A 288,358-nucleotide genomic window follows, 5' to 3' on the forward strand; every position below is an offset into this window, starting at 1 on the left:
TGATAGATAGTCTTAAGTTTTTATGACGATCAAGAAACAGATATTTCGATCTGTTGCAAAAGGAAAGTTCAAATGGATATACAATGGCTGCTATATAAGTTTCTAGTTTGGCTAACACTAAGTGTTGACAATATTGTCCAAAAACCGGAAGATTGATGTTGTGCATGAACTTATAATACAAGATCGTTATGTGACATCTCATGAGATAGAGGCATCCTTGGGCATTTCTTCCATAAGCGTACTCCCGATACTGCATGAACACCTTGTCGTTAAAAAGCTTTGTTCTCGTCGGATCCCACACGCACAATTTGACAATCGCTGAAAAAAAGCTCGTATCGATTAGTGCGAAGAAATGTTAAACAAGTAAAAACGAGCTTGGATACCCACCACCATGGATAAATTAGGACGGTTAATTTATCCATGGCGGTGGGCAACCAAAGTTCGGCCCTTTTATAACAACTCCACTGCCATATTCATAATAATATGCAAATGGGGGCTGGTATGGATCACATTTCATGCAGGTCCCGAGAACTCTTATACAAAACACAGTTTCAGCGAAGTCGGGCAACAAATCCGGTTTTCATGAGTTTAAGACCCTAAATTGAAAGATTGGTCTATATGGCAGCTATATCTAAATAAAGTCTGATCTGGACCATATTCTGGTCGCATAACGGGAGGTTTAATACAAGCCACTGTGTCAAATTCCAGCGAAATCTGGTAATAACTGCAGCCTTTATGGGCTAGAGATCCTTAATCGGCAGATCGGTCTATATGGCAGCTATATCTGAATAAAGATCGAGCTGAACCTATTTGGGTCGGATCGGGAGACTTTTATTGCGTCTTATATGGGCTAAAGATTCCAAATCGGCAGACCGGTATATATGGCAGCTGTATCTAAATAAAGTCCGATCTGAACCACATTTAGGTGTGACCACGGAAGGCTTAAACCAACCCACTGCTTTAAGTTTCAGTGAAATCTGGTTATAAAAGCAGCTTTTATGGGCTTAAGACCCTTAATTGGTATATCTGAATATAGACCGATCTGAACCCCATTTGAGTCGGACATAGGGAGGCTTTAACCAATTCACTATTTGAAATTTCAGCGAAATCAGATAATAATTGCGGCTTTTATGGGCTTAAGACCCTAAATCAGCAGATCGGTCTTTATGACAGTTATATCAAAATATGGTCCGATCTGATCCATATTTGAGTCGAATGTCGGGAGACTTAAAACAACCCACTGATTTAAATTTAAGCGAAATCGGATAATAAATGCGCCCGTTATGGAGATAAGACCCTAAATCGGCATATCGGTCAACAAGAAAGCTATATATAAATATGGTCCAATATGGGCCATATTTGGTTTGAATATTGAGGCTTCCTTTTTCAAATTTTAGCGAAATCCGAGAAAAAATGCGGCTTTTTCGGGCTTAAGACCCTAAATCGCCTGATCGGTCTATATGACAGCTATATCTATATATAGTCCGATTTTGCCTATTCAAGAACTTAAGCTGCGTATAAAAGGAATAATAGTTCGTGCAAAATTTCAACTCAATATATCAATTTTTAAAGACTGTAGAGTTATAACAACTGACGGACACACGAACAGACGGACAGACAATCAGAAATATATATACTTTGTAGGGTCGGAAATGTATATTTCGATGATTCACAGACGAAAAAAAACTTAATGAATATCCCCCTATCCTATGGTGGTGAGTATAAAAATATGATCGCGGTGCTTTAAAATACGTCTATAAGGTGGTCACAGACGGCGAATCATGGATATATACGTATGAGCCCGAAACAGATCAGCAATTGACCGTGTGAATCTTCAAAGTCGAGACAAATCCTACGAAACTGGTTTGTGGAAGAAGCACTTCGAAGTAAAAGGTTGCCCGTTTCTTCGCCAATACTGTTCATGTGGCGACTGTTCCTCATCAGCAACATAGCACGGGCAATTCTGAGAGTATTTCGAAAAACGAACAAAAAAAGGCGAATGATTATAGACAATACGGGCTTTCACACATCACTCAAAACAGTGCCTTTTTGACTGACCAAAACGTCGAATTGATGAGTCATCCACCGTACAGCCCTGACTTGGCACCGAATGACTTCTTTCTTTTCCCGCATATTAAGTTTAAAATAAGCTTTCAATGTTTTTTGGCGGCAAAAGAGGTTGTTGAAGCGTTCAATAACCATGTTTTGGAGGTGTCTCAATCGGAGTGGCAATAAATTCGTTCTTGTGGATAAAAAAAAAAATCATTTTTACGATACGGCCCGAAATTGATATAGCAGCCCTCGTACCCCAATTCTTCGATGGTGGGTGTAAGAAATATTTGCACACAAAAAAACAGGACTTGATGTTAGGACTTCGTCAACACACATCAACTAAACACCATTGTCATAACCCCAAACACAATCTTACTTAAAACGAAAATCTCTACTTAAAACGAAATCATATGCCAGTGTTAACTTAGCAGATATGGCTTCGTTGTAAATTTTGATATGACTTTCAATTTTCATGCCTTGTAACTCACATATTGGGTTGCCCAAAAAGTAATTGCGGATTTTTTAAAAGAAAGTAAATGCATTTTTAATAAAACTTAGAATGAACTTTAATGAAATATACCTTTTTTACACTTTTTTTTCTAAAGCAAGCTAAAAGTAACAGCTGATAACTGACAGAAGAAAGAATGCAATTACAGAGTCACAAGCTGTGAAAAAATTTGTCAACGCCGACTATATGAAAAATCCGCAATTACTTTTTGGGCAACCCAATGTGCAGATTTCAAGTCCTAAGCCGTCGAAGAGTGCAATTTTCATTAGGTTTGGCTGTATTTTTTTGTATGTATAAAAGCTTTCAAAGTATGGCTAACTAGATTTTGTTTTCAAAAATTATATAAATTATTACAAATTTTTAATTTTTTCTTTTCTATCCGACAGTTTACCTCTTAATATATTTAAAGCCCCTAATAATGGAGTAGGGTACAGTACAGAATACTATGCAGTTTCTGGCAGAATTTTGTCGCATAATAAATTACCAAATGCTGCATGACTTAGAAACCAAGAACTCAACGAACGCTGCGGCATGTTTTGCTATTTGTTGTCCCCTAGTCTTAACAGCCAAATTATAAACACGCACTCGGGCGAGCAGTTGCACTTGCGCACTCGCACACTCCCATTACAGCGGCCAAAATCACAAATGATTTGGCTAACGCACATTGGGATCCAATCTTGTTGGCCATGGCCGTTGTTGTTTGCCACCACTGCCAGTTCCATTATCAGTGGACACTTGGGCAGTGTCGTGAAGAGCGTCGTCCACCGCAACTTCTAACGGTCTCTATGTCATAGCCGCAGCACCAGCAACAACGAAAAACAAGATTAAAACTGTAAAATATTTTTTAAATATTGTTGCGTTGTTCTTCTTTTACCGTCCGTCCGTTTTTACCGTCTTAAACAAGTCCAGAACAAAGTCAATGGCTTTTGTTTTGGTGTTTAAAAAGTATTTTGAAGAAAAATAGAAAACAAATCTAAGCTACTTTCAAATTATGAGCAACAAATAATACTGAGTTTTCCGCAATAAAGGCCAGAATATTGACATTGCAGAACTAATCTTTTTTCATATAGCTATCGGCTATTAAAATTATTGTAATTTCTGTCAAACCGAAACAAGCCACGCCTTTACAAATCGTTCGAATCTATTAAAAATCACGAATTATTCACTTGAGAGGACCTCGTTGTGAACTGATTATGGTAAGTTTAAATGGCAGTCTGCCATCAGACCTACGTGAATGAAGAACCTTTTTAGTTGCTACAGTTGAACCATCCAGATTGCTTTTAAAAGCCCAACAACTTGCGAATATTCACATCCGTGAAATCAGAAAAGTTTACAAAGAAATTAGAATTTAAAGTTGAACTCCTTCTGACTGCCAATGAGAAACAAACGCATTAGATGTTCCATAGTTTCTTCGTCCTCGACATCCTCCCAACCCCCCAGGTTATCGCCGTAGCCCGGCATCCAGAACAGGTGAATTTGGAACTCCTCAGCCATATCGTTGAGAGATCAGCAACAGTTAAGGGCGTTTTTTGAATTCAGAAATATGTTCCCTGAGATTTAATGGCTGACTAGCTGTCTGAGAAGATAGTTATGCTAATGGTGATTATACCATTATATCTCTCATTTCATCACTTTTTTAATTTCAAAGATCTCCGTTTGATACACACTACAGTGATAGAGTAATCTTCTCGATACAACCAGTCTTAATTCTTCAGAGTACACCCCAAATTCCACTTGGCCGTCTAGCCTCGAACCATCCGTATAGATCCGTCAATGTAGCTTCTATTGCCAGGGATATCGTAGTTCAAAGAAGCGGTTCAGGCAGTATGCAATCACACTGCCAGGAAAATCGGAAACTATTTCAAGGATAACACAGTGTAAATAGCCCCCCACATCACCAAAGATAAAGTTTCCGTAGCCTCACATCAATGGTCACAGCAATTTGTCTACCCACAATGTCCGGAGGCATTAGGTGTACCTTTAAATTCAGTGTATCGAATAGTCCTCAGTGCGGCTGTGATGCACAAACAAGCCACCCTTTAGATCCGGTTGAGTATTGAAAAGTAGGTGGACTTTTGAAGAGCCGTCCACCAGACCACAACACCATATAGAATTGTAGGTGTGACAACTGCAGTACATGACACACGGTTCAAATCCCCATCTTGGAGGTGTATAGGGCAAGAGTTGCCTTTCTTGCCCTCTACAAAATGTTGGATTTTAAGTTCAATTTTCTGTCCAGCAAAACACCCAGGTATTTTGCGTTTTCAGTAAATGGAACATACTCTCCTCCCAAGGAGACCGGTTCCGCTGTGGGAAATCTGTATTGTATTTCCTGCTGAAAAGAATAAATTCCGTCTTAGACGGATTTTTGCCTACACCACTTTTTTTCTATTTCTTTCAGAGACAATAATATAGAGACAGTACACCTCACTGACGTTACCTTTGCTAACCCCTCTTTGAAGATCTACAGATCCCAAACCAGCCATAATGCATCTTTTAGTTGGTTAGGTTAGGTTGAAAAGAGGGTGCAGATATTAATCCGTCCCATGCCAATATAGACATACACCTAAGCCAGTATTCGGTTTGTTGTGCGCTCTAAAAACTTTAAAGTAAACTCTAAAAATAAAATTTCAAGTTAGGAATTCCGTGCTACTTACAAAATCCTTAATTATTTTCAATACCACACCCCCAATTTGTGGGTTCATGTCTGATATTGTGTCTTCACCTAAGTACTGGTATCTGTTGGACGCGAAAGCAATTTTACTGTCGGTAAAGATGTTCACACTTGACATCCTCGTCACGCATTCCGTGATCGCCCGGATCTCCGCCTGCAGGACCATATTACGGTCAGACAGTCTAAAACAGATCTCAGTCCCTGGGTTCTCAATGTAAACCCCTAGGCCCACGCTGTCCTCTAGCTTTGATCCATCTGCGTAACATGATCTTCCAGATGGCAATACTAGGGTTCCGTCAATCAAAGACTGTGCCGATGGCGGCAGTGCCTCACACTCGACTTCAAGGTTCATCTCAGGTATCCGATCGAAAACCTCTTCCCTTCCTTCCAGGTTTCCTATCGTCGCCTCGATTATACCGCGATGGTCTGAGCTGCTCCCAACCTCAATCCATTCTCCCATCGCCTTAAGTCTCATAGCCGCAGTGGCTGCCTCACACTTAATTTGTATGTCAATGGGTCGGATATCTAGAATAGTCTCCAGTGCCCTGGTGGGCGTGGTTCTCATCGCTCCGCCTGTGCCAAGGCAACATGTTCTCTGAGCCTATGGTATGGTCCTTATGTTGCACTTTTTCTCCATAGCAGTGCACCAAACTACTTAGGCATACGTAAGTTTTGGTCTAATCACGCTCATGTAGAGCCAGTGGATTCAGGCCTCATCTCGAGCCTACGGCCCATCTACAATACATAGTGCCCAACATCTGTGAGCCTTCTCAGTACGCTCCTGAATGTGACACTTCCAATTCAGTTTCCTGTCCAAGATTACACCTAAGTATTTGACCCTGTCAGATATCGAAATCGTCTTATTGAGGAAACGTGGTGCGTTAAATTGGCCTTCGTCTTCCTCGTGAACAGGCATATTTCTTCTCTGGCTTAACATTGAGACCTCTGGGTCTAGCCCAGTTATATGCCATATGCAAGACCCTTTCGGCCATTCTGCATAGCTCATTCGGATCTTTACCCCTTAGAAGTATTATAACATCGTCTGCGTAGCAGATGGGTTCAAATCCCTCCTCAGTTAGCATCCGTTCAAATCCCTCCTCAGTTAGCATCCGATTAAATGCCCCCCTGTGGCATGCCCTGTGCCACATTCTCCTTTATATTTATGCCATGGGATAAATAGCATATGGTTTATCCAGTCTCTAAGGACCGGGTCTACCCTTTTACTGGTCTAAGGATTGGATCAGTGTGTCGGTCCGCACATTGTTAAAAGCCCCCTCGATGTCAATGCATACCGCCAGTGTGTACGTTTTGGCATCGAATGATTCTTCTATTTTATGCACAACCTCGTGCAGGGTAGTCTCCACGGACCTTCCCTTGACATAGGCATGCTGTTTGTATTTGAGCAGTTCGCTGGATGTCATACTCTTTATCATGGTGTCCACAAAACGTTCCATGGTTTTGAGTAGAAAGGATGTAAGGCTTATGGGTCTGTATGCCTTTGGTGTTGGATAACTTGCCTTGCCGGGCTTGGGTATAAACACCATCCTCACCTCCTGCCAGGCTTTCGCAGTATATGCAAGTCTTAGGCACGCTGTGAAAATATTGGCCAGATGAGGCGCCAGATACTCTGCCTCTTTCTGTAGTAACGCCGGAAATATTCCATCAGGTCCGGGTGAATTAAATGGATGGTCTCCATGAGTCACTTCGTATCCTGTGGAAAATAGGTTTCGAAGGTACTCACGGAGACACCGGAATCTTGGAATAATGACGTTGATCGAAGGAATTTATGGTGAAGAAATCCTTGAGGAGCTTCAAACCATTAGTTTGTAAGTTTTTAAAAACATTTTTAACTGTTGTGGTGGTGCCTAGAAACACTTTTAGCTCCCTCATGATAGAAAGCATTCTCAATGTCAAGAAATGTTGTCATTGTATATTCCCTGTCAGCAAGAAAGCCTTCCATGTAGCCGACTAGGTCGTGATGGGCTATTTTAATGGACTTGGCCTTACCATATGCATGCCGTTACCGAGACTGGCGATCTTCAGTGATTTTTGCTCTAAGATATGCATCTATTACCTTCTCTAGAGTCTTCAGCATAAAGGATAATAGTTTAGTACGACGAAAATTTTTCGCCTTCGTGTGGTAGGGTTTTCCTGCTTTCGGAATGAAAATGACCTTTGCGACCCTCCATCCCACAGGAATATACAACTTGCTGCTACAAACAAAGTATATCTTTCAAAGCCAAGAGGGCAGTCTATCGGACATAGCTTGTAATTCGATCGGTGATACATCAAAAGGGCCTGGCGATTGTAAGTTGTAAAAACTTTTGATTGCCCAAAAAATTTTTATCGCTCGATTTGCACTTTAAGGCCGTATTTGCCAACATTTTTAACCGATCTGCACAAAATTTAGTACGGATTGTTTTGTTACTGATTTTAACATATATGCTTAGTTTCATAAAAATCGGTTCAGATTTTGATATAGCCCCCATATATATATATATATATCTTTCATTCGATATGGCCTTTTAAGGCTGTAGAAGCCACAATTTTGATCCGATCTTTACAAAAATTTGTATAAGATGTTCTATTTGACGTCCCAATATGTGTGCAGAATTTCATCAAAATCGGTCTAGATATCTACATACGTCCCATATATTTTTATACCCACCACCATAGGATGGGGGTATACTAATCTAGTCATTCCATTTGTAACACCTCGAAATTTTCGTCTAAGACCCCATAAAGTATATATTATTATCGTCTCGTCGTTTTAAATCGATCCAACCGTGTCTGTCCTATCAGTTCAGATTTAGATATAGCTCCCATATAAACCGATCTCCAAATTTGACTTCTTGAGCCCCTGGAAGCCGCAGTTTTTGTCCGATTTGGCTGAAATTATGCACATAGTGTTTTCTTATGACTTCCAACAACTGTGCTAAGTACTGTCCAAAATCGGTCTATAACCTGATATAGCTGCCATATAAACTGGCTTCTCGAGCATCCATGTTCGGTTCGGTTCCTAGAAGCTTTAAGTTTTGATGGTTTGACAGAAGTTTGGCATGTAGCATAAAATTATGCCCTACAACTTACCACTACTTACCTAAATCATTGGCGGTGGGTTCCCATGATTCGGCCCGGCCGAACTTAGCACGCTTTTATTTGTTTTAGCCTATATTCGCCTTTAAAACTGCGGGTTAAAAATGTTTACCACTGCTGTGTTAATATTGTCTTCTGAGTCCACCAGGATTAGATCCTCACAAGCTTCTTTCCATCTTGTAATGATGTGTTTCCTTATGGAACTAGGGACGGTTGAGTAAACATTGGAAACACTCATCCGCAGGAAACTGGACACGTGCGGTGTGGATGATTCTTCCTTAGACGCTTTACTAGCTGCTGCTGTCGAAGTACTTTTTGCGTTCCGTCCCTCCCCGCTGGCACTCACCTTAGGCCCGATCCAACCGGATGACTCTCCCACACAGGGCTGGTCGGGTCTCATTTCGACGCTAACTTTCTGTCCAGTTTTGATCATGGTAGGGGGATTTTTAGTCTCTTGCAATCCGCCAGACCTAAGAGATTTGGTCGATAGTTCTGACCAGTGTTCAGCAATAACTGTTGAGCCGTCTTCTGACTCCCCAACCCCACTGCTTTTATAGACCTCCAGCTTTAACTTGTTGAATCCGTAGGATACAACTCCTCCCGACTTGTTGAGGTCTGCGAGACAACCAGAGTTTAGTACGAATACTGCATGTACCCGATTACCATCAGCCTCCTCCAATCTTCTGGTCGGCGATTGAAAGATTGGTATTACAGTCCCTTAGTAGTTTTAAGAACCAACACACTATTAAGACATAAAAGCCGACTGGGGCCGGTGTGGTTCAATAATGCTTCCTAATAACGTTTACAAATGTCTACAATAAAATAATTTGTACTGTTAATGTGTTTCAACAAGGAAAATTACTATAAACAAGTAAAAGCGTGTTAAGAAAAGATTTGCTCTGCTATTAGAGCGATATCAAGATATGGTCCGGATTGGACCACAATTAAATTACATGTTGGAGACCTGTGTAAAATGTCAGCCAGATCGAATAAGAATTGAGCCCTTTGGGGGCTCAAGAAGTAAAATAGAGAGATCGATTTATATGGGAGCTGTATCACACTATAGACCGATTCAGACCATAATAAACACGTATGTTGATAGTCATGAGAGGATCCGTCGTACAAAATTTCAGGCAAATCGGATAACAATTGCGACCTCTAGAGGCTCAAGAAGTCAAGATCTCAGATCGGTTTATATAGCAGCAATATCAGGTTATGAACCGATTTCAACCTTATTTGGCACAGTTGTTGAAAGTCATAATAAAACATGTCATGCAAAATTTCAGCCAAATCGGATAGGAATTGGGCCCCCTAGAAGCTCAAGAAGTCAAGTCCCCAGATCGGTTAATATGACAGCTATATCAGGTTATGGACCGATTTGGACCATACTTTGCACAGTTATTGGATATCATAACAAAACACGTCGTGCAAATCGGATAATAATTACGCCTTTTAGAGGCTCAAGAAGTCAAGACACAAGATTGGTTTATATGACAGCTATATCAAAACAAGGACCGATATGGCCCATTTACAATACAAACTGACCTACACTAATAAGAAGCATTTGTGCAAAATTTCAAGCGGCTAGCTTTACTCCTTCGAAAGTTAGCGTGCTTTTGACAGACGGACGGACGGATAGACGGACGGACATGGCTAGATCGACATAAAATGTCACGACGATCAAGAATATAATGAAAAGTACTATAATATATTTAACCTCAAAGTTATGCTTTCAAATATAAAACAGATAAAAAAGGTTAAGTTTGGGCTTCCATCTATGTTGGTGGATAACTAACATTCAGCTCAGCCAAATTTGGCACAATTTTATTGAATTTTTTATAAATTATTATTTGTTTATTTTAATGACTATGTGAATGTTATTAACCCTTATATTTTTATACGACAAAAAACTAATGCCATTCATAAATGTGTATGGCCATGCAAATGTGTATGACCATGTCAATGGCCCAATTAGGCCTTGCCTCTATCTTATACTGGGTGAAACGCAAACCCAAACAACAACTCCAATTTCCTGTGCTAATGCCAACCAACCACTTGCGTTGTGTGAGCATTTACATCCCCAACAGACTTCATTGCTGTTGCAATTTGTTGTAAAATCATTTGAATTTTATATGCCTCAAATGGGTTTTACTGTTATTTGAACAATTTGAACTACTGTTTGACTACTTGTACTCGTGCATAATTTTAATGCACCAGAAATTTTACGGCCATAAACACCAAAACCGAAAAAAGTAAGTCAGCATATTGAGACTGGAACTGCGGGCAAAACCAGCAGCTACTCAGGCTCTGGCATTGCTGAGGTGCGATCGAGAGAAAATTAATTTTGAATGCAACATCATCCATCGGCGGCAATGGTAACAACATAGACCCCAGTCATATCAATGGTAGTTTGCTACGAAATCACTGCATATATTTCAACGGACAGACATGCAACCGATACACTTGTCTACGCAACTAAATCAGTGTTACACAAATTCGAATAAGTAAAGCAGTTCTCAAGCATTGCAACATCATGCTCATGTGCAACATTCGGTTAACCGTAACAAGATCTTGTAAAAGCACACCAAATTTGGCTCACAGAAAATGTTATGGCAACTCAGTTTTCATGGCATAAAAACCAACAGACTGCTCAATGGCCAGAGAGAAATTCTGCCCCGAAAACGATTTGCAAAATTTTGTATTATTAAATGAAAGTACGAGCATGTAACACTGTAGCGAAACAGTCGGGAGGACGGCGAAAATCCATGGGGTGATCCGGATCGTGAGAGCACGAGGCTATTACTGAAAGGAAGTAAGAAGGAGGTCAGTATAGCTATTGGTATCATGACGGGACACATAGGTCTGCGAGCTCACTTATGCAAAGTCGATGCGGCAAATGATAGGGCATGTGGGGAAGGTGATGAGACGTTGGAGCATTTTCTAGGGCGGCTTACAGACACCGGTACTTAGGTGGGGACACTATACCAGATATGGAATAACTTGGGGTAGTGGTATGGAAAACAATTAAGGTTTTTTTTAAGTAGCACGGAATTTTCTTTCTAGAGGTTACTCTATAGTTATTAGAGCGCACAACAAGCCGATTACTGGCTTAGGTGTATGTCCATAGTGGCATGGGGCGGAATAATATCTGCACCTTCTTTTCAACCTAACCTAATCTAACATTGTAATATATAAATTAAATTTTACGAGCATTCCAAACACTGCCTCGGATCTCAGCGATGGGTGTGCTGATTTAAGCGAAACTTTGTGTGCCACCTTATGGTACCCCAAAAACACGAAATTGCTATAAAATTTTTGGGTCAAATAACGAATTGGAACAATATGGGCATCAAACGAAAGGTATGTAAGAGTAGAGTACGAACTTGGTACACAAATTTTGCCCAAAGTGTTCTGGGGGTGCCCCATCCCCAAAAAACCCCCCAACAGGACTCTTTACTCTTTTAATATGGGTATCAAATCAAAGGTATTTAAAAGTAGAGTACAAATCTGACATACGAATTTATTCCTTGGTGTCTGAGGGGCATCCGCACAACCCAAAACCCACCGCACGGCACATATACCAATTGGGTCAATATGGATATCAAATGAAAGGTATTTAAAAGTACAGTAAGAATCTGATATAAAAATGTATTCCTTGGTATCTGAGGCGCTTCCCCACCCGCCAAAACCTCCCATCAGGGCTTATTTACCAATTGGGACAATATGGATATCAAATGAAAGGTGTTTGGAAGTTGAATACTCATCTGTTATAAGAATTTGGTCCAAGGTGTCTTCGGGGCCTCCCTAATCCCAAAACCCTTTAAACGGGCATGAATATCCAGCGTAACAAAATGGGAATCAAATGAAAGGTCTTTGGAAAGTATTCATATTTGTGATAGTCCGGAACCGGCCCACCCACTAAATACCCTTCAATAGGACGTGTATTTCGAGCGGGATAATATGAGAATTTAGAGAAAGGTCTATGCCAGCAGAGTTCGAATCTAATGTTGATATAAGGATTCAAGAATCTGAGTCACGTCCAGCCGTCCTGCCGTTCAGCAGGAAATGTATATCGCGACAATAAAGAATAAATTGTGTTTTGGATCTTAGCGTCGGGGAGAGTATGCATTTGGTATCCACTTTTCACTTTCAGGGCAATGGATTTGGCTACTCCATTTAACCACCAAAACCAAGAGAATGAAGTAGATCTAACATCCAAACTATAATGGGTGGACTCCCCCTTACCTTATTTTCAAAAACTCCAGATCTCGGATATGGGTGGGGCGATTAAAGCGAAATTTAGTTTATTTACAATAAGTCGAAAACAAAAATTTGGTATCCTAATTAAGGGTAGGATACCTACGGGGGCCGCGCCACCTCTAAAGCCTGCTAAATGGAAATACAAACCAATAATGACAATATGGGACTCAAATTAAAGGTATTTCAGACTAGAGAACGAATGTGATATATGACGGTCCACCCCACCGCCAAATATACCACCATTTCGGACTTATTTACCGACCATAGAAATATAAGGCGCAAATGAAAGGTATTTGGAAGTAGAGCACCAATATGATATCCACATTAGGACGAAATATCTAAAAGACCGTACCAGTACCCCCAAACAGGACTTTCCTGGCCGTGCCAGTATAGGGCTCAGATAAAATAGGAGAGTGAGTGAATGCGCAGCGGAGCGATAGCGGTAGACCGCTTCAAGTCTAAATTAGACCAAATAATTTTGTAGTGTTCACAAACCCCATTTTGTGACCAGCTGTTATTGTTTCGGGCCTGATCCTGAAGATTTAGCTTACATGTCTCCCTGGGATATCTCTATGGGCCAACGTCCACAACAGGTAAATTTTGGTGCCGTCGGGAGATCTGCGATAGTCGAGGGCGGTTTTTGAATTCAGAAATACGTTTTCCAGATATTTAATGGCTGCCTGAGTAGATAATTATGCCAATCGTCTTTATTACAATATATCTTCGCCATTCCACGATTTCTTTAATTGCAAGAATCTCCGCTTGATATACCTACTGAAGTGTACAGGAGCCTTCACGTGTGCGGTAACTAAAGCTCAACTGGTCGTCTAGTTTGGAACCATCAGTGTAGAAGTCTATCTAACTACTCTTACGAGAGATATTGCAGTTCCAACGATTCTATCGGGAATAGTGGTACAGTACTTAAAAAAACGGCTCAGGCAATGTTTAATCCACACTGCAGGGGACATCGGGTATTGTCACAAGGACGCTACAGTGTTGTAGCCGTCGCATTACCAAAGATAAAGCTCCCTTAGCCTCGCAGCAGTGGTCGCAGCAATTTGTGTTGCCACAATGACCAGAGGTATTGCGTGTTGCATTAAATTCAGTGCATCAAATGGTGTCCTTCTCAGTGAGGCTGTGATGCACAAACCAACCATCCTTTGGACCCGGTTGAGTATTTTATAGTAGATTAATTTTTAAGCGCCGTCCAACAGATCACAACGCCATACAGCTTCTTACAGGTATATAAGGTAAGAGCCGCCTATTTCGCCCATTTAAAACTACTTCATCTGAAGTTACACTTTCACTATAACCAAACCCATGCATTTTTGAGCATTTAATAAATGGATGATTCTCTACATCCAAGGTGACAGTAAAAACAACAACTTCCGTTGGATCAACTCCTAAAACACTTTTAAACGCCCACCTGGCCCTTGTACGTAGAGCTTCTTGTAGTATGTTTGTAAGAATGGCAAGAAACGTTTCTCTAACCGCCATCGTCATCGGCATACGGTAACAGGTTTACACCACGTTTTTTTTCCAGAGACAGTTATATCTTTTTAATAGCAAAATTTCAAAGAAATTGAGGCCACCGTAGCGCAGAGGTTAGCATGTCCGCCTACGATGCTGAATGTCTGGGTTTGAATCCTGGCGAGACCATCAGAAAAAAATTTTCAGCGGTGGTTTTCCCTTCCTAATGCTGGCAACATTTGTGAGGTACTATGCCATGTAAAACTACTCTCCAAATAGGTGTCGCACTACGGCACGCCGTTCGGACTCGGCTATAAAAAGGAGGCCCCTTATCATTGAATCGGACTGCACTTATGGATATGTGAGAAGTTTGCCTCTGTTCCTTAGTGGAATGTTCGTGGGCAAAATTTCCATTTTGGAAACGCCTCCTTGAAGAGTCCTTTACTTACCCATCGGTGTAGATCTTCGTACCCAAAGCCTACCGTAAGACATCTTTTAGTAAATAAGTTATTTATAATCTTTCTGGCGGTAGTATTGAAGCCTAGTTTACAGCTCTTTTATGATCGACATTTTGCATTCCGTTACTATAGTCCGATCTTGCGATACTCATCATTGCACAAAGGTCCATGGTAAAATATTTTTTTCATTTATATTGATATCTCGATGTTTCGAATGTAGTATTGAAGCCTAGTTTCCAGCACTTTTATGATTGACTTTTTCATTCCGTATCTATAGTCCGATCTTATGATGCCCATCCTTGCATCAGCGGTCCATGCTAAAATATTTTTCCCATTTAAATCCATATCTCGATGTCTCGACTGCCAATTACAGTAATTGCTTTCAATGTCCATGAAAAGACAGGGAATAAGAAATAACCCGTAACTACTTATTAAAATTTATATTTTTAGGCAAACAATTTATTAGCATCTGTTGAAGCCCTGTCTATGAAGTGGAAGAAATGAAGATAATAACGTCAAATTTTTAAAGAGAAAGAGTGGGGAGTTGTTTTTCGACACATTTACAGCTACTATTTGTCTGTCCGCCAAATAAATAAATGAAATGAAACCTTTCTAATTGTGTGTTTTTTACCCTTCACCATAGGATGGAGGTATACTAAATTCGCCATCCCGTTTGTAACACGTCTAAATATTGGTATAAGAGCACCTCAATGCCGTCATTCTGTCTGTCGGTCTGTCAGGCGAAAGCACGCTAACTTTCAAAGAAGTAAAGCTAGGCGCTTGAAATTTTTCAAAACTACTTCCTGTTAGAGTATGTCAGTTAGGACTGGATCCTATATAAACCTATCTCGGATCTTGATTCTTGAGCCTCTAGCGGGCGCAATTCTTATTCCCTTTGTTCGAAATTTTGTTCTATAACGTTTTCTATGACATTGAACAAGTTTGCACCAAGTATGTTTCCAATCGGTCCAAAACTTGATAGAGATCCCATATATATATATATATGATTTTCTATTATACTTCTTGAGCTTCTAGAGGTCGCAATTTCTATCCGATTGGACTTAGATTGCACTGTGGCTTCTTCTATTACCTCCAATTTTGGTTTGAGTCGGTCTAAAGCCTGATACAGCTCCCATATAAACCGATCCCTATTGCATTTCTTGTGCCCCTAGAGGTTGCAGTTCCTATCTGACCCATGACCTTCAACATATGTGCCAAATATGGTCTCAATCCATCCATAACCTGATATAGCTCCTTCAAAAAACCGATCTCCCGATTTACTTTTGAGCTCTTATAGTGCGCAATTCTTATCCAGTTTGGCTATAATTTTGCACAATAACTTCTCCTTCGATCTTCAACATTTGTGTCAACTATGGTCTGAATCGATCCATAACCTGATATAGCTCCAATACCATAGCAATTCTTATCCATTATCCGCATACGGGCAAAGAACTTGACAAATGCGATCCATGGTGGAGGGTATATAAGATTCCGCCCGGCCGAACTTGGCACGCTTTTTTTCGTTTTCTTTTAAGTTTTTCCATGCAGGGAAGAACTTAATCAGCATCATTTCAGAATTGTTAGAAAGTAAGCAACCAATCAACAGCACAAGTGGCAGAGATATTGAAACCTAAATTTTAAATGCTTTTTAATCGTAGGTCGTAGGTCTGGTAGGGAGATGCCGATTAATTATTTTAAGCTGAAGATCACTCCACTCCATCACCGTATTTGTTATTGGTGCATTCTTCATTGTTTGCAGGGAAACGCAGCCGTGGTTCATGTCGATAATAATCATGATGATGATGGATAAAAACTGATGAATATCGTGCCACTTGGGACAGGGCTCTTCCTAAGCACATGGATTCTTAACCTTGTGCTTCCTGTTTAGTTTAACAATAATTGGCCTCTTGATTTATGTCGACTTAAAAAAATTTGTCTTCTTTCGTTTTCTCATTTTTCATCTATCATTGAGTTTCTCTTTTTGTTTTCATACGGAGAAGTTTTGAAAATGGGTCACTTCAATTGTCGGCAATTACATGATTAGCTCTTTACTTACATGGCTGGTTAGAGAAAATCAGAAATCCCATTTGTTTGATTTCACTTGCAAGGGAAGTTAATTGAAGCTATAACGAGATCATTCATTTAATTTGAAATGTTTATATAATTTTTTTTTTTTTTTTTTGATTTTTCAGTCTATTATTAGCGAGATATATGTACAAACCTTGTTTATAGTAATTTTCAGCACAATGAGCATGTGCCAAATGGCAACAAAGTTGAAGAGTTGATAAAAATATTACATTTGAGTGTGGTGAACATTTTTCGCTCGGCCGACACTAGCAGCCTCAACACCACATAAGCTGGAACTTTGTTTCAACCTATCATCTTTATTACAGGAAACTTAGCTAAAAGCTACCGCGCGTAAACAGTGCAAAGCCTAGTATTTATGTAACAAATGGCCAACATTAGCGTTTGTTCCCTGGTTAGGGGCAGCTGGAAGCGGGCGTCGGATCTTCACGCAAGTGTCTCAAAACATCGAGGGATACATGAGAGATCTCACATAAAGCTTGCGGTTGGGCCGCTGGGTAATTAAGCCGCCCCTTGAAAGTTATTAGGATTACTCTTAGAAACAAAAGAATAAAAAAACCGACTCCTCTAAGTTGACGACTCATGCCATCGAAAAAAGGAAGATGATCTGCTCATCTGCACCTGGAATGTCCGGACTCTTTATAGAAAAGGTGCAGAACACCCAAAAAATAAGCTGTACAAAAATCAATATTAAAATAGTTATTTTACGCCCACATTAAGCATACTTTTTTATACCCGCCATCAAAAGATGGGGGTATATTCATTTTTTTTATTCCGTTTGCAACACATCGAGATATTCATTTCCATACCTATAAAGTATATATATTCTTGATCAGCGTAAAAATTTAAGACGATCTAGCCATGTCCGTCCGTCTGTCTGTTGAAATCACGCTACAGTCTTTAAAAATAGAGATATTGATCTGAAACTTAAGTTAAGGTTAAGTTCGAAGATAAGCTATATCGGACTATACATGGATATAGCTCCCATATAGATCGATTCACCTATTTAGGGTCCTAGGCCCATCAAAGCCACATTTATTATCCGATTTTGCTGAAATTTGGGACAGTGAGTTGGGTCCTTTGACATCCGTCTTCAATTTAGTGAGTTGTGTTAAGCTAGCTGATGTCCTTCTTCAATATGGCCCAGATCGGTCCAGATTTGCATATAGCTACCATATAGACCGATCTCTCGATTTAAGGTCTTGGGCGCATTTATAGTCCGATTTTGCCAAAATTTGGGACAGTGAGTTGTGTTAGGTCCTTCGACATCCTTCTTCAATTTAGTGAGTTGTGTTGAGCTATCTGATATCCTTCTTAATTTGGCCCAGATCGGTCCAGATTTGGATATAGCTGCCATATACACAGATCTCTCGATTAAAGATTTTGGACAAATAAGAGGCGCATTTATTTTCCGATGACACCGAAAGTTGGGACAGTGAGTTTAGTTAAGCTGCTCCAAATCTTTCTGCAATATGGCCAAGATCGGTCCAGATTTGAATATAGCTGCCATATAGACCGATCTCTCGATTTAAGGTCTTGGCCCCGTAAAAGGCGCATTTATGTCCGATTTTGCCAAAATTTGGGACAGTGAGTTATGTTAGGCTCTTCGACAATCTTCTTCAATTTGGCTCTGATCGATCCAGATTTGGATATAGCTGCCATATAGACCGATCCCTCGATTTAAGGTCTTGGGCCAATAAAAGGCGCATTTATTGGCCGATTGTGCTGAAATTTAGTTCAGTGAGTTGTGTTAGGCCCTTCGATATTCTTCTTCAATTTGGCTCAGATCGGTCCAGATTTGAATATAGCTGCCATATAGTCCGATCTCTCGATTTAAGGTCTTGGGCCAATAAAAGGCGCTTTATTGTCCGATGACGCCGAAATTTGGGACACTGAGTTGTGTTGGGGCCTTTGACATCCTTCTTCAATTTGGCCCAGATTTCGATGTAGCTGCCATAAAGACCGATCTCTCGATTTAAGATTTTGGCCCCGTGAAAGGCACATTTATAATCCGATTTCACTGAAATTTGACACAGAGACTTATGTTAGGCTTTTCGACATCCGTGTTGTATAGGGTTCAGATCGGTCTTTATTTGCATATGGCTACCAAAAAGACCAATATTTTGTTGTACACAATTGAACCCGTGTCGAATTCGGTCCAAATCGGACCATATTTCTATAAAACTGCTATGGGGGCATAAAGTATGCATTTTCACCGGATTATGACGAAAAGTGGTTATATACATATATACCCGAAGTGGTGGGTATCTAAAGTTCGGCCAGACCGAACTTAACGTCCTTTTACCTGTTCAAGTGTCAATGGGCTCATTTGGCAATATCAAGTGTGAACACGATCAAAACAAAGAAAACAGCGCACAAAATAAAAACTAACAAACTAAAAAACTCTAAAATCCAAAAATTTTAATTAGGCGATTTTGCGCTTGACCTTAGTATACTCGGCCATAATGTGCTTATGACACCGCTTAGGCTTGATTCAAGTGAACTTTTTTAATTTTTTTTCTTGAGTATATACCCACTGGTTGATGTATTGGAGAAGTACAAGGCAGATATTACCGCCGTACAGGATTTACGATGGATCGGGAGAGGCGTCGCCACAACACCAAATGGTGACGAACTATACTTAGGCTGCCATAATACGAGGCATGAATTTGGCTATGGATTTGGGTTTAGTCAAAAACTGAAACACCTTGTCTCTGGCTTTACTCCGGTGGATGAGTGGCTAGCCACAAAACGAATAAAGGCAAAAAGGGTTTTCAACATCAGTCTTATTGGTGGCCATGCCCCAACGGAAGACAAAGACGAGCAGACCAGACCTGTTAGCGCCTAGAGAGTGAATACGAACGCTGCCCCGCCCATTATATGAAAATCGTTCTGAAAGATTTTAATCCTAATATAGGAAAAAAATATCTTTGATGAAACAGCCTCCACGAGAAAGCTTCCACGAGACAGCCTCCACAAGATAGCCCCCTTTATAACGAAATAACGTCCTATATATAACGTCCACTAAGTTTCAACATAAAAACATTCACAAAGCCACATGGTTGTCACCAGATCAAGAACTAAGGAATCAAATTGACTACGCAATAAAAAATGGAAGGCATTCATCGAGCGTGTTTGATGTACGAACGATTCGAGGAGCGAACATATATTCCCGTCATTACCTTGTTTCAGCAATGGTTCGCACCCATTTGATCGTGGCGTGAAATATACGATCTGACACTGCACAGAAGCTTGACTTTAATAAGTTGCAAACACAACAGATGGCAACGGCATAATCCACTCGTCTGACCCAACTGCTTATTGAAAGCACTCCTTGTCTCTATGATATAACGGCGCAGTGGCAAACCATTGCCCAGTACATGGAAATTGCCGCGAAATCCCATGGTACGAACAAGAGTGTCGAAATGTTACTGAAGGCTACAATGTGGGTTAAAAAGCAATCAGTAGCAACGCGCCAGATGAAGGAGAGGTATCAGGAGAGAAAGAGAGAGGAGAAACGTCTATTCCGCAGAAAGACAAAGGAAATTAAAAAAAACGCGAGTGTGAACGAATTGAGATGTACAGAAGTCAGAACGAAATCCGGAAAATTTTCCCAAAAAATCATTAAATCGAAGGATTTGGTACAGCTAGAGAAAGAAGGAAATCTGTTTACTAATACTGATAGTCTGCTGAGGATATGGAAAGAACCACAACAACACCGCCTTAACCGAAACGAATGACACCAGTTTTGAGATTCTATTTAGGATTAAGCGAGCAGTTTAGAAACAAGACCTTGTTACGGTAGACTAAAATTACACTATACAAGACATTGATTCTACCCGTGTTGTTATAAGGTTCCCAGGGATGGTTGCTTGTGAAAGCAGACAAGGTAGTGCTTGGAGTGTTTGAGCGAAAAAATCTTCGTAAATTTTATGGACCAGTTTGCATTGGTGGAAAATACCACGAATTGTATGCTAATCTTACCGTTGTTAAACGTATCAAAATACAAAAGTGACCTTGGTTAGGGCATGTTGTCAGAATGAATGAAGAAGCACCAACGAAGAAGTCTTAGTATCGATACTATCGTTAATTTCCCATCACCTATATTGCAAACGAAAATGGGAAGTAAAATCAGGAGATCGATTTATATAGAAGCAATGCACCGACCAAATAAAACCAAGACTAATAAAGTCAGTTAGAAGTCATGAGAGAAATCATTGTACAACATGTAAGCCTAATCGGATGAAATTGAAATGTTGCACAAATAGTTTTTATTAGCGTAAGTCGGTTGCGATTGTAAATGGGACATGTCGGTCCATGTTTTGAAATAGCTGCCACATAAACCGATCTTGGATCTTGACTTCTAGAGCGCGCCATTGGAGTGCGCAATTCTTATCCGTAAATTTTGCACGAGGTGTTTCGTTAACTGTGCGTTTCCAATAACTGTGCTAAGTATGGTTGAAATCTGTCTATAACCTGATATAGCTGTTGTATAAATCTGGGTCTTGGGTCTTGAAATTTTGCATAACGTGTTTTATTATGACTACCAACAGTTGTGCTAGGTTAGGTTAGGTAAGAATGGCAGTCCTTTACAAACTCACTTCGACAATTTTAACGCCATTGTGATACCACAGTAGCGACAGACCAAATTACAACGAAAACGGGTAATAAATAAAGCTTTTATGGGCTTCAGTCCACTTATCGGCAAATCGGTCCATATGGCAGCTATATCTAAATATAGTCCGATCTGGACCATATTTAGGTCGGATGTTAGGAGGTTTTAATCTACTTACTGCTTCAAATTTTAGTGAAATCGGTTAAAAATTAAAGCTTTTATGGGCTTCAGACCCATTATCAGCAGATCGGTCTATATGACAGCACTATCTAAATATAGTGCCATCTGTACCATATTTGGGTCGAATATTGGGAGGCTTAAAACTGCGCACTGTTCATTTCAGCGATATTGGGTAATAAATAAAGTTTTTAGGGCTTTCAGACTCTTTATCGGGAGATCGGTCTATATGACAGCTATATCTAAATATAGTCCGATCTAAACTATATTTAGGTCAGACGTCGGGAGGCTTAAAATAAACGACTGTTGCATTTCAGCGAAATCAAGTAATAAATAAAGCTTTTATGGGCTTCAGACCATTTATCGGGAGATCGGTCTATATGACAGCTATATTTAAATATAGTACGATCTGAACCATATTTGGGTCAGTTGTCGGGAAGCCTTAAACTACGCACTGTTTCAAAGTTCAGCGAAATTGGATGAAAAATAAATTTTTTATGGGCATTAGACCCTTTATCAGAAAATCGGTCTATGTAGCACCTATATCTAAATATGGTCCGATTTGGCCCGTTCAGGAACTTAACCAGCGTGCATCAAAAAGACGTATTTTTGAAGGCTCTAGAGTGATTACAACAGACGGACGGACAGACACACGGATATCGTTAAATCGTCTTTGAATTTTACGACGATCCGAAATATATATACTTTGTAGGGTCGGAAATTGATATTTCGATGTGTTGCAAACGGAATGACTAAATGAATATATACCCTATCCTACGGTGGTGGGTATAAAAATTCTTCATCGTTGAATGAAATTAGCAAAAGAAATTGTTTTTATTGGAGACATTTCCAACGACTGTGTGAAAAATTTAATACAGCGCATCAACGAAATATTTGATATATGTATATCGATATCAACAGCCATATTTGTGATAAAACGGGTACAGAAATACTCCCATTGTAATGGGTATTGAGAGTTTTCATTTTGAAATTATATATGTTTAGCACCAAATTTCCTCAGCATTTCTTTAGTTGTATAACGAAAATCTTTTACCTAAACTATATTTAGGCCTCCTACTTGCCACGAATTGATACGCAATGGAAGTATATTGAAATATTGTCTGCACATTCCCATTGTAAGTGCAATTTATAATTTGCTTGAAATTTCGATAAGGACAGACATAAACTATAACCTTTTAAATGTTGTTTTTGAAAGCTCAAGTCACGAAACTAGTTTTTGTTTTAAAAGCAAATATACTTGCAACAAATCCCAACGACCACCACATTATATAAGAAACAGTCATGGTGTAGAAAAAATGTCAATTGCAGACCAGACCGCAACACCAAAAACTTTGGAGAATATTGAATTGAAATGGAAAACAATGAAACAGTTACCTACTTTAACGACTCCAGAACGGTTTGAATTGCAATTTTGTGCAAAACGTGAAAATAAAGCCGCTTAGAAAATTTCAACTTAGAATGAGATTTCATAAAAGTCTGCCGCAAATTATTAATACCTCTATTTGTTCCATTACGTTGTTACTTTTACTCTTCATTCTTGATCATAGGCTTTGCGCATGTGCCAAAACTTTTCGTTGGGGTAAGTCGATGTTCATTAGACTCCAATTTTTAAAAGATTCTTTTTAAAAAGCCTTAAAAAGATTCTTAAATTAGAATAACTTTTGAAATGCTAATCTCTTTAGACCGAAAAACAAGTAAAAGCATGCTAAGTTCGCCCAGGACGAATTTTATATACCCCCCGCCATGGATCGCATTTGTCAAGTTCTTTAAATGACTTTTTCAATACATATATGAGCTACATCAAGTTGGTGACCCATATGGACCTTACCAGTCATGGCTTTTAGATGTCATAAAAAATACCACCGAGTAAAAAATGTGCCCTCTAGCGGCTCAGAGTGTTAAATTGAGAGATCGGTATATATGGCAGCTATAATAGGTTACCAACCGATTTAGACCATACTTGGCACAGTGGTTGGAAGTCATACCAAAACGATATATACAAAATTGCAACCAAATGGATAAGAATTGGGCCTTCTAGAAGCTCAAGAAGTCAAATCGGGAAATCGGTTTATATGGCGGCTATATCACCCACCACCAAAGAATGGGTGTATATTGATTTTGTCATTCCGTTTGCAAAACATCGAAATATCCATTTCCGACCCTATAAAGTATATATTGGGTTGCCCAAAAAGTAATTGCGGATTTTTATATACTTTTTTACACTTTTTTTCTAAAGCAAGCTAAAAGTAACAGCTGGTAACTGACAGAAGAAAGAATGCAATTACAGAGTCACAAGCTGTGAAAAAATTTGTCAACGCCGACTATATGAAAAATCCGCAATTACTTTTTGGGTAACCCAATATATTCTTGATCAGCGTAAAAGTAAAAGTCAGTCTGTTCAAATCACGCTACAGTCTTTAAAAATAGAGATATTGAGCTGAAACTTTGCACAGATTCTTTTTTTCCCATAAGTAGGTTAAGTTCGAAGATGGGCTATATCGGACTATATCTTGATATAGCCCCCATATAGACCGATCGGCCGATTTAGGGTCTTAGACCCACATTTATTATCCGATTTTGCTAAAATTTGGGAGAGTGAGTTTTGTTTAGACCTTCGACATCCTCCGTCAATTTGGCCCAGATCGGTCCAGATTTGGATATAGCTGCCATATAGACCGATCCTCCGAGTTAGGGTTTTAGGCCCATAAAAGCCACATTTATTTTCCGATTTGGCTGAAATTTGGGACAGTGAGTTGTGTTAGGCTCTTCGACATCCTTCTTTGATTTGGCCCAGATCGGTCCAGAGTTGGATATAGCTGTCATATAGACCGGTCCGGCGGTTAAACGTCTTGCGCCAATTAAATGCGTATTTATTGTCTGATTTTGCCAAAATTTGGAAAAGTGAGTTGTGTTAGGGGAGGCCACCGTAGCGCAGAGGTTAGCATGTCCGCCTAAGACGCTGCACGCCTGGGTTCGAATCCTTGCGAGACCATCAGAAAAAATATTCAGTGGTGATTTTTCCCTCCTAATGCTGGCAACATTTGTGAGGTACTATGCCATGCAAAACTTCTCTCCAAAGAGGTGTCGCACTGCGGCACGCCGTTCGGACTCGGCTATAAAAAGGAGGCCCCTTTTCATTGAGCTTTAACTTGAATCGGACTGCACTCATTGATATGTGAGAAGTTTGCCCCTGTTCCTTAGTGGAATGTTCATGAGCAAAATATGCAATTTTCAGTTGTGTTAGGTCCAGATTTGGATATAGCTGTCAAATAGACCGATCTCTCGATTTAAGGTTTTGGGCCCATAAAAGACTCATTTATTGTCCGATGTTGCCGAAATTTGGGACAGAGAGTGTGTTAGGCCCTTCGACATTATTCTTCAATTTTGCGTCAGATCGGACCAGATTTGGATATTGCTGCCACATAGACTGATCTCTCGATTTAAGGTTTTGGGAGCCATAAAGAGAGCATTTATTGTCCGATTTCGCGTGAGATATGTTCGACACTTTCTGCAACTTGGACCAAATCGGTCTAGATTTGGTTGTATTTGCCATATAGACCGATATCTCGATTTAAAGTCTTGGCCCAATAAAAGGCGCATTTATAGTCCGATTTCACTGAAATTTGACACAGTGACTTATGTTAGGCTTTTCGACATCCGTGTCGTATATGGTTCATACCGGTTTATTTTTTTTAGATATAGCTACTTAAAAGACCAATATTTTGTTGTACACATGTGAAGATTGACTCCCTTCAATTTTGCCTTGATATACCTGATTTCCAGATTTAAAGGCCTTGGGCCCATATAAGATACATTAATATCGACGAAATTGGGAAAAATGTTGTATATTGATCCTTGACCTCCTGGTAGATGATGTCCGCAAAAATTAAATCATCAACATTCCATTATGCAATAGGGGCAAACTTCCCACACATCAATCAGTGCTGTACGATTCAACTTCAAACTCAATGATAAGGCACCTCCTTTTTAAAAGCCGGGCCCGAACTGTGTGCCACAAGCGCGGAATGTGTTTGGACATGGCAGTATATATTTTAGACCGATAATATATATATATATATAATGGTGGGTATCCACAGTTCGACCTGGCCAAACTTAATTAGTTTTTCTTTGTATTTTTCCCATAAATGGGTAAAGCAAGGCATAATAAACCACTCCACTCCACTCATTTGAGGGAATGCTTGATTGGAGCAGGTTTTAATGAATTGTTGCACTGCTCCATATTATGGCAATATTGCCTTTGGCTAGAATTGTTGCTAATTCAAAAGCTCAAAAGTGAAGGGGTTCAAATATTTTTTGTATTATTGAAAATAAGTAAAAGCGGGTAAAGTTCGGCCGGACCGAATGTTATATACCCTCCTCCATGGATAACATGGGTCAAGTTCAGGAATGAACTTTTTCAAATAAACGAGAGATGTATATATCAAGTTATGGACCGATATGGGCCGTGCTTGCCGCAGCGGTAAGAATTCATAAAAAATACCATCTTCAAGATTTCAGGAAAATCGGATAATAATTGCTCCTACTAGAGGTTCAAGAAGTCAAATCGCGACCTTGGTTGCTATATCAGGTTATGGACCGATTTAGACTATAATTGGCACGGTTGTTGGAAATCTTATCAATGATTAGGTTGAGTGGATAGCATATAATAGGTGAGTTCACTTGGGGGCCAGTTTGACCCATTCTGATACCACAGAAGGATAGAGAAGAAAAAGAAAATGTGGGACCTCTGATCATATCCAGAGATTATACACGTTTAAAAGAAGCAGCGGTATTCCCTTGCCCGTCCGCTTATGACCCTGTCAAGCAATCTTTTATCCCGGCCCAACAACCATCTGCTGGGATCTATCTCGCCACCGACCCCGCTTTGGCCATCTCATCTACTGTGTTCGGTAGCTCGACAAATGGCAAGTAGGCAAGACCGGTGAATGGTTCGCCGGCGCCAGCGAACCCCTCCTTGCGCATACATCCGCCCCTTCATTTCCTGGAATCCTTTCGTCTCCAAGAACCCATATCAGCGACACATGATGGATCTGGAGCCTATGCCGGGACTCCCTCTTGGGAATACTAATCCTGAATACCCAAATACTAATCGGTACCGAATGGTACCAGAATGGTACTGTAGCAGCAAGCTTAAGAGCAACTTTGGCGTCGCAGTTCCGAATATAGACCTCAATGGGCTGCATTTCCAGCATCGCCTTGAGACCTACCTGCAGTGCGAATCTCAGTGCCCTTGTGACTCCAACGCAGACCAGTCTCTGGACCTTCTCGAACTCCCATACCAGTACCCCATAGGTCAGTACTGGTCTCACAATGATCGTATAAACCCAAAAAAAAATCATTTTGACGGGTTACCTCCCACTTCCAACCGAATATCCTCATGCAGGAATAAAAAAGGCAGAGTCCCTTAAGGCTCCTTTCCTCCGTATTTCTCTTCCAAAACTGCTTCAAATCAAGGACTATGCCAAACTGCTTCTTCGTTTCCTTCGACAGCAGCAGGGAGTCTGAAATTCGGTATTATGTATCCGATTTCCTTGGGTTAGTTCTCAACCCATTTCTGGTAGCCCATCGCGACAATCTCCTCAATGTCACCATTGTATGATCTCGCTAATCATCGGAAGAAACCTGCCTTGGGTTAGTAACCCGGTGTCGGTCTCCGACAATATCCAAAAAGATTTCATTCATCACGACTTTCAATATTCAAGGAAGACGCCATAGTGTACTCCTTCTGTCGGAGAGACGTCTCGACCTTTCGTGTCACTTCGTGAAAGGCCGTCTCCAACGACCTGCCTTTGAAGCATGCGTATTGTGCCCCACTGAAGTTCACTGGCGTCAGTCCCTCTCTCACTTCAAGGTCTACCAGTCTTTCCAAAACGATGACAGACTAGTGGCCTATAATCCGCTATGGTTTATTTTTTCTGGCTAGGAGAAGAAGATAAACCTTACCTACATCCTACTACGGCAGGCTGACTTCAAGGGACTCCTGCAGCAGTGCCGGGATAATACCTTCAGGTCCACCCGATATAAATGGCGGCAAAGTGCGGACTGCCCATACTATCTTTTTAAAGTCAATGATGTCCGAAAATGCGTCTCCATTAGAAGTTCCACCGTCTCCAGATCACTCTTGGCCAAGGAACTGTTCATCGTCTTCCTCGTCTTCTCCTTTATGCCAAGGGCCTTACGATATTCTTCCCAGCCCTCTGCCGTGTTCTCTCTTGGGCGTTTTGAAAAGCCTCTTGCTCTCTCTCTAAATACCATCAGTTTTGGTGGCAACCATTACCGTCTAAATTTACGAGGCGGTACTCGTTCGGGACGTTCAAAAATGTCTCCAGTTCTCTTGAGTTATCCAGTGACCCCCAGTTTGGTCCATATCGGGCTTCTGTATGGTCTCCTCTTGCCCATCTCATGCTTGACCTGAAAAAATATTCTATAGTGATCCGAAAAAGGGCACTGGGAGGAGACTTTCCAATGCAACCTGTGCCTTGATCCGGTTGTAGAAAGTAGGGGCATAGCATAGTAGCATATAACCAAGCCCCCTGATAAAATGTAATCAAAAAGGGTCTCACGCCAGGGACTGTAGTGTGCATTGGCGTCGCCCCCTGGCACAAGGTCAGGACCCTTGTCATCGCACTCGCTGCCCAGGACCAGACGATGTCGCGGGGTTGTCTTCATGCTATGATACACTGATAAAAAAGTTCGGGCCAAACTTGAAAATTTTTCCTTATTCGTAAGATTTTAGCAATGAAAACGAGCCAAAGAACCAAAACTTAAAATAGAGATGTTATTTTTAAATTTAATTACCATTTTACTAAAGGAAATTATCATCCGTTTCAAATTTTGATCGCTGATTAATTCTTGTCTTTCTTCACAGATATCTGTCCAATAATAATTTTTTCTTTACAAATTCTTGTTTTAAAGTTAGCATGTTCGCACAAAACAATTACACATTTAAAGATGCTCATATTTCTAAGACTATTTGGAGTCTTAAGCTACGGTCCACTCTTGTTTGTTATCCTAATATCAATTTCCTAACGATATTTCCAGCGATATTTTGACCACCATTATAGATTTTCGTCTCTAACAACAAGACGCAAAATAAAGGATTTATAAAACTACCATTTAAAATAAAAATCATTTATGTGAAGGAAAATATTTTTCACCAAAATCGATATTTTTCACTCGAATCTTTAGTGTCATATCTCCCCCTACATTAGTGTCATATCTCCCCATAGCGCTCTTCAGCTCATCCGTAGCTGCATCTGAGTGGTGTAGGCTAATCTGCACTGATTTCAGGCAACCCATGCTCCCTGGGTAGCGTTGTTTTCAATGAAGACCAGAACCATTCTACCTGGTTTAAGCCGAACTTGATTATAGCAAAACCTCACAAGCAAAATGTCAGTCGGGTGGTAAAGGCGCCCCCTGGAAACCGCCGTGGAGCATAGGCAAGTTTGTCCGCCTATGACGCCAAACGCCTGGGTTCAAATCCCGGCGCAAAATCATGGTTATCTCTTCCCTAATGCTGTACATTTGCCACGTTAAAACTTCTTTATCTTCTTTATCTACCGCTATGCGGCACGCCGTTCAAACTCGGCATAAAAAAAGGAGACACTTTTTTAAGCCGCACTCATTGATATGAGAGAAGTATTCCCTTTTCCTTAATGGAATTTTCAAGGGAATTTTAATAGTAGTAGAGGCTAAGGCAGTCAAATCTGAAGATCAGTTTATATGGCAGCTATATCAGGTCATGTACTGATTTGAACCATACCTGCCACAGTTCTTGGAAGTTATAACAAAACGCCACTTGCAAAATTTCAGCCAAATCGGTTTAGAATAACGTCACCTAAAGGCTCAAGAAGCCAAGCCGGTCTGGTCCATTTACAATCCCAACCGACCTACACTAGTAAAAAGTATTTGTGCAAAATTTCAAGCGCCTAGCTTTACTCCTTTGAAAGTAAGATTTCTTTCTACAGACGGACGATCTAAATCGATTTAGAACGATCAAGAATATGTATACTTAGTTGGATCTCAGATCATTTCATCGATGAGTTACAAACGGAATGACGAACTAAGTATATCCCCATCAAGTGCTGGACTAAAAAATAAAATTATTTGGAAATAAAATAATCAAAGCATGGGTGCTACAATAATACGAATAGAATACAAAAATGTCAAAAACTGTGAAAATTCCGTGGCAAGAGTATATAACAATTGACCTCGCCGAAAACAAAATTTGTATTATTTTTAATTTTTTTTACACCCACATAAGCAGGAGAAACGTCTATTCCGCAGAAAGAAAAAGGAAATGGAAAGACGTGAGTGTGAGCGAATTGAGATGTACAGGAGTCAGAATGAAGTCCGGAAATTCTACCAAAGAATTAAACATCAAACCGATGGCTTTGGTGCAGGCACATCCTCCTGCAGAGACAAAGAAGGAAATCTGGTAACTGACACAGATAACATGCTGAGGATATGGAAAGAACATTTAACCCAACTCATAGTGTCCGACGTTGGTGGCGAAGAGGATACCGCAGAACCAATCCCTGATGATGGTATGGAATGTTTACCTCCTAGTCAGAATGAGGTCCACGTAGCAGAACAAGGCAGCAGGAGCCGACGGGTTACCCGCTGAACTATTTAAGACCTGAGGCTACACACTGATAAGGCGTATGCATCAGCTAATCTGCGCAATCTGGCTAGAAGAACGCATACCCGATTATTGGAACCTCAGCATACAATGCCCCGTACGCAAGATAGGAGACAAGACGGAATGTGCCAACTACAGAGGAATAAGTCTCCTCCCCATCGCATACAAGATACTCTCGAGCGTACTGTGTGAAAGATTAAAACCTAAAGTCAATGAGATAATTGGGCCCTATCAATGCGGCTTTAGACCTGGTAAATCCACCCTGGACCAGATATTCACACTGCGCCAAATCCTGGAAAAGACCCGAGAAGGACAAATCAACACCTACCATGGCTTTGTTGACTACAAAGCCGCCTTCAAAGGTATTTCAAGCCATGTCTGAGTTTGGTATCCCTGCAAAATTAATAAGACCACTTGGTATAGAAGTTTTTATGTGGCATGATGTCTCACAGCCTTAGTGAGGGGATAAACACTGCTGAAAATTTTTCTGATCTTCACGCCAGGATTTGAAATCAGGCGACCGGCATTAAAGATGGACATGCTAACGATTGCACCACGGTGGCCTCCAAAACGAACGCACATGTAACACTGTGGAACAGTGAAACGGTCTGTGAGACGAAAAAAATTCTATGGGGGGTCTGGATCATAAGAAGACGAGGCTATTACTGAAAGGAAAAAAGAAGATTAGTAAGCTTTCGGAATCATAACGGGACACATAGGACTACGAGCTCACTTATGCAGATTAGGCACGGTAAGTGATAGCATATGTAGGGCATGTGGGGAAGATGATGAGATGAAGAATGATAACATTGCTCGGCTATTGCGGTTAACAGACACGTGGTTTGGAATACAATCAGGTATTTAGTTAGAAGCACGGAATTTCGGACTTTTTCTCTAGATGTTACTTTTTAGTATTTAGAGCGCACAACAAGTCGATTACTGGCTTAGGTATATGCCCATATTGGCAAGGAGCATATTAATATCCGCACCCTCTTTTCAAACTAACATTAGCTAGTATGCTACCATTCAATGGTGGAGGGTATAACAATTTAACTAAGTTTGTAAAGGGGAAAATATTTGCAATACATCATCAGTTCCCACCACGCATCTCATTATTTACAAATAATAAATTCTACTTTAATGAAGACCCTGTATTATATATCCAATACCCACATTTATAAGTCAAAGGTCAATTATAACTTCAACGCTGAAGAACACGTATCAGCCTTAAAAACAGCAATAAATCAATGTAAACGCCAACAAAACGAATCAATCGGTGGAGAACAAAAAAAAAAACATTATCAGTTGAAGAAGAATGGAATTCAGCACATGTAGCACCAAAGTACTTTCTAACATTGGCCAACCTAGCCACAACATCAACATCCGCAGCCGCGACAGCCATTTCAACCTTTTCCTTATGGCCTGTATAATTTAAACGGCGGGTCAACTAAAAAATGCCAATGTTCTCACAGCTTCTATTGTTGTCGTTGTGCTGTGGTGTGGCTCGTTGCACTCGGTCTATTCGCCAATGTCCAATGAATTAACCGCAAACAATGGAAAGCTCCGGCGAGAGATCCAAAAATATTTGGCACACTCATCAATCTTATTTTTCACCTATTTTCGGTTTTATTTTAAACCTTTTCTCTGATGATTTAAAAGTCTTGCCCAGTCACACATGAGTATGAGAATTTCTCTATGGCGACTGTTTTGGGATAATAATGAAGAGATGTTGAGGAAACCACCAACGCCATCAGTAACGCAGCGGCAGATGGCTGTTGGATTTTGGCGTGATGATTTGTATAAATGGGGTTTGAAAATAAATTATTAAACGAGGATGTCTCAATGCCCAGTTGAATTAAGCAAATTTTCGTTTGAATTTTAATTAGGTTTATTAATTAAAATTTAACAGTTTTGAATATAAAATATAGCCAGAAATGAGTTAATAACCATATAAAAGTTACGAAGCAAACTTATTCATAACCACACGTAATGGTATCGTCTTCGATTATATCAATCCACATGACGGAGGCACTTAAATTTTCATTAGCTCCAGAATGTGAAAGAAAATTATTGTCTTAGAATTTTATGAGTTAGATTAGGTTAGGTTGGGTTGAAAAGAACATACACCTAAGCCAGTAATCGACCTCTAAAAACAAAATTTTAAGTTAGGAATTCCGTGCTACTTACAAAATCCTTAATTGTTTTCAATACCACTCCTCTAAGTTGGTTCATGTCTGGCATTGTGTTTCCACCTAAGTGCCGGTATCTGTTAGACGCAAAAGCCGGGCAATGACAAAGGAAATGCTCCAACGTCTCATTATCTTCCCCGCATGCCTTACACATGCTATCACATGCCGCACCGATTTTACATAAGTGAGCTCGAAGTCCTATGTCTCCCGTTATCATACCAATAGTTATACTGACCTCCTTCTTGTTTCCTTTCAGTAATAGTCTCGTCTTCTCACGATCTGGATCCGCCCATAGGATTTTCGCCGTCCTACCGACCGTTTCGCTGTACCACAATGTTGCATGCGCATTCGTCGCCCACTCCCTTAACTCAGACTGCGTCGTCCCGAAAGGCTTCGGGTAAACCAAGTTTGGCCTTCAACGCCAAAACGTCTGCCCTTTCATTCCCGATGAGGTATAATGCATGGTGTGGGTGTATTTTCGATCTTGCACTGGCCTTACATCACTATGTTTCAAGGTGTTGTGCTAACAGAGACAGTAGTGGGTCACAAGCGTCGTCTTTGTCGCCTTTGGCGTTCAAGTCGTCGGACTTTGTGAATAATTCAACTTCTACCGTGCGGCCATATATGCAACATCGACACCCCAGACCCAATATTGCCGGACGGGAAGTGTATCATTCTTGCAATGGTTTCCGAGACAAGATCGACGAAATAGTCAGAAGAACATAATATTGAAGCGATCCAAGAAATAAACCAAGGCCTGCAGCCTAAACAGTTGTCACGATTATCATGTGGTACGTATGGATCGCTCAAGGAATGGAGGTGGGGGATTGACCTTCGTGATACACCATTCTGCGCAATATAAACCCATCTCGCCTGCGACTGGCGCTAGTGACCCCTACATAGATTGCATGGGGATAGCAGTCAGGTCCAGTAGTGCCGACGTGTACATACCGCTTACACAGGCTTACACGCCCGACATAAGTGGGCAATTATCTGGCCATAATCGTGTGGTTCTAGGAAAATTTAATGCGATCGGCCTTTCATGGCATTCTCCCCTAGGTAACGAGCTTTGGTAGGGCGGATGGAAGGGTCCACGCCTTGCACGATGAATGAGGATTACGAGGGGGTGCAACAGCTCGCCAGACATTTCCATTGTATCCCCTGATTTCCCGATCAGTAGATTTCATAACCTCTGAGCGCCGTACGTTTATCAATCAGAAGAGGGTTAATTGGGTCGGTTTCAGAAAGTACACCAATTGCCGCTTTAGTGAGTAAGAGTGGGATAGTAAGAGCAAATTCCGAGACATACAAAGAGCATCGATTTATACCAGCCGGCCCAATTTTGAGTTGCAAGCAGTAATACTCACAAAAAAATGTTAAAAAGTGTTTTACGAACAAGCGGAATATGTGGCTCGAACACTTGAATCAATGTATTGTAACTTTGGTACCAGTTTAGACAAGCTGTGTTCCGTCACTCTTGAACCATAGAAGAAGGGATGACAGGACCTCAGCCACTATTGGAGACGTAACTGTAACTAACCAGAATAGATGTGCCAGGTTGTTCAACAGCAAATTTATTGAGCTTCCCGAGAGCGACAAGGATAGGACGAGAGCAATTTGTAGTAGAGAGTGACAAGGATAGAACGAGAGCAATTTGTAGTATTCGTGATCACCGAGGCGATGGACAGTCATAACAATTTACCGTGATCGAAGTTACGAATGCCTTCTTGGCGCCAAGCCATCCAAAGCATTGGGCCCCGACCGAATCTTCATACTGAAGCTGAAAATCTTGATCTACCTAGAGTCAAGCACCTTACACCAGTCCTCAAACTGTCTTTGAACTCTCTTAAAGTATCCGATGTCCGGAATATGGGCAGAGTGATCCCGCTATTAAAGCCTGGAAAGGTCCCGAGTAAGAGAAAGTACCCAGACCGACTTTCATACTCTCACCAGTAGCCAAGAATTGGGAATTCAAAAGAATTTCCATTCACCGAGCATCAACATGGGTTTAGAAGACTGCACAGCACAACAAATGCTTTGCATGTCATCACCGCACATAATTGCCATGGCTTCAATCAGGCCACGCCATGTGTAGGGCAGTTCTCGTGGCCTCAAACTATTGAAAGCATTCGACGCATTTAGCCTTGCCAAAGCCTGAAACGCTGGGTAACGAATTATCCGTTTGGTCGCCAGTAGTTTAATGGATAAGAAGTCGAAAACCAGTAGAGCGAAACTGAGAGTTCCGCAAGACGGGGTGATATCTCCTCTACTATCTCACACCCTCCAGATGGTCATGGCATCGGGCACCAGTGTCATCTCCGATTGAACGTCTACCTAATCGATCTCGCCGACTACTTCGCTGCAAGAAATTTGAAGATATCTGCCACCAAATCTTCAACCACATTATTCACTATATATACATTGGAGCCAAATTACGAGCAGGATGTGAGGGTCAATGGAGCATGGATTTCGACCATCAAATGTCCCAAAAATACTTGGTGTCGAATTTGACGCGAGTAGTAGCAGTGTCTTGGATAGTGTAATCTTCGTCTGTCGAGAAGTTGCCTTGTTTCTAAACTGCAAGGTTTGGTTAATCCAACGTAGCATGTGTTTTACAGTATTACTTTTCGCTTTACTTTAATACGGGTGCCATTCGTTTCGGTTACGCGGAGCCTAGGCAAATAAAGTTGCTGACCATCTCAAAGTTGTGGTTCCCAAATTTTCTCCATTTTCTTTCTCTGCTCGGTTGTACAAAGCGTTTTGGGAGTTGATACCATCCATTTCGTTTTATTTCCATTTACTGCCAGACCCATTTTCACTGATTCCCTTTCAATTCTTTCAAAGGCTACCGATACTACTCCCGGTGATCCAAGCATGATATCTATGTCAACGGCATAGCCGAGTAGCATGTGTTCTCTAGTGATTAGTGTGCCATATCTATTCACATCTGCATTTCGTATAATCTTTTTCAGCAGAATCTTAAAGAGATCACACGATAGGTTGTCTCCTTGTCTGAAACCTCGTTTGGTATAGAAGGGTTCGAAGAGTATCCTTCCTATTCTTACGGAGAAACGTGTTGATTTGTCCTTCTCGGATCTTTTCCAGGATTTGGCGCAGTGTTAATATCTGGTCTAGGGTGGATTTACCAGGTCTAAAGCCGCTTTGATAGGGCCCAATTATTTCACTGACCTTAGGTTTCAATCTTTCACCCAGTACACTCGATAGTAACTTGTATGCAATGTTGAGGACATAGGGCCCAATTATTTCACTGACTTTAGGTTTCAATCTTTCACCCAGTACACTCGATAGTAACTTGTATGCAATGTTGAGGACACTTATCCCCCTGTACAGGATTCACTGAATAAGGTTAAGCCAAGCGATCAGCCGATATACTTTTTTTTTAATATTTGGCAGTACTTGGCATTGAGGATGTCAACTTGTTCTCTTTTTACATTCATTCTTTGTTTACGTTTTCTCCTATATGATGACATTTTCAATCGTCAGATTTGACATCCTTAATGATGTTTATGGGGCCTATCCACTTTGTGTTTTGCATGTGACCTAACCTTCTATTAGTGAATCCTGCCCCCTGTAGTTGGCACATTCCGTCTTGTCTCCCCTCTTGTGTACGGGACATAGTATGCTGAAGTTACAATAATCGGGTAAGCGTTATCCCAGCCAGATCGTGCAGGATCCGGACATAAGTAGTTCAGCGGGCAATCGGTCGGCTCCTGCTGCCTTGTTGATCTTCAGTCGGGACGCAGCTACTTGGACCTCATTCTGACTAGGCTGTAAACATTCTATACCATAATCAGGCTGCCAACGTCAGACACTAGCAGCAGGGTAAAATGTTCTTTCCATATCCTAAGCACACTATATGGAGGATAAGCCATACCAAAGCCATAGGTTTGATGTTTGAACTACATTCTGACTCCTGTATATCTCAATTCGCTCACACTCAAGTCTTTCCATTTCTTCTTTCTTTCTTCGGAATAAAGCAAGAGTGTCGGGATGCTACTGAAGCCAATAATGCAGCATACAGAGCAACCCTCCAATCAGTAGCAACGCGACAGAGGAGGGAAAGGTATCGGGAGACAAAAAGAGAGAAGAAAGTGTCAGATCGTACTTTTCTCATCATACTCTAACGGGTGCGAACCTCTGTCTCAACAAGGTGGTGATTCTAATCTATATTTGCTCAACGGATCGATCATACATCTAACACACTGGATGAATGTTTTCCATCTATTACAACGTGATGAATGTTTTTTCTCTTGTTTTGATCAAGTGACAGCCATGTGGCTTTGTAAATTTTTTTAAGTTGAAATCTGGTGCTGCTGCCTTCCTTGTTTTTGCTATATATTCTCTCAACCCATTATTATTAGCCTCAACCCATTATCAGATGTTATCTATTCTCTCAATCTATTCTATCTATTCTCTCAACCCATTATTATTAGCCTCAACCCATTATCAGATGTTATCTCGTGGAGGCTCCAATTACGTCTTTCTTCGCTATCTTCGCATTAAAATCTTTCAGAACGATTTTAATATCATGTGCGGGACAATGGTCGTATTCCCTTTCTTAACGCTTGTGTAAAATATCCTTGGTCTGTTCGTCCTTGTCTTCCGTTGGTATATAGGTGCAACTAAGGCTGATGTTGAAGAATTTGGCCTTTATGCGGATTGTGGCTAGTCTCTCAACCACCAAAATAAACTTGGAGACAAGGTGTTTCATTCTCCGACAAACCATAAATCCACGTCCAAGTTCATGCCTCGTCTCCTAGCAGCTATAGTATACTTCGTCACCGTTTGATGTTGTTGTGACGCCATTCTAGGTCCATTGCACTTCCCATAAGGTGGTAATATCTGCCTTAAACACCTCGTATACATCCGCCAGTGCGTATACTGCAATGCAATTTGCCCATTGATGTTCCATTAAGGAACAGGGGCAAACTTCTCACAGATGCATGAATGCTGTCCGATTCAAGTTTAATCTCAATGATAAAGGGATTCCTTTTTATAGCTTAGTCCGAAAGCCGTTCCGCAGTGTGACACCTCCCTGTGGAGAAGTTTTTCGTTTGCGTGGGGTTTCAACGTTAGGGCAGTCCGGTTTTATACCCTCCACCATAGGATGGGGGGTATACTAATTTCGTCATTCTGTTTGTAACTACTCGAAATATTCGTCTGAGACCCCATAAAGTATATATATTCTTGATCGTCGCGACATTTTATGTCGATCTAGCCATATCCGTCCGTCTATCCGTCCGTTCGTCCGTCCGTCCGTCCGTCTGTCTGTCGAAAGCACTCTAACTTCCGAAGGAGTAAAGCTAGCCGCTTGAAATTTTGCACAAATACTTTTTATTAGTGTAGGTCGGTTGGTATTGTAAATGGGCCATACCGGTCCATGTTTTGATATAGCTGCCATATAAACCGATCTTGGGTCTTGACTTCTTGAGCCTCTAGAGGGCGCAATTCTCATCCGATTTGACTGAAATTTTGCACGTAGTGTTTTAGTATCACTTCTAACAACCGTGTTAAGTATGGTTTAAATCGGTCCATAACCTGGTATAGCTGCCATATAAACCAATCTTGGGTCTTGACTTCTTGAGCCTCTAGAGAGCGCAATTCCTACCCGATTGGAATGAAATTTTGCACGACGAGTTTTGTTATAATATCCAACAACTGTGTTAAGTATGATTCAATTCGGTTCATAACCTGATATAGCTGCCATATAAACCGATCTGGGATCTTGACTTCTTGAGCCTCTAGAGGTCGCAATTATTGTCCGATTTGCCTGAAATTTTGTCCTCTCATGACCATCAACATACGTGTTTATTATGGTCTGAATCGGTCTATAGCCCGATACAGCTCCCATATAAATCGATCTCTCTATTTTACTTCTTAAGCCCCCAAAGGTCGCAATTCATATTCGAATTGGCTGACATTTTACACAGGTCTCCAACATATAATTTAATTGTGGTCTAAACCGGATCATATCTTAATATCGCTCTACGGGCAGGGCAAATCTTTTATTATATAATTGTTTGCCTAAGAAGAGATGTCGGTAAAATAACTCGACAAATGCGCTCCATGGTGGAGGGTATATAAGATTCAGCCCGGCCGAACTTAGTACGCTTTTACTTGTTTTTAATATGAGCCCGTGCCACCTTACCCCTCACTGAGACTTTTCTCTCGAAATCGTTTACTGCCTGCGGCCGTATTTGCAGCTACTCCGTATAAAAACGAAGTTTTTCGCTTTCCACATCCTTTGGACGAGCCCGGTTGCTTTCAGGTAAGCTTCCTGTGATAGCTATGAACACCACACAAGTCGGAGCTCAAAGTTCCAGCCCGTATGATGCTTACCGTTATCCCGTGTCGGGCGAGTCGTCCACCTCATATGCTACTGCAATTTGCGATAGCGTCAGAGTGCCGCTCATCGGAATGCGACCTCTGGATGCAGCCAACCATAGTGTTCCTGGATCTGGATAATCCACAAAACAATCAGGCGAAAGATGAAACACAAAACTCTGGTACAAAAATAGCTTGTGGCCTTAGATTAATATGACTATCAAGTATATACATACTTGTATATAATTTCGATTTCCTCTTTCTCTGGTAGTGAGAATAAATATGTATTGCTGTACTATGTGTGTACTTACAGTCTCATTAAACTTTTGTGGCATGGATGCAAAAAAGTTTTGTCCAGGGCGGCTACTTTTATCATGTACAATGAATTTATTTCAAATATCCTAACCTTTTTTGTGTTTACCCTTTTCAAACACAATTTTCCCTGTAACATCATGTAAGTTTCCACCTAAATAAAGTCGTTTTCACTAAAAATGGTACATGATAAATAACCGCACCTTATCATCATCGTCATCGGTCTAAAACAACACAAAGAATTACCCATTGTCTTGCAAAGCTACACAAACGCGCAAACTTGAGCATCTTAACACAGCAACACAAACACAAACGAATTGAACCCAGTAACCAAGTGACCACCTTATTCGACTAACAACTGAAATATTTTAGTCCACAGACCTATATATAGAAGAAGCAGCAGCAGCAACAGCAGTGGCACGGCGTGGCACCCTCCGCGTTATGAACAATATTGCGTAGGCCATAACACAGCAAAGTACCTACTTTCATTGACCATTTGAGCCTGATTGTTTGCGGCTATTGTTGTTGGCTAGCCAACTACTTTGTGTGTCTCCGATGGGTACGTATGAGGGGTTATTTCTATTTTTGCATATGCAACACATGTTTTCTAACCATAGCCACTATGTGGCACATCCATGTGTGGCGTGTTCTCCAACTCTACTGGCACTATTCCAGTCGCCGAATAGCCAGAATATGAAGTGAACAACCATATTCTGCAACAATGGGGATTACATGAAAAGGATTCGAATAAAAGTTATCGGTGACATCTTTGGCCATAAGTCTTGACCCTCATGATTGTGAGGCCGAAATAGGAGAAACCCCCAAAGAAACACATGTTCTTTTGCCATGTTGTCTGGGGAGTTTTCTTTCTCTCCTCCAGCCTCGCCATCATTAATTCCTGGATATTGTATTCTGGATGATTTATAATTAAAACAGGAAACATTTATTATATTCTCATTTCTCAACAGTTGAATGGGAGAATGCATTTTCATTTGTGACATTCCAAAACACTACACAACCAAAATTGATACATGAGAAATTGATAAATATTTGTCGAAAGAACCAGACATTCCATATCATTGTCAAATTTGTAGTCATCATTGGAAAGCAGTGAAAAAATGATTTTGCGGGTTGTGTGTTGCAAGATTTTCGATGACTGTGTAGTGTATGTGCAATAAATTATTGGCAACTACTTAGTTTTAAATGTGCTGGGTTACAGTTCATAATGCACAAACAAAAGACTTAAGACTGTAAGTGAGTCCAGATTTATGTACATATTACTATATGCCGACTTGGATGTCATTGCTGGCAGGTGCTTGTGCTTCCTTCAATCCTCATCGATTACTATTTTCTACGCTGCGTAAACCGGATATCTGAGTATTGTTTGCGATTTTCTATTACATGATGTTGAAACATTAAAAATCAAACACCACACGAGACAAACTTCCACTTGTCATTGAGGGGAATGAATGAGGGCGATGCCCCCCTCATAATGGCTATGAGTGACAAAAGATACGAGACAAATGTTAAATCAAATCAATACCACCTTGTCAAGGACGTAGAAGCAAATGTAAAAACACATCCATCATACAAATGGTCGCAGAAAACGAACGATGGCTAATGAACGAAATAAAACCAATAATGACCAAAGCATCCGCCAAACTCATGCTGTTTGTTCCACTTTTTCCATTCGCGTTTAATTCACAAATTGTTAATGATAGCATGGCTATGAGAATGCGGTTACGCACAAAAGAAGTCCAGGCGGTTGGAATAACTAGCGATCACTTGACAATATTGTGATAATTGCTCATAACTTAAACCGGATACTTAAACAGCAAAACCACTTGATATGAATGCAAGTGAGGATGGCATACGCAAGACAAGCTAAATTTCGATGTTTTTCATCCAGAAATTCTAGATTTTGTTATGATCAATCGTTCTAAAAAAGACATGATCGGGTAATTAATTTTAAGAGTTTCATAAATTTTATCAAATTATGTTGTGACATCAATCGCTTCTTCAACACTGAAAACGAACCTACTTTTTAACATGAGTGAAGTTGCCATACATCCTTCAGTTTGTAGTACAAATATGTTATCATGATTTTTCCTGCAAAAAGTCACCACCGTTTCTCGCGCAACACCTTCATTGGTCTACTAGATCATTTAAAGAAAAAATTGAAGTAGCCAGACGAATTAACATGAAGAGCGTGCCGGGCCGAATCTTATATACCCTCCACCATGGTACGCATTTGTCGAGTTCTATCCCAAAGAATATTGAATAAGTACTGTTATTCTATTGGAGCTATATCAAGTTATAGTCCGATTCGGACCATAAAGGAATGGTGAACATTGTAGAAGTCATTGTGTAATATTTCAGTTCATACGGATAAGAATTGCGCCTTGTAGGGGCTCAAGAAGCAAAATCAAGAGATCGGTTTATATGGGAGCTGTATCAAGCTATTGATCGATTCAGACCATATTAGGCACGTATATTGAAGGTCAAGGGAGAAGCCGTTGTACAAAATTTCTTCCAAATCGGACGAGAATTGTGCCTTCTAGAAGCTCAAGAAGTCAAGATCCACGATCGGTTTATATGGCAGCTATATCAAAACATGAACCGATTTAGACCATACTTGGCGCAGTTTTTGGATATCATAACAGAATACTTCGTGTAAAATTTCATTCAAATCGGATAAGAATTGCGCCCTCTAGAGGCTCAAGAAGTCAAGACCCAAGATCGGTTTATATGGCAGCTATATCAGGTTATAGACCGATTTGAACCATACTTGGTTGCAGTTGGGTATCATAGCAAAACACTTCGTGCAAAATTTCATTCAATCGGATAAGAATGGCGCAGTCCAGAGGCTCAAGAAGTCAAGACACAAATCGGTTTATATGGCAGCTATATCAAAACATAGACCGATATGGTCCATTTACAATACCAACTGACCTACACTAATAAGAAGTATTTGTGCAAAATTTCAAGCGGCTAGCTTTACTCCTTCGAAAATTAGCGTGCTTTCGACAGACAGACGGACGGACATGGCTAGATCGATATAAAATGTTATATATATATATATATATATATATATATATATATATATTTATATATATATATATATATATATATATATATATATATATATATATATATATATATATATATATATATATATATATATATATATATATATATATATATATATATATATATATATATATATATATATATACTTTATGGGGTCTCAGACGAATATTTCGAGTAGTTACAAACAGAATGAGGAAATTAGTATACCCCCATCCTATGGTGAAGGGTATAAAAAATTGAAGTAGCCAGACAAATTAAAATAAACAAGTAAAAGCGTGCTAAGTTCGGCCGGGCCGAATCTTATATACCCTCCACCATGGATCGCATTTTTCGAGTTCTTTTCCCGGCATCTCTTCTTAGGCAAAAAAGGATATAAGAAAAGAGTTGCTCTGCTATTAAAACGATGTCAAGATATGGTCCGGTTCGGACCACAATTAAATTATATGTTGGAGACCTGTGTAAATTTTCAGCCAATTCGTATAAGAATTGCGCCCATTGGGGCTCACGAAGTAAAATAGAGAGAACGATTTATATGGGATCTGTATCGGGCTATAGACCGATTCAGACCATAATAAACACGTTTGTTGATGGTCATGAGAGGACCCGTCGTACAAAATTTCAGGCATATCGGATAATAATTGCGACTTCTAGGGGTCAAGAAGTCAAGATCCCAGATCGGTTTATATGGCAGCTATATCAGGTTATGAACCGATTTGAACCTTATTTGACACAGTTGTTGAAAGTAAAAATAAAATACGTCATGCAAAATTTCAGCCAAATCGGATAGGAATTGCGCTCTCTAGAAGCTCAAGAAGTCAAATCCCCAGATCTGTTTATATGACAGCTATATCAGGTTATGGACCGATTTCAACCATACTTGGCACAGTTGTTGGATATCATAACGAAATACTTGGTGCCAAAAATTCATTCCAATCGGATAAGAATTGCGCACTCTAGAGGCTCAAGAAGTCAAGACCCAAGATCGGTTTATATGGCAGCTATATCAGGTTATGGACCGATTTAAACCATACTTGGCACAGTTGTTGGGTATCATAACAAAACACGTCGTGCGAAATTCCATTTCAATCGGATAAGAATTGCGCCCTCTAGAGGCTCAAGAAGTCAAGACCCAAGATCGGTTTATATGGCAGCCATATCAAAACATGGACCGATATGGGCCATTTACAATACCAACCGACCTACACTAATAAGAAGTATTTGTGCAAAATTTCAAGCGGCTAGCTTTACTCCTTCGGAAGTTAGCGTGCTTTCGACAGACAGACGGACGGACGGACAGACGGACGGACATGGCTAGATCGACATAAAATGTCACGACGATCAAGAATATATATACTTTATGGGGTCTCAGACGAATATTTCGAGTAGTTACAAACAGAATGACGAAATTAGTATACCCCCCATCTTATGGTGGAGGGTATAAAAATGAGTTTTTATACCCTCCACCATAAGATGGGGGGTATACTAATTTCGTCATTCTGTTTGTAACTACTCGAAATATTCGTCTGAGACCCCATAAAGTATATATATTCTTGATCGTCGTGACATTTTATGTCGATCTAGCCATGTCCGTCCGTCTGTCCGTCCGTATGTCTGTCGAAAGCACGCTAACTTCCGAAGGAGTAAAGCTAGGCGCTTGAAATTTTGCACAAATACTTCTTATTAGTGTAGGTCGGTTGGTATTGTAAATGGGCCATATCGGTCCATGTTTTGATATAGCTGCCATATAAACCGATCTTGGGTCTTGACTTCTTGAGCCTCTAGAGTGCGCAATTCTTATCCGATTGGGATGAAATTTTGCACGACGTGTTTTGTTATGACATTCAACAACTGTGATAAGTATGGTTCAAATCGGTTCATAACCTGATATAGCTGCCATATAAACCGATCTTGGGTCTTGACTTCTTGAGCCTCTAGAGTGCGCAATTCTTATCCGATTGGAATGAAATTTTGCACGACGTGTTTTGTTATAACATCCAACAACTGTGCTAAGTATGGTTCAAATCGGTCCATAACCTGATACAGCTGCCATATAAACCGATCTTGGGTCTTGACTTCTTGAGTCTCTAGAGTGCGCAATTCTTATCCGATTGGAATGAAATTTTGCACGACGTGTTTTGTTACGACATCCAACAACTGTGCCAAGTATGGTTCAAATCGGTCCATAACCTGATATAGCTGTCATATAAACCGATCTTGGGTCTTGACTTCTTGAGCCTCTAGAGGGCGCAATTCTTATCCAATTTGGATGAATTTTGGCACGTAGTATTTTGTTATGATATCCAACAACTGTGCCAAATATGGTTCAAATCGGTTGATAACCTGATATAGCTGTCATATAAACCGATCTGGGATCTTGACTTCTTGAGCCTCTAGAAATTTTGTACGACGGATTCTCTCATGACCATCAACATACGTATTTATTATGGTCTGAATCGGTCTATAGCCCGATGCAGCTCCCATATAAATCGATCTCTCTATTTTACTTCTTGAGCCCCCAAAGGGCGCAATTCTTATTCGAATTGGCTGACATTCTACACAGGTCTCCAACATATAATTTAATTGTGGTCCAAACCGGACCATATCTTGATATCGCTCTAATAGCAGAGCAAATCTTTTCTTATATCCTTTTTTTGCCTAAGAAGAGATGCCGGGAAAAGAACTCGACATATGCGATCCATGGTGGAGGGTATATAAGATTCGGCCCGGCCGAACTTAGCACGCTTTTACTTGTTTATGTTAAGCACATATTATGTGAAGAATTCTTGGGTGATTCTGAATAGCAAGCTGAACTGAATTTAATAGATAATTTTTAGTGAGAAATGCTTTCACAGCTCCCTTTATACCCTCTAAACCATAGATTAATATATTGATCTGCAACAATCAAAAATATATTTGTTCTTGTTCGTCTTGGTATCTGAGAAGATCTAGCCATGTCCGTCCTTCCATCCTTCCGTCTGTTCGTCTTCTTCGAATCACGATAGAGCTGAACAAGTGAGGCTGGTCTCTTTTTGCACACATCCTTCTTATTGATACGGCTCTCTCATTTACCCCCGTAAGAGGTCACAGTCTGTTTGGTGGAATGGAGAGCTGTGGAAACTGAGGCAGACTACAAGGAGGTCGTATAGCAAGGCCAATCGTACCAGGCCATTGATTGCGACCTCTATAAGGAGTCCCTGAACCGGAACAAGGTAAGGTTAGATCGGCAAAAAGTCCTTATGGGTCGGCTTCTGTGAGTTGATGGAGGGGATGAACGACTGCTCTAAGTTTCGGAGAATGTTGTCTAAGAGCCCGAAGATCCTCGGCATTGTGTTGAGAGAAGACGGTACTTGGACGGAGTCTAGTTCCGAAACTCTCGAATTTCTGGCCATTACGCACTATTTAGGGTACTTGAATGAGGCTAGTGGACCGGTGACTTGCAACGTCACGGATGTCCCTCAGATAAAAAGCAATGCTGAGGCGCTGATGCCAAGCGATTAATTGGTTTAAGCCCTACAAGTCAACCGGACCGCACGGGATATCGCCTGTCATGCTGTGAAAAGCGGGACCGCACAGTGGCTGCGACCATATTGGCAAAAATTCAAAAAATTAAAGTCTATTGTGTGGTACCAAATTTGTATACATTAACTTTTAAGAGGTTAAACATATTAAAAGTATACAAATAACTAATTCATTCGAATGGCTCTCTTGAAGAATATCACTACGAGAAAGAAGACGTAAATACTTCGTCTCAAACGTGATTTAACTGCAAAAGTGAAGTGAACACATCATAATAAAAAAAATAAATAAATCAAACTCATATTGAAAAAATTTATAATGAATGTTGAATAGAAAGTTATTAACATCAGTTTTATTTAGATCAACGTCTCATCATCTTCCACACATGGCCTACACATGCTATCACTTTCCGCACCGATTTTGCATAAGTGAGCTCGTAGTCCTATGTGTCCCGTAATAACACTAAAAGCTATGCTGGCCTCCTTCTTACTTCCTTTCAGTGATAACCTCGCGCTCTAACGATCCGGATCAACCCGTAGGATTTTCGCCGTCCTACCGACTGTTTCCATATTCCACAGTGTTACATGCGGGTTTGTCGCCCACGCCCTTAAATCGGACTGCATTGACGCTAAAGGCTTTGGGTTAACCAAGTTTATCGACGGCAGTCCTCTGGCTTTCATTCCCCCTTACTCCATTATGGGCCAATATCCAATCGATGCGACTTTACTGTTCGTAATGATGTCCACGGAGGCCACCGTAGCGCAGAGGTTAGCATGTCTGCCTATGACGCTGAACGCCTGGGTTTAAGTCCTGGCGAGACCATCAGAAAAAATTTTCAGTGGTGGTTTCCCCTCCTAATACTGGCAACATTTGTGAGGTACTATGCCATGTAAAACTTCTCTCCAAAGAGGTGTCGCACTGCGGCTCGCCGTTCGGACTCGGCTTTAAAAAGGAGGGCCCTTATCATTCGGCTTAAAAACTTGAATCGGACTGCACTCATTGATATGTAAGAAGTTCGTCCCTGTTCCTTAGTGGAATGTTCATGGGAAAAATTTGCATTGAATGATGTCCACGCTCGACGTCCTCGCATTAGTACCACACTACCTCACACATTCCGTGATCGCCCGGATCTCCGCCTGCAGGATCGTTTTATGGTCATGCATTCTTAAACAGATCTCGGTCCCAGGCCCACTCCGTCGCTTAGCTTTGATCCATCCGTGTAACATGATCTTCCAGACGGCAATGCTAGGGTTCCGTCAGTCTAAGACTCTGCCGCTGGCAGCAGTGCCTCGCACTCGACCTCAAGCGTCGTCTCAGGTATCCGATCGGAAACTCTTCCCTTCCTTCCAGGTTTCCTATAGTCTCCTCGATTATATCGCGATGGTATGAGCTGCTCTCATCCTCAATCCATTCTCCCATCGCCTTTAGTCCCATAGGCACAGTGGCTGCCTCACATTTAATCTGTATGTATGTCAATGGGTCGGATATCTAGAATAGTCTTCAGTGCCCTAGTGGGCGTGGTCCCATCGCTCCGGTTATGCCAACACAACATATTCTCTGAACCTGTTGCATGGTTCTAACGTTGCACTTTTTCTCCATAACAGTCCACCAAACTACTGAGGAGTAAGTAAGTATTGGTCTAACCAGTGGACTATCCTCGGATTCAGGCCCCATTTCGAGCCTACGGCCCGTACCCAACAACATCTGTGGGCTTTCTCAGTATGGAAAGGAGGGGTAAGATTATAGGTAAGCACCTCTTTTCTTCACTGACCTCTCTACAGTCTTTCGACCCCCGAGTGATTTTGAATTCTGCAGGGGTCTGGAATGGCTGATGTGGAGGCCCTTTCCTCGGTGACACTTTTTTGTTCACTAGAACCACTTTCTAGTTTCTACTCCTATTTTTCTAATGACTTTCGTTTCTCTTTTCTTTCCTATTTGTTTGCTTTCTAGGAAGAACAAAATGGACCTAAGGTTGTCGTTGTTGTAGCCACATGTGCATATAGAGGTGGCAATCCTCGTCAAGCTCTTATAGTCTAGCAAGCTCGTTCCGGTCTATATGACCGATCGCCGCGGGAAATTGATGGTCATTGGTATTTTAAAGGCATCTGTGGTTGCAAATTTATCCATTACCTGATGCAAGTTTAGGAATCTATTAAAATTTTATGTAGGGAGATATTTATTTCACCAAAGAAAATGTTTTCTTGAGTGATTGGAAGGCTAGTTCTGGTAAAGTTGAAGTGGTTGTGACAGTTTGCAATCAGACTCACTGAGATATTTTCGTTCAGTGTGATACCACTGAAACAGGAGAAGAAAGAAGCACCCTACTTCCTTCCGTTAAACTATCAAGACCGCTTTAAAAAGCCCAACATCTTGCAAATGTTCACATCCGCTAATTCATACAAGTCCTCAAGGTAGTGGAAACCCAAAGTAATCCTCGTTCTGATTGCCAGTGCGGGTAATAAACCAGATGTTCTATGTCCTTCAAGCTTCTGCAGAAAAAGTTACATGCAACCTTCAGTTCATCAGCATGTTTTTCTATCAGAAAAACACCTGTTCTGACGGACACAAGGACTACTAACTCTGTTCTAACCAAGAACAGCAAAACGTCAGCCCTCTTCAAGTCTAGATTGGACCACATAATTTTGTAGTGTTCACAACCCCCTCCCATAAAAGATCCATTCACTACCCGAATTCAATGAAATTTGGCACATTGTGTTGTAGTAGCCAACCCAACCAATTCCTGTCAAATGTGGTCCAGATCGATCTTCCTATATAGTGTAATGAGCCTATAAAAGAAGCACTTTTCACCCTTTTTGTTGAATATCGAACAGATCGGACCATATTTGGTTATAGCTGCCATATAGACCAATCTCCCGATATAGAGTATTGAGCCTTTATCTAAAAATGGTCCGTTTTGGACGATATTCATCAAACAGGTGTAGAGGTCTATCAAAACGCACTGTTTTAAATTTCATCCAAATCGGATGAAAAATGCTCCTTTTATGGGCTCAATACTCTATATCGGGAGATCAGTCTATATGACAGCAATATCCAAATATGGGCCGATCTGGACCACATTTCACAAGAATGGGTAGGGGTATACCTGAACTCTCTGTCCCAAATTTCATCGAATTCAATACCCTATATCGGGAGATCGGGTGGTCTGTCTATAGGGCAGCTATATTCAAATATAGTCCGATCTGAACCACACTTCACAGAAATGTGTAAGGGTCTACCAGAACTCATTTTGCCAAAATTCTCGAAATCGGATGAAAAATTACCAATTTATTGCCTCACGACCTTAAATTTGGTGATCGGTCTATAAAGCGGCTATATATAACTAAAATTCGATTTTATGAGATCAGAAGGTCAGCTTTATATACAAAATGGAAAATTTTTCTATACCCAAGATATCTGCAAAATTATAAATACCCAAATAAATTCCCAAAAAAGGTATTTATTGTGTATTTACCCAAAAAATACCCAAGGGTTGGGTATTTACACGGTAGAAACCCATCTCTAGGTATTGCATCAGAGATAACACAATGCCCAAAGCTATCGCATGATCAAAGAGAAAGCCGCCTAAGCCTCACAGCAGTAGTCGCAGCTATATGTCTAGCCATAATGCCAACGTTTCTCATGCAGGTTTAGAGGGCAAGAGTTGTTTTTCGAGCCCTTTCCAAAATGTTTGATTTAAAGTTCAATTTCATTGCCGTTAAACGCAGAAACTCGATTTTTTTCTACGTAACAGATGTGGGTCATGATCCAGTTTGATGAACAGGCTGCACTTCTATATGCTTTATGTCAGGTGCCCTATGATAGAGCATATGTAGAGCATCTGGATTGGATTAATAGGATATCTTAGAATTTGTATTTGCAAACAGGAGTTAACCCTATGTTGGGTCCCTGGTCAAGATCCCACCGAAAACGCGAAGGCTAATGTGCATGCAAGAGTAGGAACGAACCTTTTTCTAACATTTTCAGGCTTTAGCAGGAAGTGCAAGTGCAATTTTAATGCTGCTATAATAATTTTTCGACTATTTTATTTGACTTCATTCTAATTCTATGCCTGGTCGCTTTGCTTTGCTTCATTAGCAAATGCCAAACAAATTCGCAATTAACATAAACAACTCATGTTGAGAATCAGATAAATTTTAAACATTGCAATGTCTGTTTGTTATGTTTAACAACAAATAAATTTTAATTCATTCCCAAAGAACGAAGAATGCCTTAATGCACACACACACACACACGCACACTCTCACAGGTATCTATTTGCGCGCATGCGCTCAGCACTTTTATTGCCATCTTTTAATGAAGATAACGCAGGAAATTTATACGCATCTCTATCGCAAAATCGCGGGGCCCATATATGCGGTATAAGGTGTTGTTGTTGATACAGCCTGCCGCAAGCTGGAGATTGCAAGGGTCTAGCACTATTACACAATTGGAAGGCAGTTTTTTCTTTTTGTGAGGCAATGGCGACGGTGTGAATTGCTAATGGCCTAGCATGGTATTCGTAGCCCGGCATGATATTCACCTTGCAATTGCCTACAGATTTGCTCGCTCACTGACTTCTAATGCCATATGTGAGTGTCGGAATAATTGTGAATCAGTTGTTGTTCTTCCACTTCCATTGTAGCAGTGCAGTTGTCATCTTCTGATTTCGTTATTCGTTGAAAAACGAAACTGTGCGCGAAAATCTGCACTGCAACAGCCAACAACAACGGTTTATCTTCGAAATCTAACGCTGAAGCTGTGAAGTCATACACCTTTTTTGGTGGTGTCTGAATGACGCGTCGTTACGGAAATCACATCCATAGGTATCAATTGGACGAAGAGGTGACCAGATGATGGTATTTTTATACTCTACACCACTACTGTGGTAAAATGCAAATTTTGCCCATGAACATTCCACTAAGGAACGGGGGCAAACTTCTCACATATCAACGGGCATGTTTTTTGGTCTAGAGACGAAGCCTATTGAATAAAAAAAAATCGGTTCAGATTTAGACATAGCTCCCATATATATGTTCGTCCGATTTGCAGTTATATTGCATCAAATGGTCATGTGTTAATCGATTCTCTCGAAATATGGCAGTAAGGATTTTCTCTTGACTTTCGACATTATAGATGAATTTCATAGAAATCGTTCCAGATTTAAATAAAGCTGTCATATATATATATATATATATATATATATATATATATATATATCGCACGATATTAACTTCTAGAGTCACATCAAGTATTTATTGACCCATCTTGCCAACATTTTGCACTACGATTTTCTCGATGACTGCCACAGTATCTGGGAAGTTTGCTCGAAATCGGTTCAGATTTAGGTATAGCTCCCATATATATGTTAGTCCGATTTTGAGAAATATTACAATATAGCGCTCATTTGTCAACCGATTCTCTCGAAATATGGCAGAAAGGATTTCCTTATGACTTTCTACATTACTGGTGAATTTAATAAAAATCGGCCCAGATTTAGATATAACTGTCATAAATGTATATCGCCCGATTTTCACTTCTAGAGCCACTCCAAGCTCATTTTTTGACCAATCTTGTCAAAATTTTTCACAACGTTTTCGTCGTCCGGTACCACATTATCTGATAAGTTTGATAGAAACCGGTTTTGAATTAGATATAGCTCCTGTATATAATTTTGGGTAATTTGCAATAATGTTGTCATTTGTGAACCGTAGTTATTACAGTTTGAACGTAGTTGCTCGAAATGTGATACGAATTGTTTAATAACCCATCTGAAAACATCCATCGAAGTTAAAATTGGTTCAGAATTAGACATAGCTCCCACTTTGTATCTATAGGGTAGGTGTAGGCTATTATAAAGTCGGCACAGCCCGTCTTTTGCTTTTCCTTACTGGTTTTTTTAATTCCATTGTTTGAGTATGCGTTATATCACGCAAATTTAGTTAGACAACCAGAAAGATCAGCCCTTGGGGACTTTCCAATTTCTAACATTACATTGAAGCTCTAATATCCCTGAAAATAAACCTACCTTTCGAGTAGGTTACCCGATCTCAATGGCTACCGTGACGCAGAATAAGCATATCCGCCTAAGTATGACACTCAACGCTTAGCTTTGAATCCATGCGAAAAGATCAAAAACAAGGAACCATCTATATATAGGCGAGTCAGAACGGCGAGCAGAGGTATTAAACTTTTAATAATAAAACAAGTAAGAGCGGCTTAGTTCGGCCGGGCCGAATTTTATATACCCTCCGCCATGGATCGCGGAACGGCGTCGAGTTCTATGCGCGATATCTCTTTTCAGGCAAATAAAAATATTGAATAAGAACTGTTATGCTATTGGAGCTACATGAAGTTATAATGCGATTCGAACCTTAAATGAATGTCGAACATTGTAGAAGTCATTGTGTAATATTTCAGTCCATTCGGATTTGAATTTCGCCTTGTAGGGGCGATAGGGGGAGATAGTTATATGTGAGCTGTATCAAGCTATTAATCAATTCAGACCGTATTAGACACGTATGTTGAAAGTCATGAGAGAAGACGTTGTACAAAATTTCTGCCAAGTTGGATGAGAATTGCGCCCTCTAGAGGCTCAAGAAGTCAAGATCCCAGAGCGGTTTATATGACAGCTATATCAGGTTATGTACCGATTTTCGCCATACTTAGCACAATTATTGGAAGTCATAACAAAATACCTCACGCAAAATTTCAGCCAAATCGGATGAGAACATCCAACATCGGTTTATGTGGCAGCTAGATCAAATCATGAACCGATTTGAATCATACTTAGCACAGTTGTTGGAATGATACCAAAACACTACTTGCAAAATTTCGGTCAAATCGGACGAGAATTGCGCCCTCTAGAGGCTCAAGAATTCAAAACCCAAGATCGGTTTATATGGCAGCTATATTAAAACACGAACCGATTTGAACCATACTTAGCAAAGTTGTTGGATGTGATACCAAGACACCACGTGCAAAATTTAAGTCAAATCGGATAAGAATTGCGCCTTCTAGAGGCTGAAGAAGTCAAGACCCAAGATCGGTTTATATGGCAGCTATATCAAAACATTGGCCGATTTGGCCCATTTGCAATCCCAACCGACCTACACTAATAAAAAGTGTTTTGTACAAAATTTCAAGCGGCAAGCTTTACTCCTTCGAAAGTTAGCGTGCTTTCGACAGACAGACGGACCGACGGACATGGCTAGATCGACTTAAAACGACATGACAATCAAGAATATATATACTTTATGGGGTCTCAGACGCATATTTCGAGGTTTTACAAACAGAATGACGATAATTAGTATACCCCCATCCTATGGTGGATGGTATAGAAATGTTCAGTTAATGCCAGCGACATTTAAAAAATGCAATGCCGTGTAAAACTCATAACAGTTTTGTGAAAACTTCACCCCAAAAGTCGTTGCAGTTCAAAATTCACCTGCTCTGTGTCACATCCACCGATTCCAGTTCACCTGGAATGTGTAAGGTACTTCCTAGTCACGCTAACAATTTTTATGCCTTACAATTTTTTAGGATATCTTTATGGACCGTTACCAGAAAGGATGAATTTTGAACTGTTCAACCACCTCGTTTGAATGATCAGTGACAATCTAGGAATTCAGAAATACGTTTCCCAGAGATTAAATGGCTATCTGGCTGTTTGAGAAAATTTTATGCTTATCATTCTTATGTCCTGATGGAATATTTTGGGTGATACATAAGGAGACGGATTACCTGGAGCTCCATGTGGCCGCTATATTTACAGCGAGCGCGCGAGTCTGGCATTTACACCCGGCAAGACAAGTTATGTGGCACTGAAAGCTTACTGATCTATAAGCCTTCGTCGTTTGTATTGTATTTAAAACCTTTGTTCACCATGGTAAAGAGTAGGACATCCATCGAATTGCAAAGATACAAGAAATATACTTATGTTTAGGGAAGGTCGAAGTTGGCGTACACGTTGGCTGTATGCATTGATATCGAGGTGGCTTTAACAATGTATCCAGTAACAGGTGGACCGGATGCTTAGAGACTGGATAAACCATATGCTAAGGCACAAATTATGGATCTCTTGATACAAAGATAAGGGAGAAAGTGGCACAAGTCGCACCACAATCTTACTATTCTATATATCCGACCCATAGACATACAAATTAAGTATGAGGCAATCATTGCGGCTATGAGACTTAGGCGATGGGAGAATGGATAGCGGATAGAAGCTGGCCATACCATAGCTGTATAAGGAAGGTGGCGATAGGAAACCTAGATTGAGTGAAAGAGGTTTCGGATCATATATTTGAGACGACACTTAAGGTCATGTGCGAGCCACTCCTACCAGCGACACGACCATGGATTGACGGAAGTCTGTATTGCGTTATGGAAGTTCTTGCTGCTTGGATGGATCAAAGCTGGAGAACCGAGTAGGCCTTTAGGTCTGCATTGAGGACCCAGGGACTGAGACCATATTTTCGACGGTTGTTATAGCCGGGTTAATGAAAAAATACATGATTTGGCCATGAAAGCCAAAGGGCTGCGTTGAAATCGTTAAAAAACTGTGTAGCAGTGAAACTGTCGGTAGAACGACGAAAATCCTATGGGGTGACCTGGATCGATAGAAGACGAGGCTAATCTGAAAGGAAGTAAGAAGGAGATCAGTATAGCTTTCGGTATCATAACGGGATGCATAGGACTACAAGCGCATTTATATATTGGGTTGCCCAAAAAGTAATTGCGGATTTTTTAAAAGAAAGTAAATGCATTTTTAATAAAACTTAGAATGAACTTTAATCAAATATACTTTTTTACACTTTTTCCCAAAGCAAGTTAAAAGTAACAGAAAACTGACAGAAGAAAAATGCAATTACAGAGTCACAAGCTATGAAAAAATTTGTTAACGCCGACTATATGAAAAATCCGCAATTACTTTTTGGGCAACCCAATAGAATAGGTGCGATTAGTGATGGCATATGTAGCGTTTGTGAGGAATACGTTGCACAGTGGGATAGAATCGAAAAAAGAAAAAGTTAAAAACTTCTGAGAATGGGTAAAGATTACACTTTGACATTTTGATGGGCTACACCTGAGGCGTAAACGAGATCATACGCAAATTGAAAGGCCCAAGCTGGTCCAGGCGGGCCTCTAAAGTTGATCACCTCGGCATTATGAAAATTTGTTCGGATCTGCCAAGCCTTCATTCATGATCTGATTTCCGAAATTTTTTTTGGCAACCATTCAAAATTTCCCGTTCTATTTTTCTATTCTATATTTTCAACAGGCTTTTTTGTGAACTTTTCCCACTGTGCGTTGGAACTTTTCCTGTGTCATTGGTCCACCTATCGCAGCTGACAGACACATAGGTGGGGACAAAATACCAGACAAGAGCCAACTTAGGGGCGTGAAATGAAGATCAATTAGGGATTTTGTGTGTAGCACAGAATTCCTAATTTAGATGACTTCGAGGTTACTTTTTAGTATTTAGAGCACACAACTTTGTCCTTTTGACATGGATGGATTAATATCCGCACACTAAGTTCAACTTAATGTATGACATTGTATCTTAGCCATTCTACCACTTATTTTAATTGCAAGGATTTCCGCTTGGTAAACCCTACATGGACTGCTAACCTTCTCCATATGACCAGTTCTTATTCTTCAGAATACACCCCAAAGGCCACCTGGGGTGTATTGTAGCTCCAATCGGTTCCATCAGAAATAGTGGTACACTACCGCTTTGTCAAAAATCGGCTCAGGCAATGAGTAATCCACTCTGCCTGAAACATCGGGCATTGTGTCAAGGATAACACAGTGTCCATGATCAAAGAGAAAGCTGCTATAGCCTCACAGCAGGGGTCGCAGTAATTTGTCTAGCCACAATGTCCACTTGCATCAGGTGTAGCATTGAATTCAGTGCATTTGTTGGTGTCTTCTTCAGTGCTGTTGTGATGCACAAACAAGACATCCTTTGGATCCAGATGACCATTGAACAGATGTTAGGCCTTTGTAGCGCAGTCCACTAGACCACAATAAAAAAAATTCAAGCTGTTGTACCTTCTGCAGCTCAAAGCCCAGCCAAAACAACTGATAATCTGGCATCCTTGGATTATTGATGAGATTCAATGATGTTGTGCAGCAAAGCCCCGTACCATGCTCTACTCTCCGTAAACTTAAAGTACTAAAATGTAGTGAAATCCTAATTGAATTAATATAAAGGCACGTAGAAGTTCTCAGAACCCTAGTTCTTCCATTGACATATTCCAGCTGAGATGGTTTCAGTTCCTTTTAGTACTTTTTCGTTCACAATCCAAGGGTTTTACTAACCTTCAGCCGTTTTGTGTGGAGGTTAATGATCTGATTGTTATTCATAACTGAACTGCATTGGCGATTAAAAAACTTTAGTTTCTAAAAGCCCGGAAGCTCAATTCTATTAACATAAAAATCAATTCTGTTGGAAATAAGAGTGAAGACAAGTAAAAGCGTGTTAAGTTCGGCCGGGCCGAATATTGGGAACCCACCACCATTGATTCTGCTTAAATATGGGAGCTATATCAAGCTATAGACCGATTTGGACATTACTTGATACAGTTGTTGGAAGTCATATTAGAACACTATGTGCATAATTTCAGCCAAAACGGAAAAAAATTCCAGCTTATAAAGGCTGAAGAAGCCAAATCGGGAGATCGGTTTATATGGGGGCTATTTCAGGTTCTTGAGCGATTTGAACCGTGCTTAGAATAATTGTTGGAAGTCGTAACAAAACACTATGATCAAAATTTTAAAAATTGTGGCTTCCAAGGGCTCAAGAAATCAAAGCGGGAGATCGGTTTATATGGAAGCTATATCCAAATCTGAACCGATATAGCCCATTTGCAATCCCCAATAACCTACATCAATATCATGTATTTGTGCAAAATTTCAAGCGGTTGCGATTACGACAGACGGACGGACGGACATGGTTAGTTCGAATCAGAATTTCGAGGCAATCACGAATATATATACTTTATGTTGTCCTAGATCAATATTTCGAGGTGTTACAAACGGAATGACTAGATTTGTATACCCCCATCCTATGGTGGTGGGTATAAAAATGAATAACAGCAGTTACTAAACATTTTCCATAAGCGGGTACACTGTCTTCGGATGAAATTTTACTTCCGATCTTTGTTTGGGATGTTTTTCTTCGGTTTTTTTTTTCTCTAACATCTGGTCACCTTATTATATTTGTCATTACCTCATTTATGTACTTCCAAAGTTACACAGATAAAGTAACAAACTTCATGCATATGGAGACTAACATGGTACTCACAAGGCTCTGGAGATTGTTTTTGCCGATTGTTATTTGGGCATAAATTTGTGATTCGCAGCGTGACATTCGAAGTCTTTCTGTCGATGTCGTTTTGCTGTCCCTCCATGCAAAAAAAAAAACAAAATCACTGTCGGTATTGTAATGAAAAACTTTTGATTTTGATCGTAAAAGCAAAAGTATCATGAAATAAAAATAAAGATGTTATTTTTATTAGGTGTATGAGTGTGTTTTCCAAAAGACCGTGGCAACACCTTCTTCAAAGATCCCAATCCATTAGCTTGTCTGTCTGACAGACAGACAGACAGCCAGACAGACGGTCAGACACCAAGCAAGTCATTGCATTCTAGCTGCAAGTTAAAGACATTTTGATGTGTTTTACTCAGACCAAAAGAAAAGTGCAAAAAATAAAAATCCAATAAAACTTTAATGAGTTTGATTGTCATGCAACAACAATTGGTGGCGTTGGAGGAGTTTATCTTTAATGCTTATGAATATGGCAAAGACAGACGACGAACCATCAACAAAAAGGTGTTGCCATTATGGGGCATGAAAGCCTTGACGATGATCGCCAAGGTGGCGGTTATGATAATGCTTTTGTGATATTTTTTCTTAATTCCCTTCTCTTCACCTGGAAGTATAACAACGATTTTTGTTCTTCATTTGTATTCATTTCATGGTTAGCACTCTGTGTCCGTGACCATTGTAGAGATATTTGAATTGCAATCAGACGACAAGTTCATTGATCTCTAAAAAAGGAATTAATTAATCCAGAACTGTAGTATGAGCCATAAAAGCTTTGCATAAACAAACCACAAATATTTCATTATTATGCTTATAACCAAATTATAAGTACACAATTTAAAGCTATGATTGCAAAAGCCATAATGACGATAAGATATTCGGCTAATATATATATATATACTAGCTGACCCAGGCCCGCTCCGCTGCGCCTTCTTTCACTTTATATGGAACAAAGTTTTCCTTGCAATATTTATTTTCGACAATTACACTTGGCCCTGAAAAAATATCAGCATCGTGCTCTTCTCTCAAATACCATTTATTTAAACCCCATATTGTCAATGGCTTAAGAGGAGTTTGCAGGATGAGGCGTCCCCCAAACACATGGCCCCAAAATAGGTTATCAAATTCGTTTTCTAATCTTAAAAACCTTTCATTTGAGCCACATATTGGCATGGTCGAAAAATTTTTTTCCTTTTTTTCCAAATTTACATGGTCCTAAATTTGGATATCAAATACGTATTCTACTCCCAAATACCTTTATTTGAGCCCCATATTGCGATGGTCACTAACAAAATTGCTGTTTGTGGGGTATTTTGGGAAAGGGGTAGACCCCAGAAAATTGGTTCCGAAAGTGGGTATCAATTCTTGCTCTACCCCCCAATACCTTTCATTTAATCTCCACATTGACATGGTCGGTAAACATGGCCGATTTAGGGGTGCTTTGGGGATTGGGGTGGTCCTCCAAACACTAAGCCCTGAAAATATATCAGCAACGTGCTCTATTCTCATATATCCATATATCATTTATTTGAACCCCATATTTTGGGAAAGGGGTTGACCCCCAGAAAATTGGTCCCGAAAGTGAATATCAATTCTTGCTCTACCCCCCAACAGCTTTCATTAAAGCTCCACATTGACATGGTCGGTATATATGGCCGATTTAGGGGTGTTTTGGGGATTAGGGTGGTCGCCCAAACACTAAGCCTGGAAAATATATCAGCAACGTGCTCTATTCTCATATATCTATAAATCATTTATTTGAACCCCATATTGCCATTGGCCTCAAAATTGGATATCAAATTCGTATTCAAATCTCATTTAAACTACTTATTGCAAAAGTCAGCAAATATGTCCGGTTGTGGTTATTGGCCCTAAAAACTCTAAATATTTAGTTCCACTCTCTTTACGACCCAAATTGTCTTGGTGAGCAAATACATCCTATTTGGGGGTTGTTATGGTGGTGGGACGTCCCCTAGACAGTCGGTCCCTAATGTTGAAATCAGATAAGTGGTCTACTCCCAAATATCTTTTATTTGAGTCCCATATTTCCATAGTCGGCAAAAATGACCGGCTTGGGGGTGTTTTGGGGGATGGGCGGCCACTCAGTGAGTTGGCCTTGAAAATATATATCAGATTCGTGTTCAACTTTAAAACCCTCTTATTTGAGCCTCATATTGCAAAAATTAGCAAATACTTACTATTTGGGTGGTGTTGTGGGGGTGAGGTGGCCCCATAGACACTTTTCCCAAATATTGATATCAGATTCGTGCTTTACTCCCAATGACCTTTCATTTGAGCCCCATATGGCTATGGTCGTAAATTTGTGACCTTTGGGGGATGTTTTTGGTGAGACGCGTCCCCCCAAACACTTGGTCCCGTATTTGGATATCAGATTCGAATTCTACACTCAAATACCTTTTATTTAAGCTCCATATTGCCATGGTCAGTAAATAAGTCCTGATTGGGGGGTGTTTTGGGGAAGGGGTCCACCCCCCAGAAACGTGGTCCCACATTTGGATATCAGATTCGTATTCTCTTCGGAAATACCTTTCATTTGAGTGCCATATTGCTTTAGGGGTGTTTTTGGGGTTGGGTGGTGTTGTGGGGTTGGGGTAGCCCCATAGACACTTTTCCCGAATATTGATATCAGATTTGTGCTTTACTGCAAAAGACCTTTCATTTGAGCCCCATGTGGCTATGGTCGTAAATGTGTCCCCTTCGGGGGGTTTTCGGGGAGAGGCGGCCACCCAAACACTTGGTCCCATATTTGGATATCAGATTCTAATTCTACAATCAAATACCTTTTATTTAAACCCCATATTCCCATGGTCAGTAAATAAGTCCTGTTTGGGGGGTGTTTTGGGGAAGGGGTGGACCCCCAGAAACGTGGTCCCACATTTGGATAACAGATTCGTATTCTACTCGCAAATACCTTTCATATGAGTCCCATATTGCCATGGTCGGTAAATATGTCCGATTTAGGGGTGTTTTGGGGGTTGGGGTGGTCCCCCTAGCACTTGGTTCGACAAATGGTTATCGGATACGTTTTCTTATCTTAAATGCCTTTCATTTGAGTCCCATATTGTCGTGATTGGTCTAAATATATGTTTGGTAGGTTTTAGGGTGGGGCAGTTCCCTAGGTACCCCATCCGAAATTTGGATACCAAATTTTTATTTTTAGGGTACTATATGAGAGCACACAAAATTTCTCTTAAATCGCACCACCCATCTCCGAGATCTGGCGTTTCTGAAAATTAGGGTAATGGGTGAGGGTCCGCCCCCTTCAGATATCAAAAAATGTAGTACCCTATTTTCACCACGGGATCATTATGCACCATCTGTGAAAATTTCAAGAAAATCGGTTTAGCCGTTTCTGAGTCTATAAGGAACACACAAACATACAAACATACAAACAAACACAAATTGATTTTTATACCCTCCACCATAGCATGGGGGGTATACTAATTTCGTCATTCTGTTTGTAACTGCTCGAAATATTCGTCTGAGACCCCATAAAGTACAATATATATATTCTTGATCGTCGCGAAATTTTATGTCGATCTAGTCATGTCCGTCCATTTGTCCGTCCGTCTGTCTGTCGAAAACACGCTAACTTCCGAAGGAGTTAAGCTAGCCGCTTGAAATTTTGCACAAATACTTCTTATTAGTGTAGGTCGGTTGGTATTGTAAATGGGCCATATCGGTCCATGTTTTGATTTAGCTGCCATATAAACCGATCTTGGGTCTTGACTTCTTGAGCCTCTAGAGTGCGCAATTCTTATCCGATTGGAATGAAATTTAGCACGACGTGTTTTTTTATGATATCCAACAACTGTGCCAAGTATGGTTTAAATCGGTTCATAACCTGATATAGCTGTCATATAAACCGATCTTGCGTCTTGACTTCTTGAGTCTCTAGAGGGCGCAATTCATATCCGATTTGAGTGAATTTTGGCACGAAGTATTTTGTTACGACTTCCAACATCTGTGCTAAGTATGGTTCAAATCGGTTCATAACCTGATATAGCTGCCATATAAACCGATCTGGGATCTTGACTCCTTGAGCCTCTAGAGGTCGCAATTATTATCCGATTTGCCTGAAATTTTGTACGACGGATACCCTCATGACCATCAATATACGTGTTTATTATGGTCTGAATCGGTCTATAGCCCGATACAGCTCCCATATAAATCGATCTCTCTATTTTACTTCTTGAGCCAAAGGGCGCAAATCTTATTCGAATTGGCTGACATTTTTCACAGGTCTCCAACATATAATTTAATTGTGGTCCAAACCGGACCATATCTTGATATCGCTCTAATAGCAGAGCAAATCTTTTCTTTTATCCTTTTTTGATTAAGAAGAGATGCCGGGAAAAGAACTTGATAAATGCGATCCATGGTGGAGGGTATAAAAAATTCGGCCTGGCCGAACTTAGCACGCTTTTACTTGTTATATATAAGATTTCGATTCTCTAAAATGTTCAACAAATTTTTTGTGGCAAATGTTTTTCAAGCGATAGTAGTTTAAGACAGGAGACCATATGTATAATTATTTTATCATTCCGTTTACAACACATTTAAATATATACTTCCGACCCTATAAAGTATATATATGTTCTTCATCAGCGTAAAAATCTAGGACAATCTAGCCATGTCCGTCCGTCTGTCTGTTGAAATCACGCTACAGTCTTTGAAAATAGAGATATTGAGCTGAAACTTTGCACAGATTCTTTTTTTTGTCAATAAGCAGGTTAAGTTTGAAGATGGCAATATCGGACTTTATCTTGACATAGCCCCCATATAGACCGATCCGCCGATTTAAGGTCTTAGGCCAATAAAAGGGACATTTATAATCCGATTTTGCTGAAATTTGGGACAATGAGTTGTGTTAGGCCCTTCGACATCCTTCATCAAATTGGCACAGATCGGTCCAGATTTGGATATAGCTGCCATATAGACCGATCCTCCGATTTAGGGTCTTAGGCCCATAAAAGCCACATTTATTATCCGATTTTGACCAGTGAGTTGTGTTAGGCCCTTCACGATCCTTCGTCAATTTGGTTCAGAGTTGGATATAGCTGCCATTTGGACCCATCTCTCGCTTTAAGGTTTTGGGCCCATAAAAGGCGCATTTATAATCCGATTTCACTGAAATTTGACACAGTAACTTATATTAGCCTTTCGACATCAGTGTCGTATATGGTTCAGATTGGTTTATTTTTAGATAAAGCTACTAAAAAGACCAATATTTTGTTATACACAATTAAACAATGACTTATACTTATTAGTATTTGGTCCAAATCGGAACATATTTCGATATAACTGCTATACGACATAAGGTATGCATTTGTCACCGGATTTTGATGAAAAGTGGTTTACATATGTACGGTGGGTATCCAAAGTTCGGCCCGGCCGAACTTAATGCCTTTTTACTTGTTTTCAAATACAATTTCCCTAATTCCTTGCAACAATGTTTTGTTCAATTCCACATAATTCTGATTCCAATTCGGTCCCATAGGCTGTCTGACAGACAGAACAACTCGCATGAGCTATTTTATAGACAATCCTCAAGACACTCTCCCCCCTCTGGGGCACGCTGCTAGTTTTCCAAATAACCTCTAGTTAATAATACGATTTATTTTATTGTTTCTATTTAAAGATGGAAATGTAATCGTGACTCATGTTTTAAAGCAGCTCAACGCCACCGTCGTCACCTTCAGCATCACCATCTCAGTTTTTTGCCATTCATTGCCTTGGCCATCAGCAGTCATGGCTGTAGCCATACATAGATCGGCCTATTGCATAAATTGTGGAAATATTGTATAATCTTAACAAATTTTCACATGTACCACAGCCCGGGGCAGCGTCTTCAGCAACGGTATTAACAGAATTCTTCAATTGCGGCGGTGGTGGCGGCGGTTGCTGTTGCTATTGCTGAACAAATGATAAACAAATCATTGCATTTGCACGTCTGAGCCCAGAAAAAAGTTAAATGCCAAAAATGACCTGCAGAGTTCTGAGGAAAGTTTTGGCTGGAAGTGTGTTTGGTGTTTTTTTTTTTATTCTGGCCAATGAGTAAAAGTCTTCCTCTTCAAATCTGGCATTTTATGGCAAAGCTTTGATGGAGTCTGTTTAGCGCATGGGAAATGGTGATGGCTGTGTGCTCGTGGAGGAGTTTTCATGGTTTCCACCTATGAAGCCTACCTACTTCTTGTCTGTATATAATTTACATAATAATTGAAAAGGGAGCTGAGAAGGGGTTTGGGTAATGCTCACACCGAGCAAACCTCCACCTCAAGTCCATACAGCTTTTATGACTGCCAGATTTTGAGAATTAAAGAAAGCAAGTTTCACACAATTTGCAAATGCTGCAAGAAACGAAATGAAATTTTATTAATGTTATTTTTATGGTTTATCAAATTTTATGCGATTTTTAATAGTTTCTTTGTAATGCGCTCTTTTTCAACCCAAATAGAACTATCCCAGCTGCATTGTGCGAAGGGGCACATTAGAGTGGAGATTTTGCTGCTTACCTCAGATTCAGGCGAGGCACCATTGCTGCAACAGCCGCACACTCACAACAACAACATCTCACACTTACTGCCACAGTCTGTCTATTGGCAGAATATTCGCATCCACCATGATGATGACCCATTAGAGAGGTGCCAGCCATTGTTTAATTCGAAAGGATTCATGTTTAAGATTCCACTCAGCGATTTGTACAAATGTGGATTTACACAGCTTGTAAACAAATTGTCGGTAAGTATGTCATGTGACAAACAAACCCAAAAAAAAAAACAAATCCACGCCGAATGGAAAATCATCAGCTTACCAACAAGCCAATCAAATCATCAACTCAAACAGAAATTTGAACAAATGTTTGTCTCTTAAGTCTTTTGATTTCTTTGAAATTGGGAAACACAGTAGTCATAGGAGAAAGGCCTCATGAATTACCAGCTACTTTGTCAACTTGGCGCAAAAAGGAGACATTATAATTATGTGGACAATTTTATTGTAGTTGAGGAAATAATTTCAGTAGTCAAATTACTTTCATGAGCATTAGCAACGGGGATATGAAAGAGCAATGCAAGGAAGAACGGGCGCACTAAATGTGGCAATCGAATGTGAAAAATGCCACCTTTAAGTTTTCATTTGTAACCTATTTAAATAAAATGTTAAAGGAGAAAACAAGTGGTCTTGTCATAGACAGAAATTCGGTATACATTTCGAGATGGAACACTTGAAGTTGGTCTCAATTAAACTGAAAACAAAATTCAGAGACAAAATATTTTTCGTAGACTTAAGACGCCTAGTAGTCCAGAATCAAATATCATGACTGAAATTTGAGTTGTAATAAGCTTCTAAACATCCGTAACGAAATACAGTTCATAATAGACACTAGATGGCTTTGGTCTCCACCCGATTTATTATACCCACCACCGAAGGATGGGGGTATATTCATTTTGTCATTCCGTTTGCAACACATCGAAATATCCATTTCCGAGTCAATAAAGTATATATATTCTTGATCGGCGTAAAAATCTAAGACGATTTAGCCATGTCTGTCCGTTTGTCTGTTGAAATCACGCTACAGTCTTTAAAAATGGAGATATTGAGCCGAAACTTTGCACAGATTCTTTTTTTTTTTTGTCCATAAGCAGCTCAAGTTCGAAGATGGATTATATCTTGATATAGCCCCCATATAGACCCATCCGCCGATTTAAGGTCTTAGGCCCATAAAAGCCACATTTATTATCCGATTTTGCTAAAATTTGGGACAGAGAGATGTGTAAGGCCTTTCTACATCCCTCTTTATCGGAGGGATATAGCTACCATATAGACCGATCTCTCGATTTAAATTGTTGGTCCCATCAAAGGCGCATTTATTGTCCGATTTTGACAAAATTTGTGACAGTGAGTTGTGTTAGGTCCTTCGACATCTTTCTTCAATTTGGCGCAGATCGGTTCAGATTTGGATATAGGTGCCATACAGACCGATCTCTCGGTTGAAGGTCTTATGTCGACAAAAGACGCATCTATTGTACGATTTCGCCAAAATTTGGGACAGTCAGTTGTGTTAAGCCCCTCGACATATTTCTGCAATTTGGCCAAGATCGGTTTAGATTTGGATATAGCTGCCATATAGACCGATCTCTCGATTTAAGGTTTTGGGGCCATAAAAGGGGCATTTATTGTCCGATTTTGCCAAAAGTTGGAACAGTGAGGTGTGCAAGGCTTTTCGATCGGTCTATATTTGGATATAACTTTACATTACTTTAATTGGCTATGACAGAAACTTTGTTCCATTAGCCGATCGTAGGATAGCCTTCCAGGCGCCTCGATCTTCTGCGCTCATTCTAAAATCTCTGACACCAAGTTTCTAGGTGTCTCCCACCACTTGATCTTTCCATCGGGCTTTTGGTCTTCCCGGTTTGCGTATACCACCGTGTTTGCCTTCAAAAGACTGGAGCTTCTTCATCCATTCTGACAACATGATCTAGCCAACGCAGCCGTTGTATTTTGATGCGTGTTACTATGCTATCGTCGTCATACAGCTCATACAGCTCGTGGTTCATACGTCGCCTATATTCTCCTTTAACGCAAACTGGTCCATATATTTTACGAAGAATCTATCTCTCAAATATTCCAAGTACTGCCTCATCTGTTTTCACAAGTATCCATGCTTCAGAACCATATAACAGCACAGGTAGTATCAGTGTCTTGTAAAGTGTAGTCTTCGTCTGTCGAGAGGTGGCCTTGTTTCTAAACTGCTTACTTAATCCAAAGTAGCATCTGTTTGCCAGTATCATTCTTCGCTTAATCTCAAAACTGGTGTCATTCGTTTCGGTTACGGCTGTGCCGAGGTAGATAAAGTTACTGACTGTCTCAAAGTTGTGGTTCCCAAATTTCCCCCTTTTTTTATCTGCTCGGTTATGCAAGGCTTTTTGGGAGTTGTCTTATCTCCATTTACTGCCAGACCCTTTTTCACTGACTCTCTTTCGATTCTTTCAAAGGCTGCAGTTACTACTTCAGTTGACCGACCTATGATATCGATGTCGTCGGCATAGGCGAGTAGCATGTGTTCTCTTGTGATTAGTGTGCCATATCTATTCACATCTGCATCTCGTATAATCTTCTCCAAAAGGATATTAAAGAGATCACACGATAGTCTCCTGGTCTGAAACCTCGTTTGGTATTAAATGGTTCGGAGAGATTTTTTCCTATTCTTACTGAGGAACGCATATCGGCCAGTGTCATTCTGCAGAGTCTTCTCAATTTTGCAGGGATACCAAACTCAGACATGGCTTGAAATACCTTTGAACGTAAAGGAGTATCGTAGGCGGCTTTGTAGTCAACAAAGAGATGGCAGGTGTTGATTTGTCCTTCTCGGGTCTTATCCAGGATTTGGCGCAGTGTGAATATCTGGTCTAGGGTGGATTTACCTGGTCTAAAGCTGCATTGATAGGGCCCAATTATTTCATTGACTTTAGGTTTTAATCTTTCACACAGTACGCTGGAGAGTATCTTGTATGCGATGGGGAGGAGACTTATTCCTCTGTAGTTGACACATTCCGTCTTGTCTCCTTTCTTGTGTACGGGACATAGTATGCTGAGGTTCCAATCATCGGGTATGCGTTCTTCTAGCCAGATTGCTCAGATAAGCTGATGCATACTCCTTATCAGCGTGTCGCCTCCGGTCTTAAATAGATCAGCGGGTAACCCGTCGGCTAATGCTGCCTTGTTGTTCTTTAGTCGGGCCACTGCTACTTGGACCTCATTCTGACTAGGAGGTAAACATTCTATACCATCATCAGGGATTGGTTCTGTGGTATCCTCTTCGCTGCCAATGTCGGACACTAGCAGTTGGCTAAGCTGTTCTTTCGATATCTTCAGCATGTTGTCTGTCTCAGTTACCAGATTTCCTTCTTTGTCTCTGCAGTAGGATGTGTCTGCACCAAAGCTACCTAAAAGTCCAATATGGGGTCATAAATTGTGCATTTTCACCGGATTATGACGAAAAGTGGTTTACATATAATGCCTTTTTACTTACCTTTGAAATTAAGAAATGCATTATTTTTCCCAAATTGCATGAAATTTTGAAGAGGTTAGAATGACCGGGAACATCAAACAATTTGTTCGCGGTGCACAGTGTCATGGTCGTGGCCAAAAATGGCAAAAGTCAAGATATTTGGAATGAAAATTTTTGGATGCAATTTACACCTGTTCTCATAATTTTAATATTTCTAATAACGGTCGGTATGAAAGTGGGTCAGTTGGTTAGTTTGGGATATGAATAATGTGACAATATGTCTTTTTTTTAATATAAATATTGATCATATGAAGTTTATAGTTACCTAAAATTTTGCAAGGAGTGTTTTGTTATGACTTACAATAACCGTGCCAAGAATGTATTGTCCTATAGGACTGAAATAACTGTTTAGGGTTTGGGGGGTATACATTGAAAACCCATCTTTACGGACAGTTAACTTGCAACCAGGGCAATAACAACCAGCGTCATACCATTGCGGTATAATCAAGGCAAAGATATTAAACCTGGAAAGAACGATAGAGGTTTCGAATCCGAGACGAGACATGAGGTCGAGTGAGAGGCACTGCTATCAGCAGCATAGTCTTGGATTGACGGATCTGAGTTACAGCCATCTGGAAATGCATGCTACACAGATGGGATCAAAGATAAAGGACAGAGTGAGTTTGGGGGTATACATTGGAAACCCATCTTTACGGATAGTTAACTGGCAATCAGGGCTATAACAACCAGGATGGTAAGGTCACTCACTGTCTTGGAGTGTAAGAAGGAGATTAACGGCTTCTCTGACGACGGCACGATTCACATCGTTTGAATGCTTGGCTATAGCGGAGTTCTGCCGTCAATAAACTTTTTAACCCAAAACTTTTCGGTTCGACGCTGTCAAAATTAAGGGCGTGGGAACGCTTATGTTACCCTGTGAAACAGTGAAACCGTCTGTAGAGCGAAGAAATGTCTATGGGTAAATCTGGATCGTGAGAAGACAAGTATCGAGTCAATCCGTCTGTCTGTCTGTCGAAAGCACGCTTTCGTAGGATTAAAGCTATGTGCTTGAAATTTTATACAAATACATCCTATAAGTATTGTAATGGGTAATATCGGTAAAAATGGGTCATATCGGTTTTGAGCCTCTAGAGAGCGTAGTTCTTATCCGATTTGGCTGAAATTTTTCACTATGACGTTCAACAGATGGTCCGAATCGCTCCAAAACCTGATATAGGTTCTATATAAACCGATATACCGATTGCACTGCCTGAACTCCTTAAGGGCTCAGTTCTAGTCTAGTTTCGGTAAAATTTTGCACAAATATGATTTGCTATAGGGCCCAATTGTTACCGATTTGGCTGAATTTTTGATGACAATAAATTGTACTTTGGTCTGCCTGAATCGCTTCTTAACCTGATATAGCTCCAATATCATAAAAAATATTTATCAACTATCCTTTGTTTACCCATAAAGAAATAGCAGGCAAAGAAATTGACAAATGCGATCCATGGTGAGGATATATAAGATTTGGCCAGGCCGAATTAAATTTGTATTTAGAGCGTACAACAATCCGATTGCTGGCTCAGGTGTATGACCATAGTGACATGGGGCGGATTAATATCCCCATCTTATGTTACCTTGGTGGTGGTCTACAAAGATTCGACCCTACCAATTTTTTACTTATGGCACATCATCTTACTAGAATGGCATAAAGAATTGGCCAAATTCCTAACATTAACGGCTTTAATAGAAATTGACCCATTTATTTAGTTATCCTATTTATTAGGCTCCATTTAAATTTTATTTATTCTCAGAACGATGTTATTTTCTATCAAAATCTTGTTCTTGAACAACCTCATCGAAACCAAACGTTTGCCATCAAATGCTTGTACAAAAAGCCTGATTTCGCACATCAGCTAAAGCTTAAAAGGTCAAGGAGAGATGTCCTTCCAGAGGATTTTCAAGAAGATGAGTAAGTATTTGGACGGCTACAATGAAATAAAACAGCACTTTTTAGACAGAGCTAAAGAAACTTCTTTAAAAAAAAAAAACAATATAAGCAATTCTGAACGAAGTCCTCCGACTCTCTTGCTGACCATTTATCAAAAAGTTGTTATCGTTAACCTTTTCATTGTATAGCGATTTAGATGTCATTGACACTTTGCAAGAAAATGCCCCAGAACCCCAAATTTCCATGGAGGTGCGACAAAATGGACAACTTATAGACGAAATGGTAACTGTGATACCTGGAACTCCCTTAATTATGGAAATCAAACTTAATCAGCAGGCTACCAATATTTATGGAATGCATACAAAATACCTAGAAGTTTCAGATGGCAATGCCACCTCGGAGACAATATTATTTAGAGGGTATTGTCAATCAAAAACTGTTGGTCAGGTCTTGTATTTAAATTTCCTTTTGTACTTTCAGATGCACAGTGGACCCCTATCTCTTTGAAAATTTCATTGTGAATCCTAACAACACTTTGCAAGCCAAATTTCGTGCTTTTAAATTCCCCAATACAGCGTTTGTAAAATTTCGTGCCAATATTCAGATATGCCTAAAGAAGTGTCAAAGTCCACATTGTCTAAGTGGTCAAGGACGATCCAGAAGAGATTTAATTGATGAAAAATCCCATTTGTATGAAGCCTCTTTGGGTTTATTTATGAAAGTTGATGGCTGGGACATAAGAAAAATTGGTAAATCAATTGAGTGATAAAAAATGAAATAAATTTGTTGTAATAAATTTTAACCCTTTTTCAGATGAAATAAGAAAAATTGAAAAACATGTTCAATTGCTAATAAACAATGAATAAGTGAACGATATAAGAAAAAAAGTTGTTATTTTATGTTTTCTTTCTCAGGTGGGGTTTGCAGATTTTTTTCTGAATTTTTAAAACATGGTCTTCATTATTTTTTAGGTTCGCCCCTGCAAAGGCGCTCAGTTCGAATTCGGAAAACTCTATGAATAGAGATAAGTCGGGATTCACAAAAAACATAGACAAAATCTGTTTTTATTAACAAACCAGTAAGGAAGGGTAAAAGTCGGGTGCCGACTTTATAATACCCTGCACGTACCCTATAAGTGCAATGTGGGGCTATATCCAATTCTAAACCTATTTTGATGGACCTTGGCGGATGTTATCAGATGGGTTATTAAACAATCCGGATCACATTTCGAGCATATGTTCAAACTTTAATAACTACGGTTGACAAATGACAACATTATTGCAAATTAGCCAAATTCCAACGAACATACATATGGGAGCTATATCTAAATCTAAACCGATTTTGAGGAAACTTCTCAGATATTATGGTAGTCATCGAGGAAAGCGTTGTGCAAAATTTTGGCAAGATTGATCAATAAATGCGATTGCAGTGGTTCTTGGTGTGAAAATCGGGCGATTTACATATATGACAGCTATATCTAAATCTAAGTCGATTTCTATGAAATTCACCATAAATATCAAAAAAAAATTTCTTTCTGACAAATTTCAAGAGAATCGGTAAACAAATGAACACTTTATTGCAATATTCTCAAAATCGGACGAACATATATATGGGAGCTATATCTAAATCTGAATCGATTTCAAGCAAACTTCTCATATATTGTGTTAGTCGTCGAGCAAGTCCTTGTACAAAGATTTGAGAAGATTGGTTAATAAATGCGCTGACAATGGTTTTAGGAGTGAAAATCGGGCGATGTATATTCATGAGAGCTATATCTAAATCTGAACCGATTTCTATGAAATTCACCAGTAATGTCGAGAGTCATAAGAAAATCCGTCCCGCCAAATTTCAAGAGAATGGGTTAACAAATGAGCACTTTATTGCAATATTTCTCAAAATCGGACGAACATATATATGGGAGCTGTATCTAAATCTAAGCAAACTTCTCATATATTGTGGTAGTCGTCGAGGATGGCCTTGACAAAATTTTGGGAAGATTGGTCAATAAATGCGCTTGCAATGGCTCTAGGAATGAAAATCGGGCTATACATCTTATATATAAAAATCAATTTGTGTTTGTTTGTTTGTTTATATGTGTGTGTGTTCCTTATAAACTCAGAAACGGCTGAACCGATTTTCTTGAAATTTTCACAGATGGTGCATAATGACCCCGTGGTGAAAATAGGGTACTACATTTTTTGATATCTAAAGGGGGGCGGACCCTCCCCCTTACCTTAATTTTCAGAAACGCCAGATCTCGGAGATGGGTGGTGCGATTTAAGCGAAATTTTGTGTACCCTAAAAATAAAAATTTGGTATACAAATTTCGGATGGGGTACCTAGGGGGGCTGCGCCGCCATAAAACCTACCAAACATATATTTAGACCAATCACGACAATATGGGACTCAAATGAAAGGTATTTAGGATAAGAAAACGTATCTGTATCCAATTGTCGGACCAAGTGTTAGGGGGACCACCCCAACCCCCAAAACACCCCTAAGTCGGACATATTTACCGACCAAGGCAATACGGGACTTAAATGAAGGGTGTTTGCGAGTAGATTTCGAATATCATATCCAAATGTGGGACCAAATTTCTGGGGGTCCACTACTTCCCCAAAACACCTCCCAAAGAAGACTTATTTGCTGACCTTGGGAATTTGGAGCTTCAATAAAAGGTATTTGAATGTAGAATTCGAATCTGATATCCAAATATGGGACCAAGTGTTTGGGGCCGTCTCTCACCAAAAACATCCCCCAAAGGGGACAAATTTACGACCATAGCAATATGGGGCTCAAATGAAAGGTCTTCGGGAGTAAAGCACGAATTTGATATCAATATTCGGGAAAAGTGTCTATTGGGCCACCCCACCCCCACAACACCACCCAAATAGTAAGTATTTGCTGACAATTGCAATATGAGGCTCAAATAAAAATGCTTTTAAAGTGGAACACGAATCCGATATATATTTTCAAGGCCAACTCACTAAGTGGCCGCCCATCCCACAATACACCTCCCAAGCTGGTCATGTTTGCCGACTATGGAAATATGGGGCTCAAATTAAAGATATGTGCGAGTAGACCACGTATCTGATATCAACATTAGGGGCCAACTGTCTAGCGGACGTCCCACCACCATAACAACCCTCAAGTAGGACGAATTTGCTCACCAAGACAATTTGGGTCTTCAAGACAGTGTAACCAAATATTCGTAGTTTTTAGGGCCAATACCTCAAACCGGCCATGTTTGCTGACTTTTGCAATAAGGAGTTTAAATGAGATTAGAAAACGAATTTGATATCCAATATTGACGGTAATGGCAATATGGGGTTCAAATAAATGATACATAGATATATAAGAATAGAGCACGTTGCTGATATATTTTCCGGGCTTAGTGTTTGGGGTACCACCCCAATCCCCAAAACACCCCTAAATCGGGCATATTTACCGACCATGTCAATGTGGAGCTTAAATGAAAGGTATTGGGGGGTAGAGCAAGAATTGATACCCATTTTCAGAACCAATTTTCTAGGGGTCTACCCCTTTCCCAAAATACCCCACAAACAGCAATTTTTTAGTGACCATCGCAATATGGGGCTCAAATAAAGGTATTTGGGAGTAGAATACGTATTTGATATCCAAATTTAGGACCATGTATTTAGGGCATCACCCCATTCACAAAACACCTCCAAAGGAAAAAAATTTTTCGACCATGCCAATATGTGGCTCAAATGAAAGGTTTTTAAGATTAGAAAACGAATTTGATGACCTATTTTGGGGCCATGTGTTTGGGGGATGGCTCATCCTGTAAACTCCTCTTAAGCCTATGGCAATATGGGGTTTAAATAATTGGTATTTGAGAGAAGAGCACGATGCTGATATTTTTTCAGGGCCAAGTATCTGGGGGACCACCTCTCCTCCGAAAACAACACTAAATCAGAAATCATGAGTAGACGGGCTGAAATGAAGTATTTTAAGAATGGAGTACACCTTATATCCAAACTTAAATTCGTAGACCAATAAAGACCATATGGGATTCAGATAAAAGCACTTACATTGTTAAACTGTTTGCATGGTATTTCACTAAAAAATCTTTAATTGTCGGAAATAAATATTCCAAGGAAACTTTTGTTCTATATAAAGTAAAAGAAGGGGCAGCGGAGCGGTCCCGGCCCAGCTAGTGAGAACATAAAGTGGAACTCCTTCTGACTGCTAGTGCGGGACACACACAGAAGGAGTTCCATAGTCTCTTCTTCTTCGAAGTCCTCACAGCTTCTACAAAAATCGTTGCTGGCAACCTTTAGTCTGTCAGCATGTTTTCCGATTAGACAGTGACATGTCATGACGGACACAATGACTGAGACGTCTGTTCTAACCACTGACACCAAAACAGTAGACCTCTTCAAGTCTAGATTAGGCCACATAAGTTTAGAATGCTCACAGCCCCCTCTTTGTGACCATCTTTCATTCGTTGTCCTTTGGGCCTGGTCCTGAAAACTTAGCTTACTTGTCAGCTTAACACCGCTGTCTGAGAAGATATTTTTGCCATCGTCGTAATGACATTATATCTTAGCCATTCCACCACTTCCTCAATTGCAAGGATCTCCGCTTGATACACAATGCAGTGGTCAGGTAACCATTTCGATATGACCAGTTCTAGATCTTTAGAGTACACCTCAAAGCCCACATAGTCGTTTAGTTTGGAACCATCCGTATAGAAGTCTATGTAACTTCTGTTACCAGGGATATCGTAGTTCCAATCGGTTCTATCAGGAATAGTGGTACAGTACTTTTTATCAAATGGCATAGTACCTCAAAAATTTCGTGCAGCGCCAAGGCTGATACGCGTTCCTCGTTAAGAATAGGAAGGAATCTTTCCGGACCATTTAATACCAAACGAGGTTTCAGACATGGAGATCTCTTCAGCCTATGGTGTGATCTCTTTAATATCCTGCTGGAGAATGAGATGCAGATTTGAATAGATATGGCACACTACTCACAAGAGAACACATGCTACTCGCCTATGCCGATGACAGCAATATCATAGGTCGGTCAGTGAAAATGGGTGTGGTAGTAAATGGAGATAAGACGAAATGGATGGTTTCAACTCTCAAAACGCCTTGCATAACCGAGAAGATAATGAAAATGAAGAAGATTGGGAACCACAACATTGAGATAGTCAGCAACTTTATCTACCTCGGCACCGCCGTAACCGAAACGAATAACACTAGTTTTGAAATAAAGCGAAGAATAATACTGACAAACAGAAGCTACTTTGGACTAAGTAAGCAGATTTCACTATAGAAGACACTGATACTACCAGTTTTGTTATGTGGTTCTGAGGCATGGATACTTGTAAGAGCAGACGAGGTAGTGCTTGGAGTGTTCGAGAGAAAGATTCTTCGTGAAATATATGGACCAGTTTACGTTAATGGAGAATATAGGCGACGTATGAACCACGACCTGTGTGAGGACGATAGCATAGTTACACGCCTCAAAATACAACAGCTGCGTTGGCTAGGTCATGTTGTCAGAATGAATGAAGAAGCTCCAGCAATGAAGTCTTTTGAAGACAAATACGGTGCTTCACGCAAACCGGGAATACCATAAGCCCGATGGAATGATCAAGTGGTGGGAGACACCTTGAAACTTGGTGTCAGAGATTATGAAATGAGCGCAGAAGATCGAGGCGCTTGGAACGCTATTCTACGTTCGGCTAGTGGAACAAATGTTCTGTCATAGCCAATTAAAGTCGGCTTATGACGCTGAACGCCTGGTGAGACCATCGAATCCAGATGAGACCATCAGAAAAAAATGTCAGTGGTGGTTTTCCCCCTCCTAATGCTGGCAACATTTGTGGGGTACTATGCCATGTAAATCCTCTCTCCAAAAAGGTGTCGCACTGCGGCACGCCGTTCGGACTTGGCTATTAAAAGGAGGCCCTTTATCATTGAGCTTAAAACTTGAATCGGACTGCACTCATTGATATGTGAGAAGTTTGCGCCTGTTCCTTAATGGAATGTTCATGGGCAAAATTTGCAAGTAAGTATGACTAATCATGAAACAATCTAGGCCATTTAGAAAGCTAGTCGACTTACACTTATAGGCTTTAGACCATATTTTGGATCCTTAACAAATGGGGCTACATTGAAGGCAGGAGCCTTAACAGAGAGTCAAACGGAAGGACGGATGACTTATATACACATGGATAAACATATGAACTTACTGAATTAACTAGTAAAAGTGTTCTAAGTTCGGCCAGGTGGTTTCTTCGGAACCCACCACCATAGATTCTGCTAAAAATGTATACAAAATAAATGTAGTTGAAGGGTAATATTATTCTACATACCAAACTTCTGTCAAACCAGTAAAAATTAAAGCTTCTAGGAACTGAACAAGGATGATGCAGAGTCCAGTTTACATGGGAGCTATATCCGGTTATAGACCGATTTGGACCGTATTTGGCATAGTTGTTGGAAGTCGTAATGCATTCAAAATTTCAGACAAATGTGACTAAAATTGCGGCTTGTTAGGACTCAAGAATTCAAATCGGAAGATCGGTTTTTATGGAAGGTATATCAGGTTATAAACCGATTTGGATCGTGCTTGGCACAGTTGTCGAAAGTCATAACAAACCACTACATGCTCAATTTCAGCCTAATCGAACAAAAATTGAAGCTTGTAAGGGGTCAAGAAGTCAAATCGGGAGATCGGTTTATATGGGAGCTATATCTAAATCTGAACCGATATGGCCCATTTACAATCACCAATGACCTACATAAATATTAAGTATCTGTGTAATATTTCAAGCGGCTAGCTTTACGCGTTCGACCGCTATAGTGATTTCGACAGATGGACGGACGGACATGACTAGATCGGCTCAAAGTGTAGAGACGATCAAGAATATATATACTTTACGGGGTATTAGACGAATATTTCGAGGTGTTATAAACGGAATGACAAGATTAGTATACCACTATCCTATGGTGGTGAACATAAAAATTGGTGGCACAAAAATGCACTTCATAGCAATAACAATGACATGCGCCATTATATTTATTCTTTCAATTCTTTCAATATTTGTATAGATTCCAGAAGTCGGGATTTTCCCATATTTTCACCCAATAGTCGGGAGTCGGGACAACTTCAAAAAGTCGGAATAATCCCTGCCAATTCCGACCATCTGGCAAGCCTAGTTTCAATCCATCTTAAATTTAGTATTCACGCCTCTTTCCATTTATATTTCTCGCCGATTGGATATTGAATTTTGGATAAATCGTTCTATTATCTATCGATAGGGCAACATTTTGACCAACACTTCAAATTTGTTGATGTGCGATCTAGCGATGCAAAATAGTAAATGTTCCCACATACATCTCATTTATGTGAAGCGAGGGTCTTTTCTGCTTTCAATGAGATCTGTCCGATTCAAGTATTTAGCTGAACGAAAAGTGGCCTCTTTTGTATTCTCCAGAAATGAATTCAGTGGTTGGAAATCAATCATAAATTTCTAAAGTTTGTATGTTCAAACTAATCCGCTTTGTTTCTTTGAAAATTCAATTCTCAACAATCTCATGCAGTAGCAAAGAGCTTCCTGAGAATTTTCTTAAATAAATTTAAACAACATGCACCCAACTGTGGTGATGGCTATGCTGCTTACGCTTAACTAGTGCAATTTGAAGAATACAAGGAATTAAAATCCTATCACCACATATAACACACAAAAATTGTTATTCATATTTTTCCCAGCCACTGTCAGCAGGGCAAACAACTTCTTTTAAAGTTGACTTCAACCAGTAACCCCCATTCAAAAAGAAAAAGGCAGAAGAGGCAGTCATTCAGCGACTGTTATAAATCCGATGTGCTTTATGACGGGAACGGCTCCTTCGGTTGTTGGAACATTTACGCGAAATATTTTCATATAAAGAAAACATGAACATTTTTTACGACAACCATTTTCATGTTAAAGACATTTTTATTCAATGTCCAACAAGCTCCAACTACGATGGAGCTTGTTGTATATGTATTAGCATATAGAAATTTTTACAATAGATGTACATTTTGCCAAAAGCTAAATCAGTACAATTCTGTCAAGCTAAATAATGTGATGTCAAACCCGTAAATGAAACATGCTCAACTGGTATGTCGAAACTTCCTAAATGTCACATGTTTTTATATTCTATAAATTATTGGTTTTTTGTGCAAGTGGAACTGTATCTCACTTATCCAAAGGACTATCACCATGGAATTATCTAAGTTCGTCATTAAGTTTATAGCAACTCAAAAAACCGCTGGTGTAAGGCACTACTTATATACTTAAGTAATGATAGCATGTGTAGGGCATGCGGGGAAGATGATGAGACGTTGGAGCACTTCCTTTGCCATTGCCCGACTTTTGCGTCTAACAGATACCGACACTTAGGTGGAGACACAATACCAGACATGAACCAACTTATAGGAGTGTTATTGTAAACAATTAAGTATTTTGTAAGTAGCACGGAACTTAAAATTTTCTTTTTAGAGGTTACTTTATAGTGTTTAGGGCGCATAACAAGCCGATTATTGGTTTAGGTGTATGTCCATAGTGGCATGGGGCGGATTAACATCCAACATAACCTAACCTTACCTATTGAATGCCATCATACGACATGCGCCAACGTAGTGCATCGATATGCCTATTATGTTGAACGCCTAGGTTCAAATCCTACCGAGAATACCAGAAAATTTTTCAGCGGTGGTTATCCCCTCCTACATTTGTGGTGTTCTGTAGCATTTGGTATGGCAGTCATATAAATACTTCTCCACAAAAGGTGTCCCCCTGAGGTAAGCAGTTCGGACTCGGCTATAAAAGGAGGCCCTTATCATTGAGCTTAAAAGAAGTGTAATTGATAAGAAAGTAGTATTTTATACAACTCGGCTAGTCTGTTATATAGAAGTTAAAATATTGCGCTTTGTTTGTTTGTTCCGAATAGACTCAAAAAACGGCTGAAACGATTTTCATGAAATTTTCACAGATGATAGAGTGATACCGCTATGGCGGTGGACCCTCCCTGAACCACACCGGGCCAGATAGTATATGTACATAAATTCTCCCACAAACATTCCAATAAGAAAAGGGAATACATGGACATGGTTAATGCCGTGTCCAAACGGCGATCTGTGTAATATGATCGAAAAACAAGTAAGAGCGTGCTAAGTTCTGCCGGGCCGAATCTTATATACCCTCCACCATGGATCGCATTTGTCAAGTTCTTTGAATGACTTTTTCTATATCCAGTTATTGAACGATATGGAACGTACTTGTCATGTCGTAAAGTCATATAAAAATATCACCTCCAAAATTTCAGGCAAATCGAGTAATAATTGCGCCTTTAAGAGGCTCAGAAAGTCAAATTGCGCCGCCTAGGACTCTATAAGTCAAATCAGGTGATCGATTTATATGGCGGCTGTATCAGGTAATAGACTGATTTCGACGATACTTAGCACAAATGCTGGAAGTCATACTAAAACAACATGTGCAACATTTCAGTCAAATGCGATATCAATCGCTCCCTCTAGAGGCTCAACAAGTTTAATCGGGAGATCGGTTTATATGGCAGCTATATTAAGGTATTGGCTGATATAGGCCATACTTGACACAGTTGTTGGAAGTTATACCCAAACGATACGTGCAAAATTTCAGCCAAATCGGATAAGAATTGCACCTTCTAGAAGCTCAAGAATTCAAGACTCAAGATCGGATTATTTGTCACCTATATCCGGTTATGGACTAATTTAAACCATACTTGTAAACTTGGCACAGTTGTTGAGTGTCGAACCAAAACGATAAGTGCAAAATTTAAGCAAAATCGCTTAAGAATTACGCCCTCTAGAAGCTCAAGAAATCAAGACCCATGATCGGTTTATATAGCAGCTATATCAAAACATGAACCGATTTGGCCCATTTACAATCCAAACCGTCTTACACAAATATGAAGTATTTGTGCAAATTTTCAAGCGCCTAGCTTGACTATATTGGACCGACGGACGGACAGAAGGAGGGACAGACGGACGGACATGGATAGATCGTGCTAAATCTGCCATTTAAGAACGGATAAAGATATTTCTTTGAAGTTTCAAATGGTTAGAGCAGAGGTGTATTCGTGGAGTGCCTTAAAGTTAGTCAGCCAGGCATTTCGAAAATCGAATTCTTCGGGATAGCAAATCTTTTTAATTTTATAGATAGAAGTGTTCTTAATAAATACTGCCCGAATATTTTCACAAAAATACCCAAAATACTGATTTCCGGTGGCCACCGTAGCGCAGAGGTTAGCATGTCCGCCTATGACGCTAATCGCCCGAGTTCGAATCCTGACGAGAACATCATAAAAATTGTCAGCGGTAGTTTTCCCCACCTAATGCTGGCGACATTTGTGAGGTATACCAGTTGGTATGGCAACCATGTAAAAACTTCTCCACAATGAGGTGTTGCACTGCGGCACGCCGTTCGGACTCGGCTATAAAAAGGAGGTCCCTTATCATTGAGCTCAAACTTGAATTGTACAGCATTCATTCATATGTTAAAAGTTTGCCCCTGTTCCTTAATGTAATGTTCATGGGCAAATTTGCATTTTATTCATTACAGGCAAAAAGGGTTTCCAAATCATCATGTTTTAGCACATTTGCTCTGGAGTAGAACTGGCAAACTATCGATATTCACAACATTCGATATTTCGGCCGGGCCGAATCTTTGGAACCCAACACCACCATGCAAATGCAAATTTTGCCCATGAACATTCCATAAAGGAACAGGGGCAAACTTCTCACACATCAATGAGTGCAGTCGATTCAAGTTTAAGCTCAATGATAGGGGACCTCCTTTTTATAGCCGAGTCCGAGCGGCGTGCCGCAGTGCGACACTTCTTTGGAGAGAAGTCTTATATGGCATAGTACCTCACAAATGTTGCCAGCTTTAGGAGGGGAAAACCACCGCTGACAATTTTTTTCTGATGGTCTCGCCAGGATTCGAACCCAGGCGTTCAGCGTCATAGGCGGACTTGGGAACTTTTGCGCTACGGTGGCCTCCAACATCACCATGAATTCTGCTAAAAATGTATACAAGCTAAAAATTTAGTTGAAGGGCATAATTTTATTCTACATACCAAATTCTGTCAAAACTGTTATTAAAACTTCTAGGAACCGAACAAGCATAATAGAAAGACCTGTTTATATGGGGGCTATATCTCAATCTGAACCGATATGGCCCATTTGCAATCTCTAACGACCTTCATCAATAGTAAGTATCTGTGCAAAATTTCAAGCGGCTAACAGTACGCGTTCGACAGTTATCGTGATGTCGACAGACGGACGGACGCACATGGCTAGATCGAATCAGATACGGAATGACTAAGTTAAATAGATACGGAATGACAAGGTTAGTATATCCCCATCCTATGGTGGTGGGTATAGAAATCAGGAGATCGGTTTATAAAGAAACAATATCAATGCATTGACCGATAAAAACCCAATTCAAAAAGGTCAGTTTGAAATCATGAGCGAAATCCTTGGACAAAATGTTAGCTCAATCGGGTAAAAATGGCGCCCTCTATAAGTTCAAGAAGATTAAATAAAGAAGCTACATCAGGTTATAGGCCAATTCTAACGATACTTGAAGTGCTCAACACGATTGAGATATATTCACGATCGGATCGCTAATTTTTTGTTCAGTTTGCATTAGTATACCTCTAACCTAGGTGGTTGGTATAAGTTGGGTTAGGTTTAGGTGGCAGTCTGCCATCAGACTCACTTAGACGTTTTCGTCCATTGTGATACAACCGAAACAAAAGAAGGAAGATGCGTTCTAGTTCCTACCGTTGAACCGTCCAGATGGCTTTAAAAATGCCAACAACTTGAGAATGTTCACATCCGCTAAATCAGATAGGTTCTTAAAGAAACCTAGTGCGAAACACACACACAGAAGGTATTCTATAGTCCCTTCTTCTTCTTCGATGTCCACACAGCTTCTGCAAAAGTCGTTGCAGGCAACCTTCAGTCTGTCAGCATTTTTTTTTTCTGATTAGACAGTGACCTGCGTTAGACCTTCAAGTGTAGATTAGGCCACATAGTTTCGGAATGTTCACAGCCCCTTCTTTGTGACCATCTATCATTCGTTGTCCTTCAGGCCTAGTCCTAAAAACTTAGTTTACATGTCGCTAGAGGCATACCCACAGATTTCAGTATCACCGGAATGTGTAGGATAGTTCCTAGTCTCGCAAGCTCGTCCGCCTAACAATTCCCTGGGATACCTCTGTGGCCCGGCACCCAGAACAGGTGAATTTTGAACTGTTCCACCATCTCGTTGGGAGATTTGCTACAGTCGAGGGCGGTTTTTGTGTTCAGATATACGTTCTCCAGGGATTTAATGGCTACCTGGCTGTGTGAGAAGATATTTGAGCCAATCGTCGTAATGACATTATATCTTAGCCATTTCACCACTTCCTTAACTACAAAGATCTCTGCTTGATACACACTGCGGTGGTCGGGTTACCATTTCGATATGACCAGTTCTGGATCTTTGGAGTACACCCCAAAGCCCATCTGGTCGCTTAGTTTGGAACCATCCGTATAGAAATCTATGTAACATCTGTTACCAGGGATACCGTAGTTCCAATCGGTTCTATCGGGAATAGTGGTACATGGTGGTTGGTATAGAAATTGTGGAATCATAAAGCTCCCTTTTAAAATAGATTCTCCAAATTACCTCCTTGAGCGCCTATAAGCCTTCAAGAAAATAAAGTACAATTTAATTGGCAACTCTCTTCCTTGAGAATGGTGGTGGTATCCAAGGTTGACTCGGCCGAATTTATTCACTATTTCATTTTGAATAAATGGTGACGTCTGAAGAAGTCGCTCTAATGACTGCACATTGAATAACGAAAGACTTAAGACGCAAACATGACATATACTCCAATAATAAGGACAGTAATAAAATTCCCATAAAAATTCGAACCTTGTTAAGAAGCTTGGCAACACTCTTTTCCATGCTCACTTACTTAAATTAATATTTGCAAATCTAGATAAAGCCCCCATAAAAATCGATTCTCCAAATAACCTCCTTGAGCGCCTATAAGCCTTCAAGAAAGTGAAGTACAATTCAATTGGCAACCCGATTCCTTGAAAATGGTGGTGGTATCCAAGGTTGGCTCGGCCGAATTTAACGAATTGAATTTCTCAATAAAATAGAGTTAAATTAAATTTATTCACAATATCATTTTTAATAAAAGGTGGCATCTAAAAAAGTCGCTCTAATGACTGCACATTGAATAACGAAAGACTTAAGACACAAACATGACAGCTACTTCGATAATAAGGACAGTAATTCCAGATAAATTCCCATAAAAATTCAAACCTTGTTAAGAAACTTGGCAATACTCTTTTGCATGCTCACTTATTTAAGTTAATATTTGCAAATCTTGCAATACTTGAGGTCCAATACTCACTTGCCGATAATTGACCATAGACTGCTCTTGGTGATAAACTCACCACAGTTTAAACTTGAAAGCCTAACATCAATGTAAACAATCGACCACTCACACATACGTACACAGAGACGCCAACAAATGTGAATCACTGTCGTCATCAGCTGTGCAATTTAAACAAGTTTTAAACCAAACACGGCTCTCAGTGTGGTGGATATAGATCTACGACATAACAAACGCATCGTCCGCAGCCTGTTGCCACAATATCTGGCCAATTTCAAAATTCAGTTGGCGTGTAACTGCTCAGCGATAAAGACGTGTGGCTAGGAGTCTCTCAAGCTCAAGCGGTACGGCAACAAATAACAAACGTAACCAACCAAACAATCGGCAACGAACAAACACAAACGTGTACACTCTGATATACAACAACAACTCTGGCTAAAACTAACAACGGAACGCAACAACTGGCCAAAAGTAAACCACAAACATATAACTAAACACACAAAACACTAAGTCATAAAACAAAAAAAAAAGAATTAAAAAAAATGTACGTTAATTATGGGTAACATCAGCAGTAGGGTGGAAAATAAAGAGAATTAATGAAGTGAGGACTGACGGCTAAACAACGAAAATAAAGAATAAATAAAATTTGGTTTGACAAAAAAGAAATTTAACAAAAAAAAAATAGAAATGAAACAAAATGGGAAGGCATTTCAAATCAGAATAAAATAATATAAATTACAATTAGTTTAACAAAAAAAAAAGTGGAATTCAATTATAAAAGTGAAGACAAAAAATTGAGGTGTGCTTGCAAAAAACAAGAGAAGAGTGTTCCTAAGCTCTCAACAAAAAATTAAATTCAAAGCCAAAGCTACAAAAAGTGTTTTTTTTAGTTTCATTGCTCAATGTTTGTTTTTTTTTGATTCATTCTTGTTTTTTCTCTCTTAAATTTAGTTCAAATATGTGTAATTTAAACTTTTGGAAATTGCTCTTCAACATCTCCATAATTGGATTAACATTTTTCAATGGATTATCACATGCCAAAGGTAATTGTTTTTCATAATCATCTCTAGATTTATGTACGCCATTCCATTTCTTTGGACTGCTGTGATAGGTAATTTATCACTCAGCACATCTGGCAGGCGATAACTTTGTTCTTTCCATGTATGATGTTTTTTTTTTCATTTCGGCTATTGCTTCTCTCGCCCATTGTGCTTTGCTTTTCTTCTCAGCTCATGTGCTCGTTTCAATGAAATATGATGTCATTCGTACGTAACGCAACCTTGTTTTTGGCTTAAAGTTACTCTCCATTTAATTTTTCAGTTATTTATGTTGTTGTTGTTATCTGTTATCTGCGAGTTGGTACCCTATAGAAGGCAATTTAGCATAACTAGCAAATAAACCTACACAGGTGAAAAACCTAATGTTACGCATTGTGTTTTGGTATGGTTTAAAATTAAATTCAGCTTACTTTTGAGATACAAAACATTATGATTTATATGCATTGGCTGCAATGTTCCAAGAACATTGGGATAAATTTCGGCACATATTCTGCCATCTATCCTTTCAAGACCAAAAAAGGAAGTGGCAACTGCGCAGGATGTAGACATAATAGCCAAGCAGAACACGATGGCCCTGAATGACTCGCTTGTGTCAGCATGTCCTAGTGCCAGGCCAAGGGGCAAACAGCCAGTTGTATGGTCCTTATGTTGCACATTTTCTTAATAGCTGTCCACCAAACTACTCAGGCGAAGTAAGTATTGGTCTTATTATGACCCTGTAGAGCCTGTTGGCTATCCTCGGATTCAGGCCCCATTTCAAGCCTACGGCCCGTCTACATAGTGTCCAGTATCTGTGAGCTTTCTTAGTACGCTATTGAATGTGACACTTCCAATTAAGTTTCCCAATCCAAATCACTTCTAAGTATTTGACCTTGTCAGATATCGAAATTTTTTATTTCGTGAGGAAACGTGGTGCGTTAAATTGGCCCATCTTCGTCTTCCTCATGAACAGGCTTATTTCCGTCTTCTCTAGGTTTAACCCATTGAGATCTCTGGGTCTAACCCGGAGGATATAGACATAGAAATCAAGCGGATCACGAAGGCCCTGAATGACTCGCTTGTGTCAGAATGTCCTAGTGCAAAGCCAAGGGGCAAACAGCGACCGCCATGGTGGACGCCAGAGCTGGTTGGTCGAAGGAAGAACTGCAGAAAGTTCTTCAACAGAGCAAATGCCACAAGGGCACCACACGATAGGGACATCTATAAGGCTGAGCTAAGAAAATATAACAGCGAGCTGAGAAAGGCTCAGAACAAATCCTGGGTAGAATTCTGCAGCTCCATAGAGAATACATCTGAAACCTCTAGGCTAAGGAAGATTCTGTTCTCTAGATCTATAACGGTGAGGTAAATTCAGAATTCAGAGAATGTATGGACAATGTCTGGTAAAGAAACACCAGAACTACTCGTTGATACACATTTCCCGGGAAGTTTCCAACGGACAACGTGGCGCCAGAAGAGGTTTTCACTGGTATTCATTCGTCGGAGGCTATTAGGGAAATTGTGTCTGAGCCAAAAATCCCTTGGACGAAGATTCGACTCCTTTAAGTCGCCAGGCCCTGATGATGTATCGCCGGTTGAATTACAAGCTGTGTCTGATAGACTGGTTGCTTGGATAACATATTTCTCTCCGGACAACATATTTCTGAATTCAAAAACCCTTCGATTGTAGCCGATCTTTCAACGAGATGGCTGAACATTTCACAATTCATCTGGTTTGGTTGCTGGGCTATACAGATAACCCAGATAATTGTACAGGAGATGAATTTGCGGGACTAGTAACTAACGTACACATTCCAGTGGAACTGAAATATGTGCGTATGACTCTAGCGACATGTTAGCTAATTCTTCAGTGTTAGGCCCGAAGGGCAACGAATGGAAGACGGTCACAACGGAGGATTTGTGAACATTCCAAAATGATGCGGCCCAATCTATTCTTCAAGAGGTTTACCGCTCTGCTGTCGCTGGCTAAAACAGACATCTCAGTCATTGTGTCCGCTATGTCAGGTCAATGTCTGATCGGAAAACATGCATTTTTGAGCTTCTTTTAACTTTTTACCTTTAGAAAACAGCAGAAAATGCTTGCAGTTTTAGCAAAAAATTACTGCTGTCCCATTTTCAGCAGACTTTTGCTGTTGCTGCAAACATTTTTCTTTTGTGTAATCAAACGGTATTTTATCCTATTCCCAGGATTTATTTAGCGCGTCCATACTGGCATATTTGTATACCCTCCACATAATGATGGAGTTATACCAATCTAGTCGTTCCATTTGTAACACCTCGAAATATTGATCTGGCACCCTGTAAAGTGTATATACTCTTGATGGTCTCGACATTCTGAATCGACCTAGCCATGTTCGTCCAGCGGTCCGTCAGTCTGTGGAAATCACAATAGCGGTCGTACGGGTGAAGCCAGCTACTTCAAATTTTGCACACCTACTTTTTATGGATGGGTTTGCAAATGGGCGCAATTCTTACCTGGTTTAGGTGAAATTGCACATTGATTTCTGTTATGACCTCCAACGTCAGGGTCAAGTGTGGTCTGAATCGGTTCAAAACTTAATATGGCTCCCATATAAACCGATCTCCGGAATGTACTTTTGGGCTTCTAAAATGCCCAGTTCATATCCAATTTGGCTCAAATTTCTCCCAATGGCTTTTAATATATCCTTTATCATTAGTGTCAAGTATGGTCTTAATTGGTTCAAAACCTGATATAGCTCCCATATGAACCGGTCTACCGTATGAGCCCCTAGAAAGCACAATTCTTACACGATTTGCCTGAGATTTCGCATGACATCAGAGCCTAGTATAGTCTGAATCTGTCTATAACCCGATATAGCTCCCATATAAACTGATCTCCCGCATATACTTCTTGAGCCCCTAGAATACGCAATTCTTATCCGATTTGTTTGATATTTTGCACATTGCTTCTACTATGACCTTCAACATTAGTGCCAAGTATAGTCAGAATCGGTCCTATCTTCCTATAACATATATAATATAAATCGTGCAAAGAACTTGACAAATGCGATTCATGGTAAAGGGTATATTAGATTCGGCCCTTCAGTCCTTACCTTGCAAAATCAATAGAATGGCCTAGCACAAAAGGCTATCCGATTGGTATATGACGAATTGGACAGCCACTGTGTGAACGAAATTGAGTGCGTAACATGATTTTTTTTTTGCCATACTTGATTTACACTTGATTTATGTGTCGGTAGCTAGTCATGGTCTACGACCGAGATGCTTGAGTGCCAACGGCTCCAAACCAGATCGCAAAGTGTTTTCTTGATAATAAGTTGCATTTACTTTGATTCGGAAAATTGAAATTACTTAGGTTGGTTGTTCTTAATGTAAAATTTTTCTACTGCACACGGTTAAATAAGCACGAGTTTACGAATTCCTCAATAAGGATTTTTTTTGCCAGAGAACACAGTGAAATTTAAATACATTCGAGCAAGCGCAGCATTTTTTTTGTTCTTTCGAGTCTAACTTTTTTTTGCTTTGGTGTAAGATGATGTGCCTTTTGGAACTTGTATAGCTTTTAATGTGCTCGTTCTTCAATGTATGTTGCATCCCATCACGGGATATTTTCTTTTTCAAATCTTTAGCCATTTGATTGCCACTAAGGCGTAGATTTCGTTGAATTCGAATCTTCACTTGCCGACCCATTTCAGGTGTTATTGCAGTTTTTTTTTATGGACCACCACCATATGATAACAACATCATCATAACGATTTATAGCGCGATACACAAACATTTTGTTCACTTTGAGGTGTTTGAGTTCGCCAAGAAGAGCTAACACAGAAGAAGAGATAACACAGAAGCAAATGCTTTTGGTGGCTTCCTATGCTGAGCTGTCAATACAACATATATCATGTAGCTGCCATTTCAAATTTGAAATATATACCAGTGTGAACTTGGCATCACTCCATATCATCTTGGTTATCAGATGTCAATTAAGATCAATCTATTTGGGAGCTACATCCAAATCAGATTTGCCCTATATTCGGCACAGCGGCAAATTTGGTTGGTTTTTGTTTGTTTGTTGGTTTGTTTGTGTGTTCCTTATAGACTCAGAAACGACTGAGCCGATGTTCTTGCAATTTTCACTAATGGTGCATAATGTTCCCGTGGTAAAAATGGGATACTACATTTTTTGATATCAGAAGGGGGAGCGGACCCTCACCCTTAAACTAATTTTCACAAACGGAAAAGGATGGCGCGATTTCAGCGAAATTTTGTGTGCTTTGTTATAGTAATCTACAAACAAAAAATTTGTATTCAAATTTCGAATGGGGTACCAGATACATTTAGACCAATCACGACAATATAGGATTCAAATGAAAGGCATTTAAGATTAGAAAAAGTATCTGATATATAATTGTCGGACCAAGTGTTTAGGGGACCACACAAATCCCCAAACACCTCTAAATCGGACATATTTACCGACCGTGATAATATGGGACTCAAATGAAAGGCATTTGCGAGTAAAATACAAATCTTATATCCACATTTGGAACAAGTTTCTGGGGGTCCACCCCTTTCCCAAAACACCCCCCATACAGGAATTATTTACTGGCCATGGCAATATGGGGCTTAAATAAAATGTATTTGAGTATAGAATACGAATCTGATATCCAGATGTGGGGCCAAGTGTTTGGGGGACCGCCCATCACCGAGAACATACCCCAAAGGGGACATATTTACGACCATAGCAATATGGGACTCAAATGAAAGGTCTTGGAAGTAAAGCACGAATCTGATATCAATATTCGGGAAAAGTGACTATGGGGCCACCCCATCCCCACAACACCACCCAAATAGGAAGTATTTGCTGACCATTGCAATATGAGGCTCAAATAAGAGGTTTGTTAGAGAAGAACACGAATCTGAAATATATTTTCAAAGCCAAGTCACTGAGTGGCCGCCCCATCGCCCAAACCAGTCATGTTTGCCGACTATGGAAAAATGGATTTCAAATGGAGGGTGAGTGGGAGTAGACCATGGATCTGACATCAACATTCGGGACCAACTGTCCAGGGAACGTCCCATCACCATAACAACCCCCAAGCAGGACTTATTTGCTCACCAAGACAATTTGGGTCTTCAAGACAGTGGAGCTCGATATTCAAAATTTTTTGGGCCCATACCCCAAACCGGACATATTTGCTAGCTTTTTCAATAACGGGTTTAAGTGAATGGTATTTGAGATTAGAAAACGAATTTGATATCCATCTATATGAGAATAGCACACGTTGCTGATATATTTTCAGGCCTTAATGTTTGGAGGACCACCCCACTCCCTAAAACACCCCTAAATAGGGCATATTTACCGACCATGTCAATGTGGGGCTGAAATGAAAGGAATTGGAGGGTAGAGTAAGAATTGATACCCGCTTTCGGGACCAATTTTCTGAGGGTCTACCCCTTTCCCAAAATACCCCACAAACAGTAATTTTTTACTGACCATCGCAATATGATGCTGAAATAACGGTACTTGGGAGTAGAATACGAATTTGATATCCAAATGTAAGGCCATGTGTTTTAGGCATCTCCCCTTCCCCAAAACATCCCCAAAGGGTAAACATTTTTCAACCATGCCAATATGTGGCTCAAATGAAACGTATTTGAGATTAGGAATCGAATTTGATAACCAATGTTGGGGCCATGTTTTTGGGGGACGCCTCATCCTGTAAACTCCCCTCAAAACCAATGGCAATATGAGGTTTAAAAAATGGTATTTGAGAGAAGAGCACGATGTGGATATTTTTTCGGGGTTAAGTGTCTGGGGGGCCACCTCACCCCCGAAAACACCCCTTAATCAGACTTCTGATATAAAGTAAAAGAAGGCGCAGCGGAGCGGGCCAGGATCAGCTTGTCGGTTATAAAATAATCATTTTGTTGACTTTGCAAATGAAATCGGGAGATAGGGGCATATTGAAATAAGCTTATCGAAATGGCCCAAATCTTCTACACTAATTCTAGCTATTCCCAGTTGCATCCACCAACGTCCACTCTTCTTCTTTTGTTTTTGTCAACGCTACTATAAAAACGCAGTACTGTGAGGTAGGCTAAAGCAAAAATTAAAAATTTAATTTTAAATATATTTCTTTAATGACTTATTCGGTTAAATATTTCATATGAATTAATATGTCGGCGCAATTCGCATGTAATTTTCCAATTAACAACTCCTTTAATGCATACCATTTATTCATTCTTAAATAGAATTCATAGTGTTGAAGCGGCAATTTTCCGTTGGTATTGTAAAGCACACAGCGCCTTAGACTTCAACAAATACTGAGTATTAATCTGAGCAACAGCTTTTGACTATATACCCAGGCGAATGCACGAACACCGAACTGATAGACTGACTGACCGACTGGCTGACTGCATAAAAGTCAGACATGCATGAAGAGCATTTAACTGTTTATGAAGTATTATGCAAATGTGCTTCAATGTTGAATGTTGTTGTAGTAGTTGTTGTAGATGGCCATTTGGTGTTGTTTTCATGCTGAAGCTGCTACAACAGCTTTTGGTAGCTGTTTAAGCCGTTTCCATTACCGTACTCTCTTCACTTTTAAACATGTTTTGTTCATTATAATTAGTTAAACAATTTTAATATTTTTTCGGGGTTTCAGCAATTCTTGACTTGCTTGATAGCCAGCAAAACTCTACGTACGTCAGTTAGTCAGTCGGTCGCCCAATGTAATTCTTGGAACACAAATTATGTTCTAGTGGAGTGCTAAGAAAAATGGCTGTATTTTACAATAAATTTGATGGAATTACTTACTAAAGAATTTTTACAATTAAAATGCATACCCTACACCACAACTTTGCGTGTGATAGCCAAAAGGGGTAGAGAAGGCCGCATTGTTCGGTATACAGATTGCATTTCTGATCTTGACAGTCTGATCAGACACATATTTTGGCTAGAGACAAAGCCATTTTATACATAAAGAAATCGGTTCAAATTAGGATACACGGTAGTTGATACGAAATGTTACCAATTCAAATGATCACATTTTTGATTCAAATGATTAAAATATGTGGATGTTATATAAATTTCAGAATCCGGTCAATTTATTAGTCGGAGGCCACTGTGGCGCAGAGGTTAGCACGTTACGCCTATTACTGCCTATGACGCCGAAAGCCTGGGTTCAACTCTCGGCGTGAGCATCAGAAATTTTTTCAGCGGTGTTTATTCCATTACTAATGCTGGCTACATTTGTAATGTATCCTGCCATGTTAAAACTTCTCTACCAAGTGGTGTCGATATGCGGCATGCCGTTCGGACTCGGTACAAAAAAGGAGGCCCCTTATCATTGAGCTTAAACTTTAATCGGACTGCACTCATTGATATAAGAGAAGTATCCCCTGTACCTTAATGGAATATTCATGGGAAATTTAGTATTTAGTAGTCACTTTGTTGGATATGACCCACTTTTTGCCTTGATTATTGTTCTGGGTGAAGCTACAAGTTGTTCGATGTTAGTCTGTTGGTATTTTGACCAATTCACGTACAATAGATTTCTTCAGCCCATCAATACTGGCATCTGAAAAGCCACAGTGTGTACGAAATGAAGTGCGGAACCTGATTTTTAAGCAATTCTTGGTTTACACGTACTTTATGTGACAGTGCCGAAGCTTGTTGGTACATCCATGACCACGACCAACACGTTTGCGTGCCCACGGCTACAAACCAGCTTTTACAATACTTTTTTCCCTATTATAAAACGCATTTACTTTGACGTCAGGCTTGATGAAATCGATTGGAGAACTGACATTGGCAATCACAGTTGCCCATAACTCTTCTTCCTGAGCAGTGCTTGTTCAGCGTATCGCATCACCGTCTCCCAGTTCTTTTTGTTTTCACGCATTCTCTGGCCTGTTGTACCAGACCAAACATCGGCAATCGTTGTTTCCAGTTCCCAGCGTCTTTCGACCCAGGGAGAATGCACATCTTCTGCAGCTCTATCTCTTCATAAATGCAATAGCTAGAAGAGCATTTGCGCATTCCATGCAGGTATTTCCTATCTCTCCACAACCGTACATCGGGTATAAGTGGTCATGTCCACCTGGCCCGTTCTCATTCTTTCGCCTTTTTGGCCATCTCTCGATAGTCTCCTCTTGTATGACCTATCCCATATGTATCATCCGCTTGAATCTCACCATGTCCTCTATGGGTGTTACACATCGCGGTGTAGAACCTAGTGCGCTACATGGATCCATTCAGGCCATCACAAGGTCTGCGGACTCCGCCACTGTTCGGTAGGATGATATGACCCTAACGACCGCCGTTCTCTGTACAAAGAGCAGATATTGCGGCATGCTGTCTGCAGTTCCTGGCCACCTATTTCGCCCCCACTGAGGAGAGTGCTATTGCATGTCTCCATTAAGAGTCTGCGCCGGCTCGGGAGAGGCCCACCTATGTTTGCCACCAGTCGACTGAGTTGTACTATTATCCTCGAGGCTTTTGTTGTTGCGTGCCGGATTTGCTCTGTATAGGAAAGCTTTGTATCAAATCTAATCGCTAGATATTTGACCGATTTCCACTTGCACTGAAATAGTTTTTCTCGCTAGGAAAAACAACACCGCCTACTGCATCGCAAGTTGCAAGCCATGCCATCCAGTGTTTTGCTTTTAAAATCACCTGTCGTAGTTTGCGCTCTGCACCTTGTATGACTCTTGCCTTGATGATTGCAGCAAAATCATCATTTCTGTCCCCGTTGCTTTGATCACTGCATCAGTGACCTCTTCGGCGGTGGAGAGGGAATCCAGGTCACGGATCTGCATTGTCACCTTTGGCTTTAGGTCCTGCAGGTCCTGCAAGACTAAAGCCTCCCTAAGTCTGCCCTCGCAGAACATCTTTTTATTCCCACCTCTGCCCATCACAAGGAGGATAACACCCGTTTTGTCTTCCGGACGGAGCGAATGGTGACTTCGGCTTTCTCCGGTTTCTCATTTCGCCTAAGGTGCCTAAGCACGTCTGCATAGCTGTGCCCTTCTTTTGACTTTATTATCACGGCCTCCTGTGGCTGCCTATGTTTCACGGTTTCCGAGCTCGCCGTTTTCGCCGCGGGGTCTTCTTTGGTGTCTTAGCCTCTTGGTCGGACTACTTTGTTTAAGCAGTTTTCGCTCCTGGTCCCATTTCTACAGCTTCGTCCTTCTTCTTTTTGCAGGGGTTATCATCGACTGAAATCTGTGCGCTCCTCTTATTCTGCACCGTTGAAGGCGTCGGCATGTTATTTGATGTCGTGGGAGTTTTTGCTATTCTTGGCCTGTTTAGCTGTTTTTCTGCGGTGTTTTCCTATGATCTCCAAAAGTTATTCTATCTCCGACACACTCCTCGCGAGGGTTGACGCAAGACCTTATGAGTACTTGCGATGCAGGCAGGATGGGCCCTGTATATCTTTTCAACATTACCAATTTAATGGTTACAAGACACAGAGCGTTCTCTGAGCCCTGCCCGGGGTTTAGCGGAAGGGAGGCAGCGATGACACTAGTCCGACAGCCACTTTGTGGGGGATGTCACTCTCTACTACTAGACTACAGCTATCTGTCGAGCACTTATTCGCCATTTCTTGAAGACGTTGTTGGTTGTAAATGCCCTTTTGTAGCATGTATCATCGTTCTTCGCCCCTAGTGGCCGGGAACTGCTTAATTTTTACAGCTATGCGCCACCTGCTGACCCCGGAAGTAGCCTGAGCTCAGCCCTAACTTTATCGCTTTGATATACACTACATGTGATACATGAATAAGCCACCATTTGGATTGGGCTGAGATTTGAACTGCTATGTTTTCAACAGCAATGTAAAACGTATTGCGCAGATAACCGGGTGAATATGCAAGCTGGCAACCCAATGGCTCCTGCTGGCTTATTGTATGGCAGAGTTAAAGGAAAAACCAAATTTGGCCCAAGATATCCAACTTCTTATCCAGCATACCCAACGTCACTCATGTAACGGATATTTCGCTTGAGCTTCTTTTCTATCCAATTCCACTGAATTTTGAAACAATAAGTTGGAGGCCACCGTAGCGCAAATGATAGCATGTCCGCTTATTTGCAAGTTGAATAAGGCTTATCTTTATTGGTGTCCAGGTTGTACCATATTTGACCGTAAGAGTCATTTACATATAATAATCGATGTTAACACGATAAACCTTTACAAAGACGCACAATAATATTTTTTGCGTGGGAGGCTGTGTTAATTACAAACGATTTCTAATCATATATTGCCATACCTTCTACGTGAATTTAATTCATTTGTGGGGTAGTCTCTCTATACACAAAATTGGATCAAGAATTTAGAATATTGAATGCGGTCACCACCAGGAATCTACCACCTCCCTGCATAACATAGACCAGCGATCTTGTTAATATTTCCTGTTCATTGTGCAACACCATGAATCATGGTTCGGCTGAAACCAGACATGTTCATTCATCTCCTTTTTCAGAAAATATGACCGAGCACAACGATTGCAAAAGAAAGAGCAAAAACTCGAACAACAAAAATCAATACAAATCCCAGTATACGAAAGCAACCCACATAATTTTTTTGCCGCCACGTTGATGTGGCGGTCGTTTCTAGCATCCATCGCCTCCTCGCAGTTGGTTTTGAGTCACTTCTTTGTTTCATAACACCATCAACCATTGGACAAGCGATTATAAATATTTGCTTTGGCTGGTTTATATTCAGAGTCTATGACAGCAGCGGCAGAAAACAGCTCTGAAAAGCAAACACCAGTAAAACGTAGAGCGAGCAAACTGAGCGATCCAAGCCAAAGTCATGCGAACGCGCTTATTAGGCAACGACATTTATCGTTCTGCAGGCAGAGAAACAGAACACCAGCGCATAAAGCAAACAGCCTGAAATAATAAGGCACAGTGAGACCAGGCAATCATAATAATGGCAAATTAATTACACTACCTTACAATAAACTTGGAGGATCATCCAAGTAAGAACCACATCTTATGTGTCCAGCACTACCATACATTACCCATGCGAATCAGGAATCATGACACCAAGTTTCGAGGTGTCTCCCACAACTTGATCTTTCCATCGGGCTTTTGGTCTTCCCGGTTTGCGTGTACCACCGTGTTTGCCTTCAAAAGACTTCTTTGCTGGAGCTTTTTCATCCATTCTGACAACATGACCTAGCCAACGCAGCCGTTGTATTTTGATGCGTGTAACTATACTATCGTCATCATACAGCTCATACAGCTCGTGGTTCATACGTCGCCTATATTCTCCGTTAACGCAAATTGGTCCATATATTTTACAAAGAATCTTTCTCTCAAATACTCCAAGCACTGCCTCATCTGCTTTCACAAGTACCCATGCTTCAGAACTATTCAGAACTATATATAACAGCACGGGTTGTATCAGTGTCTTTTAAAGTGTAGTCTTCGTCTGTCGAGAGGTGGTCTTGTTTTTAAACTGCTTACTTATTCCAAAGTAGCATCTGTTTGCTTGTATTATTCTTCGCTTTATCTCAAAACTGGTGTCATTCGTTTCGGTTACGGCGGTGACGAGGAAGATAAAGTTGCTGACTATCTCAAAGTTGTGGTTCCCAACTTTCTCCATGTTCTTTATCTGCTCGGTTGTGCAAGGCTTTTTGGGACTAGTAAAAAATATGCCGTGTGAGAACGGGTAGAGGTATCTCTTTTCGATTTGGAATCGTTAGAGCTTAGATGCTAGAAAGAACGTGCGCTAAAATTCAAGGCCCTGGGTTATCCGGGCGCCTTTTGGCAGGTCCCTAAAATTGGTCACCTCGGTATTTCGAAAATTTATTGGGGCTGCCAAATCTTTGTTTGTGTTCCGATTACCAGAATTTTTTTGCTGGATAGTGTTAAAAAATCCCAGCAAAAATTGGGCTTGAGGTCTTCAACATATTCACTGGTTTTGGGGATATTCGACTTTAGTTTATACTAGCTGAACCGGGCTCGCTCCGCTGCGCCTTCTTTTACTTTATTTGGAGCAAAATTTTCCTCTGAATATTTATTTTCGACAATTAAAGATCTTTTAGTGAAATACCATGCTACGAAAATAGTACATCGCTTGACTAACAGTTTAACAATATAAGCGCCTTTATCTGAATCCCATATGATCTTTATTGGTCTACGTATTTATGTTTGGATGTAAGGTGTACTTTATTCTTAAAATACTTTATTTCAGCCCAATGTTCTCATGATGTCTGATTTAGGGGTGTTTTCGGAAGTGAGGTGGTCCCCCAGACATTTAGCCCGAAAAAAATATCAGCATCGTGCTCTTTTGTCAAATACCAATTATTTAAACCCCATATTTAAGGGGGGGAAGTCCCCCAAACACATGGCCCCAAAATTGGTTATCAAATTCGAAATATTTTTACCCTTTGGGGGTGTTTTGGGGAAGGGTTGATGCCCTAAATACATGGTCCTATATTTGGATACCAAATTCGTATTCTACTTCCAAATACCTTTATTTGAGCAACATATTGCGATGGTCAGTAAATAATTGCTGCTCGTGGGGTATTTTAGGAAAGAGGTAGACCCCCAGAAATTTGGTCCCAAAAGTGGGTATCAATTCTTGCTCTACACCCCAATACCTTTCATTTAAGTCCCATGCTCGGTAAATATGCCCGATTTAGGTGTGTTTTGGGGAGTGGGGTGGTCCCCCAAACTCTAAGCCCGGAAAATATATCAGCAACCTGCTCTATTCGCGTATATCTATATATCATTTATTTGAACCCCATATTGCCATTGGATATCAAATTCGTTTTCAAATCTCATTTAAACTCCCTATTGCAAAAATCAGAAAATATGTCCGGTTTGGGTTATTGGCCCTAAAAACTATAAATATTTAATTCCACTCTTTTTAAGATCCAAATTGTCTTGGTGAGCAAATACGTCCTATTTGGGGGTTTTTATGGTGGTAGGACGTCCCTTAGATAGTTGGTCCCGAATGTTGATATCAGATTCATGGTCCACTCCCAAATATCTTTCATTTGAGCCCCATTTTTCCATAGTTGGCAAACATGACCGGTTTGGGGAGTGTTTTCGGGAATTGGGCGGCCATTCAGTGACTTGGCTTTGAAAATATATATCAGATTCGGGTTCTATTCTAAAAACCTCTTATTTGAGCCTCATATTGCCATTGTCATTAAATGCTTCCTAGTTGGGTGATGTTATGGGGTTGGAGTGACAACATAGACACTTTTCCCAAATATTGATATCAGATTCGTACTTTACTTCCAAAGACCTTTCATTTGAGCCCCATATTGCTATGGTCGTAAATTTGTCCGATTGTGGGGTGTTTTGGGGGTTGGGGTGGTCCCCCAAACACTTGGTCCGACAATTGGATATCAGATTCGTTTTCTAATCTTAAATACCTTTCATTTGTGTCCCATATTGTCGTGATTGGTGTATATATATTTGGTACGTTTTGGGTGTGGGGCGTCCCTCCTAGGTACCCCATCCGAAATTTGGATACAAAATTTTTATTTGTAAGGTACTATAAGAGAGCGCATAAAATTTCGCTTAAATCGCACCACCCATCTCCAAGATCTGGCGTTTCTGAATATTAGGGTAAGGGTGGGTACGCCCCCCTTCAGATATCAAAAAATGTAGTACCCTATTTTCACCACGGGATCAATTTGCACCATCTGTGAAAATTTCAAAAAACTCAGTTCATCCGTTTCTCAGTCTATAAGGAGCACACAAATTGATTTTTATATATAAGAAGAAGAAGATATTAATTTCTCAAAAAGACCCGTTCTCATCTGTTATATTTTTAACTGTTTTTTTTTCGATTTTCTCCCACTGTTCAACGTGTCTTCGGAAGTGGTTGTCACGTATATGGGTTTGCCAGTGTTTGTTGAGGAAATTTTGTCTGAGTTAAGAACTATTTGGACAACCAAAAGATTCGACTCCTTTAAATCGCCAGGGCCTAATAATGAACCATCGATCGTACTACAAGTAGTGCTCCCTGGCTTACGGAAAAATGATCGGCTTTCCTCAGCATGTCATATGTACTTGTTGAGTGAAGGAGGAAAACAAAACTACACTACAGTCAAAGATTTTCATCCTATAAGTCGATCGTCCTTAATGCTCAAGATTAAAGATAGGTTGATAGATACATACTGCTGGACAATGATTAATAATAATATCGCCTGACGCAGCGACAGTGCACCTGTAGCAAGGGCAAGTGCACTGAAGCAGCATTTTATGACGTAGTCGACTACATACACGCAAAAAAAATAAAACTTTTGCCACAATGAAATAAGTTTTATTGGGGAAGTACTATTTTAATAGTAACTTTGCGGCATTCTTCTCCACTTTAAAAAGCTAGTCGTTAAAGTGCCACATTTTGATGTAAAAGCCACATCGGTCAGGGTAAAATTTTTAGGAACTTCGATTGTGGTAAAGCATTGCTCTTTTGCGCCAAAATTCAAATTTTCTTTTAAGCCAAAAGGTTTAGTTTACAGAAAAATACACGACAAGACGATTCGTTTGGTTTGTGTATATCTTTTGTGTCCTTTGGCAGTTGGCAAAGATTTGTAAAATCACCGCTGTAAATTACAAATTGAAAATGTAGCCATTTCAAACTTTTCACATATCAATGAGTTCTGTCCGATTCAAGTTTATGCTCTATGATAAGCCTCTTTATAGCCGAATCCGACACCTCTTTGAGGAGAAGCTTTTACATGGCTTCTATGCATGGCATAGCAGCTCACAAATGTCACCAGCGTTAGGAGGAGAAAACAACGGCTGAAAATGTTTTACAGATGTTCTCACCAGAAGTGGGTAGCTTAAAACTGTATTCTCCGCCTATAAATGAACAGGACCAATTATGTATTTCTCTCTCGCAGTCAAGCCGAGATTGCAGCGGTCCAAAATTTTTTGGTGGCGAGAATAGATCATCATACACACTAAACAATCCGCCTACACACAAACTCTCATTATCTCAAGTCAATTTAGGAGACGACTTCTCACAAGGAATCATGGCAGAGGCCATATTAAGCCCCTTGAGGTGTTCCTCAAGTTATATTCACCTTCACCAACCTTCGACACGAATGCTTGCTCACTGCTCCACAGCATATTTATTATCCACACTGTCTCCTATACCTGCACCCCGAAGGGCCGCTGCTGTGGCATAGGAATTCACTGGATAATTTTTTAATTGGATCAATTAAAAATTTAATTAAAAAACTGTTATACTAAAATTTTTAAGAAAAGCGTGCTGTATAGGGCGCACCCTCGATTTCGACATGGACCACACAAGTAAAGTTCCTGGGACACGAATTTAAGGTTTACTTTTTGGATCCATGATCACTCCTTAGAAACAAATCATCACTCCAAAAATGCAACGGAAAATATTGTTTTCCGAATAATAAAGGAAAGAGTAGGGGGCGGGATAAGTTCTAGCTACACACATGCATTGACGAATTAACTGCCTAGACCACTAACATTTTTTCTTTTTGTCACTCGATTCGTTCGCCAATTCAAGGAAAACAGCTGTTTTCCTTTTGTAAAAACAGCTGTTTTCAATGAATTGGCATACGAATAGAGTGACATAAAGAAAAAAAGTTAGTGGTCTAGGCCGTTATGGTCTAATAAGAAAAGAAAATAAGTATTTAAAAGCGTGCTAAGTTCGGCCGGGCCGAATCTTATATACCCTCTACCATAAATAGCATTTGTCGAGTTCTTTTCCCGATATCTCTTTTTAGGAAAACAAATGATAAAAGAAAAGAATTGCTATAATATTTGAGCTATGTCAAGTGATGGTTCGGTCTGAACTGAACGTTGGAGACCATAGTAGAAGTCATTGTGTAATATTTCAGCTAATTCAAGTAAGAATTGTGCCCTTTAGTTTCTCAAGAAGTTATATAAAGTGATTGGTTTATATGGGAGCTATATCAGGCTATGGACCGATTTGGACGCTATTTGCAGGTCATGGAAGAAGCCATTCTAGAAAAATTTCGGCCAAATTGGGTAATAATTACGCCCTCTGGAAGTTTAAGAATTCAAGATCACAGATCGGTTTAAATGGCAGCTATATCAGGTTATGGACCGATTTGAAACATACAATAATTGGCACAGTCATTGAAAATCATAATAAAACACCTCGTGCAAAATTTCAGCCAAATCGGATAAGAATTGTGCCCTTTAGTGGCTCAAGAAATCATGACCCAGATCGGTTTATGACTAATTTCAACAAATATTCATGCACTAATTTCAACCATACTCAGCACAGTTGTTGGAAGTCGTACTAAAACACATCATGCTAAATTTCAGCCAAATCGGATAAGAACTGCGCCCTCTAGTGGCTCAAGAAGTCAAGACCCGAGATCGGTTTATATGGCAGCTTTACCAAAACATGGACCGATATAGCCCATTTACAATCCTAACCGACCTACACAAATAAGAAGTATTTGTGCAAAAATTTCAAGCGGCTAGCTTTACTCCTTCGAAAGTTAGCGTGCTTTCGGCAGACAGACGGGCGAACAGATGGACGGACGGACAGACGGACGGACATGGCTAAATCGACTTAAGATGTCACGACGAACAAGAATATATATACTTTATGGGGTCTAAGTCGAATATTTCGAGGAGTTACAAACAGAATGACGAAATTAGTATTCCCCCATCCTATGGTGGAGGGTATAAAAAATGCCATTACATTTTATTTTTCAAATTTTTCGAGATTTTATTAAAAAACATGATTGAATCAATTAAATTTTTTAATGAAAATTTCAAAAATTTTAATCACGATTGTTATTAAAAAGTTCAAATTTAATTAAAAATATGATTGAATATCATAATTTTTTAATTGGTTGAAAAAAACGTCCGGATTCCATTAAAAAATGATTGAATCGATTAAATTTTTTAATTGAAAATTGCCTAAATTTCATTCACGATCTTTATTGAAAAAGAAAATCCGGATTCAATTAAAAATATGATTAATTCAATTAATTTTTTAATTGAAAACATGTTTATATTCAATTAAATTTTATTTTTTTTTCGTGATACTTTTTTTTTTGTGTACTTACCCAAAAGCCATGGTAAGAGCCGCATACCAATAGAAGATCCTTATTATTAGCATTGCAATAACGAATGAGGTCCCTAACCAACATTGGAGGAGCCTGCTTATAATTATGCGGAGCACAAGAGCATAAAATAATCAGTACAGTACACCCACACGACAGGGAGCCCACGGGTTGGTCCATATTGCAAAACTGGTTCAAAACAAAACACGAGAGGATCTTCTTTGGTCTATACTTTACATACTCTTTTCTAAAAATGAGATCACAATTAGTGTCCTCTAGTCCTATGATTCTACTTCCGATAATCCATGGTTCTGAGTACTTAAAGTAACCTTGGAAAAAAATCTATGTCAAGAATTCTATGCTATCACTTGCCGCACTAATTTTGCATAAGTGAGGTCGTAGTTCTATGCGTCCCATTATGATATCGAAAGCTATAATAACATCCTTACTTCCTTTCAGTAACAGTCTCGTTTTCTTACAATTCGGATCTCCCCATAGGATTGTCGTCGTCCTACCGACATGATCGCTAACGCCCTTAACTCGGACTGCGTCGCCCCGAAAGTCTTCGATTTAACCAAGTTTATTGACGGCAGTCCTCTGGCCTTCACTGCCTAATTGTCTGCTCTTTCATTCCTGCTTACTCCTCTATGGCCTGGCACCCAAACAATGCGGATCGTACCATCCTCAGAGAAGGCGTTAATCTTCTTCTTACACTCCAAGACCGTTCGTGACCTCACCGTCTTGGTTGTTATTGCCCAGTTACTGCTACAGTTCACACTCCTCGTCGTCGCGTTAACACCACACAAGCTCATTCATTCCGCGATCGGCTGGATCTCCGCATGCTGCACCGTATTATGGTTATGCAGTCGGAAACAGATCTCAGTCTCTGTATTCTCTATGTATACCTCATGGCCCACTCTGTTCTCTAGCTTTGATCCATCCGTGTACCATGAAATTCCAGGTGGCAATACCAGAGTTCCGTCTCAGGTGTCCGATCGGAAACCCCTTCCATTCCTTTCAGATTTCCCATCGTCGCCTTGACTACACCGCAATGGTGTGACCTACTCCTATCCTTCACCACTTCAAAACACATTAATCATCCGATACTTACAATAGTCCTAACTCTATCCCCCCTTGCCTGAATAGACCTTACGAAGAAGCTTCATAGTTAATCCAACGCTTATGCGGTAACCATTAGACTCCAGTTATTGACAGTTTCTTCATTGACTGCAAGGATCACGCTCCTGCGGCCTTCTGAGTAAGGATCCATCACTAAAATCTGCCAATCTGATGAGGGAGTAGTTTCTGCCATTCTGGCCTCTTATGATTTGCTGTAGCCAGTCCTTAGGTAGAATTGGAAAAACTCTAGTTCTGGCTTGTCATGGAAGCTCCGGAACAACCTTAGTTTAGCACCATCCAGTAGTTTCCATATATCCTGATTTGAAATCTAAGGCATCTTCAGAGCGAATTGTGGAAAAGCACATTCGCTCTTCGCTCGATATGTCCTATAGTTGTACTATTTTATGTAATGAACTCACCTAACGCTTTCCATGGAGAAGGGTTAATAAGATTCTGTCTCATGGGACTTAAAGCTCTGTTAAATGTTTGGGATCGAAGTTTTTGAAAGTGAACTACATTATGTGTAATTTTAAACATGCTCTTCTATAAATCCGATCTGGAAATTGTTCTGCTTTATGGTAGTCACTGTTTTCAACTTCAACTGGAACTCCACCACATGAGACCATGAACTACTCATGGTGAGTGACTGACAAACGGCAGACGGATCATGGACAAAATCAGTTTTAACAGTCAGCATGTATACACGCACGAAGCGACTTATTTAAAGCTAAAGGCACACTTGATCAAGAATTGATAGATGACAGAGACGTTTTGGCAGCGCAGATGAAAACGGACGCGAACAACTTAAGCAAATGCTATTAATGTTGTCGTTTAACCAGACTTACCACAAAACATGTCCAAAAACACACTCACCACACCACCATTATCAGCTACAACATACAAGCCAACAGCTTCTTAAAGTGTTGAGGGATGGAAAAAATATACGGAACATCAGCCAAAGAATGAACTCACACAACAACGTTTGCGGTCAATAAATGACAATGACAACGTTAATGACGTTTGGCCAACAAATAAATAAGACCAGGCAGTCAACCCACCAACTGGCCACTTAAGTCAGTCAAACATCACTTAACTTCAGGCAAGATGGTCAAGAGTCGCTACACTATAATTCACGAGGGCAAGTGTGAGTGTGTGCCTTTGTGTTATTTATATTTGCCAAATGATTATGGCTGGCAATTTTTGAATGTTCCAAGTTCCAAGCATTTAAAAAAATTAACCATAACCCTTGTAAATTTCAATGAAAATAGCCTCTCAGAAAAATTTTGCTAGTATTGTTTTAATTTTTTTTTCTTCTTTAAAAAAGAAAATAAGAGAATAAACAAAGTTTTCAGTCGTTTACCCTTTTGGGCTACATAGTAAACTACTCACCATTCTGTATGCAAAGACACGACATTGAAAGATGAAGGTATTTAAATTTCACTTTTCGACTGCAGGGGGAAACAAAAGATTTAAGACACAAACGCCTTGTTAGCAAAAACTTTCTTTGTGGTAGCTCCCACAGCAGAATGAATGCCGATGAAATCAAAAGTAATTTCAAACAACAAACGGCATCGTAGCGTAATTACCAAATAATCATTTATCAAGACAAACACGATTTTGGACCATAACAGGTTTTGGGTAAAATATTCTTAATTCATCTCTACCTATTGCATGTGTTGCTAAATTTATTAATTTTTATTTTTTTTTAAATTAACATTCAATTGAAAATTAAAGTAAATCAAGCAAGGCTAAAGTGAAACTGAATACATGATTAAACTGAAATGTTAATGAACCTTCTCAATGCAATAACTGAATCATTCGAGATTATTTTTTCCCCATATAACATATGAATAATAGGGTTGCCCAAAAAGTAATTGCGGATTCTTAAAAGAAAGTTAATGCCTTTTTAATAAAACTTAGAATGAACTTTAATCAAATACACTTTTTTTACACTTTTTTTCTAAAGCAAGCTAAAAGTAACAGCTGATAACTGACAGAAGAAAAAATGCAATTACAGAGTCACAAGCTGTGAAAAAATTTGTCAACGCCGACTATATGAAAAATCCGCAATTACTTTTTGGGCAACCCAATAGAACAAGTAAAAGCGTGCTAAGTTCGGCCGGGCCGAATCTTATAAACCCTCCACCATGGATCGCTTTTGTCGAGTTCTTTTCCCAGCATCTCTTTTAAGGCAAAAAAGGACCGTCGTACAAAATTTCAGGCAAATCGGATAGTAATTGCGTCCTCTAGAGGCTCAAGAGTTTAAGATCCCAGAACGGGTTATATGCCAGCTATATCGGGTTATGAACCGATTTGAACCTTATTTGACACAGTTGTTGAAAGTAAGAATAAAATACGTCATGCAAAATTTCAGCCAAATCGGATAGGAATTGCGCCCTCTAGAAGCTCAATAAATCAAGTCCCTAGATTTGTTTATATGACAGCTATATCAGGTTATGAACCGATTTGAACCATACTTGGCACAGTTGTTGGATATCATAACAAAATACTTTGTCCAAAAACTAATTCAAATCGGATAAGAATTGCGCCCTCTAGAGGCTCAAGAAGTCAAGACCCAAGATCGGTATATATGAGAGCTATATCAGGTTATGAACCGATTTGGACCATACTTGGCACAGTTGTTAGATATCATAACGAAACACGTCGTGCAAAATTTCATTGCGCACTCTAGAGGCTCAAAAAGACCCAAGATCGGTTTATATGGCAGCTATACCAAAACATGGACCAATATGGCCCATTTACCATAACAACCGACCTACACCAAAAGGAGTATTTGTGCAAAATTTCAAGCGGCTAGCTTTACTTTTTCGGAAGTTAGCGTGCTTTCAACAGACAGACGGATGGACGGACATGGCTAGATCGACATAAAATGTCGCGACGATCAAGAATATATACACTTTATGGGGTCTCAGACGAATATTTCGAGTAGTTACAAACAGAATGACGAAATTAGTATACCCCCTATCTTATGGTGAAAGGTATAAAAGATGGCAATACAAAATCTATGGAACCTCTTATTTCATATTTGATCACAAACAATTTTTTAAGGAACAGCGGAAAGATTTTGGTTAAATTCAACAATAAAGGATCTTAAGTCCAAACGCTGTGCATTGAGCGTCACCTCTTCATAGAGACGCATTTCATAGCTAATGCTTCACAAATATTGTCAGTATAAGTATAATCAACGCTGATTTTTTTTTTTTTTTTTGATATTTCGTCCATATGCCCCACGGTGGCCACATCAAAAGTATAGACCAAGTAAAAATGTATTAGTATTTCCTACAAGCATTCGTTCACTCTTCTAACGAAAAAAAATGCTAATTGTTAATGTTATATAACTGCTATGTATGAAAATCCCTTATAGACAACCTCCAATACCCAACCAGATTGACTTTTTAATAGAGTACTAATTCCATTATATTAACTTTTTTATGATCATAAGAGTATCAGTAAAAATGCCTATAATCCCTTGGATTACTGAAGAACAAAAGTAGTTTTCGCATGTAGCATCCTTTTATGCCTGAACTATGCCCAAAATAGTCATTCCTTAAAAGACCCTAAATAGCATGGCAATATTCGTAAAGTTCAATACTTCTGTTGCCGATTTCAAAGTAGCCTTAGCAGCAACTGTAGATGATGATAACGATTATTTATCTCATGAATGTCTGAGTGTGTGTGCTTTTTTTTTTTTTTTTTTTTTGGTGTATACTATCTAGGTTTTCACATCGCTATACAGACAGTGACGGACTCGACCACCGCATCATGGCTAAAAAGAAACGTCCGTTTAGATGAGGACATGCATATGAGTATATTATTAGGGTGTAATGAAAAACAAAATAATTGAAACACCAACGAAAATGAAAATCTCAGCACTGTCAACAGCTTTTAGAACACGAATTTTAGAATGTTCAAGGACTCATTGTCCAAATTTATTGTAAACAAGTAAAAGCGTGCTAAGTTCGGCCGGGTCGAATCTTATATCAAGCTCGTCTACTCATATATGACTGCGTGTATAGCATTCAACGCGTCCCCTTTCGAGGCCATCCAGTCTTATTCATATATCTGAGGAGACTTTCAAGATATGCATCCGTAAGATAGCCGAGATGGGATAAAAACTGTCTTGTAGAAAGCAAAACCCTTGCCACTATAGTCCAAGAAATGAGCAGAGCAAATCCTCGGTCATCTATATGTCAAAAACTGTCTTGATGGTGTTCTTGTCTTCAACCATATAGCCAATCGCGCAGTGCCCCTTATAACTCCAATAATAAAGCATTAAGACCTCTTATAAAAGGCCAGCAGTCCCTTAGCTATCTCCTGTCGATGGTAGATCATATTGTCCTGGCCGTACAGCATCCTAGTACAGCTTTCCTCTTCACCATCGCCTCCGAACTGGCCACCCCAACTTATATATTCAGTACTTCGAGGAGGAGAAATTCAGTCGTAGAGGAGCCCTTCCTGGTAAATACGTACACGCCCAGGTCATGTGATATGACGTACCTCGTGGCAAGGGACCTATCGAAAGCTTTCGACATGGTCAGCCATGCCACACTATCGCCAACCCGTCCTACCTTGCTTGACACGCTGGGTCGCGAATTATTTCGCCAGTCATTTGTGGAATACGGGGATATGAAGTCGAAAGAACGTAGAATGAAACAGGAAGTTCCCCAAGGCAGGATGCTATCTTCGGCACTGTTTAACATCTACCTATCATCCATTCCACCACTCCAGACGGCATAGAGATCGTATCATATGCGGGCGGTTGTATGATCATGACATCAGACCCTCCACCAACTGTTGACATCTGCGATAGTTTAAACGTCTACCTCAATGAACTTGCTGTTTATTTCGCTGGAAGAGATTTGAAGATATTTCTAACCAAATCTTTAGCCTCATTGTTCACTATAAATAAGCGAACGATGAAAAATGAGATGGATGTTAACGGAGAAACGTTTCCTTCCATCGCATTTGGCAGCTCTTCCACACTCTCCCCACATACCACAGCAATTTGCGACAAGGCCCTCAAGTCACTTGCCGGCAGCACTTGGGTTGCTGATAAAAAAAAATCTTGTTGACCACGTACAAAGCATTTGATCGGTCTGTCTGCGGTCTAGTCAGCTATGTGACACGCAGTGGAATATTATTCAGATCTTTCAGAATGCCGCACTTCGAACTGCGACGGGGTGTAACCTCAGTTTTTACGTGGAACACGTCCATCAGGAGACAAAGATCCTTCCCGTGCGAAAACATAACCACTTGCTGTCCAAGCAATACCTTCTGGGCTGTAATCCCAGGAATCATCCAAATCATCTTCTTGTGGATAGTTATCCAACGCCCAGAAGCTTTAGGGGGAATCTACATAATCCACAGCGAGAGGTTCGGCCCTACAAGAGCGAACCTTTAGATCAAACGGCATATCAAGCGGATCTTGACAACATTCATGCAGACATGGTAGCAGATGGGGTGAACAACCAACTCCCAATGCAACTGAAGAATTTGACCTCCTCCGACAAACCAGAGTAGTTTTGGCTAAATTACTATCCGGCAGATGCAGCCGCCTCATCTCTTACAGAGCTGGCATCAATCGATGCCAATGTGCAGGATGTGTGCCCAATTGTAACCTGGGACGACATGACATACGTCACTGCCAGGCCAAACACTCTCGGCTCAGACCTAGATACCCCTTGACGCACCCCACCTTAGTCGCAGAATTCCTGGATTTGGATATTCGACAAAATCAAGCAGACGACAGATAGAACACAACACACTGTAGGAACAACAACAACGTGAATGTCTGTCTTCTCGTTTCCTGGATCACCATTGTATCAAGAAAACCAAGTTATCGATTTGTTTGAAGCCCACACTTTGACCTTACTATCCTCGAACTCAAGGCCTGGAGAGCCGCCATACTGTTCACATAAATCCTGAATTCCTAAGGCATTCCTTTTTTTATCAGCAATTCCTTTCGAAGATTTAATTTGCGGCTATCGTAATGGTACAAACCTCTACTTGCAAGAGCGTACACTCGCCCGGCAGGCTCAATGGCAAACCGATGTCGAAAGTCTAGAAGTAGACCCACAATCTTGTCCCAGACGCCAACTGTGAGTTATATGTGAAGATCGAGTTCACATTCTCTTCTAACAGAGCATCCGCTCACAACTTCTCTCCGTCTGCCCGGTCTGCGTTAAATGTAATCTGAGACCCTACTCAGTCTTTAACACACATCCACGGCATTCAGAATTGAACTGTGGCTGTACCCGCACTTCATCATTATGCCACGTTCCATCAGTACAAGCCAAACTTGGCGGCATGGTTTCGAATATAGACCTTAATAGGATGCATATACAGAATCGCTTTAAATCAGCCAGCAGTGTCGACTTTCGGTCCCGATGTTTCCGAAGAAGACCAGCCTGTAACTGCTGGCCCTCCCTCACCGCAGCCTTCCATCAAAGCAGTGCCTTGTATGTCATCCATGGGCTAACTCCCCTCTTCCTACCGAATATCCTCCTGCAAAAGTAAAAGGCGTACTAGTTCTTTCGGCTTCTATCTTCTGCATTCCTTCTCCAGGACAGTGTCGATTTGAGGACTAGACCCAGATATATCGCCTCTTTCGACAACTGCAGATAGATCTCTTGAAAAGATAAAATCCGGTATCTTATATCTCCGATTGGAGAGTATAAGCTTCGTCTAAACTGAGTTTGTCAATCCTTAAGCTATTACTCGTCGCCATTCTCTACAGTCTCGCCAAAAAACATATCCATGATCTCGGTGATCGTCTTCAAAAAATTTCAAGGCCCTAGGTGGTTTGGGCACCTCTTGTCAGCACCCATAAGTTGGTCTCCGATTATCAAAATTCTAAATCAAAATGAAAATCGAACTACAAACGCCTTCATAAATCGCAAAATACGAGCCAATAGCGGACCACAAATGAAGATTTCTCAACCCGATGAATTTTTCGAATAACGCTAATGCCCGGACCACCTAGTGCCTTGAAATTTTGCACATGATCTCGATAACAGCTCAGCACTAACCATTTCAAATTTGAAAGAGTTATCTCTATACCTTCTCAAATGGCATATTTTTCCTAGTTTTTTTTTCGATTCTATCCCACTGTGCATCGTCCGCATATGCGAAGATTTCGTGCCATCAATTAGATCCAATATGGTTTAGTTTGTCAGTAGGTTCTAGAGAATAACAACCCTCCCTGATGTGTTCTCCTTGCCACACGCCTTCCAACGACACTATCTCCCAAATCCGTATTGATAATCCTGCCGTTCACTGGGAGATATTCGGGTTGACTCCCGTGCGGTCCAGAGAAGGGACAGTCGACCCTATCTCCACATTGTTAAATGTCCCCTAAATAGGAGAAAAGTCTCGATCATTCGCAGTGTGGAGAGTCTTCTTCTCCGACCTACCCTTGGGGTATCAATGTTGTGCCCCACTGAAGTTCACCGGGGTCACTACCTCCCTGTCTTCCAGGTCAAACAGTCTTTCCAGTGTTTGAAGCAAAAACAAAGACAGATTGATGGAATTATAATCCCTTGTCCACATCAAGTTTATTTTTCCCACTTTGGGATTAAAGACCAACCAGACCTCCCACCATTCCTTTGGTATTTAGGAAAATGCCAGGCTAGCTCTTAAAAATCATTTCAGCTATAGCACAGTAACTTCAAGACACTCCCGCAGTATGGCCGAGACGAACCCTTCCGATCCGGTTGAAAAGTGCGGATTTTACACAACAACCTCCCCTTGTCCACAATGTGACCAATAAGATATTCTGTAGATGTAGTGAGTAATGTGACCCACTGCGGACTCCAGTTCCCTTGCATCCGATACAGGTTCCAACGGAACTCATTTGCATTTGCATTTGCTCCCTGAACCTATCCTAGTTGAACTTGTTCGGATTTCTGCATGACTTTTTCCTGGTACGGTCGTCGGTATCAAGAGGAAGTCGTCAACCTTATACAGTATTCTGTAGTGGTTTGAAAAGAAGCACTCGGTGGAGACGTTCTAGATTGAAACATTGAACTAGGAACTGCTTGTAACAAGCGTTATATCGATAACTAGTTCCCTAATCCGGTTTTTGAATGTAAGGGTAGTCCCACTGTTGTAGATAACCATGTTCAACGACAAAATGTTACCAAAATGTGACTCGCCTCTATTATTTGTATCCGTAACAGTCCCATAGACAGAGGTGTGCGTTGGCGTAGCCTCCAAGTATAAGGTACCATCCGCACCATCCGACCAAAGCGCCGTCCATGCTTGGCTGGGGTTATCTTCATCACACCATAATGGTTGGCTTGGCCGAGCCAGGGCCACTATCGTTAAGTCATCATCAGGAGAAATTAGAGTCTGGCTCATATTCCTACGGACTACAATGCCGCTTCTAATCTTACCTTCGAATAAGGCACCTCCACTTCTTTACAGCATTTCCATAGTTCCATAGAAACCGAATCCTTGATAAGGTATTAACACGGGTTCGTGAAGGGTCGATGATCAAGGGTAAAAAGAAGATTGCCCTGCGAAACTTAATGCCACGTTAAATTGTTTTCCTATTCAATTTATGTTTCACCTCATCCTTATAAACACAAAGACATCCTTGCCACATGGTTCAGCGCACTATTTTAATTTCACAAAACACCACAGACTTCAACTAAAATTCTTCCTTTGACTTCTGACTTTCGATGCTCACTCAGCCCCGGTCTCGGTTAACAGAAGTAGACTGAGACCAAGCAAGCCAAACTACTGCCAAAAGACAAAACACTGAACAGACATGCAGAAAGACGGACAGCAAAATAAGCAGCCTGAAACAGACATTGTCTGGCGGCAATTCTAAGCAATTTTTCTACGTCTCTAAATTCTGACATTCAAGTTCAGCCCCCCAAAAAAAGGATTATTTTCAAACATGTGGGTTTCTGCTTTATAGTTTTTTTTTTCGTATCTTTTCATTATTTATTGGCTTACTGTGGAGCTGGCAAAAGAACTCCAACGAAACAGGGGTAGACTCAGACTAAGACACAAGAAATCGAATTCTGACAACAACAAAAAAAACACACACACTAGCAGCCGTTAAGTTTGTTGTGGCGGCTATTTGTGTCTGTTCCAAGTCTGCTTCAGAGCCATTCAATTGCTTCTGCGTCTTCAAATGTTTCTGCTTCATCTGTGGGGCTAGATGCCTCCGTATCGCTCTTTGGGACAGTTGATGTTTATTTGACTTTTGGCTGTCACAAATGTAAATTTCATGCAGAAAAACGTTTTGGACACATTGAAAGATCTGTATATCATGGCTGAGTCAAGCAGAGGTTCTTTTTCATGTCGTTCGTGTTTTTGGTTTTTATTAAATTGCATTTCCCAAGGAAAGGGCAAGTGAGTGACAAACAAACACACATTAATGTTTATATTTCAATAAAGACGCATATAAATCAGATCCAAGAGGGATAATGAAAATCGAATTTCGTTTCATTTGACAGTAATAAATGGTGCCAATTTTGTTGGGAAAAATTTTTTTCATTGGAAAAAGTATAGCCCAAAGTAAACAAGTAAAAGCGTGCTAAGTTCGGCTGGGCCGAATCTTATATACCCTCTACCATGGATTGCATTTGTCGAACTCTTTCCACGGTATCTCTTTTTAGACAAACAAAGGATGAAAGAAAAGAATTGCTATGTTATTGGAACAATATCAAGCTATGGTTTATTTCGGACCATAATTGAACTGAATATTGGAGACCATAGTAGAAGTCGTTGTGTAAACTTTCAGCCAAATCTAGTAAGAATTGCGCACTTTAGGGGGTGAAGAATTAAAATAGGGAGATCGCTTTATGGGGGAGCTGTATTAGGTTATAAACCGATGCATACTATATTCGACACATATGTTAAAGGTCATGGGAAAAGCCATTGTACAAAATTTCAGCCAAATCGGATAATACTTGCGCCCTTTAGAGGATCAAGAAGTCAAGACCCCATATTGGTTTATATGGCAGCTATATCAGGTTATGGACCGATTTGAACCATTCCTAATGTAGTTGTTGGAAGTCGTACCAAAACACTTCATGCTAAATTTTAGCCAAAGGGATAGGAATTGCTCCCTGTAGAGGCTAAAGAAGTCAGGACCCCAGATCTGTTTATATGGCAGCTATACCAAGATATGGACCGATTTGAACCATACATAGCACATCTGTTGAAAGTCATAACAAAACACCTCATGCAAAATTTCAGCTAAATCGGATGACAATTGTGCCCTCTGGTGGCTCAAGAAGTTAAGACACCAGATCGGTTTATATGGCAGCTATATCAGGTTATAAACCGATTTCAACCATATTCAGCACAGTTGTTGGAAGTCATAAAAAAACACCTCATGTAAAATTTCATCCAAATCGGATAATAATTGCGCCCTCTAGTGGCTCAAGAAGTCAAGATCCCAAATAGGTTTATATGACAGCTATATCAGGTTATGGACCGATTTGGACAGTTGTTGGAAGCCATAACAAAACACCTCATGTAAAATTTCATCCAAATCGGATAATAATTGTGCCCTCTAGTGGCTCAAGAAGTCAAGATTCAAGATCGGTTTAAATGGTAGCTATATCAGGATATATACAGATTTGAACTATTCTTAACACAGTTGTTGGAAGTCATAACAAAACAGGTATTGCAAAATTTCAGCCAGATCGGATAGGAATTGTTCCCTGTAGTGACTCAAGAAATCAAGACCTGAGATCGGTTTATATGGCAGCTATATCAGGTCATAGACCGATTTAAACAATTCTTAACACAGTTGTTGAAAGTAATAACAAAAAACCTCATGCAAAATTTCAGCCGAATCAGATAAGAACTGTGTCCCCTAGCGTCTCAAGAAGTCAAGATCCAACATCGGTTTATATGGCAGGTTATGGACCGATTCGAACCATACTCAGTACAGTTGTTGGAAGTCATAATAAAACACCTCATGCAAAATTTCAGCGGAATCGGATAAGAATTGTGTCCCCTAGCGGCTCAATGGCAGCTATATCAAAACGTGGACCAATTTAGCCCATTTACAATCACAACCGACCTATACTAATAAGAAGTATTTGTGCAAACTTTCAAGCGGCTAGCTCTACTCCTTCGAAAGTTAGCGTGCTTTCGACAGATAGATGGACGGACGGACGGACAGACGGACAGATGGACGGACAGACAGACGGACGGACATTGCTAGATCGACTTAAAATGTCATGACGATCAAGAATATATTTGGTTAATGGGGTTTTATACGAATATTTCCAGGAATTACAAACAGAATGCCGAAATTACTACCCATCCTATGGTGTAGGTTATAAAAAGGTAATATATGGGTAGGGAAAAACCGACATCATTTAAAGGCTATTGTTTTCGCACAACATCTTCTTCTTCGTATATATAAAAATCAATTTGAGTTTGTTTGTCAGTTTGTTTGTTTGTGTGTTCCTTATAGACTCAGAAACGGCTGAACCGATTCGCTTGAAATTTTCACAGATGGTGCATAATGATCCCGTGGTGAAAATAGGGTACTACATTTTTTTTGATATCTGAAGAGGAGCGGACTCTCCCCCTTACCCTAATTTTTAGAAACGCCAGGTCTCAGGTGGTGCGATTTAAGCGAAAATTTGTGTACTCTCATATAGTGCCCTAAAAATAAAAATTTGGTATCCAAATTTCGGATGGGGTACCTAGGGGGGCCGCCCCACCCTAAAATCTACCAAAGATATATTTAGACCAATCACGACAATATGGGACTCAAATGAAAGCTAATTAAGATTAGAAAACTTATCTGATATCCAATTGTAGGACAAAATGTTAGGGGGACCACCCCAACCCCCAAAACACCCCTAAATCGGACATAATTACCGACCATGGCAATATGGGACTCAAATTGAAGGTATTTGCCAGTAGAATGCGAATCTGATATCCAAATGTGGGACTATGTTTCTGGGGGTCCACCCCTTACCCAAAACATCCCCCAAACAGGACTTATTTACTGACCATGGGAATATGGGGCCTAAATAAAAGGTATTTGAGTGCAGAATACGAATCTGATATCCAAATATGAGACCAAGTGTTTGGGAGGCCGCCTCTCACCAAAACATCCCCCAAAGGGGACAAATTTACGACCATAGCAATATAGGGCTCAAATGAAAGGTCTTTGGGAGTAAAGCACGAAATTGATATCAATATTCGGGAAAAGTGTCTATGGGGCCACGCCACCGCCACAACACCACCCAAATAGTAAGTTTATTCTGACTATTGCAATATGAGGCTCAAATAAGAGGGTTTTTAAAGTGGAACGCGATTCTGGTATATATTTTCAAGGCCAACTCAGAGAATGGCCGCCCATCCCCTAAAACACCCCCCAAGCCGGTCATGTTTGCCGACTATGGAAATATGGGGCTCAAATTAAAGGTATGTGGGAGTAAACCACGTATCTGATATCAACGTTAGGGGCCAATTGTCTAGGGGACGTCCCACCACCATAACAACCCCCAAATAGGACGTATTTGCTCACCAAGACAATTTGGGTCTTAAAGAGAGTGGAACTAAATATTCATAGTTTTTAGGGCCAATACCCCAAACCGGACATATTTACTGACCTTTGCAGTAAGGAGTTTAAATGAGATTAGAAAACTAATTTTATATCCAATTTTAAGGCCAATGGCAATATGGGGTTCAAATAAATGATATATCGATATATGAGAATAGAGCAACGTAATATATTTTCAGGGCTTAGTGTTTGGGGGACACCCCACTTCCCAAAACACCCCTAAATCGGGCGTATTTACTGACCATAACAATGTGGAGCTTAATTGAAAGGTATTGGGAGGTAGAACGGTAATTGATAGCCACTTTCGGGACCAAGTTTCTTTGGGAAAGAGGTCTACCCCTCAATATACATCACAAACAACAATTTTTTACTGACCATCACAATATGGGGCTCAACTTAAGGTATTTGGGAGCAAAATACGTATTTGATATCCAAATTTAGGACCATGTATTTAGGGCATCATCCCTTTCCCAAAATAACCCCAAAGGAAAAAAGTTGTTCGACCATGCCAATATGTGGTTCTAATGAAAGGTATTTGAGATTAGAAAACAAATTTGATAACCTATTTTGGGGCCATGTGTTTGGGGGACGCCTCATCCTGTAAACTCCCCTTAAACTAATGACAATATGGGGTTTAAAAAATGGTATTTGAGAGAAGAGCACGAAGCTGATATTTTTTCAGAGCCAAGTATCTGTGGGACCACCTCTCCCCCGAAAACACCACTAAGTCAGACATCAAGAGAATATCGGGCTGAAATTAAGTATTTTAAGAATGGAGTACACTTTACATCCAAACTTAAATTAGCAGACCAATAAAGATCATGTGGGATTCAGAAAAAGGCACTTATATTGTTAAACTGTTAGTCAAGCGATATACTATTTTCGTAGCATGGTATTTTAATAAAAATTCTTTAATTGTCGAAAATAAATATTCCAAGCAAATTTTGTTCAATATAAAGTAAAAGAAAAGCGCAGCGCAGCGGGCCCGGGTCAGCTAGTTGTTAATAAAAAAGAAAAAGAATGCAAATTTACTCTCCCTACATTTTCTTACATAATTATTTCCTTTTGTCAAAGAATAACATCCAAAAGGCTTATCTAGCACTGTATAGTAGAGAGTATCTCATGTCAGTAAATTTCTATACTTCACTTAAACAACTCCTAATGAAAAACTCCTATATTTACCATGTCATCGTTCAAGTATTCAGTATTCACTTTTCATCGGCTTCAAATTTGAAAGATTCAACTCCTAATTATAATTAAATCTGACCTTTCTCCGTTCTTTGGTTTGTGTGTGTATACCCAATTTTCAGCTGGTATGTGCTTTTTTTGCAATGCTTTAGGTTTCCATTCCATTTCTCCATTCGCCCATTCGTAAAATTAGCTATATGTCCATAGCTAATATCTGGTCACAGCAAATTATGTTCATTGATTAATGTCTTTTTTTTTACTGGCATTTAAGTGCTGGCCATTACCAGTAATGATGTTTTGTTAAGTTTTGTTTTTACCTTTGCCAATTTCCATTTTAATGGCATTTTTCCCCGCCATGCATATTCTCATGTTTTTTTCTGTTTCTGTTTATTAGAAGGTCATTGTGGTTAACATGCTAATTATTATTTTGAAATATGCCTTAGTCGTTTTCTTTGTTTTTGTTTAGTAAATATTAACATTGTCAACTTCATTGAAAATGCAAAAAATGCCTTTTGTTTTAAACACAACTTTAAATACGACAATGCATGATTGCACCTCATGGTCCTGACCAACACCTTTAATATTTTAAAGGTAAACATATGGCCAGATAATTGATCATTGTTTTTTTAGCACTAATCGCCAAATAATGAGCTCATAAACGAGGGAGTCTGTTTTCAGTTATAGTCAATTGTATGCAGAATTATTAAAGTTCTTGTCTTAAGTCTTTGTTTTGACTAAAGGGACATCACTACTTTAGTAACAATCCATTTAACTCTGCTTAGAGTGGCAGTCTATTTTCTTAACAGACTCTTAATTTTACTTTAGTTGGCCATTACAGAACTTTATTCCTCTAGCTGAACGTAGAATAGATTTCGAAGCTCTTCGATCTTCTGCGCTCCTTCTCCAATCTTTGACTCACAGTTTCGATATGTTTTTCTCCACTTCATTACGGAGTTTTTGTCTTCCCCTTTTGCTTGTTCCATTATGATAGCATTCGAAAGACTTATTCGCTGGATCTTCTGAATTCATTCTGGCAACATGTCCTAGCAAACGCAATCGTTGTAAAATGAACTATGCTATCATACGAGGCCTATATTCTCTATTATCGCATACTGTTCCACAAAAGTAGTAGTAGTTTGAGAAGTATCTTTCTCTCAAACACTTCAAGTACTGCCTTCTGTGTTTTCGCAAGTACCCATGCTTCGGAACCATACAACAGCACGGGTAGTATCAGTCTCTTGTATAGTGTGACTTTCCTCTGTCAAGGGGTGGATTTGCTCCTGAATTGCTTGCTAGCAATAGAACATTTTCCTTCGTTTTATTTCATATCTGATGTCATTTGTTTCATTCACGAGAGGTGCGAGGTAGATAAAGTCCCTGACTATCTCAAAGCTGTGGTTTCCAAAAATCTCCATTTCCTTTATCTGATCGGGTATACAGGGCTTCGTGGGAGTTGATACTATCCATTTATCTCCATTTACCCACTTTCATTGATTCCCTTTCGATACTCTCAAAGGCTGCTATTGCTTCTTGCGGTGACCAACTCATAACGTCGATGTCGTCGGCATAGGCGGGTAGCTTATGTTCTCTTGTGAGTAGTTTTCTATGCCTATTCACACCTGCATCTCGTATAATCTTCTCCAGTAGGATATCATAGAGATCACACCATAGGCTGTCTCCCTGTCCCTGATTTGGTGTAAATTGTTCGGATAGGTTCTATCCTATTTTAACTATTAAGCATGTATCAGCTAGCGTCATTCTTCAAAGTCATATTCGTTTTTCAGGGATACCAAACTGAGACATGGCTTGAAATGCATAGAGCGGATTTGTAGTTAACGAAAAGATGGTAGGTGTTAATTTGTCCTTCCGGGGCCTTTTGTAGGATTTGGTATAGTGTAAATATTTGGTCTGTGGTGGATTTACCAGGTTTAAAACCGCACTGATCAGGCCCAATAGTTTCGTCGACTTTAGACGATAGTATCTTGTTTGCGATGGAGAGGAGACTTTTTCCTCTGTAGTTGGCGAACACTGTCTTATCCCCTTTCTTGTGTGGGGCACATAGATACTGACGTTCCGTTCTTCTAGCCAGATTGTGTAGACGAGCGTGTCTGCTCCGATCTTAAACAGTTCAGGCGGTAGCCCATCGGCGCCTTCTGCCTTATTGTTTTTGAACCAATCCCTGACGAAAGTATAGAATGTGTATCACCTAGTCAGAACGAGGTACACGTAGCTATAACCTCGTTCTGACTAGGAGATACACATTCTATACTTTCATCAGGGATTGGTTCCGTGGTATACTCATGGTAACCATCATCGGATACCAGCAGCATGGAAATGTGTTCATTCGCTTTACTCAGCACACTATCTGCATCTGTTACCAGATTTCGTTCGTTATGGCAGCAGGAGGATCTGCCTGAGCCAAAGCAATTGGTTTGATCTTTAACTCTTTGGTTAAACTTTCGGATTTAATTTTAGCTCTTGAACATCTCAATTCGCTCACATTCACAACTTTCCAATTCCTTCTTGCGGAAGAGACATTTATCCTCTCCCCCTTTTTCCGTTACCACTCCTTCGCCTGGCGCGTTGCTACTGACTGTAAAGTTGGCCTGAATGCCTCACTCTTGGCTTCGGTAGTTTTTTGACACTCCTGGTGTACTATGGGCTCCTTGCGAGAGGCTTTTGGTACCCAAGTACGGATCTTGCGTCTCTTTCCATGGGGTGGACAATGGTTTGCCATTGCGGTGAAATACTATCGGGACAAGGACTGCTTTCTTCAAGCAATTGGGTCAGCCGAGTGGAGTGTGCTATTGCCACCTTTTGCATTTGCAGCTTTCCCACATCAAGGATCCATGCATAGTCAAATCGTATGTTTCTTGCCACACCAAGACAGGTGCGAACCTTTGCTGCAACAAGAAAATTATCCAAATCGATGTTTTCCCCTTGGATAGATCATACATCTAGGTTAGGCTAGGTTAGATAAAACAAGTAAGAGTGTGATAAGTTCGGCCGGGCCGAATCTTTTATACCCTCCACCATGGGTCGCATTGGTAGAGTTCTATGAGCGGTATCTCTTTTAAGGCAAACAAAGAATAAAGAATAAGAACTGTTATGCTATTGGAGCTATATCAAGTTATAGTCCGATTTGGACCATAAATCAATGCTGAACATTGTAGAAGTCATTGTCTAATATTTCAGTTCATTCTGATATGAATTGCGCTTTGTATGGGCTTATGAAGCAAAATCGGGAGATAGGTTTATATGGGAGCTGTATCAAGCTAGTGATCGATTCAGACCATAGTAGACACGTATATTGAAGGTCATGAGAGAAGTCGTTGTGCAAAATTTCTGCCAAATCGGATGAGAATTGCGACCTCTAGAGGCTCAAGAAATCAAGATCGCAGATCGGTTTATATGGCAGCTATATCAGATTCTATACCGATGGCTAGATCGACTTATATTGTCATGACGATCAAGAATATATATTCTTTATGGGGTCTTAGACGCATATTTCGAGGTGTTACAAACAGATTGACGAAATTAGTATACCCCCATCCTATGGTGGAGGGAATAAGAAGGGTGTGGATGTTAATCCGTCCCATGCCGCAATGGACATATACCAATAATCGGCTTGTTGTACTCTCTAAAAATTAAAAAGTTACCTCAACAAAGAAAATCCAATTCAGGAATTCCCCGCTACATTCAAAATCCCTAATTATTTTCCATACCACTCCCATGTCTGGTACTGTAGACCGACCTAAATGCCAATGTCTGATAGTCACGAAAACCGGGTAATGACATCTTCTTCACCACGGTCAATTGCAGGACCGCTTTTGCATAAGTGGGCTCGAAGTCCTATGTGTCCCCTTATGATACCGAAAGCTATACTGACCTCCTTCTTACTTCCTTTCAGTAACAGCCTTATCTTCTTTCGTTTCGCATTTCTGCAGTGACATTTAACACTGTAGAAAAGCGTTGCGTACATCGTCCGAGTTAATGTCGTAACTCGGACTGCCTCGACCCGAAAGACTTCGTTTAACCAAGTTTATTGACGACAGTCCTATGGCCTCAACCGCCAAATCGTTGTTTTTTCATTCCCACTTACTTCGTTATGACCCGGTATCCAAACGATGCAGATTTTGTCATCCTCAGCGAAGGAGATAATCTCATTTTTACACTGCAAACTGTTCGTCACCTTACCGTTCTGATTGTTATTGCTCTTATGGCCAGTGTACTGCCCGTAAAGATGTTCACACTCGACGTTCTCGGGTTAGCACCACACCACAATTCGCATTCCTTGAGCATCCCGATCTTCGGCTGTTGGACCGCATTATGGTCAGGCAGTCTAAAACGGATCTCAGCCCTTGGGTTCTCAATGAAGATCCCCATGCCCACTCTGTCCTCTAGATTTGATCCATTCGTGTAACATGATCGTCCAGATGGCAATACTAGGATTCCGTCAGTCAAGACTGTGCCGCTGACAGCAGTGCCTCGGACTCGACCTCAAGTGTCGTCTCAGGTATCCGATCGGAAACATCTTCCCTTCCTTCCAGATTTCCTATCGTCGCCTCGATTATACCGCGATGGTATGAGCTGCTCCCATCCTCAATCAATTCTCCCATCTCATAGCCGCAGTGTCTGCCTCACACTTAATCTGTATGTCAAAGGGTCGGATATCTATTTAGAATAGTCTCCAGTGCCCTAGTGGGCATGGAGTTCTCTGAACCTGTTGTATGGTCTTGCACTTTTTCCCCATAGCAGTCCACTAAACTACTGAGGCGTAAGTAAGAATTGGTCTAATCACGCTCCTGTAGAGCCAGTGGACTATCCTCGGATACAGACGTCATTTCGAGCCTACGTCCCTTTACATAGTGCAAATCTGTGAGCCTTCTCAGTACGCTCCTGAATGTGACACCTCCAATTCAGTTCCTTGTCCAAGATCACTCCTAAGTATTTGACCTTGTCAGATATCGAAATCGTTCAGTTGAGGAAATGTGTTACATCAAATTGACCCACCTTCGATTTCCTTGACAACAGACAGATTTCAAGCGACTATGTGTCAACATTGAGATCCCTAGGACTAGCCCAGTGGACACTTCTACCTAGCTGACTCGGATCCCTACCCCTGCGTAGCAGTTGGGTTTAAATCACTCCTCAGTCCTGTTCCTTAGCGTTTATCCCAGCGTTTTATCACACAAATAACACGCTGGTTGTGAAAGGGCGCCCCGGTAGCCGAGTTGGTAGCGGGCTTGGATTACCAGTGCAGGGGTCGTGGGTTCGATTAACGCCAGAAGCCTTAGTCTGTCGCTACTGTGGTATCACAATGGACTTAAAATTGTCTAAGTTAGTCTGTAAAGGACTGCCACTCTTACCTAATCTAACACGCTGGTTGAATGCCTTCCATCTATCACAAAATGAACTATTTGGTTTCACGTGTTTTGATAGGGGGACAGCCATATGGTGGGTGTGAACCCTTCGATTTTGGAATCTGGTGCTGCTAACTACCATGTTCTTTGCCGTAGCGAAATCTGTTAGCTTCAATCCATTATCGGAAGTTTCTTCGTGCAGGATAAATTTTCTGACTTTTGAGTAACAGATATTTTTCTTCCCTATGTTCGCATTGAAACCTCCCGGAAGGATTTTATTTTCATGGGCGTGACAGCGGTCATATTCTATTTCTAGACGCTCGTAGAAAATATCTTTGGTCAGTTCGTCCTTGTTTTCCGTCGGGGCATGGGCGTAAATAAGGCTTACGTTGTAGAAATTGTCATCTATGCGCATAGTTGCTAGCCTTTCACCCATCGGAGTAAACCTGGAGACAAGGTGTTTCAGTCTCCGATTACCCACAAATCCACAGCCAAATTCTTGCCTCGTTTCATGGCAGCGTTTCCGAGTCATCGCACTTCATGGCAGCAATGTCAGCCCTTTATTACACCAATACATCCGCCAGTGTGTATACTGCAACCTCTCTATATAGAGTATGGACATTGCAGGTGCTGATACGCAAGTTTTTATCCTTAAAACGTTTATGGGCGCCGTTTTCCGGGTGATGGGCTACTAACCCGACGTCCCAAACCACGGGTGAACTCGTGACTAAAATGTGTCACGTCTTTAACGGATGACACCGTGGGGAGGTTTGTGTCCACATTCGAGATGAAGGAAGACCAACAAAAGCTTGATTGCTTGCTTGGTTTTCAACATCCAAAAGTCACCCTTTTAAACAGACTCACTAAGATTATTCAAATCGATCGTGATATCACAGAAGCGACAGACCAGGGCTCTTGTGGGAATCGATTGGTAATCCAAGCACGCTACCAGCTCGGCTACCGGGGCGACTATTTTTTTCTCCTAAATTCTAATTAAACAAACACTCAATTACCACAAATTTAGCAAAGATCATTATGTGTCTCACACAAAAACTATATAATTCAATTACCGCATCCTAATTATCGCTGTTTGTCTATAGAAATTTGAATATATTATCATACACTCTTCACTTTGTCGATATTCACTTGCATGTCCTCTTTCACAAAAATGATTGCCGTGCTGCTTAAAACATTAGGCATACAGTTAAATTTTACTAATTAATTTTTATCTTTATTTCCAGGTAAGCTTTGCTATGGGAACTCATTTCGCGTAAGGTAATTGAAAATGAATCAGAACTCATCTATGATTAAAAACATAATGACCATTCATTCGAGCCCACACAATTCCAGTGTCGTAAACCTGGTGGAGATAACCATGAAATACTTAAAATGCAATATCTTCGAAGCGACCAAATGTCCAATGATTGCCTCTAAAACCAGTTGGCGAGAGGTAGCTGCGTTTATACCTGAGTCTTTATAACACCATGTAACAATTTTTTGTACCATAGATTTTAAGATAAAATTGGCAAAGATTGCCAATTTAAAGCATATCCAGTATAAGCCAAGTAAAACCGTCTGTTGTGACCCACAGGTCGTTTATAACTGTTGTAGAACTCAAACTGCAGGGCACAGAGCGCAATGTTCTGCAATATCAAAGCTTGTGTAAATTGTTGTTACTTGAAAGCCACTGTGGCGCTATATTAGCAAATCCGTCTATGGTAATGAGATTCGGGTCCTGCCTAGAATATCTATAAAAGTTGCAGTGACGGTTGAATCTTACTAATGCTGACGACATTTTTGAAGTCATCAGTCATCGAAATTCTCGACGACAAGATGTTGCAAAGCGGAACGCTGTTTGGTCTAACTTGAATTGAAAAGCACTCTGTGATATAAGAGAAGAGAAGATGCGTTCTGCTATGCAAAATCTCGTCGTCGAGAACTTCGCATTTATGTCATTTTGAAGATTTTTTTCCAAAATTTAGCTTTTTGACGCTTGATGATTTTTGCCTTGAAATACATTTTTTTCGGATCTGGATTTGATTTAAAATAAATTAAATTTAGAGAAGACAGAATTTATATTTTGTTTGTTTGAACTTTTTAACTTTAGAGACAATTTTTATTAAAATTTACTTTTTATGAAAAATTTTATTGAAATTTTGTCTTTAGCATTGAAATTTTGTCCTAAAGGAAACATTTAATTTGAAATTCTGCCTTTAGAGAAAATTTCGTTGGTATTTCCCAATTTGGCTCCTTGAACTTTTAGCCGCTCCAATCTTTATCCAATTCGAATGAAATGAGATGACCTCTCCAAATACAACTCATTTCTGCAGATGCTTCCTTCTAAACCGATCTTCCCATTGACACTTAAATGATTTCAGTATTTTGTAACACAGTGTAGATTGTCACTGATTTAGGAATTTTTAACTGACCCAAGTCTTTCATCTCCCCGCTGAATTGCATGAATATTGTGGCATAAGCCACAAGGGGAATGTTTGTTCAATAAAATGCGTACATATGCGTAGTTAGAAAATAACCATAGAAACATCCGTTTTCTTCTCAAGGAATAAATGAAAAAAAATGTTATTCATGAAATTTCAATTAACATCTGCCTATATTTCTAGTAATCATATACCCAGTAATAAACATTGCATTAACATTACAGCATTCCATGTATCAAATAATTTTTTTCATTTTCTGTTGTATAAAATTAAACATCTTCCTTTGCTTTTCTTAACATTTGCTTTACTAAACCAACTATGACCAAGTGATACTAGTGTTGTGTGGTTTTCAATACCACCACAATTTGAACAACTTAAAATCGGTTAAGTATGCGGTAAGGCGTGAATCATAATCCCATTATTATGTGGAAACATGTTCTTCTTCCTTCGGCTGAAATTACCTGTGTCATTCCGTGTTCTGTGTTTGCTTCATTCTTGCCGCGGCCAGTGGCACTTTGAAGTGCAAATACTTCCGTAATAGCCTCCAACGGTGTTGAGGATACTGCCGTTGTTAGATTGGCAAAAGACAACATTAGTTTGTATTCAGTTGAATTTATATACTTTTGTTATGATTTGTTGTTTTCAAAGGAAATTGTTGAAACAGCTTTGCAATGCAACCACCATAGTCCAATGAAAAACTTATCATTACCAATAATGTATCATAACTATTAAGTATGCATACCATAGAGAAGGGAACTTGGACTTTGTTGGCAAGCGGAATAAACAAACTTATTTTCTGAACCACACATTACCAATAAATACTGCTGGCTCTTGAGGATGATATTGAAATATTGGTTAGTATAAGGACTCTATAGGACTATTGACTCTATTCAGACTCTGTGCTTCTCAAGGAGGTGAGTAAATCACAGTCATAGTCCATTGTGATTCATCAGCTTCCTTCTTGTTTTCGAAGAACCTTCAGAATGTTTTCAAATTTTGAATGGAACTATACCAAAATTTTGAGCTTCTACTGAAGCATTTGCTAAATACTAATATAAATTTTTGCATGGTGTGCCCTTTTATTTTGATCCTTAACATCTTTTCGTGACTTTTCGAACATTGTCTAGCTCGAGATCGTATTTAATGATTTATATTCAAGGACTAGCCTAGCAAAGAACTTATAAGAGTTGGGCAAGTGTGTGTTATTATTCCAAACACTTTGACTGGCATGGTGGATCGCGTTTCTGATACGCCATGTATCTTCATCAACATTTTTGTCAAATTGATTAAGGCGCCCTACATGCCCAACGACTATTGAGTACGGTTAAAAGCATCAATATGATTATAAAGGGTGATTTTTTAAGAGCTATTAATTAATTAACTTTATGTTTTTTTTCCAAAAAAAAACATAAAATTAAAAAAAAACAGGTTATAGTCCGATTCGGACCATAAATGAATGCTGATTGACATTGTAGAAGTCATTGGGTAATATTTCAGTTCATTCGGATAAGAATTACGCCTTGTAGGGGCTCAAGAAGCAAAATCGGGAGATAGGTTTATATAAGAGCTGTATCAAGCTATTGATCGATTCAGACCATACTAGACACGTATGTTGAAGGTCATGAGAGAAGCCCTTGATTCGGATAAGATTTGCGCCTTCTAGAGATTCAAGAATTCAAGACCAAAGATCGGTTTATATGGCAGCTATATCAGGTTATGGACCGATTTTAACCATACTTGGCACAATTGTTGGATATCATAACAAAATACGTCATGCAAAATTTCATTCAAATCGGATAAGAATTGCGCACTCTAGAGGCTTAAGAAGTCAAGACCCAAGATCGGTTTATATGGCAGCTATATCAAAACATAGACCGATATGGCCTATTTACAATACCAACCGACCTACACTAATAAGAAGTATTTGTGCAAAATTTCAAGTGGCTAGCTCTACTCCTTCGGAAGTTAGCGTGCTTTCGACAGACAGACGGACGGACGGACAGACGGACGGACATGGCTAGATCGACATAAAATTTCGCGACGATCAAGAATAAATATACTTTATGGGGTCTCAGACGAATATTTCGAGTAGTTACAAACAGAATGACGAAATTAGTATACCCCCATCCTATGGTGGAGGGTAAAAAAAAGAATGAAATCTTTATTTGAATCTGAAGAAGACATCATAGCACAACATCCCCTCGAACCAGTTCCTCCTCCATCATGTTTTATTAAGAAGTAAAATTACCCCATATGAACCCACTTCTTCACTAAGACAGTTTCTGTCTGAGTTTGGCAAAGGCATGCACTTTGCTATATGAGAACACATTGTTCATCCCACAAGTGCAAATCAACTGTATATATTATTGGATTTAATATTTTATGGATCGTAACTCCAGTAATGTTCACTTTTTTGAATAAATTATTTTTTCTTTTAATGATGGGGCACAAAATATTTTGTAGAAAATCAGAATCCAACCCAGGTGTGTTTTGGACTAGGACGTATAAAAATAGAAAAAAGTAAAAAATACTAATTGCGGGAAATCAAGGTTAGCATTTGAGTATTATTTTCTTGTAGAGTTCAAAGCGATTTTTGATTTGATAAAAAATGTTTGAAAATCGAAGATCCCACCCGGGTGGATTTTGGATTTGCAAAGGTTAAATAAATAATGAGGGAATGTCGTAATGTATGTAAGCATCTACAATTTCACTGTGAAACACGAGAGAGAGTGACGGCGGTAACCCCGAGAGCAAGCAGTAAAGGAACGAGAACAAGCAGCGCGAGCCGAACAAAGAAAATAAAACAAATAAAAGCGTGCTAAACTCGGTAGGGCTGAATCTTATATACCCTCCACCTTGGATCGCATTTGTCGAGCTCTTTTCCCGGTATCTCTTTTTAGGCAAATATAGAATTGAATGTTGAAGGCCATAGTTGAAGTCATTGTATAAAATTTCCCGGTTTGCAACATGACGATCCTGCATTATAAGTTCTGGTACAAAGGCCGTTTTTGTACGACAGTCACGGAATTTGACTTTGAGCAAGCGTCGGCCACAATTGAATTCATTAACCATAAAAAGATTTAAGTTCATCAATGCACTCTTGTCGTTATAATCCAAGCCCAAAGTTGTAAAAAATGGTTGAACGAAAATGTTCAGGAGTTCCATTTTCAATTTTTTTATCAATTGATTTTTTTTTCTTTTCAATTAGTAAGCAACACAAACTTTCCAATGGAAATGTCAAATTGGATCTGGCAACACTTGGTGTTGCCTAGGCCGAAAACATATATAACAGCCGTTGTAAAATGCATTAAACACTCGTAGAGTATTATAAAAATCGAGAAAAAATAGAGACTGTAATTTAAGCTGTTTCTTGTAAAACCTTCCTATCATATACGGGTATGAGATTACCTTAACCAGGAGTTTGTTTAACAACTAATACACTACACCATACATTACTAATGATGTTGAAGTGCCTTACTTAGCCACCAACATAACAATTACGAAAAATGTGGAAAGCGGAAAAATTGTATCTTATTCCGCAATTGTTAAGAAATGAGTATGATCTGCATATTTTTCCACATGTGGTACGCCTGCGCAATTCTCATAATTGAAAAGGGTGTAGCAAAAGCCTTTAGATAATTTACTTTACAAAGATATTGTAGTTGTTGCCTAAAAACTTCAGATTCTTATGTGAGAGAGATAGTGAAACTTTAGACATCATTAGGAATATCGACGCAAAGCTAAAATAATTCTAGTTTTCGAAAATAAATACATTTACAAAAAATTTAATACAAATAATTCCTCTTCGTGTAAATCGGTTGGGATTGTAAACAACCAACAAATCACCAATGGGTTCGATTCGGCTTGGATTTTAATTCCGATCGGAAAGAGACCTATACGTTTGTAGTTGCCACAAAGTCTCGACCTGGCTTTCAATCATCGGGTATGTTAGGTATGTTTTCGCTTCCGGTCTTAAATAGATCAGCTGGCAACCCGTCGGCTCCTGCAGTGGTGCACTCACGTTATTGATACATAGATCTCATTCTGACTAGGCGGTATATATGCTACCACCATCATTGAGCGGCAACAACTTCGCTTTAAATTCTGACTCCCGTACATCTTGATTTACTTGCACTCACACCTTTTCGTTTTTCTCCTCTTCGTTGCTCTGTAGCATTCCTGGCTTTAGTCACTTTTTGACATTTTGGGTCGTACAATGCTATCCTTGAGGGAGGCTTCCTGTCATTTTCCATGAATGGGCAATTATTTCTCATTTCGCCGCTATATCATCGGCACAATTGCTTTATTCAAGCAATTGGGTTAGCCCAATCCCTAAGTGCCGGTGTCTGATATCTTGGTTTCACGGCAAACAGACATCGTTAAGTGGGGACACAATATCAGACTTAAACCGACTCAGAGGCGATATTGAGAATAATTAAGAACTATGTCAGTAACACAGCTGAGGTTACTTTCTAGTAATTAGAGCGCTCAAGAAGCCGATTACTGCCTTAGGTTTGTCCATAGTGACATGGGGTGGATTTATATCAGCACATATACACTGTACAACAAGATGAGCAATTTGGTTACTCACTTTTTAGTCTGAGGACTGGCATCTGTTCAATATTAAGATGATGAAATCTGTTGCTACTGAGTATCAAATTTTTTCGAGTCGAATTCTTTTTGTTCTCAAACCATCGACTGGAGTAAATGTAAAGACAATGTGTTTCAGTCTTCATTATCATACTCATGTCTTGTCTCATGTCATCTTAAATATATCGCTTAAACTTTCCAGTTGTGACGCACTGGGGGATAGAAAAGAAAAAACAAGTAAAAGCGTGTTAAGTTCGGCCGGGCCGAATCTTATATACCCTCCACCCTGGATCGCATTTGTCGAGTTCTTTTCCCGGCATCTCTTCTTAGGCAAAATAGGATATAAGAAAAGATTTGCTCTGCTATTAGAGCGATATCAAGATATGGTCCGGTTTGGACCACAATTAAATTATATGTTGGAGACTTGTGAAAAATGTCAGCCAATTCGAATAAGAATTGCGCCCTTTGGGGGCTCAAAGAGTAAAATAGAGAGATCGATTTATATGGGAGCTGTATCGGGCTATAGACCGATTCAGACCATAATAAACACGTATGTTTATGGTCATGAGAGAATCCGTCGTACAAAATTTCATTCCAATCGGATAAGAATTGCGCCCTCTAGAAGATCAAGAAGTCAAGATCCCAGATCGGTTTATATGACAGCTATATCAGGTTATGAACCGATTTGAACCATACTTGGCACAGTTGTTGGATATCGTAACAAAACACGTCGTGCAAAATTTCATTCCAATCGGATAAGAATTGCGCACTCTAGAGGCTCAAGAAGTCAAGACCCAAGATCGGTTTATATAACAGCTATATCAGGTTATGCACCGATTTCATTCCAATCGGATAAGAATTGCGCCCTCTAGAAGATCAAGAAGTCAAGATCCCAGATCGGTTTATATGACAGCTATATCAGGTTATGAACCGATTTGAACCAAGATCGGTTTATATGGCAGCTATATCAAAACATGGACCGATATGGCCCATTTACAATACCAACCGACCTACACTAATAAGAAGTATTTGTGCAAAATTTCAAGCGGCTAGCTTTACTCCTTCGGAAGTTAGCGTGCTTTCGACAGACAGACGGACGGACGGACATGGCTAGATCGACATAAAATGTCACGACGATCAATAATATATATACTTTATTGGGCCTCAGACGATTATTTCGAGTAGTTACAAACAGAATGACGAAATTAGTATGCCCCCCATCCTATGGTGGAGGGTATAAAAATACTGAAAAATGAGATCGAGAGGTAACTTTTGAAATTTTAAATGGTTAGCACCTATATCCTAACATGGTCCGATTTGGACCGAATTCGGCAAAGATATTGAGAGGTCTAATAAATACAAGTCACTGTTCAATTTTGATTCAATATTGGACACGGACGTCAAAAAACCTAACATAAATCACTGTGTCAAATTTCATCGAAATCGGGAAATACATGCGCCTTTTATGGGGCCAAAATCTTAAATCGAGAGATCGGTCTATATGGCAGCTATATCCAAATCTGAACCGATCTGTGCTAAACTGAAGAGGGATGTCGATTGCCCTAACACAACTCACTGTCTCAAATTTAAACAAAAAAGATAATAAATGTGAATTTTATTGGCCTAAGACCCATAATCGGCGGATTGGTCAATATGGGGCCTATCACAAAATATAGTCCGATATAGCCCATCTTCGAACTTAACCTGACTATAGGCAAAAAAGAATCTGTGCCAAGTTTCATCTGAATATCTCTATTTTGAAAGACTGTAGCGTGATTTCAACCGACAGACGCACGGACTGTCAGACAGACGGACGGACATGGCTAGATCGTCTTTTTGTAATCGGACCACAAATGAAGATTTGGCAGCTCGAACAATTTTTCGAAATGCCGAGGTGACTAACTTTAGGGCCCCTGTAATTAGAGCCCGGACCACCTAGGGCCTTGAAATTGTGCACATGACCTCGATAGCACCTCAGCTCAAACCATTTCAAATTTTAAAGAATCCACCGTAGCGCAGACGTTAGCATGCTCGCCTATGACACTGAACGCTGGGTTCGAATCCTGGCGAGACCATCAGAAAAATTTTTAGCTGTGATTTTCCCCTCCTATTGCTGGCAACATTTGTGAGGTACTGTGCCATGTAAAACTTCTCTCCAAACAGGTGTCTATGTGACGCCTTTTCCAATCCATCACACTCTTTGAAAGGCTGCAATGTCAGCCTGCAATTTCTCTATGAAGTGTTGGGAGAATCCTGGTGCAGATTAGAAAAGCATGGACCATACATCGTTAGAGGGTGTCGTCAATATTAGGGATGGTTTAATGATTTCCATGTTTTCACTGATCCGCAGATCATGTTCACTACAGCAGGTGGCTTCCCGGGGAGGTCAGAGGAACAGGTGGCGTTCCGAGAAGGTCAGTATTCACGGTTTAAATGAAGGAGTGACCAAGACTGGCCTGGGTTTAGTCTCCCATAAAAGAAAGTGTCTTTGAGCATTTGCCTGTACATACGGCGACATTAACATTATTGTTGCTATGATCACACGATATGTTTTTTAATTCTATTTGAAATTCTTTTGATTCACCTTCAAATTTGGGTCATGGATTCATATCGTAGCGATGCTGCTGGAGCATTTCTACATATCAGATATTTAAAATTAGCATTTCGTGCATTCGAATCTAAACAAAGAAGTTTCTCAAACTTTATAAGAATGTGTTCTGTTTGTATCAGCGTGTCGCCTCTGTTTTTATTTATATAGCTTAGATGGCAAATGATTGACCACCTTATAATTATACAGGCTAAGAAAGAATGCTAGGTTAGGTTAAGTTTAAGTGGCAGTCTGCCATCAGACTCACTTAGATGTTTTCGTCCATTGTGATACCACAGGAACAGCCGAAGGAAGACGCCTGTTCCTATTGTTGAACCATCCAGTTCGCTTTAAAAAGCCCAGTAACTTGCGAATGTTCATATCCCCTAAATCAGACAGGTTCCCAAAGAAATGAGAACCTAAAGTGGAACTCCTTCTGACTGCCTGTGCGGGACATACACACACAGAAGGTGTTTTATAGTCTTTTCTTCCTCGATGTCCCTACAGCTTCTACAAAAGTCGTTGCTGACAACCTTCAGTCTGTCAGCATGTTTTCCGATTAGATAGTGATATGTTATGATGGACACTACGATTGAGACGTCTGTTCTAGCCAATGACAGCAAAACAGTAGACTTCTTCAAGTCTAGATGAGGCCATATAGTTTTGGAAAGCTCACAGCCCCCTCTTTGTGACCATCTATCATTCGTTGCCCTTCGGGCCTGGTCCTGAAAACTTAGCTTACATGTTGCTAGAGGCACACCCACAGATTCCAATTTCCCTGGAGTGTGTAAGGTAGTTCCTAGTCTCGCAAGCTAATCCGTATTACAATTCTCTGGGATATCTCTGTGGCCCGGCACCCAGAACAGGTAAATTTTGAACTGCTCAGCCTTCTCGTTGAGAGATCTCCGACAGTTGAGGGCGGTTTTTGTGTTCAGCATATCGTAGTTCCAATCAGCTCTATCAGGAATAGTGGTACAGTAATTTTTATCAAAAAGCAGCTTAGGAAGGGTACACCCTACCTAAGGGTGTAATCCACACTCCATGAAACATCGGATATTGTATCAAGTATAACACAGTGTCCGTGGTCGCCACATGACCAATGAGAATGCTCCCTTAACCTAACGGCGGTGGTCGCTGCAATTTGGGTAGCCACAATGTCCAGAGGCATAAGATGTAGCATTAAAATCAGTGCATCAGATGGTGTCGTCCTCAGTGCGGCTGTGATGCACAAACAAGCCATCCTTTGGATCCGGTTAAGTATTGAGCAGTAGGTGGACTTTTGGAGCGCCATCCACCAGACCACAACACCATATAGCATAATAGGTCTGACAACTGCAGTATATACCCAATGCATGACACGCGGTCTAAACCCCCAACTTTTGGTAATGGCTCTTTTGCAGGTGTATAGGGCAAGAGTGGCCTTTCTTGCCCTTTCCAAAATGTTGGATTTGAAGTTCAATTTTTTGTCCAGCAAAACACCCAGGTATTTTGCGCTTTCAGCAAATGGAACATTCTCTCCACCCAAGGAGAGGGGTTCCACTGTAGGCAACTTGTATCTCTTGCTGAAAAGAACTACTTCTATCTTGCACGGATTTATACCCAGACCACTTTCGGTAGCCCACCTTGCTGTTGCACGAAGAGCTTCCTGAAGTATATCTCTTAGAGTGCAGGGAAACTTTCCCTTAACCACAATTGCCACGTCATCAGCATACGCGACCACTTTTACGCTATTTTCTGCCAGAGACAATAATATATTGTTAATGGCTATATTCCAAAGTAGACGAGACAGTACACCTCCTTGAGGTATTCCTCTGCTGACCCATCTTTTTAGATCCACAGATCCCAGATTTCTTACGGTAGTGTTGATGCCTAGAAAATCGAGCTCCTTAATGATTGACGTCGGTTTTACTTTACTGAAAGCTCCTTCAATGTCATGTAATGCTACAAGGATGACAGACTAATAGGACGAACATCTTTAGCCTTCGTGTGATAAGGGTGCTAATGGTGACTTCCTTTTTGCTCCACCCTGTATGCATTGTTTCCATATGTTTTTTGCATTTGTAATACAGCGTGACGTAACAGTTAAATACCACCATAGAGACAATGATATTAGCATGAACAAGCAAAACAAGAAAAAAAGACAAACAATACTCCTCATAGACTCCAGTTCACATAATGAAGAACAAGCAAAAAATGCAATGCCGGTATTCATTCCTTCGACATGTCTTTTAGTTACCTTTTTGCCTGTTTCACTGAAACAAAACAGAAAACACAAACAACAGATGATAATTTATCAAAAAAAAAAAGTCTCATATATGAATGAGTAACTTATACCGACCTCCATGGGTCTTTCCTGGTTACTGCAGCTGCAGCTTGCAAATGTAGACCAAAACAAAAAATGTTCCTCGTCTCTCATCAGGCAAAGCTTCTTAAAATCATGCCGTAGAAATTTTTATCGCTAGATTTTGATTTATGGTTAAGATAAAGAAACTTCTCCTCTATCGCTACGTGATCGCTGATCGGCAACAATGCCAACCATCCACTGATGCTATGCTAAGCAAATACGATATGAGAGTAATTCATAGAAAGTCCAAATCTTTTGTTTCTTTCCTTGGGATATTTTACTGCTTCTTGGCTTTTTAATTTTCTGGTGATGGTCAGGAATGAAGCTATCTTCTCGTGTTTTCAAAATGCCGTTGTAATTGTCAATGTGGCCTATCACATTATTGTCAGTTGGAGAGTGCATTTCTTAGTCAAATTGATAGCCACCGTTAGGTTTCAAGTGAAGCCACGAATATGATATTTAGTTTTTGGAAATTCGAAAGAAGTCAATTGCTTGTGTTTAGTTTTTATATGTTTGAAATTTCGGCGAAAGTCGATAAAGGTCTACTCCTTTTATAAGGCTATGTGGAATAGGCTCAAGGTGTGTGTTGGCGGTAAATGAGGAAACGCAGAAGGTCCAAGGACATCAGCAGCAGGGGTAGCATCTGAGAAGGAAGAAAAAAAATGCCACTGCTTTCTCAACAGCGTCCGGATGCATAGCCCAAGAAGTATTCGAGGCCTCTAGGTTATGCAAGATTCTATCCTACACTCTTATAACGGTAGGGAACCTTCAGAAATCAGAGAATGTACGAGAACAAAACACTAGAACTACATTTTCCTGAAAAATTTCAAACGAACAAAGTGATGCTGAGGTTGTCACTTTGACGGGGATTGTTGAGGAAACTACAAGCGATATCCGATAGACGATAGGCTGCCTGGCTTAGGGATATTTAATCTGTTTACATCAGCATGTCATATATGCCGGTGGGTTGAAGGAGCTCAAAAGTAACTTTTAATCTAAAATCAGGTAAACCATATCTATTATCTATCTATATGCTAAGTTCGGCAGGGCCGAGTCTTTTATACCCTCCACCATGGATCGCCTTTGTCAAGTTCTTTGAATTACTTTTTCAAATATATATGAGCTATATGAAGTTATTGACCGATATGGGCCATACTTGTCATGCCGTACAAGTCATAAAAAACAAGTAAAAAGGCTTTAAGTTCGGCCGGGCCGAACTTCGGGTACATCACCTTTCGTTAAAATCCGGTGAAAATGCATATCTAATGCCCCCCATAGGAAGCCACCGTAGCGCAGAGGTTAGCGTGTCCGCCTACGACGCTGAACGCCTGGGTTCGAATCCTGGCGAGACCATCAGAAACAATTTTCAGCGGTGGTTTTCCCCTCCTAATGCTGGCAACATTTGTGAGTTACTACGCCATGTAAAACTTCTCTCCAAAGAGGTGTCGTTCGGACTCCTCTTTAGCCGTTCGGACTCGGCCATAAAAAGGAGGCCCCTTATTATTGAGCTTAAAACTTGAATCGGACTGCACTCATTGATATGTGAGAAGTTTGCCCCTGTTCCTTAGTGGAATGTTAATGGGCAAAATTTGCATTTGCAATGCCCCATAGAAGCTGTATCGAAATATGTTCCGATTTGGACCAAATACTATTAAGTACAAGTCATTGTTCAATTGTGTATAACAAAATATTGGTCTTTTTAGTAGTTATACCTAAAAATAAAGCGACAAGACACGGATGTCGAAAAGCCTTACATAAAGTCACTGTGTCAAATTTCAGTGAAATCGGATTATAAATGCGCCTTTTATGGGGCCAAGACTTTAAATCGAAATATCGATTCATATGGCAGCTATACTCAAATCTGTACCGATCTGAGCCAAACTGAAGAAGGGTGTCCAAGAGCTTAACACAACTCACTGTCCCAAATTTCGGCGACATTGGACAATAAATGCGCTTTTTATGGGCCTAAGACCTTAAATCGGCGGATCGGTCTGTATGGCAGCTACAATATTTATATCCAAATCTGGACTGATCTGGGCCAAATTGAAGAAGGGTGTTAAGCGGCCTAACACAACTCACTGTCCCAGCAAAATCGGATAATAAATGTGGCTTTTATGGGCCTAAGACCCTAAATCGGCGGATCGGTCTATATGGGGACTATATCAAGATATAGTCCGATATAGCCCATCTTCGAACTTAACCTGTTTATGAACAAAAAAAGATTCTGTGCAAAGTTTCATCTCAATATCTCTATTTTTAAAGACTGTAGCGTGATCCCAACAAACAGATGGACGGACATGGCTAGATCGTCTTAGATTTTTACGCTATTCAAGAATATATATACTTATAGGGTCGGAAATGGATATTTCGATGTGTTGCAAACGGAATGATAAAATGAATATACCCCCATCCTTCCGTGGTGGGTATAAAAATCACCTCGAAAATTTCAGGCAAATTGAATAATAATTGCGTCCTCAGAAAGTCAAATTGGGAAATCGGTTGATATGGCAGCTATATCTGATTATGAACCGATTTAGATCATACTTGGCACTTGCAAAATTTCCGCCGCATTGGATAAGAATTGCGCCGTCTAGGACTAGTCAAATCAGGAAATCGGTTTATATGGAAGCTATATCAGGTTATGAACTGATTTAGTCCATACTAAGCACAGTTGTTAGAAGCCATACCAAAACGATATCAGCCAAATGGGATAAGAATTACGTCCTCTAGAAGCTTAAGAAATCAAGACCGGTTTATAGGACAGCTATATCAAAACATGGACCGATTTCACCCATTTATAATCAAAAACGACCCACATTAATAAGAAGTATTTGTGTAAAATTTCAAGCGCCCAGCTTGATAGTTAGCGGGCTTTCGACAAACAGACAAACGGACATGGCTAGATCGACTTAAAATGTCATTACGATCAAGAATATATATTCCTTATGGGGTCTTAGATGAATATTTCGAGGTGTTGCAAACGGAATGACGAAATTAGTATACCCCCAATCTATGATGGAGGGTATATAAATGAAAGTTTTGCGCTTTATTTTTTGTTCCGAATAAACTCAAAGACGGCTGAACCCATTTTCATGACATTTTCAAAGATTGTAGAGGTTAGCCCCCCGGTGAAAGTAGGATACTTCATTTTGTGATATCTGCGTAGCTATGGACTCTCCCCCTAACCTCAATTTTCAAAAACGCCAGATCATCATTTTAAGTAAAATTTTTTATGCCACCTTATGGTTACCCAAAAACACATAATTGGCATAAATCTTAGGGATCAAATAACCGTGGGGGCCCTACCTTAAAACACACTCAAACGGACATGTATACAGATTGGTACAATATGGGTATAAAATGTATTTAAGAATAGAATACGTACATGATATAACAATTCGATCTCACCGAGTGGGGCAATATGGGTAGCAAATGAAAGGTAATTGATGGTAGAATACGAAACTTGTACAAAAATTTGGTTTAAAGTCCCAGCCCAAAAATAACCCCCAAATAGATATGTAGGCCAATCGGGACAATATGGGAGTCAAACGAAAGGTAGGCCTATCAGAATGCCGCTCTTCGAATTGCGACGAGCTGTCCCTGCAGTTCTCAGATGGACCCACACCATCAGGTGACAAAGATCCTACTCGTACGAAGACATGCTACATGCTGTCTATGCAAAACATTCTGGGTTTTTGTTTCACTGACCATCTAAATCAACATCTTTTCGAAAAATACCCACCGCCCAGAAGCCTTTAAGAGGATCTACATGATCTAGAAAGAAAGAAAGAGGTTCAGGGCTACAAGAGAGAACCTCAAGCGGCATATCAAAAGGGTCTAAAAAACAACATTCATGCAGACACGGTAGCAAATATGGTGAATAGCTACCGGGTGAATGCAGTCCTTGGAGATCGACCGCCATACATTTCTGCCTGAATAAATTTATCTTCCCATGCAGGATTGATGTCAACGTGCAGAATGTGTGTACCGATGCTTAACTGTCAAGCATGACCCTTAGGCGCATTGTCCCTTGATCCGGATATTCAATTGAACCAAGCAGATGAAAGATAGAACACACTGCTACAACAATAACAACAACAGAATTGTTCCTGTCACTGTCTGATTGAAAAACATGCTGTTAGACTTAAATAGAATGTAACAAGTAATAGCGTGCTAAGTTCGGCCTGGCCGAATTTTATATACCCTCCACCATGGATCGCATTTATCGAGTTCTTTGCGCGGTATCTCTTTTTAGGCAAACAAAGTATAATAAGAATTGTTATTCTATTGGAGCTATATCAAGTTATAGACCGATTCCGACCTTAAATGAATTGAATGTTGAAGACTATAGTAGAAGTCATTGGGTAATATTTCAGTTCATTCGGAGAATGATAGCTCCTTGTAAGGGCTCAAAAAGCATAATCGGAAATCGGTTTATTTGCGAGCTGTATCAGGATATAAATCGATTCTGACCATATTGGACACGTATGTTGAAGGTCATGAGAGAAGCCGTTGTACAAAATTTCTTCCAATTTGGATGAGAATTGCGCCCTCTCGAGCACAGTTATTGGAAGTCATAACAAAACACCACGTGCAAAATTTCAGTCAAATCGGACGAGAATTGCGCCCTTTTGAGGCTCAAGAAGTCAAGACCCAAGATCGGTTTATATGGCAGCTATATCAAAACATGGACCAATATGGCCCATTTACAATCTCAACCGAACTACACTAATAAAAAGTATTTGTGCAAAATTTCAAGTGGCTAGCTTTACTCCTTCGAAAGTTAGCGTGCTTTCGACAGACGGACGAACGGACCGACGGACAGACGGACGGACGAACAAACGGACGGACTTTAAATGACATGACGATCAAGACTATATAAACTTTATGGAGTCTCAGACGCATATTTCGAGGTGTTACTAACAGAATGACGAAATTAGTATGCCCCCATTCTATGGTGGAGGGTATAAAAAGAGAGATTCAGCGCTACAACATGTGGTGAAAATGTTGCCCTTGGAGAACGATCTCCACATATTGCTGCCTTAATAAATTGGCCTTCCTCAGCAAATGAGAGTAGTTCTGACTCAATAACCATTCGGCAGATGCAGCCGCCTCATCTCCTACAGAGCAAGGATTGATGCCAACGTGCAAAATGTGTATCACGATTGTGATTTGGGTCCACACAATACTCGTCACCTGCTTTACTGTCAGACATGACCCACTCAGATCCAGATCCCTTTGGACACATCCCACCTTAGGCGCATTGTTCCGGTTATTCAACTGAACCAAGCAGACGAAAGATAGAATACACTGCTACAACAATAACAACAACAGAAAATTTCCTGTCTGCCTTGAGACATCACAGTCTGATTGGAAAACATTCGGATGGACTAAAGTTGCAAGTAAAAATTTCGGCAGAGATGGGCAGCACGTCGACGAAGAAGAAACTATATAACACCTGCCGTTTTTATTCCCCGCTGTCTATCGGTTTATATGGCAGCTACATACAAATTCAACCACATTCGAAACTGATATCGGAGGATCTAAAAAAAACTTGCTGTACCAACATTTACGCCTGTTATGGACTGAAGAAGTTTATTTGAGAGATCGGTATGTAGGATAGCTATATTCAAATATTGCCTGGTCTGGTTTATATTTGGCATAGGAGTACATAACTGCTACAACTTAATACTACAAGTTTCAGTGAAATTGTCTATACGATCTACATTTCGCATTTTTAGCGCTGAAAGTCTGTGTGCAAACTTGCTGCCACCGCTACATCAAACATTTCGGCTACTCCGTGAAACAGCCATGTCTACAATCCCTTAGCGTTGTCATTTATTTCTACATAAATCTTATGTCACAACAATAGCACATTGATGTAGTACTTACCAAAGAATTTGATGACATTACAAAATGTGTTTGTTTAGCATCAATGATGGGTTATGCTTCCATTAGATTATACCACTTGTAAACATTCTGTCGTAGACCAATTAATACTGACAAATTGATAAAATGCCAAGAAAATCCTGCTACAACGAAAGGTTGAAAATGAAATCACTTCAGCTACGCCTCAAAATCAAATCAGCCGTACCTATGAAAACTGGACTAAAAGAAGGCGATTACGAACATCGATAGCGTCATCTTTAAGCAACGGTGTGGCATAATGTTGCCATGAATTGCCAGGGGAGTGTACTGTAAGAACTGGGGCATTATATAATGGAAAATCATTGCGTTAATTAGATTTAACGCCTTTCAAATGTTATTTAGCTCAACTGGCCTTTATTCTGGCATCATATGTATTTTCTTTCCTTGAATTTCATTGTGTAAATTTCGTAAAACATTTTTCTGTTATTCTTGTTAACAAGATTGTGATTAATGATATCAAATGATTGGGTGTTTTTTCTCTTGGTCTTGGTAAAGCAGAACAACAACCACAACAACAACTACAATACTAAAATTGCGTATAGTGATATGAGTCGATTCGAGTTCGTTCGAGGGGAGTTATTTGAAGATACTTATCACAGTTAAAGAAAATCCAATAAAGATTAATCACAATATTTCTGCCCAAAGAGGGAATCAGCTAAATGCAATGATTAATGATATGGACACCACAGGTATTTGGTGGTGGATGAAGAATAGTTCGATAAAACTGAGCGTCAACTTCAACCTCATAGATGGAGCAATAAATCGTGGGAGAATTTCAACTTAGACACATAATAAAAACTATGACAAAGTCGTTCAAAGCGGGTTAAGCGGTACATTAGGAGGAGCATCAAAAATCGACACTTTCTATTGTCACCCTAAACAGAAAGTAAAGACTTAAGACACAAACGCGAAATCAAATTCCAAGAAAACTTTGTAGCCTTTGCCATACAAAAACAAACCTTTTGAATTCAACAACTTAGAATGTTCTCAAGTTTCTTGCCTGTAAGGGTGAAGATCATTAAATTTTACAATTTTTGTTTGCGTCTCTTTCGCTCTTTGAGCTCAATGATCTGACCTTTGCAAATGGAAAAGGAAAGGCAGAGATTGCAACACACACCAACTAGTCCCAGAGTAGTCTAGGGTTAGAAGACTTTTCAATCATATTAAGTGTGACGGCTTCAAAGGCCAAATGTTGCATTTGTATTGTATTTATTGCGAAAACGCCTCTAATAGCCCATGCCATATGAAGATTTCCAAGTTTAAAAGACTTTTACCTCTCACTTTAACAAAATAAGAAAAACGGCAATACTCTTCAGCTAATTTATGTACACCCTTGCAAACACTTGCTTAGGCTAAGAAGCGCAAAATTACAATTTGTTGAAACGATTACACGCTTTTGATGGCCTCTAAAAGTTTCAACATAAAAGTCACACTGCGTTATTTGCAAATATCCATGGCATTCCAAAATGAAATGAAAATTGTTAGCAGCAACTACAATGAGCGCAGCGGCATAAGACAATTGTGCTCATATGCGCATACACACACACACACATGAAGGTCTTTTTTGCCAAAAGTCCGATTTTACGCTTAGCTATTGTGACGAATTTTTTAAAAATAACCATGTCTCTGCATTGAAGACATTCCCCGAGCAACGGATGTATTGAAGAAAAAAGATTGTCATCACATGGCATGTAAAAAGTAAGGGGATATAGATGCGAGTAAATTAGAAAAGAGAATGTTTGAAATTTAACTTGAACTTAAAGCAAATCGTAAAAAGCAAGTAAGGTAAGGTAAAAGTGGGGCGGTGCCAACTATCCAATGCCTACACTTACTCTATAAATTAGCTCTTATTCTTAAACAATTTTAATGGCCTTCGGCATAGGTGTTCTAGTGTGTAATAAAACAATTCGAAAAAAATTTCGTGTATATTTAGTTCCACTCTCTATAAAACCCAAATAGTCTTGGTGAGCAAATATGTCCTATTTGGGGGTTGTTATGGTGGTGGGACGTCTCCTTGACAGTTGGCCCCTAATGTTGATATCAGATACGTGGTCTACTCCCACATACCTTTAATTTGAGCCCCATATTTCCATAGTCGGCAAACATGACCGTATTGGTTGTGTTTTGGGGGATGGGTGGCCACTCAGTATGTTGGCCTTAAAAATATATATCGGATTCTTGTTCCACTTTAAAAACCCTCTTATTTGAGCCTCATATTGCAAAGGTCAGCAAATATTTACTATTTGGGTGGTGTTGTGGGGGTGGGGTGGCGCCATAGACACTTTTCCCAAATATTGATATCAGATTCGTGCTTAACTCCCAAAGACCTTTCATTTGAGCACCATATTACTATGCTTGTAAATTTGTCCCCTTTGGGGGATGTTTTTGGTGAGAGGCGGCCCCCAAACACTTGGTCCCACATTTGGATATCAGATTCGTATTCTACATTCAAATACCTTTTATTTAAGCCCCATATTCCCATGGTCAGCAAATAAGTCTTGTTTGGGGGGTGTTTTGGGGAAGGGGTCCACCCCCCAGAAACGTAGTCCCATATTTGGATATCAGATTCGAATTCGCAAATACCTTTCATTTGAGTCATATTGCCATGGTCGATAAATATGTCCGATTTAGGAGTGTTTTGGGGCTTGGGGTGGTCCCGCTAACACTTGGTCCGACAATTGGATATCAGATACGTTTTCTAATCTTAATTACCTTTCATTTTAGTCCCATATTGTCATGATTGGTCTAAATATATGTTTGGTAGGTTTTGGGGTGGCGCAGCCCCCCGAAGTACCCCATCCGAAATTTGGATACCAAATTTTTATTTTTAGGGTACTATATGAGAACACACAAAATTTCGCTTAAATCGCACCACCCATCTCCAAGATCTGGTGTTTCTGAAAATTAGGGTAAGGGGCTGGCTTAGTTCAGTTAAAGCTGTCCTGCGTCACGTGTTTATTGGGGGTTCCATTCTAAATAGTACTGCTTTGCTGATACTGTTCTCCAGCTTTCGAAGAGTATGACCTATCCACTTCCTATTTTTATACCCACCACCGATGGATGGGGGTATATTTTCCGTTTGCAACACATCGAAATATCCATATCCAACCCTATAAAGTATATGTATTCTTGATCAGCGTAAAAACCTAAGGCGATCTATCCATGTCCGTCCGTCTCTCTGTTGAAATCACGCTACAGTCTTTAAAAATAGAGATAAGCAGGTTAAGTTCGAAGATGGGCTATATCGGACTATATCTTGATATAGCCCCCATACAGACCGATCCGCCGATTTAGGGTCTTAGGCCCATAAAAGCCACATTTATTATCCGATTTTGCTGAAATTTGGGACAGTGAGTTGTGTTAGGCCACTCGGCATTCTTCTTCAGTTTATCCTAGATCGGTCCAGATTATGATATAGCTGCCATATAGACCGATCTGTCGATTTAGGGTCTTAGGCCCATAAACACCACATTTATTAACCGATTTTACTGAAATTTGGGACAGTGAGTTGTTTTAGGCTCTTCGATATCCTTATTTAATTCGTCCCAGATCGGTCTATTCCATTTTGATCAGATATTACTAAATCGGAACATATTTCGATATAGCTGCTATGGGGCGTAAGGTATGCATTTTTTACTGAATTTTGACAAAAGATGGTTTACATATATACCCGAGGTGGTGGGTATCCAAAGTTCGGCCCGGCCGAACTCAACGCCCTTTTACTTGTTTTTGCTATTTTTCGGATTAATCAGGATATGTATTATATATTGTTATACGGCCAGGGGTTTTATAAAGGCGATTTTGTGGTACATATTACAGCCAAACGGCAGAATGGATTTTTATGAAATTGCCATTAATCGAAAGCTATTTTTCCCGAAAAGCGACGAATTTATATGAAAATTAATTTTCCTTAAAGAAAATCCATGAATGTGAGGAGGATTTTTATAAAATTGCCATCAATCGAAAGCTATTTTTCCCGAAAAGCGACGAATTTATATGAAAATTAATTTTCCTTAAAGAAAATCCATGAATGTGAGGAATTAGTTTTCAATGAAAAAAGAGGTATTTAAACGGCAAAATGTAATTGCTTTTTTGCTCAAGCATCCATTATTTATGTGAATGCAAAGCCATGGGTGGGTGTATTAGTAGTGAGAGTAAGAGAAACAAATGGTGCAAGAGGAAGAATATCACTATTTAGGTGGGGGTGTATGGGATTGGTATGTGCGTGGCCCTACTTGGCATATAGATCAGCCAATTCATAAAGGCTCGGCTTTGGTGTGCGAGGAATTTGCATTTTTGTTGTTGTTGTTTGCATATCTTTTGCGAAGCTGCGCAACAAGACAAACAATTTCATAACTTGAGGTCATACGCAGTAGGTGGGTTTTACAATGGCCAGTTTGTGGTACACATTACGGCCAAACGGTTAAATGGATTTAAATGAAATTGGCATCAATCAAAAGATATTTTTCCAGAGAAGTGCAGAATGTACATGAAATTATATATTCCAAAAAGAAAATCCATGAAAATTAGGAATTTATTTTCAACAAAAGAAGAAGAAGCAAATTGTTGTTGTTACTTTTTACTTAAGCATCCGTTATTTGTGTGAATGCAAAGACATTGGTGGGAGTATTAGTGGTGAGAATGCGAGAGGTGACTGGTAAGTGCGATATTTCTATCGCACTTACGTATGCTAAAAGAGGTGCGGGTGTGTGGTGGTGTGATGCGTGTGGCCCTACTTGGTGTTCTTTGGCATAAAGGTCAGTCAGTTACTTTAGTTACGGCTATTAACAATGACGTTTGCGGTTTAATATGTGGGCAACGGTTAAATACAACATTGGCAACTCATTTATTTTAACATTGAAGTACACATTAAAGATTGAAAGTGAACGTGGTTGCACGTGAAGACCTGTCGAACTCCATATAAAAAAATTGTAAATGAAAAATGTGTGAAATGCTTTTCTTACGCTAATAATTCTAATGTAGCAATAAGGCACAATCACAAAGTTGTGTTGGTACAGAAAAATTTCTGTGAATATTTTTGAATAAATTTAGATATTTTTTTGAAGTTTTTCACAACTAAAAACAGAGTACCCAGCTAAAGAGGAGGCAAAGTAACTAATTGTGTGGCCACACTATACACTAAATGAATGAAGTAGTTGACGGAGAATTTAAATAAGTAAATAAAAGAGGGTGCAGAATTTTTGCTCACGTTATGTGGTAGGTTCCATATGTTTTAAGGTAAAAAATTAATATCTTTTTACTCTATGTTCGTATAAACTTAGAGTTACTTGCAATATTGAGATGGTTTAAAATTATCATGTTTTAAAACACAGTGGACTTTATATTTTAATATCAGAAGCGGAATGTGTAAGGGATTGCCCCGCTCTGAACAACCCAATGTGGCATGAAGGGCTATCTGATGACGTCAAGTGTTTGGGGGTCATCCCTTTTTCTTATATTACCTATCATGAGTTTTACAAGTAGGGTGCGAACCTTACTTTGAAATGTGGATTCAACTTTCAGGAAGTTTTAACCCAAAAGGCACCAACGGACATATAGCCTTACTATGACTATATGGGGTAAAAAATCAAGCTATTTGAGAATAAACGAATTTGCAATTTGAAATATGACATAGAATATTTGGGCCATCAATTTCAAGGGCCTCCATACCTGCTCGAAAGAACATGTTGCGATTAAAAAAGAATTTGGGTCTAAATAAAGGGTGATTTTTTTGAGGTTAGGATTTTCATGCATTAGTATTTGACAGATCACGTGGGATTTCAGACATGGTGTCAAAGAGAAAGATGCTCAGTATGCTTTGACATTTCATCATGAATAGACTTACTAACGAGCAACGCTTGCAAATCATTGAATTTTATTACCAAAATCAGTGTTCGGTTCGAAATGTGTTCAAATTTTGACAAATTTTGTTCAGCGATAAGGCTCATTTTTGGTTGAATGGCTACGTAAATAAGCAAAATTGCCGCATTTGGAGTGAAGAGCAACCAGAAGCCGTTCAAGAACTGCCCATGCATCCCGAAAAATGCACTGTTTGGTGTGGTTTGTACGCTGGTGGAATCATTGGACCGTATTTTTTCAAAGATGCTGTTGGACGCAACGTTACGGTGAATGATCACATTTCGAACCGAACACTGATTTTGGTAATAAAATTCAATGATTTGCAAGCGTTGCTCGTTAGTAAGTCTATTCATGATGAAATGTCAAAGCATACTGAGCATCTTTCTCTTTGACACCATGTCTGAAATCCCACGTGATCTGTCAAATACTAATGCATGAAAATCCTAACCTCAAAAAAATCACCCTTTAAAAGGTTTCACCTTTTACATGAGGTGAAACATGAGGCATGATGTAGTAAGTAAACCCCCATTCTATGGTGGACGGCATATGAACTGGGCATGAACACAATATGCCTAATGCTTCCAAATTAAAGAAAAATTATAGCTCGAACTAATTTACGGAAACTTCTAATTATTATTGATGATAGAACAGAGGCGGTGTTTAAATGCTTAAGATTTTCTATAATCCAAAAATTACTCTCTCATTAATAGTCCATTAGCTGTGTAAACTTAGCGCTGGCATATGCAATTATTTGAAATTGCCAATATTTCAAACTAATCTGCGAGTGAAGCCGCTTATTCTGGAATTTTCTCATTTAAACTTCAATTAAGGCTTCCACATGCAATTTCGCCCAACTCAATTCATTTGCAACTTTTGACTTGGCCATTAATCATTTATTCCTAAACAGAAGTTAGGAAATCCATTTGAGGAGGCCTGCTTTCAGCATTCACCTCAAACGAGTTTCCCTTTCACAATCTGATGATATGTTATCGACCATTGGCCACCACCACTACCACAAGCAAGGATGGCCTGGCCATGTGTGTATCCCATTTTCCCCGTCTGACCACTGATGCAGATGCCAATCATTGTTGGTGTTCGTTGCTCATCTTCCTGTCCGACAACGCCTAACAACAATGTTGGCTAAAAGTTATGCATAGGCCAACAGCAGAAGAAACTGAAAAACTCAAACCTTGGCAGCCTTCAATGCCAGAGCACTTGAAAAGGAAAAAGTCTTAAGGACTTAAGGAATTTTCTACGCAAACGAGGCATTTGCAAAGCAAACCAAATTGTCTCTTCAGGCAATGAAATGAAAAATTTCAGCTATTGGATGATTTATAACAAAACCTTTGGCTTGAAAGCGAAATACCTAGAGAAGAAATCACCTTAGGTTTATGGACAAAACAAATACTTGGCTTTCATAGGGGGAAAACCATAAGAAACTGGAGGTATAGATCAAATGGAAGCATACGAAGGTATCTAAAAAGATAGATTTAAACTGCATCCATGAATTTAATCTTCCGCCTGAAAGTCCTCTACCCTTCCGCCTGTCGACTGTTGATGCGGTCGATGATTGGCCTAAGATGGGTAGCTTTAAACATGACTTAAGATTCTCAGTTATAATGTCTTGAAAGAGTTTTAAGTACTTAGGCCTTAAGTGAACTATGATGCCATGTAGTTAAAGATGCTTGAACTACTACCTATTTCTGATTATCATACACTTAAAAAAAATTTTAAATCTTATATGTTAATAACAAATGCTATAAATTAAAACGGTGTATGACATAAGATCTTGAAAAAAGTGCAAAGGCGTTAAGTTCGGCCGGGCCGAAATTCGGTGAAAATTTCATACCTTATGTCCCATAGCAGATATATCAAAATATGTTCCGATTTGGACCAAATACTAATAAGTACAGTAGCTATATCTAAAAATAAACCGATCTGAACCATATACGACACAGATGTCGAAAAGCCTAACATAAGTCACTGTGTCAAATTTCAGTGAAATCGGATTATAAATGAGCCTTTTATGGGGCCAAGACTTTAAATCGAGATATCGGCCTCCATGGCAAATATATCCAAACGTGGACCGATCTGTGCGATATTTCAGAAGAATATCAAAGGGCTTAACTTACCTCACTGTCCCGAATTTCGGCGACATCGGACAATAAATGAGCATTTTATGGGCCCAAAACCCATATCAAGAAATCGGGCGTATGACCCTTAATCGGAGGATCGGTCTATATGACAGCTATATCCAAATCTTAACCGATCTGGGCCAAATTGACGAAAGATGTCGATGGGCCTAACACAACGCACTGTCCCAAATTTCGGATAATAAATGTGGCTTTTATGAGGCTAAGACCCCAAATCGGAGGATCGGTCTATCGGTTGATCGGTTGAAGGGCCTAACACAACTCACTATTCCAAATTTCAGCAAAATCGGATAATAAATGTGGCTTTTATGGGCTAAGACCCTAAATCGGAGGATCGGTCTATATGGGGGCTATATCAAGATATAGTTCGATATAGCCCATCTTCGAACTAAACCTGCTTATGGACAAAAAAAAGAATCTGTGCATAATTTCAACTCAATATCTCTACTTTTAAAGACTGTTGTTTCAACTTAATCGAAATCAAAATCGGTCCAGTTAACTCAATCGGTCCCAAAAATGGGACAGTGAGTTAAATTAAGCCCCTTGACATACTTCTGCAAAATGGTATAGATCGGTCCAGATTTGGTAATAGCTGCTATATAGACCGATCTCTCGGTTTTAGGTTTTGGGGCCATAAAAGGCGCATTTATTGTCCGATGTCGCTGAAATTTGAGACAGTGAGTTGCGTTAGGCCCTTCGATATCCTTCCTCAATTTGGCCCAAATCGGTTCAGATTTGGATATAACTGCCATATATACCGATCCTCCGATTTAGGGTCTTAGGCCCATAAAAGCCACATTTATTATCCGATTTTGCTGAAATTTTCTGCAACTGTCCCATTTTTCTGCAACTTGTCCCAAATCGGTCCACATTTGGATATAGCTGCCATGTAGACCGATATCTCGATTTAAAGTCTTGGCCCCATAAAAAGGCGCATTTATATTCCGATTTCAATGAAATTCGACACAGTGACTTATTTTAGGCGTTTCGGCATCCGTGTCGCATATGGCTCAGAACGGTTTATTTTTAGATATAGCTACTTTAGTAGTAGATGTAGCTACCAATATTTTGTTATACACAATTAAACAATGACTTGTACTTATTAGTGTTTGGTGCAAATCGGAACATATTTTGAGTAACTGCTATGGGACATAAGGTATGCAATTTTCATGGGATTTTGATGAAAGTTGGTTTACATATATACCCGAGGTGGTGGGTATCCAAAGTTCGGCCCGGCCGAACTTAACGCCTTTTTACTTGTTTTCAATTTGAATTTTCATTTTATAGATCTAAAATTTCCAAGAGTTATCTCTACCCGTTTTCAATTGATAGATTTTTTATTAGTTTTTTTCGATTTTATCCCACTGTGCTTCGCATGAACTATAGTTCACTTACACGTGCTCTATGAGCTGTATGATCACTTTAGCACAACTAAATAACTAAACTAAATAAAACGATTGCGTTGGCTAGTTCCGAAGTGGTCCGAACAAATGAAGATGCCCCAGCTGTTAAGTCTTTCGAAAATGTTTGGGATTTTCTGAGTGTATTCCTCCGCTACATTGTTAAAAGTACTTGAAATCAACCAGTTGATAAATGCTCCGTTTTTTTTTTTTTTTTGCCTGCCCAGCTCTTTAATTTTATGTATCCCTGAGCTTAGCAGATTTTCCATTTCGTTTAAGGTTAACCCACTCTTTTCTTACCACGAGGGCATTATTGGTTGCAAACTCTTCCTTTCCATTTATTCGTGCATCATTGCTGATGTAACTTTTCCCAATTCGAGGCGGACTTTTAGCAAAAAAACGAAAAATTACCAATGGATTCGGGGAAAGAAGGAATAGTGGTAGCTTGAAATGTTATGTGTGAGCTTGGTAGTTAACATAATTGTATAGCTAAATTTGAAGAATAGCTAAATGCATATTCGTAAAGAATTTTTGTAAAAGTGAAATAGTGTTGGGTTAGGTTAGGTTAGAGTCTATCAGCAGTCTATCTTCTAGACAGACTCATTTACACTATTTTAGACCATTGTGATGCAACAGTAGCGACAGACCAGACCTCTGGTGAGGATCGAAGCCGGGGCGAACTGCGCAACGTAGCAGTGAAAAGGGTTATAGAGGGGACTTTCACCCTTTGAGTTTCATGCGCAGATTTTGCCCGATGCAGTTCATCCTCAACTAATGTCGTGGTGGGTCACAAACTCGACTTCTCACCTTGGGGGTTAAAGAGCGTAAAAAAAACTCTTTCAGTAAAGTTCTTCTTTAGAAGTAGTTTTGTACCTGCGTTCTAAGTTTGTTTGCTTTTTTACCAATTTGCAGCCTAGCTATTTGGCTATTTAGAACGCCATACTTAGTTTTCATTATGGAGAAATTTGTTTCTTTTTTTTCATATTTACAAACACAATTGGTTTTTTTTGTCATTAGTCCCCCTTTGGTCGCAACACGTTCATAACATTAGCAAATATCTTCGCCATCCTTTAATAACCACCATGTATGGAGAAGGAGTCAAAACCATCAAGCCCACCATTCATAGCAAAAAACGAAAATAACATGGCATCGAATCTCATTATGTTACAGACTGCCAGGTAATTTCACTTTTTACATTAGGCAAACCAGCACAAGTGTGAGTATTCCTCGGTGGTACTCTGCCATCAACAAAACCAAAGACCGACCATAAAGCATCCAAGTCTAAGGTACTTCAATAGAACGCAAAATTACCCAAGATGGAAAAACGGATTCCAATTTTAACAGAAAATTGCTCTTATTTAGATGAAAATTACACCACAGCAAATTGTTGAATAATAAGGAGCAAAAGCTATGGACCAAGGAAGCACGATTTTCCATTGCAACTTTTTTCCCCTCATGTTATCCACAAGAAAACAATAGCACATGAAGAACAAAAAATAGAATTACACAACAATGTGGAGTTACATTAACCGTAGTGGAAATGTGGAAAAGTGTTTGCCAAGTTTGCAGGAACCGAAATTGGCTAACCACAGCTATGGCAAAGCTGGCTAGAGGGAGTGAGGGGGATTGGACCAGAAATTCTGATAGGTGGAGTAAATAAGGTAATGCTGTTTTTTCATTTAGAAATTCAAAACAAAGCATCACACACGAACCTTAGCTATTTGTGCGTGTTAGTGTTGCCCAATGGCAATGTTATTGCTTTATACCATTATCATCGGCCAATGACATACCACTTTACTTCAGACCAAAATATCCAGCCTAATGACTTCTTTAATTGGCTTTAAAATGGCAATTAAAAGTTTTGATTTACGCTTTAAAAGACGTCAATGACAGAGACCAAAGACAAGTGATAAATAGACAGGCCGGTAAAAAAAACAAAAGAGACAGGCCACAGAGGGATTTAGGCTCTGGAAGATGGAGACACTAGGCACAGTGTACTCGTACACGAAACCTTATGTCATAAGCCAATAAATTAGTTCAATCATCTCAGAAATATATCGAATGCATAATTATGCAAATATGCATAATAAGAAGACTCTTCGTCTTCTGTAAAAGTAAGGTCTTATTGCTCTTAGAATGTTCCACTTCTAAAGGAACTGTAGGCCTGGATTATTATCAGATGTTGCTCATGCTCGTATCGTTTTCTGTTTAATTTTATCTCGAGGACGCGTCTGAAAATTTGTTTAACTGTTCTAGCCAGTCGCCCACAAAAACACAGCATAAAACTCCACATGAACTGATCACTAGATATGACTTCTCAAAACCCTGTTGAGCTTAATTATTACCCGATTTGGCTGACACTTTGTTTCCGATATTCTGTAGGTCCAGTTAGGCTAGGTTGCAGACGTCGGCTGCAAGCTTCTTCGCCCTAGAAGAGAGAAGAAAACGAGCAATTCAAATATGAATCCCACATATGAAAGTTGTGGAACGAAAAAAGAATGGAAAAGGAAACGAACCCACAAGGCAAAAATGAATGAAATCAAATGAACCAGAGAAAAGCCATTTTATGAAAAAGCATCGCCTAGTCAGCCACATCGCAAATGATGATAGGGCTATTTTCTTTAAGGGAGTTTGTGCACGGAAAAAATAGTTCATTACACATACCTTCTATTAGCACTCCGATTTAGTAATGCGATCGGCGCTCATCTGCTATCCATTCCTGGCTAGCTCTTCTGCCGCCTCTTTTCCCTCCACCACTTGTTGGCCGGGACCCAATATGATAGTCTCACAAATGGTTAGAAGAATTTCTCTTCCACTCTAAACCGGTTACGATCTCATGTAACCCGACTCACAATGGGATAGAAATAAAAAAAAAAACAAGTTAAAACCAGTAAGGAAAAGCAAAAGTCGGGTGGTGCCGACTTTATAATACCCTACATCGCCTAGTCAGCCACATCGCGAATGATAATAGGGCTACGTTCCGTAAGGGAGTTTGTGCACGGAAAGAATAGTTCATGACACATACCTTCTATTAGCACTCCGATCCAGTAATACGATCGACGCTCATCAGCTATCCATTCCTGGCTAGCTCTTCTGCCGCCACTTTTCCCTCCACCACTTGTTGGCCGGGACCCAGTCCGGTAGTCTCACCCATGGTTAGAAGAATTTCTCTTCCACTCCAAACCAGTTACGATCTCATATAACCCAATGCACAATGGGATAGAAACCAAAAAAAAAAAACTATTTAAAACCAGTAAGGAAAACAAAAGTCGGGTGTTGCCGACTTTATAATACCCTACACCTAGCGAATAAATACAAAGTGAGAGCTATATCTAATTCTGAACCAATTTTGATGAACCTAGGAAAGCGATTAAAGCGTTTTGAACAATTTTGGCGCTTGCAGTGGCTCTAGAAGTGAAAATCGGGCGATTGACATTTATGGCAGCTATATCTAAATCTGAACAAATTTCTATTAAATTCACTAGTAATGCCGAAAGTCATGAGAAAATCCTTCCTGTCAAATTCCGAGGGAATTGGTTAACAAATGAGCACTTTATTGCAATATTGCTCAAAATCGGACGAACATATATATGGGAGCTACATCTAAATCTGATACGATTTCAACCAAACTTCTTTACTATTGTGATAGTCGTCGAGGAAAGCGTTGTGCAAAATTTTGGCAAAATTGGTCAATAAATGGGCTTGCAGTGGCTCTAAGAGTCAACATCGGGGTATATATATATAAATATATGACAGCTATATCTAAATGTGAACCGATTTAATCACACGATATGTATTGTCATATGTGTTTTCAAAGATAGCAACTCTGAAACCGTGATAACGTGTGTACCGTGTGATACGCACGAAAAATTTAATGTGAAAAATGGTTTTTCGAATAAACACGCAACTCTTTCGATTAAAGTGAGCTCTTATTTCATCAAACATAGTACATGTAGACACATGTCCGTAAAAAAATACAATACATATGAAAATACATGCCGATTTACGCGCGTTCTATTCGTATACGATGTACATAAGGAAAGTCTTACGGATGCAGAAAGTGACAGCACATATTGTGTGATAGCAGGTAAAGCTTTCTTAAGTCCCCTTCCCCTGGTTTACGCTACTCGTCGTAGCTAAGAAACAGTTTTCCTTTCAACTCAACATGGCCCCCTGTTTATGCTACCCTTGTGTGAAACTGTCTTCTAGTTTGTTTTCCTTAGCATGTATAGTCGACTGTCCCACACTATAGAGGAGAATTATTTTCGCAAAGAGGAAAATGCATACAATCAATTTTTTTGTTCGTCTGTCGTTATTTTCGCGGAGATCGCGGAGACTTACTAACGAGCAACGCTTGCAAATCATTGAATTTTATTACCAAAATCAGTGTTCGGTTCGAAATGTGTTCATTCACCGTTCAGCGATGAGGCTCATTTTTGGTTGAATGGCTACATATGTAAATAAGCAAAATTGCCGCATTTGGAGTGAAGAGCAACCAGAAGCCGTTCAAGAACTGCCCATGCATCCCGAAAAATGCACTGTTTGGTGTGGTTTGTACGCTGGTGGAATCATTGGACCGTATTTTTTCAAAGATGCTGTTGGACGCAACGTTACGGTGAATGAACACATTTCGAACCGAACACTGATTTTGGTAATAAAATTCAATGATTTGCAAGCGTTGCTCGTTAGTAAGTCTATTCATGATGAAATGTCAAAGCATACTGAGCATCTTTCTCTTTGACACCATGTCTGAAATCCCACGTGATCTGTCAAATACTAATGCATGAAAATCCTAACCTCAAAAAAATCACCCTTTATATATACGCGCGGTTCAGATTTGGTTATAGCTCACAACACAGCTTTCAACCTACAGTCAAAATAGCCCCATAATTGAAATATGGGTGGTATCATTATATGGGAGCTATATCCAAATCTAAGCCGAAACTTACCAAATTTCGAACAAATCGGACTAAAATTGGATAACTACTTCCTTATAGAGGAAATTGGACAATATACATAATTGGAAAATTTGAACCGATTTTCATTAAAATTCATACCATTCGTCCGATCTCTCCCTTGAAAATAAACAAGAGAGAGCGTGCTAAGTTCGGCCTGGTCGAACCTTATATACCCTCCACCATGGCTCGCATTTGTCGAGTTCTATGCTCGTTATCTCTTTTTAAGCAAACAAAGAATATTGAATAAGAACTGTGATACTATTGGAGCTATATCAAATTATAGTCCGATTCGGACCTTGAATGAATGATGAACGTTGTAGAAGTCATTGTGTAATATTTGCGCTTTGTAGGGGCTCAAAAAGCAAAATCTGGAGATAGGTTTATATAGGAGCTGTATCAAGCTTTTGATCGATTCAGACCATATTAAACACGTATGGCCCATTTACAGTCCCAACCGACCTACACTAATAAAAAGTATTTGTGCAAAATTTCAAACGGCTAGCTTTACTCCTTCGAAAGTTAGCGTGCTTTCGAAAGACAGACGGACGGATGGATAGACGGACGGACATGGCTAGATGGACTTAAAATGACATGACGATCAAGAATATATATATATTATGGGGTCTCAGACGCATATTTCGAGGTGTTACAAACAGAGTGACGAAATTAGTATACCCCCATCCTATGGTGAAGGGTATAAAAACATCTCTCCAAAGAGGTGTCGCACTGCGGTACGCTGTTCGGACCCGGCTATAAAAAGGAGGCCCCTTATCAATGAGCTTAATCTTGAATCGGACTGCACTATTTGCCGTCATTTGCCCCTGTTCCTTAATGGAATGTTCATGGGCAATATTTGCATTTTTGAGGCCATAAAGACTCATTTGCTAGATAAACCAGTAAGGAAAGGCAAAAGTCGGTCGGAGCCGACTATATAATACCCTACACCACCGAGTCTACGTAATACTTTTAATATATAGCACTTATATCCAAATTTAGTCAGACTTTGATTTTGAATACCTATTGAAATATCGAATAGAAGCTTCTACGATTTTCTTACAATGGTATAAAAATTGTGGCTTCTACAGCCTTAAAAGTCGAAGCGCATAAAAGATATATATGGGAGTTTTATCTAAATCTGATTCGATACTAGGACGTCAATAAACACTTCGTGCCAAATTTGGTAACGATTGGACCAAAATTGTGCCTTCTAAAACCTTGAGAGACCATATCGGATGGAAGATATATATGGGAGCTATATATAAATCTGATCCGATTCTGATGAAATTTTGCACACATATTGGGACGCCACAGAAAGCACTTCGTGCCAAATTTGGTAAAGATCGGACAAAAATTTTGTGAAAATTGGACAACAAATATACCTGTACCTTGTTTACAACAATACATGGACAGACAGACAGACGGACATAGCTTAATCGAATCAGGAAGTGATTCTAAGCCGATCCGTGTACTTATCGATGGGTCTAGCTCTTCTCCTTCTTGGCGTTGCAAACAAATGCACAAATCTATAATACGCTGTACCACAGTGGTGATGTAGGGTATAAAAATATTCTTAAATCACTGTGTTCGCATGAACCCAACAACCGTTTTATTCCAATATGGAACGTCATTTACGAGCCACATTGATTGCCTTTAAAAATCGTCATTTGTCAATAGAGCTGAGTTTGATATTAAAAAGCATTATTTTTGAAATGACCATTACGGTTAAAATAAATCAACAGTGTTCCAACCAGTTGCCCCAAACCCCTTAGCCAAATTGCTCATACGCTTGTATTGTAGATCGTTGGTATAATTATAAACGTGTTTTTCTAGAATACAATTCAGAGTTTGCCTTACATTCACTTTGCTGTATGTGAAATGGTAAAAAAGTTATGGCGAGCCATTTGCAGTTCATATGTTTGTCCAGTGTTAAGATTGTGTTTTTTTTATTTCATTCATTAATGCGTATTCATATGAATTGCGGCTATATTTGGGCTCAATGGTTGCATAATTTCTTTGTGGCATTTGAAGAAGATGTAATTCCGACTTTCCGCTAAGAAGTATGCGTCATTTAATGGGAGAATTAAACAGTGATTCTTCATGGTGGAATTAAATCTAGATTAGAAATACTTGATTTTGTTCATACTGGAGCGAAAAGTGGTAGATTTATAAGTAAAAACGCATTTCTTACTCAAAATAAATAAGGGCGGGTTAAAGTCGGGAAAAGCTGACACATTGATGCCCCACACCAAATTGGATATGTAGGCTAAGTCGTCGAAATAAAAATTGCTAAAATTTGAAAAGTAGAATTTCGACCAACATCAGTGTATGTTGTGTAAATCACTGTGCAAATTTTTGAAAAGTGAAAATCGGGATACACGTATGAATGAGGGATTTATCTAAATCTGCACCGATTTCTATGAAAATGCGCACATATTGTGGTAGTCGCAGAAGAGTTAAGCAAAATATTAGTATTGCAATATTAGTCAAAATCGGTCGAAAATATATATGCAAGCTATATTTAAATCTGAGCCGATTTCAACCAAAATTGGTACAGATAGTTAGGTTAGGTTAAATTGAAAAGAGGGTGCGGATATTAATCCGTCCCATGCCACTGTAGGCATACACCTAAGCCAGTAATCGGCTCGTTGTACGCACTTAATACTAACATGTAAAAAGGCGTTAAGTTTGGGCGGGCCAAACTTTGGATACCCACCATCTCGGGTATATATGTAAACCACCTATCGTCAAAATCCGGTAAAAAATGCATACCTTATGCCCCATAGCAGCTATATCGCAATATGTTCCGATTTGGAGCAAGTACTAATAAGTACAAGTCATTGTTCAATTGTGTATAACAAAATATTGGTATTTTTAGTGGCTATATCTAAAAATAAACCGATCTGAACTATATACGACACGGATGTCGAAAAGCCTAACATAAGTCACTGTGTCAAATTTAAATGAAATCGGATTATACATGCGCCTTTTATGGGACCAAGACTATAAATTGAGATATTGGTCGATATGGCAGTTATATCCAAATCTGGCCCAATTTGGGCCAAGTTGCAGAAAAATGTCGAAGTGCCTAACACAACTCACGGTCCCAAATTTCGGCGAAATCGGATAATAAATGCGCCTCTTTTGGGCTTAAAACCTTAAATAGAGAGATCGGTCATTATGATAGCTATATTCGAATCTGAACCGATCTAGATCTAAATTGAAGTAGGATATCGAAGGGCCCAACACAACTCACTGTTCCAAATTTTGGCAAAATCGAAAAATAAATGCGCCTGTTATGAGCGCAAGACCCTTAATCGAGAAATCGGTCTATATGGCTCCTATATCCAATTCTGGACCGATCTGGGCCAAATTGAAGAAAGATGTCTAGAAGTGGCATAACACAACTCACTGCCTCAAATTTCAGCATTATCGGATAATAAATGTGGCTGTTATGGGCTTCAGACCCTAAATCGGCGGATCAGTCTATATAGGGGCTATATCAAGATATAGTCCGATATACCCCATCTTCGAACTTAACCTGTTTATGGACAATAAAATAGTCTGTGCAAAGTTTTAGCTCAATATCGCCATTTTTAAAGACTGTAGCGTGATTCCAACAGACAGACAGACTGACGCACATTGCCAGATCGTCTTAGATTTTTACGCTGATCAAGAAGATATATACTTTATAGGGTCGGAAATGGATATTTCGATGTGTTGTAAACGGTATAACAAAATGAATATACCCCCATCCTTCGGTGGTGGGTATAAAAAGTAACCTCGAGAAAGAAAGTCTAAGTCAGGAAGTCAGTACTTACAAAATTCCAAATTGTTTTCCATACCACGCCCTTAAGTCGATTCTGGTATTATTTCGCCACCTAAGTGGCTGTGTCTGTTAGCCCCGGTAGCAGGGCAATGCATAGGAAATGCTCCAACATCTAACCATCTACCCCACATGCCCTACACATGCTATCACTTGCCATATATATTCTGCATAAGTGAGCTCGTAGTCTAATGTGTTCAGTTGTGATATCCAAAGCTATACTGATCTCCTTCTTACTTCCTATCAGTAATAGCCTCATCTTCTCACGTTCCGGATCCCCCCATGGGATTTTCGCTCTCCTACCAACTGTTTCGCTATTCCACAGTGCATGCGCATTTGTCGCCCACTCCCTTAACTCGGACTGCGTTGACCGAACGACTTCGGGTTAACCAAGTTTATTGACGGCAGTCCTCTGTCCTTCACTGCCAAATTGTTTGCTCCTTCATTCCCCCTTACTCTGCTATGGCCCGGCACCCAAACTATGCGGATTGTTTCATTCTCTGAGAAGACGTTAATCTCCTTCTTACTCCCCAAGGCTGTTAATGACACTACCGTTCTGGTTGTTATTGCCCTGATGGCCAGTTTACTGTCCGTAAAGATGTTCACACTCGACGTCCTCGCATTAATATCACACCACATCACGCATTCCGTCATCGCACGGCTATCCGCCTGCAGGACCGTATTATAGTGAGGCAGTCTGAAACAGATCTAAGTTCCTGGGTTCTGAATTTAGACCCATGCCCACTCTTTCCTCTAGCTTTAATCCATCTGTGTAGCATGATCTTCCAGATGACAATCCGTCAATTTAAGACTGTGCCGATGGCAGCAGTGCCTCGCACTCGAACTCAAATGCCGACTCAGGTATCCGGTCGGAAACCTCTTCCATTTTTTCCAAGTATCCTATTGTCGCCTCGATTAGACCGCCATGATATGACCTACTCCTATCCTCTATCTATTCTTCTATCGCATTGAGTCTCATAACCGCAACGGCTGTCTCACACTTAATCTGTATGTCTATGGGTCGGATATCTAGAATAGTCTCCAGTGTCCTAGTTAGTGTGGTCCTCACCACTCCCCCTATGTGTTATCTCTACATTGCACTTCTTCTCCTCTGGCTCCTGTAGATCCAGTGAACTACCCTCGGATTCAGGTCAGGCCCATATACGATCCAAGATGTGACACTTCCAATTCAGTCTCCTGTCCAAAATCACTAGTAAGTATTTGACCTTGTCAGATATCGAAATCGTTTCATTGATAAAACTTCATGTGTTAAATTGGCTTCGTCTTCCTCGTGAACAGGCAGTTTTCAGTCTTCTCTGGGTTAAGATTGAGACTCCCAGGTCTAGCCCAATCGTTGGTCACCTGCACGGCACTTTAGGCCATTCTGTATAAATGCCCCATGTGACCCCCAAAGAGAAGTTTTACATGGCTTCTGTACCCTCCACCATAGGATGGGGGTAAACTAATTTCGTCTTTCTGTTTGTAACTCCTCGAAATATTAGTCCCAGACCCCATAAATTATATATATTCTTGATCGTCATGACATTTTATGTCGATCTAGTCATGTCTGTCCGTATGTCGAAAGCATGCTAACTTCCGAAGGAGTTAAGTTAGCCACTTGAAATTTTGCACAAATACTTCTTGTAAGTGTAGGTCGATTGGGATTGTAAATGGACCATATTGGTTCATGTCTTGATATAGCTGCCATATAAACCGATCTTGGATCTTGACTTCTTGAGCCACTACAGGACGCAATTTTTATCCGATTTGGCTGAAATTTCGCATGAGGTGCTTTTTAGGATTTTCAACAACTGTGCTAACTATGGCTGAAATCGGTCCATAACCTGATATAGCTGTCATATAAACCGATCTGGGGTCGTGACTTCTTGAGCCTCAAGGGTGCTCAATTCCTATCCGATTTGGCTGAAATTTTGCAAAATTTTGTTTCGTCATGATATAGCTGATATAGCTACTATATAAACCGATCTTGAATCTGGACTTCTTGAGCCACTAGAGGACGCAATTCTTATCCGATCTGGCTGAAACTTTGCATGAGGTGTTTTGTTATGATTTCCAATAACTGTGGCAATTACTGAGAAAATCTATGCAAACCTGATATAGCTGTCACATAAACCGATTTGGGGTCTTGACTTCTTGAGCCTTTAGAGGGCGCAAATCCTATCCGATTTTACACGATGTGATTCGTTATGACTTTCAACAACTGTGCAAAGTATGGTTCAAATCGGTCCATAACCTGATATAGATGCCATAAAATCCGACCTGGAATCTTGACTTCTTGAGCCTCTATAGAGCGCAATTATCATCAGATTTGGGTAAAATTTTGTACAACGGCTTCTACCATGACCTTCAACATACGTGTCAAATATGGTCTGAATCGGTCTATAACCTAATACAGCCCCTAAAGAGCAAAATCCACGATTTGGCTGACATTTTATACGATGACTTCTACTGTGTTCTCCAACATTCATTCCATTATAGTCCGCATCGGACCATAACTTGATATAGCTCCAATAGCAAGCAATTCTTTTCTTTTATCCTTTTCTTTCCATTGTTTGCCTAAGCATGAACACCGGGAAAAAAACTCTATAAGATTCGGCCCGGCCGAACTTATCACGCTGTACTTGTACCAATTGGCAAAGTTCCATACAAATATCGCCAGCATTAAGAGGGGCTAACCACGGCTGAAATTTTTTTTCTGATTCGAACCCAGGTGTTCAGCGTCATAGGCGCATATCCTAACCTCTGCGCTACGTTAGCCTCCTGCTCCTTACATATGGTTTATTCAGTCTTAAAGAACCCAGTCCACCCGGTACTAATCTAAGGATTGGATCAGTGTGTCGGTCTGCCTGGATGTCAATGCATACCGCCAATCTGTACGTCTTTGTATCGATGGCTACTTCTATTTTATGCACAATCTCGTGCAGGGCAATTTCCACCGACCTTCCCTTGACATAGGCATGCTGGTCGATGGATAGCCTAGTCCTTATCATGGCATCCACAATACGCTTCATGGATTCCATGGTCTGTAGGCCTTTGATGTCGCATAACTTACCTTGCCGGTCATGGGTATAAATACCACCCTTGCGTCCTGCCAGGCTTTCGGAGTATATGTAAGTCCTAGTCACGCTGTGATAATAGTGGCCAGATAGGGCGCCAAATAGTCGGCCTTCTGTAGCATCGCCGAAAATATTCAATCAGGTTCATGTGTCTTAAATGGTTTGCAGTTCCTCAAGATTTCTATTATCATAAATTCTGTATTGATAAGCCTTCGATTAACCTTATTATTCCAAGATTCCGGTGTCTCCCTGAGTCCCATCGAATCCTGTGCGAATGCGTTTTATCAAAAGCTTCAACATGTGGTCCGGTGTTTCTTCTCTTCCTCCCATGTCGTCTACTAACGTTTGAGTTTAGACATGGGGTTTTGAGAGAAACTTTTTCATCTAGGCGGCGTCATTAACGCTATCGACCTCTTAGCAGATAAGCTTCCAGGATGCACACTTTGCCGCTCTGGTAATCTTATTGTATTTCTTAAGCCGTGTGAAATACACATCCAAATAAACTTCCGCTTTTTACGACGTGCTAGGTTATAAGATCTGCGGACCTCTTTCCCAATATTGGGAATGTCCCCGGTAATCAAGAACTTTTTTGGATGATTTCTTTACTCGTAGAGAACAACAATCTTCGAAAGACCCCACTATTGCAGTCGTTACCCTGTTGCCATTGTCGTCAAAGTCTTCTATGTTTGGACAATCTAAATTATCTTCCCCAATTCTTCTTCTGATATGGCTTCCGAGTTTTCCCAGTTGGTTCTCAACTTATTACGGAAGCTTATCGTATTCAGCGCTGGTCGTGCTATTCTAAACCTAATATAGCGATGGTTAGAGAAGGTGTAACAGTGCACTGCAGTGCTTGGCCTCGTTGTTGATGTTGGTACTTCTCTTCGAAAAGTGGTGACAGTTCGCATCGCACCCTGTTAGTACCTCTGTTTTGCATTTCTCACCAGCCGTTTCACATAGTTGAAATCGTAAAAGAAGACTATAAGCAAAATTTTGAGAAAATATGTTTAGATTAGTGCTATACATACATATAAGAGCTACATCAAAATCTGAACCCATTTCTGTGAAATTCAATAGCAATATCGGGATCTATACGAGAATCCTTCATGCCGTGGGAGAATCCGTCGTTCCCAATTTCTTGATAATCGGTTTACAAATGGCCACATTATAGAAATCTAAGTCAAAATCGGACGAACATAGCTATATCCAAATCTAACCTGATTTTCTTAATTTATAGGCTTCGTCTCTAGGCCAAAAAAAATGCCAGTGCCGAATTTTAATATTTGGATGGAAATTGTCACCTGTACTTTGTACACAAATTAACATCGACAGACAGACAGACGGACATAGGTAAATCGAATCAGAAATCGAATCGATCCGTATACTAATCAATAGGTCTATCTCCCTTCCTTCTGGGTGTTACAAAAAAAATTAACTTATATATAATAACTTGTACTACAGTATTGGTTTTGGTTATAAAAACCTGCACAAATTTACTGTTTTTTATATGTGAATTATTTTGAAAATGCCGAATCGGCTGACAAGTTCGAATGGAGGTCATGGTTAGATAAACATAGAATGTCAAAAAGATGAATGTAAACAAACGTAGATTTTATGGTCGTCCAAGATTACTATTAAAATCCGTGCGACCAATTGCATTTGCCAAATTTTTTGTTTTGCAATCATAACTAAAAGCATGAAAATACATGGAAAAATAAACTCAGTTTTGTCTTCTTCCAATTCTCGCATCTATGGTAACGCCACAAAGAATAGCTTGCGGTATTTAAAGATTCGCCAATGAAGCGCCATATTAGGCCAATGGTCTTTTCAAGCCCATTTGAAATGCCAGACGCATAACTAGTGCAGGCGAATAAACTTTGGATCTCGGAATAGCTAATGGAAACAATATTCGCATAATCATCTAATCGCCATGGATTCCCTCCACTTGATAGACAAATAGCCAACATTTTGCAGAAATGTTTGGAATTTTAAACGAAGATTACGGTTTTGTTCCATTTCAGCACGTAACATGGCAGCATAAGTTTTCACACAATATCTTAGCACAAATTGAATAAATTATCAAACTCACACACACACACACACATAAATATAAAACCACCGTTTTATGTTTTGGAAACTTGGGCAATGTAGTGTGGACTTAAATGGGTAGTGAAACAAATCCACCGATGTACATACCTATGCCAACATTCTGTTTGTGTTTCTTTTGTTCAACGCTCTAAACAAACGAAAACATTAGTTACGCTTTAAATTTCACAGACATGCTTACTCACACAAACAAGGCGTTTGAAAGGGTAAAATAATGTTAATTTGTTGAATTAATTCATTTATTTTTATTTTTTCTTGCCCAATAAGTGAAGATTTGCTACATTAAAACATACATTAAAGCATATCTGTTGTGGCTTGAGAAGATTTAATGAAATGAGAAGAAGGTATTTTAGCAGTCTGAAACAAACGACTTAAGACACAAACTTGATTTGTTATTTGAGAATTCATACTTTTTCATACTTTCCGCCATAGCATGGGGGTACACAAACTTTGTCATTCCGTTTGCAACACATCGTAATGACATGTGTTGCAAATTGTTCGCCATGTCATTTTCGATGTAGCCATGTCCGTGCGTCTCTTTGCTCAAATACTTCCTATTAGAATGGGTCGGTTGCGATTGCAAATGGGCCATATCGGTTCATGTTTTGATATGGTTCCCATATAAACCGATCTCCCGATTATACTTCTTGATACTTTTACTTTTTAAGCCCCCATGGGGCCCAATCCTTATCCGATTTGGCTGAAATTTTGCAAATGAAATTTCACTTCTTGAGCCTCTAGAGATCGTTATAATTATCCGAATTGCAAAACGACTTCTACTATGGTCTGCAACTTCCAAACCAAATATGGCCCGAAACGGTCCATTACGTGATATAGCTCCAATAGCATAGAAATTCTTATCCATTAGCACACTTTTACTTGTTTTAACTTGGCACTCCAAGATGTCTACTATCAATAGTATTGTACACCTAAAGAAAAATAACAGGAAAGAAAACAGTTGTATTAGAGATCTTGACATCCCTGCGCATGTCTCACACCACTTGAGATCTTTCCATCGGGCTTTTGGTCTTCCCGGTTTATGTGTACCGTCGTGATCGCCTTCAAAAGACTTCTTCGCTGCAGCTTCTTTATTCATTCTGACAACATGACATAGCTAATGCAACCGTTGTATTTTGGTACATTTAACTATCCTATTGTCGTCATACAGCTCATACACTTCGTGGTTTATACGACGCCGATGCTCTCCACCAATGCAAACTGGTCCATAAATTTTACGAAGAATCTTTCTCTCAAACACCCTTAGCACTGCCTCGTCTGCTTTCACAATTACCCATGCCTTAGAGAGGCATTGGTCTGTCAATCGAGAGGTGGTCTAGTTTCTAAACTGCCAACTCAATCCAAAGTAGCATCTGTTTGCCAGTATTATTCTTCGCTTTGTTCAAAAATGGTGTCATTCGTTTCGGTTACGGCGGTGCCTAGGTAGATAAAGTTGCTGACTATCTCAAAGTTGTGGTTCCCAACTTTGTCTATTTCTTAATCTACACGGATATACAAGGCATTTGGAGAGTTGATACCATCCATTTTTGCTTTATCTCCAGTTACTGTCAGCCCAATTTACGCTGATTCTCTTTCGAAAGCGGCTATGTAGACAACAAAGAGATGGTTGGTGTTGATTTGTCCTTCTCGGGACTTCTCCAGGATTTAGAGCAGTGTGAATATCTGGTCAATGTTGGAGTTACCAGGTCAACAGCCGCACTTTAGGTTTTAATCTTTCACACAGTACGCTCAAGAGTATCTTGTATGCGATGGGGTTAAACTTATTTCTCTGTAGCTGGCACACTCTTGCCCCCTTTCTTGAAGACGGGACATAGTATGCTGAGGTTCCAATCATAGGGCTTGAGTTCTTTTAGTCACAACGTGCAAACAAGCTGATGCAAACGCCTTATCAACGTGTTGCCGGTCTTAAACAGTTTAGTTGGCAACCCGTCGGCTCATGTTGCCTTGTTGTTCTTCAGTCGTGTCATAGCTACTTGGACCTCATTCCGACTAGGAGGTAAACATTCTATACCATCATCAGGGATTGCTCTTCGCCGCTATCGTCGGACACTAGCAGCTGGATAAAATGTTCTCTCCATTTCTCAGCAAAATATCTGTTTCAGTTGCCAGATTTTCTTCTCTATCTCTGCAGGAGGAAGTGCCTGTACCAAAGCCATCAGTTTGACGTTGAATCTTTGGTAGAATTTCCGAACTTCATTCTGACTCCTGTACATATCGATAATAAGACAATTCGCTCACACTTATGTCTTTTTATTTCCTTCTTCTTTCTGCGGAACAGACGTTTCCCCTCTCTCTCCTTATCTCTCTCGACACCTCTCCTTCATCTGCGGCGTTGCTACTGATAGCAGGGTTGATCTGTGAATTTATTATGCCAAATATGATCCAAATGAGACTTCATTTGGATATAGCGGCTACATACAGGGTGGCTGATGAAAGCCGCTACCAAAAAAAAATGTAATAACTTTTTTTCTATTTAATAATAATAATTTAATAATTAATTTAATTAATTAATTAATTAATTTAATTAATAATAATTTAATAATTAATTTAATAATTTAATTTAACATGAATAAAAGAAAAATGTATTCCATACACCGAAAAAAAAATGTAGCAATATTCATCATTGTAGCAATATTCATCAGCCACCCTGTAGACTAATATCCTGATATAATAGGATGGGACCATTAGATAAGTTTTTAATATTTCGTCGAAATTTGTAAAAGTGAGTATTCTCTCAACTGTTGACTCAAACTATGATCAATATTGGGCAACGAAATCGTGAGTTGAAAACTAGTGACTGTTTTATATTATGATTTTTTTCATTTATGTATGTATGGTGTGTATTGTATGGAGTTAGTTTTGGAGGTACAATAACTCTTCATATACCTTATTTCGGCCAAATTTAATCAAGTTTCAAGACTTTTGGAGTCTCTATGATAAATATCCGATAATCAGTTCATATGACATTTATATCAAAATCAGAACCGATGTGTTCCGTTTGCAATGTCCAACGACACACATCAATATAAAATGTATGTGATCTTTGGGTCAGTCAAAGTCCAAACGGACATTGCATTCATATTTTCTGTTATTATTACTTTTGAGTTTATAACTCTATATGTTATTTATCGATATTTAATTATTAATTATATATTCATGTCACTTTTGTTCGAACGATTTAACTAATTATGCTCTTTTTTAATATTATATTTTCAGGTAAGTCTACGAAATCGACAAACATAGAATTATGTTAACAGCAATGACAAAATGGGATAGCTTAGCTACGTTACACAAAAGAACAGGTTCATATATTTATATAACATTATTTGTATACCCCCTTCCTAGGATAGCTGTATACTAATCTAGTTATAGTAGTTGCAACACAACGAAATATCGATTTGCGACCCCATAAAGTATATACATTAGGGTCGGGCGATTAGAATGCAAGAAAAAAATCTTCTTGTTTCTGACTCTTGGGATTGTATTGAGTAAAATGGTCCGAAAGCTTTACTGACCTCCTGCTTGCTTCCTTTCAGTAATAGCCTCGTCTTCTCACAATCCGGATCTCCTCATAGGATTTTCGTCGTCCTGCCGACCGTTTCGCGCGTTCGTCGTCCACACGCAAGTTTAAGGCCCAGCAACCAAACGATGCGGATCGTGCCATCCTCACATAAAGCCTTAATCTCTTTCTTACACTCCAAGACTGTTCGTGACCTTACCGTTCTGCTTGTCATTGCCCTGATGGCCAGTTTACTGTCCGCAAAGACGTCCTCAAGTTTACACCGCACCACCTCACGCATTCCGTGATCGACCGGATCCACGCCTGCAGGACGTAGTATATTCAGGCAGTCGAAAACAGACCTCAGTCCCTGGGTTCTCGATGTAGACCCCCAGGCCCACTCTGTCGTCTAGCTTTGATACATCTGTGTAGAATTATCTTGCAGATGGCAATACGAGAGTACCGTCAATCCAAGACTGTGCCGCTGGCACCAGTAGCTCACACTCGGCCTCATTTGTCATCTCAGATATTCGATCGAAAATCTCTCCCACTCGTTCCAGGTTTCCTTTCGTCAGCTCAATTATACCGTATGGTATGAGCTGCTAACATCCTCAATCCATTCTCCCATCGCCTTAAGTCTCATAGCCGCAATGGCTGACTCACATTTAATCTGTATGTCAATGGGTCGGATATCTAGAATAGTCTCCGGTGTCCTAGTGGGCGTGGTCCTCATCGCTCCGCCTATGCCAAGACAACATGTTCTTTGAACCTGTATTATGGTCCTTATGTTGCACTTTTTCTCCACAGCAGTCCACCAAACTACTGAGGCGTAAATAAGTATTGGTCTAATCACTCTTTTGTAGAGCCAGTGGACTTTCCTCAAATTAAGACCTTATTTCGAGCCCATATCTGTGAACTTTCTCGGTATTCTCCTGAATGTGATACTTCCAATTCAATTTCCAGTCCAAGATCACACCTAAGTATTTGACCTTGGGAGACATCGAAATCGTTCTATTGAGGAAATGGGGTACGTCAAATTGGTCCTCCCGAACAGCCAGATTTCAGTCTTATCAGGGTTAACATTGAGACCAATAAGTAGGCCAATCGTATGTCATTTTCAAGGCCCTTTCGGCTGGCTTGGATTCTTACTCCTTAGAAGTATAATAACATCGTCTGCGTAGCAGAATGCTCAAATCCCTACTCAGTCACCATCCGTAGTAGGTCATTTATGGTGGTCACCCATAGGAGTGGCGATAAAATGCCTGTTTTGGCAGAAATTTGGTACGTAAAATACAACTATGCCCTTTAACTTAGTTAATTTTGAGTAAACTTTTAGCAGACTCCATAGTGGTGAACTCCCAAGATTCGGTCCGGCCGAGCTTAGCACCCTTTTACGCGTTTTTGCCTTATTTGATAGAACTTTGATACGTAAAGTGCGCACATGTCATTCGACTAAGTTAGATTAGGTTAGGTTGAAAAGAGGCTTGTTGTTCGCTCTAAATACTAAAAAAGTAACCTCAAAAAAAGACAATCTAATATAGAAACTTACAAAATCCTTAATTTTTTTCCATGCCACGCTCCTAAGTTGGTTCATATATGGTATTGTGTCCCCACCTAAGTGCCGGTATCTGTTGGACGCGAAAGCCAGGCAATGGCAAAGGAAATGCTCCAACGTCTCATCATCTTCCCCGCATGCCCTACACATGCTATCACTTGCCGCACCGATGAGCTCATAGTCTTATATGCCCCGTTATGATACCGAAAGCTATACTGACTTCCTTCGTACTTCCTTTCAGTAATAGCCTCGTCTTCTCACGATCTGAGCCTCCCCATAATATTTTCACCGTCCTACCGACCGTCCTCTTCAACTCAGAAAGTTTGTGAAAATTTTTAGCAGAATCCAAGGCAAAGTAACACTTGCCATATTACCTATAGCAGATAATATTCCAATTCTAGAAAGCTTGCAGATATGGCTTATGCTTCAAATTAGAAATCGGCCATAAATGAAAAATTTGGAACCCCCAACAAATTTTCAGAAGGTTAAGGTGAAGTTTTAAACATTATCTTAAACACCTCAGCCCTAACTATTCGAATTGTAAAGAGTTGCCAATTCTCAAACGGCTCATTTGTAAACCCTACACCACTACTCTGGTATAGGGTATTATAACTTAGTGCATTTTTTTGTAACACCCAGAAGGAAGAAAAATAGACCCGTGGATAGGCATACCGATCGACTCAGAATCAATTTCTGATTCGATTTAGCTATGTCAGTCTGTCCGTCCGTCCATGTTAATTTGTGAACAGGTACAGGTCGCAGTTTTCATCCGATAGTCTTAAAATTTGTTACTGGCATGTTTTTAAGCCTAGAGACGAAGCCTATTGAAGTTGGAAAAAATCGGTTCAGATTTGGACCAGATTTGACCGCTTCCCTCGAAATTTGGCAGGAAGGATTTTCTCTTCGTCGAGAGTGAATTTCATAGAAATCGGTTCAGATTTAGATATAGCTGCCATATATGTATATCACTCGGTTTTCACTTCTGGAGCCACTGCAAGCGCATTTATTGACCAACTTCCCAAAATTTTGTACAACGCTTTCCTCGATGACTACTACAAAATCTGAGAAGTTTGCTCCAAATCGGTTCAGATTTAGATATAGCAGCCATATATATGTTCGTTCAATTTTGAGAAATATTGCAATAAAGTGCTAATATGTTAACCGATTCACTCGAAATTTGGCAGGAAGGATTTTCTTATGACTCTGGACATTACTGGCGAATTTCATAGAAATCGGTTCAGATTTAGATATAGCTGTCGTATATGTATATCGCCCGATTTCCACTCCAAGAGCGACTGCAAGCGCATTTATTGGCCAATTTTGCCAAAATTTTGCACAACGCTTTCCTCTACAACTATAGCTCCCATATATATGTTCGTTGTTAGCGTTAAAATACAAAACGTGTAGCTAGAAATGGATTTTCTTTGTCCCTAAGCTAGTGAATCTGCCAGCATGTCATATAAAACAGATCAAACAGACTTGTTACACAGTCTCAGCTTTGAACTCAGTATCATACAATCGCATCTATTAAACCGGGAATTTAAAAAGCAAAAGCTTGTCCTGAGACATAACAGGCCATTCATAATAATGACACTAATTGAAATGTTTAGCTTAATTTATGGGGTGGTTTTCTTTGACAAGCCTGCCTGATTGTTGCCCTACCTATCAATTTTCTTGCTTGTCTGTATGTAAAAGAGATCCTTTTGATTTTCTGTTGTTATGCCATGGGGAACTAAAACCAATTTTTCTTCATTTAGTTTAAATTTATTCGAATAAATTTTAAGTTTGACTTAATCGAATATTTTGAGCCCTTCACTATTCAAGGCATTGATACAGTACAAAACAATTGAAAGTCAAGTTCGGCTTGGCTGGGAATTTTGTTATCATCCAAAATGGATCGCCTGTGTTAAGGTCTTGGGAGGTCATAACAAGAAATCCTCACGTTTTTTATACCCTCCACCATAGGATGGGGGTATACTAATTTCGTCATTCTGTTTGTAACTACTCTAAATAAAGTATATATATTCTTGATCGTCGTGGCATTTTATGTCGATCTAGCCATGTCCGTCCGTCTGTCCGTCCGTTCGCCCGTCCGTCCGTCTGTCTGTCGAAAGCACGCTAACTTTCGAAGGAGTAAAGCTGGCCGCTTGAAATTTTGTACAAATACTTCTTATTAGTGTAGGTCGGTTGGGATTGTAAATGGGCCATATCGGTCCAAGTTTTGATATAGCTGCCATATAAACCGATCTTGGGTCTTGACTTCTTGAGCCTCTAGAGTGCGCAATTCTTATCCGATTTGAATGAATTTTTTCACGAAGTATTTTGTTATAATATCCAACAACTGTGTCAAGTATGGTCTAAATCGGTTCATAACCTGATATAGCTACCTAGAGGGCGCAATTCTTATCCGATTTGGATGAATTTTTGCACGAAGTATTTTGTTATGATTTCCAACAACTGTGCTAAGTATGGTTCAAATCGGTTCATAACCTGATATAGCTGTCATATAAACAGATCTGGGGACTTGACTTATTGAATTTCTAGAGGGCGCCATTCCTATCCGATTTGGCTGAATTTTTGCACGAAGTATTTTGTTATGATGTCCAACAACTGTGCTAAGTATGGTTCAAATCGGTTCATAACCTGATATAGCTGTCACATAAACAGATCTGGGGACTTGACTTCTTGAATTTCAAGAGGGCGCCATTCCTATCCGATTTGGCTGAAATTTTGCATGACGTATTTTATTCTCACTTTCAACAACTATGTCAAATGAGGTTCAAATCGGTTCATAACCTGATATAGCTGCCATATAAACCGATCTGGGATCTTGACTTCTTGAGCCTCTAGAGGTCACAATTATTATCCGATTTGCCTTTATTTAATTGTGGTCCGAACCTGACCATATCTTAATATCGCTCTTATAGCAGAGCAAATCTTTTCTTATATCCTTTTTTGCCTAAGAAGAGATGCCGGGAAAAGAACTCGACAAATGCGATCCATGGTGGAGGGTATATAAGATCCAGCCCGGCCAAACTTGGCACGCTTTTACTTGTTACATTTGACATCGTCCCAAATTACCTAAACATTATGCGTGTGTGTGTGTTTAGGTTTAAGTTTTTTTTTGTTTTATTTGTCATATCAACAAAACACGATATTCTCTTAAAAGTGACAGTGTTGGCATTAAATCCGAAAATCGATCAACTTTAAACGGTCATATCTACCAAACAAAACCTCTGGCATTAATGTAGATAGCATTTTTGAAATCGTTGTTATACAAGATAGATGGTTTCAAAATATTGGAAGCGCACACGACGGTTGGGTTTTTCCCATATGTTTCCTGTCTCCGCGCCAAATGGAATGGAATGGCAAAGGTTTCGAATCTGATACCTGTAGGGACACTTTCGATCGAGTGCGAGGCACTCCCGCCGGCGGAACATTTTTGGTTTGACGGCATTTTGGTATTTTAATCTTAAAGTTCCAGCTACACAAATGTTTTAAAGCTCGAAGACAGTGTGGGCTCAGGTCAGGTCAGCACCCAGGGACTTAGATCTTATTCCGAGCCATAACGTCCATAACCAGGACGGCATGGTCACGAATAGTGTAAAATGGAGATTAAATCTTTCCTGAGGATGGCACCCGGAATAATGAGGTTCGTTTGGGTGCCGGTCCCCAACAAACTGAGTGGGGGGAAAGAGGGGCAGCCGATTTGCCATAGGGGCATCTTGGAAAATCTTGGTGAATGCGAAACATTTCAAAGCGACGCAGTCTGAGTTAAGGGCGTGGTAACGAACGCTCACATGGGGGAATCCGGATCGTGAGAAAACTAGGCAATTATTGAGAGGATGCAAGAAGGATTTCGGTATCACTACTGGTCACATAGAGGTGCAAAATGGCATCGTATGTAGGGCATGTGGGAAAGGTGATGAAACCGTGGAAATTTTCAAATGTCAATGCCCTGCTTTCGCAGCAAACAGACTCCAGCAAATAGGGTTGGAGATAATTCCAGACTTAATCCAGCTTGGGGCTTAGAAAGGGAAACGATTAAGGATTTTGTAAGCAGCACGAAATTCCTGACATACATCCCTTGGGGTACACTTCGGATTTAGACCACACAACAAGCCGATTACTGACTTAGATGCGTGTTCATAGAGGCATGAGGTAAATTAAAATCCGAACCTTTTTTTCAATCTAACCGAATCAACATAAGTTCAAAAAAGATATCATGACAATTAAAAGGTTCGAAAGAAGATAAGAACGCTTTTTTTGTACAACAATTTTATAAAGGAAGAAAACCTCAAACTCTTGTAAGGTTTTACTATATTGGGACAAAATCTTGGCGTGCAATCCTCAAACTGTTTTAAGGTTTTACTGTATTGATCTATAACCTTCACCAAATCATACCATTTTCCACCCACCAGGAGGCCACCGTAGCGCAGAGATTAGCACTGTCGCACTGCGGCACGCTGTTCGGACTCGGCTATAAAAAGGAGGCCCCTTATCATTGAGCTTAAATTTCAATCGGACTGCACTTACTCAAAAAAAATTTTCAGCGGTGGTTTTCCCCTCCTAATGCTGGCAACATTTGTGAGGTGCTATGCCATGTAAAACTTCTCTCCAAAGAGGTGTCGCACTGCGGCCCGCGTTTCGGACTCGGCTATAAAAAGGAGGCCCCTAATCATTGAGCTTAAACTCGAATCGGACTGCACTCATTGATATGTGGGAAGTTTGCCCCTGTTCCTTAGTGGAATGTTCATGGGCAAATTTCCCACCCACCAGACCATAACCCCGATATTATACCACAGTGTTATTATCTGTAGATCGTTTGAACTTTTTTTTTAAATTTTTCACCGGAATTTTTATACTGGCTTTCGATGCACTGTTTAAACATTATTTTGAGCATTTATATGCATTTTTGGCTTTGAAGCTTTCCTTTCCAATTTCTTACACCTTCTTGATATAACCCAATAATATATGACAGTATCTCTGATAAATATATCCTTGTGTTACATAATAAAAAACCAAATTAATATATTTTCCTTTTCTGTAAAGATGTTCAAAGATAAATTGCCATTGCACTGCAAAGGAAGAACGAACACACTACGCCTGGCCCATAGAAAATGAGACTATATTTATAAATAAACACTTAATTCAATTGCTCGAGAAAATGCTTCGATTCGCTTTTACTGTGTTTTGATCAAAGATTGCAGTCTCGAAGAAGACGACTATGGTGTGTGGCAAAGAATGAAACGGAGTCTAAGACAATACAGCATTCTCGATTTAGTTAAACGATATTTAGTTGCAAAACAAAAGACTTAAGCGACAAACCTGCTGCATATCATGGACCATAAACCAACAGCGTCTTGTGGCCAATGCAGGCAACAGCCACCACCAAGAGTCCAAGCTAAAGTATTTATTTGCAAATGTGTGAGTGTGTGCGTGCCTGTGTAATGGTGTTTGTATGCATATACATATGCCTTAAATGGTTTAGTATGTTTTAAATTCAATTATTGTTATTTTCATACACATCGGCCATAAGAAGTGCAGAAGAATGAAATCCAAGGCAAATAAAAACACACACACAAAATGCAATCAAAGTGTGCTTGTCTGTTGATGTGATCATCTGCGGCTCCAAGTCTGCTCTTTACCTCATGTGCTTCGCCAATAAAAAGGGAAACCTATTTTGCTGCAAACCCAACAATTTTAACTTCTTAAAATAGGCAAAGCTATTTCTCCAAAGCAAAAGTTGAACATATTCAACGACATTGACCAAATCGACCCTCTTGCTTGGCTGTGATACAAAACCAAGCCACAAAAAAAACGCCATAGCCATACATAGAGAATTATTTTGCGTCTTGCAACTTTATTATGACTTTATAATATGGCTTTATGTTAAACTTTTTATTTAGTTGTATAATGTTACCTTTTGGTCTTGTAATGTTTTTTCTTCTTCGCTGTCTCTTGTTCGCTCTCCTATTGCCCCCAATGTTATTTTAATGCTATATTGGTAGGTCGGATTGCTGTTGGTTAAGGCACAAAGCAAAGCGCCCACTGGCGCTGTATTGCGGCACAACTAATGCATTGCATTAAGTGCAAACGTATGTAAGTGGTAATTTTGTAAAATCGAAAAAAGTAAAGCTCTTTTAGTCTATTGCCCATGTCTAGTCAGGCAATGTTCGCTTTGCCAGACGTAAATTCATGAAGAGGCGTTACATAAGGGAGTTACTTTAATTCCATGGTTAAATAAATAAATAGAAAATATTTCGCCTGGCATTGGAGAATAGAAAAACAAAACCTATGGTTGGCCTATTGAGGTTTTAAAGATTAACCTTTAAATGGTATCCACAGAAAGGAGAAAATATCCTGGTATGGATTATACCAGCAAAAATGATATCATCACTAAAAAAAATCTGAGCCATATTGAACAGAGATGTAGAGGAGCCTAACACAACTTGCTATCCCAAATTTCAGCGAACTGATTCAGCTCAATATCTCCCTTTTTAAAGACTGTAGCGTGATTTCAATAGTCAGACGAACGGACATGGTTAGATCGTCTTAGATTTATAAGATGATCAAGAATATATACTTGGTATGAGGTCAGATATGGATATTTTCATGTAATGTAAACGGAATGACAAAGTGAATATACACCCATTTTTGTCTGTTTGTTATACCCTCCACCATAGGATGAGGGTATACTAATTTCGTCATTCTGTTTGTAGCTCCTCGAAATATTCGTTTAAGACCCCATGAAGTATATATATTCTTGATCGTCATGACATTTTAAGTCGAACTAGCCATGCCCGTCCGTCTGTCTGTCGAAAGCACGCTAACTTTTGAAGGAGTAAAGCTAGCCGCTTGAAATTTTGCACAAATACTTCTTATTAGTGTAGGTGGGTTGGGATTGTAAATTGGCTATATCGGTCCACGTTTTGATATAGCTGCCATTTAAACCGATCTGGGATCTTGACTTCTTGAGCCGCTAGAGGGCACCATTCTTATCCGATTTGTCTGAAATTTTGCATGAGGTGTTTTATTATGACTTCTAAAAACTGTGCTGAGTATGGTTGAAATCGGTACATAACCTGATATGGCTGTCATATAAACCGATCTGGGGTCTTGACTTCTTGAGCGTCTGGAGTGCGCAATTGCTATCCGATATGGCTGAAATTTTGCACAAAGTGTTTTGTTATGACTTCCAACAACTGTGTTTAGAATATTCCAAATCGGTTCATAACCTGATATAGCTGCCATATAAACCGGTATGGGGTCTTGACTTCTTGAGCCACTAGAGGACGCAATTATTATCCGGTTTAGCTGCAATTTTGCATGACATTCTACGACTGTGCTAAGAATAGATCGGATCGGTCCATAACTTTATATAGCTGCCACATAAAACGATATGGGATCTTGACTTCTTGAGCCTCTAAAAGGCGCAAGTATTATCCGATTTGCCTAAAATTTTGTACAACGGCTTTTCCCATGACCTTTAACATACGTGTCGAATATGGCATGAATCGGGTTTTAGCCTAATACAGCTTCTCTATAAACGATCTCCCTATTTTACTTCTTCATCCCCTTAAGTGCGCAATTCTTACATGATTTGGCTGAAATTTTACACAATAACTTTTACTATGGTCTCCAATGTTCAATATTCTTTTATCCTTTGTTTGCCTAAAAAGAGATACCGTGGAAAGAGCTCGACAAATGCGATCCCTGGTGGAGGGTATATAAAATTCGGCCCTGCCGAACTTAGCACGCTTTTACTTGTTTGTTTATTTGGTTGTTTGTGTGTTCCTTATAGACTCAAAAAGGTCTGAACAGATTTTCTTGAAATTATCACAGGTTGTGCATAATGATCCGAGGTGAAAATTGATTTTTAAAGGGGGCGGACCCTCGCCTTACCCTAATTTACAGAAACACCAGATCGCGGAGATGGGTGGTGCGATTTAAACGGACATATTTAACGACCATAGCAATATAGGACTCAAATGAAAGGTATTTGCGAGTAGAATACGAATCTGATAGCCAAATGTTGGACGAAGTTTCTGGGGGTCCACCCCTCCCTAAAACAACCGCAAACAGGACTTATTTACTGGCCATGACAGTATGGGGCTCAAATATAAGGTATTTGAGTATAGAATACGAAACTTATATCCAAATGTGGACCAAAAACACCCCCCAAAGAGGACGATTTTACGACCATAGCAATATAGGACTCAAATGAAAGGTCTTTGGGAGTAAAGCACCAATTTGTCATCAAAATTCTGGAAAAAGTGTCTATGGGTCCATCCTCCACCCCCATAACAACACCCACATAGGACGATTTGCTGACCATTGCAATATGGGGTTGAAATAAGAGGTATTTTAGAACATAACACGAATCTGATATATATTTTCAGAGCAAGGTCACTCAGTGGCCGCCCCATCCCCTAAAACACCCTGGTACCAACTGTCTAGGGGACGTTCTACCCCACAACAACCCCCAAATAGAACGTATCTGCTCACCATGACAGTTTCGGTCTTAAAGAAAGTGGAGCTCGATTATGATAGTTTTAAGGGCCCATACCCCAAATGAATGGAGTTTGAGATTAGAAAACGAATTTGGTATCCAATTTTGATGCCAATGGTAATGTGGGGTTATAATAAATGATGTGTGGCCTAAGTGTTCTGGGGACCACCCCACTCCACAAAACACCCCTAAATCGGACATACTTACCGACCATGTCAATGTGGGGCTCTAATGAAATGTACTAGGAAGTAGAACGCGAAATTGACACCCACTTTCGGGCCAAATTTTTAGGGAGTACCCTTTCCCCAAACACTCCACAAAAATGCAAATATTTACTAACCATCGCAATAGGGGGCTCAATTAAAAGTATTTGGGAGTAGACTACGAATCTGATATCTAAATAAAGAACTATGTGTTTGGGACACCATCCCTTCCCTAAAACAACCCCCAAAGAGTATAAATTTACCGACCATGGCAATATGTGGCTCCAATTAAAGGTATTTGAGATTAGAAAGGTATTTGAGATTAAAAAACGAAGCAATTTTGGGACCACGTGTTTGAGAGACGTCTTATCTCATAAAATTCCCTTAAGCCAATGGTAATATGGTATAAAAGGTATTTGAGAGTAGAGCACGATGCTGATATTTTTTTAGGGCTATGTGTCTAGGGGACTACCTTATAACCGATCATTGCAATATAGAGCTCAAATGAAAGTTAATTGGGAGTAGAGCACGATTCGATATTTTTTTCAGCGCTAAGTGTCTAGGGGACTACCCTACCCCCCAAAATACCCCTAAATCAGACATACATAATAACCGATCATTGCAATATAGAGCTCAAATTAAAGTTATTTTGGAGTAGAGCACGAAGTTCATAACCACTTTCGGGACCACGTTTCTTGAGGTCACCACCACTACCTAAAATCCACCACCCTGGCGACGTTCCCACTCCCAAAATCCCCATGAGAATATCGGGTTCAAGTAAAGTCTTTTAAGAATGGATAGCACTGAATAGCTGTGAGCATCACACAGACTGGAATATTGAGGTCCGATCTGTGTGGTGTTCATTGCTGTCACGAGAAGCGTCCATAGGTCGCAGCTAGTGGAATGCTACATACGGAATTGCTGTAACAGCAATCGCGGACAATTTAGCTGTACCGAGCGGACAGTCTCATTGAGAGGTCGGACGGCACCGGCTTTTACACAAATACTGAAGGCCATATCGAGCATCGTAACATGAGAAGGTGAGTTATTGGCGCCTTTAAATAACCAATGGCCACCCTGTTCCCGCAACAATCAGTCCTTTGGACCGGTACGAGCTTGCTCACCTAAAGGAGCTTGACGAGGATCGACACCTCCACATAAAAAATGTGGCTACAACAACAACAAAAATGGAGTACTTCCAAAATCCAAACCTGAATGACCCTAAACCCTCCGAGCGAATTTATAGACCACTAAAAATCATATGGGATTCAGATCAAGGCATTTGTATTGTTAAACTGTTAGTCAAGCGACATACATATACCATTTTCGTAGTGTGGTATTTCACTAAAAGCTCTTCAATTGTCGAAATTGTGGAATGTATCAAAGTTATTGTTCCATATACAACAAAATAAAAGAAGGAGTAGCGGAGAGGGCCTGCACAGCCAGTATTTTCTATAATATGAGTTTTCATAACAATTTGTTTGGTATCTATCTCTAGCCAGATTGCGCAGATAAGCTGATGCATCAGCGTGTCTCCTCTGATCTTAAATAGTTCAGCGGGTAATCCGTCGGCTCCTGCTGCCTTGTTGTTCTTCAGTCGGGTCACTGTTACTTGGACCTCATTCTGACTAGGAGTTAAACATTATACACCATCATCATTGATTGGTTCTGTGGTATCCTCTTCGCCGCCAACGGCAGACACTAGCAGTTGGGTAAAATGTTCTTTCCATATCCTCAGCATGTTATCTGTGTCAGTTATCAGATTTCCTTCTTTGTCTATGCAGGAGGATGTACCTGCACCAAAGCCATGTTTAATTCTTTGGTAGAATTTCCGGACTTCATTCTGACTCCTGTACATTTCAATTCGCTCACACTCACGTCTTTCCATTTCCTTTTTCTTTCTGCGGAATAGACTCTCTCTCCTTCATCTGGCGTGTTGCTACTAATTGCAGAGTTGCTCATATGCAGCATTCTTGGCTTCAATAGCATCTGTTGTGTTTGGAGCTTTTCAATGCCCAGCTTTCGTGCAGTGTCAGATCGTACTTTCCTAGCCATGTTCAAACTAGTGCGAACTTTTGCTACAACAAGGTAATGATCCGAATCACGCTGAATGAATACCTTCCATTTATGACAACGTGATCAATTTGGTTCCTCGTGTTTTGATCGGGTGACAGCCATTTGGCTTTGTGAATATTTTTATGTTGAAATCTGGTGCTACTAACTACTACTACTAACTGTTTTTGCCGCGGCCAAATCTATCAGGCTCAACCCATTACTGGACGTTATCTCGTGGAGACTATACTTTCCAACTGTTTGACCAAAAATGTCTTCCTTCCCTATCTTTGCATTAAAATCTCCCAGAACGATTTTAATATCATGGGCGGGGCAGCGGTCATATTCTCTCTCTACGAGCGCCTAGTAGAAAATATCCTTGGTCTGCTCCTTCTTATCTTCCGTCGGGGCATGGACACAAATAAGACTGATGTTGAAGAATTTGGCTTTAATGGGGAGTAAACCTGGAGACAAAGTGTTTCAGTCTCCGACTAATCACAAATCCACAGCCAAGTTCATGCCTTGCGTTATGGCAGCTATAGTATAGTTCGTCACCGTTTGGTGTTGAAGTGACGCCATTCCCAGTCCATCGCACTTCCTATAAGGCGGTAATATCTGCCTTGTACTTCTTCAATACCTCCGCCAGCGCGTATACTGCACCTTCTCTATAAAAAACGCGGACATTCCTGGTGCAGATCCGCAAATCATGGTACTTTTTTCGTTTACATGGGTCGTCAACTTTGGAGGTGTCTGTTTCTCTTTGTTTCTCATAGTAGTTCTCATAGTTTCCGGGGGCGGGTTACTGGCCCAGCGCCCCAACCGCATAGGTTTCGTGGGATTGGACATGTATCCCACTTTGTGGCTAGACGCTTGCTTCAAGATCCGACGCTCACCTCCTGCCGCCCTAACCTAGCAACAGACGCTGATGTTAGCCACTGCTTATTTGAAGGTGCCAATAACTCGGATTGTCATCTCGAGTATCATTGGCACTCAGCATTTAATTAGGGGCCAGTGCTACCTAACTCCTCACAGAGGCTCTCTTCTCGAAAATCGCTGACGGCCCCCGCCGCATTTGCAGCTACTCCGCATAAAATCGAAGCTTTCCCCCGTCCGCAACCTGTGGACGCGCCCGGTAGCTTTCAGCTAAGCTTCCCGTGATATTTATGGACAGCACATATGTCGGAGCTCAAAGTTCCAGCCAGTGCGGTAGTCATAGTTATCCCGTGTCAGTTTACGATATAATTAAATTGTCATTTCCAATCTTACATTAAAATGCCATTGTTTCGATGATGGAAATGTTGTTGGCGGCCTATGAATTTTTCTGGGCAGAAGTAGAAAAATCCACTGCCCTGGAGGAAATTTACTTAATATTCTAATATATTTGAAACACTTTATATGTTTTAGCGGGCTATGCTAAATATGAGAACATATATTTATGCACTTTAATGCAACCACCAAGCATGAAGCAGTAAATTTAGTTTGCGAAAGCATTTTGTTGTTGTAGTGTGGTTTTCTCTTCCATGGCAAATTATCGTGTCTTAGTGTAATTATCGGCTCCTTTTTATCTGTCGTTAATTATAATCACTTCATGGCAATGTCATTTGCAAACGAACCACCAACAAAATAGACTACACTCAATGAACACCAACACTGGCCGTAGCCAAGAAATTGCCAGTCAATTACAAGTTAACTCCACAATCAGCACTTATTGTTGACTTGGTCATTAATTCTTGAATTCTGTGTTTTGTATTTAACGGAAGTCTGTTTGAAAACTCTCGCTGGGTCATCTGAGTACCTGCAATGATTTGGTCATATCAGAGTGCGTGCATCTCATGGTCATGGTAATTATTTCCATGCTGTTTAAGCGCTCAATGCGAATTATTTTGCCATTAGGCAGCAATGCAATTTGAACAATGATTTATGTGTGTTTGTCTGCCAATGTTTGTTTGTTTGGGCGGGCCACCTTTGTCGTCGTCAATTATCAAAGATTTATTGTTGCGAAACATTGGGGAAAGAACAAAAGTTGTGAAAGAACAAGTTGAATTTTAGATGTCACTGTTGCACCTTTGCGAAATCAAAAGACTTAAGAAACAAACATTCAAGATAAATACTTTTACTTTGAAACTAGGCAAGATGATACCTTTTGTTAATCATTGTGGCCACATGGGACTTTTTCTAATTAGATATATGTCAATTAATAGATTTCAATTAAAATTTCATTTTCACAAAGGTTTTTTGTTGAATGGCGCCAGTTCCTCTCAAAGAAAGAAACATTTGGACAAGCAACTGTCATTCAATTCTTTTTAAAAGACATGGCTTCAGGATGGATTCTATATAAAAATTGGACTTTAATTCCTCGGTATATAGCAACAACCGCCAATGCTTATGGAATGAAGACCATTAAAGCTATGAATATTACAAAAAAGTGTGTCAAATAAATGTAAGCAAAAGGTCTGCGTCATAAAATCAAAGTTTTAGAAAATTAGTGTAGATGAGAAAGCAAGGCAAAGAAGATCTCAAAATATAAATTTGGGAGTAAGATTTATTTTCCTTGCATTGTATTTTCATATCCGCAAATTAATGAGGGGTAATTTATTCTGAATCTGCTTAGTAAATTTCTATTTTAACGATTTGTTATGAACTATTTTTCGGATATAAACAATCTCAAATATGAAGAACCACCACTTGTTAGTATGGCGAACGTCTCACGTGCCAAAAACATGCAGATTTGTTCCATGATGTCGAACAGTTGCAATTTTAGAATAAAAAATCTGTAAAAACTCAACAAAATATTGCTTGGCTATCCAGGTTAATCACGACATTTATTTTTGTAACCCTTCGCAGTATCAATATGCTAAAGGTTATCCGCTTAATAATCACTACAAGGATCAGGTAACCCCTTTGTCAATCTAGAGCCATAGTCTACGAACCAGTGACATTGTAGTTCTATAATCCTCACTAGCTGTGATATTGGGTATTGTGTCCTACACAGTATCAAAATAAATACCTTCTCGAAAAGTGGCAACCTTCTCAAACATATGTTTAGTATTTTTTTGGAGCACTCAAAAGTAAACGATCTCATTTGTTGTTGGATTTACTTCCAGCTTAGACCAATGGGGTTTTTTTTTTTGTTTTGTTTCAATATCTTATGGAAAAAAAGCAACCAAAACCGTGTAAGAAGTCAAGGCAAACTGTGGTGTGCAAATGCATTGGGCAGGCTGCCATGATCGCCAATTCGACCATACCAGGGTCTCGTCAGATGGTTTTGCCAAAAAATATATATTTTTCCTCCACAGTTTGCTCAATTTCGTAAACGGTTTTTTTTTGTTTCGCTTTGCTATTCGAAATAGAAACAAAACAAAATAAGTAAAAACGAGCTATAGTGGGGCGAAGCCGACCTACCCTACAGAAGAATTTCGATCAAAATCCATACTTATTTAAAGAGCCATAGAGTAAATCGTTGTGCAAATTTTTGAGAAGATCGATTGATAAATTCTTAAGCAAAGGCCTACAAAGTGAAAATCTGGAGATGCATATATATGGCAGCTATATCAAAAACTGAATAAATTTCTATGAAATTCATCAGTCATCAGAATAGTTATAAGATCTTAATTACTAAGTTATTGAGATCTATTTAAAATTGGACGAAAATTTATATGAGAGCTATCTCTAAATCTGAACCGATTTCTATTAGGTTGGGTTAGTTTGAAAAGAGGGTGCCTTCAATGTCTCATCATCTTCCCCGCATGCTCTACACATGCTATCACTTGCCGCACCGATTTTACATAAGTGAGCTCAAAGTCCTATATGTCCCCTTATGATACCAATAACTATACTGACCTCCTTCTTGCTTCCTTTCAGCAAAAGCCTCGTCTTCTCACGATCGGAATCCCCCATAGGATATTCGCCGTCCTACCGGCCGTTTCGCTGTTCCACAATGTTGCATGCGCATTCGTCGCCCACTCCCTTAACTCGGACTGCGTCGACCCGAAAGGCTTAACCAAGTTTATTGGCGGCAGTGCTCTGGTCTTCACAGCCAAATCGTCTGCCCTTTCACCCCTTACTCCGTTATGGCCCGGCACCCAAAAGATGCGGATTTTGTCATCCTCAGAGAAGTCCTTAATCTCCTTCTTGCACTGCAAGACTTTTCGTGACCTTACCGTCCCTTATGGCAATTTTACTGTCAGTAAAGATCTTCACACTTGACGTCTTCGAGTTAGCACCACACCACTTCACGCATTCCGTGATCGCCCGGATCTCCGCCTGCAGGACCGTATTATGGTCAGGCAGTCTAAAACAGATCTCAGTCCCTGGGATCTCAATGTAAACGCCCACTCTGACCTCTAGCTTTGATCCATCCGTGTAATATGATCTTCCAGATGACAATACTAGGGTTCCGTCAATCCAAGACTGTGCCGATGGCGGCAGTGCCTCGCACTCGTCTTCAAGGTTCATTTCAGGTATCCGATCGGAAACCTCTTCCCTTCCATCCAGGTTTCCTATCGTCGCCTCGATTATACTGCTATGGTATGATTTCTATTAAATTCAATAACAATAAGGGAATCTTTTGTGGCAATTTTCGTGTGAATCGGTAAACAAATGACCCAATTATTGCAATACTAATCCAAATCGAGCGAACATATATATGGGAGCTATATCTAAATTAGAACCGGTTTTTATGAAATTCCCCCTCGTTCAAAATTTCGTGAGAATCGGGTTTTTAATGACGATATAATTGCAATTTTAGTCAAAATCAGACGAACATATATGGTAGCTTAAATCAAATCAAGAACGATCTGAACCATGTACCAAAGGGATGTCGAAAATGCTAACATAAGTCACTGTGTCAAAATTCAACTAAATCGGATTATAAATCCGCCTTTTATGGGGCAAAGACTTTAAATCGAGAGACGGGTCTATATGGCAGCTATATCCAAATCTAATCCGAACTAGGCCAAATTGAAGAAGGCTCGAAGAGCTCAACTCAACTCACTGTCCCAAATTTTGGCGAAATCGAATAATAAATGCGTCTTTTATGGGCTCATAGCTTTAAATCGAGAGACCGGTCTGTATGGCAGATATATCCAAATCTGAACCGATGGGGGTCAAAAAATACAAATTTTGCCCATGAACATTCCACTAATGAACAGGGGCAAACTTCTCACATATCAATGAGTGCAGTCCGATTCAAGTTTAAGCTCAATGATAAGGGGCCTCCTTTTTATAGCCGAGTCCGAACGGCGAGCCGCAGTGCAACACCTCTTTGAAGAGAAGTTTTACATGGCATAGTACCTCACAAATGTCGCCAGCATTAGGAGGGGAAAACCACCGATGATCGGGGTCACAATGCAGAAAAATGTCGGAGAGCGTAAAACCTTATATACAAATCTGGACCGGTCGGCGCCAAATTGAAGAAGTATCTCGAGTTTCCTAGCACAACTCCCTATAGCAAATTTTGGCCTTAGATCGGCTAATCGGTCCATATGGGGGCTATATTAAGATATAGTCCGATATAGCACATTTTTGAACTTAAATTGCCTATGGACAAAAAAAGGAATCTATAATCTAATCTATACTTTATAGGGTCGGAAAGGGATATTTCGATGTGTTGCAAACGGAATGGCAAGATGAATATACCCCCATCCTTCGGTGGTGGGTATAAAAATGAAATTAACTCTTAAACATTTTCGTACCACAATTTTTCACAACTTTCGACGTGAATTATGACGACAACAGCGCATTGATGAACTTCAAACATTGTATGGCGATGAATTCGGTCGTGGTTGACGCTCGCTCAAAGTCGAATTCCGTAAAGGTCTCCGAAATCGGCCATTGTACCAGAGAACATTGGTGCCTTGCGTGAACTTATAATTCTAGATCATCATGTGAACTACTATGAGACAGAGGCTTCCTTGGGTATTTCTTCCACCAGCATACATTTGATATTGCATGAACAGCTTGTCGTACAAAAGGTTTGTTCTCGTTGGATTCCGCCCTATTTGACAATCGCTCAAAAAAGGCTCATGTCGATTAGTGCGAAGAAATGTAAAAAAATAACATCGCAGTGCTTCAAAATACGTTTAAATGATCGTTACAGGTAGCGAATCGAGAATCTGTGCGAAACAAAACAGCAATCGATCGTATGGGTCTTCGAAGTCTACCCAAATCCAACGAAAGTTGTTCGTGAAGAAAGCGTTTCGAGGCAAATAGTGTTTCATTGCCCATGTGGTGGCGGTTCCACTTGAGCCACATAGAACCATCAATTCTGATAGCCAGAAGTCTTGGGAAAAATTCGAAAAATGAACAAGAGAAGACGAATCATTGTTCACCAAGACAAAGCGAGCAAGCCAAAATGTCGAATTTATGGCTCATCCGCAGTACAGCACCGACTTGGCATCCAATAATGCTTTTTATTTCCGCACATTAAGATAAAAATTACGAGTTCACTTATGTTAAATCGGTGCGGCAAGTGATAGCATGTGTAGGGCATGCGGGAGAGATGATGAGACGTTTGAGCATTTCCTTTGTCTTTGCCCGGCTTTCGCGACCAATAGATACCGGTACTTAGGTGGAGACACAATATCAGACATGAACCAAATTAGGGGAGTGGCATTGAAAACAATTAAGGATTTTGTAAGTAGCACGGAATTCCTAACTTAAAATTTTCTTTTTAGAGGTTACTTTATAGTTCTTAGAGCGCATAACAATCCGATTGCTGGCTTAGGTGTATGTCCATAGTAGCATGGGACGGATTAATATCTGCATCCTCTTTTCAACCTAACCTAAGATAAAAATGCGTGATCAATGATTTTCGTCGCCATAAAATTCTGTTGAAGCGTTCAATATTTATGTTTTGGAGGTGTCTTAATTGGAGTTGAAAAAGAGCTTCGAATAAAACCGTTTTTGATGGTAAAAATTTGTATTTTGATGATTAGGCATTTATATAGTACTACTCGTACAATACTTTCATTTGAAAGGTCTCAATTCAACTAATATAAAAACCGAGCTAGATTCTACTTTGTGGAGTCTGGGCCTTCGTTTACAGCCATAAAATACTGGGTGAAAGAGTTCAAACGGAGCCACATGAGCAGTCTTTAAGGTGTTTACGCCAGAAATGATGAAAATATCCACAAAATGATATTGGATGCGCGTCATGAGCTTACTAAGGTCACAGGCATTTCAAAAAGTATTGTACATCGATTGATGGGAAATTTGATAATGAGATATATGTGCACAAGATAGATGCCGCGTTTGCTCAAAAAGTGTTGCTTCATCGGGACAACGCAATAGTTTACAAATCCACCATAGCAATGTCAAAGATCCATGAATTAAAGTTCGAATTGCTTAAGCTCGCCATATTTCGCTGCCTCAGTTTATTTTTTTCCAAACTTAAAAAATGGCTCGGCGTAAAAATATTTGCAAGTAAAGAAGTGGTGGAAGTTGTAGATGATTTTTTATACCCACCACTGAAGGATGGGGGTATATTCATTTTGTCATTCCGTTTGCAACACATCGAAATATCCATTTCCGACCCCTAAAAAGTATATATTCTTGATCAGCGTAAAAATCTAAGACGATCTAGACATGTCCGTCCGTATGTCCGACTGTCTGTTGAGATCACGCTACAGTCTTCAAAAATAGAGATATTGAGCTGAAACTTTGCACAGATTCTTTTTCTGTCCATAAGCAGGTTAAGTTCGAAGATGGGCTTTATCGGACTATATAGACCGATCCGCCGATTTAGGGTCTTAGGACCATAAAAGTCACATTTCTTATCCGAATTTGCTAAAATTTGGGACAGTGAGTTGTGTTAGGCCCTTCGACATCCTTCGTCAATTTGGCCCAGATCAGTTCAGATTTGGATATAGCTGTCATATAGACCGATCCGCCGATTTAGGGTCTTAGGACCATAAAAGCCACATTTATTATCCGATTTCGCTGAAATTTGAGACAGTGAGTTGTGTTAGGCCCTTCGACATCCTTCGTCAATTTGGCCCAGATCGGTCCAAATTTGGATATAGCTGCCGTATAGACCGAATTCGCCGCAATTTGGGACCGTGAGTTGTGTTAGGCCCTTCGACACCCTTCGTCAATTTCACTCAGATCGGTCCAGATTTGGACAATGCTGCCATATAGACCTCTCTCTCACTTTAATGTTTTGGGCCCATAAAAGGCGCATTTATTGTCCGATGTTACCGAAATTTGGGACAGAGAGTTAAGTAAAGCCCCTCCACATATTTCTACAATTTGATCTAGATCGATCAAGATTTGCATAAAGCTGCCATATAAACCGATATCTCGATTTAAAGTCTTGGCCACAAAAAAGGCGCATTTATAATCCGATTTAACTGAAATTTGACACATTGACTCATGTTAGGCTTTTCGACATCCATGTTATATATGGTTCAGATCGGTTAATTTTTAGATAAAGCTACTAAAAAGACCAATATTTTATTATACACAATTGATCAATGACTTGTACTTATTAGTATTAGGTCCAAATCGGATCATATTTCGATATAACTGCTATAGGACATAAGGTATGCAATTTTCACCGGATTTTGATGAAAGCTGGTTTACATATATACCCGAGGTGGTGGGTATCCAAAGTTCGGCCCGGCCGAACTTAACGCCTTTTTACTTGTTTTTTTATTTGAGGAGCTATTGAAATCGTTGGAAATATGTGTGGAGCTAAAAGGAGATTAAGTTGAGAAATAACAAAAATTTGTCCTAAATATGTTGTGCTCTCTTTGTTAGGTAGGCTACTTTCCGGACAGACCTCATATTCGATAGGTAGCTCGCCCCTTTCTGAACATCCTCATACCTGGTGAGCTACATTAGCATTACTATAATTGGTATCCATTATGAGGTTCTCTTTTCCCTGCAGAAACTACTTTCGCCTAAACTTTAATGCTGAAACCACTATCTCTGTTCCATGTGCCTACTAAACGTTTTATAAAATTATCATCATAATTATTAAACGATATGTGGAACATAGAATCAAGAACTAAAAAAAAACTATCTAAAATAAAATCTAGTTGCACATTGGCCCCAAACGACTCACCACATAAGTATTTGAAAAAATATTGCCTTACCACTTTAACTGGTTCTTAAGAGAACTGCTCATATTTATCCACTATTGCTTTGGCCAGAACAAAAGACTTGAGATATAAGCACCAGCTTCCCGCTGAATTGCAGGTGACATAATGACATATAAATGTGGACTTTTAGCATTTTGCGCAGGTTCCATGCATATTTATTTAATTTTTAGATAGAACATCGGTTCTGCCATGCCAAACAAATCTTGAAACTCTATAAACAAAAGACTTAGACAACAAACTTGTTATGGACTTGTTACGAACATTTAGTTTTTTCCAATTTCTAATATTTGACTACATTGTGAATCTTATGGTGAAATGAAATACGTTTTAACGCATTCTCCCCTAGTACAGCCCCAAAATCATAAATTGGACAATTTTTCGATAAACTCATTTGACATATTTTCTCATACCGTTGTGCGTAAGAGAGAATCCTGTTTTACTTGCTGGCCACCACACATACCGTTATTTATTGAATGTTCTAAATATTTTGCTTCTGGTGAGACCATTTAATACAAAATCAAAACAAAAATATAAACAGAAAACCACAGATTGCCAAGTATGCAAATTTCCGTTTGAAGTCTCGAAATAAAACAACACAATTTTTTCGATAAAGTCGATGTCGAGCCTTGGTCGGAGCATGACAAAAACACCAGCCTTATAGACCAAGAGTTATTGAGAGATGGTGGTAACATGACTCTTAAAACAAGTGCGTAATGCATTTGTTTTCATACTGCTAGCCTATCGGCCAGCGAGGCTTTTTGACTCAGAGTTCGTTGCGCATGCGTTTGTCGTCATTTGCAGCTTAAACACAGCGGGCATTGTTGTTTGCCTTTAGAAAAAAGAAGAAAAAACCAAAATTTATGAGGTTGCGTTACAAGATTAAAAGGATTTGATAAAATTTCTAATAAATTGTTATGTGGTATGCACAAGTCCAGGCTTAAAAGTGGATCGGGGATGAGAAGAGATGCTAGCAGATGACCAGCGGCAAAAAAAACAGCCCATTGTGTGTATCATGTTTTATAAGCACAAATTATTTCATGGAGACATGAGGGTAATTAAGAACAATTTATTAAAAGTTGCCTGATTTTGTGCCTCTCCCATCTCCGCTGTTTGTTTGGTCTAGATGTGACAGACCAATATGGCCAAGACGTTTCAGTTAAACTCTCAAAGAGAAAAACATTTCCCCTTAATTGAAAAACCAAATTCCAGTTAACACAAAAACCAATCGGGATAGTGGTAAAATTGCCATAGAAAAATTGTGGCTGTAAGCAAGACGATCAAATTTATTGTCTTAGAAATGTAAGAAGAAGAAATTTAGCTTTATTTTTTTATTTTATTTGATGTTCTTTTCCCAATAAGCAGTAGTAGTGTTTGTAAGAGGGAAACGGGTAATTCGGTAAAAAAATATTTTATTATTAGCGTTATTAGCATAGCGGTGTCAAATTCTCTGTAACGCATTTGGCAGCGACTTTCACATATCATTGGTGACGCATTGAAAATTGTCAGAATACAAGAATTCCCCTCCATAACGTGTGCATGGCGATCTCAGTTTCAAGCAGACAACGGCAAAAAACGGCCTTTTGCAAACAATGTTGGTATTTTATCAAAATCAATATACACCAACAACATAAGTGTTGGTCATTTTGTGCATTGATTCGTAATAAAAGCCATAAACTAGCATAAACTTTAACTATAATAATCTAATTAAAGCGACTAAAGTATCTTAACATATATTAACCACCCCGTAGGTTAATAAGAATCCTAAAAGGCTTCGAAATCCTAAAGGACTAAAATCCCAAACATTTTATATATTAGCTATGAGAAAATATTTCCCCCGATCTTCTACACTCCTTCCAAAATCTCTGACACCAAGATTCGAGATGTCTTTCACCACTTTCCAGTGAACGTCCCGTTTTGGGAATACAAGTACCACCACATTCAAAGTAGCATCTGTTTGTCAGTATTATTTTTCGCTTTATTTCAAAACTGATATCATTCGTTTCGGTTATTGCGGTGCCGAGGTAGATAAAATTACAGACTATCTCAAAGTTGTGGTTCCCAACTATCGCCATTTTTCCATGTGCTCGGATGTACAAGGCGTTGTGGGAGTTGATACCATCCATTTTGTCTTATCTCTATTTACTGCCAGACCAAATTTCACTGATTCTCTTTCAATTCTTTCAAAGGCTGCACTTCCTACTTCCGATGACCGACCCATAATATCGATGTCGTCGGCATTGGCGAATATCATGTATCCTGGGGTCGGTAGTGTACCATATTTGTTCACATCTGCATCTCGTATAATCTTCTCTAGCAGGATATTAAAGAGATCACCCGATCAGTTGTCTCGGACCGGAACCTGTGTCACCCCTCGTCGGAACCATCCTTTTCCCTCAACAAACCTCAGGAGAGATACCAGAGGCACGTTCGCAATTTCACCCAGACCACAGAAGAAACGGCTTCCCAGAAAAGAGCGCCTACATCTCTGCAGACCGGGACAGGAACTCAGCAATTGCTCAATAGTCTCCTTCTCATCCTCATCGAGGCAATTCCTACAGAAGTCATTGTGTTCTTGAGCCCTTACAAGCCGCAATTTTTGTCCGATTCGGTGGAAATTTTACATGTAATGTTCTGTTATGACTTCCAACAACTGTGCTGTCCCATGATTCCGGTGTCTCTGTATGTCCCAGCGTATCCAGCGGAAAATAAAAAACCTCAACGTGCCCTCCGTTGTCTCTGCTCTTACTCCCAGGTCGCACAGTGTTGCCACTTCTTACATTCGTTGGACAAAAATAGGGAGAGTTAACATAGAGCTCTTAAATATCGCACAGATATATACAATATTTGAGCGTATTATAGAAAAAAGCTAAGTATGATCCAAATCGGTCTATATCCTATTATAGCTCCCTTATAAACCGATCTCCCGATTTGACTCGATCTTGAGCTCCTGGAGCTCGCAATTATTATCCGATTCGGCTGAAATTTTGCACGATGACCTCTGATAAGGAGGCCACCGTAGCGCAGAGGTTAGCATGTTCGCCTATAAACCGATAATAATAATAATAAACCGATCTCACAATTTAACATATTGAGCCTCCAGAGGGTGAAGTTATTGTCCGATTTGGCTGAAATTTTCCACAGTGACTTCTTTACCGATTTCATAATCTGATAAAGCTCCCTTATAAGCCAATCTCTTGATGTGAGTTCGCAAGGCTATAGAAGGCGTTTACTTCAATGCTCGTACATGACTTTATCTCTAAATTATGCTTTCTGTTTCACTGATTTCCATCGTTTATGTTACGTTTTGAGTTATGGCATATTCAGGGGACTTTAGTGGAATTTTCCGACATAAATTTTCACAGTATGTGTTCACATGCTAAAATCCCATTTTAAAGGAGTTTTTAATCTCTTTCTAAAGAAAGGCCGGAAAAAGGCGATTTTATACCCACCATCATAGGATGGGGGTATACTAATCCAGTTATTCCGTTTGGAACACTTCCAAATATAGATCTGCAACCCCATTAGGTATATATATTCGGGATCGTCTCGACATTCTGAGTCTAACTAGCCATATCCATCTGTCCGTCTGTCGAAATCACGATAGCTGTCGAACGCATTAAGCACAAAGTACTTCTTATTGATGTGGGTCGTTGCGGATTCCAAATGGGCCATATCGGCACAGATTTGGATATAGCCCCCATATAAACCGATCCCCGGATTTTACTTCTTGAGCCCCTAGATGCCTTAATTTTCATCCGATTTCGCTGAAATTTGAAACAAAGACTTAAGCTATGACTTCCAAAATCCATGCTAAGAAGGATCTGAATCGGCCTTTAAACAGATATAGCCAACATATAAACTGAGCCCCGTGGCATGACTACAAATGTCGATAATGTAAAAGTAAGTGACAAATTATAACAAATATTTGAGAGAAATAAAATGTTTCTCTCTTTTATTTGTCCCTTGGGTGGCAAAAGAATTCGGGTTTGAACGGTTGCCGTCGTCTTGGCGTTCTAAGCCATCAACACATCGTCCAAACGATGTATAAAACCATACACGCTGCAATAAAACAAACACACGTGCATTGGCAAGGTGACACAGCCAGTAGGACACAGTGTAAAGAGTACTTAGTGTTGTATGTATGTCATAGAGGTTTTTTCTTCGAGATAAATATAACCTACCAATGTACGACCCTTGGATTTGTGATGATAACCCCCCTCTCTCCACCACATCAAGGGGTTGAAATCAAATCATGGTTGGTATGGTGTATCTCCTGTGGCTTTCATTTCTCTATTGCACAACAATTTTGAACTTAAAAGAGAAATTAACACATCGAAATAAAATTTTTTTCTTGTAAAATATATTCTACAGATCGAAACGTCGAGTTTATTTAATTAAATTTTCTTGACAAGAAATTGGGTTGGTCTCTGATCTGAATTGGTTGTGAGAATATAATTATATCATTATTTCCATGTTATGGGAATTTAATAGAGAACAATTTTCTTGCGCTACAAAACTACTAAGAATGCTAATGACATTTGAATTACTTCATCTCTTTTGGTTTTTGCTCAAACTTAAATGCAAACTTTCGCACAATTAAAGTGAATCACAGCACATATGAGTGTGCATAAATTACACCACAGTAAACATTTTCCCTTGAATTTCATTTTCATTGCGTCAATCACGCCATTAGTACTGTTAGACAGAATGAAAGAGGTCTTGGTTTTTATGACATAGGGTGAGAATAGGGGAAGAATGGTATGTCGATGTTCGACAGCCATTGCTCATAAATGCATGTAGAAGCAAGAGTTTCGTGTTTGTTTCTTGAATCTTTTGTTTTGACTGAATACACAGGCGCCCACACAAATCATGTGGTATTCGCTTATGTGGCTTTTCAAGTTTTTTGCTTAAGTCTTTTGTCTGCTTTGACGTGTATGACAAATTTCTTGGAGGCGTTCTCTATTTTAACACATACGCACACACACTCCACACTGCAGGGAGTATTTTCTTTCGTTAAATTAACACTTGTGCAATCACTTTGAGTTTTTTGTTAAACCCCCATGAATTATTGCTTATAGTTGGGTTTATGTAAAAACAAGTTAGTTGCGTGTTTGTCTCTCTTCTTTTTCTTCTTGTTTTTTCCAGTAGTTGGTTAATTCTCTTCTTTATCTGATTATCCATTCCAGGCACACACAAAGTTCATTGCAGTGAAGATTTAATGCGCGTCGAAATTGGCCTGCCAGAAGCCATTGCCACGGACGAGAGCAGCAGTAGCTCTGCAAGCTCTACGACCGCCAACACTGAAAAACCACAAATCTACCTGGAAGGCCTTAAGGGCTATCCGGATGAACGTTGTCATCCTGAAATTAACGGTTCTCTTGCTGTATTCCGCTTGTCATTGACTGATTTTTATGAATGCGGTGTTACGCGTATGGTCAATCAGTTAACGGTAAGATTAAGATTTTGCCTCAATCTGTTCATGAGCTTTGTCTTTGCAAGTGAAGGATCAAATGAAGAAGCTTCACAGTTACATGCATCTGCTCACATTTGCCGGTGGGAGTTTTTTTCCTGCAGCTCTTTTTAATGCTAATCTTGGTATTTGTTTACTTTTCCAATTTCTCCATCTCTAATCTGCAGGGTAAAAAAGTCTATTATCACAAAATCATAATTCAGTCTACAAATGGCAAAGAAATCGTCAGTGTTAAATGCATCACCAGTGGCCCGGTTTTCAATTTAATGATGAACGAAACTGCCCATGAACAACCGCATTTTATTTTCCAACAAGAACCACAGGAGCAGCCACTACAACATCATGGCGTGGTGAGACGCGATGTTCTTCCAGCCGGATTTCAAGAACCAGAGTAAGTTGACTTCGTTTGTTATTGATTTTTATATCCACCACCATTGGAATGGGGGTATTGCAATCTAGTTTTTGCTTATGAACATTCCATTAAAAAACATTTGGGATACTTCTCTCATAGCAATGAATTTAAGTTTAAGCTCCATGATAAGGGACTTGTCGATTTCCAACGTCGTAGAAAAGTGTTAGGCGGCTAGTTATCTCGCAAATGTCGCCAGCATTTAGGTGGAGTTACATACTATAAGCGCGCATTGAAAATGCAACTCTGCCAACATATCCCACAAAAGCAACGCGCAAAAGTTAAAAACTGTTTATACCCACCACCGTAGGATGGGGGTATATTCATTTTGCCATTCCGTTTGCAACATATCGAAATATCCATTTCTGACCCTATAAAGTATATATATTTACTTGATCAGCGTAAAAATCTAAGACGATCTAGACATATCCGTCCGTCTGTCTGTTGAAATCACGCTACAGTCTTCAAAAATAGAGATATTGAGCTGAAACTTTTCACAGATTCTTTTTTTTGTTCATAAGCAGGTTAAGTTCGAAGATGGGCTATATTCGACTATATCTTGATATAGCCCCTATATCCGATCCGACCGATCCGCCAATTTAAGGTCTTAGGCCAATAAAAGCCACATTTATTATCCGATTTTGCTGAAATTTGGGACAGTGAGTTGCGTTAGGCCCTTCGACATCCTTCGTCAATTTGGCCCAGATCGGTCCAGATTTGGATATAGCTGCCATATACACCGATCCTCCGATCGATTTATTATCCCATTTTGCTGAAATTTGGGACAGTGAGTTGTGTTAGGTCCTTCGAGATCCTTCGTTAATTTGGCCCAGATCGGTTCAGATTTGGATATAGCTGCCATATAGACCGATCCTCCGATTTAGGGTCTTAGGCCCATAAAAGCCACATTTATTAGCCGATTTTACTGAAATTTGGGACCGTGAGTTGCGTTAGACCCTTCGACATCCTTCATTAATTTGGCTCAGATCGGTCCAGATTTGGATATAGCTGCCATATAGACCGATCTATCCGATTTTGCTGAAATTTGGGACAATAAGTTGCGTTAGGCCCTTCGACATTCTTCATCAATTTGGTCCAGAGCGGTTCAGATTTGGATATAGCTGCCATATACACCGATCCTCCGATCGATTTATTATCCCATTTTGCTGAAATTTGGGACATGAGTTGTGTTAGGTCCTTCGACATCCTTCGTCAATTTGGCCCAGATTGGTCCAGATTTGGATATAGCTGCCATATAGACCGATCCTCCGATTTAGGATCTTAGGCCCATAAAAGCCACATTTATTATCCGATTTTGCTGAAATTTGGGACAATGGGTTTTGTTAGGCCCTTCGACATCCTTCGTCTATTTGGCTCAGATCGGTCCAGATTTGGATATAGCTGCCATATGGACCGATCCCCCGATTTAGGGTCTTAGGCCCATAAAAGACGCATTTATTGTCCGATGTCGCCGAAATTTGGAACAGTGAGTTAAGTTAAGCCCCTTGACATACTTCTGCATTATGGCACAGATCGGTCTAGATCGATCTCTCGATTTTAGGTTTATTTCCTTTATCGATCTCTCGGTCGGTTTATTTCCTTTATCGATCTCTCGGTTTTAGGTTTTGGAGCCATAAAAAGCGCATTTATTGTCCGATGTCGCCGAAATTTGGGACAGTGAGTTGTGTTAGACCCTTCAACACCCTTTGTCAATTTCACTCAGATCGGCTCAGATTTGGATACAGCTGCCATATAGACCGATCTCTCGATTTAATGTTTTGGGCCCATAAAAGCTGCCATATAGACCGATATCTCGGTTTAAAGTCAGCATAAAGGATTAAATACTTATGGACGAAAATCTTTCTTTTCGTGTGGCAATGTTTTCCTGCTTTTGAATGAAAATAACTTTTGTGTCACGCCATCCCACAGGTATATACGACATGCTGATACAAGCAGAGTATAAATAGCTTACAATGGCTCCTTGGCTTAGGGCTCAAGGAGCCATCGTAAGCTATTTATCGCCCAACGGATTCTTGATTCAGACACAATTTCCGCAACAACCTACGACGATTGCATATCAGTGACAAACTCTTCTGGCGCCACGTTGTCTATTTGAAATTTTCCCCGATCAACGGGAAGTTCCAATATTTTCTCCTTAGACATTGTCCTTATATTCTCTAACTGAATGTATCCTACCGTTACAGGTTTCGAGGAGAGGATCTTCTTAAGCCAAGAGGACTCAAAAATATACCCCACAAAACTGCCAATTTCTATCCAGTATTTGTCCGTCCTTTTATTTTCTTTGCTCAGCCTTATAGACGTGCCAATCGTGTGGTGCTCTTGTGGCTTTCACCCTGTTTAAGATTTTTCTCCAGCCCTTTCTTAGACCAACCAATTACGGGGTCCACCAAAGCGGTCACTGTTGCCCCTTGGTTTGGCTCTAGGACATAGTGACACATACGAGTTTTTCAGGGCCTACGTAATCAGCTTGACCATTATGTGTATGTCCTCCGCATTTTCCACTTCCTGTTCAGGCCTAGAAGGGATAATCGTTCAGAATGTACACATAAAACTAATTGCAATCCACCTGTCTTCTGTTTAGCAGAGAATCTACTTTTGGAGTATTTTCTCCAAGGATGAAACTAATATAACGATGATCAAAGAAGCTTTGCTCATCCAACACTTCCCAGTCTCTTATCCTTCCTCTAATATACTATGATACAAAGATATCCAGGTAATAAAGGTCGGTTTATTTTCTTTATTACAAATTACCTTGCTTCAATTTATAATAAGCAGCTCATCCCTTTCGTTAACATCCGAACTTCCCCATATCTGGTGATGTGCATTAACATCACTTCTGACAATGAGACTCTTTTCCCCTGCAGAAGTGGCGTCAACTTAAGGTTTGAGGGCGGCATCTCTGAAACGTGTGTCATTTAAAGGAAGTCTGCCAGTAATAAGGCTCATTAATTTCTTTAGTGGTTAGTGACGTAATATTGAGTGTCTCCAATTCCCCGTACTCTTGATTATTTTATATCCAATCCTCCACATACCCATGATTCCTTTAGGACTTTTAGTGCCTCCGAAGCGGCCTTAAATGGTGGACATTAATCTACATAAACGGGACCATGGTCAGCATTCATATTTTCCACCACTGTAGCGTTGGCTTTGTCTTCTGAGTCCGCAGGAGTTCATCCTCGCAAGATTCGTTCGATCTTATCAAGATGACTTTCCATACGCATCCAGAGGCAGTTGTGAAAGAAGTGGAAGCACTCTTCCTCAGGACACTGGACACTTGCGGTGTGGACAATTACTCCCTAGAAGCTTCACTAGCTGCTACTGGCGAGTTCTGGGTTCTGTCTCTACGCCCTCCCCTCAGCCGGTGGTTGAAAGATTGGGATTTCATTCTCTTAGTCTTCCAAATATGGATTTACGATCTGAAAAAATCCTTGGTAACCAATCGTGTGCCATTAGCCGAGAAGATATATCTTCCTTCTTGACTACATCCAGATCTTGCCAATATTTTTTTGGGCGCAACATACATATCAATTGAACGTTGATCCCCAAAAGCGATAAGTTTCTATCAGCCCCTATACCAAATTACATCGAGGAGGCCCAGTAAATTCCGCAAGGGCAACGAAGTATCCAGATGACAGTCCATTGACTATCCGACTCCAATTTTTCCTAAATATGCAGCCCTATTCTTCTTCCTCGTCGACAACTACCATCACCAAGCTCTCCTTAGCGATATAAGAAAAGATTCTTGGACCCATATTGCTATTGTCGCATTAGTTCTTTTTAGCATGTGATGCCCTCCAGGGGACAGTAGCCTTTTGACGTGTAGCCTTAGGGTCTGTACAGCGAATCTCCGAGCCCTATTAAAGAAACGTCTCTTCTTATTGGTGAGAGTTATAGGATCATTCGCACCAACCCTCTCAATAACCTAAGATCGATGTGCCTTTTATTATTCCAAGCCCTCAAAAAGTAATGGTTTTCAGAGAAGGCCCATGGCCTAGGCAGATTTTAGATATACGAAGATAAAAAAGGTTCGGCCTTGTCCTCAGTACTCGAACTAAATGTCTTTGTCATAAGCCCCTGGAGCCCAGTGGTTATTCGGCTAGTGTAGCCTGGTGCAGTCCCTCCACCAGTCAAGGTCTCAAAATGCTACGGCCGGATCCGACCACCGCAGCTGTTGGGGCTATCCAATGCATTCTAAGCCTACTCCTAGGGTCTAGATGTGCCGCTCCATTGGAAACAGACGCTGGTCATCAACCCCCTATGGAGAATGACATAACTTTTGTTGCCATTTAAAGTCTTCTAGTCTGTCAGAGGTGTGTACTTTAAAAATTTCAAACACTTTATTTCCAAGTTGAAACTATTTACTTGGAGAAAGGCAGACCGGAACAAGCAATAATGTTATTAGGCTACAACCAATGTTATTAGACATCAACGGTATGTTATTGTAGTCTGTGCACTACTTTCTTATTTGAATGGGCGGGCACCATACAGTCTTAGGCGCCCCAAATTTGCAGAGTCTCTTTGTTGCCTTGTTGTGCTGTGGCAAATTATAAAATTCAACAAAACAAAGCACCATGTTCAGCGGTACCACAACAGCTTTGTTATTAAACCTAATTACCCTCATCATCATCCTGCTCCTCCTTTTTGTTGCCCGACGGCCTTTGCCCACTACAATTGTTCCCTGCCAATAAAGGCAAGAAATAATGATTGTCAACAGGTCGCAACAATTTACGCAACCATCCAAGACCATGATAGCTATCATTTACTACACAAAATGGGTTTGATAATTGCAGTGGTCACTTAGCTGCAGTGTTATTGAATGCCTTCAAGGGCTACTGTAAACCATTTAAGGCATTGCTCTGGCAGTGTGAGGCCATAATAATTATTTATGCGTTTTCTTTTTGGTTTTCTTTGCAGAGACTTGGAAATCACCACCTCATTAACTGAACGAGCCCCTGAACCACGTCTGGCAATTGGTGTTAGTCAAAATGGCAAGCGAGTAACAGGTGATTTGACAGTGACTCCCGGCACTCCACTGACCATGGAAATTTCATTAGATCGTGATTCGGCACCTGTATATGGTCTAGGAGTCAACTATTTGGAAGTAACCGATACCAGACTTCTGTCTGAAACAATTATCTTCAAAGGGTAAGTATAGGGGAAAAATGAAAATCGACGATTTTATCTTGGGTCAACGGATGAGGATTGCTCTGCCATCATCATTGTACAAACTTGCATAATTTACTCTATCAGCAAGTTTTCGAATCAGACAGAGGCCTGTTATGCGGACTTTTATTCTAGCCAATTGCATGAAAGCGATAGATAGACCTCTTCATGTTAAGGTTGGACCAAATAATCTGCCATCAGCTTAGAGCTGACAAACCATCGATAATCTCAACATTCGATATTTTCGATATTTCTGACAATAAATATCGATAGTATCGATACTATCGTTAATTTCCCGTTACTTATATTTCAAACAAAAATCCGCAGATCGATTTATATAGACGCAATATCAATGCACAGACCGAATAATACCAAATCTAGTTAAGTCAGTTGGAAGTCATGAGAGAAATCATTATACAAAATTTTAGCTCAAACGGATGGAAATTGTGCCCTCTATGGGCGCAATGTATCTTATAAGATGCATGTCGGATCGCTTATTATACCCACCATTGAAGGATGTGGGTAAAATCATTTTGTCATTCCGTTTGCAACAAATCGAAATATCCATTTCCGACCCCATAAAGAGCATATATTCTGGATCCTCATAAAAATCTAAGAAGATCTAGCCATGTCCGTCCGTCTGTCCGTCCGTCTATCCGTCAGTCTGTTTGCAAATTGCAAATTTTGCCCATGAACATTCCACTAAGGAACAGGGGCAAACTTCTCACATATCAATGAGTGCAGTCCGATTCAAGTTTTTAAGCTCAATGATAAGGGGCCTCCTTTTTATAGCCGAGTCCGAACGCCGTGCCGCAGTGCGACACCTCTTTTGAGGGAAGTTTTACATGGCATAGTACCTCACAAATGTTGCCAGCATTAGGAGGGGAAAACCGCCGTTGAAAAGTTTTTCTGATGGTTTCGCCAGAATTTGAACCCAGGCGTTCTGCGTCATAGTCGGATATGGCCTCCCACCGTAGCACTATCGGTCAGTCTGTTGAGTCTTTAAAAAATAGAGATTTTGGGCTGAAACTTTGCACAGATTTTGTTTTGTCCATAGGTTCGAAGATGGGCTAAATCGGACTATATCTTGATATAGCCCCCACATAGACAGATCCGCCGATTTAAGGCCTTATGCCTATAAAAGCCGCATTTACTATCCGATGTTGCTGACATTTCGGGCAGTGAGTTGTGTTAGGTAACTCGATATCCTTCTTCAATTTGGCTCCGATCGGTCCAGATTTGGATAGAGCTGGCGATTAAGGTCTTGGGGCCATAAAAGGCGCATTTATTGTCTGATTTTGCCAAAATTTGGGACGAAGAGTTGCATTAGGCCCTTCGATATCCCTTTTTGGCCCACATCGATCCAGATTTTAATACATTGGGTTGCCCAAAAAGTAATTGCGGATTTTTCATATAGTCGGCGTTGACAAATTTTTTCACAGCTTGTGACTCTGTAATTGCATTCTTTCTTCTGTCAGTTATCAGCTGTTACTTTTAGCTTGCTTTAGAAAAAAAGTGTAAAAAAAATTATATTTGATAAAAGTTCATTCTAAGTTTTATTAAAAATGCATTTACTTTCTTTTAAAAAATCCGCAATTACTTTTTGGGCAACCATAGCTGCCATATAGACCGTTCTCTCGATTTATGGTGTTGGTCCCATAAAAGCCACATTTTTTGTCCGATGTCGCCGAAATATGGGACAGTGAGTTGTATTAGGTCACTCCACATCCTTCTTCAATTTAGCCTAGATCGGTCCAGATTTGGATATAGCTGCCATATAGGCCGATCTATCGATATATGGTTTTAGACCCATAAAAGACGCGTTTAGTGTCCGATGTCGCCGAAATTTGGGACAGTAAATTGTATTAGGGCCTTCGCCATCCTTCTGCAATTTGGCTCAAATCAGCTGAGATTTGGATATAGCTGCCATTTAGACCGATCTCTTGATTTAAGATCTTGGACCCATAAAAAGCGCATTTAATGTCCGATGTCGCCGAAATTTGGGACAGTAAATTGTGTTAGGCTCTTAGACATCCTTCTGCTATTTGGCCCAGATCAGCTCAGATTTGGATATAGCTGCCATTTAGACCGATCTCTTGATTTAAGATCTTGGGCCCATAAAAGGCGCATTTCTATTCCGATTTCGCCAAAATTTGGGACAGTGAGTTGTGTTAGGCACTTCGACATCTGTCTTCAATTTGGCCCAGATCGGTCTACATTTGGATATAGCTGCCATATAGACCGATCCTCCTTTTTAGGGTCTTAGGCCCATAAAGCCACATTTATTATCCGATTTTGCCGAAATTTGGGACAGTGAGTTGTCTTAGGCCCTTCAACATCTACAAATTCAACATCCAAATAGACCGATCTCCCGATTTAAAGTTTTGGGCCCATAAAAAGCGCATTTAATGTCCGATTTCGACGAAATTTGGGACAGTGGGTTATGTTAAGCCCCTCGGCATCTTTCTGCAATTTGGTCCAGATCGGTTCAAATTTGGATATAGCTGCCATATAGACCGATCTCTCGATTTATGGTTGTTGACCCATAAAAGGCGCATTTATTGTCCGATGTCGCCGAAATTTGGGACAGCCAGTTGCGTTAGGGCTTTGACATTCGATTTGATTATAGCTGCCATACCATAGCTGCCTTTTTACTCGTTTTTATTTATTTTTGCAAAACAAGATTAACTTGCCGATAGTATCAATTAAAAAAAAATCAATCGATATTCAAATCAAAAATAAAATATCTATAGTGCCATCGATATTTTGCCAGCTCTACATCACCTGCCCTTCAGGGTTATCTCGAAGAATTAGTTTGCTTATCGCTAATGGCTCAACCACATATTAAATTTTCTCTAGATTGTGTTAGATGCTACATAGTTTTCCCAGCTTGTCTGCACTACAATTCCCTGAACTATTTCTGTGGACCAACATCAAAAACAAGTGAATTTTTAATTGGTTAGCCATCTCTTTAAAAGGTATGTGACAGTCGAGGCCGTTCTTTGTAACCACCTCAAATCTTCTTTGCACAACTTATAGGTAACCCTCTCGTTATGGGACTTCCTAACAGGGACACCATGGTGTCCATAGCATTAAATTTGGAGCATCAGACTGTTTCCTCAGTACTTCTGTAATGCAGTTAGGTTAGGTTCAGTTTAAGTGGCAGCCTGTCATTGAACTCACTAATACGTTTTCGTCTATTGTGATACCACAGGAACAGGAGAAGTAAGTTGCCTTTTAGTTCCTACCGTTGAAGCATCCACATCGCTTAAAAAAGCCCAACAACTTGCTAATGTTCATATCCGCTAAATCAGACAGGTTCTCAAAGAAATAAAGAACCAAAAGTGAAACTCCTTCTGACTGCCAGTGCGGAACACACACACAGCAGATGTTCTATAGTCTCTTCTTCCTAGACGTCCTCACAGCTTCTGCAAAAGTCGTTACTAACAACCATCGGCCTTTCAGCATGTTTTCCGATAAGACAGTGACCTGTCATGACGTACACAATGACTGAGACTTCTCCTCTGGCCAGCGACAGAAAAGCGGTACCCCACTTTTTGACCATCTATACTTCGTTGACCTTCGGGCCAGATCCTGAAAAACTTTTCTTACCAGGGATATCGGGTTCTAATGGTGCAGTACTTTATATCAAAAAGTGGGTCCGGCAATATGTAATCCACATTGAATGGAACATCGGGCATTGAATGAGGGATAACGGTGGATCCCTAGCCGCCGTATAACCAAAAGAAAAGCTCCCTTAGCCTCACAAATGGCCGCAGCAATTTGTCTAGCCACAATGTCCGGAGGCATAAGATGTAGCATAAAAGTCATTGCATCAGATGGCGTAGTCCTCAGTGCGGCTGCGATGCACAAACAAGCCATGCTTTGGATCCCGACTTTTGAAGCGACGTCCACCAGACTACAACACCATATAGCATTATAGGTCTGACTGCTGCTGTATATACCCAGTGCATGACTTGCGGTTTAAACCCCAAATTTTCTCAATGGCTCTCTTGTAGATGTATAGAGCAAGAGTTGCCTTTCTTGCCCTTTCCAAAATGTTTGATTAGAAGTTCACCCCCTACGCCCCTACCTGTTCCTGGTAATAAATGTCAGTTTATTCCTTTTATTACAAATCGCCAGATTGCAACTTACAATATATATTCGATAAGCAGCTCACCTCCTTCGTTTATATCCTATCTTCCCCATATCCGGCGATATGCATTAGCATCACTTTTTACAATGAGGCTGTTTTTCACAGCAGAAGCAGCTTCAACCAGCTACTTAAGGCTTGGCTTACAAAGTGTGATTTTTTAGCTATTATCTTTTTGGCAACACTGGTTTTAGGAAATACTCCAACGTCTCATCACCTTCCCCACATGCCCTACACATGCTATCACTTGGCGCACCGATTTTGCATAAGTGAGCTTTTTGCAAATAGACCGACATGCCGATTTAGGGTCTTAAGCCTATAACAGGGGCATTTATTACCCGATTTCGCTGAAATTTAGAACTGTGAGTTTTACTAAGTCCGTCGATATCCGAACTGGTTCAGATCGGAACATATTTGGATATAGCTGCCATATAGACTGGCCTGCCTATTTTTGGTCTTACTTCGCTGAAATTTGAAACAGTGAATTTTATTAAATTTTATTACAATAATTAACTACCATGTTTTTTACCGCGGCGAAATCAATCAGCCTCAACCCATTACTGGACGTTATCTTGTGGAGGCTAAACTTTTCGACTACTGGACCAAAAATGTATTCCTTCCCTATCTTCGTATTAAAATCTTCTAGATTATTATTCTCTCTCTACGAGCGCCTAGTAGAAAATATCCTTGGTCTGCTCGTCCTTGTCTTCCGCACAAATAAGGCTGATGTTGAAGGATTTGACTTTTATGCAGATTGTGGCTAGCCACTCATTCACCGGAGGATAGCTGGAGACAGGGTGTTTAAGTCTCCGACTAACCACAAATCCACAGCCAGATTCGTGCCTCGTGTTATGGCAGCTCTAGTATAATTCGTCACCGTTTGTAGTGACGCAATACCCAGTCAATCGGACTTCCTGTAAGGCGGTAATATCAGACTTGTACTTCTCTAATACATCCGCCAGCGCGTATACTGCACCTCCCCTATAAAGAGTGCGGACATTCCAGGTGCAGATCCGCAAATCATGGTTCGTTTTTTCGTTTGCATTGGTCGGCAACGTTGGGGGTGTCCGTTTTTACTATTCCTTTGTTTCTCATAGTAGTTCTCATAGTTTTCCGGGGCGGGTTACTGGCCCAGAGCCCCTTCCACATAGGGATTGCACATGTATCCCACGTTGGGGCGAACCGCTTGCTTCAAGATCCGACGCTCATCTTCAGCCGCCCAAACCTGGCAACAGACGCTGATGTTGGCCATTGGATATTTGAAGCCGCCAATAACTCGCCTTGTCATCTCAAGTACCATTGGCGGTCAGTATTTAATTAAGAGGCATTACCACCTGACTCCTCACTGAGTGTCTCCTCTCTAAAATAGCTGATTGCGCGCGGCCGCATAAAAACGGAGCTTTCCACCATTCGCAACCTGTGGACGCGCCCGGTAGCTTTCAGCTAATCTTCCCGTGGAAACGATGACACCAAACAAGTCGGAGCTCAAAGTTCCAGCCTGTGTGGTGCTCATAGCTATCCCATGTCGTCCGGGAATGAAGAACGAATATGATATTAATTTTGGACAACAAGTTTCTGGGGAGTCGCCCGCCTTAGGAAATAGAGAGCGAATATGTGGGGACCATGTGCAGAATGACCGGAACAAAGTATGACTTTAATAAAGGACTTTCGGGGACAAGTATATGGGCTTCCAAAAAAACCTCTAATGGGCCTACAGGTCGATCGGTTGCCCAAAAAGTAATTGCGGATTTTTTAAAAGAAAGTAAATGCATATTTAATAAAACTTAGAATGAACTTTAATCAAATATATAATTGCCATTTTGTTCGATAACCTTTTGCCATCTTCCTGGCAAATTTAATATTCCACGCTCATAGAACTTCTGGCCTTTATCTACAAAAAAACTGAACCAAGTGCGATTTTATAGCCTCATCATTGCCGAAAGTTTTACCATTTAAGGAGGTCTGCAAAGATCGAAATAAATGGTAGTCTGATGGTGCTCACACAGTTTTTGGCGAGTGACCAAAGATGTGTGCGGTCTAGCGTTGTCCTGGTGGAATATAACACCTTTACGATTGACCAATTCTGCTCGCTTCTCCTTAATGGCTGTATTCAATTTGTCCAATTGTTGACAATAAACAACCTAATTAATAGTTTGTTTCCTTGGAAGCAGCTCAAAATATACCACACCCTTCCAATCCCACCAAACAGACAGCATAACCTTCTTTTGGTGAATATCAGCCTTTGAAGTGGTTTGAGCTGGTTCGCCATGCTTGGACCATGATCGTTTTCGACTAACGTTGTTGTAAACAATCCATTTTTCATCTCCAGTTATGATTCGTTTTAAAAACGGATCGAATTCATTGCGTTTAAGGTGCATATCACAAGCGTTGATTCGCTTTGTTAAATGAATTTCTTTCAATACATGTGGTACCCAAATATCAAGCATTTTCACCAGTCCAAGACTTTTTATGTGATAATGAACGGTTGATTTTGGTATATTTAACCTCTCTCCTATCTCACGCTCAGTTACATGACGATCCAATTCGATTAATGCTTTGATTTAGTCATCATCAACTTCATTTGGCCGACCGAAAAATCTGCAATTACTTTTTGGGCAACCCAATAGGACTCAAATTAATGGTCTTTGATAGTAGCTTTAGAATAATGCATCCAAATTTGGAATAATGTTGATCCAGGAGGGACTTGCCGGACTTTTAAACTATTATATCGGATAAGGTATGGATTACAACGACACATACAATAAACAAATAAAGTAATGTAGATCCGAGAAAGACCCATGCAAATGTAAATTTGCCCATGAACATTCCATTAAGGAACTGAGGCAAACTAATTACAAATCAATGAGTGATGTCCGATTCAATTTTAAGCTTAATGATAATGGCCAATGATAGAGGCCACCGTAGCGCATAGGTTAGCATGTCAGCCTATGACGCTAAACGCCCAAGTTCGAGTCTTGGCATGAACTTGAGAAAAATTTTCAGCGGTGGTTATCCCTTCCTAATCCTGGCGACATTTGTGAGGCACTTTGCCATGTAAAAACTTCTCCCCAAAGAGGTGTAGCTCTGCGGCACGCCGTTCGGACTCGGCTATAAAAAGGAGATCCCTTATGATTGAGAAAGACCCATAGCTTTCTCTATTATGAATTAAAATTATATTATAAATTATCTCAAATTAATTTTTCTTCTTTACAGTTGCACAGTGGATCCGTATCTCTTTGAAAATTTCAATACCATTGATGGCGATACTTTGAGTGCTAAATTCAAAGCTTTTAAATTTCCCGACTCATCCTATGTGCAATTCCGTGCCACCGTCAATGTGTGCTTGGACAAATGTTTGGGTACCCAATGTTCGAATGGTCAAATCGGCTATGGCCGCAGAAGACGTGACACATCCGATATGATGATGACACCCTTCCAGGATACCAACAAGGTCTACGAAATCTCTTTGGCCATGTTCATCAAGATCAATGATATTGAGGGCGTGAATAGAAGTAAGTTGACGAGACACACACATTGAGTTTTATTAAACGATTGTCCTAAATTTCAAAACTTTGCATTTGGCAGATGAGGTCTTACGCCTGGAGGAAAAGCTACGCGAATTGAAATTGGCCAATCAACGTTTGGCCCGCAACAGCCGTGGCCATTTCGTCGAACCTCTGCTCAAAACATCCGAACAACTGCCTCTATCGGTGCCAGCCTTCGTAGTCGATGAAAAAGAATTGGAACAGGCAAGAAATAATGGACCAGCTGCCTTGTTAGCCACACCACTCGTGATATTCTCCTCAATTCTAGCAATGCTATGTAAATTTTTGTAAATAATTATCTTAAATAAAAAAGAAACATGGAATTGTGAAAATTTATTAGGGGAGAAGTTAAAAAAAAAGAATTAAACTAAACAACTTTAAATTTGTAAAATTATCCCTCCAGTCTTAATTTGACAAAATTATTTGAATGTTCAAGAAAAAGAAAACAAACAAATATTTTTGTTAAATTGACACAAGCACGCATAAAATTGTTAATATAATTGAAAAAAAAAAACATTTTTACACATTAACTATGATATGATAAACTAAAAAGTAATACTTGCTTAAATGTCCTTAATTAAGAAAAAAAATATATAAACGATAACTGCTTAAAATTAAACTGCCATTTGTTTTTATATTACTACTTAAATTTATTAATCTTTTTCCCTCGAACATCTTGATATTGGAAAATTCTACTAAATTACCTTTTTTTGGCAGATTTGAACTTTCCACCTCAACCTTGGGCCTGATTAAAGATTCGACTGTGTAAAGTTTTGCAAAACATTAACAATTTCAATTTAAGCCCCTTGTAATCAACCTCATACTTCTTTTAAAATTAAGCATTACTAGTCTACTAAGATTAAAGTTTAAGTAAGCTTAAAATATTAAAATTGTACCGAAATATATTAATTAATTGTAAAAACAAGACACTCAAATAAAAATTAATAAAAAAAGATACTAAAACTTACGCCTAACGACAAAACAATGAGTTTTTTTTTTATTTTTACTAGCCGAACCGGGCCCGCTCCGCTGCGCCTTCTTTAACTCTCTAATATCTTTTTAGGGTGAGGACACTTCGCCCTGAATGCGGATATCGAATTCGTGCCATTGTAGCCTATGACGCTGAACGCGTTCGAATCCTTGCAAGAACATCTGACAAAGCGGTGTGTATCCTCTCTTAATGTTGGCTGCAGTTAAGAGGTACAATGCTATGCATGGTCATTTAAAAAATGTTCCCCAAATAAGTGTCGCACTGCGGGACACCGTTCGGAGTCGGCTATAAAAAAAATGTCCCTTGTCATTAAGTTTGCCCCTTCTCGGTTCCTGGTGGCAATGTTCTTGCTTTTGGGTAATGTTCTCATCGTCTCAAATATGGATATCAAATTTTGCTGCACCATCCAAATCCCTTCAATTAGAGCCCCGTATTGCCATGGCCGGTAAATGTAAACCGTTTGGAGGGTGTTTTGGGGCTGGGGCGGCCTCCGGCACTCTTCACTGAAAATAGATATCAAATTCGTTCTTTATTCTCAACGGAAATGAAGTTCAGTTTAGGGGGTGCTTTAGGGCGCACCCCAAAACACTTGGCTCCAAAATTGGATATCAAATTCGTTTTCAACTCTCAAATACCTTTCATTTGAGTCCTATATTGTCATAATGGGTCAAATAACCCATTTGACGTATCTTTAGAAGGAAAAGCGCCACCTAGACTTGAACGCAAATTTTAATGTCATATTCGTTATCTACTCCCTGATACCTTTCATTTGAGTCCCATATAGCCATGGTCGACTGATATGCTGATATGAGAGTATTTGGGGGGTGGGCGCCCACCCATTACTTGGACCTTATGTTTTATGCCATATTTGTAATCTACTTTCAAATACTTTTCATTTGAGTTCCATATTGACATGAACTTCGAATATATCTGTTAAGAGGTGTTTTGGGGTTGGGGGGAGGCTGGGTACTGGGACCCAAATTTTAATACCATATTTGTTTTCTGGCCTCCAATGTCTTTTATTTGATACCCTTATTGTGTCCATCGTACCACTGAAAATTTCAAGAAAATCGGTTCAATCCGATTTTGTATGCCCGATTTTGTATCCCGAATACCTTTCATTTGAGCCCCATATTGAAATGAACGTCCAATATGTCTGTTTGAGTGAGTTTTGGGATTGGGGCGGTCCGATGGGTATTTAGCCTCAAATTTTAATACCATATTTGTATTCTACTCTCCAATACCTTTCATTTTATACCTATATTGTCCCGATCGGTCCATTTTTGATTTTGGGTTGTGTTTTTGGCATAAGGGGGAGGGTCCGTCCCCCTTCCAATACCGAAAAATTATATAGCCTATGTTTCCTTCCAGACAAAAGTACAAAAATTTTAAGAAAATCGGTTCAGCTAAGTATTATATAGTCATAATGGGTCTAATGGCGTTTTTGAGGGGTGGCGCGACCACCTATACTTCGATCTGATTTTGTATGCAAGATTCGATATCGGGAGTAGATTTGAGCCCCATATTGAAATGAACGTCCAATACCTTTCATTTGATACTTATATTGTCCCGATCGGTCCACTTTTGATTTTGGGTTGTGTTTTTGGCATAAGGGGGAGGTCTGTCCCCCTCCCGATACCGAAAAATTATATAGCCAATGTTGCCTTCCAGACCAACCTACACAATATGCGAAAATTTCGAGAAAATCGGTTCTGCCGTTTTTCAGTCTATACGGAACAAACAAACCGAGTCCCATATATCCGTGAATGGCCAATGGGTCCATTTTGGGCGTTTTTATGGGGGTGGGGTAACCCCCTATATTTCGAAATGAATTTGTATGCTAGTTTCGTTATCTACTCCCGCATACTTTTCATTTGATACCCATATTGTTCTTATCGCTCCACTTTTGACTTTGGGTGGTGTTTTTGGGGTAACGGTGGAAGGTCCGCCCCCTTCCGTTATCAGCAAATTATAAAGTCTATTTTTACTTCCTGATCATATTCGTAATATACTCCCGACTAACTTTCATTCGAGTCCCATATTGTGATGATAGACAAATAAACCTATTTTAAGGGGTTTTGGGGCTGGGGCGGCCCCACTGGTACTTGGTCCCAACTTTTATTGTGAAATTCGTACTCTACTCTTGAATACCTTTCATTTGAATCCCATATTTTTCCCTATCGGTTCACATTTATTTTTTGGTAGTACTTTTGGGGTAAAGGGGAGGGTCCGCCCCCTACCGATATCAAAAAATTATATAGCCTATGTTTCTTTATAGACCAATTTACACAATCTGTGAAAATTTCAAGATAGTCGGTATAGCCGTTTTTGAAAATTTTATATATAAGACTCATGTATGTTATAGGATTCTTATTATCAACCACCACACATAGTGGCACCTAAACCCCATAGCTCCCAGCTAAGCTTCTCGCGATAATGATGGACACCAAGCAGATCAGAGTGTAAAGTTCCAGCCCGTGTGGTGCTCATGTGTTGGGTTAGATTTTTAGACTCAATTGGGCCATATCGAAATTTTGTAGATAGTGTTCTGTTATAACGTTTAATAACTGTACAAAGTACTATGCAAATCGGTCTATAACTCGATATAGCTCCCATATAAACCGATCGACCGATTTGACTTCTTGAGCCCTTACAAGCCGTAATTTTTATCTGATTTGACTGAAATTATGCATATGGTGTTTTGTTATGACTTCCAACAACTGTGCAAAGTACGGTCCAAGTCAGACTTTAGCCTGATATAGCTCCCATGTAAAGCGGTCTCTCCATCATCCATGTTCAATTCCTAGAAGCTTTTGCTGGTTTGACAGAAGTTTGGTATGTGCCCTGCAACTAAATTTATTTTGTATAAATTTTTAGCAGAATCCATGGTGGTGGGTTTCCAAGATTCGGCCCGGCTGAACTTAGTACGCTTTTACTTGTTATTTGTTCAATTCAAGCTCGTGGTCTTTTTACCACTCCTTTATACTTATACCCTATAGGATGAGGGTATATTAATTTCTTTATTCCGTTTGTAACACCTCGAAATAAGACCCCATAGAGTATTTATATATTCTTGATCGTCATGACATTTTAAGTCGATTTAGCCATGTCCGTCCGGGCGTCTGTCCGGTACGCTTACTTCTCATTAGTGTAGGTCGGTTAGGATCTTAAATGGGCCTAATTGGTCCAGGTTTTGATATAGCTGCCATATAAACCGATCTTGTGTCTTGACTTCATGAGCCTCTAGAAGGCGCGATTCTTATCAGATTTGGGTGACATGGTGTACCGGAAGTAAGAGAAATAGTTCCTTTACTGTCGCAATTGGTACTATTTGGTACTTTCTTTGTAAATTGGACTAGAGGTCTGAATTTTGAAACATAAATATACATTGGCAACCTTAATTGGTTGATTATAAGAGTTTTTGGAAATTGGTACATTTGGGTACTAAAAAAAGTTCCAAAAAGATACGAAATGAGTGAATTTTGTACAGGGCGGATTGATAGAGGTAGAATCTTGAAATTTGAATTAAATGGCATCTGATGCAAAAGGATGAGGATGAAAAGAAACAAGTAAAAAGGCGTTAAGTTCTTCCGGGCCGAACTTTGGATACCCACCACCTCGGGTATATATGTTAACCACCTTTCATCAATATCCGGTGAAAATTGCATACCTTATGTCGCATAGCGATTATATCAAAATATGTTCCGATTTGGACCAAATACTAATAAGTACAGTAGCTATATCTAAAAATAAACCGATCTGAATCATATACGTCAATCAATGCGCCTTTAATGGGCCCAAAACCTTAAATCGAGAAATCGGTCTATATGGCAGCTATATCCAAATCTGAACCGATCTGTGCCAAATTCAAAGAAAAATGTCGAAGGACCTAACACAACTCACTGTCCCAAATTTAAACAAAATCGGATAATAAATGTGGCTTTTATGGGCCTAATACCTCAAATCGGAGGACCGGTCCATATGGCAGCTATATCTATAAATCTGGACCGATCCGGGTCAAATTGACGAAGGATGTCGAAGGGCCTAACACCACTCACTGTCCCAAATTTCAGCAAAATCGGATAATAGTTGTGGCTTTTAAGGGCCTAAGACTCTAAATCGGAGGATCGGTCTATATGGCAGCTATATCCAAATCTCAGCCAAATGGACGAATGATATCGAAGGGCCTAACACAACTCATTGTCTCAAATTTCATCAAAATCGGATAATAAATGTGGCTTTTTTGGGCCTAAGACCCTAAATCGGAGGATCGGTCTATATGGCAGCTAAATTCAAATCTGGGCCGATCTCGGCCAAACTAACGGAGGATGTCGAAGGGCCTAGCACAACTCTGTGCCCCAAATTTCAGAAAAATCGGATAATAAATGTGGCTTTTATGGGCCTAAGACCCTAAATCGGCATATCGGTCTATATGGGGGCTATATCATGATATAGTCTCATATAACCCATTTTCGAACTTAACCTGCTTATGGACAAAAAAAGAATCTGTGCGATGTGAATCTGTCTTAGATTTTTACTCTGATCAAGAATATATATACTTTATAAAATCGAAAATGGATATTTCGATGTGTTGCAAACGGAATGACAAAATGAATATACCACCATCCTTCGGTGATGGGTATAAAAATCTATTTGTGTTTGTCGGTTTGTTTGTTTATTTGTTCCTTATAGACTCAAAAACCGCTGAAGAAATTTTCATGAAATTTTCACTGATGGTGCATATTGATCCCGTGGTGAAAATAGGGTACTACATTTTTTTATATCTAAAGGGGGGGGGCGGACCCTCCCCCTTACCCTAATTTTCAGAAACTCTGGATCTCGGTCATGGTTGGTGCGATTTAAGCAAAATTTCGTGTGCTCCCTTATAGTAACCTAAAAATAAAAATTTGGTATCCAAATTTCCAATGGGGTACCAAGGGGGTTCGCCCCACCCCCAAAACCCACCAAATATTTATTTAGACCAATCACGACAATATGGGATTCAAATGAAAGGTATTTGGAATTAGAAAATGTCGGACTCCAAAACACCCCCAAATCGGACATATATACTGGCCATGTCAATATGGGACTCAAATGAAAGGTATTTGCAAGTAGAATAGGAATCTGATATCGAAATGTGGGACCAAGTATATGGGGGTCCACCCCTTACCCAAAACATCCGCCAAACAGGACTGATTTACAAATCATATCAATATGGGGCTTAAATAAAACGTATTTGAGTGTAGAATATGAAACTGATATCCAAATGAAGGGCCAAGTGTTTGGGGGGCCGCCTTCCCAAACAAAAACACCTGTGGGAGTAGACCTCGAATCTGATATCCACATTCCGAACCAACGGCCTAGAGAATGTCTCACCCCCATAACAACCCCCAAATCGGACGTATTTTCTCACCATGACAATTTGGGTCTTAAAGGGAGTGCATCTCGATAGTCAATTCAATGTATTTGCCACATGACAGCTGTCAAAAATAACTCCAAGATTCCCACAAGTCTTAGTATATGCAATAACACAATTATTTAAATAAAGGCTCGGAAGGTTCTCCTCAGTAATACCACGTCTCGATACAACCAAACATTTTGTCATCCTACGATTAAGTTGGAGGGCATTTATCGAAGCCCAACGGCTTATCTGCTTCAAGTTTTCATCAATATGCTGATGCAAGTTGTCACACTCGCCATAGTACTTGAAAAACAAAGTTGGATGTCATGGATATCACAACCACTTGGCATGTTAACAACGTTGTTAACATAGAGTGAAGTCCCAAAACTGAGCCTTGGGGTACACCGCGAGTGAGAGTCAGAAATCGTGAACTTTTCCCTCAACAGAGACAGTCTGTAATCTCCCCGACAGGTAGGAATCGATGAAGTTAACAACACAGAGCCGAAATTTTAATCTGTCTGCAAATTTTGATATTGAAATATAATGACACACTGTGTCAAAAGCCTTGAATTGGTCTAGTAGGACCAAAAAAAACCAACACTATTGTCATCAATTTTCGATCTAATATTCTCTGCGATGTCCAGAAGAACTGTGGTGCAACTCCGTTGAGTTCTAAACCCGCTTTGCCTATCAGTCAGCAAATTGTTGTCACTTATAAATTCATTAATTTGTTTCAAACGCCTTTTACAAAACTGACAATATTGCGAATGGCCCATATTCACCTCTCCCCTTGGGAATCGGTATAATCCTCGCTCTTTTCCAACTCCTTGGGATGGTAGATGTCATTAAGACGTGATTGAATAAATGAGTGACATAAGGATGTATATGAGGTTTTACTATCTTTAGAAATCTTGGATCAATGTTGTCCAGTCCAGAGGACGACGATTTTATGCCACTAATGGCTTGGAAAGCAACACACTGGGTCACTGTCTGGAATCCAAAATCTACATTGGTACCGGAATTCAATACAGAACCAAAATATTTACGATATGTATCAACACAGAAAGTGGAAACAGGAATATCTAAATTAGTGAACCTTTGATTAAGATCATCAAGGTCGCAGGGATATGACAACACATTCTTCGATTTCCCAATTTCATTCCATTTCTGTTTGGATCCCAAGGCAGACTTAAGTTTCTCTTTATAAAAATTGGTTTTCAAGTTCCTCGTGCTTCGCACTACTTCTCTGTTTAAAACCTTATATATTTCTCTAAAACGTCCAGTTTTGTAGCGTTTCCATCATCTATATACTACGTCTCTTTTCGTCATCAGTTCGATGATTTCACTATTCATCCACGGCTTCTGTTTGGCCCTGAGTGCTCTGGTCGTAATGGGTATATGCTTGTTAAACAATTTCTCAATATTTGATTCAATACATGAGATTTTACAATCCACTCCATTAATAAGGTAGACATTCCAAACTATTTCATTAATATTAGCTCCTAATTGGTCAAGATTCAGACATGTATATCTCTACATGCGATGGTCTCCTCGGTATACTTACTTCACTTTACTTTAATTGGCTATGACAGAATATTTCTTCCACTAGAAACGTAGAATAGCGCTTCAAGCGCTTCGATCTTCTGCGCTCATTCTAAAATCTCTGACACCAAGTTTCGAGGTGTCTCCCATCACTTGATCTTTCCATCGGGCTTTTGGCCTTCCCGGTTTACGTGTACCACCGTGTTTGCCGTCAAAAGACTTCTTTGCTGGAGCTTCTTCATCCATTCTGACAACATGGCCTAGCCAACGCAGCCGTTGTATTTTGATGCGTGTAAGCACGCTATCGTTGTCATACAGCTCGTGGTTCATATATTTTACGAAGAATCTTTCTCTCAAACCATATAACAGAACTTCAGAACCATATAACAGCACGGGTAGTACCTGTGTCTTGTATAGTGTAATCATTGTTTGTCGAGAGGTGGCCTTGTTTCTAAACTTTTGGTCCAACAGTAGGAAAGTTTAGCCTCCACGAGATAACGTCTAGTAATGGGTTGAGGCTGATTGATTTCGCCGCGGCAAAAAACATGGTAGTTAGTAGCACCATTTTTCAACATAAAAATATTAACAAAACCACATGGCTGTCATCCGATCAAAACACGAGGAACCAAATTGATAACGTTGCGAAAGATGGAAGGCATTAATCCAGTGTGTTAGATGTACGATCGATCCGTGGAGGGAATATAGAATCGGATCATTACCTTGTAGCAGCAAAGATTAGCACCCGTTTGAACATGGCGTGGAAAATACGATCTGACACTGCACGGAAGCTGGACATTGAAAAGCTGCAAACACAACAAATGGCAGCGGCATACTCCACTCGACTGACCTAACTGCTTGATGAAAGCACTCCTTGTTCCGATGATATAATAGCGCAGTGGAAAACTATTGCCCACTCTATGGAAAATGCAGCTAAATCCGTACTTGGGTACCTCCTCCAAAAAACCCATGATACGACCAAGAGTGTCGAGATGCTACTAAAGCCAAGAAAGCGGCATATAGAGCAACCCTGCAATCAATAGCAACGCGCCAGATGAAGGAGAGGTATCGGGAAAAAAGGGAAAGGAGAAACGTATTTCGCAGAAAGAAAAAGGAAATGGAAAGACGTGAGTGTGACCGAATTGAGATGTACAGGAGTCAGAATGAAGTTCGGAAATTCTACCAAAGAATTAAACATGAAACCGATGGCTTTGGTGGAGGCACATCCTCCTGCAGAGACAAAGAAGGAAATCTAGTAACTGACACAGATAACATGCTGAGGATATGGAAAGAACATTTTACCCAACTGCTAGTGTCCGACGTTGGCGGCGAAGAGGATACCCCAGAAACAATCCCTGATGATGGTATAGAATGTTTACGTCCTAGTCAGAATGAGGTCCAAGTAGCAATGACCCGACTAAAGAACAACAAGGCAGCAGGAGCCGACGGATTATCCGCTGAACTATTTAAGACCGAAGGCGACACGCTAATAAGGCGTATGCATCAGCTTATCTGCGTAAGCTGGATACAAGAACCCATACCCGATGATTGGAACAACAGCAAGAAAGGCCGAATGTGCCAACTACAGAGGAATAAATCTTCATCGCATACAAAATATTCTCGAGCGTACTGTGTGAAAGATTAAAACATAAAGTCAATGAGATAATTGGGCCCTATCAATGCGGCTTTAGACCTGGTAAATCCACCGTGGAACAGATATTCACTCTGCGCCAAATCCTGGAAAAGACCCGAGAGGAACAAATCAACACCCACCATCTCTTTGTTGACTACAAAGCCGCCTTCGATACTCCTCTACGTTCAAAGGTATTTCAAGCCATGTCTAAATTTGGTATCCCTGCAAAATTAATAAGACGCTGAAGAATGACACTTGCTGATACGCGTTCCTCAGTAAGAATAGGAAAGAATCTCTCAGAACCATTTAATACCAAATGAGGTTTCAGACAAGGAGACAGCCTATCGTGTGATCTCTTTAATATCCTGTTGGAGAAGATTATATTGTACTAATCACAAGAGAACACATGCTACTCGCCTATGCCGACGACATCGATATCATAGGTCGGTCACCGGAAGTAGTAACTGCTGCCTTTGAAAGAATCGAAAGAGAGTCAGTGAAAATGAATCTAGCAGTAAATGGAGATAAGACGAAATGGATGTTTTCAACTCCCAAAAAGCCTTGCACAAGCGAGCAGATAAAGAAAATGGAGAAAGTTGGAAACCACAACTTTGAGACAGTCAGTAACTTTATTTACCTCGCCACCGCCGTAACCGAAACGAATGACACCAGTTTTGAGATTAGGCGAAGAATAATACTGGCAAAAAGTGTTGCGGAGGCACCCTAATGAATAGAACTCAATGCTTCTACTCACCCAAAGATTTGAAAGAAGACACGAATGCGAATCGATATGTTATTTTATTGATGACACATAAAGGCAGAGGAAATACATGATGAATAAGATAACGACAAAGATAATGCAGTATTTTGGGAAAAGAAAGATCCCGGTAATGGACATGCATTCATTGCCCCAGGTTTTCCATAACGCCCACTGGTCATAGTTGCCTGTCCTGCTTCTGCCAAATAAATATAAACAATTGAGTTACTAGTAATGTACAGTGGTACTGCAAGGGTATACTGACCTGTTTATATACGAGGTCGCAGAATGTGCGATTTGTACAATTGATGCCTGAGGGCTTATATAGGACGTCTGCTCATCGGGCATGACACGTAGGTTTGTTTTTCTGTAGTTGTCTGCCTTGCATTTATTGGCCTGCTGTGGCAAAGGGCGTCACCCCGAATATTATGTATTCGGCTGGATGGAGTAAGTAATGAAGCACATGTCACTGCTTGGGTAAGCTCTGGCCGCCTCTTTGGTCATAATACCAGGACTGGATGATTGCCCAGGACTTACAAGAAAAATTGCCCAAATTATTGTTGGCGCAGTACTATATTCTTTTGCCAGGCGATCTATGTTGCGTGCACATTGTCTATCTTTTCTTGTTTTTTTTTTGCAACAAATGCATTTTTCGTTGTAAGGCCAAATGTTAAACGGGTTGGCCAGGTGTGTATGTGTGTGAGTATCCCCGCTGTAGATAATTTTTTTTCGTTTGGCGAATTTCAGTTTTTTTTTCTGTCCTCTGGCCAATGAGATGTTTGTGTTGTTGGCCAGAGCGTTGCGGGTATGTTTTAATATGAATTACTTTGTTTTTTTTTTGGGGTAATATGATCTACCCATGGTTTTTTCGTTTCTTGTGGTTGTTTTGGATTGGCTATGCTTTTTGGTGTCTGATCGGTATGCGGCTGTGTGTGGAATGGCGTGGGGTTTGTGACAGCTACAGTTTAGGAAGTGGTCAGAAGCGAAATAATTTTACGATAGGCAGAGTTGTATAAAATAGTAGCCACCCATTCATAAATCCCGTAGGACATGGAGAATGACGACAGTGGGATGTCGAACTGGGGAAAAGAAACGGGTGAATTTTAAGAGAAAATGAAAGAGAATTTAGGCGAGAATAGGGGCAAGATATTAGAAATGGCGAATTTACGCTTGGATAGAAAGGGTATAAATATGGGAAAAACGTCAAAAGTTGCCATTTTCAAAGTAACGAAAGTAACGCGACGGGCGAATACACGGTGCAATTTTGATTAAACTTTGAAGTAATAAATGGATAAAGTGAAATAGTTAAATTTTTTCTAATGTTTTGTTTGTTTAGTCACAGATATCCATCATCAGGCTTAAGGAAGTAAATTAAAGATAGTTTAAAGTTTTAAAATCAGTTTTCGCGCGCTTCAATAAAATTGCAATCATTGTGAGTATGGCCAGCAAAACGAGTGGGTAATTGTGGGAAATAATTGTTTTAATTTGATAGGAAGCTATTGACCTCCTGTGGTGTCTAGGAGCTGTGTTCTGTTTGGAAATTTTTGTTCCTTTGGAGATATATGGGTGTTGCCCATGTGGGCGACCCAGCATTGTACTCCGGACAACATACCTACATACCTTCCGTGCCAGTGTAAATCCCTCATAAACCACATCCAGAAGTTTACCCTGATTCCCTGGAGTCAAAAGGTAGGAAATAGAAAGTGCGATCCCTGATTAGATCTGTGGGTGTGAAGCACCAGTAACCATAGTACGTCCGATCGTGTGGCCACTCTGTCCTTTTGCTGTCCTATTGGAACGGCTAACATCTCGTAATTGGAAGAGTGAACACAACCTCCGTGCTGTTAAAGACATATGTGCGTGTGTGTGTGCCATTTGCATAAAGCAATGTGGGCAGAGCACTGTAGAGAGCACATTTTTTTTGATTTGAAAAAAAGGAAAGAAAATACCAAGACTTAAAAAAATCCTTAAATATAAAAAAAAAAAAAGGAAAAATAACAATACCTAAAAAAAAAAAAAAATTTTAATTCTTTATTTTTGGACCCTACTAATTTTATATATTTTTTAAACCATATTTCTTGTCATTTACGTAGTGTTGTTGTTTTAAGTTTGATGATTTAATTTTTCAGTTTTGTTTTTTTTTAACTTGTTTATGTAAATCATGATTGTTAGGGATTTTACAAAGTGAATAGGACTATGTTTTGATATTGATGGGGACGTGTTTATGAATGTTTAGCCCCAAATCAAAAATCCACTTAATAGAGCTCTTTTAGGTAGGAAAAAAAAAACGTTAATATTCAAACCCAACATTTGGGGATGGTCTAGAAACTTTGTAGGTCTCCTTTTGTTTTAATTTTTTATGTTTTTCCTTAAATCGACAAATTTTAATTATTTGTATTAGTTTTTTTTTAGTATAAATCATTCAAAAATAAGAATAAAAAATGTATATTGAAATGGGAGTATTGAAAACAAATATGTTCTGAGTTATTAATTCATTGAGAGGCAATATGTAGGTACAAAGGAGTGTGGTGAATGTGTGTAAGGGGTTCACAGGAGAGGTTTTTGGGAAAGTCTGTGAATCATGGTAGGGAGGGCAGAGTGTGAGGTCCATCCATCAAAGACCTCATCTCGGCAGACGATATCCCTTTTGTGTTGTTTGATTGTAGTGTCAGTTTTGATTTGTTTTATTATGTTTTTTTTTCGTGTTATTCCTCGGGCTAGGTCTTGGCGGGTTAAGAACCGTCCTGAGCCATGGTTGAGTTGCCGGAGGGCCAGTCCTAGTGCTGTATGGGGACATAACAGAAATGGCGCCCAAACGGAAATTTGAGACTTTTAAGTTGCAAGTGGTAATGGTAGGGACTACGTTAAAGAATATAGGGTCCTGAGAACCATTCGACATCTGTGATATTAGAAGTAGTAAAAGATAGGGGTACGTTGACACCTAAGTACCATGCAATAGAATACTAGTACAGTGCAATAGCCCGGATCGAATCTAGCCAAGACTAGATAATTCTAATTGGTGTTGCAACCGGACTTTTGGAAGAAGTTTTTTTGTGATGTGCAATACTAGAATTAGATTTATATTAGTGACTAGGCTAGATTTTAATATAACCCTTTATGGGTCAAGTGCAATATCTTGTTCGTCTATGTGTAACAATGATTGTTTGTAAAGACCTGTTTTTTTTTGTTGTAATTATAAATTTTTTTTTTATACAATTCATGTTTTTTCTGAGGAACATCCTCAAAGTGCAGATATGTATCAGCCGTTGTGAAGGCTTTTGCTTTGCAAGTCAGTTGTGATAACTATCTGAGTCTTTTTGGTTTTCTTTTTTTTTGTGGATTGTGGAGGTTTATATGTTTCGATTTGCTTTCGAATAGGGAAATTAAGTATTAGCCGTTGTGAAATAGATTTTTGCAAGCCAGATGTGATACGAGCCCATTGTATTCTTGGAACTGTTTTGGGTCCTTTGGGAGACAAAACTGCCAGAATTGAGAAAGTTTCGAAATATGTTTTTTTTTAGTGAATTTGTCTTGGATATCGTTCTTGAGATGCTCGAAGAGGACACTCTATTTTTTTTATGGTTTGTTTTGCATTGCTGAATTATTTTGCACACAATTTTCGACGGTTACAAACGAGGAAATTTGAATTATGGTGCAAGTATTGGCGTTGAATGCATTGAGTTAGAAGGCAAACCAAACACACACTTCTAGTATTGTACTACATATTCCTCTCAACCAATTTGAAAATAGTTATTCTTTTAAATTTTTGTGTTTTACATTCTATATTTATATATACATTTTTTATCCTGTTTTTATTCATATTTTTTTGATTATTGGATTTTTCATTCACGTTTGTTCGTTTTTATTGGATCATTTAAGCGATTTTTATGCTTTGATTTAAAATAACCCCCACGAGTATAGAAAATAATTAAAGATAAATAAATAAAAAAAAAAAAAAATAGATAATTAATACCGAGAAAGAAAATAGTAAATAAACAACCTAGCCAGCCTTAAGAATAATAGTACATAATGAATTAATCGGCAAACTACGATTTTGTATAGAGGGATTAGGTAATGAACACGCGATCTCGCAGCAGGAACAAACGGAACCGTGAGCAAGCTTTCGACCCAAATAATTCAGTACGAGAAATAGATCTGAAAAGGCACAGAATGGAAGAACAAGGTACGCCAGGCAGCACAGGCGGTCAAATACGCGACCTTTCAAACACCATTATGAATCAGACAGGTTCGACAGCTGCGGGGACATCTGCAGCAACTAGGATGAATGAAACCAATCAGGGCATTGAGAATACAGTGAGGGCCATAGTCGGTAATGAATTGGAGGACATGCGTAGAACTATGGAGTCTTTAGCAATGTCCGTTAGGAATTTGTCCACGATGGTGACCCGAAATCAGGTTCAAACCACTGAACGTCCTTTGCCCACCGCAACAAACGGCGGGTTTGTTAATGGGACTATGGCACAGGGACAACTGGCAGATATACAGGGTTCAGGTATGCCCGTAAATAGGCCAGGTTCCGCAATGCAATCCACGAACGGCAGTGGCCACTATTCAAATTCTATAGCGAATGACCAAATCAAGATTAGAGTGGATAAGTTTGGCATAAATTTCGATGGGAATATACAAAGACTTACCATTGAGGAGTTCATATTTCGCCTAGAATGTCTTCAGGCTCAGTACGCTATTCCGTGGGAGGAAGTATTAAGAGACTTTCGTTTGCTAGTTTCCGGTCCGGCTTTGGAATGGTTTTGGCATTCTCAGAAGACTAGATACTTCCAAGAATGGTCCCAATTAAAAGAGGCATTGTTGTGCCAATACAGAACAACGAAATCTGCTTTTGAGGCCATGAGGGACTTAGTTGATAGAAAACAATCTGTTAACGAAACGATAGACAGTTATTTCCACAATATGGCACAGCTACGGGCCAGATTGGTTCAACCGATTAGTGACCTCGACATGGTAAATATCCTGAAGGTAAATGTCAGGGACAGTATCAAACTGATAGTTTACCCAATGTCGATTTCGACTGTGGAAATGCTGCGCACAGAATGTAAGGAGGCGGAAAGAAATTTCCCTAGAAGAGACCCAAGATCCATGCCAGCACCACGCCCTATTAGACAAGTCAACGAGGTATTTTTGGATGACTATGACGGGTTCGAATCAGAGTGCCAGGTTAATTCTTCAGGTGAAGTAGCGGCCATTAGGTTTAACAACCAAAAGCGACCAGGCCAACTAGTTTGTTGGAACTGTAAAGAACCGGGTCACGTTTTCATGGAATGTCCATCGACGGTGAGGTCACTGTTTTGTTATAGGTGTGGTAAACCCGACACCATTACACCGAAGTGCCCAGTTTGCCAACAGGGAAACCACAAGAGGGGCGTAGAGAGGTCAGGGGAACTGCGTCCGTCGGAGAACCCTGGGAATTAGGCAAAGTCAAGATTGTCACTAAAGAGGCACCTACAAGTAATAACAAGATAATGAAGGAAAAGATAATTGAGCTAGAGGATGATTTTAAACCCGGAAACAGACACTTTATACCTTTGGAGATTCGGGAGCAAAATTATAATGAGGTTCGTGCCCGAATATTCGGTCATGATGACAGGCCGAAATCATTGCCTAATCGGATAGTAAAGATAAGACTCAAGACGGCTGAGAGAAGAAAGTACAAACGTTTCCTAGTTGATTCTATACAACGGGCTACACAGAGAAATAAAGATCCACGGGTGTATGCGGAAATTTTGATGAACGGCAAATCAATGAGAGGCCTGTTAGATACAGGGGCTTCCGTAAGCATACTAGGCAAAGGATGCAGAGAACGTGTTGAAGAGTTGCGGGTTGATATAGTGCCCATTTTCAACAACGTTACAACAGCTAGTGGTCATGATTATAGAATTCTTGGAAAGATTGTTTGCAATATTAAATATAATGATGTTTCGAAAGAGATGAGTCTGTATCTTTGTCCAGACTTGGAACAAGAACTATATTTGGGTATCGACTTTTGGCGAAACTTCGAACTTGCCCCAGAGATATTAGGGTGCGCCGAAATAGATTTAAATCAAGTAACCAAGGACTTTGTAGAACCGATGTCAGAGTATAAGTTAAGACCTCATGATCTATCTGAAGAACAGAAGAGAAAGTTGAAAGAAGCCATAGATGAGTTCGATACTTTTGAACAAAAAGGGTTAGGTTGCACCAAACTAGAAAAGCACACCATTAAGCTGGTTAAGGGGGCAGAACCCGTTAAGGATCGTTATTATCCTATATCTCCAGCAGTGCAACAAATAACGTATGAGGAAATCGATAATATGTTGCGATTAAAAGTTATCGAACTGAGCGAGAGCCCATGGAGTAATAGAACAACCATTGTCAGAAAGCCAGGGAAAAACAGATTTTGTCTGGATGCTCGCAAATTGAATAAATTGACAGAGAAAGACGCATATCCTCTTCAAAATATCGATGGAATTCTGAGTAGAATAGACGAAACCTATTTTATCAGCAGCGTCGATTTGAAATTTGCATTCTGGCAGATAGAATTGGATGAAGAGAGTAAAAAGTACACCGCCTTTACAGTAGCCGGACGACCCTTGTACCAATTTCGCGTTATGCCCTTTGGGCTATGTAATGCCGCGCAAAGACTTTGCAGGCTGATGGACAAGGTCATTCCTGGCAGATTGAAAGATAACGTTTTCGTATATTTTGTGATGGACGAGGTCTTTAGTTGTAGGCGGTGGCACTTCATTGCTTCCTGCTGCGGCTTAAACTCGCCGGACGTGGGTTCTATCTCCGCCTATATCCCCTCACAAATAGTTTATAAGTGCCAAAGGTGTCACAAAGCGTTATTTCTTTTACATTAAAAATTTGACAGTTACATTTTGGTTTTGAATTCTAGAAGGAAACGGACAGACTATTTTTCAAAGAGTGTTCCTACAGCACAACAAATCTTGACGCTAGAATAGGAATCAGGTGGTATTGATTCCTTGGGCAGCCCACCCCTTACATGTCCAGAAATTGGCCATCCAAATGAGATATTTATGGCCCTCATCTCGTTTCTAATAAATATCTCCCTTAATTTTTCATCAAACCCTTTTTATTGACACAACTACATACTCAACCTTGTTTGAGAAGTTAACAAAACATATTTTTTTTTTTAGTTTTCAAGTCAGTATCGGCATTATATATATATTTTTCTTTTCTGTGTCTTTATAAAAAAAGAAAGCAATTTATAGCAAAAGTCTTATCGGCTAAATATATGAACTTAAAACTATAATATATGAAAATTATAATAGCAATCAAAAAAAAAAATTGTAACAAGTTGTACTAGTTATAACATTTGCATATAATCCTTTTTTTTTTTTTTTAGAAACGGCCGGCCCATTAATTTAAACATTAGCGACATTTATAGTAATTGTAATTATTTTTTTTTTTTTTTTTTACCTACATAACGCTATAATTTAAAAAAAAATGTTTTTTGCTTTAATTTTCTTCTTTCTTTACGCTTCGAATACTTGTCTACTTGATCAACAGTATTTTATGCTGTGGTTTAGTTTCTAATCCTTTTTGTTTTAGATTTCTTCAATTCTTTCCTTTTAAGCTGTTTTTAATACGTTTATAAATTTTCTCTTGTTTTTTTGTAATACTTTGTGTAAAATTGGCTGGTAAGTATTAATTTTTTTAAACTTTTGATCTCTACTCAAATTGTAGCCACGTTTTCTCTTTTGTCGTAAGTGAGGTTAGTTTGCAAATTTATGTGTACAGCTAATATATATATATATATATATATATATATATATATATATATATATATGTATATGTATATTTTTTTTAAAAATTTTTTTACTTTTTCTAATGATTTTTATAGGATTGTTCCTGTTAGCTCTTCTTCTTATATATACTCCGTCAAATCCATTCACGGTATATTCGATATCATTTGCTATACTAAGTGGTTTTGGTACTCACTAATTTCTTTACGATCCACCAGTATGGTGAATTTAAAATTCCCTCGGGATATATGGCAGATGGAGCTGATGGTCCTGCACTTATCCCTACGATTAGTTGGTCCGATTTGTCCACTGAACCACAGTATCCTATATGTGAAAGTTTCCATGCATCAATATCAAAAGAAAGAATATAGACAAATCATTCAGATCTTACCCGAGGTCACATGAAAGTAGATCCTGTATATATTCTCTTGGTGAAATGCCAGGGTTCGAAGTTATTTTGCGCAAAAATCAAGCCAGAAAACTGAACCCTATTGGTGTGAAATTATTATCAAAAGTTATCTAGAGAAAAATCACACTCACGTCCATACCTCTCTCTTAATGTGTCAGGCACTTAAAAAAAAAGACTTATAACACAAACAAGTCAATTTCAAATCACAATCAAATTGGAATTCAATTCAGAGGGCATCACACCGTTGTTAAAATACTTTAGCAACCGCACTTCACAAATGATTTTATAACAATGATTTGACTTCTTCTCTCTGCTAACCAAGATTACTGTCATCCAACATCGTGGTCCCTGGCCTTGAAATTGACTTTGAAAGGTCACAAACACATTCAAATGTCAAACAATTCCCACAATTATCAGGCTCTGGAGTCCTTCAAATACTCCAATGCAACCCTGGGTCAAGGAACCCAGACGAAAAGTAGTCGGTGTCCAAGCTGGTGCAATCATACACTCCATCATGCAATCGTAGGCAAATTGTATCGCCTCGAAACCAAAATCACTATCAAATAGAAGGCTTCCTACAATTAAAAACAATTGCCTGTCTTCTGTAACTCTTATGCCCCATCGTAGTCGCTATCGATGTGAGAGTCTTAGTCAAACCAATCTGACGTACAACACATCCGAAGAGATTATTTATTTGTAATTGATGAAGAGCCAATATCCATTGCCCGTCCCATTGTCATATTAATGATCTGTGCATTATTGCAAAATGCCTTTCCACTCATACAATAAAATATAACAAGGTCTAGCAAAAAAATCTATCATTTTGCCGGTACCACTAGGTAAGTATGGGTTAAAGCTGTCTCCTTGGACAAACTTAAAAACAGTGGGTGGCAGTAAATACCGGTGAAAGAGAATTAGTAAATAATGACCGTAGGGTCCATGTACCAATCGTCTTACAGTGTAGCTCGCCAGTGTTAGCCACCTGACAACAATTAAGTCCAAGGAAACAAAACGCAGATCGTAACATCTTCTGTGAATCCAAGTCCCATAAAGTCTATCGAACAAAAAAAATTAGGTGTTAAATCCGTGCCTTATCCACAAAAATACATAGACCGACAGCCAGTACGGCCAAATAGGTCCATGTAAACATTATCCACAGTATTCACAAACTTAAAACAGCTTCATCGTAGGTTCATTTGAATATTCTATAAAGGAAATCTGTCAAATAAGCCCACTCTAACGCTGCTTTAAGTTTTATGAATATGGCCATACATCCCGTAGCACAGTCATGTATCAATCATATACATATGTCCCAGCAAAAAAAAAACTAAGTCAACAGCGGCCGTTACAAAGCCAAATATTATTGCGATTGCAAAAGAGTAATAAAATTTGGGAATAATAGCCGGTCGCATTTCGCTCCGAAAAATTTGCCTCCTACACTGTAAAAAAAAAATCCAAACAAGTAAAATACTTCCGTGATGAGAATCGAGGAATATAAGGGCATCCACAGACAACACCGACTGGCCTTGTCAATCAAGAACACTTTCCAGAAGTCCACAACTATCCTACCTGCGTGCAGAAAAGATGAAATATTCAAAGCAAGATGCCTAGTAAAGTAGAAATAATTACATTGGAAAATGATCAAACAGGGACAGTCAGTACCGCCCTTCAGTGTTTAAGGTGCTGTCCGTGGACAATACCAATAAGTTGGCCCTTTGGACTCTCCACTTCGTACATATTGTTGCCAATTTGTCCTCTTATTCGGCATTTAAGCCATGGCCTACACAATTTAGCATTTATGCCCTTACGGAAATCGCTCTGGACAAAGTTTTTGCGGTATACCTCTTGTCCGGGCTTGAATTTAGTCTGTCTAGCTCTCTTGTTATAATTCCTCACGTTTTTGTCGTACGCTTCATGCAGCCTCTCGGTTATCCTTTGATTTATTAGCTGCATCTTCTCCGCCTTTGGCAGAACACAAATGCTGCCATCAGACAGTGCACCGATCTTCCTAAGAATCTGGTAGGCATGTGCATGTGTCACCATATTGTAGCCAAAAAGTGCATAATAAGGAGTAAGACCAGTAGATGAGTGAATAGTCGAACGTAGAGAGCACTCTATTTTCGACAAGTTTTCATCCCATCTGTTCTGATCACTTCCAAGAAAACTCCTTATACCGCCTATAATGGACTGATTTACTCTCTCACTTGCATTCGCCTGTGGAGAATAGATCGCAGTCCGCATATGTCGTATGCCATAAATATTCATAAGTTCTTGGAATGTCCCGCTGATGAATTGCTTTCCATTATCGGAGTGCAATGTCTCGGGGACTCCGAACTTATGAAATACCTCTTGGGTGAGAAACCTGACAACCGTCTTCGACGATGCCTTTGACATGGCTCTCAATAATACAAATTTTGTGCGATGGTCCAATACTATAAAGATGTAAGTATTGCCACTTTTGGTCCTGGGGTATGGTCCGAGAAAGTCAACGTAGATCTTTTGGAATGGACGTTCAGTTCTCACTTCCTGTCCCATTGTAGGGCGAAGGGTCCTTCTTGGATGTTTATTTTCCTTGCAACTCTGACAACTAGAAACAAAATTCCGTACATCCGTGGACAACGTAGGCCAATAAAAATACTGCCTTATATTGGCAATCGTTTTAGCCACACCACCATGGCATGTATTGTTGTCATGGGATTTCCGAATGATAGAGCTGGTAAGTTTCTTTGGAATCCAAATCTTCCAGCTTTCGTCTTCATCCTCCAAATCACCCCGGTTGAAAACAGTTCTTTTATAGACCAAACCATCGTCCACCCTCAAATCTGGCAGTTCTTGTCCATTCTGCTGAATCGTATCCACCAATTGGAGATACTCGGGACTACCAAATTCAGGATCGTTGAAGTTCACAAACACACTGTCATCAAGCACCAACTCCTCCATATCAAAGCGAGACAACATGTCGGGCACAATGTTCTTGGTTCCCTTACGATGTTCTATGGAAAAAGTATATCCCTGCAATCTGAGGCTCCATCGTGCTAACCTACCATTCAAATCTTTCTGCCCCATCAGCCATTTGAGACTTGAATGGTCTGTAATGACCGTGAACTCCATCAATTCTATATACTGGCGGAATTTGTCTATGGCTAGCACGACAGCGAGGCATTCCCTTTCCGTTGTGGAATAATTCCTCTGGGCAGAGTTCAATTTTTTTGAAAAATACTCAATGGGGTGTTCATCGCCATTTTCGTCCTTTTGGAACAGAACTGCTCCAACGCCGACGTTAGAGGCGTCACATTGGACGAAAAATGGTTTCCTAAAATCCGGGCTAATTAAAACTGGACTCGATACAAGTCTGTGTTTCAACCTCTCGAACGACACGGTAGCCTCAGTCGTAAAGATAAATTTTGCTGATTTCCTCAGCGTGTCGGTTATGGGCGCGGTCAAAGTAGAGTAGTCGGGTATAAACCGCCTATACCATCCTACTGTGCCTAGGAACTTTCGGACATCTCTAGCGGTTTTAGGAGGAGTTATCTTGGTGATGGCCTCGACCTTTGAAGGGTCGGTCTTGAGTTTGCCATCACCCACTATATAGCCAAGATATCTCAACTCCTTGTAACAGAATTTTGACTTTTGCATGTTTATAGTTAAACCTGCAGAAGTCAATTTTTTGCCAACTGCCTCAAGCATACCAACATGGGTCCGAAAATCGGATGACACAACCAATAGGTCATCAAGGTATACAAACACCTTATCCCTCAACTCAGAAGGGATGACCCGGTCCATTAGACGGCACATTCGCTGTGCAGCGTTGCACAGTCCGAAGGGCATTACTTTGAACTGGTAATGTGGTCTCCCTTGGACTGTGAAAGCTGTCTTAGGACGGCTTGATTCCTCTAAAGGAATTTGCCAGAAAGCGTCTTTTAAGTCGATAGCGGAAATGTAGTAAGTATCCCCTAATCTACTTAAAAGTCCGTCGATATTCGGCAACGGGTAGGCGTCTTTTTTCGTGACCTTATTGAGCTCACGAGCATCTAGGCAAAGTCTATTCTTGTTCGGTCTTACCACTAGAGTCACTCGGTTGTTCCAAGCTGCGTCTGTAGCTGGTTCAATCACATCCAGTGCCAGCATACGATCGACCTCCTCATTTGTCAACCTCTGGACTGCAGGTGAAACTGGGTAATAACGCATCTTACGGGGTTCCGCGTCACCGGTATCAATGAAATGTGTCTCCAGATGTGTCTTACCCAGCCCATGCTTACTAAAGCATTTAAAATTCAGTTTGGCATTCTCAAGAAGAATCGTCTGCTCCCGAGTGAGCATATGAACCTGTGGACTTTCGATTTCTGGTAGAATTAATTCATTTATAGTTGGACTATCAAATGATATGGTTATACCAAACGTCTTCCAGAAATCCATCCCAAGGATTAGTTCCTGTGACAAAGTCGGTACAACATAAAACGTCATCGATTTCACACGGCCATTGCATTCCACAGTAGATCTTATCTTACCAACTATTGTAAGTCCACGTCCATCCGCAGTGTTTATAATGGACCGAAAGTCAAAAATCTCAATACCCATAGCCGATATATTATCAAAACATTTTCGTCCTATACATGAAACGGAAGCTCCACTGTCCATCAAACCTTTTAAATCCATGCCATTGATGGTCACATTCAAGTAAGGCCGTATATCATCATCAACCGCTAGACTTGAGACATATAAAGACTTTCTCTCTGCCTTCCGGTCTTGAAATCTACGTCTAGCGCTCAATATCTTCGGAGTTGGCCCCTGGAAATCTCCGAATATCTCCTCACGTCTCTTTTCATAATTGGCCAAACGTATCTCATACGGAACGATAGTCTTGAGACTCTTCCTGTGTACCTTGGCACTTGGTGCAATCTGCACGTCAACGGGCTTGTCCAAATCCATGTGTAAAGTCCGGGTTATGTCGTGGTTATCAAAATTAGCCGATACACCACTTGAATGAAAATCTATTGGGGCGGTTTCACATCCGAACATGATGGCCCCGTCCTCATCATGCTCCTTTGACTGTTTCCCTTACATCTCGGGCATTTCGGTGTGATCACACCCTCGAACCCACATCTGTAACAGAATATGGATCGCTGATCGGACGTACAGTCAATGAAAGTATGTCCGGGCGTCTTGCAATTCCAACATACCAATTTGTCATTCGAACTCGAATTTAATCTAAGCGCTTCCAATTGGTACTCCGGCGGAGCCGACTGGATAGGCTGGTCACATGTCCATTCAACAGAGTGGTCCAACTCGCTTACTTTACGGAATTGCTGAGGTGGCCTGTATGAGGTACGTTTGGAAATGTTCCTCTCAGCCCTTCTACACTCTTCCAAAAGGTGGTCGAAAGTAGCAATCCTCATCGGAAATATGAGCTGCGAAAGTCCATCTTTCAAGTTGTCCTTGACAATCCGCACCAGTTCATATTCTGGTATAGCCGTCCTCATCTGGTTGTTGAGTGTGATGATTTCCTGGAGGTATGTATCGGCACTTTCATTATATGACTGCCTTCGCTCCATGATCCTTCGTTGGATTTCAAAGTCACTTTCAAACCGTTGGAACTTCTTCTTAAGGCTATACCTTAAATACTCCCATTCACAATAAGGGTTCTGCCTCCTGAAACCCCAGAACCATTCATAAGCTGGACCTGACAAAAGACGATGAAACCCTTTCATCAAAATGGGCCATGGACAACCGACATCCCTCCTGATCGTCTCTACCCTAAAGATAAAGTCCTCAACGCTCACAGTCCTGTTTTGGCCGTCAAATTGAACGCCCCATTTCTCGAGGTTCCACTGTTCCTGTTGCCTTGGAAAATAATTCAATGCAGTAGCAGAAGCAAAATTCTGCGGGGGAGGAGGTGGTGGAAAATCAAAATTCCGTGGTCGAGGTAGTGGTACATCATGTCCCCGGAAAGGCGGGACATTCGGGGGTGGTATTGAAAAGCCAGTCAGTCCCACTGGGTCCTCATTTCGTGGATCAGAATATGAAATATGCCCCCCCGGCAGTACAGAAAAAACCACCGGTGCCGACCTGGACATCTGTGGCTGTGAAACACCAATTCCCAATGGCTGAGCCGCATCGACTGTCGGTGGAAAGTCATTGTCATTCGCCCTCTCATTAGACACCCCCCTCTCAGATCTTATAGTATCATGTACTATCTGTGGAATCATTCTCCGTAAATCCGTGCTCATCTCATGCATCGCCCGGGCATGTGCCGCACCGACTGATGCTGCGACATAGTCCTGTATAGACAGACCACTACCATTCACAACAATCTGATTGCCCCTAACATCATTCGCGGGCTGGTCCTGTCCCTGAGACCTAAATTCCCTGCGTATCTCCATTGCGGTAATACTACTATACTGTGGTGAAGGTATTGAATCATCTGGGGGTGAATTCGTCTGTGGACCAAGGGTCTCATTGGCCCGATCCTGTGCACCAGGAGCATGGGTCTGAACACGAGGGTCTAAAGAAATATCGGCCTGACTATTCACGGCAGCCCTCGACGTCGTAGCCGTAGAAGCAGTCATTGCAGGTGTTGTCATCGTCATGGTCGAAGTCGTTGTCGATGAACCTGAACCTGAATGACTTGATGACTTTGACCTTAATATCATTTTAGGTAGAAATCGCATCAAAATGTAAGTGTACCAATAGCTTAGCAATGTACTAAAGTTATTATATCTTTTTTAAAAATGAAACTTGGCCAAAGAAAAATATATTTTATACAAAAATAATGTATATATATATATATATATATATATATATATATATATTCATATATATGTGTGTGTTTCAAAAACGGAATAGTACTAACTAAAATATAACCTACAAATCAAATTTCAGTTATTCAAGTTTTGGCCCAAATAACCGATTCAAAAAAGAAATTAATTATTTATGAAAATCCTGCAAAATTTATATTTTTTTTTTTGGCTTTATATTCAATTCTATTTTCAAAATAATTAATTTTTTTTTTTTTGTAAATTAAAAAAAATTATTGTGGCAAAAAAAGAATCCAAAGAGAAAATAAATAATTTTCAAACTTGATCAATTTTAATTCCAATGCTATGTCTAATTCTCTGAGTTGGAATTAAGACCAAAACTAAAAAAAAGAATATTTTCTTTTTAGTTTTGGTAATGACTTTTTTTTTGTTTTGTTCTTTTTGAATGTTTTGTTAATTGTTTTTTTTTTTATATTTGTTCATAAATACATTTTTTTTTGATTGGATAATATAGTATTATAATACAATTTTTTTTCTTTCTTTTCAGAAAATATATGTTGTATGGTTAAGAATTTACTGCAGTTGCGTCTAAAAAAGGAGATTGTTTCTAGTGTCAACTTTTTATAATTCATTATTCATTTCAGTCTCTTTTTAACTAATTAACTTAGCTAGTAGAATCCAAAATATAATCAAATTATTTGTTATCACAATTAATAACTAGATTAAAAGGAAATCTAATAAATTGCATTGTGTGTACTGTCCAAAACATCTTTTCAATGGACGATTCATATCAATATATTGAAATTCTGAATGATCTCTGTTTGGTAAACTACTCTTTGAATCTAAGGATCGACAGGACAAGAACATGCATTGACAAACACTGTATTCTAACCTGAAATTTCATATTAATTTCAGCCTAGAATAACATAAAGTTGAACCCCTTGGCAAGTAGGCGTCTTTATCTGGGTTAGAGTAGCAAATAATTCACAGACGTTAGGGTCTTCAGATTACGACTTACTCCACGCAGTCAAAAACACGTAGTTGTCAAATAGTTCTCCATTATCTGGGTCTACCCCATAACTCTGTCGCAACACAGGTATAGCTCTAGGATGGCTTGCCGGGACTTACAGGATATGAAGCAAAGTCAGAAAATGGTTTGATGTAGCGATACTAAGTAAAAATGTTCAAAACATTTGTACATAATAACGTTTCCATCTCGATGAGTGCCCCTTTTTTATGAAAGGTCCAAATATTCTGAACGATCAATCCAAAAAGAGGGCAGCTCCACGTTGCTGGGCGCCAATTTGTGATGGACGAGGTCTTTAGTTGTAGGCGGTGGCACTTCATTGCTTCCTGCTGCGGCTTAAACTCGCCGGACGTGGGTTCTATCTCCGCCTATATCCCCTCACAAATAGTTTATAAGTGCCAAAGGTGTCACAAAGCGTTATTTCTTTTACATTAAAAATTTGACAGTTACATTTTGGTTTTGAATTCTAGAAGGAAACGGACAGACTATTTTTCAAAGAGTGTTCCTACAGCACAACAAATCTTGACGCTAGAATAGGAATCAGGTGGTATTGATTCCTTGGGCAGCCCACCCCTTACATGTCCAGAAATTGGCCATCCAAATGAGATATTTATGGCCCTCATCTCGTTTCTAATAAATATCTCCCTTAATTTTTCATCAAACCCTTTTTATTGACACAACTACATACTCAACCTTGTTTGAGAAGTTAACAAAACATATTTTTTTTTTTAGTTTTCAAGTCAGTATCGGCATTATATATATATTTTTCTTTTCTGTGTCTTTATAAAAAAAGAAAGCAATTTATAGCAAAAGTCTTATCGGCTAAATATATGAACTTAAAACTATAATATATGAAAATTATAATAGCAATCAAAAAAAAAAATTGTAACAAGTTGTACTAGTTATAACATTTGCATATAATCCTTTTTTTTTTTTTTTAGAAACGGCCGGCCCATTAATTTAAACATTAGCGACATTTATAGTAATTGTAATTATTTTTTTTTTTTTTTTTTACCTACATAACGCTATAATTTAAAAAAAAATGTTTTTTGCTTTAATTTTCTTCTTTCTTTACGCTTCGAATACTTGTCTACTTGATCAACAGTATTTTATGCTGTGGTTTAGTTTCTAATCCTTTTTGTTTTAGATTTCTTCAATTCTTTCCTTTTAAGCTGTTTTTAATACGTTTATAAATTTTCTCTTGTTTTTTTGTAATACTTTGTGTAAAATTGGCTGGTAAGTATTAATTTTTTTAAACTTTTGATCTCTACTCAAATTGTAGCCACGTTTTCTCTTTTGTCGTAAGTGAGGTTAGTTTGCAAATTTATGTGTACAGCTAATATATATATATATATATATATATATATATATATATATATATATATGTATATGTATATTTTTTTTAAAAATTTTTTTACTTTTTCTAATGATTTTTATAGGATTGTTCCTGTTAGCTCTTCTTCTTATATATACTCCGTCAAATCCATTCACGGTATATTCGATATCATTTGCTATACTAAGTGGTTTTGGTACTCACTAATTTCTTTACGATCCACCAGTATGGTGAATTTAAAATTCCCTCGGGATATATGGCAGATGGAGCTGATGGTCCTGCACTTATCCCTACGATTAGTTGGTCCGATTTGTCCACTGAACCACAGTATCCTATATGTGAAAGTTTCCATGCATCAATATCAAAAGAAAGAATATAGACAAATCATTCAGATCTTACCCGAGGTCACATGAAAGTAGATCCTGTATATATTCTCTTGGTGAAATGCCAGGGTTCGAAGTTATTTTGCGCAAAAATCAAGCCAGAAAACTGAACCCTATTGGTGTGAAATTATTATCAAAAGTTATCTAGAGAAAAATCACACTCACGTCCATACCTCTCTCTTAATGTGTCAGGCACTTAAAAAAAAAGACTTATAACACAAACAAGTCAATTTCAAATCACAATCAAATTGGAATTCAATTCAGAGGGCATCACACCGTTGTTAAAATACTTTAGCAACCGCACTTCACAAATGATTTTATAACAATGATTTGACTTCTTCTCTCTGCTAACCAAGATTACTGTCATCCAACATCGTGGTCCCTGGCCTTGAAATTGACTTTGAAAGGTCACAAACACATTCAAATGTCAAACAATTCCCACAATTATCAGGCTCTGGAGTCCTTCAAATACTCCAATGCAACCCTGGGTCAAGGAACCCAGACGAAAAGTAGTCGGTGTCCAAGCTGGTGCAATCATACACTCCATCATGCAATCGTAGGCAAATTGTATCGCCTCGAAACCAAAATCACTATCAAATAGAAGGCTTCCTACAATTAAAAACAATTGCCTGTCTTCTGTAACTCTTATGCCCCATCGTAGTCGCTATCGATGTGAGAGTCTTAGTCAAACCAATCTGACGTACAACACATCCGAAGAGATTATTTATTTGTAATTGATGAAGAGCCAATATCCATTGCCCGTCCCATTGTCATATTAATGATCTGTGCATTATTGCAAAATGCCTTTCCACTCATACAATAAAATATAACAAGGTCTAGCAAAAAAATCTATCATTTTGCCGGTACCACTAGGTAAGTATGGGTTAAAGCTGTCTCCTTGGACAAACTTAAAAACAGTGGGTGGCAGTAAATACCGGTGAAAGAGAATTAGTAAATAATGACCGTAGGGTCCATGTACCAATCGTCTTACAGTGTAGCTCGCCAGTGTTAGCCACCTGACAACAATTAAGTCCAAGGAAACAAAACGCAGATCGTAACATCTTCTGTGAATCCAAGTCCCATAAAGTCTATCGAACAAAAAAAATTAGGTGTTAAATCCGTGCCTTATCCACAAAAATACATAGACCGACAGCCAGTACGGCCAAATAGGTCCATGTAAACATTATCCACAGTATTCACAAACTTAAAACAGCTTCATCGTAGGTTCATTTGAATATTCTATAAAGGAAATCTGTCAAATAAGCCCACTCTAACGCTGCTTTAAGTTTTATGAATATGGCCATACATCCCGTAGCACAGTCATGTATCAATCATATACATATGTCCCAGCAAAAAAAAAACTAAGTCAACAGCGGCCGTTACAATTTGGATGATTTGCTCGTGATATCGAGCGATTTTGATGAGCACGTCAGGCTTTTGAAGGAGGTGGCTCAATGTCTGAAGAATGCAGGCCTAACCATTGGATTGAAGAAGTCCCAATTCTGCTTTAGAGAGCTGAAGTATCTGGGATTTATTATTGGTGACGGCATGTTAAGAACGGATCCTGATAAGCTCGAGGCGATAAGAAAAATACCAGTCCCGAAGAATCGAAGAGAAGTGCGAAGTTTTCTGGGTACCGCGGGGTGGTACCGCAGATTTATACGTGATTTTGCCACTATATCCGCGCCGTTAACTGACACCCTTAAAAAGGCGAAGAAGTTCACAATAACAAATGAGGCTATAATAGCTTTTGAAGCACTGAAGAAGGCTCTGACATCCGCACCGGTCTTGAGACATGCCGACTTTACTAGACGCTTCTTCATACAGTGCGATGCTTCTGAATACGGTATTGGAGCCGTCCTATTTCAAATGAATGACCGAGGGGAGGAGCATCCAATTGCGTTCTACTCGCAGAAGCTCAACCAGTGCCAGAGGAATTACAGTGTAACGGAGAAGGAGTGCCTTGCCGCCGTTATGGCCATAAAGAAGTTCAGGCCATACGTTGAATTAATGGACTTCTCCGTCATCACTGATCACGCGAGTCTGCAATGGTTGATGAACCTCAAGGACCTGAGTGGAAGGCTCGCCCGTTGGTCATTGCAGTTGCAAGCTTACCGTTTCAGCATCGAGCATCGAAAAGGCAAGGACAACGTGGTTGCCGATATGCTGTCCAGGATACCGTGTGTGGAGGAGTTGAATCTTGAACAAGTCCTTGATTTCGAGACCCCGGAGTTCGAAAGCGAAGCCTATCAAGATCTGATCAAGACCATAGAGGCTAATGGGGAAAGACTCCCAGATTTAGAAGTCAAAGACGGCCTGGTTTTTAAGAGAATGCGATGTGATGGAAACGAAGAGCTACAAGAATATGATTGGAGGCTGTGGGTACCAGAAGCTCTCACACATGAACTAATACGCAAGGCCCACGATGAACCTACCGCGGCTCATGGCGGAATGACCAAGACACTACATCGCTTAAGACAGACCTTCTATTGGCCGAATATGACCACTCAAGTAAGGCAATATGTGCGCAACTGTGCTACCTGCAAGGAAACAAAATCTATGAATTGTCACACACAACCTACCATAGGCTCTGAGGTGAAGACGGAAAGACCATTCCAGAAGATATATATGGACTTTTTGGGGAAGTACCCCAGGTCCAAGAGTGGCAACGCCTATGTGTTTATTGTTGTGGACCACTTTTCTAAGTTCACTTTCCTCAAAGCTATGCGTGAAGCGACTGCAACTAATGTTGTAAAATTTTTGGTGGAGGAAGTATTCAGGAAATTTGGTGTCCCCGAAACCATCCATAGTGACAATGGGGCCCAATTTGTTTCGAAACGGTTTAAAGAAATGATAAGCTCATACCAGATCAACCACATGCAAACCGCACCCTATGCACCACAATCAAACGCTTCAGAACGGGTTAACCAATCCGTTCTCGCCGCGATAAGGGCCTATTTGGAGAAGGACCACAGGGATTGGGACCTATACCTATCAGAGATAGAGTGTGCTCTGCGGTCCTCGGTTCATGCAGCCACTGGAGTTACCCCGTTTTTTGCTTTGTTCGGTTACCACATGTACTCAAGTGGAGTCAGTTATAAGTTGGCCAGAAAATTAAGGTCACTAACCGAGCACGAGATTTTACAAATGGATAAGACTGATCGCATGACTCTTATACGTGAAAGAATCAAGGAGAACATGCATAAGGCATTTGAGACTAGTTCGAGACGATATAACCAGCGAGCGCGCGTGGTTAAGTTTATCCCAGGTCAGGAGATATACCGCCGTAATTATGTACTTAGTGATTTTGGCAAAAACTTTAATGCTAAATTCTCACGAAAATTCACTAAGTGCAGAATAAGCGGAATGGTGGGGAACAATATGTACGAATTAGAAGATTTACAAGGAAGACCCCTGGGAGTTGCTCATGCCAAAGATCTTAAACCCTGAAGTGACTGTGATACTATATCTACCATGCCATAATAGGTGCAATACTATCTGTGATCTAGAAACCGACTGCGTGCAATATAGGATTAAGTATGTGTTAATGTATTTGTCCTATATGTCCGTGGCTGTCTCTAGTTTAATAGAGGGGCGTAAATGTACGAATATGAATGACTTTACCTTGGCACTTGAAAATTTTTATCCACACCGTATGGTAGCAGAGTTATCAGGATGACCCGGTGTACCTGTTAACAAAGAAACGATATTTCAGAAAGTAACTTCCTTATCATTACTCTCATGCTAATACTTCCCTGAAGCTGAATAGTACGTAGGCCCGGCTAATGAGACGTCAGGGTGTGGGAGTTCCCCACGTTGGAGTACCATCATACCGAATGCCTGCCAACTAGCCTCACGCACACCCGGAATTCGATCGCGGGCTCAGAATCCCCGGTGTTTTGTTGCGGAGGCACCCTAATGAATAGAACTCAATGCTTCTACTCACCCAAAGATTTGAAAGAAGACACGAATGCGAATCGATATGTTATTTTATTGATGACACATAAAGGCAGAGGAAATACATGATGAATAAGATAACGACAAAGATAATGCAGTATTTTGGGAAAAGAAAGATCCCGGTAATGGACATGCATTCATTGCCCCAGGTTTTCCATAACGCCCACTGGTCATAGTTGCCTGTCCTGCTTCTGCCAAATAAATATAAACAATTGAGTTACTAGTAATGTACAGTGGTACTGCAAGGGTATACTGACCTGTTTATATACGAGGTCGCAGAATGTGCGATTTGTACAATTGATGCCTGAGGGCTTATATAGGACGTCTGCTCATCGGGCATGACACGTAGGTTTGTTTTTCTGTAGTTGTCTGCCTTGCATTTATTGGCCTGCTGTGGCAAAGGGCGTCACCCCGAATATTATGTATTCGGCTGGATGGAGTAAGTAATGAAGCACATGTCACTGCTTGGGTAAGCTCTGGCCGCCTCTTTGGTCATAATACCAGGACTGGATGATTGCCCAGGACTTACAAGAAAAATTGCCCAAATTATTGTTGGCGCAGTACTATATTCTTTTGCCAGGCGATCTATGTTGCGTGCACATTGTCTATCTTTTCTTGTTTTTTTTTTGCAACAAATGCATTTTTCGTTGTAAGGCCAAATGTTAAACGGGTTGGCCAGGTGTGTATGTGTGTGAGTATCCCCGCTGTAGATAATTTTTTTTCGTTTGGCGAATTTCAGTTTTTTTTTCTGTCCTCTGGCCAATGAGATGTTTGTGTTGTTGGCCAGAGCGTTGCGGGTATGTTTTAATATGAATTACTTTGTTTTTTTTTTGGGGTAATATGATCTACCCATGGTTTTTTCGTTTCTTGTGGTTGTTTTGGATTGGCTATGCTTTTTGGTGTCTGATCGGTATGCGGCTGTGTGTGGAATGGCGTGGGGTTTGTGACAGCTACAGTTTAGGAAGTGGTCAGAAGCGAAATAATTTTACGATAGGCAGAGTTGTATAAAATAGTAGCCACCCATTCATAAATCCCGTAGGACATGGAGAATGACGACAGTGGGATGTCGAACTGGGGAAAAGAAACGGGTGAATTTTAAGAGAAAATGAAAGAGAATTTAGGCGAGAATAGGGGCAAGATATTAGAAATGGCGAATTTACGCTTGGATAGAAAGGGTATAAATATGGGAAAAACGTCAAAAGTTGCCATTTTCAAAGTAACGAAAGTAACGCGACGGGCGAATACACGGTGCAATTTTGATTAAACTTTGAAGTAATAAATGGATAAAGTGAAATAGTTAAATTTTTTCTAATGTTTTGTTTGTTTAGTCACAGATATCCATCATCAGGCTTAAGGAAGTAAATTAAAGATAGTTTAAAGTTTTAAAATCAGTTTTCGCGCGCTTCAATAAAATTGCAATCATTGTGAGTATGGCCAGCAAAACGAGTGGGTAATTGTGGGAAATAATTGTTTTAATTTGATAGGAAGCTATTGACCTCCTGTGGTGTCTAGGAGCTGTGTTCTGTTTGGAAATTTTTGTTCCTTTGGAGATATATGGGTGTTGCCCATGTGGGCGACCCAGCATTGTACTCCGGACAACATACCTACATACCTTCCGTGCCAGTGTAAATCCCTCATAAACCACATCCAGAAGTTTACCCTGATTCCCTGGAGTCAAAAGGTAGGAAATAGAAAGTGCGATCCCTGATTAGATCTGTGGGTGTGAAGCACCAGTAACCATAGTACGTCCGATCGTGTGGCCACTCTGTCCTTTTGCTGTCCTATTGGAACGGCTAACATCTCGTAATTGGAAGAGTGAACACAACCTCCGTGCTGTTAAAGACATATGTGCGTGTGTGTGTGCCATTTGCATAAAGCAATGTGGGCAGAGCACTGTAGAGAGCACATTTTTTTTGATTTGAAAAAAAGGAAAGAAAATACCAAGACTTAAAAAAATCCTTAAATATAAAAAAAAAAAAGGAAAAATAACAATACCTAAAAAAAAAAAAAAATTTTAATTCTTTATTTTTGGACCCTACTAATTTTATATATTTTTTAAACCATATTTCTTGTCATTTACGTAGTGTTGTTGTTTTAAGTTTGATGATTTAATTTTTCAGTTTTGTTTTTTTTTAACTTGTTTATGTAAATCATGATTGTTAGGGATTTTACAAAGTGAATAGGACTATGTTTTGATATTGATGGGGACGTGTTTATGAATGTTTAGCCCCAAATCAAAAATCCACTTAATAGAGCTCTTTTAGGTAGGAAAAAAAAAACGTTAATATTCAAACCCAACATTTGGGGATGGTCTAGAAACTTTGTAGGTCTCCTTTTGTTTTAATTTTTTATGTTTTTCCTTAAATCGACAAATTTTAATTATTTGTATTAGTTTTTTTTTAGTATAAATCATTCAAAAATAAGAATAAAAAATGTATATTGAAATGGGAGTATTGAAAACAAATATGTTCTGAGTTATTAATTCATTGAGAGGCAATATGTAGGTACAAAGGAGTGTGGTGAATGTGTGTAAGGGGTTCACAGGAGAGGTTTTTGGGAAAGTCTGTGAATCATGGTAGGGAGGGCAGAGTGTGAGGTCCATCCATCAAAGACCTCATCTCGGCAGACGATATCCCTTTTGTGTTGTTTGATTGTAGTGTCAGTTTGATTTGTTTTACTATGTTTTTTTTTCGTGTTATTCCTCGGGCTAGGTCTTGGCGGGTTAAGAACCGTCCTGAGCCATGGTTGAGTTGCCGGAGGGCCAGTCCTAGTGCTGTATGGGGACATAACAAAAGATGCTACTTTGGACTAAGTAAGCAGTTTACAAATAAGGCCACCTCTCTCCTCGGTATAGGATAAATCAAAATCATACTCGAGAAATATCATGTCGTGTCAGGAAAAAAGAGCAGTATAATGTTGGTCATATCGTAAGCATTTCTAAAAAGCGTTTACTAGAAACAAATCTAGTAATGTATTTAGATGCGTAAAGTGAGTCGGGCTGTGTCATTGACTGACTGCATACCGATGGCATTAAAATCGCCAATCAAGGAGTCTTCAGCCAGGATATTTGATTTAAAGTCTCCAGCTAGAATAATGTCTTGAAATGCCAAAAGAAATTTATGTGAGTTTTTGCTAAGATCGTTGGCCAAGGCTTTGGCTCGATGGAGAGAGCCTGCTGATGCCCTGTGGTCACACTGAACAATTGTAAATAAAGGATCTATATCTATATACGTACTCTTTACCTTATATTTCTCTTCACTCCCATATCCTAGAATCATAAGCACCCACCCCACCGAAACAATTTTTTTTTTTAGGTTAAATAAGAGTGAAAAATATTAAAATTGGACCACGCATCACCGAGATCTGTCGTTTTTGAAGATAAGGGTAATAACGAGTCCTTTTTGATCACTCACACATTTCGCCCTAAATATGGGTATCAAATTCGTACTCTACTTCCACAGATGTTCAATGGGTTTAGATGTTCCATCACCTCTTTTAAGAGGCACCACGTACAAAGATTAGAAATAAATCAAGGCGAATTTAAAAACGTGGCCTCACTCGAACAGCTGCTAACAGCCGGCCATATTTGTCAGATTTTTGTTTACATTCTCTTTGTTGTTATCTTCTTTCTCGAATATTCTCTGCTTATGTACGCACGCGTATACACACGCCCACACAAATTAATTGCGTGGGTTGGCAAAACGTCGATCAGCTTGATGACAAGATGGCGGATTGCACCATATAATTTGTGGTTGTTGTACAAATTAGACCACCTTTAAATGTTTCTCCATGAAAATGATTTTGAGTATGTTACTAGTCCGCGGCATTTTTCGTTGTTTGTGTGTTATGATTCTTAACTATAATACACACACAACAAAGACTCGTTGAAAGATAGTGCACTTCGCGAGAACAAATTGTACTCAGCTGTTTACGGTACACTACCTTTAATTATTTCATGGATGGGGGTATACTAATATAGTCATTCCGTTTGTAATAAGTGATAAGTGCAACTCTGATTTTGAGTATGTTACTAATTCAACCATTTTTCGTTGTTTGTGTGTGTTATGGCTCTTAACTATAATAAACACACAACAAAGGCTCGTTGAAAGATAGTGCACTTCACGAGAACAAATTGTACTCAGCTGTTTACGGTACACTACCTTTAATTATTTCATGGATGGGGATATACTAATATAGTCATTCCGTTTGTAACACCTCCAAACAATGGTCTAGGACCCCATAAAGTATATATACTCTTGATCGTATTGACATCCTGAATCGATCTAGCCATGTCCGTCCGTTTGTCGAAAACACGATAGGTCGAACGCGATAGCCGCTTGAAATCTTGCGACCTATTGATGTAGGTCGTTGGGGATTGCAAATAGACCACACCGGTTCAGATTTGGTTATAGCTCCCATATAATCCGATCTCCCGATTTGACTTCTTGAGCCCCTGGAAGGCACAATTTTTGTCCAATTTTGACGAAACTTTGCACATAGTGTTATGTTGTACGGTTTAAATCGGTCTAAATCAAAACAAATATAAAAAAAAAATTGTACTCAGCTGTTCGCATGACCTCACCTTAAAAGTGCATCCTGAGTCACTTGCGAAAACATAAAGTGGATAGGTCCCATTACGATCATTAAGGATGTCAAACAGGATGCACTTACACGATACAATTAAGAAGTAGGGTAATTAGCACAACAACAAAAATCTACCCCCAACAAAACTACCTTGAGTGGCAAATGCTGTAAATTGAAATGTCAAAGCGGTTTTAGAAATAAAATTTGTTTTACAACTTATCTTTCCAAATGTGTTTTATATTTGTATTTTTATCATTATAACACTGTTTTGTTGCTTATGTGTGGAATATTGGATCAAATAGTACATTTTTTGATCCGATATTCCATTTTACAGCATTTGCCACTCAAGGTAGTTTCGTATGGGGTTGATTTTTTTGTTGTTGTTCTAGTGACACTACCTCTTAATTGTACCATAGATGTCAGATCTGACGATTGCAAATGTCATCAAATCAGAGAAAACGAAAACATATAATGAATATAAAAAGAAGAAGACGGCATCATCAAGCACTTCCAAAAATAAATCTGCTTGGCTTAACTTTAAACCCCGTTTAAACTGCTCATTAAATCCGAATTTAAGGCTCTCGTCAGCTGATTTTATAAAGAAAAAACAGACGATCGAACCATTAAATCCGGATTTAAAGAGCAGTGTTTAAATCGGTCATCGGGGTTTTATTCGGTGAATCGTGTTAGCACTGTTATTTCTTCGATTAGAGCGGTGCTCTATTCATTCTGACAAAAACATAAAAAATCTGCTGTTTTTGTTGGAAGTTGAATGAAATCCACCTAAAATTAAATTTGTTTTCACAAGTTTAACAATTTGCAGCCATAAAAAATCAGCTCTTGAAAGCAAAAATGATGAAACGTATCAAGGCGGATTTAAAAAGGTGGTCTCACACGAACAGCCGTTAACAGGTGGCCAGGTTTGACGGTATTAAAATGTCAGATTTTTTTTTGCATTCTCTTTGTTGTTAACTTCTTTCTCGCATATTCTCTGCTCATGTACGTACACGTATACACACACGCACTCAAATTTACGTGTGTTGGCGAAATCACACAGGCTTGATGACAAGCAGGATTCACTAATAGAAGGTTAGGTCACATGCAAAACACAAAGTGGATAGGCCCCATAAACATCTTTAAGGATGTCAAATCTGACGATTGAAAATGTCATCATATAGGAGAAAACGTAAACAAAGAATGAATGTAAAAAGAGAACAAGTTGACATCCTCAATGCCAAGTACTGCCAAATATTAAAAAAAAAGTATATCGGCTGATCGCTTGGCTTAACCTTATTCAGTGAATCCTGGATGACAAGATGGCAGATTTCACCATATGATTTGTGGATTTTGTACAAATGAGACCACCCATGTCATAATTACCATCGTAAACAGCTCAGTACAATTTGTTCCCGCGAAGTGCACTATCTGTCAACGAGTTTTGGTTGTGTGTGTGAATTATAGTTAAGAACAATAAAACACACAAACAACGAAAAATGGCGCGAACTAGTAACGTACACAATATAAGAGTTTCACTTATCACAAATTTTGACAGATAGCGCAATATTTTGTTGTTGGGCAACTGCCACTACGTGTAAATAAATATGTATATCTTGGTTGTACAAATGAGACCACCTTTAATTGTTTCGCCATGGTATATGTTAAATAAGCACAACTTTCCAAAAACCTTTGCCAGCATCTTTCACTTGTATAAAAGATTAGGTGTATATTTATTTATATTTTTATACGAATAGTTTCTTATTTATGCATCCACAAATAATATTTTTTACATCCCGACTAAGTACATGCGAGCAAGATCACTAACGCTAACAAACACTCACAATGACTCTTGCTTAAAACTTAGTGCCTATGATACTCGATGTGACAAGGCGATATATTGGCGTCTTTTAATAACCAATGGCCATAATGTTCCCGCGGCGATCGGGACCGGAACGAGCTTGACGGGAATCGCTACCTCCACATACAAATGTGACTAAATCATTACGCAACAACTAATTTCCAAAACTGTAAATCCCTTCCCAGAATTTCTTTTGCGTATATCGTTATGGCACATAGATCTCTCTGAAATGTTGAGTGCGTCGTAGTATAGCCCCAATCCAGTCTTCTGAAACCCTCCCCAGTCCGCCCATCGCATCCATGGAGCCCAGAAAGGAAACTTGGCCGTATTCTGTCTCCCCGTGCGGCTCAGGGCGGTGACTGTCGACCCATCTCCTGTTGTTGTTGTTGTTGTTGTAGCAGTTTATTGTGTTCTATCTTTCGTCTGCTTGATTCTGTTGAGTGTCAAGACCCAGGAACTCCGCGACTAAGATGGGGTGCGTCCACAGGGATCTGGGTCTGAGTCGAGTGGGTCTGGCCGGGCAGTTAAACACGTGTATCGTGCGGTCCCTGGTTACAATCGGGACATACATCTTGCACGTCGGCATCAATCCTAGCTCTGTGGGAATTGAGGCGGCTGCATCTGCCGGAACGTAATTGAGCCATAACTACTCTGGTTTGCCGGGGGAGATCGATTTCTTCGGGTGCAATGGGTGGCGGTCGTTCTCCAAGAACTAAATTCACCCGGTAGCCAATTACCGCGTCTGCTACCGCTTGATATGCCGCTTGATCTAGAGGTTCTCTCTTGTAGCGCTGAACCTCACGCCCTAGATCGTGTAGATCTACCTTAAGGCTTCTGGGCGGTGGGTATCTATCCACAAGATGATGATTTGGATGGTTTCTGCGATAACAGCCCAAAAGGTATTGCTTATACAGCATGTAGTTATGTCTTCGCACTGGTAGGATCTTTGTCTCCTGATGGAGGTGGTCCACATGAGAACTGAGGAGACAGCCCGTCGCAGTTCGGAGGGCGGCATTCTGACAGATCTGAATATTATTCCACTGCGTGTTACAAAGTTGACGTGACCACACTGGTGCTGCATAACTTACCACAGACCAGCCAATTGCTTTGTACGTGGTCAACAAGGTTTCTTTGTCTGCACCCCAAGTGCTGACAGCGAGTGACTTGAGGACCTTGTTTCTACTTTTGACTTTATTGCGGATTGCTGTGGCATGTGGGGAGAAAGTGTAGGAGCTGTCAAATGTGACGCCAAGTATTTTGGGACACTTGATGGTCGGAATCATTTCTCCATCGACCATCACAGTCAGCTCAGTATTCACCTCACGCATATTTGTAGTGAACAGTGTGGCTGAAGATTTGGTGGTGGATATTTTCAGATTTCTTGCATCGAAATATGAGGCAAGCTCGTTGAGGTAGACGTTCAACCTTTCGCAGATGTCATCAATTGGTGGGGGGCCTGATGCCATGATCGTACTATCGTCCGCGATCTCTATGCCGTCTAAAGGGGGTGGGATGGAGGATAGGTAGAGGTTTAACAGAGCCGGAGATATCACCCCACCTTGGGGAACTCCCTGTTTCAATCTACGGTGTTTCGACTTCTTATCCCTTAATTCCACAAATGACTGGCGGCCACACAGATAATTCGCGACCCATCGTTTCAGGCCTGGCTGGAGGGACGTGTTGACGATGTCCTCAAATAATTTGCCATGGCTGACCGTGTCGAATGCCTTCGATAGGTCCAGTGCCACGAGGACTTCCTATCACATGGCCTGGGTTGATTGAAGCCACGGCAAATGTGTGTGGTGATGGCATGCAAAGCTGTTGTTGTGCTGTGCAGTCTCCGAAATCCATGTTGATGCTCGGCGAATGGAAATTCTCCTACGAGGCTCGGGAGGAGTAATGCCTCAAGCGTCTTTGCCACTGGTGAGAGAAGGGAGATCGGTCTGTACGACTCCCCCAAACTCGGGTCTTTTCCAGGCTTCAGTAGCGGGATCACTCTGCCCATTTTCCAGACATCGGGAACTATAAGAGTGTTCAATGACAGGTTAAGGACAGTGGTAAGGTACCCAATCCCATGGCAGCCGGTTGTACGCACCGGATTGACCGGATGGAATCCTCATCGGCAAGGGCTGCCGCCTCAGTGTACGTGTGACCCATCTCCTCGTTGTTAAATGCCCTCTCAATATTGGAGAGGGTCGCCATCGCGTACTCCTTCAGTTGTAGAGACGTCTCAACTTCTCGCATCACTGCGTGGAGGGTCGTCTTCTCCGACTTACTTCTTGAGTTTTGTCTGAAGTTTTCGACGTCAGACCCTCTCTCACCTTCAAGTCTTTTTTTTGTTAAAATTCTTTTTGTTTAAAATGTTAAATGCTACATTTTGTAATAAGCATAAATGCCTCTCTACATTTACGATAGATTTGTTCTACATTTACGAGAGCATAACCAGGCCTTAAATTTGCTCCAGATTAACAAAACAAGTTATAGCACAATGAACGCTTTTCATCAATATTTTCCGCTCATTTTTTTTATATGGATTTTCACTGCGAAAACTAAACATAGTACCAACCTTTATTGCTGCATTTTTTTTTTTTTTACTCTCTTCGACTTTTCCACTTTTTTATTCAATAAAAGTCGACTTTTTTAATCAGTGAAAGTCGACTTCGAATTTTTACACAAAAAGTCGATTTATCTACTAGTCGAAAGTCGACTTTTGGATCCCTAGGCCAGGCATTGACATAAAAACAAAAACAACAAATTTCTGTGTGCATAAAACTTAACACTCGAGAACTTCCGAATCTGTTTCCTTTTTTTCGTCATGAATCTCATAGAAATAGTTCAAAATATTGTAGAGTAGTCCAAATAGATAGAGTGCTAAGGGTAGTTGTTGGAAAATCTTCGGAGAACTTATTCAAAAACTTCAAGAAAACTCAAATTTTGTGCAACGTTGCAGTGGTTATTTGACATTTACGAACATGTAGACATAGTAAAAGTTTCACTAATTAACAAAAGAGGGGAAGGAAGCTGATCAGTGGCATATATAGTACAGTGATTGGGAACAGAGCGCACTAATTGAATCAACCAACAAGCGCTAAAATCAACGCTATTTCGCCCACAAATTGGCTTAGAAATAGTAATCATTACTAACCTCCCTCGCCTTGGAAGCTTTGTGATGTGTACACAGATGGAAGTGATGATGCAGTTCGAGGTGTTCTCGAAAAGGTGCTGCCTGGCTTGTTGGATGTGTTAGAGTGTCAAATAGAGGAGGCACTCACTGGTTCTGGGTAAATCGGAACATTCAACTCTTATCGCCATCAATCGCCGTCTACAAAGGGCACAGGCATCACTGAGCCATTAAATGTTCATGTCGACCAGAACCAACCAAACAATTACGAGATAATTGTTGATCGACACACATATAAAATATTAGCAACAGCAACAACAGCAGTAAAACTACACAGCTAGAATTAAGAGAGACAGAAAGCACATCTGTCGTGTAAATAATGAAATATTTTTAATTTGTGGTAGTCCATACCACCAACAAAGTGCCATGTTTGCGAGCAAATGATAACAACGTAGCAAGCAATCACCACAAATCCAAAAAAGAATCTCAACATATACATATACAAAAACCTTATAATCCTCCCTCCAATTTAGCTTATAAACGGCCATAGAGTTGGCCATAGAGTTGGCCAAATATGCGTTCCCGCAAAATATTAATGATAGCCGGTTTTCTTGTCACCTGGACCTATGTTATAATCTATTTTATGCCAAAAGTCAATACGGAATTGCCATTGCTTAGAAATCGCCACGAACAGGCCGTACAGCAGCTAGAAGATGGTGTTCGGCAAGAATATCACAAGACCGATAAGTTAATGATCAATCTTTTGGGCATACTGCAAGCAAAGTATGCCACTGAGGCTCCAGAGAAGGAAATTCGAATACAAGCGCTGCCACAGAATTCGCAGACAATTTTAAGTCTGCAGGAACCACCAGCGATTGGTCCAGACCAAGAATTGCAGCAAGACGTGTTGGAGACACCCAATGAAACGCAAACCTCACATAGGCCTCAAACGGAAATTCCATCGACTGTCGCTACTCGTCTAGCCAATAATCAACCTGTCATTCCCGTATTGGTATTTGCTTGCAATCGTATTTCCATTTCAAAATGTCTGGATAATCTCATAAAGTATCGACCCAGCACTGAACAATTTCCCATAATTGTGTCCCAAGATTGTGGCGATGAGGCGACACGTAATGTTATATTATCCTATGACCAGCAGGTAATGTAACAATAAAATGCTTCCCTCAAACTCTAATAACCCTTACTTTTGTCATCATTTAGGTATCCCTTATTGAACAACCCGACCAAACAGATATTTTTGTTCCACCTAAGGAGAAAAAGTTTAAAGGCTACTACAAGATAGCCCGCCACTATGGATGGGCTCTGAACAACACCTTCAGCAAAGGCTATGAGTTTGTCATCATTGTTGAGGATGATTTAAATGTAGCTCCGGATTTCTTTGAATACTTTTTGGGCACCCACCACTTGCTCAAACAAGACAGTTCATTGTGGTAAGTTGTGAGCCAAAGAGAAAGAAAAATATTCGCTAAAATACCACGAAAAGGCATAACATATTCATTGCTATGGCCTCAATGAATGATTACTACAAAGAAAGTGATTGTATTGAAGTTTACATTTATTTTTGCAACGCATAAAAATATTGCTGAGCACCTATGAAAAATAGGGTAGGGGAAAGTTAAACAGGGGGACGTGTACAACAAGAATCATTGTAAATAAATAGTTATTTTATTTGTTGTTGTTGTAGTTATAGCACTGCGTTGTACACTGAGGCGGTAGCCCATGCCGAGAAGGAATCCATCGGGTCAATACGGTACATTCAACCAGCTGCCATGGAATTGGTTGTTTTTTTATTTGTTTAACCTCAATTTTGAAAAGTTTTTATTTTTTAGTTATGTATGAAAGGCATAGAAAAATCTTCCTCTATTCCATAATGAAATGTTCAAGGGAATTTTGCATTTGTATTCTCAATTGTTTGTACAAGATGCCATTTAAGTAATCCATTAATACTGAATTGATGTGACACCATCATAACCATACACATTTGCGGGATTGACTTGGTTATCCTGGTCCGTTGGTTTAATACTTATGGCCTGCCCACTAAACAAATACTTCAAAAATAAATATTGGTTTCATTTAATTAGTATAGATTATTTGAGTTTTTTCCCCCGTTTGGGCACAGGATAGCTGTGAGCACCACACAGGCTGGGACTTTGAGATCCGGTCTGTGTGGTGCTCGTAGCTGTCAGGATAAGCTTAGCTGCGAGCTACAGAGCGCGTTCACAGGTTGCGGATAGTCAACTAGCTGCAACGACAGTCGCAGACAATAAGCGGTATCGAGCGGAGAGGCCAGGCGGATCCGGCTCTTGCATAAATACTGAGTGGCAATGATGCTCGATATGACGAGGCCACTAGCCCCTGTTCCCACGGCGATCGGTTCTTTTGGCCTAAATGAGTTTTCTCGCCTATAGGAGCTTGACGAGGATCGCCACCTCCACATGCAAATGTGGCTACAACAATAACAACACATTAATTATTGAATGATCTATAAAAACTTCTCTTTGCTAAAGGTCAGTTGGGTTTGAAATGGGCAATATGGATTCATATTTCAGGGATTTTTTCTTCTATTGTATTACAATGCCTTGTGTATGGTAGGAAAATATAATCTTCTACATACAATAATCCTATTGCATTTTTTCATCCCAAAGGTGCGTTTCTGCTTGGAATGATAATGGCAAAGCCAACTTAATTGATAGCACGCATCCAGAATTGTTATATCGCACTGATTTTTTCCCCGGACTGGGATGGATGCTCACCAAAGAATTGTGGCAGGAACTTTCTGTTAAATGGCCAAAATCGTAAGTATATTCAGCATACATAACACATATTTCTATTCAATAATGCTTTTTTAGTTTTTGGGATGATTGGATACGACATCCGGAACAAAGGAAAAATCGTGTTTGTATACGGCCCGAAATATCCAGAACACGTACTTTTGGAAAAGTTGGTGTATCTAAGTAAGTTTATAATTCTAACTCAAGGCAAGGTTAAAGGATAAGGGCAAGGGCAAAGGATATCCGTTCAATAATTTTTTGATTTCTTATTTGTCAGTTTTTTGAGATTATTCTTATAATGCATCAAATGCTAGGTAATATCCATGCGGCAATATATGTAAACATCAGGAATATTATGTCAATCTGTTGTTATGCCTTTTTTAAAAGGCATACAAATCAGTATGCTAACTATATAATTGAGATAGAAGTTTAATTCAAGTAAGGCATCTATTTATTTAGGCTAGGTTAGGTTAAAGACATACGCCTGGCAACGCGAGTTCCCAACCGCTTCATTCGGAGACCTCTGGTGCATTGTATTCGTCGTAAAGAGATATGAAATAGCAGAGAAGAGAGATACGAAAGCCGTTAAAAAATATAAAGAAAAACTTAAATACAGAAAAAAGTCTCAACGATTAGAGGGCCACCTCGTCAGCCATCCCAGCACCTTGCAATAGTCCGGAGTGACCCGGCGATCAAAAGACTGTGGAGAGCTGAGTGAAGAAAAGAGGTTTTCACCCATAATCCTGCGCCTTCTTCCCGTCATTGCGGGGCATAGGCACAGCAGATGCTCATCCGTCTCCAACTTCTTCTCATACCCACAGGCCCTGCAGAAATCTTCATCGTCCCGAGTCCATTGCTATGTCAGCGACCTGACATTGCAGAAGCCTGGCAGGACTAACACCAACAATCCAAGGTCAAGTTTCCCCAGCTCGAGAACAATCAACGTCTTCTTTCCGGGGAACTTCGGCCGGAACGATGGGGTTCACCTGGCCAGCTTGTCATCCGCTTCGTCCTCCGCCGCCCCTTAATGCCTCGGAACCCAGCACAACCTGACGGGAATCCCCAAACGCCCGAGACGTTTATTGCATCTGCCGACATCATTAATCTTGAAAGCCTGAGAGGGCCGCCGTTTCTTTCTCAGGATCACATCCAAGGCCCTAATTGTAAGGAATTGAACAAAAACCCCTGCTTCAGTGCCCCATCCAGCTTGGACCTATCCGTGTAGATAGAGGGACCCAAGAAAGGGCGAACGCCTTTAGACAAAAGCTCCCTCCCCGGGAAGACACTCTCCAAGTCGCCATCGAAGAAAGAAACGCCGGCACATAGTCCGTCACGGTGCCAATGGCACGTAGACGTCCCACGTCAGTGGCCTTCCGCAGAACAAGCGAATCGAAATCCAAATAGGGCCATGTCCCTGATTCCCTCCGTCTGAGGGCAGTCTTCAACGCTGCGCACTCCATGTACAAGTGCAAATGTTTCGGATCAAATTTCGTATTCAGCGCTGCTCTCGGAGCACTTCTCATCGCCCCCAATATCAGCACCGCCGCAGTACCCTTTATCTTCTCCATCATACCGCGAAAACACATCTTCTCGAGAGCCCGGTGCCACAACAGGCACCCATAGGTAAGGATCGGCCAAACCACAGCTGTGTACATCCAGCTGACCGTTTTTGGCCTAAGCTCTTATCTCCTATGAATAGAGCATATTCAGCCCCCGTTTACCTGTCTTGGCTTCTTCCCCATCCAATATGTGGTCAAGAATAAGGGCTAGGTATTTAGCCTCCCGAGAGAGTGTCAGCTCCATTCTATCAAGGACCGCTGCCCTAAAGTCGATATATCTTCTCCTTTTCGTGAACAACGCCAACTATGTCTTCCTGGGGATTACGCCAAGTTCATTTGCCTCGCCCATCTTGACAGCTTTCTCAGCGCGCTCTGAATGATGTCAGTGGCAATAGGAAGAAAGCGACCTCCGTTCAAAATGACGACATCATCAGCATAGGCAACCATTTTCCTATCCTTCCTCCTCGATTGGCCTTAGAATCCCATTGATAACCAAGAACCGCAAAGGAGGAGGGATTAATCTCCTCTCCCTCCAGATCACAATAGTCCTCACCGAACCCTCAGTCAGTGATGCATTGATAATTGTGCACAGGATCATAACATCTACCCAGTTCACCAGAAGAGGGTTTTCAATCAGAGAACGACGAATGGACCCCAATTCAACGTTATTAATAACTCCTTCCATATTCAAGAACGTTCCCCTTGAGAGCATTAACCTTCTCGTGAGGCGTGCGTGAGTAAAATTGTTGTCTCGTGAGCGTGCGTGAATGTGAGTCAACATACAAATTTTGTGCGTGGGCTTGCCCGAGTAACATTTTTCTCTGGTGAGCGTTAGTGGAAAATCACTCACGGGCACATCCCTACTACCAACTGACCAACTGTAAACATTCTGGTAGCTGCTTATGGGTCGATGGGTCAAAAAGATCCCTGATGTCTCTCAAGTGTCTTTAAGACGCAAAACGTCAGACTGATTGGCCTAAAGTTCTTGAACACACAGTGGCCCCAGGTTACCCCACTTTGGGAATGAAAACGACCCCACAAAAAATAGAAAATGCGCCACGCAGTTGGCACAAAGCCAAGCATAACGCCAGATCTAAAAATCCCTACCAGAAGCCCTATAGCATACGGTCCTACCCTCTGCAGCATGGCAGGAGGTATCCCATCCGCAGAGATGGGCGATGGGTAAATACCCAAAAGGTATGCGGAGATGGGCGATGGGTAAATACCCAAAAGGTATGCGGTAAATTGGGTAAATACCCGGGTATTTACCCATTTATACCCAAAAGCTGGGTATTTATAATTTTGCAGGTATCTTGGGTATAAAAAAATTTCTATATAATACTCTATATCGGGAGATCGGTATATATGGCAGCTATATCCAAATATAGTCCAAACTGTACCACATTTGACTGGAATGGGAAGTGGTCTATCAGAACACACTGTGCCAAATTTCATCGAATTCGGGTAATAAATGGATCTTTTATGGCCTCAATACCCCTTATCGGGAGATCGGGTGGTCGGTATAAGGGCAGCTATATCCAAATATTGTCCGATCTGATCCGCACTTCACAGAAATGATTGGGGGTCTACCAGAACTCACTGTGCCAAATTTTCATCGAAATCGAATGAAAAATTACCAATTTATTGCCTCAAGACTTTAAGTCTGGAGATCGGTCTATATAGCGGCTATATAAATGAGATCAGAACTACAGGTTTATATACAAAGAATAAGAAATCATCAAAAAATTTTGAAAATTTTTTTAACCTAAGATATCTGCAAAATTATAAATACCCAAAAAAGGTATTTATAGGGTATTTACCCGGTAGAAACCCATATCTACCCATCCGGACTGGTTGATTTGAAGTTCAATCGGACCCGTGATTATTCTCCCCTCCGTTACCACCCCCTCAACAATCGACAACGCCTGAGCACTAATTTGTATCCGAAGGACATTCGTAAAATCGGAAGTCATCGGTAAACTGGCCACATCCGAGTGCGTTGCAGCCAAGAGTTCGATAGCTTCGGAGCTACTCTCCGTCCAAGTTCCGTCATCTCTCAGGGCACTACAGAGTGCCCTCGGGTCCTTAGATAAAACTCTCCGAAACCTAGAGGACCCTTTCACCTACTTCACCGACTCACAGAAGCTGACCTATGTACCGTGTCAGGGACAAATATGACGAATTCAGGTCAATAGCTGAATCTGATGGTCGATGAAGAAATGGTTCCGACCATCAAGTTTCCAAAACACTTGGAGTCAAATTTGACATCTCTTACATATTCTCTCCACAGATCACAGCAATTTACGATAAAGTCAAAAGTAGATACAAGGTACTCAAGTCACTTGCCGGCAGCACTTGGGGTGCGGATTAAGAAACCTTATTGAATACGTCCAAAGCAATTGACGGCATGAAGAAATGGACCTCCTCCGGCAAAGAAGAGTAGTTCTGGCTTAATAACGATCCGTCAGATGCAGCCGCCGCAACTCCTAGAGAGCATGTATTGATGACGATGTGCAGAATATTTGTCCCGACTGTGACCAGGGACCAAACGACACACGTCACCTGTTTAACTGTCTAGCCAGAACCAGATCCCTTATGGAAGCACCCCATCTTAGTCACAGAGTTCCTGGATCTGGCTACTCAACAGAATCAAGGATACGAAAGATAAAACACAACAAACTGATACAACAACAACAACCGTCTCAAGGACTCCATATAGAGGTCTCAGTCAGTACCTAGCCTGGTACGACTGGCCTTGTTGTACGGCCACCTCCTAGTCCGCCTCAGCTTCCCATTCCGCCAAATAGGCTGCGACGTCTTACCTGGGTAAATGGGAGGACTGGGAGGGGGCCCTGTGGATTCCTGCAATCATTAATATGAGAGAAGTATCCGTTTTCCATAATGGAATATTCATAGGAAATTTAGTATTTAGTTCTCTCAAAGTAGCTCACGATGGCTCCTGTCAACGCGTTCGCAGTGTAAAAATAATTCGAAGCTCTACATTGATACGTTCATCATAGCTGTCCCAGTTAGTTCTCCCAGGATTCCTGTTTGGTGAATTGTTGTCCGTGGACAAAAACAGATTGAAGTAAATATACCTAAGATCCGAGAAGGAGGCCTCCTCAGACACTCCAATCCGTCAAAACAGTATCATCGAGATTTGTCAGACTTATATGTATCACCTCTAATATATTCCTAATTTGAAAAATAGGAATACATCATAAGTCGACTTACCTCTTTTTTGGTATCCAAGCTCCCCATTATGGGTGGTGCGCATTCGTATCGCAATTTAAAATCAGCCGAATTCTACGACTATTCTCGCGCAAAAACCTCTGCATAACCTCATTCGGCGCGTCCAAATCCTCATAGGGCGGGTATACACATATGAAATGAACAAAGGGGTGGAGTTTTTCCTCTCCAATGTTGTTGTAGTCATATTTTCATGCGGAGGTGGCAATCCTCGTCAAGCTCCTGTAGGTGAGCAAGCTCGTTCCGCTCCAAAGGACCGATCGACGCGGGAATAGAGTGGCCATTGATTATTTAAAGGCGCCAATAACTCGCCTTGTCATATCGAGCATCATAGGCACTAAGTATTTGTGCAAGAGCTGGTGCCACCCGTCCTCTCTCGTTCGATACCGCTGATTGTCTGCGACTGCAATTGCAGCTACTCCGTATGGATCATTCCATTATCGGCAGCCAGTGGACGCGCTCGGTAATTCGCAACTATGCTTCTCATGACCACAAAGAACACCACACAGATCGGACCACAATGTTCCATCCTGTGTGGTGCTCACAGCTATTCCGGGCCTCCGCCTCTAATCTCACCGTCGTCTGTTATTGGATTGAAGGATTAGATTTAATACCTTTCCTACAATACATGTACTCACCTTGTCACCCACAGACGGAGTAAAGGTGGTGTACTTCGCATTGCTCAAAACAGAGACCTTGTTTCTCACGATGTAAGGTTCAAAGCAATGTCTGCACAACTCTTAGCTTCCCCGTTCGAACCCTTTTTTTTAGTTCGGGAGACGGGCGTAAAAAACCCGAATTCCGATACTTAGTCTGCACTCTGTATCCCTCTGGTAGCTCCCCGAATGCCCGTTAATAGATGCCATCAGAATCAGACCACCGCTTTCTGCACAGGGTTTAGTAGAAAGCACTTTCTCTTGTCTTTGCAGAATTCGAGTTCTGCTTCGCCAACAACGTCAGCAGGTCCGACTCAATTCACTCATCGTCACCATCTTTTCAATGGTTCCCATCAAACATATGGTCGCTGCTCCACATATCTGCTTACCTTACCGTCAGCTTCCGCACTATCCACAATGACCACTCTCTGGCCCGTCGAATATTTGCAAAATTTTCAGAAATAAGAAAAATAACCTCTTTTTGGCTTACCTCACGATGTGAGCTTCCAAAACGCCAATTCAGGATTACTATTTGACTCTTCAATCACAATCCACTAATTTTTTTGTATCACAGAGTTATATCCTTACATTCCGGCTAGTCACATGGGCTGAGCGTGAAAAGCTTAAATGAGGCGTCACATAATTTTCAAAAAAAAAAAAAAAAAAATTGGTACCTTATATGTTGCTCATGTTTGATTTTATTCAAAAAAAAATTGATTTTATTTTGATTATTGTCTTTTTGTCTATATTCGTTGCAGCGGTTTGTTTTTCGATAAATATTTGCGCTACATAAAATTAAGCGAAGAATTTGTTCCGTTTACCAAAATGAATCTAAGCTATCTCTTAAAGGTAAGTCAAAATATTTGGCCCGAAATCATGCATACTTTACTGTGAGTTTTTTCTCCCTTTTCTTTTCTTTTAAAGGACAATTATGATAAAACGTTTCTTAAAGAAATTTATACGTATCCTGTAGTAACATACGATGAGTTAAGACGAAATCTCATTACCAGAGATGGACCAGTTCGAATACAGTACAACACAAGGGAAGTGTACAAGAGAACAACAAAAATGTTGGGCTTAATGGATGATTTCAAGGTTGGTTAGAGAAAAATCGTTTAAACAAAAAAAATTAACCCTTTTTATATTAATTTCAAATTTAAATTAATTTTTGTTTTTATAATTTACTTAAAAATTGAATTTAGTTTTGCAATGTTTGGAATATCGATTTTCTCTCCAAAAAAATCCCAAATATGCTTTGTAAGGCCTTCACTAATAATATGTAGGTCAGGTGTGCATTTCGACACTTCTACAGTAGATTCTGTGAGCCCATACCGAGGGGGGATTTCCTAAGTTGAGTTGACGAAGATCTTAGTGCTCGGTCCAGATATGAAATGACTAGGGATCAGAGAATATTAAATTGAGAATAACTGACAGACAATGGAGAGATGACTACAAATCAAAAGGTATTCGATTTGAGTGACCTTGCCTATATTTCAAAAAATAAAAATCGGTAATGTCGGTAAAAGCTTGCCATATCATAGCTTAAGGAAGCCTTACAGAGCTTTTAATCGTTTAAGACATCACAGTTTGAGGGAATATTAACGAAATTACAACAGAATGAGGCGGACTATGCTAAGTATACCAACTGAGAACGGTACCCGGTGAACCCGTTTGCTACGATATTATAATCGTTCATAGGGCAGTTTTCCAGATCATCTCTTCATTAACTCTGAAAAAGTTTTGGTGTCAGGTGTCTGAATGATATCCCGAAAAAGACTGAAATCTGTATGACAAATCATATAAATTCAAAATTCAGTAGCATACTGACAAGGCGAATAGATACTGGGTGCCGAGCAGAGGGCCATTGGATCGTAGCTAGACCAATTCGAACTAAGGCCTCTGTAGTAAGGTGTACGGCCGGCGATATAGAAAAGTGGACTATATTTTTGTTTGGGTGCCGGGCAATAGCGGAGTAGGTTAAATTAGCTTGGATGAAGATAATACCGGATATTAGATGTTAAGGCAGTCACCGAGTTCAAAGTGTGGCCCATTGTGAATCCTCAATAGCCTTTCTCTCTTGTTGTTGTTGTAGCAGTTTATTGTGTTCTATCTTTCGTCGGCTTGATTCTGCTCAGTGTCCAGATCCAGGAACTCTGCGACTAAGATGGGGTGCGTCCAGAGAAATCTGGGTCTGAGTCGAGTTGGTCTGGCTGGGTAGTTATACAGGTAACGTGTGTCGTGTGGTTCCTGGTCACAATCGGGACATACATCCTGCACGTTGGCATCAATGCTTGTTCTGTAGGAGTTAAAGCGGCTGCATCTGCCGGATCGTAATTGAGCCAGAACTACTCTGGTTTGGCGAGTGAGGTCAATTTCTTTAGGTGCAATGAAAGGCGGTTACTCTCCAAGGACAATATTCAACAGGTAGCTATTCACCCCATCTTCTACCGTGTCCGCATGAATGTTGTCTAGGCCTGCTTTATAAGCCGCTTGATCTAGAGCTTTTGTTGTTGTTGTAGAAGTGTGTTGTGTTCTATCTTTCGTCTGCTTGATTCTATTCATTGTCCATATCCAGGAACTCTGCGACTAAGACGGGATGCGTCCAGAGAGATCTGGGTCTGAGTCGATTGGGTCTGGCTGGGCAATTATACAGGTAACGTGTGTCGTGTGGTTCCTTGTCACAATCGGGACATTCATCCTGCACGTTGGCATCAATCCTTGCTCTGTAGGAGTTAAAGCGGCTGCATCTGCCGGATCGTAATTGAGCCAGAACTACTCTAGTTTGTCGGGGAAGCTCAACTTCTTCAGGTGCAATGGGAGGCAGGTAGCTATTCACCGCATCTTCTACCGTGTCCGCATAAGTGTTGTCTAGGCCGCTTGATCTAGAGATTCTATTGTTGTTGTTGTAGCAGTTCGTTGTGTTCTATTTTTCGTCTGCTTGATTCTCTTGAGCATCCACATCCAGGAACTTTTCAACTAAGATGGGCTACGCCCAGAGGGATCTGCCTCTGAGTCGAGTGGGTCTGGCTGGACAGTTAAACAGGTGGCGTGGTTACAATCGGGACATACAATCTGCACGTTGGCATCAATCCTTGCTCTGAAGGAGTTGAGGCGGCTTCATCTGCCGGATCGTTATTGAGCCAGGACTACTCTGGTGTGCCGGGGGAAGTCAAGTTCTTTAGGTGCAATGGGAGGCGGTTGTTCTCCAAGGACTATATTCAACCGGTAGCTATTTACCGCATCTTCTACAGTGTCCGCATGAATATTGTCTAGGCCCGCTTTATACGCCGCTTGATCTACAGATTCTGTTGTTGTAGTTCGTTGTGTTCTATCTTTCGTCTGCTTGATTCTGTGTCCAGAGCCAGGAACTCTCCAACTAAGATGGGGTGCGTCCAGAGTGATCTGGGTCTGAGTCGAGTGGGTCTGGCTGGGCAATCTGCACGTCGGCATCAATCCTTGCTCTGAAGGAGTTGAGGCGGCTTCATCTGCCGATCGTAAATGTGCCAGAACTACTCTGGTTTGCCGGATGAGGTCAATTTCTTCAGGTTCAATGGGAGTCGGTCGTTCTCCAATGACTACATTCACGCTGTAGCTATTTATCGCATCTGCTGCATTCATCTGCATGAATGTTGTTTAGACCCGCTTGGTCTAGAGGTTCTTGTAGCGCTGGACCTCACGCTTAGATCATGTTGAGACCACACGGGCGCTGCATAACTTACCACAGGCCGGCCAATTTCTTTGTACGTGGTCAAAAAGGTTTCTTTGTCAGCACCCCAAGTTTTGCCGGCAAGTGACTTGAGGACCTTGTTTCTACTTTAGACCTTATCGCAAATTGCTGTGGCATGTGAGGTAAGAGCTGTTAAATGTGACAAAGTATTTTGGGACACTTGATGGTCGGAATTGTCACTCCGTCGATCATCACTTTCTGCTCCCTATGCACCACTTTCGTGTATGTAGTGAACAATGTGGCTGAAGATTTGGTGGCAGATATCTTCAGTTTTGTGGCAGCGAAATATGAGGCAAGTTCGATGAGGTAGACGTTTAACCTATCGCAGATGTCAACAATGAGTTGGACCTGATGCCATGATCTTACAATCGTCCGCATATGATACGATCTTTATGCCGACTGCCACAGCAATTTGCGATAAGGTCAAAAGTAGAAGCTTTGTTGGCCACGTACAAAGCAATTGGCCGGTCTGTGGTAGGACCGATAGGATTTTCGCTGTCCTAACGACCGTTTCGCTGTTCCACAATGTTCCATGCGCATTCGTCGCCCACTCCCTTAACTCGGACTGCGTCGACCCGAAAGGCTTCGGGTTAACCAAGTTTATTAATAGCAGTTGTCTGGCCTTCACCGCCAAATCGTCTGCCTTTTCATTTCCCCTTACTCCGTTATAGCCCGGCACTCAAACGATACGGATTTTGCCATCCTCAGAGAAGATGTTAATCTCCTTCTTACACTGCAAGACTGTTCGTGACCTGGTTGTTATTGTCCTTATGGCAATTTTACTGTCGGTAAAGATGTTCACACTCGACGTCCTCGCGTTAGCGTCAGTCTAAAACAGATCTCAATCCCTGGGTTCTCAATGTAAGCCCCCATGCCCACTCTGTCCTCTGGCTTTGATCCATCGTGGAACATGGTCTTCCAGATGGCAATACTAGGGTTCCGTTAATCCAAGACTGTGCCGATGACAGCAGTGCCTCGTATTCGACTTCAAGGTTCATCTCAGGTATTCGATCGGAAACCTATTTCCTTTCTTCCAGGTTTCCTATCGTCGCCTCGATTATACCGCAATGGTATGAGCTGCTCCCATCGCCTTAAGTCTCATAGCCGCAGTGGCTGCCTCACATTTAATCTGTATGTCAAAGGGTCGGATATCTAGAATAGTCGTGGGCGTGGTTCTCATCGCTCTGCCTATGCCCAGACAACATGTTCTCTGAACCTGTTGTATGGTCCTTCTGTTGCACTTTTTCTTCATAGCAGTCCTCCAAACTACTGAGGCGTAAGTAAGTATTGGTCTATTCACGCTCCTGTAGAGCCAGTGGGCTATCTTCGGATTCAGGCCCCATTTCGAGCATACGGCCCGTCTACATAGGGCCCAACATCTGTGAGCCTTCTCAGTACGCTGCTGAATGTGTCACTTCCAATTCAGTATTTGACCTTGTTCGATATCGAAATCGTCTTATTGAGAAAACGTGGTGCGTTAAATTGGCCCACCTTCATCCTCCTCGTGAACAGGCATATTTCAGTCTTCTCTGGGTTAACATTGAGACCTCTGGGTCTAACCCAGTCATATGCTCTATGCAAGACCCTTTCGGCCCTTCTGCATAGCTCGTTTGGATCCTTACCCCTTAGACGTATTATTGGGTTGCCCAAAAAGTAAATGCGGATTTTTTAAAAGAAAGTAAATGCATTTTTAATAAAACTTGGAATGAACTTTAATCAAATATACTTTTTTTACACTTTTTTTGTAAAGCAAGCTAAAAGTAACAGCTGATAACTGACAGAAGAAAGAATGCAATTACAGAGTCACAAGCTGTGAAAAAATTTGTTAACGCCGACTATGAAAAATCCGCAATTACTTTTTGGGCAACCCAATATAACATCGTCTGCGTAGCAGATGGGTTCAAGTCCCTCTTCAGTCAACATCCGTAATAGTAATTTAATAATTTTTAATTTCCAATTTTACTTGCCCGTTAGGGCGAAGATTATTTTGTTGTATGCATTTCATAGAGGTTCTTTCGACATAAATACAACCTACCAATGTACGACCACACCTAAAGGTTTCTTATGATAACCCCCTTCTTACCAAGGGGTCGAAACGCGTCAAATCATGGCTTTAATTTTTCCCATTGTATACAATTTTCGATCATTAACCTAATATTTTTTTTTTGTTTCTATTTGTTGCAGAGTGGTGTACCACGTACAGCTTATCATGGAGTTGTCTCTTTTATGCACAACAAACGTCGTGTTTATCTTGCGCCGAATGTCAATTGGAAGGGATACGACCTATCGTGGAGCTAACAGAATTTTATGATTTTAAGTTTATCATAGTCTTAGTCCTTAGAATTGTAAAACAATATGAAACGATGATGATTCCTTTTTTTAGTTTTAATGTTATACAAGACAAACAAACAGCAAAAGTTTGACAGCAACAAAAACAAAAAGAAAATTGAACAACTGAAATGTAGAACACCAATAACGATTAATCTCTCGAAAGGTTAATATACAACAATCAACCAATCAACCAAATATAATGACTTAAGGCATTTGTTTTAAAACTATTACCATGTACAATTTGCTGTACATAAATTCTAATTCTAATTTTAATGTATGTAGTTATGTTATTTATGTAATATTTATTGTTTTGTTTTTATGTTCTTCCCTAACTTGGTTTTTTTTTTTAACAAAAGAAAAATATTTTAGATATCAACAAAAACCGACTACCACCTCTATATTATTTCTCATGTAATTTTACTAGAAAAAACAACAAAAATATTATAAAGCAACCCAATCGAATAATTGAATCTTGATGTTGTAACAACTGTAGTCTATTAGGAAAAAAAAAAACAAAAACAAAAATCGTAAAATATTCATAGAATTAAATACCGAATCCATCGATGATATCTCCAAGCAGCAGCTTCGATCCTCAGCAATACTATTTTTAGTTCAGATCGTTTAGTTTTACATACATATATGTATATTATTTAATTCTAACTCCGCCGAATATATGTGTGAATGTTTTGTAAACTCCAGACTTGTTATGTACATTACGCTGAACTGTTGCCTTTTGTTTCTCAATATTGTACAAAATCCACCATAGTCGGCAAATCACTAAATCTACATGTAATCAAACATCAACAAAATAAGAGTGTATCAAATATTTCCATTAAATAAATTGCTGCTAATTTCAATTGTGATTTAACATAAAGTCAATATTACTTATTGTCATCTTTGGCAGCTTAGAGGACAGGCTCACCGTCCTACCGACTGTTTCGCTGTTCCACAATGTTGCATGCGCATTCGTCGCCCACTCCCTTAACTCGGTCTGCGTCGACCCGAAAGGCTTCGGGTTAACCAAGTTTATTGGTGGCAATCCTCTGGCCTTCACCGCCAAATCGTCTGCCCTTTCATTTCCCGGCAACCAAACGATGCGGATTTTGCCATCCTCAGAGAAGGCGTTAATCTCCTTCTTACACTGCAAGACTGTTCGTGACCTTGTCGTCCTGGTTGTTATTGCCCTTAAGGCAATTTTACTATCAGTAAAGATGTGCACATTAGACGTCCTCGCGTTAGCACCACACCACTTCACGCATTCCGTGATCGCCCGGATCTCCGTCTGCAGAACCGTATTATGGTCAGGCAGTCTAAAACAGATCCCAGTCCCTGGGTTCTTAATGTAAACCCCCAGGCCCACTCTGTCCTGTAGCTTTGATCCATCCGTGTAACATGTAACAAGACTATGCCGATGGCAGCAGTGCCTCGCACTCGACTTCAAGGTCCATCTCAGGTATCCGATCGGAAACCCCTTCATTCCTTCCAGGTTTCCTATCGTCGCCTCGATTAAACCGCGAAGGTATGAGCTGCTCCCATCCTCAGACGATTCTCCCATCGCCTTAAGTCTCATAGCCGCAGTGGCTGCCTCACACTTAATCTGTATGTCAATGGGTCGGATATCTAGAATAGTCTCCAGTGCCCTAGTGCCAAGACAACATGTTCTCTGAACCTGTTGTATGTTTTTTATGTTACACTTCTTCTCCATAGCAGTCCACCAAACTGCTGAGGCGTAAGTAAGTATTGCTCTAATCACGCTCCTGTAAAGCAAGTGGACTATCCTCGGATTCAGGCCCCATTTCGAACCTACGGCCCGTCTACATATTGCTCTGTGAGCCTTTTCAGTACGCTCCTGAATGTGATACTTCCAATTAAGTTTCCTGTCCAAGATCACACCTAAGTATTTGACCTTGTCAGGTATCGAAATCGTGAGGAAATGTGGTGCGTTATATTGGCCCACCTTCGTCTTCCTCGTGAACAGGCATATTTCAGTCTTCTCTGGGTTAACATTGAGACCTCTGGGTCTAGCCCAGTCATATGCCATATGCAAGACCCTTTCGGCCTTTCTATATAGCCTTTCTATTATATAAAAATGAATTGTTGCACTTTGTTTATTTGTTTGTCTGTTTCATATAGACTCAAAAACGGCTGAACCGATTTTCATGGAATTCTCACATGGTGAAAATAGGGTACTACGTTTTTTGATATACGAAGGGGGGGATCCTCCCCCATACCCCAAACGCCAGATCTCGGAGATGCATGCACCGATTTAAGCGAATTTTTTTATGCCAAATAATCTGGGGGAACGCCCCATCCCAAAACCCACCCGAAAGGACATGTGTACCGATTGGGACAATATGGATATCAAATGAAAGGTATTTAAGAGTATATATAGTATGAATTTGGTACTATACCCACCCCCAAAAAAGCCCCAAGAGGACACTTCCACCGCTCACAGATGAAAGGTATTTGAGAGAAGAGTGCGTATTTGGCATTAAAATGTTACCGGGGGCCCCCACCCCCGAAAACACCACCCAACAGGTCACTTTAACTGCTTTGAGTAATATGGTATCAAATAAAAGCTATTTAAAAGTAGAATACAAATCTTAGACAAAAAAATATTTTTTGGTGTCTGAGGCCTTCCCCACCACCCAAAAACCCCTCAGCAGGACAAATTTACCGATTGGGAAAATATGGATATCAAATGAAAGGTATTTAAAGGTAGAGTCCAATGCTGATATAAAAATTTATTCGTTGATTTCTGAGGCGCCACTCCACCACCCAAAGCCCTTCAACAAAACATGTTTACCGATTGGGACAATATGGGTATCAAAAGAAAGAAAGCTGAGTACACATCTGTTATAAGAATTTGGTCCAAGGTGTCTAGGGGGCCTCCCCAATCCAAAAAAAAACCCAAAACGGGCATAAATGTCCAACGTCACAAAATGGTTATCGAATGAAAGGTCTTTAGGACTTGACTACGAAATTGGGAGTCTGGGACCGGCCCACCCACTGAATATCAATAGAACGTATAGTTCGATCAAGATCAATTAAAAGAAAGATCTATGACAGTATATTTCGAATCTAATGTTGGTATAAGGATTCAAGTATCTGGGTCACGTCCTACCGTTCCGCAGGACAGTAGATCGCCGACAATAAAAGACTCAAATAAATTGTCGTTTGGTTCTTAGCGTCGGGGGACCGACCCTCTCCTCCCAATAAATGCAACGCCAAACTGTCATGTAGGATGACCGAGAATATATTGTACTCAAATGAAAGGATGTGTCAGAGGGCAATTCCCCTCCCCCCATCCTATCCAAAACTAAAAGGAATTAAAAATAATATATGAATAATATGAAATAATATATAAAGACCGATCGGGATAGAACAAGACAGAAATAAAAGGCCTTTGGTTGTAGAGTACACTTTTTACCCTCAAATTGGGATGGACACAGGAGGACCTGCGGATCTTTAAAAATGTAGTATCCCATGTGGTCGCTTTGAAATGTGGTTTTGAATGTAGATAACCAATACAAAAAAATTAGTTAGTGTGAATTTGAACGAGAACCCCTAGCCCTTTATAGCCTCCTTCAAAATGCTTGACATTATGGGGCTCAAACAAAATAGCATGATAAACTCCCTTCAAACCGGTCATGATTGGCTACTATGGTGATAAATAATAGGTATTTGCATAAACTCCTCCTAAACCAATGGCAATTGGGGCTTAAATTAAAGAAATTTTAGAGTAGAGCACGATGCTAATATTTTTTCAGGGCTAAGTACGGGCTAATGCTGGCAAAATTTGGGAGATACTATGCCATGTAAAACTCCTCTCCAAAGTGGTGTCGCACTGCGGCACGCCATTCGGTCTCGGCTATAAAAAGGAGGCCCCTTACCGTATTTTCAAAAACGCCAGATCTCGGAGATGGTTGGGATATCTAGGGGCCCGCCCCACCTACAAAGCCACCAGACACATGGAATATAAACCAATAATGACCATATGGGACCCAAATTAAAGGTATTTGAGACCAGAGCACGAATCTGATATATGGGGATCCGCCTCACACTCAAAAACACCCGCATTCCGAACATATTTACCGACCTTAGCAATATACGGCTCCAATGGAAGGTATTTGGGAGAAGAGCAGCAATATAAGAGCCACATTGGCGCGAAATATCTAAAAGGCCGTACCAGCACCCCCCAACAGGATTTATTTCCCTACGTGACCATATAGGGCTCAGATAAAATAAGAGAGTGAAAGAAGGCGCAGCGGAGTTGGCCCTGTCCAGCTAGACATATATCATATCAATTTGGGTTTGTTGGTTTGTCTGTTCCGAATAGACTCAAAAACGGCATAACCGATTTTCTTGAAATTTTCACAGATGGCGCATAATGAACCCGTGGTGGAAATAAGGTACTATATTTTTTGATATCGAAAGGGGGGCGGACCATCCCCTTTACCCTAATTTTCAGAAACGCCAGATCTCGGAGATAGTGGTGCGATATAAGGGAAATTTTGTTTGCCCCCTTTCAGTAACCTAAAAACAAAAATTTGAGAGCCAAATTTCGGGTGGGGTGCCTAGACGGGTGGGGTGCCCACACCCAAAACCCTCCAAATATATATATTGTATATAAACCAATCACGACAATATGGGACTCAAATGAAAGGTATTTAAGAGTAGAAACGTATCCAATAACCAATTGTGGCAACAAGCATTTGGTGGACCACCTCAGCCCCCAAAACTCCCTTAAATCGGACATATTTATCGACCATGGCAATATTGGGCTCAAATAAAAGGTATTTGAGAGAAGAATACGAATCTGATGTCCAAAATGTAGAACCAAGTGTTTGGGGTCGCCTCTCCACCAAAACACCCCCCAAAGAGGACAAATTTACCGACCATAGCAATATGGGGCTCAACTGAAAGGTCTTTTGGGAGTAGAGAACGAATCTGATATCAAAATTCGGGAAAAAGTTTCTAAAATAAAAAAAAGTTTCTCAAATAAAGTCTTTTAAGAATGGAGTACATCTAACATCTAACTTTTATAACACTAAACCCTCCGAACTAATTTATACACCGATAAAGATCTTACTGGACCGTTTTCGTAGCTGATTTTCACTAATCATGAAAGTCAATATTCAAAGGATAGCTTTGTTTCATATAAAGTAAAAGAAGGCGCTGTGGAGCGGGCCGGGTTCAGCTAATATTAAATAAAAAACCAATGACTGTTTAAAGTTGAAACAATGATTCTATATTTCGTCTGCTTGATTATGTTGAGTGTCCAAAGCCAGGAACAATCCTTGCTCTGTTGGAGTTGACGCGGCTGCATCTGCTGGATCGTAATTGAGCCAGAACTACTCTGGTTTGCCGGAGGAGGTCAATTTCTTCACGTTCGATGGGAGGCGGTCGTTCTCCAAGAACTACATTCATAAACATCTATACCTCAGAAAGAACAAGGAAATGAAAAGACGTGAGTGTGAGCGAATTGAAATGTGAAAGAATCAGAATGAAATCCGGAAATTCTACCAATGAATTGAACATCAAACCGATGGCTTTGGTGCAGCCACGTCCTCCTGCAGAGACAAAGAAGAAAATCTGTTAACTGACATAGATAGCATGCTGCGGATATGGAAAGAACATTTTGGCCAACTGCTAGTGTCCGACGTTGGCGGCGAAAAGGATACCGCAGAACAAATCAATGATGATGATATAGAATGTTTACCTCCTAGTCAGAACGAAGTCGAAGTAGCAATGACCCAACTGAAGAACAACAAGGCAGCAGGAGGTGTTAGCAATGTCCATAGCACGAATCCCATCACGCTCATCAGCGAGTACCACTGCTTGCGCCGGGAAATTGGGCCACACTTGGGGTATTCGACCGGCTGGTATAAAGCGAGCGGCTGCTGCGTTAATGGTGTCTCGGAATTTTCTCTCGGCCACAAGCTCATCAGAGGGGGGGTGGCAGTTCACTGAAGCGACGATTGGTATACTCTCTGAAGCCAGCCCAATCGGCCTTCTTATGATTGATGAACGTCCGGCGCTCAGAGGCTATGAAATCTGGTTGTCAGTCGATGGTGAGAATTATGGGTAGGTGGTCTGACCCCAAAGAGATGACGGCTTGCCAGGATACGTCACTCAGGAGATCAGGGAATGCAATGGAGATGTCTGGCGAGCTGCTGCACCTCCTGGTAATCCTAGTGGGGGCATCCTCATTCACCGTGCAAAACGTGGAGCTTTCAATCTGCTCTGCCAAAGCTATGCCACGCTGGTCGTTACCTAGGGTGATGCGCATTAAAGTCCCCTAGAACCAGACGATTATGGCCAAATAGCAACCCACTTATGTCGGGGTTGTAAGCCTGGCCATTCATCGGGACACAGCTACCAACCGGCGGTATGTACACGTTGTATAGCTCTATCTCGGCAGTACCAGACCTGACTGCTATCCCCTTGCATTCCATGTAGGGGTCGCTAGCGCCATGCGCAGTTGAGATAGGTCTATATTGCACGGAATGGTGTATTACGAAGGCCAATCCCCCCCTCCATTCCTTAAGCGATCCTTACGTAGCACATTGTAACCGTGACAACTGTGCAAGCTGCAGGTGTTGGTCAGCTTTATCTTCTGGATCGCTGCGACCAATATGCTCTTCCGACTCTTAAAGTCCACAATCTCATCGATGTTGCCACAAAGTCCGTTGCAGTTTAACTGCAATATTTGGGCTGGGATGCTGCCGTTGCGTAAATTGCCGTACGGGAGAGGTCGGGGGGGTCACGTAGTCCGACGATGAGGACGCAGAAGGCGACGACGACGACGCTTGTGACCCTCTGCTGGCTATGTTCGCATAGCACCTTGCGACATAGCCAAGGTGCTGTGGCCAGAGCAAGATCGGAAATGTACCCACTCTATGCACCGGTTACACCTCGCCGACACCAACCGATGATGAAGGCGGTTCTGGCAAACCGAACAGAACCAGGGTCCGGGGTTCTTTTCAATCGCGGCAAGGACCAGAAGCGTGCGGAGAAGGCACTCCGGGATGTGCCTCTCCCGTGACGAAAAAAGACGAACACGTACACTGAGGCGGTAGCCCTTGCCGATGAGGATTCCATCCGATCAATCCTGTGCGTACAACCGGCTGCCATGGGATTGTCGGGTTTTTGGTCGTCCCGGTTTGTGTATACCACCGTGTTTGCCTTCAAAAGATTTCGTTGCTGGAGCTTCTTCATCCATTCTGACAACATGACCTAGTCAACGTAGTCGTTGTATTTTGATACGCATAAATATCGTCACCATACAGCTCGTGGTTCATACGTCGCCTATCTTCTCTATTAACGCAAACTGTTTCATGTAGTTTACGAAAAATCTTTCTCTCAAACACTCCAAGCACTGCCTCGTCTGCTTTCACAAGTACCCATACCTCAGAACCATGTAACAACACAGGGTCTTGTATAGTGTAGTCTTCGTCTGTTGAGAGGTGGCCTTATTTCTAAACTGCTTACTTAATCCAAAGTAGCATTTGTTTGCCAGTATTATTCTTAGCTTTATTTCAAAACTGGTGTCATTCGTTTCGGTTTTATCTCCATTTACTGCCAGACCCATTTTCACTGATTCCTTTTGATTCTTTCAGAGGCTGCAGTTACTATTTCTGGTGACCGGCCTATGATATCGATGACGTCGGCATAGGCGAGTAACATTTGTTACCTTGTGAGTAGTGTACCATATCGATTCACATCTGCTTTTAGTATAATCTTCCCCAGCAGGATTAAAGACATCACACGATAGGCTGTCTGCTTGCCCGAAACCTTGTTTGGTATTAAATGGTTCGAAAGGATTTTCCTGTTCTTACGGAGAAACGTGTTTTAGCAAGTGTCATCCTGCAGTCTTTTTAATTTTGCAGACATTCCCAAATCGGATATGGCTTGAAGTACCTTTAAACATATAGGGGCATCGAAATCGGTTCTGCAGTCAAGAAAGAGATAGCAAGTGTTGATTTGTCCTTTTCCAGGATTTGGCGCACTGTGAATATCTGGTCTAGGATGGATTTACCAGTTTTAAAGCCGCATTGATAGGGCCTAATTATCTTTTGGAGTTTAGGTTTTAGTCTTTCAAACAGTACGTTCGAGAGTATCTTGTATGCGATGAGGAGGAGATTTATTCCTTTGTAGTTGGCACATTCCTTTGGAGTTGGCACACATTGCCAGATTGAGCAGACAAGTTGATGTAAACCGTTGGCTCCTGCTGCCTTGTTGTTCTTCAGTCGGATCACTGCTACTTTGACTTCATTCTGTCTAGGAGGTAAACATTATATACCATCATCAGGGATTGGTTCTGCGCTATCTTCATCGCCACAATCGTCGGACACTAGCAGTTGAGTAAATGTTCTTTCCATATCTTCAACAAGTTTTCTCTTCCACAGATGTCAAATATAGGATTATATCTTATCGTGCATGGTATTACAAAATATCAATGAATATAACTACAAACAAAAATATAGTGCATCCATCCCCCGATTTCACCTATAAGCCTTAATGTTATCAGCATTACTGATTGGAACCCAAGTTGACCCCATTTGAGGAGGTATCTTTAAAACATTAAAAAATAGACTTCTCTCGTATCAATAAGGGTTGTCCAATGGGAGTTTAAACTTTCTGATAGGGAATCCCAAAGCATAAGTGGATGTTATCATTTGCACCACGATAGCCTCCAATTTGCCACAAAAACTATAATTTCGAGGATTAAATGCATGCTTTTATTTATTTAAATAAGAAAATTCCATGCAAATATCTCTTACATATATATAAAAATCAATTTGTGTTTGTTTGTATGTTTGTGTGTTCCTTATAGACTCAGAAACGGCTGAACCGATTTTCTTGAAATTTTCACAGATGGTGCATAATGACCCCGTGGTGAAAATAGGTTACTACATTTTTTGATATCTGAAGGGGGGCAGACCCTCCCCCTTACCCCTATTTTCAGAAACGCCAGATTTCGGAGATTTGATATCCAAAATTCGGATGGGGTACCTAGGAGGGGCTACCCCACCCTAAAACCTACCAAACATATATTTAGGCCAATCTCGACAATATGGGACTCAAATGAAAGGTATTTAGGATAAGAAAACGTATCTGATATCCAATTGTCGCACCAAGTGCTAGGGGGACCACCCAAAACACCCCTAAATCGGACACAAACAGCAATATTTTAGTGACCATGGGCCTCAAATAAAGGTATTTGGGAATAGAATACGAATTTGATATCCAAATGTAGGACTATGTAATTAGGGCATCACCCCTTTCCCAAAACACCCCAAAGGGAAAAAAATTTTCGACCATGCCAATATGTGGCTCAAATGAAAGGTATTTGAGATTAGAAAACGAATTTGATAACCTATTTTGGAGCCATGTGTTTGGGGGACGCCCCATCCTTTAAACTCCTCTTAAACAAAAGGCAATATGGGGTTTAAATGAATGGTATTTGAGAGAAGAGCACGATGCTGACATTTTTTCAGGCCAAGTATCTGGGGGACTACCTCTCCCCCAAAAACACCACTAAATCAGATATCATGAGAGTAGCGGGCTGAAGTAAAGTATTTTAAAAATGGATTACACCTTACATCCAAACTTAAATTCGTAGACCAATAAAGATCATATGGGATTCAGACAAAGGCACTTATATTGTTAAATTGTTAGTTAAGTTAGCATGGTATTTCACTAAAAGATCTTTAGTTGTCGAAAATAAATATTCCAAGGAAACTTTTGTTCCATATAAAGTAAAAGAAGGCGCAGCGGAGCGGGCCCGGGTCAGCTAGTAATTTATATAAAGGCTGAAGATTTAATATATAATTTTAATTATTAATTTTGGATTTAAAACCCATACTTCGACTTCAGGGTATCCCCGTACGTAATGAGGTCCGCTTTACATATTCTTTTGGGCTGAATTTGATAGCATCTAAAATCTCTTTCGACAGTCCAAAACATAAGAGATTCCCAAATCTCATGTTTAAGTTTTTCATCTCCTTTTGCGTTTTTAGCATTTAAAATATTTGTTGGTATAAGTTTGTGATGTTCCAAATATTTTTCAATTGCTCTAAATAAGTCGTCGCCAGGTACGAGTGAGCTTACTTGTCTGATTAAATCGACAAAAAGATGTGGCTTCAGGATGTTTGTGTTTCCAAAGGTTATTGATCCCCGCCCCTTTAATATGTGCTTCCAAGTGCAGTTCATGAGGTTTGTTTTTTGAAATTCGTCAGCAAATTTTAAAATGTAAATTTTATCCTCGTTAGACGCTTTCGCCAAATGCGATTTCATGTAGTCGATAAGATCAGTCAAGGATTCCATAAGATATTTATCGCAAATGCAATATAAAGCAATGACATCACTTATTCTCATGAGTTCCAGTAAAGCATTTCGATCGACGCTATATAACAATAGACGCATGTGCTTAAAGTCTTTAAAATTATCTGCTGGAATCGGAATTTCCAGTAGGGCAGTCTTTTCCTTAAAATCACCGAAGAGCATGCTTTTGAACACTGGAGACTCTGAGGCGAAAATAATTTTGTGCCCATCTATTTCTTGGGCATTTGCTGCGTCCGGACCGATTAGAAACCGGCAGTCAACGGCCATTCCCAGATCTACGAATGCTTGCATCTTGTCTGGGTAGTTTGCATCCTTTTCAGCATCGTAAGCAGACATTTTTCTCAAATTAAACTTCACCAAGAGGTTATACGTATATATAACGAGCCACGTAATCTTTTGCGGGTTTTGCCAAAGCACTGAATAAAACACTTTTGCTGGTAGACTAGGGGAATCCCCAATTAAAAAAATTGTGTTATTGGCACTTTTTGTTTTAGTACTGCATGACATTTTTTCGATAACTGCATTGAGTAACCTTATGCTATGTCTACATTGACTCGTTTTGAAAAACATCTCAACCGTTCACACTTGAATTGTTTTGGAAATTGCATTTTTTTATCACTCCAAGATAATGTGACCATTGCACAATGGGAGAAAATCAAAACAAAAAAAAAAAAAAACAAGTAAAAGCGTGCTAAGATCGGCCGGGCCGAATCTTATATACCCTCCACCATGGATTGCATCCGTCGAGTTCTTTGCGCAGTATCTCTTTTTAGGCAAACAAAGAATAATGAAAATGGACGGAGCAGGAGGTATATCAAGTTATAGTCCGATTCGGGGCTCAAGAAGCAAAATCGGGAGATCGGTTTCTATGGGAGCTGGGTCAAGCTATAAATCGATTCAGGCCATATTCCACACATATGTTGGAGGCCGTTGTACAAAAACTGTGCCAAATCAGATGAGAATTGCGCTCTCTAGAGGCTCAAGTACTCAAAATCCCAGATCGGTTTATATGACAGCTATATCAGGGTATGGACCGTTTTGGACCATACACCAGGCATACATGTTGGAAGCGATACCAAAACACCACGTGCAAAGTTACAGCTAAATCGGATAGGAATTGCGTCTTCTAAAAGCTCAAGAAATCAAGAACCAAGATCGGTTTATATAGCAGCTAGTTAGCATGCTTTCGACAGACAGACGGACGGACGGACATGGCTAGTTCGACTTAAAATGTCACGACGATCAAGAATATATATACTTTATGGGGTCTTACACGCATATTTCGAGGTGTTACAAACAGAATGACGAAATTAGTATACCCCCTATCCTATGGTGGAGGGTATAAAAGCTAGTAAAATGTATGCCGTGTGATAACGGGTAGAGATATCTCTTTGAAATTTGTGATGGTTAGAGCTGAGAGGTTAGCGAGATTGTGTGCAATTTCAAGGCCCTAGGTTGTCCGGATGACTTTTAGCATTTCTCTAAATTTAATCACCTCGGTATTTCAAAAATTTGATGGTGCTGCCAAAACTTCATTTAACGTCCGTTTTACTAGAAAGTGCTCAAAAATCTCTACAAAAAACCCGCTTGAGGTGTACAATATCTCCGCTGGTTTAGGAGAGCTTTAATATTTATTTGTTGAAATTGTGGCCGAGATGGGATTCGTATTTTGCAATTTACGAAGGCAGTTGTTTATTTTTAAGCAACAGGCAAATAAAGTCCGGATATCTAAATATGGTCCGATCTGGATGTTAATCAACAAAAAGGTGTAGGGGGGTACCAAAACTCAGTGTTTCAAATTTCATCAAAATCGGATGAAAAATGCTCCATTTATAGGCTCAATACGCTATATCGGGAAATCGGTGTATATGACAGCTATATCTTAATATGGTCTGATCTGGACCATTTTTGATGGGAAAGGGTAAGGTTCTTTCAGAACTCACTGTGCCAAATTACATCGAAAGCGGGTAATAAATGGATCTTTTATGGCCTTAATACCCTATATCGTGAGTTCAGTCTATAGGGTAGGTATATCCAAATGGTATCCGATCTGGAATAAACTTCACAGAATTGGGTGGGGGTCTAACAGAACTCACTGTGCCAAATTTTATCGAAATTGTATAAAAAAATGACTAATATATTGCCTCAAGACTTTAAATCTAGAGACGGTATATTTTCCAAAAATTTCAATAGTTTCACAATTTTTACAAAAGGCGGTCCGGTGTCATTATCTTATATATAAAAATCAATTTGTGTTTGTTCATTTCTGTGTTCCTTATAGACTCAAAAACGGCTGAACCGATTTTCTTGAAATTTTCACAGATGGTGCATAATGACCCCGTGGTGAAAATAGGTTACTACATTTTTTGATATCTGAAGGGGGGCAGACCCTCCCCCTTACCCTTATATTCAGAAACGGCAGATTTCGGAGATGGGTGGTGCGATTTAAGCGATATTTTGTGTGCTCTCTTCTAGTAACCTATAAACCAAAATTTAATATCCAAATACCGGATGGGGTACCTGGGGGCCGCCCCACCCTCAAAACATACAAAAAATATATATAGACCAATCACGACAATATGGGACTCAAATGAAAGATATTTAAGATTAGAAAACGTATCTCATATCCAATTATCGGGGGTCCACCCTCCCCCAAAACATCCGCCAAACATGACAATATGGGACTCAAATAAAAGCTATTTGCGTGTAAAATACGAATCTGATTTCCAAATGTGGGACCAAGTGTTTGGGGGGTCGCCCCTCCTCAAAACCATGCCCCAAAGAGGACAAATTTACGACCATATCAATATGGGGCTCAAATGAAAGGTCTTTGGGAGTTAAGCACCAATCTGATATGAATCTTCGGGAAAAGTTTTTTTTCGGTCCACCCCACCCCCATAACACCACCCTAATAGTAAGTATTTGCTGACCATTACAATATGGGGCTCAAATAATAGGTATTTTAGAGTAGGATATGAATCTGATATATATTTTGATGACCGAGTCACTGAGTGGCCGCCCCATCCCCCAAATCGGTCATGTTTGCCGAATATGGAAATATGAGTCTCAAATGAAAGGTATTTGGGAGTAGATCATGAATCTGATATCAACATTCGTGATCAACTGTCTAGGGGACTGCCTAACACCATAAAAAACCCCAAATAGGACGTAGTTGCCCACCAAGACAATTTGGGTATTCAAGACTGTGGAGCTCGATATTGATAGTTTCTGGAGCCCATTCCCCAAACCGGACATAATTGCTGACTTTTGCAAGAGAGAGAGACCATGTCAATGTGGGGCTCATATGAAATTGATACCCACTTTCGGGACCAATTTTGTTTCCCTAAATAGACCACAAACAACAATTATTTCTTCATGTCAACTCTGATGCAAAAAAAAAAAAAATCGGTAGCAATTTGAAATATTTTGATACGACAGCTTTCGAGAGCGGTAATGACCCATTTAGAAGGCACATCGTGATCGTTGTTATTATAGCAGTGTATTGTACACTGAGGGGGCAGCCCTTGCCGATAAAGGACTCCATCGGCTTAATCCGGTACGTACAACTGGCTGCAATAGGATTGATTACAGCTTTTGCCACAAACGGTTCGTCGATTTTTTCCTTTCTTTGATTTTATATAATTTTTCATATTTTAGTTCTCATTGTATAACTTTATTTGGCACATAACGTGTTTTTCAATATCTCTCAATGATTACAAATTTCTTTGTAAACGGCAATCGATTAATGTCATTCATCGAAAAAAAATTAAATGACCATGCATCGGATGTGTCGTGTAAACGGGCTATTATACATCCATTCGATACGTGACGAAGTCTCATTCGATACAAATGCTAACTCGATCACGTATGCGGTAATTCGGTGCCTGTACGATCATGATGTGCCGTATTAACTGCCTATTAGTTGTTCTAACTTTTCGATAACATAATACTGTGTTCTAACCAAAGCTGTTTTGAGCAAACGATTTCCTTATATAAATGTTGGTGTTCTATTCTGCTTTCGGAATAGTCGCCGAAATTTTTTTGTTTTAATTTTTAATTGTTCCGCAAGCGGAATTTGACAGCAATTAAATGTTTTTGTTTCCATACCAAAACACATAATCTGCACTTATTGTTTTCTCCGTTTAATTTATTTTTTCGCAAGTAGGTTAGGTTAGGTTGAAAAGAGGGTGCAGATATTAATCCGCCCCATGCCACTATGGAAATACTCCTAAGCCAGTAATCGGCTTGTTGTGCCCTCTAAAATCTATAAAGCAACCTCTAACAAGTAAAAAGGCGTTAAGTTCGGCCGGGCCGAACTTTGGATACCCACCACCTCGGGTATATATTTAAACCACCTTTCATCAAAATCCGGTGTAAATTGCATACCTTATTTCACATAGCAGTTATATCGAAATATGTTCCGATTTGGACCAAATACTAATCGGTACAAGTCATTGTTCAATTGTGTATAACAAAATATTGGTATTTTTGGAAGCTATAACCAAAAATAAACCGATCTAAACGCAACTCACTGTCTCAAATTTCGGCAAAATCGGACAATAAATACGCCTTTTATGGCCCCAAAACTTAAAACCGAGAGATCGGTCTAAATGGCAGCTATATTCAAATCTGCACCGATCTGGGCAAAATTGACGAAGGACATCGAAGAGCCTAACGCAACTCACTGTCTCAAATTTTGGCCAAATCGGACAATAAATGTGGCTTTTATGGCCCCAAAACTTAAAACCGAGAGATCGATCTATATGGCAGCTATATTCAAACCTGCACCTGTCTGGGCCAAATTGACGAAGGACGCCGAAGAACCTAACACAACTCACTGTCTCAAATTTCGGCAAAATCGGACAATAAATGTGGCTTTTATGGCCCCAAAACTTAAAACCGAGAGATCGATCTATGGCAGCTATATCCAAATCTGAACCAATCAGGGCCAAATTGACGAAGGATGTCGAAGGGCCTAACACAACCTACTGTTTCAAATTTCAGCAAAATCGGACAATAAATGTGGCTTTTATAGGCCTAAGACCCTAAATCGGAGGATCGGTCTATATGGCAGCTATATTCAAATCTGAACCGATCTGAGCCAAACTGACGAAGGATGTCGAAGGGCCTAACACAACCCACTGTTCCAAATTTCAGCAAAATCGGATAGTAAATGTGGCTTTTATGGGCCTAAGACCCTAAATCGGAGGATCGGTCCATATGGCAGCTTTATCCAAATCTGAACCAATCTGGGCCAAACTAACGAAGGATATCGAAGAGCTTAACACAAATCACTGTCTCAAATTTCGGCAAAATCGGACAATAAATGTGGCTTTTATGGGCCTAAGACCCAAAATCGGAGGATCGGTCTATATGGCAGCTATATCCAAATCTGAACCGATCTGGGCCAAATTGACGAAGGATGTGGGCCAAATTGACTGTCCCAAATTTCAGCAAAATCTAATAGTAAATGTAGCTCTTATGGGTCTAAGACCATAAATCAGCGGATCGGTCTATATGGGGGCTATATCAAGATATAGTCCGATATAGCCCATCTTCGAATTTAACCTGCTTATGTTAAGTTTCAGCTCAATATCTCTATTTTTAAAGACTGTAGCGTGATTTCAACAGACAGACGTACACAGCTAGATAGATTTTTACTCTGATCAAGAATATATATATTGGGTTGCCCAAAAAGTAATTGCAGATTTTTTAAAACAAAGTAAATGCATTTTTAATAAAACTTAGAATGAACTTTAATCAAATATACTTTTTTTACACTTTTTTTCTAAAGCAAGCTAAAAGTAACAGCTGACAACTGACAGAAGAAAGAAAGCAATTACAGAGTCACAAGCTGTGAAAAAATTTGTCAACGCCGACTATATGAAAAATTCGCAATTACTTTTTGGGCAACCCAATACTTTATAGGTTCGGAAATGGATATTTCGATGTGTTGCAAACGGAATGACAAAATGAATATACCCCCATCCTTCGGTGGTGGGTATAAAAATGTAATTTCCAAAACATCTCGTTCACACTAGGAACGGTTGGGACAACATAAGCAAAACGAGTCAATGTAGACATAGCATAAGGTTACTCAATGCAGTTATCGAAAAAATGTCATGCAGTACTAAAACAAAAAGTGCCAATAACACAATTTTTTTAATTGGGGATTTCCCTAGTCTACCAGCAAAAGTGTTTTATTCAGTGCTTTGGCAAAACCCGCAAAAGATTACGTGGCTCGTTATATATACGTATAACCTCTTGGCGAAGTTTAATTTGAGAAAAATGTCTGTTTACGAAGCTGAAAAGGATAAAAACTACCCAGACAAGATGCAAGCATTCGTAGATCTGGGAATGGCCGTTGACTGCCGGTTTCTAATCGGTCCGGACGCAGCAAATGCCCAAGAAATAGATGGGCACAAAATTATTTTCGCCTCAGAGTCTCCAGTGTTCAAAAGCATGCTCTTCGGTGATTTTAAGGAAAAGACTGCCCTACTGGAAATTCCGATTCCAGCAGATAATTTTAAAGACTTTAAGCACATGCGTCTATTGTTATATAGCGTCGATCGAAATGCTTTACTGGAACTCATGAGAATAAGTGATGTCATTGCTTTATATTGCATTTGCGATAAATATCTTATGGAATCCTTTACTGATCTTCTTATCGACTACATGAAATCGCATTTGGCGAAAGCGTCTAACGAGGATAAAATTTACATTTTAAAATTTGCTGATGAATTTCAAAAAACAAACCTCATGAACTGCACTTGGAAGCACATATTAAAGGGGCGGGGATCAATAACCTTTGGAAACACAAACATCCTGAAGCCACATCTTTTTGTCGATTTAATCAGACAAGTAAGCTCACTCGTACGTGGCGACGACTTATTTAGAGCAATCGGAAAATATTTGGAACATCACAACCTTATGCCAACGAATATTTTAGATGCTAAAAATGCAAAAGGAGATGAAAAACTTAAACATGAGTTTTGGGAATCCCTTATGTTTTGGAGTGTCGCAAAAGATATTAGAGGTTATCAAATTCATTTCAAAGGAATATCTAAAGAAGACATCATTACGTACGAGGATACCCTGAAGTCGAAGTATGGGTTTTAAATCTAAAATTAGTTTAGATGAGATAAATACTAATAATTCATATTGAAACTCCAGCCTATATATTGAAATTATATTTGCATGGAATTTTCTTATTTAAATAAATAAAATATGTATTTAAACCTCAAAAATTACAGTGTTTTGTAGCAAATTGGAGGCTATTGTGACGTAAATGATAGCATCAATTTATGCTCTGGGTTTCCCTATCATTAAGCTAAAACTGCCATTGGACAGCACTTCTTGATATGCGAGAAGTACCCGTAATTCTTTAATAGGAAAAATTGCAATTTTTTAATATTTTAAAGACACCTCTTCAGAGGTGTCAACTTGGGTTCCAATCGGCAATGCTCCTAACCTAAAGGCTTCTGAGTCTAAATCGGGCGATGGATGCACAATTTTATTTGTTTGTAGTTGTATCCATTGACAACAATTTTATATTTTACATTGCAGGTCGAAGCATGTGTAAATTTAATGCATTGCATGATTTTAAAATTAAAAAAAAAAGAAAAAATGGAAAAGAAAAGCCAAAGATAGCAACACACACCAACCACTATGGGACGCGTTTCGTCTTTGGTTAGAAGACTTTTCAACCATATTAGGTGTGGTGATTCGAACCTGGGCACACGGAGCAACAGCGTGAGCTATTGCCGTTGTCTTTGCGTTCGAAGCCATCAATACAACTTCCACCAGATGATCAAAATCATGTGTGGTACGGAAGAAGTGTAATTTACCGCAGACAGAATGCCTGCATTGACACAAAAATAAATGCATTGGAAAAAGTACACCTAATAAGCAGGGTTGTCGAGCTTGGTTAATGTGGTAATTGTATCATAGATGAGTTTTCGCAATTAATACGACTCAAATACAATATACCAACGCACGACCCTTGAAGCCATCACACCTAATATGGTTTAAAAGTTGGCTAACCAAAGACGAAACGCGTCCCATAGTGGTTGGTGTGTGTTGCTATCTTTGGCTTTCCTTTTGCATCTCCGATCATTGAGCTTGTCCCGAAAGAGAAACAAACAAAAATTGAAAAAGAAAAAACACTTAACAAGTAAAAGCGTGCTAAGTTCGGCCGGGCCGAATCTTATATACCCTCCACCATGGATCGCATTTGTCGAGTTGTTTTCCCGGCATCTTTTCTTAGGCTAAAAAGGATATAAGGAAGAGTTGCTCTGCTATTAAAACGATATCAAGATATGGTCCGGTTCGGACCACAATTAAATTATATGTTGGAGACCTGTGTAAAATTTCAGCCAATTCGTATAAGAATTGCGCCCATTGGGGCCCACGAAGTAAAATAGAGAGAACGATTTATATGGGATCTGTATAGGGCTATAGACCGATTCAGAACATAATAAACACGTTTGTTGATGGTCATGAGAGGATACGTCGTACAAAATTTCAGGCATATCGGATAATAATTGCGACCTCTAGGGGTCAAGAAGTCAAGATCCCAGATCGGTTTATATGACAGCTATATCAGGTTATGAACCGATTTGAACCTTATTTGACACAGTTGTTGAAAGTAAAAATAAAATACGTCATGCAAAATTTCAGCCAAATCGGATAGGAATTGCGCCCTCTAGAAGCTCAAGAAGTCAAATCCCCAGATCTGTTTATATGACAGCTATATCAGGTTATGGACCGATTTCAACCATACTTGGCACAGTTGTTGGATATCATGACGAAATACTTCGTGCAAAAACTCATTCAAATCGGATAAGAATTGTGCCCTCTAGAGGCTCAAGAAGTCAAGACCCAAGATCGGTTTATATGGCAGCTATATCAGGTTATGAACCGATTTAAACCATACTTGGCACAGTTGTTGGATATCATAACAAAACACGTCGTGCGAAATTCCATTCCAATCGGATAAGAATTGCGCGCTCTAGAGGCTCAAGAAGTCAAGACCCAAGATCGGTTTATATGGCAGCTATATCAGGTTATGGACCGATTTGAACCATACTTGGCACAGTTGTTGGCTATCATAACAAAACACTTCGTGCAAAGTTTCATTCTGATCGGATAAGAATTGCGCACGCTAGAGGCTCAAGAAGTCAAGACCCAAGATCGGTTTATATGGCAGCTATATCAGGTTATGGACCGATTTCAACCATACTTGGCACAGTTGTTGGATATCATAAGAAAACACGTCGTGCAAAATTTCATTCCAATCGGATAAGAATTGCGCACTCTAGAGGCTCAAGAAGTCACGACCTTAGATCGGTTTATATGGCAGCTATATCAAAACATGGACCGATATGGCCCATTTACAATACCAACCAACCTATACTAATAAGAAGTATTTGTGCAAAATTTCAAGCGGCTAGCTTTACTCCTTCGGAAGTTAGCGTGCTTTCGACAGACAGACAGACGGACGGACGGACGGACGGACGGACAGACGGACGGACATGGCTAGATCGACATAAAATGTCGCGACGATCAAGAATATATATACTTTATGGGGTCTCAGACGAATATTTCGAGTAGTTACAAACAGAATGACGAAATTAGTATACCCCCATCTTATGGTGGAGGGTATAAAAATGTTTTCCCAAAAATTTGAAAGGGCGGTATGCTCTAGAGAAAGCCGAATAGAGTACCAACCCTAGGTACTCTATTCGGCTTTGCAAACAAACAACTGTCAAACTCAACATAAAACACGAAAAAGTGTGCTAATTTCGGCCGGGCCGAATCTTATATACCCTCCACCGTGGATCGCATTTGTTGTGTTCTTTTCCCGGTATCTCTTTTTAGTCTTATAAGGGTAAAATAAAAGAATTGCTATGCTACTGGAGTTATGGTACGATTCGGATCATAATTGAATTCAATGTTGGAGATCATAGTAGAAGTCATTGCGTAACATTTCAGCCAATTCGAATAAGAATTGCGCACTCTAGGGGCTCAAGAGATCGTTTTATATGGGAGCTGTATCAGGCTGTAGGCCGTTTCAGACCATATTTGACACGTATGTTGAAGGTCATGGGAGAAGCCGTTGCATAAGATTATAGCCAAATTGGATAAAAATTGCGCCCTCTAGAGGCTCGAGAAGTCAGATCACAGCTCGGTTTATATGGCAGCTATAGCATGTTATGAAGTCAAGATCCCAGATCGGGTCACATGACAGCTATATCAGGTTATCGACTGATTTGAACCATACTCAATACTGTTGTTGAAAGTAATAACAAAACACCTCATGCAAAATTTCAGCCAAATCGGATAGGAATTTCGCCCTCTAGTGGCGCAAGAATTCAAGTTTTAAGATCGGTTTATATGGCCCCTATATCAGGATATACAACGATACTTAGGTTAGGTTACGTTTAAGTGGCAGTCTGCCATCAGACTCACTAAGATGTCACAGGAACAGAAGAAGGAAAATGCCTTCTAGTTCCTACCGTTGAACCATCCAGATCGCTTTAAAAAGCCCAATAACTTGCGAATGTTCACATCCCCTAAATCAGATAGGTTCTCAAAGAAATGAGAACCTAAAGTGGAACTCCTTCTGACTGCTAGTTCAATATTCTCTTCTTCTTCGATGTCTTCACAGCTTCTGCAAAAGTCCTTGCTGGCAACCTTCAGTCTGTCAGCATGTTTTCCGATTAGACAGTGATCTGTCATGACGGACACAATGATTGAGACGTCTGTTCTAACCAATGACGGCAAAGCAGTAGGCCTCTTCAAGTCTTGATAAGACCTAGATCTAGATTTGGAATGCGCACAGCCCCCTCTTTGTGACCATTTATCGTTCGTTGTCCTTCGAGCCGGGTCCTAAAAACTTAGCTTATATGTCGCAAGAGGCATACCCACAGATTCCAGTATCCCTGGAATGTGTAGGGTAGTTCCTAGTCTCGCAAACTCATCCGCATTACAATTCCCTGGGATATCTCTGTGGCCCGGAACCCAAAACAGGTGAATTTTGAACTGTTCGGCCATCTTGTTGAGAGATCTGCGATAGTCAAAGGCGGTTTAAGTGTTCAGAAAAACATTCTCCAGGGATTTAATGGCCTGCCTGGCTGTCTGAGATGATATTTATGGCAATCGTCGCAATGACAACATATCTTAGCCATTCCACAACTTCCTTAATTGCAAGGATCTTTGCTTGATACACACTGCAGTGGTTGGGTAACCTTCTCGATATGATTAGTTCTAGATCTTTAGAGTATACCCTTAAGCTCATCTGGTAGTTTAGTTGAGAACCATCCGTATAGAAGTCAATGTAACTTCTGTTACCAGGGATATCGTAGTTTCAATCGGTTCTATCAGGAATAGTGGTACAGTCACATGAACAATGAGAATGCTCCCTTAACCTCACGGCAGTGGTCGCTGCAATTTGTGTAGCCACAATGTCCAGAGGCATAAGATATAGCATAAAATTCAGTACATCAGATATTGTCGTTCTCAGTGCGGCACAAACAAGCCATCCTTTGGATCCGGTTAAGTATTGAGCAGTAGAAGGACTTTCGAAGCGCCGTCCACCAGACCACAACACCATATAGCATTATAGGTCTGACAACTGCAGTGTATACCCAATGCATGAAACGCGGTCTAAACCCCCAATTTTTGCCAATGGCTCTTTTGCAGGTGTATAGGGCAAGAGTGGCCTTTCTTGCAAGAGTGGTCTGACAACTGCAGTGTATACCCAATGCATGACACGCGGTCTAAACCCTCCACCAGATCTCAACACCATATAGCATTATAGGTCTGACAACTGCAGTATATACCCAATGCATGAAACGCGGTCTAAACCCCCAATTTTTGCCAATGGCTCTCTTGCAGGTGTATAGGGCAAGAGTGGCTTTTCTTGGAAGAGTGGTCTGACAACTACAGTATATACCCAATGCATGCCACGCGGTCTAAACCTTCAACCTAACATAACTAAATTCTAACATAACACTACATGCAAAGATTCAGCCATTCGGATAAGAATTGAGCCCACTACTGGCTCAAGAATCAAGAGCCAAGATCGGTTTATATGGCAGTTATATCAAAACATGGACCGATATGGCCCATTTACAGTCCCAACCGACCTACACTAACAGGTATTTGTGTATAATTTGAAGCGTCTAGCTGTACTCCTTCGAAAGTTTGCGTGCTTTCGACAGACAGACGGACGGACATGGCTAGATCGACTTAAAAAGTCATGAGGATCAAGAATATATACACCTTATGGGGTCTTAGACGAATATTTCGAGGAGTTACAAACAGAATGACAGAATTCGAGGAGTTACAAACAGATCAAAATGCTTTTTTAGGCTAATGACCTAAAAGTAGCAATTGGGCACAATTAAATCTTTCTACACAAACACAATTCTGCCAGTGTTTGTGTAGAAAGTTTGCGGTGTTTATGTAAATTACGATATTTTGTTGAGGTTTTCCACAGCCAAAACCAGAGTACCTGCTTAAAACCCAAAATGTAATTTGCCCGATAGTCCCCCGCACCCCATTTCTACGCCCCTGCAATGTGCTCAACAGTTCCGACGAAACCACATCAGTGACTTGTTCTTTGAAGATTTTCCCGGGAAATGTGTATTCAGGTTAGTTCAAGTATTTTCTCACCAGACTGTGTACATACGTTGTCTGACTTCTGAATGTACCCAATGTAATACATACATAGGTGTGTAAGATAGACTTTTCCGTTACCTAGAAGACTCGGAAGTATCTTCCTCACAGCTGCAGTATTTCATCCAGAATATGTTTTGAGCCTATTTTAGCTCACCTCACTTTTGTGTGTTTTCGTAAGGGCTGAAGCTAATGAAACGGTGATCAGAGAAACTGTTGTCATCGAAGACTTCTCCACAACGGTAACATCTAGACCCGTAACAAAGTTTGTGGACTCAACTATGCTAACGCTGGTACTCGGCCGAGGACCTGCGTTATTTGTAATAAAAATTTAAATTATATATTTTCCCCAGAGTTGCTAACGTCGGATGCAACAGTGGTGAGACAGGGAGACGGTGGAGCATACCTGGCATTACTTTATCTGGCATTACTTTATCGGAAGACTACTCAGAAGAAGACTTGGGCAAGATAATTAAGATTGTCCAAGCATAGAAGACATTGGCCACAATGTTAACAGGATTACACTGCACTGGTGGGGTCTATCGAAGATAGTTGTCCTCTTCGGGAAAGGAAATCAGCCCAAGAAAAACCATGGATGACCGGGAAGATTCGCAAGATTCGAGAGGTCCGCAGACTTTTTAAACAGAGCACTTCGTAAAATAGAGGAAGTATATTGGGATGTGTATTACACACGGCTCAAGGAACACAATAAAATTCAACACTTCAAGCCACTTAAGTCACCCGTACCTGATGAAATATTTAAGGCGTTACTACAGAAGGAGGTGGAGCCCCATCTGGCCTGTATTTTCACAGGGTGCCTAGAACTTAGAGGCAAGGGTGGTATTTATACACAAGCCCGGCAAGGCAACTTGAGCGAAACCACAAGTCTACAGGTCTACTATAAGCCTTACGTCCTTTCCACTCAAAACCATGGAACGCATTGTGCTCAAATACAAACAGCATGCCTTTGTTAAGGGAAGGTCGGTGGAGACTGCCCTGCACGAGGTTGTGCATAAAATAGACAAATCCTTCGATGCCAAGATGTACACACTGGCGGTATGCATTGACATCGAGAGGGATTTTAACAATGTGCGGACCGACACAATGATCCGATACAGGTGGACCTGGTCCTTAGAGACTGCTAAGGATCAAGTGGATAAATTTTGGATCCCTTAACATAAATATAAGTGAGAAAGTGGCACAGAGCTCGCCACTGTTGGGCATTTTATCGCCACTGTTATGCATGACCACCATAAATAACCTATAACGGATGCTTACTGATGAAGGATATGAACCCGTCTGCTACACAGACGAAGTTATAATACTTATAAGGGATGAGGATGCGAACCACCTATGCAGAAGGGTCGAAAGTGTCCTGCAGATGGCATACGATGGGCTAGATCCAGGGGTCTCAATGTTAACCCAGAAAAGACCGAAATCTGCTTGTTTACGAGGAATACAAAGGTGGGCCAATTTAACACACCACGTTTCCTCAATAGAACGATTTCGACATCTGACAAGGTCTAATACATAGAAGTGATCTTGGACAGGAAACTGAATTGGACGTGTCATATTCAGGAGCGTTGGGCACTATGTAGACGGGTCGTAAGCTCGAAATGTGGGCCTGAATCCGAGGATAGTCCACTAGCACTACATGAGCGTGATTAGACCAATTCTTATTTACGCCTCAGTAGTTTGTTGGACTGCAGTGGAGAAAAAGTGCAACGTTGTACACACATACAACAGGTTCAGAGAAAAGGTTGTCTTGGCATAGGCGGAGCGATGAGGACCACGCCCACTAGGGCTCTGGAGACTATTCTAGATATCCGACCCATAGACATATAGATTAAATGCGAAGCAGCCACTGCGGCAATGAGACTTAAACCGATGGGAGAATGGATTGAGGGTAGGAGCAGCTCAACCATCGCGGTATAATCGAAGCGACGATAGGAAACCTGGAAGGAATGGAAGGAATGGAAGAAGTTTCCGATCGGATGCCTGAGACGACACTTGAGGACGAGTGTGAGGTACTGCTGCTAGCGGCACCTTCTTGGATTGACGGAACCCTAGTATTGCCTATGGGAAGATCATGTTACACGGATGGATCAAAGCTAAAGAACATAGTGGGCATGGGGGTGTGCATAGAGAACCCAGGGACTGACATTTGTTTTAGATTGCCTGACCATAATACGGTGCTGCAGGCGGAGATCCCGCGATCACGAAATGCGTGAGGGGTGTGCTATTTATGCAAGGACGTCAAGTATGAACATCTTTATGGACAGTAAACAGTAAGGGCAATAACAACCAGGATGGTAATATCACGAACAGTCTTGGAGTGTAAGAAGGGGATTAACGCCTTCTCTGAGGATGGCACAGATTGTGAAAAGACAAGGCTATTACTGGAAAGAAGTAAGAAGGAGGTCAGTGTAGCTTTCGGTATCACAACGGGACACATAGGACTACGAGCTCACTTATGTTAAATCGGTGCGCCAGTGATAGCATGTGTAGGGCATGTGGGGAAGATAATTAGACGTTGGAGCATTTCCTTTTGTCATTGCCCAGTTTTCGCGGCTAACAGTTACCGGCAGTTAGGTGGGGACACGATACCAGACATGAACCAAGTTAGGGGCGTGGCATGGAAAACAATTAAGGACTTTGTAAGTAGTACAGAATTCCAAACTTGGATTTCCTTTTTCGAGCGCGCAAACAAGCCGTTTACTGTCTTAAGTGTATGTTCATAGAAGCATGGGACAGATTAATATCCGCACCCTTACATCTAATACCTCCTACCTGGTTTGTTAAAGAAGGTCGGCGTATCGCTTAGAATCTGTCCAATCATCTCTACTACCGTGCTTCGAACATCGATTGAAACCTCAAATACCAATGCATGTTATCCGAAATCCCAGAAATTGTCCGGATTAGCATCTAAAACAAAATTGTTTACACATGAACGAAAACGGAGTCTTTCCTATTACATTTCTTAAAATAAATCTCTTTATTTTATTTATAGTATACATTTAACTTAAATATAAGCAAAAAAAAAGTGTATATTAAACTGTTCATCTTTGGCTTATTAATGAGTGGTAATTAACATGGGTCTTTTTGTACACATCTTTATGCATTTTTATTCTTCGTCAATTTGTTCACAATCGATTTCACTGCATTCGGAATCACTGTCATTGGCCGATGACGATTTGACATTGCGTTGCGTCAATGCCAGACTATTGTAACCAAAATCGGAGTTTTTTCCATTTAGCTTGTCACCTCCAGCGGCTGAACCGCCTGGCTTATGCTCCAAAAAGTTGGTATTTGTATCACCGAATACTCGTTCCAATTCGGCCAAACCATTCGAGCTGGGTGCCGCATCCGTTTCCGGTCCCTGCAGAGTATTCAAAACATTGTACTTCAGTTGCAGATAAGCATCATTGGCGGCAGGTGAGTTTTGATATAGACTCGATGAGGTCGAATAGTCCATGTATCTAGAGGCAGGGTTTATGGAGTTTGTGTTAGCCCCCGATCTTTGCGTTAGATAAGGTGTCAAAGTGTAATTTAAAGGTTGGCCTCGGGCCAGAATGGCGTTGCGTGCACTTTCAATGACATTAGGACTAGGAACGGCTTGAATTAGATTTGAGGTAGGATATGCTCTCAATTGACTGGCGGCCAAAGGGGAAATGTTTGAGGGTGGTATATTCCCTGAAGGTCCACCGTTTAGCATAATCGATTGCAAGGGAGCTGGACCTGCTGGTGTTTGACTAAATAGCCATAGACGGTCCCCGACTACCATGGGTCTGGCTAAACCGCCAATACCCAGTTGGGCATAGTAGTGGGAGGCCAAAGTCTCCACATCGGCTGTGTATTTTCGCTTCCATTTGGTGCGGCGATTTTGAAAC

The 288,358-nt window shown here is 40.1% G+C and overlaps 5 protein-coding genes and 1 long non-coding RNA gene across 10 annotated transcripts in view; 3 read left to right on the forward strand and 3 right to left on the reverse strand.

The window, feature by feature from the left end:
- Positions 1-22,761: 22,761 nt before the first annotated feature.
- Positions 22,762-70,113, forward strand: LOC106096022 (uncharacterized). The gene is made up of 7 exons (XM_013263530.2): positions 22,762-22,995; positions 63,338-63,621; positions 68,710-68,867; positions 69,035-69,265; positions 69,327-69,595; positions 69,660-69,760; positions 69,818-70,113. The coding sequence occupies exons 1-6, from the start codon at positions 22,875-22,877 to the stop codon at positions 69,710-69,712; spliced, it is 1,116 nt and encodes a 371-aa protein (XP_013118984.2). The 5' UTR covers positions 22,762-22,874; the 3' UTR covers positions 69,713-69,760; positions 69,818-70,113.
- A 12,464-nt stretch (positions 70,114-82,577) lies between these two features.
- Positions 82,578-206,582, forward strand: LOC106096033 (uncharacterized). 3 transcript variants are annotated; one of them, XM_059370023.1, is made up of 7 exons: positions 82,578-82,850; positions 83,258-83,349; positions 192,023-192,285; positions 192,474-192,697; positions 197,651-197,881; positions 205,266-205,564; positions 205,638-206,582. In XM_059370023.1, the coding sequence occupies exons 2-7, from the start codon at positions 83,265-83,267 to the stop codon at positions 205,886-205,888; spliced, it is 1,353 nt and encodes a 450-aa protein (XP_059226006.1). In that variant the 5' UTR covers positions 82,578-82,850; positions 83,258-83,264; the 3' UTR covers positions 205,889-206,582. The 3 variants fall into 3 exon arrangements, with proteins under 3 accessions (XP_059226006.1, XP_013119004.1, XP_013119005.1); XM_013263550.2 differs by having other exon boundaries at positions 82,578-82,777; XM_013263551.2 differs by having other exon boundaries at positions 82,578-82,650.
- Positions 206,583-215,940: 9,358 nt separating this feature from the next.
- On the reverse strand, positions 215,941-217,865 carry LOC131997609 (uncharacterized). 2 transcript variants are annotated; one of them, XR_009398303.1, is made up of 3 exons: positions 217,539-217,865; positions 216,184-216,997; positions 215,941-216,117 (listed from the first exon to the last, which is right to left on the reverse strand). It is a non-coding gene; the product is annotated as an uncharacterized LOC131997609 (long non-coding RNA). The 2 variants fall into 2 exon arrangements; XR_009398304.1 differs by having other exon boundaries at positions 217,531-217,865.
- Positions 217,866-247,687: 29,822 nt separating this feature from the next.
- On the forward strand, positions 247,688-262,311 carry LOC106095035 (alpha-1,3-mannosyl-glycoprotein 2-beta-N-acetylglucosaminyltransferase). The gene is made up of 7 exons (XM_013262278.2): positions 247,688-248,282; positions 248,345-248,574; positions 249,790-249,939; positions 249,994-250,098; positions 256,138-256,228; positions 256,304-256,474; positions 261,291-262,311. Exons 1-7 carry the CDS (start codon positions 247,698-247,700, stop codon positions 261,402-261,404), a joined length of 1,446 nt encoding a protein of 481 aa, XP_013117732.2. The 5' UTR covers positions 247,688-247,697; the 3' UTR covers positions 261,405-262,311.
- A 4,390-nt stretch (positions 262,312-266,701) lies between these two features.
- On the reverse strand, positions 266,702-272,238 carry LOC131998122 (uncharacterized). Of its 2 annotated transcripts, none has more exons than XM_059370358.1 (2): positions 271,309-272,238; positions 266,702-267,010 (listed from the first exon to the last, which is right to left on the reverse strand). In XM_059370358.1, the coding sequence occupies exons 1-2, from the start codon at positions 272,121-272,123 to the stop codon at positions 266,881-266,883; spliced, it is 945 nt and encodes a 314-aa protein (XP_059226341.1). In that variant the 5' UTR covers positions 272,124-272,238; the 3' UTR covers positions 266,702-266,880. The 2 variants fall into 2 exon arrangements, with proteins under 2 accessions (XP_059226341.1, XP_059226342.1); XM_059370359.1 differs by lacking the exon at positions 266,702-267,010 and adding an exon at positions 270,168-271,236.
- Positions 272,239-287,592: 15,354 nt separating this feature from the next.
- LOC106089817 (pituitary homeobox 3) overlaps positions 287,593-288,358 on the reverse strand; it is a 14,652-nt gene continuing 13,886 nt past the window's right edge. Inside the window, exon 3 of the mRNA XM_013255809.2 lies at positions 287,593-288,358. This exon is cut by the window's right edge and continues 11 nt beyond it. Coding sequence (XP_013111263.2) covers positions 287,593-288,358 — 766 coding nt within the window.

Source organism: Stomoxys calcitrans, chromosome 5 (genome assembly GCF_963082655.1).
Source record: "Stomoxys calcitrans chromosome 5, idStoCalc2.1, whole genome shotgun sequence".
NCBI classification, from domain to species: Eukaryota; Metazoa; Arthropoda; class Insecta; order Diptera; family Muscidae; genus Stomoxys; species Stomoxys calcitrans.

Excerpts from the sequence above, each read along its gene's own strand:
- LOC106096022 (XM_013263530.2), top strand. The coding sequence starts at position 22,875 with ATGAGATTTCATAAAAGTCTGCCGCAAATTATTAATACCTCTATTTGT. Across the intron at positions 68,868-69,034 it reads GAGGATTTTCAAGAAGATGA|CGATTTAGATGTCATTGACA; the intron begins GTAAGTATTTGG and ends TTCATTGTATAG. Across the intron at positions 69,596-69,659 it reads CTGGGACATAAGAAAAATTG|ATGAAATAAGAAAAATTGAA; the intron begins GTAAATCAATTG and ends ACCCTTTTTCAG.
- LOC106096033 (XM_059370023.1), top strand. The coding sequence starts at position 83,265 with ATGTGTAATTTAAACTTTTGGAAATTGCTCTTCAACATCTCCATAATT. Across the intron at positions 83,350-192,022 it reads TGGATTATCACATGCCAAAG|GCACACACAAAGTTCATTGC; the intron begins GTAATTGTTTTT and ends TATCCATTCCAG. Across the intron at positions 192,286-192,473 it reads GTATGGTCAATCAGTTAACG|GGTAAAAAAGTCTATTATCA; the intron begins GTAAGATTAAGA and ends TCTAATCTGCAG.
- LOC106095035 (XM_013262278.2), top strand. The coding sequence starts at position 247,698 with ATGCGTTCCCGCAAAATATTAATGATAGCCGGTTTTCTTGTCACCTGG. Across the intron at positions 248,575-249,789 it reads AAACAAGACAGTTCATTGTG|GTGCGTTTCTGCTTGGAATG; the intron begins GTAAGTTGTGAG and ends TTCATCCCAAAG. Across the intron at positions 256,475-261,290 it reads GCTTAATGGATGATTTCAAG|AGTGGTGTACCACGTACAGC; the intron begins GTTGGTTAGAGA and ends TATTTGTTGCAG.
- LOC131998122 (XM_059370358.1), bottom strand. The coding sequence starts at position 272,123 with ATGTCTGCTTACGATGCTGAAAAGGATGCAAACTACCCAGACAAGATG. Across the intron at positions 267,011-271,308 it reads GGGGATACCCTGAAGTCGAA|GAGGACGTGGCTGCACCAAA; the intron begins GTATGGGTTTTA and ends TTGTCTCTGCAG.